Raw genomic sequence first — 263,001 nt, 5'->3', positions numbered from 1 at the left:
TCTTAACAGTCAAGAATGAACTAGTAGAATTGCCCAAAGATTCAAGGTACTAGTAAGTACTCTGTTTTAGGACTGAAGACAGCATTCAGCATCCTAAATGAAATAGAATTGCTCAGATAAACCTTTACATCTTACTTTTCCCAATTCTGGTGATGAACTTAAAAGTACTGAGGTATTTTCTTGTGCGGGAGGAAAGAGATAAAATGATAATGGAGTAGTTTGTATAGAAATTATAATTTTCTGTAGCTTTTGTATAAAAAATACACTCAAAAGGTTATATGAAATAGCCTTGTATCACATGAGGCTTTTTTTCAAAATTATTATTAAGAGGTTTTCAGAGATACATTATTCTGAAATTTGTTGCTGTCCAAAAGATTAAAAAAAATAATAATACAGAGCTGAGTAAAATATTCCTAGGAGCTAGGGAAATACTTGTTTCCCTACAGCACAGGTCAATAGGCAACCAGGATAAAGATAAAGCCATTCATGCAGAAAATCTGAGAACTATTGTTTCCTCCAGCTCCGCAGCTCTAAGAGAGGGTATAACGTGCTTCTGTTTTTAACTGTCATAAACTGGAGATTTTGGTATAATAGTAGAAAGGGCAATCAGACAGAGATTTGAGTTAACAGCCATATGAGCTGCAGAAGTGCCAGTGAGACGCAAATCAGATTGAGCACATCCACTGACGGCTCATATTTATTAGTGCTTTAACTATGTAGTGTCTGCAGGAGAAATCTCTATGACTGTCAGAATCTATATGACAGAGCAAAAGAGGATGCTTAAACATGACTCTAATATTTGTGAGTCTACCCCATCTGTAGAAATCTATTTTGTAGATAAAAAACTGGTGGATATAAGAGAAATATATGATGATTTATTTGGGAATAATCTGTTAAAACTAGGTGGCATTTGAAGTGTTAGAAAAAAGAAAAGTGTTAGAAAAAGAAAACATCCAGTTGTTCCCCTTAACTGTAACAAATTGCACTAACTGCAGAAGTCCACTTCAGTGTAGTGTGAATGTTTGATAAGACAATGCATTTGATTTTTCCTCCTTACCTCTTGGGGAGTGGAGGATGGAGAAAGAAAGCAAACTTTAAATGGTAAGTAGGTAAGTAGAACTTGGTTTATACAGAAGCCCAGTACAGATCTTTGCATGACACTTTTGCCCATCAAGCATCTCACTTAGAATTAGTGCTGTTAGTTTTTACCAAGCAGTGATTGTCATAGTAAGCTGGGAGAAGAGACATGAAAGAGAAATAAGTCAAAACGTGGTGGCAGTATGATAAATAATTTAACAGTTTTTGTTATCTACCAACTCTAACCTTTTGTCTAAATACTTAATACAGACCTGGAATAGTAATAATACATCTAAGGGAGAACTAATTAAACATTTATTATCCAGATTAAAAAGCAATTATTGTTATTATTTTTAGTAATTAGATGTCATACATAAATTTGTAGGCTACAGATGTTTATTTCAAAGCTTTGCAAAACTTTGTGCTTCAGAAAATTAGTGGACATATTAAGTAACTTTCCTTGAAATTGTGTTGGGTAGGATTAATTATGCTTAATTGTTGTATTTTTTTTTGTTTATGGATTGCTTTCCAATAATGTCATCACCTTCAATATGACTTCTACTTCTAACGGCTGTTACACTAGTAGTGGATATTGGCACGCTCCACTTGTCTCTATAGATTTGTCATTCTTCTAGGGACCAACTTCCAAGCTTTCTATATATGTTTTGTTCGTTTGTTTTGTCTTCTACAACATCAGTTACTGTTGTGACAGAAGGAAATGAAGGTCTGTTTGCCTTCATTTTGCAAATAAAAGTAAGCTGTTGATAATAATATATGCTATTCAACTGCATACATTTCAAAAGAACTATAACTTTTTCATCCGTAACAGTGGATAATTAATAAAAATATTTTAAATTGTGGAGTTTGGTGTTTTTTGGCCACCTCCAATTAAATGCTATGTTTGTGCAGTAAATGTGAGAAATAACTAGGGATTTGGCAATTTTGTAAAGGAGAAGGCTTGACAGTGCTCTTCAAAAACAGGTGCCCAGACTCTTGCTTAAACATGTCTGTCAATGAGGATGTTGTCAGACTGGGGAGGACATGCTTGTTTCTGAGGTCCTAGCAAGTCTCCAAGTCGCTGCGGCTAAGCCTTTCTCATGGTGACCATGACAGTTTGAGTCTTAGGGTCTCTTTCTGTCTTGGGTGTTTATGGCTGCCTTCCTTGGGGAAACCTAACATGGATCTATGTACTTGAGGCTGAAGAACTTCCTCTCCTGACCTTCTCGACATTTTTGCAAGTTTTCATATCTTTGATTTATTGCTGTAGCCATTTCCTCTGTGTTGTCACATCTTTCAGTAGTTAACTTGCTTCCTCTATTAATAATATCTAAAAACCATTTAAAACTTTGGGCTTTTGGCTAGGGAAATAGAAATCAATGACACACTTTTCTTTAAAATAAAGGTCTGAATGAAAGACTTGTTACCATCTAGAAAGCACAACGTGGCTTGTCCTTAATACTGTAAGTTAAGTAACATTAAACATCAAGCCTGAGCACAAGTGCATATTGAGATCATCTGTGCAATTTTTGTGTATGCATAGTCTGATGGAATCTGACTCATTCAAGTCTTCATTTTCTAATCACTTTAAGCTACTAAATAAGTAGCTATACATGTCATTACACAACAGCTTAAGCTAACTCAAGTCAGCACTGTTGCAGTCCCACCTTTCCCCTTCCCTCCCTATGATGCAGTCTCATATTCTCTTTACAGGGCATGTGTGTAATCTGTGTAGAGCTAGTTCAGGGAGCTACTAACAGGATGTGGATTATGCTTTCATTCCAAGTCTGTTTTGTTGGGTGAGTATAGTGCCAGCACCCAGGTGATGGACAGACTGATAATGTGGGCTGTGGTAATGCTGACTTACATTATTACAGCTGTTTGGAAATGCATGAATGGCAGGAAGGAAGGAAGGAAGGAAGGAAGGAAGGAAGGAAGGAAGGAAGGAAGGAAGGAAGGAAGGAAGGAAGGAAGGAAGGAAGGAAGGAAGGAAGGAAGGAAGGAAGGAAGGAAGGAAGGAAGGAAGGAAGGAAGGAAGGAAGGAGGGAGGGAGGGAGGGAGGGAGGGAGGGAGGGAGGGAGGGAGGGTGGAGTAGTTCTCTCCTGCTTCCCAATCAGGCAAAAACCTGGTTATGTTCCCTCCCTGCTTTCATTGTCACTTCTCAAGTCGGTCTGATGTGCTGATTAATTTGCTATGAAGGCAGAAAAATAACCCAAGATGTTAAGTAGCTTGCTATATGTTAGCAGAATGACATTGTTTACAATGCCTTCAAATTAACTCCAGAGCCAGTGCAAAAAAAGTAGGTAGAAAGAGGAGGTAACAGGATCCTCCCTCTGAATGAGAGTGAACTAGTAAATAGAGTGTAGTTAGGAAATGTATCTAAGCTTGAGCATGACTATTTAGATCTATGGCATTTGGCCTGTGGCTTTAAGGAGTAGTTCAGAGCCAGCCTCAAAGCAAGTGAAAAGATGTATTAAACAACAAGCGCAAAACCCATGTGTGAAGCCAAATCTCAAGAGAATACTGTCACACAGCATTAGTAGATAGGACTAGTTGCTGCTCAAAAATAAATAAATAAAAATCACTGGCCTTTGAAGAATAAATGCAATTTAGGCCCCTACTTTTTCCTGTTTGCCTTACTTTCTGTTACCTTATACAATTTAGTAGTTAATACATTTCTGGCGTCTGAAGACTGGGCCTTGTATGATGGAGAAAAGTTGATGTGTCATTCTAGAACAGTTAACTTGGAACTTTATACTGTAAACTCAAATAGGTCCAGAAGTTTTCTGCCTGGCTGTCGTGTATTGGTGTGCCACTGTTCATGTCTTGAATTCAGCATGCTTTCTTCTTGACTAGACAGTCATCCCAGAAATTGCAGGGTACAGAGATGCCAGTCATCTGTCTTGCTTTATATAGGCTTCATTAGCAAAGTGAAAGCCTATCTTGTAGAATATGCTATGTTTAGTAACAGTTGTATCCTCTCCACATTCCTGCTTGTAATAACTAGAAAGTTTTCACAGTATAGATTGTAAGCAAACACATAGATTGTAAGCTAACAGCATAGATTGTAAACTTCCGGGAATACATTGCGTAAGGAGGTGGTAAAAATTTTCACAGTGTATGTAGACTGTAAGTTTAAAGCTTTTGGGAATATGTTAAGTAATAAGGCAGGAAACAGACTTCGGATGCAACATTCGGTAGTGAACCAAGTCCTCTAAGTGATCATTTTTTCTCCCTGTGATTAATATGGTGTTAAAAAATGTGACAACTTATGTAAATTTACAGAATTTCATAAAACAAACTTTTTTTTTTTTTCTTTCATATAAGCAATGGGTGATCTTGTATTTAAGGGAAATATTTTAAAAAATCTTCAATCTTTATTAGGACCAGACTCAAAAATTGTGTTTTAACTTAAAACTACTCTGTCTAGCTACATTTTACAGTGAGATGTGTAGCTATCCCCACTCTTTATATCAAGAACTTTGGTAGGAAATTCTAGGAAGTACAGTTCAGTTATCAGAATTTATATTCTTAGTTAATGAGCATAGTGAAACACTGCAGTATGACAGAGATGTCACTTAAAGCTGTGAAACTGATAATGTATCTTACTTTTTATAGAAAGAAAAAAAAAAAAAACACGTAAAGGAAATGTGGAAATGGGCTGTTGCCCAATAAATAAATAAATAAATAAATAAATATCAGCATAGACAAAGAACAAGGTAGTTTTCAGATAGATCTGGGCAGACTTAGCCAATGTTACAAATGTGATACACTGGTTGCAAAAAACAATGAACAATTGCTAGTCTTGCAGTTGAAGTATGTGATACTTGGATAACTTCTTGTGGAATAAGCTCAGCTTCATTTCAATTTAATTTAGTTCAAAATATATATCTTCTCTTGAGACAGAAAAAAATACATATTTCTGGTGGCTGATCAAGTTAAAATTTTAATGAAAAACTAAAAATAAGATTAGTTTTAAATTGAGAAGAGCTTGGAATGGTTTGAGGATTCTGTATTAAATTCACCTATTACTTAGAAGTGCTAGAGATACACCCAGATGAAAATACATCCAAGGATTGACATGGCCATTCATAACAAATATACTCTACAGAATAAAATTATTTGAGAAAACCATAAGTATATTAACATAATAGCTAATCAAAGACTGGAGAGTCACTATAAAGTAGAAAATTCCTGCAGTACAATGTAAATAAAGTCATGTGTGCATATGAAAGCTGACTTAAGGTAAATGTTAGTAAGGGTACTATTGTACTGTTGCAGCTGGAAGAGGCTTTCTGGCTCCAGAAAAATAGGGAAGTCATCATGGGAACAAACCCGAATCTCATGCAGATTTGCAGATTTGCATATTATTTTGCACAGTGGAATGATGATCTTGATTGCTTTTTGATTTATAGATATTTCCCAATCCCTTCTAAGGGTGCTAAACAGTGCAAGTATTTTAACTGCTTTTTCTTTTTCAAGCTTTATCTTCAAAGGTTTTAATAGCATAAAGAAAAGAAGTGTGGGATGGTTTTGTCTAAGTTCATGATCAAAATGTAGCTCGGGCCATACTCCACTTAAAGCTTTGGTAGAGGGCTTATGCCTCTTTTTTAAAGACTGAGAAAGCACCATGACTGATGAAAATTCTCATCTCCCACCAACACCTACATCAAAAATCAAAAGAAAAATTGAGTCAAGCTTTGTGAGATACATGTCCTTGAATTGGCCTGGCCTGACAGGCCTGCTCATGCAGGGAACTTGGGGATCAGAGTGTTTTTGTGTATGCCCTCCTTTGGCTGCAAAAGTCAAAGGAGCTCTGCTGTAATCTTTCCTATAAGGGACTTGGAGTCTCCAGTCACATGGTCATAAAAGCATGCATAAAATATATTATGGGTAAAAAAAGCGAGAACAGTTGCAAGAATCAGTGTACAGTGTACAGCTTTCTTGAGAAATACTATGGAATAATCAGGAAGATGGATGTGTGGGTAGGATCATATGTGTCTTTATCTTTTAAGCCCCTGTTTTGAGTTTAGGCCACTTTATGCTTTTGAGATTTATGCTACACTGTATGTTCTTTTTCCGTAAGTTATCCAAATAAAGACATGGAAGCGCACTGGCTAATGGGCTGAGCAGCAGTCAGGGAATACAGAAGTCTTGACTTTTAATCCCCAAGCAGATTCTGTAGCCCAGGAAGGAGAGACTTTTTGATTGCCTGAGTCAAATTGCCACTGCACGGTACCATTCAGTTCAATGTTAGGGCATTCACTAATTAGAATTTGATCACTTAGAAGTGAAAGAAAATGCAAGGGCTTGTATGCATATTGTTTATACTTGTAAAGAAGATTCACAATGGTAGGAAAACATTTGCTGTTCTTAGGAAAGCTCTGGAGTCTGCCTCAGGTATTCATTTCAACGTGTTCAAATTAAGATGCTATTATATGAGACAGTTTCCAAATTATGTCTGTTGAATTATATACTGAAATAGCATTAGGGCTTTGAAAACTGCTTGAAGAGTAAGTTTGGGAAAAAGTAAAATGTTAATCCACTGAGTTACTGTTTAGCAATGTCTTTAATTTCTTGAAATATAGTATAATGTATCTCAGACTTGGAAGTGGGAGAAACTAAAGTGTGTTAACAATTGGTTATTTTAAATAGTGTGAAAAAAGTCCACCTACTACATGAGTTAACATCTGAATTGGTATTCAGAACTAAGAATCAGTGGTGCAGGTTGCTTTTAGGGGTATTATTAAGAGTGTCCCTGGAAAAAATGCTGGTTTTAAGAAGTCTATTTCACCCATGCATTAAGAAATACATATTCCTCTTCAGTGGATATATTATTAGAGAAGATGAGGTGAGAAGAGAAAGACAGATCATGCACACAACATTTAGGGCAGAAAGTGGTTGACTGTAGCTGTAGGCAACAACAGCAATGAAAAAAATGTATATATGTAGAGGAAACTGAAAGCGAAAGATTAGAAAAGTTTAAGATTTTGATGGATGTGAGTAAATTATAGGCAAGTAAAGAGCAAAATGGAGCAGGAAAACAGTATCCAGGACAAACTTCGATGCAGATGAGTCAGAACAAGCTGACACGCCATAGCTGTATTATCAAAGACAAAATGAAACTCCTGTCTTTGCCTTATTTTAGCAGTCAGGCAGTCTTTAAAGAGAAACAAGTAAACCAGCAAAGAGGATAATTCAGGTCTTAGAGTTAATGCTTTGATTGTTGCTGCCAGGGCACTAGTAGGTCTTAACTGCCCTGACCAGCTTCACCTGGGGCCTCCAGTCATACCTGGGGCCCTATTTAAGCTCAGTCTTTCAGGCCCTAGTGTGCTGCTACTTTGGGGGGGGGGGGGGGGGTGTGCAGGTGCAGGTGCAGGTGCAGGTGCAGGTGCAGGTGCAGGTGCAGGTGCAGGTGCAGGTGCAGGTGCAGGTGCAGGTGCAGGTGCAGGTGCAGGTGCAGGTGCAGGTGCAGGTGCAGGTGCAGGTGCAGGTGCAGGTGCAGGTGCAGGTGCAGGTGCAGGTGCAGGTGCAGGGCCTTGAGGGTAGCAGCAGTTTGGCCTGGCTGTGGGCCTCGCTGAGGTAGCCCCTAGCTTGTAGGCTGATGCCCTGCTCTGGGCCTGTTTCTGTAGATCTGGCTGCTACTGGGCTGTGTCTGAACCTGGCTCTCATCACCAGGGCTGGTCCTGATGCATGGACTGACTTTTTAGCTTGGCATGTGTTGTTACTATGGCTTTCTTCGAGGATCTGGGCTCTTGGCCCAACATGGCTATGGCCTGCCTTGTTCCCTTGCTTGGGTGGCAAGGCCCTCGGCTGGCAAGGCCCTTGTCCTGCTGCCTGAGCTCTGTGCTTGGCACCCTAGCCTACAGGGAGCAACTAGCCTCTGCTGCATCTCAATGGCTGCTTTATTAGCTGGAATATGGTAGGGTCAAGGAAAATTGCTGGTTTCTTTTTTATTTATCCTTTCAAAGGATTAGGTTGGGTTGGCAGAGGGGAGTCAGTATGCCTCTAGATGTGAACTGCTTTAACATTTTTTTCAATTCTCTGATAATTAGTTGCATAATAAAATAAGAAAAAATAAATGGTATTTGGTTATTTTCCCAAATATTATACTTCCATTAAAATAATGCCCCTCCCACCCCCAGGTTTACAGGTCCACTAAAATGAGATGATTCTTATGGCAATATGCATTACTCTGTTGTTGTAGTAGCTGGAGGAATACAACAGTAGATGTTTGTTGATCAAAAGGCAGTAATATTTCTGTAGTCCAAGACCTTAGATCAAAGATGTTAAGTACTATGTTTTAGGACAGCTTACCTGGTGTGTGAAAACAGTTTCTTAATATCTTTGGAGATTTCAGCTGAAACTGTATAGTAGGTACTAACATGTTAACTCTTTTATTAGCACACCACGCAATAATTTGGTATAATTCTACATCTTGAGAAGTAGTTTATTTAACAGTTAACAGCTATACAGAGCTCTTTTTGCAGTGATTCACTTCTATAGTCTGTTCTATTATTTTAGTAACATATGACTTTGCCGCAAGAAAGACTTCAGCCTTTGCTATTCTCTTGCAAAAGGCTTATTGTATTCATTTCTTCTTTATTTTATTAGGAGAGAGCCTTGATATTAAATCTAGTTTCCTTCCTTGCATTTACAGTGCATCTACTTTCTAGAGGAAGTATACCTGGTTTTATGTTAAACGCTTAACGAGATGTTTCTTTACATTGAACACTTCTTATTCAACTATCTCTTCTATTACTTCTAATTTATAAAATGCAACAAACATTTCCATTCCCAGACCAGCTTTTTCTGTCCCAATGATGCATTATGTAAACTGTCCTATTAACTAGGCTGCATTAAAATGAAGATAAAGCGATAACAGGCATCAACCACGACCCTCAACTTTTGCTGGATATGCAAGCTCTGCCTTGTGAATCGTCTGTTTAGGAGACTGAAATAGGGTATGTGGTTGCTAATACATGTTCTTATGCCCTTGTTTTACATGCAGGTGTTGATTAAATTGTTTATATTAACTGGTACTCTTTCTGACATTGCAAGTACTGGTGCTTCAGAATATCACTTCTAGACTTGAGTTTGCTTTCTAGTTCAGTAGCTATTGTTTAATGGTAGCATTATCTTTATTCTGGCCTTGGCAGTTGATTCTGCCCATTCTCCATTTTTGGAGGTGCAGTGCGTGCTTCATCTGTGTTATGAACATGTTGTAGAGACATTGCAATTACTTAAATTGTTTCTTGATTTTTAGCTATGTGCTTACTCACAAAAACAGTAACTTTACTCATCTCCTTGTGAGATACGGGAGGGTGGTTCTGGGAGTAATACAGCACTTCAGGTCTGATGGAGAATGTCAGAAAATGAACTAACTCTGTAAAGGACTCAGTATTGAGCTGATTTGCTTGTCCCATACAAGGGTTCATTTTCTTTTAGTTGTACAAATACAACAAACATTGCCACTTTCCAAACTTTTTTGTTTGGTTTATTGTCTGAATAATAAGCAATACACACTCATTACCACTGCCTATTACAGTGGAGGGGTGAAATCATAGAGTAATAGTGAAGGCATCAGCTGTAGCAGGAGAAATGACTTAAACTTAAGATTAGTGAGAAATTATGAATAAGAACAGTATTTCATCAAAAAGTAAAAATTGGAGCAACATTTGTGCTGCTACTAGGGAACTTTAGTTTCACGCCTTAGGGCTTCTCCAGGAAGCAATATTGAAGAAAATCTTGATGATTTGATTTTTGGGCTGTCAACCTACAAGAAAAATCCAGAGCCATTAAACATACTATATTTCGTTGCCAGCTGATCTTGGTATTCTTCTGGTACTGATGTCTCATGACAGGACCCTGAGTTCTGGCTGGCTTTCTTTATACTTCAAGGGAATGAAGTAACTTACAGACTTGTTCTTAGACTTCCTGTGCTTCTTTCTTTTAGTGCCATTAGTGAAGTGTACGGTACTTTGTAAACACATAGAGTAATAGTGGAGGGTCTGTAAGCTTGCTCTCTTTCATGACCCTGAGGAACAGGGACCTTTTGTTTCGTCTTCTACCCTTCTAGCGTTTCCAGCAGTACTGGATCATGGTCTTTCGTGGGAAGTTAGCAAGTTAGTGTTTTTACAATTTAACTCTACTTTCCTATTCCAGAAGATAGGAAACTATAAGTAGAGCTTTATTAAATACAATTTCAGTCACTCTAGAACAAGTATCCTAAAGAAGATCCATGAGTAAAAAAGGCTTGAATGTGATTTAAAAATGGGTTCTTTGGGTCAGTTGCACAGTGATGTTACTATAATAATAAAAAAAGAAAAGAACATCAACAAAAAAAACTCACTACATTTCTCCAATGAGATGGAGTGCAGGAAAGCACTGAAAACCAGGTTCCAATTTTATTGAAATGTCAAAACATAGATAATGTAACTTAAACTTGAAGCGTCAGTTCATTACATATCATCTGCTGATAAATGAACTTTGGTGAGATTGCAGTGACTTGCCACTGAATAGTTGGCTGATTATAGCCTCTCTAAAATACTTAATTTAACTTGTTCATGAATTATTGAAAGTACATGATAGCCAAACAGATCTCTTGGTAATATTATCGATGTTCTATCCTCTCCTCATTTAATCATGTCTCCTACTTACTGTGACTGCTCTCTATAGAGCAATGAAATGATGCGATTTTGTCATTTTCTCATAGATCTCAAAGGATGAAGTATTCCATTTTCACAACAGATGATCTAACAACATCATGTCCCTGACTAAAGAATGTTCCACCTGCACCCACCACAACTTCCAGGTATGCATCCTTCCTATTCTCTAGCAGTGTGCTGTCAGACCCATTGCTGAGCCAATTCAGCTTACTTTGCTGCACAGCCAGGAAAAGTTACATGTTTTTGCTAGGTCAGGGAGTTGTATCAATTCAGCAAAGACTCACAGGATTAGAAACAGGAGGAGCTGGGACTGTTTGCTTTTGGCAGCATTGGAATTAGCTACATCCTCAGTCTTCCGTATCATTATATGATTTGCTGTTGCATTGAATATCTGGCTATTTTGCTTTTGTTGACTATTACAGTTTTCATAATTAAAAAACAAAAGTTTTAATGAAGATAGATATGGAGTTACTTGGAATGAGAATCCAGAAGTATGGAGCCTTAAGGCTTCAAAGGCAGTAGTCTAAACTGTATTTTTATCTTCAAAGTATAGATTTAATTGTTTTTGCTTATTCCTGAAATTAATATGAGCCAAGAGCTCCTGCCTTTCACAGTGGTGAGATAATACTTTGGTGATCTGCTAGCTGGCAGCACAGTTGTCTAGGTGTTGTCCTCTAATTCTGTCCTTTTCCCCCCAAGTTCCAGCAGCCATGTTTTTTCTTTTAGTCTACCAATAGTTGTGCTTATTAATCAGTCTTCAGTACTGTCCTTCCTTATCTTTTTTTTTTCTATTAACAGTTGTTTTATTGTTCTCCCTTTTTTACTTATTCTTGTTCTCAGAGCTTTGATTGCAGAAGAACATAATGTAGAAGTTGTCACATCACTTAAAATACACTATGCTTCCCCTGTGTAATGGCTGGAGCTTTTGGAGAATGTGTAGTGATTTCAGAGATTCAAGTGATGCGGAGATGTTATTCTGCTTACTGGTATTATAATGAAGCTTAACAGACATTTAGCTATTCTATTTAGTTTAGTAAATGAAACATATATTTGCAGACAGTGAAGGTGACTTTGTTTTTGCTAGTCAGGTGGGCTTGCTTTACGAAAGTTTAAGTAAAATGGGTTAATAAAATTATATTAGCATGGCTCTCTCACAGCCCTCCTTTTCATGAATATAAGACACAGCACAGAGGAGTCTAGCTCTACATAAATGATGCCATTGTGTCCTGGTTTCAGTTAGGATAGTGTTAAATTTCCTCCTAGTAGCTGGTAGGGATGTTTTGGGTTAGGATGAGAAGAGTGCTGATAACATGCTGATGTTTTAATTGTCGCAGAGCAGTGCTTACACCAAGCCAAGGACTTTTCAGCTTCTTGCTCTGTCCTGCCAGCGGGCAGTCTGGGGGTGCAGCAGGAGCTGGGAGGGGACAGACCCAGGACAGGTGACCCAAAGTGACCAAAGGGGTATTCCATCCCATCTGGCGTCATGCTAAATATCGAGGGGTGGCTAGCTGGGGTGGGGGGACCAGCTGCTCGGGTATAGGCTGGGCATCGGTCAGCGGGTGATGAACAATAGCATTGTGCATCACTTGTTTTGTACATGTTGTTATTAGTAGTACTATTATCATTATTATCATGATTATTTTCCTGTCTTAATAAAATGTTTTTATCTCAACTCACAGGCTTAATTTTCCCATTTCTCTCCCCCATCCCAGAGAGGGAGGGGGGAGGATGAGCAAACGTCTGTGTGGTGCTTAGCTGATGACCGGGTTGGTCAGCAACAAGTTTGCTTGAGCAAAGGTCTACGTATGCTTCTGTAATATACACCTTATAGAATTGGCACAGCACATTTTCTGTCAAAATCGTTCAGCCTGTCCTAAATATAGTTTTAATGGCTGTGGGGGAGTAGGTTGGAGCTCTCCTTCCTCTATCAATTCCTCAGGTTGTGGTAACTCCTGTATCGCGAAGGACAGATTGCACAGTGCTGCCTTGTGCTGGGGGCTGCATTTGTGCTTGTTTGCTGTGGTTGTTTTTGTTTTTTTTTTTTTGGCAGGATGAACTTGTGTGTTAATCTGCATCAGGAGAAATTACAGGCAATTGCCTTTTCATCCTCCTTTTGCATGATTAGATTCATATACTTATTATTCTAGGCAAAAAAATACGTAGTATAAGCAGAGTTACTGGGTGTGTCATAATGTTCTTGAATCTTCAGGGTTTTTTTTTCAGTTTCTATACAAATTTCCTCATAGCATCCTGATAAAAGTGAACAAACACTTAAAAGTGTTCAAATGTGTTAATGGCACTACTTTTCCAGTAGTCACTGTGTGGGAATAAAAATGTTGTTTTTGCAGAGTCACATTGTTTAAAGGTAAGGATTGTGGTACTGAGATATGCTCGCAGTGATAAGAAAACTTAACAGGCGACCTTGTAAAATGCAACCAACCAGACTCCTTAGAACAATTAGGTGAAGATCATGGTGTCAAGTCAGATAAGTGAAGAAACACTACCACTTCAAACAGTAAAGAAGTCAAAAGAAATTTGAAATTTTACAGGCCGGCAACTGAAGGCCATGTATTGTCTGTGAAGCATCAGCTAGGTTGTGAACCTGGATTACCTGCTCAGTGGGGAAGCAGGGGAGGGTCCTGTCATCAAAAAGTATATAAACAGTGTTTTGGAGCTAGTAGGGGTGCTCTCCAGCTTGTGGGGTGCCCGCCATTGCAATCACAAATAAATTACTACTTCACTGAGATCCTCGCCTGAGCCTAAGTTATTGGCTACAGAGTGTTTCTCACAATTTGGGGGCTCATCTGGGATCCAGTCACCTGCTGAGGAGCCCCACTGCCACAACAGCAGGAAGGCATGCCCTGCTGATTTCAGCAGCCCTGTGCATCAGTGGTGACGGTTCTGTGGAGAGCTCATAGAGGGCCTGAGACTGATTAAAGAGGGAGGATCCATGAAGTAGTGGGGAAAGGAAGAAGGTAGGCACTCCAGGTTTTAAGAATTGATCTGGTAACTCTGTGCACAGACCAAGGTAAGAAATACTAAGTATTGCCTTGGGGGTTGGGTGATGTGTGATTGAGATGTACTTCTGTACGAAGCGAGTGTGGAGTCCTGATTCGCGGTACCATAGCTCCATGAGAGGCATGGCCAGAGACAGATGAAGCATGAGATAAGGAAGAGAAAGGAAGAGTCTTGGGAAATTTTGTGTACGGTAAGCCCTTGCACAGGGAAGTGCTTGGCAGTACACGCCCATTTTCCAGAATCGGAACATTAGTGTGTGGTACCCTGAAGGAAGGAAACTTCTGTAGCAGCACACTGACAAGGGCTAGGAAAAATGGGAAATATGAGTTCCAGGGGACAGGGAGATATCCCTGGGGGAGTGCCTACCAACAGTTCTTCCTGAAGAATGATAAGAAATTGGAAAAATAATCTCAAAATTAGTGGAGATGATTAAAATGGTTAAATATTGTGTATCAGTCTGGACAAAAGAACCAATTAAGGAAACAGCAGTATTTTGGCCAAAATATGGGTCTGATGAAAATTTAGGCTTTTAAATTTATATGTAAACAATAAGATTCCTTTTTTGGAGAAGGAACCAAGTTACGCTCCCTATAATCCTAATATTGCACTGGTGGCAGCAGCAGTTGCTCCAGGGAGACAGGGACTGCAATTAACACTGTCCCTAGAGAAGAGCATACTCTAAGCTCTGGTAAGAATTAGAACAAGGTAGAGAGATTGAGAATTTTGCCTTCCCTGATACTAACAGTACTAACACTAACTGTGTATCCTCTTAGGTGAACTCCGTCCTCTCCTTACTAGCAGAGAGGTGTTAGGGATTTTAAGAAGGAGATGATGTTTTTAATTGAGGACTCCATCAGGCTAGCTGAACAATTAGACCAGTTCCTAGGGCCTAACTTATACTCTTGGGGGGAATTATGTCTATAAGTATGTTCTTTATAGGGAAAGAAAGGGGAATGATCAGGAGGAGAGCTGCTATACAAGAATGGGAAAGAGCTCATCCTCCAGGACCAGGGGTAATACCAGCATGGCAGAAATACTCACCTGCCAATCCTGGCTGGAATCATAATAGTGTGTAACACAGAAATCATATGAGGACTTGGGGTCAGAATGAGAAAATAATCAGGGATTAATCCTGAGGACCTGGTATCCCAAGGGCTCTTGAAAGTTCATTTTGTGATTAAAGTCTGGCAAGATACACAGAAAATGCTCCAGAAGGTGGGAGGATGTAGTGAACAGTCATAGGGGGGCCCCCCTGTGGGAGGCCCTGAAGGTGTGTGTCAGGAGGGGAGATGAGAAGGAAAAGCAGAGAGTGAAACTAATGGTATTGACAGTGCAGTGGGTAGTGAGGCAGAGGGTTGGAGAAAGAGGAAGAAAATCTTTAGGGTGTTGTATATGGAGTGGTAATTCGTGTAGAGAAAATGGTTGATATTAATAAAGAAGGTGGAGACTTGGGAGTATGGCCATGGGGGTTGGAAAGCCCCGTGGTTGAGATAACATTAGACTCCTAGAGACTGCTCGCCAGGTGCTGAGCAATCCCACTGCAACCTTGTCATTTTTAGTTGCAGAGTCCCACACCTTGACATCAGTTTGGTTCCATGTTTCAGGATCATAAACTGTCTGATTGTTAGTAAAGAGAATAAGCTGCAAGGTTATCAGGATAGTCTTTGTTCCTAAGGACGTATGATTCCACATAATGCACAACTGCTTACCAGCAAGGGGCAGCTGTGTGCACGGGTCCTCTTCTCTCAGCTTGAGCTTCTTCCCAGCTCTGGTGCGCCCATTTCCAGCGACTTTCTGTATGAGCTTCTCTGAGCAGTTTCCTGAGTTTGCCAAACCTATCTTCATGAGGCAATCAATGTGCCTGTTCCTGTCCTGGTCCCTGTACTGCTAGCCTGTTCCTTTTCATTCCTTCTTTCTGCTTCTCTATTGATGATATAACTTCATCACATTGTGTTGCCTTCTTTTATCTTGAGGGCAGGCTCCCCTCTTATACCCTTCTCTCCACAGCAGTTCTTTTCAAAACAACTTTTCATTGGTCAAACAACTTTGCAAATAACAGCAACAGTAAACACCCAGAAACTTCCATGCCTAAATGACTGGAGAACAAGCAACCAGCTGAAGAACCAGAAACTGGAGACTGCATGGAGTCTCCTGAGTCACCCTTCTTTGTTCTCTCTAAACTCTTTCACATTCATGATGGCCTCATCGTTAAGAGTCTAATGTTATCTCAACCACGGGACTTTCTGACCCCCATGGCCACACTCTCAAATCTCCCCCTTCTTTATTAATATCAACCATTTTCTCGACACGAATTACCACTCCATATATAACACTCATATGCTAATCACTTAACTATTATATCTCAAACAGTAGGAACACCTACTCAAAGGCAGAAGACAACTATTTTGCTAGGCATTTCCACAAAAACCCTGTGTATTATTTTAAGGATGGTGTTTCTACTCATAATCCATTTTTCAGTTATGAGTAAAATCACTGGTTTTCTGAGAACTCTTTAGGAGGATAAGAATCAAGAGATACTTAAGTGAATATCATCGAAATAAGTACTTTATAGAGAAATGGCTATTTAAGTAAGCTAACTTTCATTTTTCAGCAAGTGTCTTCACTGCACAGCTGGCATCAGATTTTGTTTCATTTAGAGATAAATAAGTGCTAAAAGTCAGTTTAGTTTTGGTGACAAGAAGTTTGTGTAGTTGTTCTTAAGTAATAAAAATACAACTTATGTGATTTTAACCACTTCTAGACACCACGTTCATATGTAGAAAGCCTTGAAATTAAAGCATTTATCTTCAGCAATGCAACTGTTCGCCAAGTTGCCTATTTTATCTGGTTGCTTAACTTGAAATTTGAGCAGTTTTAGAAATACGAGTTGGCACTTGTGATTTTCCATTTGATGTTTTTCTTCTGGTACACTCTCTCTCTGGCCCCATGAATTGTTGCAGTGCACCTTGTGCAGTTTGTAGGCTGAAGAAACTCTTCATATGCAAAGGCAGCGGTTTGTTACCCTAATTAAAGTTTTAACAGTCTAATCAGAGTTATTATTAGTCCAGGAATAATTATTGCAAGTAAAGAAAGAGTATTGTTGGAGGAAAAAATCTGTCATTAATAACTAGTTAAAATTGTTCTTCACATGCACCCTAGTCCTTACTCTTCCCTGCAGTTATGTTCACCTGGCTGTTAGTTTTCTGACTCCTAAGGTCAACAGAGGCAACCTCCCTCAGCAAGGAGTGGGGAGTGAGTTACAGCCAGTCAGCTTTTCCAAGGAGGACGATGGCAGTTGTCTTAATTTACAATCCACTTGGGACTATTCTTATTTTCTAATGTGTGCTTACACCTTACTTTCTTCGTATGTCTGGAATGCCCCATAAAAGCTGAATTTCCTGTATGTAAAATATACTGTATATATGTGTTGGATGCTTATTCTTTGTTCTCTCTTCACGTGTTTTACCCACCTCCTGAATTTACATACTCTTAATGAACAGTAATCAATCACCTGTATTCATGAGTTGAATGTAGGTAGGACCTCTCTTACCTTCCTGTTCCCACACTTTCAAGTTCTTTGCTGTTATCCTGTGCATGAACTACTCTGCACTATGTTGTTATTTAGGGTAATAAATAGTTAATCTGTATAGAATAAACTACTTGTCATTGCTTTCTACTGGTCACAGAAATATCTCAATTACTGTAACCACAGGTCTTACACTACACAATTGCACAAAGTTAAGCTAAAACTGAACCAAGGTGAGCAAAAGTTTTGTGGTTTAATGCAGCTGGCAGCTAAGCACCACACAGGTGTTAACTCATCCTCCCTCCTCCATCTCTGGGGTGGAGGAGAGAAACAGGAAAATGAAGCGTGTGGGTTGAGATAAAGACAGTTTATTAAGACAGGAAAATAATAATGATAATAGTACTACTACTAATAACACGTACAAAACAAGAGATGCATAATGCAAGTGCTCACCACCCGCTGACCGATGCCCAGCCTATCCCTGAGCAGCCGGCCCCCCACCCCAGCTAGCCACCCCTCTATATTGTTTAGCATGACACGAGATGGTATGGAATACCCCTTTGGCCAGTATTGAGTATGGAGTTATGTATCTACCAACCTGGAGAGACTACAGGAGCTGGAGAGGTTGCAGAGGTTGGAGTGGCTGCAGGGGCTGCAGTGGTCACTGGGTCCATCGAAGAGGTTGGAGTGTCTGTAGGAGTTGAAGTGGCCATTGTGCCTGTCACAGGACTTGGAGCAGCTGCAGTTTCTGTCACTAGGTTTATAGTAGCATTGATTACAGCTTGATAGGCATAGGGCAGACCCCAGCACGCTACAGTGATTTGTGTCTCTTTGGAACTGCCAGTCATGACGCCCCTTTTTCAAGAGTTCTACCATTTTTTTTTTAGGATTTTGCAGTTGTTCGGGGTGAATTTCCAAAACACTGAAGGTGCCCACTGCTCTAGAAACCTGCCCCTATCCTCCCACACTCCCTGCCACTCATGATTATCCTGCCTTAGGACAGATCTCTGAATGGCATTCCTAAGTAGCTGTTTAACCTTAAACAAAACCTGAAGCGCATTTAAGACATGTAACAATAACACCATTCTTGTCTGAACACGCCAAGGATATTCAACATCTTGGAGAACTGTCCTAACTAGCTTTGGAGGATAAGAGGGGGGCGAAGGAGAAAGGGAGAGTGAACAAGTAGGAAAAAATATCTCCCCGTCCCCTCCACAGATTGGCTTCCTGAAGAAAAAGGCAATAGGAGTAACTGTTAATAGTTTCTGAGATATGGTTTCCAAAGTACTGAGTTGATGACAGTGCTGAGTACAAATACCAGGTTAGTCTCATGACCACAAATTTCATCATATCATAAGCCAGTGTTACACTGCACAGTACCATAATGATCTTAAACCAGGGCCCAGAAAGGATAAACAGCATGGTAGGGAGCACATACAGTAAGTAATGTGCTATATAACTTAATTTGGAAAACAGGCACAGCAGACCTGAGATTAAAGCAATCAACATTGTGACTATCAACAATTAAGAAGGTCTAATACTTATACCAATTTTAGTTTAACACACTCTGGTCAGATCTGTCATTATCTCAGCCCTTTGTGCCCCACATTGGGCACCAAAAGGACTGTTGTGGTTTAACCCAGTCGGCAGCTAAGCACCACACAGCTGTTTGCTCACCCTCCCCTCTCCCTCTCTGGGATGGGGGAGAGAAATGGGAAAATGAAGCCTATGGGTTGAAATAGGGACAGTTTATTAAGACAGGATAATAATAATAATAAGAAGAAAAAGAACAATAATAATAATAATGTGTACAAACAAGTGATGCACAATGCAATTGCTCACCACCTGCTGACCGATGCCCAGCCTATCCCCAAGCAGCTGGTCCCCCCACCCCAGCTAGCCACCCCTCGATATTGTTTAGCATGACCCCAGATGGTATGGAATATCCCTTTGGCCACTTTGGGTCAGCTGTCCTGGGTCTGTCCCCTCCCAGCTCCCGCTGCACCCCCAGACTGCCCGCTGGCAGGACAGAGCAAGAAGCTGAAAAGTTCTTGGCTTGGTGTAAGCACTGCTCCACTGGGGTGCTTTTCCCCACCTGCCTGGAGATGGTTGAAAAGAAAGGGCCTAGAATTAGAGAGATTGATTTTAGTTTTGGTACTACTTGTGTCAAAACAGTGAAGAAAGGGAAAAACAAACAAAACTACCTCAGCTGTATTAAGTGTGCCAAGATAGTTGTGATTCACAGAAACTGGCTGTCACAATCAGTAAGATTGTGAAGTAGGTATGTTTTTTCAGTGCTGGGCAGCACAGGGGGTAGTCCCACCAAAGTCATGCACCCCTAACACGGCAACTTGCGTTGGTTATATACAGTAAAGATTTACATATGTGGTTTACATATGAGGTTTCACAGTATGCCTATACATATTCATAATCTGTCCCCGCTTAGTATTAAAATTAGCTCCAAGAAGTCATTTGCATAAACTCCTCCCCTCTGCGCTTGTGCAGTGCCTTCTGGTGGTGGGTGCTGATGGTCGTGAGCATGAAGTAAGATATCTTCATCAGGGTTGAACTTTTCACCTTGTCTCCTTGTGCATGCTCTCTGAGCCCTTGGTCACAATTGGGGCCATAAGGTTGGTTTGGTCCAGTTCTCTGGATCTGAGGGGCTCCTGTTATCTCGAGGCCTTGCATGTTTGACATCCTTTTTTAAGAACAGTCCTCCTTATCTCTGAGCCCTTGGTCACACTCTGGAACCATATGGTTGGTTTGATCTGGTTCTTGGGGCCCCAGGGGCTCCTGTTATCTGGAGGCCTAAGCACAGCACAGGCACGTCGCAAATGTAGCACATATTAAACAATGAGTCTTGCCTACATATTCATTTTTAATCTGTCGCTCTGTAATTTCTAATCCCATGTTTCAGTTGCATTATCTGATGTAAGATAGAGGAGGTAGTAAAAGTACCTTTTCCCTCAAATTCTTCTGGGAGGCCACAGTTCAATTATTTTTGCATCCTCTTGTTCAACCTTTGGTTTACTTGACCTCTCTGTTCTGATTGCTCCTTTCTGCTCATTTAATCTGGACACACCAGGAGCTTTTTGAAAAGAAAGTTGTCATTTGTCAGTGTATTTATTCTTGTAGAGCCTCTTTGGAGATTCATTGAGAGGGATCTCAATTTTAGGGGAAATCCTGAGTATTTTATTTTATATTTTTTGTATCTCATTATAAAAACGCTAAGCACTTTTGAAGGTCTTGGTTGTGCTTTTGATACAAAGTTAATTGTATGCACTCTTAATACACTGTGAGAGACAAGTTATACTTTAATGTTTATGGAAGAGATGCGGATACTGTCTGAAGAAACTAGTAGTAAAGCAGTTTTTCCAATCTGTTCAGCTTGGTGTTCATAATGGGCGATTATAATGAAAGATAAACTTCTTTATGGGATTTAGAGCTCTAAGTAAATGTGCTGTTGAGGATTGGGTCAGCTAAATTAGTAAAGTGGGTATTAAAGTTCCTGTTTTGCTTATGGGCCAGTAAGAAACTGCATGCCTGCCAACCTCCTTGACTCATCCTCAGAATTGGCATAAAGCAGGTCATTCATAGGTTAACTTGCTGCCCAAAGTTTTGAGGCTAAGGATGGGATGACTGATTAGAGATTATACTGGAGTTTTGCAGTGTAAATGGAGGGTTGCCATCAATCAGAAATAACAAGTTCATCTGTCTATGGTTCTAGAAGGAAACAGTGTCTGTGTGTACCTGAGTGTGCTTCGGATGGGGTTGGCTGTTATAATGTACTTCAGAGTATGGAATGGTGAAAATGCTTTGTTTTATCAGTGGTTTCCTCAGCAGTTTTCTTCCATTCAAGTTTTCTCCTGTTCATTTTCTTTTTTGGGCAGAGGATTTCAAAGCCTACAAACATCATCCTCTGTCCTACGCTTGTGAATTGTTAAAAGCTTTGAGGGTTCAACTTTGGACCACTTTTTCTACTGCTATGTCCTCAGCCTGAGTTCTGATTTTGCTATAAAGATGTAAATGTTACTGACAGTGGTTTCAGAGTCAGACATTTTAGAAGTGCTTTTGAGCTGCAATAAGCATTAAGACTTCCAATGTTGTATAGCTCATGATGGTTTTGTTAAGGTTAAGGATTCTCTATGCCAGGTATCCAAACTTGTTGTAGTTAAGTTGCATTGATGCCACTGTGACTTTCTAACTCTGACTATACTATACAGCTATCACTATAAGCATCTACTTTTTTTTTTTTTTTTGGGGGGGGGGGAGGGGCAGATTTTTCCATGTTTTTATTAAAAACAAAAACACAAAGTGACAAGGAAATTAAAAAGAAATCTAACCCCCCAAATCTGTGCAGTACACCTCTTTACCCAGGTAAGATAATTTTATTGTATTTATACAAGACTCTTAGAGTTCCTTGACATTCTGGTTTTGTGGGTGCATGGACAAGAGGAAGACATTTTCAAAGGATGTAAGTTTTGACCCTTTAGCAGAAGCAACTGGGTTTTGGAGCAATTTGTCTTTCAATGTATCCTAAATTATGTCCCTTTTCATACTAATATAAAGCATCTGATTAACTCTGCTGTACAGCAATCCTTTGCTTTTATATCTTGTGTAAATCTCATCTCATGAATGCTTTATATGAGGCACTCATTTCTGACATGCTTCTTGAAGGTCTCTAGATACAGCCTTTGGAAGAATGTCAATTTATAATTAATGCTTAAACGTTGAAAATCTCTAAGCTGTAACTTGTAACAGAATGAGGCACGTGAAACAAAAGTAATACACATTAGAATGAGGCAAATGACTACATTTAGATTAGCTTTCAAATTTGAGAGTATAGCCATAATTGTGAACTATTACCTAATTTATTTAACTGCATGGGTGTATAATCAGGGTTTCTTGAATATCAGCAGTTCTTAACTGATCATCAGTCCAAGTTTTGTTAATGCTTGAATAGGCATGGTGGAAATCTTCACTCTTCACTTTATTGGAATAGGTGAAGGCCAAAAATCCAAACACATGTCCAACCCCTACCTGTGGCCAAATATAAAAAATGAGCCAGACAAGGTATGGGCTGAAGAACACACAAAATTCCACTAGTGAAAATACAAGTTGTCTCCTGAAATGACTTTATGGGAAATATCAAGATGTCACATTTCAATTTTTACTTCAGGTAAAATTTATATTGAGAAGCTGCTTTAATTAGAAATGTCGATTTTTTTTTCTGCTTGAAATAGTACGCAGCAAAAATGTAAATGCTCTTTTAAGTACAGTTCCTAATATATTTTTGTCTAGATAGGTGTGGAGCTGAGTGCTCAGGTGGCTCTTGCTTTATCAGTTACTGCAGGACAGCTTGACTGAGGAATGACTACAATTCATTTCCCTTTTTTTCAGTGATTTTTCTATATAGGTACCTCACCATACAGGTAACTGTATCTAAGTGAGAGTGTGTGCTAGCTAGGGAACAAAATCCTTTTGCAATGCAAAATCATTTGCTTTGTATTATTACCTGTCCTGCCAATAAAATAGAGAAATTGCCCATTAGTCAGTAGCAGTTTACTGCATAGGTCCCTAGCATCTCAAGGAAATAACGTAAATTCAGGTGGAGCATAGTTTGTGTTGTGAAGCATGCACAGCTGCAGTACTCAGCACTATCATTCATTAAAGGTCATTAACCATCTTTTATTTCAAAAAAATTCAGCTGTGAATTGGGATGGGTTGTTGAACACAGGTTGGAAATTACCTTCTAGATGAATTTAGAAAAGCTAAATAAACCATTAAAAATTAACTTGTATGTAGCTGAAAAATATTTGGAAATATGTTAGTAGTGATGAGTAAGTGCTTTCACTGTATACTTGTTTCACAGCTGCTTTAGTCATCAATAAATGTTCTCTAGTGCTGTTGAATCAGCACCTGATTGGGAATGTTTGAAACAATCACAGATCTAAGATGACTTCTAACCATGATATTTGATATTTGTGCTCTGCAGATTTGAAGATCTGAGCATTTAACATCTCAATACAATAATCAATGATATCAGGTAAAGCTTTTTGGAGGGAACAGAACAGCTTTTTCCCTTCCCTTCCCTTCCCTTCCCTTCCCTTCCCTTCCCTTCCCTTCCCTTCCCTTCCCTTCCCTTCCCTTCCCTTCCCTTCCCTTCCCTTCCCTTCCCTTCCCTTCCCTTCCCTTCCCTTCCCTTCCCTTCCCTTCCCTTCCCTTCCCTTCCCTTCCCTTCCCTTCCCTTCCCTTCCCTTCCCTTCCCTTCCCTTCCCTTCCCTTCCCTTCCCTTCCCTTCCCTTCCCTTCCCTTCCCTTCCCTTCCCTTCCCTCCTTTTTTTTTTTTTTTTTTTTTTTTTCAGTTCTCAGAGGAAACAGTTGAAGGTAAAATCCATTACTTTTTGCTCACAGAATTAAGCTGAAAATCAATCTCATGTTTTTGCAATCAAGAGTATTGCCATTGATCTCAGATCAAGATTAAGCCAGAATTCCTTGCTTGTTGAAGGGCATTAGACTGTGACTTGGAATTTTTTGGTCTAATGCCATTTTTGGTGGTGTGAATGAATGAGTGTTGGCTATTTTTAAACTTAGTCTTAAGGGGTTTAGTTGCATGTCATTTAATTTTGCACAGAATTGGGCTGACAGCCCAGATGATCACAGTAATGACTTTGGTTCAAAGCATGCAACAGATTTGTCTGAGAGTAGCTTCTAATGCAAAATGCTGGAACAAAATGGGAAGCAAACACAGAAATTGTGGCTTGCAGTTTGTTTTATGTATTACGTGTATTATTGTTACAGATGCGTTAGAAAATAATCTTCTACCTGAGAAAGTTCATAAACTACATAGAACAAATAGATACAGTGCACAGAGCAATGGGAGAAGCAGGCAGGGAAGAGTGGGACTATAAGGGAGGCTCACAGGACTCATTGGTGAAGATTAAATTCTTCCTGGTTGTATTGGTTATGAGGAATATGAATTTAGATATTTTGTTGTTGTTGGCCTCCTTTTATCTTCTTGAATGGTAGTTCCCTGCTGGTACAGAGAGACAGGGAGTTTTCTTTCATTTTGCATAATTTGATTTCAGGCTTTGTTAATTTTACCTCTCCTACACTGAGATAAAACATCTTCCAGGACTCTTAAGCAGGGAGCCAGTCTATTCAGCATTATGGAAACTGAAACTTTGACTCACGACTTTGTATTCCATGTTGGTGTCAATAAACCACTGTCTTTCTTTGGGCCAGTTTCTGCTTCTGACTAGAAATAGAGTCCTCCCACCCCGTCACCCCCCCATTTCATTTATTTATTTATTTTTGCATTGGTACTTCCTATGGAAACATTTTTTCTCAAAGAAATTCCTGCCGAGAATTTTTTGTTATGTTCTCTCTGTTGTGAAGTGATGGGTAGATACTGAACACCTGGATGAGGAAAAGAAACTGGAAGGGAAATGAAATTGTTATTAGCTCATAGTGAAAGCAAATGCAAGAAAGAGCTGCATCTGAGGAAAACAGTAAGAAAGGCAATCAAGAGGCAGATGAGGTATTTAGAAAAGTTAGATTGACAGCTTATGACGTTGCAAATATTGAAATGGAGAAATGGAGGAGTTATGTCATCCAGATCTGCTGCAAAGAGGGTGAGGCTCCTGGCAGACAGGCCTGTCTTTTTTTTTGTTTGTTTTTTTGTTTTGGCATTGTGAAAGAATGTTGTATCTTGGCTTTTGTTGTTGGACAGTGCAGCTGTGGAACCTGCATATCTGAAATGATCACTATTTGTGTCTGCTTTCAGTGATAGGAATCTCTTCCTCTCATTTCCAGCGTTCAATGGATTTCAGGTACTTTTCAGTTTAATGTTCCTAAATTTCACGAAGGTACAAGAGAGTTGCTTGGAACTGAATTGATGCCAATCTTTGTAACTCCTGAGAAAACAGGCTACATTGCCATCTTGCTTGTGTCCACACCTGAAGTCCACAGTCACCTTCGACATGTCCACCAGAAATTAAACAACGTCTTGCTCTAGAGGATGGTTCTCGTGGATATTTGTTGAAAAGGAATGAATGAACTGGCAAAAGTCACTCTCCAAGTATTTTGCAGTATGGTGTTTTCTTACTTAAACATATTTAAAAATCAAAAAGAGTAAATTTTACTAGAATGAACTTGTGCATATTTGAGAGGTAAGTAGCAACCTAGTGATTTTAGTGCAAGTCTCAAAGAATCTGCAAAATAAAAACTGCTGAGTCCCTCAGTGTGTATTTAATTTGGGAGATGGTGAGTATTTTTCAGTCAAGTGAATGGATAGCACCTGCTGTTTGCCAGTTGTGCTGAGGCTGCAGTGGTAGAATATGTGTTGTGTTGGCAAGGGAAGGTTTTTTTTGTTTTGTTTTGTTTTTTGTCTCTATTTATCCTCATCCATAATGAACAGGATGAAAGTACATACAAACGGGCATTTCTACTGCATCACCAAGGCTGTGTCCCTCCTTGGTTCTTTTTAGAAGATTTATGTTATGGAAATGGGCTGTGAATGGCCAGTTAAAGATATCAAATAACACAGATGGGTACCTGACTGTGTGTAACTGACTTTTTTTTTAGCAAAAGAAAACTGGGGTTCTGAACAAACCATGATATGTCTGGCTTCTTGTTTCTGTGATCTTGTTAACACTGGAAATTAGTCACAGAAGACTGAGGTTTTGAAAACAAAACGTGCTTTTGTTGTAGACCTCATTCCTGGTGAGCAAAGAGGTTTCTTCTATCTGGCTGTCAGGGACTTTCTATTGTACCCCTTGAGGTGAATTGTGAACACCTGTTTCAATAGAAAAAGATTCAATGAGCAATGCATTAGACAGTGCCACTGCCTTAAGTGTTTCTAGAGGGAGTCCTCCAAGGTGTGGGACAAGTGAGATCCTCCAGTACGCTGCCACTAGCACCGATCCCATGACACAGGCATAGGGTGCTTCAGCCTGATGTTGGATTGGTGCCTCAATGCTAGCTCTGCTGTGTCCCCTGCATGTTGCCCTTCTGCTCTTGCTACATGGCACTGCTGTGGCACTTATCAGAAAGGGAAGCATCACCCCATGTCATTCTGTGGTCACAGATTACCCTTGCTGAGCAGTTACAAGTTACAAGAATTTCTCCTTCATGGCCTCCAATGCAACATTTTAGGTTGCAGCTATTCAGTATGATTGGTTTACTAGCCAATTTCTCTTATTTCTTCATTATTGGTCTAGTGTGTGATATATGGAGTAATAATCCGTGTCAAGAAGATGGTTGATGTTAATAAAGAAGGGGGAGATTTGGGAGTGTGGCCATGGGGTTCAAGCCCCATGGTTGGTGGTAACATCAAACTCTTAACGATGAGGCCATCAGGAATGTGAAGAGTTTAGAGGGAGCAAAGAAAGGTGATTCAGGAGACTCCTTGCAGTTTTGGTTTGCTTATTCTCCAGCCATTAAGGCACTGAAGTTGCTGGATGTTTGCTGGTTGCCAGGCAAAGTTTGACCAATGAAAAGTTGTTTTGAAAAGGACTGCTGTGGGGTGAAGGGTATAAGAGGGGAGCCTGTCCTCAAGATGGAAAGGCAACACAATATAATGAAGTTATGTCATCAATGAAGAAGCAGGAGAAAAAATTAATAGGGACGGGCTAGCAGAACAGGGGCCAGGAAAGGAACAGGGACACTGATCGCCTCATGAAGACAGGTTTGGACAAACTCAGCAAACTGCTCAAAGAAGCTCATATAGAAAGTCGCTGGAAAGAAGCTCAAGCTGAGAGAAGCAGACCCACGCGCACAACTGCCCCTCACTGGTGAGCAGTTGTGCATTATGGGGAATCATACGTCCTTAGGAACAAAGACTCCTGGTAACCTTACAGCTTATTTCCTTTATTAACAATCAGGCAGTTTATGATCCTGAAACATGGAACCAAATTGAGGTCAAGGTGTGGGACTCTGCAACTAAAAACAACAAGATTGCAGTGGGATTGCTCAGCACCTGGCGAGCAGTCTCTGAGGCCCTAAAGAGCCATGTGGGGCCACAATCAGAAACTTGTATTTTGCCAGATATTGAGGGAGCTGTGGGCTTGTCCACTGATCCTGCTACCGATTCTGCTACACCATCGCCCCCCCCCCCCACTGCTACAGCCATTGCAGGCCTTTTCTGTTCCACCTCCTGGTGACCTGGACATGCCTTTTGACCCACACCCTATTGGCCTTGAAAAGGAGATGGAAATGTTTCCCTTTGATCCGGGAAGAATAGGATACATAGGGCCCAAAGGCCAAGTTGCTTAACAACTTAAAGTGAGACATATTGTTCCCACGACTAGTCCTGGAGTTCTCTGGTGTTTGGAATCAAGAAAAGGAATGGAAAATGGAGACTGTTATACGATCTGAGAGAAATTAATGAAGTCATGGAAGATATGGGAGCACTTCAACCAGGATTACCTACTCCAACTATGCTCCCCAGTCATGGACATTAATAGGATTTACAGGATTGTTTATTAAACACTTGCCAGAATTTGGAAAACTTTGATGTTTCTATTGATATCTTTTCTGATAGTACATATGCATAGGCGTACTTGGGTTTCTTATGAATATGTAAAAGCAATGTTCTATATATATTTAGAAAGTTCGACGGCTGTGTGTGCGTGTTGGTAGAGTGTAGACTCCCCACACACCCAGTGCTGTTTACTTGCCTTTTATAAATATTACTAAATTCATATTGATTTGTATCTTCATTTATAACAAGTGGTTTCTTAGCTTGTCCCTTTTGGTTTCAGGCACTTAGCCAAAAAAAAAAAAAAAAGTCAAGACCCACTTTCCAGCTTCCCCCCCAGCACACTGCATTAGTTGGAGTTTGTGTCCCAGAATTGTGGCTGTCACTGAGAATATGTAAGCTGTAAATTCTAGCTTGGAAATATCCAGTTTCTTAAGATCTAGGTCAGAGGCTGATTCAAACGTAATAATTTATAATAATGGAACTAGGGCAAAACAAAACAAAACCCTCTCACAAAATGCAGCTTTTCAAATATGGAGAGAGGGAAGTAATCCACTACAAAGACATAGCCAGCACATCATGAGTTGAGAGAACAAATTACTGCTCTTCACCAAATGAAGCTGTACAGACCCACTCAGGCAGTTTTCTTTAGTAACCATTGTTCAGTTCCTTATTGCTTTGTCTTTCCATTTCAATTTGTGCAGAGCAGTGACATCTACAAATATTACTGCAGCTTACAAAGAATAGAAATGAACTTAGCAAAGAGAAGCTGTCTGACCTCCTTTAATGAACACCAATTGACAGTATAAACAGTGAAAATCTGCTCATCAGGAGATTAATTTCCTCTGATTGTGCATTAAGAAGTTAAATGTTTTTAAATATCTCAGTAACATCCTTAATAAGTCTGTCCCCTCTTTGAGATTGCATCTTGGAGTTGTAATTCTGTTGCATTTGTGTTTAAAGCATAGCTATTCTGAGCAAAATAAAATATTGGAGAATTTGTTTTAGTTTTGTATACTTGTATAAAAGTTCACATTTGTAATAATGATGTTGATTCTGTTGCTCAGGGTTTGTAATGTAGTGCTTGTCTTCTACCGAAATTTCGTACAAATGAAGCATCCTCTTCTTCCCTGTTGACATGAGAATTTATTGGGGAATATTTTTATTACCTAAGGTGTCAGTGTTAGTTCCTTCTACAGATAATGTATTTGTGTGCTTTTTTGTTCATCTTTTCAGTGATGTTGGAGGCAGTGTTCATAGATTATTATGGGTTAAAGTTATCAAAAATGGTGGAGAAAGATTTATTGCATAGTCTGTGCCTAAAAATTTGTCCTCCCAGGTAGTGAGGCTACAGGGTTGTTGTGTAATTCTGGTGGTTGACACCCATCAGTCCTCTCTCTGATCTTTTCAAAATGCTTCATGAGGAAGGCAGAGCAGTGCATAAACTTCACTGGATGCACTGGTACCCTACTGGACCACAACATTTCTTTAGAGGAGCGAAGACAGATAAAAAGGGATACGCAAGGTAAAAGGTTTCTAATGCATTCTACTTTTGAGAAGAACTGGGCTGTGTCTTTTTGTGGTTGTTTATTTAGTAGAAAATATGGATTTGGGTTAGCTGAAGGTATGATACTGCTATCTAATTCTATTGAGTTTGTCCAGCTGTTAAAGAAGTGATTTTGGCCTAGTATTTTTGAAATGGTGTCATCTTGCTTAGGTATCCAGTAAAAAAAGTTAATGTGCAGCACTTCCTTCAAAATAAACTTTTGATTTAAAGGGAACAAAATCGTTTTGCTATCTTGGATTAACCAGAGAACTCAGAATACATTCCATTCACACAGCAGTATCTGTGATGCTTCTACTGGGAGAAGCTACAGACAATTCAAAGCTTCAAAGTAAATCTGCTTTAATGTGTTTAAAAAACACGCAAGACACTCCTTGATGGGAAACAACATTTTTATAATATTATGTAAAAGTAAAGAGGCTGAGGGGAAAAATGAGGCTAAGTGACTCATCACCAAGAAAGCTGATCACAAAACATTTGCCCATTTTCTCTGAGATGCTGAAATGCAAGTGGGGGACATTTCTAGTTAGAAAATCCCACACATTCTCTCTTACGTTGTAACCCTCAGAGATGACCTAGCTTTTGAGCCGTAGTTTAACTTTTTGTAAAAGCAATACAGATTTGGTTCACAATGATTACACGTGCAGAAATGTTAGTATGCTGGAAAGAGAAGGATGTGAGGTAGAACCATTAGGATCTGTAGGTTGACTGGGTTCCTACCTGTGCTGCAACATCTTGTTCCCTTCCACTCTGTGCCTTTTCACCTAACTCAAATGATGTTGTTGCTGTGGTGAAGGTACAAACTCTGACTTGCTGAAGTGAGTCCATGGTCCCAGTGCTGAAGCAGCAGGGGCAATGATGGGGTAAAAGAGGTAAAAATGGATCTTCCCTCTGGCATACAGAGAGGACAGAGTTGGTTCTTTACAAGAGGTGGTGCTAACTCTTCATAAGAAGTAGTGAAATAGTGCTTCAAAGCAATAGCTTGCTTTGGCTATACCTTAGGCTCCCTGACAAGTCTTCCTTAAAAACCTTTTAAAAGAAAAGTCACCTGTATTTAAAATCATGGAATGAAGGTACAAACTTAGGTATGACTTGGGGATGACCTGAATAATTTGATTTCAGCTCTTTGTGTTTGTAAGAGAAGGACGGGAAAGGAACCTAAAAAGTGTTATCTGCTTTCTGTTGTGTGGTTCTCCCCTCCAGGAAGGCTATGGACGTAATGTAACTGGAAACTAAGGAAAAGAAGCTACAGGTGCACTTTTGAGCTTGCCATGTCCTTAAATAAATGACCAGGGTTGGAATATATGCCCACTGCTTTCACAAAGTGGGTAGAAGAGCATCCTGAGAAACAAAGAACTTCCCAGTGCTACACTCAACAAAACAGAGAACCTCAAATTTTCAGGCAGTGACCTGAAATGATAATCTGCATTTGGAAAGGTTTTGGCTGTCAGTTTTCACCAGGGTCAGGGAAGAAGGCGAGCCTCATTCGTAACTTGTTTTGCTTGTGTGCATGCTCCAGAGTACTTGAAGGCACTTCATGTGAACACATGCCATGGCTGTATGCTTGTTATGTTCTATAAATGTTCCTCTGCCCCAGGCAGTTCAGTCTGGAGAAGACCTAAATTATGGGATTTCTTCAATGCTAGCTACACTCTGGCTAATTTGTTTGCGTTTGCTATTTGTTCTGCTGGTCTCTGCAGAGTTAAACGTGCTATTCTTAGCTCTATCTGTTTCTTTGACTGCTTGTTTCACCTCTGATGCAATGCAGTGCTGCCACTGCAATGCATTGTCAGTTTATATCAGATTACACTGGTAACAATTTTTAAATCAACATGAGGTTACTTGATTTCTTTTCCTTTCCTGTGGTTAGATGCCTGTTAAGTAATCAGGGCTGCATGCTAACAACTCCAAGAGTAGTTACAGATCACTCCTTGACAAATAATTTGATGTGGACAGTATTCTGAAACAATTTTTATATAAACAATATAAATATAGCTGTGCACTGGAAATCTTCAACCCAGTTTTGAATGTAGTTTCCATGCAGAAACAAACTAAAATAACTTGCTTATGCTAAACATTAACTTTGGGCTCTTTCACATGGGACAGGTTTTGTTTTGCAAAACAGTGCTGTTGACTAGAATCAACTGTTTTATGTTCTGGCTGTCCAAACAATATTCTGCAAATGTTTGTACAGACTGGGGGGAGTTCTCTACAGTGACTTGTTTTTTGCTCATGGAGCGAATATGCTCCAACCATATGTTTGGTGTCATTCTGGACTTTTTGGACAGCGGGACAGAACCACAGAGAAATTTTTCTTTAGCTCACGCACCAGGAGCTGTAAAGAAATACCCAGCCAGGAAGCTTTGTGGACCTAGAGTCTTCTATATCCAGCTGATAAAACTGATACTGTGGTACAGATGCAGGCTTGGATTTCAAAGCTAGTCTGAGACAATTTTAAGTGCTTGTTTTGAGCACAAAGTAAGCTTTCAGCACATCATTTTGCATCTGCCTGCAGAAGTGTGAGAAGCTTGAGGACTGACATTCACACCACAGAGGAGTTCTCACTGGGTGGAATTGGTACCAACAGCCCGAGCAGCGCACAGCCTTAGTGAGCTTAGTCATTCTGCTGTTGTGGTTGGGAGGCACGATGATTGCTGAAACAGCTGGTTTCATCTTCTGCTTTACCTTTCATATAGAACAATGTGCTGCATGCAGTTGCTTTGTGCTTATGCAAGACTGCTGTACTCCAGTGACATGCAGCCTTTGCTAGGTAATTGCCATCCCAGGCAATGTATGAAGTTGATTTTGGCCCACTTGAGTAGTTCTAATGGTCTTTCACTAACAGACCATCTTTCTGTTAATTTTAGGGAGTGGATTATACCTGCTGTTTCCCCTCCTTTCCTTGGAGGGAGATCAGACACTAGGATGCTGTTAAGCTTGGTAAGAGTAGCCATTGTGGGGATCTGGGGATTTAGCCAGAGCTTTAACTATTCAGAAGCCTTGGGAGTGAAGCAAATTATTCTGAGAATATGACACTTTGAGAGGAGCATTTCATACAGTGATGTACTGAATACTAAAAATAGAAGTGATTTTGTGTACTTAAGTTAACAATTGCATGCTCCGCAGGTGATACAAGTACTGTTTCTGGCTGTGTGTGCTTCTTTAAGACGGGATGTGGTGGGCTCTCAGCATTCTCTGTAGTTGCTAGAAATGCATTTTTGTGTGACACTTACCAGTGCATTTGTTTAGCTACGACAGGGCAAGGTTTGTTGAGCTAGGGCTATTTGGGTTGAATCTGCAGTTTAGGATAAGTGAACAACTCAACTGTCAGGCCTGACCTTACTGTAAGTGATTCTTTGGGTTGTGATGTCCCAAGGCCCTTCTACAGGAAGACTATAAATAAATAAATTGATCATAGAAAATGTAAGTGAAATAATTTCTTCCTGCAGCGATCCCCTTGGTGCAGTTTCTTGATAAAATACATGCTGGCTTAGGGAGAATTAATTGCTAGCCTTTTAGAGAAGTATATACCTTTTTAGTCTGTCTTTTTTAGAAACAGTGCTTCATACTGTGTCTCAAAACTCAGAATTTTGTCTTACTATTCCCTCCTCTATGTTAGTGTCTGCTATGGATCCAGATATAAAACCAAAATTTCTGGACCTGTGATGATCTGTGCGTGTATATTCTTCATACTTATAAAATTAACTTATTTGGAGTCTGAATGAGAAAATACTATTTACTCACTCCTTAACAGTGCCTTAACTTCCTCGTCACTGATTCTTCATCAGTGCCTTAACTAATCACCTTGAGATGAGGTTTATCTCAGCAGTTAATTGAACATCAGGGAGCAAAACACACTTTTGTTTATAAAAGTGCAGCTGCTCATCTGATGAAGGCATTGGATGTGCCACTGCTCCCCTGTATTGACTTAACAATTCATGGACAAAACAAATGATTAAATCTACATAAGAAGCAGATTATCTCAAGGCTTATGAGAGTGAACTATAAAATCTTAGCATGCACTAAAAGTACCAAACCTTTATGGATGTAGTGTGATCTGTTGGAGACAAGAAAAATTGGAAAAGTAATTCAGCTTTCTTGTCTGATGTGATGTTTACAATATATACTTTATACTGTGTGCATGAAACTTTTTTTTTTTTTTTTTATTTTGAAGTAGTAAATATATAGCAGTTTTGCATATGGGATGCATACATGTGGATTATTTAGGTGATCTCTTGAGGAACGAAAAATCTGTCATTTTAAGAGAATAGCTGAGTTTTTTCCTTCAGAACATGCTCCACTATGATTCCTGGAGGATGTCTACTTTGGGCTGAAATTGTACATTGCTCTAGAAGGATAAAATGTTGTCTTGACTACTTTCCTAGTTGTACACTATTAGTGTTTGGTATTATACATTGCTCTATGCTCTGTGATTTTCAATCTGACCCTGGACTTTAAAAATCATATCAGAGTTATAGTTCAATGATTTATCAAAAGTACAATTCCATTAAATTCAACAAGCTGTTCCCTAAACAAGCTGCTTCAGTGTATAGAGATAAATGCTCTCTTACTCTTTTTACAACCCTGCATCAAATGAAAGAGATCTAGAGTTCAAAGCTATTTTTGCTCTGGGGTTCTTCCTTTGGCTTTTAGATGTGTGTGGCACTTGTGCGTTGTCAAACATTAACCTGTCTGGCTTCTGAAGACCAAAGATCTAACATTTTTGTATATATATATATATATGTATATGTATATGTAAATATACATATATACACATAAACATGCATATGCATACGTTTGCACACCTCAAATACACAAAGTTGTTAATGAGTCCTTACTGCTGGATTTGAAATGGAAATGTTCTCCCTAGGGTATGTAATAGAGGGCAAATCCATCTCTCATCTGGCTCTGTGATGGTGGTTTCTGGTTGAACAAAGATGGTCAGACGGTCTTCAGGCTTTCATTGCTTCTCTTAACTAATGCACTTGCAAATAAGGTGTGTGAAGAAATGAATAGAAGGCTGTAATTTTTTGAAAATTGAGGCTAAGTGTTGTTATCTTTCCATGTACACGCACCTAAGGATGTTCATGCTGTTGTAGACTAGTTAAGATCCGAGCGCTAATAATCCTCTGAAGAACAGGAAATGGAAGAGAAAGCGCAGGCTGGAGGCACTGCTTACCTGGGGCAGGGTGTGACAGTGGCTTGAAGTTACAGTGCAAGGTATTAGTGAGAATGTTTATAAACTTTCTGTATTTGGCACAATCTAAATAAAATGAACTTGAGTGAGGCAGCTGATGATGGAGGGAAGGGTGAAAGAATACCACTCGGAGTGGTGGTAGGTGGACAGCAAGAGGTTTACATTAGAAAGCATATCAGAGCAGTCTTGTCCCTGTTATTTTTGTTGAACTTGTTTTTTGTTAGAAATGAGGTCTCAACTCAATCTGAATTTAGTAATATTTATAAAACAAATATCTCTAAGAGGTATAAAAGGCAAGTAAACAGCGCTGGGTGTGCAGGGAGAGTCTACACTCCACCAACATGCACACACGAACATCAAACATTCTAAATATACAGAACATTGCTTTACATGCTAAACCCGAGTATGCCTATACATACGTACAATCAGAAAAGGTAACAAACAATCCTTTAAGTTCCATGACTTAACAGTCTCCATTTTCCATTCCTTTTCTTGATTACAAACAAGTCTCCATTTTCCATTCCTTTTGAACAATACGTCTTGCTTTAAGTTGTCAAGCAACTCGGTCTTCAGGCCTTATGTATCCCGTTCTTCCCGGGTCGAAGAAAAGCATATCCATCTCCTTTTCAAGGCCAATAGGCCTGGGTGAAAAGGCACGTTCAGGTTGTGGGAATAGAAATGTTGTTTTTGCAGAGTTACATTGTTTAGAAGGAGGGAATGTGGTACTGAGATATGCTTACAGTGATAAGAAAGCTTAGCAGGCGACCTTGTAAAATGCAGACAATCAGACTCCTTAGGACAATTAGGTGAAAATCATGGTGTCAAGTCAAGTCAGATAAGTGAAGAAACATTACCACTTCAAGCAGTAAAAATGTCAAAAGAAATTTGAAATTTAACAGGCCGGCAACTGAAGGCCATGCATTGTTTGTGAAGCATCAGATAGATTGTGAACCTGGATTACCCACTCAGTGGGGAAACAGGGGAGGGTCCTGCCATCGAAAGGTATATAAACTGTGTTTTGGAACTAGTAGATGCGCTCTCTCCTGCTTGTGGGGCGCCCGCCATTGCAATCGCGAATAAATTACTACTTCACTGAGATCCTCACCTGAGCCTAAGTTATTGGCTACAGAGTGTTTCTCACAAGGTCAACAGGGGGTGTAACAGCAAAAGCCTTCGATGGCTGTAGCAGCAGAGGGGCCGATGGCGTAGCAGTCGGATCAGTAAAGGAGCCCGCAGCTCCCTCACTGTCTGGCAAACCACACGTTTCTGACTGTGTTCGCACAGGGCTCTTTAAGGCCTCAGAGATTGCTTGCCAGGTGCTGAGAAATTCCACTGCAACCTTGTCATTTTTAGTTGCAGAGTCCCACACCTTGACCTCAATTTGGTTCCATGTTTCAGGATCATAAACTGTCCGATTGTTAGTGAAGAGAATAAGCTGTAAGGTTACCAGGACAGTCTTTGTTCCTAAGGACGTATGATTCCGCATAATGCGCAACGTCTTACCGGCGAGAGGCAGTTGTGTGCGTGGGTCTGCTTCTCTCAGCTTGAGCTTCTCTCCAGCTCCGGTGCGCCTATTTCCAGCAACTTTCAGTACGAGCTTCTCTGAGCAGTTTGCTGAGTTTGGCCGAACCTATCTTCATGAGGCAATCGATGTGCCTGTTCCCGTCCTGGTCTCCGTTCTGCTAGCTTGTTCCTCTTCACTCCTTTTTCCTGCTTCTTTATTGATCATAACTTCATCACATCGTGTTGCCTTCCTTTTTTTTCTGAGGGCAGGCTCCCCTCAGAGGCTCCCCTCTTCTCTCCACAGCAGTTATTTTCAAAACAACTTTTCATTGGTAAAACAACTTTGAATATAACAACAGCAGGAAACACCCAGAAACTTCCATGCCTTAACGGCTGGAGAACAAGCAACCCGAGACTGCATGGAGTCTCCTGAATCACCCTTCTTTGTTCTCTCTAAACTCTTTCATATTCCTGATGGCCTCATCGTTAAGAGTCTAATGTTATCTCAACCACGGGTTTTTCCAACCCCCACGGCCACACTCCCAAATTTCCCCCTTCTTTATTAATATTGATTCAAAGATCGAAGCCGAAATTCCTTTAAGTGGTATATTCTTTATTGCAGCGCTGGATGCATGGGGGATCTCTCCACCTATCGTGCATACCCAAAGCAGAAAGCAGTCTTGAATTTATACAATCAGTCTATCAATATTCTACAAGCACCTATACATATGCATTACCTATCCCCGCCTTCCCTCGCTTCTCATGCTAATTAGCCTTTTGGCACCTTGCGCCTGCATGGAGCCTCCCAAGAATTGTGGGCAGGGGTCTTTGGGACTTGGGCAGGGGTCTTTGGGAGGAAGACCCCGAGTCTTCCTCATAGTGTACTTTTCACCCTTGGTTGGGAATCTGCTGAATTGGCATGTTTCTTAATTGCAAGAGCTGGTTGTTGCTAATTCTCGTTTGTTGTATCTTTATAATGAATTCCAATGTCCAGTTTTGAGATTTATAGTCTTTACATTTGTTTCTCTGTCTGTCTGCCGCTTCCTTGTCATGAGTTCCAGTGTCTTGTTTTGAGATATACAGTCCTTGTCTGGGGATTGTCCTTGCCTTCCCAATGCCTACCCAATACCTCCTTAATCAATATCAACCATTTTCTCAACACAAATTACCACTCCATATATAACATTTTTGATACTTATATTAGAAACCTTGCCAGCGGAAGTCTCTTTCCATCCTCCTGTACTCTCTCCAGTAGCACTGCTCTTGTAAGTGGTGTCTTTAACTTAGAGTGGCTGTATTACTGACATTAGTTATGTTTTAATGATACTAAATCTAGAGGAATTGGCTACTCCAAAATCAGGGTTGTTAGCATCCAGGACTGATGTCAACTGTGAGCCTCTTTCAGATGCCTTCAGGTTAGCAAAGGAAAAGCAATTCAAGGGAAGCAGATGTTCTTGCTATGAAAACTGACTGTAGACCTAAGATGAATATCTGTAAATCCATTTTTATTCATGTACACATGTTGATTGCTAGTGGAGCTGATGAAAGCTTGAAGAAGATAGACACCAAATGAATGTGAAGGGTTAAAACGAATTGTGTAAACCCCACACTGTGGCTCCTATTTAGAAACTGAGACGACTCCCATTTCAAAACATTAAGATGTGCATCTGTCCCATCCAATCCTGAATGGGGAGTGAGGAAAAAATAAGGAATTTTTCTACACTACAAACGCTCTAATTAACTCCTAGAGTAAACTGCTGGTCTAGGACTTGGTGTTACTTAAAAGTTTATTTTGGTTAACTAGGATAAATACGAAGGCTGGAAAATCTGCAGACTAAATACAGAGTTTACTTTTGTGGATTCAAAAACAAAATGAAATGTTTGTCTGGGATGAGCCTTACAGTTGCAATTGAGAATGGGTGTTGATAACCAGAGAAGATGAAATGTCAATTGGTAGAGAAAAAAATAATGTAAAGTTCTTCAGACTTGTATCAAGGAGAACTTGAGACCATGAAGTAAATCTCTGTGATGAATCAGGATAACAGTGAGATCACTGAGATCAAGTAGTTGTTAATCTAATGCTTATATAGGAGAACATAAACCCAAAATTTCTTGAAGAATATAGCTGTTTTACGTTAAATAACTACTAGGGATAATGTGGCAGCACATGCTCTTTCTCCTGCAAATATTCACAATTCTGTGGAATTTGATATGGGAGCATGGGAGCATAGTCAAGAATGGAAGGATGGAAGCTGTAAACATAATGCAGGGTAAATGCAGAGGCGCTACCTCCTGAACCCCTTGCCCTGTGTTCAGTGCCTTGGTATAGTGCATTCTTCCCTACCTTTTAAGAAGGTTTAAATATAAAGCCTTATATTGTTGCTTGTCATATTCCAGGACTTTGGCTTTCTGGCTAACATCAAGAAAGCAAGAAATCTGTCATAATTTTGCAGATGAAAGATAAGATTTGGCAGGTTTAAACAAGAAAAATATTCTTGTTCCTACATATATCACAGTTATTTTGGAATATGTTGTAGAAAGAACTGGTGGAAACAGAAATAGTTGTGTAAAAGTAGTTAACATACAACTGTCTGCCAAAAGAGATTCCAGTTAATTGGCTTTAAGCAGTTGTTTCTAGAAATTAGGTCTGGGACCAATCCTTTCAATAGGTTGGTAAAATACCTTTAGATGTTTATATTTGTCTAATGACTCTGTATTTTTAGTTGTCACTTTAAAAAACCTAACCCTGTATGTGTTTGTCATTGAATGTGCGTATATTATGCAGATGGGCAGATAAAACAAAACTGAGGACTCTTGCAGTTTAAAACATATACTTGAACATATACCTGAGTCTATCTTGTCAGTTAAAAAGGTTTCACACCTGTGTTGATCTATCAGTGCTGTTGTTTAGCAGATGCTACTTCAAAGAGTAGTTGAGCTCAATTTAAAGAATGTCAGCGGTAAACAAGGATTTCACTGATACATATGTAAGTTGCTATAATGAGGTCATGATCACGAAGTCATTCCAGTAAATCATGGAAAGCTTCTTATTTGAAAAGTCACTTGTCTTTTGCTTTCAGTTGCTTAATTTCTTAATGGCTATCATTAAAAAGTTCATTTGGGAGTATTCATCTATGTGGATTTTAAATGCAAAATCTATGTAGGCCTCTATGCTCAAATATTAAAACAACAAAAAAAAGTCTTTGTGCAGGAGATTAATGTCATTGAATGCGAACAGAATTGTGTATTGAACACTGAAGCAGCTTTTGAAGATCAGGTCATAGCAATATTGTGGGCAAAGTCTGCAGTCAGCAGAATCCTCCTCAGTCAACTGAGGCTCCCAAGCATAGGATTCACATAAATACCAGCCTCTTGAGCTCAACTTTCTTTTCAAAGCAGCATAGAGCTGTTTTGTGTGGCACCTGGAGAACTAGAAGCTTCACATCTCCAGCCAAGTGTTTAAAGCAGTAGCATGACCTTTGGGGCTTAGAAGTAACGATGTATAAAAGCTAGAAATGAGCCTGTGCTGGCCTGGACCTCTCTTTGTAGAATTCATACAGGAGTGGATTTTCTTTTGTCCCCTTAGGGCAGGGAAGGAGGAAAGAATATGATTGCCAACAGTAACTTTTCTGGGAAAAGGCCTCTTTAAACCTGTAACTTTTGACAGCATTACAAATAACTTAGAAATCACCACAAGTAAAAGCAAAAGGCATGTCTACGTCTAAGGGTTAATTTCATATGAGTGATCTTGACAGCAGTAGGCAAGAGAGAGGAGACAGTTCCTGTATAGCCAGCAACCTGAAGAAAGCCCTTGTATCCTCCTTTCCTTCCTCCGACCTGACCTCCCCTGCCGTACAAGGCAGAAGCCAGTTCTTTCAGGCTTGGGAGTTCCTGTCAGCCAGACAAAAGTTTAAAGGAAGGTGAAACAGCATTTACTTTCCTTAGGTGCAGGCTCCAGAACTTTAGGCATGATTGAGTTGGATATCAGCTCCTAGAAATGGGGTCATCTGGGTAAGCTAAGCCTGCAGCGCATAAGGTAGATGAATGTGTTTTAATATGTTATTTTATTTAAAGCCCCTTTGTCTTCCTCTTTGTTCCCACCAGTGAGATTAATCCATGCAAAGTTTGAAACTAATGAAACTAATTAGATCTAATAATCATGGTTGATGTAGAGAGCACTGTGGCCAAGAATTCTCCTCAGGCAGGGAAAAATGAAAGGCTTCCTCTCTGAAGGAGGGGAGGAACACGTGGGCATGGGTGGGAGCAAGAGCTGAGGGAATGCAAAACCTAGAACCATGGCAATTGAGCCTGAAAGGGAACTAACTCCCAAAGGGCTCAGTAGCATCCCTGTGTATGAACAAAAGCCACAGAACATGTACTGCAGAAATAGGTAACAGAAGGCTCTGACTCATCATGTGGAACTGTAATTTAAGACCAAGGGGGATTTTTCTGTTTTGGATCTATTCCTACTGGCTCAGATGTCTCATAAGCCTTTAGCACCTAGTTTTAATAGCGCTAGTGCCTACAATTGAGAAACGGGCTGCATGCAAGGAGCAAAATACTACTCATCTTAAAAATACGTTCCAACTATGGCTGAGGTAATTGTGTGTTAAGGAGCTTCCGTCGACCTTTACTAAATCTGATTTTCTGGACTTAGAAAAGTCTGAACTCCCTAAGTGAAAATGTGCTTAGTGAAGCACTCGGCAGCAGATGCAGTGTAGGCATCTCGGTGCTTCCCACTCAGCACAGCTTGCACTGGGCAAGCAAGTGCCACCGGTGAGCGACGTGTGAGGGGTCGCTGCTGTCTGTGCTGGGCCCAAGTAGTAATATTTGTAATGAATGTAATATTTGTGATGAATCAAATCTTGAGCAAAATAACCTCAGAATATTCCCCAAAAGTTTGTTTTACAAGTAATGCTAATATTGATAAGACTGTAGTAGCTCACCTACCCTCAAGGTCTGTCCCACACCATGACTACAAAATACATGTTAATTTATCCAAGGGGCTGGGCTTTGGAGCTAAGTTTTGTTTCTTCAGAAGATCCAAATGACAGTAATCTGTGTCTTGAAACAAAATTTGGTAGTATTTCTGAAAATATACCCCACTTGTATACATGGGAGCTTTTTTAGGTAAATAATCTGTCTACATAAATGTAGACTGTCTCAAATACAGACACAAAGTGCTCCATGTGAACAGCAAAACTACTTCTTTATATGCTTAAAGACTCTGAGCTAAACTAATATAAGCTGGTAAATACAAGGCCCATCATGCTGCCCAGAAATAGACATGAAAGAGATTTATATGGTTCAGGGCATGAGTGAAAAGATGACTTAAAATAGTATTTAAAAAATCTGATTCATAAAGGCTTGTCATTTCTACTGAATTCAGTGCAGATGAGGAGATCATATGTTGGCCCTAAACAGCTAAGGGCGATCTTTTGCTTGTTCCTCTGCTGTTCATTAATGAGCAAGCTGGCAGTGCAAGGGCGAGGTGTTTACTAGGGTGCTTCCTAGAAGGTTTTATTATAAATATATGGATATTTAGCAATTTCTGCTGGGGAAGAGGGGGAGAAAGAGAAGCAGCATTAAGCTAGGTATTTACAGATAATTCGATTCTCTGAAATCTGGTCCTTGTGCAAGCTGCTGGATGTGTAATGGGGTTGCTCCTGACAGTCTTCACAGGGCCACAACGCTGTGACACAGATCTGTTAACTGAGCAGCTTTAATTAAAAGGTACAGGGTTCACAGTGGAATTCTGGCTTGACCCTGCGCTAGATCTGGCTAATTCAGTGATTTCCCAGAGAAACAGTCTGCCTTCTGAGAATTGCACAGCAGTTTGGAAATAAAGCTGAAGATTGATTTGGTATGGAAAAATAATTACAAAAGAGGCAAAGACACACTGCTGGTGAACTTCAAATAGCTCCCTGGGCACAGTGCTGGCCAATCTCCACTAACTCTTTGGTAGCTGGGGTGAGGTGGGAAGGAGCACCTCTGTCTGGGCTGCTCCCTGCTGGGGTGGGTTGCTCAGCCCCCAGGTGCTGTAGCAGCCTCTGGCTCCACTCAGCGATGTCACCTCCTTTTGCTGTGGCAGCCAGCTCATGTCCTCTGCAGAACTGGGAGTAGCTTAAGGCCATCATTTCATGCATGATTTGGTAAATTGTACAAGAAAGGACACTGCCAAACGAGGAGCTAAGCCAGTTTCCAATAAGAGGGCCATCTGTGACCAAATATTTTATTGTGGGCTGCAAACAATTGAGTTTTTCCCTATTTTTACTTTTACAGTTCATTTGATATGCCTATAACTTTGCAGCCCACCCCAAATTAAGGTTGCTACTGCATGCTTGTTTGCTCTGCATTATGTTTTTGCTGAGTCGAGTGATTTCATTACAGACTTGATCCTATGTGGCACTGAAAAATGGTTTTCCATCAATGTCGCTTTCAGTTCTTGCTGTAGAAGTTTTGTCAGGGTAGGGAGACTTCAGATATTAGTAGCACATAAGACACAGGTAAATACTTTTCTTACTGGTTGCAGCAATATCCCCTAAATACAAGAAGAGTTACTGCTGGAACTAGAGATGATTTTAAAGGCAGAATAAATTCAAAGTAATAGTCTTTCTCTGAACCTAGCCAGATACAGGTAATTTCTTCCTACCTTTTTGTTTCACCAAACTAATGGAGTTTTTCAGAATGGTGCTTCCAAGAAGCAAGAATTACTGGGTGGATCTGCAGTTTGTTTTTGAGAAATCTTGAATCACAGCTTAAATTGGTGCTGCAAACAAATTTGACTCTGTTGACATCCAATTTTCACCATTCCATTCTCAATGTGCTGAAGTATTTTTCTTGCCTGATTTGAGTGTCATTACAAGAGAACAATTCCCTTTTTAAAAGGGTGACCATAATTACTCTGTGTAATGCTCCTCTATCCAGAAGTGAGAGGAAAATTATGTTTGCCTGAATCTGGGGGTAAAATTTGGCTTTTAGTTTGTCTCTGAGGTAAGCATTTTACAGATGGTCAAGTAAAGCAAATAGAGAAAAAGTAACAGACACAATGGTGAAGTCAGCAAGAGACAAAAACGGCCCTTGTGCCAGACCATGACTCCCCACTGCCTCTTCTGCCCCCTTTGGAGTTATTTCTTGTACTTGACAATTCAGCTGCTCCCTTCTATTGACAAGAGTACTCTGAAAGAGGCAATTTGTGAAAATGGGAAACCTTTTGTAATTTGATATTGCTGTGGGGGAAAGCTTGACTTTTAAGGGTTTGTGAAGTGGGCAGAAGGCAGAGAAACCCCAGCTGGAAATCCTTCTCAGAAGGGCAGGAGTCCTAACTTCTAGAAGTTAGGTTGTGGCTTCTTTTAGATGGGCATACAGCTGTTGGTGGGGAGAAGGCAATAACATATATTTCAATCCATCTGCCTTTCAGAATAAATCCCCATGAAAATACTAAATTTGCAACTTAATCTCCCAAGTGCAGGGATGTTAGTGTTTGTTATATTGCTTTTAAAGTGTCTGTTCTCTTTTTTACACGTAAATTACAAGGGTGAATTACAGACACTTAAATGCAAATTGTGCTTTCTTGTTTCTACTGAGTGAAGTTGATGTCTTACCATGTTTGCAGCTCCTCTCTTTAATCTTAAATTAAACTGTGCAAAAATGCCTAGAAATGGACTACGGATGTATATTGTAATAGCAGTCTAATTTTGCAGCATTTACTCAACTCTGTAGGCAGTAATCTACTTGAATTCAGTGAGGCTTTTGGAAAGACTGCCTATATACTGCCAAGATTGGTCTCTGTGTTTGAACAAACTTTTAATCATGTTTTACTTTAATTCTAATTCATAAATTAATTTGGGCTGCTTTAAATTCAGTACTTCAGTTATTGGGTTCTGAAGGTTTTGTAAAAATAATTAAGGAAAATATTTGAAATGATGCCAAAATATATCTAAACTTTGATTCATGAAAGTCATATAGCCCTATTAGAGTTTAAAATAAAATAAATAATAATAATAATAATAATAAAAAAAAGACAAGCAACTGAAATACCCACCCCACCATCTTGATTATTTCTTTTATTGGTCTTTCAAACCACCAAATTCACCGCATGTATTGTACACAACACATGTGCTTATTGTTTTCCAAAGACACCATGACATTTTTTGGTGTTTTAAAGGTATGCTAACGTTAGAGCTATGTTTCCCCATTGTGAATTTAACTCGCATTCAGGATACTTATGGTCTTGAATCCCTGTTTTTGCTGCTGCTTTAATAAATCTGCAGGTGAATGATAACACTGAAATAACCTTTACACCGGGCTGGGGATGCAGCCTCATCTCCAGTAAGTGTGACAAACATTGCTGTAATATTTACAGGAGAGAAGTGTGCATTAAGGGTGAAATGCAAGGATGCATTTAAACATCAAACTTTAAAAACTGGTACAGTTGCAGCTGCTTAATTGCTTTGCTTCAAGGACTAATGCAATGTCTAAGGAAGCCATCTCTAAAGCTAGGAGACAAGATCTTTTTTTTTAAAAAAAAAGGCATAGACATGGGGACTTTTATGACAAGACTGTCAAGAGCAGTAAGACTGGTGCATTAAGTGTCTTAGGGACTAAGCTCTGTGGTGTGTGCCTTAATGCAGTGAGAAGCAAACTTCAGCGTGCAAGGCCACTTGGCTTTTTCCTGATTGTCCCCAAATTTTTCCTCTGCATATGTGCCTTGCTGAGTGGGTCTGCGTGGCCCTACTCCCAAGTGTTTAGCTTAGGAGTGCATGTGGCTGTAAAGGACTGAGCACAAACACATCACCTCTGTGGTGTGGCATACTCATTCGTACAAAACCAAGTACGTTGTGGCAGCTGGAGGAGGGTGGTGGGAAGGGGAAAGCAGCGGAGGGAGGGAGGAGGAAGGCAGGGTGTGCGGTGCAGGCAAGGGCCGTGAAACATCTGTGTGGGTCTGACACCTGGGCAGTGCCAGGAGAGGGGGAGCTGGAGAAACGGGGCCACGGTGCCTTGGGAAGTGGGGTGTCCAATTATCATGGAGCAGCAGGAATGCTCAAATGCAGCCAGCTTCTCTGGAGTGTTTTTGTGGTATTTGGCTGCAGTTTGGAGCTTTTAGGGTTGGTTTCAGTGTGGAAACTGCAGCTGCACGCTCATTCCCCTCAGCCCATGGCAGGGATTTCTGGTTGGCAGCCCCTGCGTCACGGGAAAGGAGAATACTCGGGGGCTTCCCGGGGCCACCAACCTTTCTCTGGGGCTGTTAAGTTGGGACGAGCGCTCAAGTTCGCCACTCTTCTGCCCCAAACCCAGTGCTGTCGCTGCTCCCCAGATCCAACACCTCCTCCCCCGACCGCCTGGCTCTGACTCATTCGCTGGTGCCGGCAGAAGCAGAACGGGGAGGTGGCGGCGGCGGGGGGGAGCCTTCAAAGTGGCCGCGATTCAGCTTGCTCTGACGAGGGGGGCGGCGGGGCTGGGGGCGGCGGAGCGGAGCGGATCGGATCGGCCGCCGGGTGGCTCCCGTGGCGCCTTCAGGAGGCGCCGCTGCCCGTCCCCGGCGCTCGCAAGAGACTGAGACGAGCCGGGGCTCAGAGGTGCCGTCCTGGGGAACTGCCGCAGCAATATTGCAACTGCCCTTTGAACAGCCAGAAAAATAAATAAATAAATAAATAAATAGAGCTAAAAAAGGCAGAAGAACTGAAAAAAAAAAAAAAAGGAAAAAGAAAAAAGGAAAGCCATGAAGATGCCTAAATGCTTGCGGCCAAAAGTAAAGAGCGAATCTCAGTTGCGCTGGCTCTGCTAAAACTTGACGATGCGGGCGGCGCGGAGCTGCCGGCCTCGCGGTTCCTGCGGCGGGCACGAGTTGCGGGCGGCCGCCCGGGCACCAGGGACCCTGTTTTCCACCGGGCTGCTTGAGGAGGAACCTGCTGGGATGAGCGGCACGAGCAGGAGAGCGGAACGGAGGCGGCGGTGAGTGTACCGGGCGCTGGTGCGGGGCTTGCTGCGGGCTCCCGGCCGGCCGTGAGGGGCAGCCCCCAGGCGTCCCTCGCCTTGCCTCAGCCGGGGCCGCTACCAGCAGTGGCCCCGCGGCCACCGGCGAAAATCCGAAGCGAGTCGAGCTTTTGCTGGAGCGACCTCCTCGCGTGGCTCCCCCAGGGTCGGTGCTGATGGAGCGGGAGCGGCACCGGATCGCGAAGGAATCCTGCCCGCACCCGATCCCACTCTTTCCCGGACCGTGCTTGGACGGATCCTGACGGGGAAGCTCCCGGGAGGGCCTGGGGGTTTCTCAGGGGGCCTGGGGGCTTCCCGGAGGGAGTCTGGGGGTTCCCAGGGCAACTTTTGCCTCTGGTCGCTCCCGGAGTGCGTCCGGGTCCCCGCGCCCCGCCAGCCCCCAGCCTGGCACGGGGTCTTCTCCCCCAGCCCTCGACCCCCTACTGGGGGCCGCTCCCGAGCCCCCCGCCCCGCTGCCGCTCCGTGTGTTGAGGCGCGCGGCCGCCAGGCGGCGCCATCTTCTCGCTGCGCCTCCGCCCAGGGGCGCCCGGCGGGGCGCAGGGGCGCGGGCGCGGGCACAGGCCAGGGGCGCGCCCGGTGCCGTCCGTGGGGCTGGGCGCTGGGGGGGGCTCGGGGAGACATGGGGAGGGGGGATCTGGGGGTGCCAGCCCCGAGAGTCTCCTTGTGGCGGCTGCGCGATGCTCTGCGGCGAGCCGGGTTGTACGCGGCTCGGGGAGTCCCCTCCTGCCGCTCGCAGTTACGGGGGTGGAAACCCCTCGGGGCGCAGCAGCAGAGGGATATCTGCAGTTAGACCGCCGCTCCCTCCTTCAGCTAGTTCAGAGCACTTCTGTATGACTCTCTCCGTCATACTCTCTCTCCGTATTCAGAGCCCTACAGGGATTCAGTGAAGAGATGAAGTAAACCGATGCAGCAATGCTCGTTCGTGGAACACCCTCCCCTTCAGCACCAGTGGCAACTTCGCATCTGATATCAGCAGTTCTGAGATGCTCAAGTGAATGCTGTGTCAGAGGAGGGAGAAGAATTAAGACAGAATATCGTGCTTCTGAACCTCTTCCAGAAACGCAGTTAGACTGTGCGTGAGCAGCAGCTGCCTAGGACAGAGCTCCAGAAATAAAACAGCATGTTTCTGGGATGCCTCGAGATGTACGAAGTATGTGGACTGGGGTTTCCAGCAGACCCTGGCTTACTTCTATCATTATAAGCTAAAGCACTTCTTCCTATTAGACTGGGACTAAGTTTTAAATAGACGTTTGCAACAAAGGAAAATAGACTTCCATTTTTTACCTATTTTAGGAGAGCAAGGTTAAGAAGAAGGATGGCAATGTCTTTTTTTAATGATTTCTGCCATTCTAATTTTGTTAGCCATCCAGGAAGAATTTTAATGGGTCTGTCTTCTGAACTTGTGCTTCATTTTCTGCCTTGCATGTGGGAGACCAGTTGTAACACTACCTATCATTGGCAAGTCAACTTTCTGAGGGAATGTAAGAGGCTTGAATTGAAACTAAGATGAAGAACAAGTTATAAAAAGCTGCTAAAGTTTGCATTGTGTCCAGAATCTTTCTATTTAAAACCTCTGTTGAAGATACACAGTTTTCCTCTCTATTTTTCTTATACAATGTGATCAGTTTTACAGGGGACAAAGCTGGCAAAGATGAGGAAAATTGGCTGTGCTCTCCTGGTACTCCAAGCTCTTCTGGCGCCTCTGGATCTTGTTCATGGAGCAGAGAAGAGTTATCCCATCCTGAACATTGCAGTGATTCTGGGAAGAACAAAGTATATCACAGAGAGAGATATCAGAGGTCTGTGGACCAGGGAAATGTCTGCAGACCTGACTGTTGATGTCAATGTAGTGACCCTTCTGGTGAACCAGACTGACCCTAAAAGCATCATAACACATGTTTGTGACTTGATGTCCGGCACCAAGATCCATGGAGTGGTTTTTGGAGATGATACTGATCAGGAGGCGGTAGCTCAGATTTTGGATTTTATTTCATCGCAGACTTCTATTCCAATTCTTGGAATTCATGGTGGGGCCTCCATGATAATGGCAGATAAGGTAGGAAAATTATTAAAACCTTTTGCTAGTCTAAAGTACTTCACCGCGTTGATTTTTATTGCGAATAGTCACCACAAGCAGTTCAAACACGATGCCTGTAATTATATGTACTTTAAGAAAGAAAAAAAAAAATGTACAGAACAGTGTACTCATTGACTACTCATCAAATACTCTGAAATATTTTGGGGTTCATGCTTGAAACTCAATTTTCCTTCTGCTGTAAAGGCAGTCTGATTAAACTTTACTCTTCACTAAACTGAATGCTTATCACCTTAAAAATTTTATTAGCAAATATGACGTATGGCTGTAAACAACAAAATAGGCCAATACAATGATTTAGGGGATAAATTATAATGATTATTACAAAATTATAATTAGATACTGTTCTGCCATGCTTATAACAGCTACCAAGCTATAGACCTGAATGTATTTAAGGGCAATAGAAGTTATAGGACATTTATATTAGGATGGAGTTTTGTGATCCACTATGGTCTATATGAATATAAGGTCTGGTTCAAGTTTGCAAGACCACTTTAATTTAAGTGCTCTTAATTTAATTTAATTTAATACCACTTATATTCATTGTATTTATTGAATTAGACTTTCACTATCAGGATACTTCTAATTTCCTACTGTAGCTCATGAAAATCCACAATGGCATTGTCAGAAGTCTGGAGGTAATGACAAACTGTTTTGTTGGGAAACATTTCTTTATGTAACCCTCTGTGAGTCTGTGGGACGACAGACAGAAGTGACTCACATATGCAGCTCATCTGCCTTTGCGCTGTAACAATTAAAAAAAAAAAAAGAAGAAGATGAATCTGGCACTGCAGATTCGATTTTGTAAAGTGATCACTGCTGTTTCTGAAACAGTAGGTGCTTAGCAGCTCGCAGGACTAAGCATTCTGGTGTGGACAGCTGCTTGGCCTGAAAGTCTGCGAGGAGCTCCTGCCGATGCTGAGGAGTACGTACTGTATAAAAGAGGAAGCTTGGGAGTGAGAAATGGTTTATTGATTTTCCTGCATTGCACATATATTGCACTTATATATGCTTATATTGCACACATTGCACGCAATGTTGATTGTAACTTATTTCCTAATACTTGTACCCTTTAGGGTTCCTTATTCACTAAATACCGTTATACCTTATAGATGGTTTTTGAATAGCACTTAAAGACCTCTCTGAATCTTTCTAAAAATGAAGTGATCCGGATAGGTTTTTTCATAACCTGGGGGAAAAGAAGCAGGGAAGATGCAATGATTAGTTACAGTAGAGGAATCAGTACCAAACTTTTGAAAACTCTTATCTCTGGGAAACGTTTTCATTGGGATTAAAGGGATCCAGTGTCTCTTAGTGTTTTAAATTACCTTCTTTTAGAATTTGTTATGCAATGGCGACAATAATAGATTCTGAATTATAGCAAAGATTCTATAACAATGGGCTTGACAGCTTGATTGGTATGGAGAGAGCTTTCCATTCAATGCTACTATCTTAAGTGTAAATTCAGTGACCAAGTAACAGAGACTGTTATTTCATTTAGCTTTTAAATTGCTACACAGATTTTCTCATCTTTCCAAAGTTAGCTTTAGGTATATTTAGGAATTTTATGTGATATACATTTCACTCAACTTCCTATTCCAGCATAAAAACTCTTGAAACTGAAGATACTAGTGAGTGTTGAGTGATAAAACTCAGGCAGTAATTTGTACAGCATCAGCTTCATGCTCAGTAGCTGAATGCAGGATGTTACTGATGAAGATTTTTTTACTTTTATGTAGAAGCCTCTAGAACATAAAATAAACCATATTTTTTCCTATCCCAGGAAGTTAACAGGGTTCCCAATGTATGCTAATATTGTCGTTAGTATGACACTGACTTTGATTTTAGGTTATCACAGTATGATAATAAAACATCTTTGTGCTGAAACTCAGCTTCTAAGATTTCCATTTAGGAAATCAAAATCATTCTCTTGTGTGTTAAGACATCTAACAGAGATGACTTTAGCGGCTTGAATTGGCTGAAGATATTGTTTCTTCATTTAACTAAAATTGCCTTAATTTTTAAATGTGGTTTTCCAATGCACATTATATCTTGTAACTGGGCTTGGCACACTACAGTAATAAGACTTGCATGTGTCACTCAATTAACTGTTCATTTGGGAATGAATTCTTGTGAGTCAAAGGTGGAATTCACAGTGCTGTCATAAAGGCAGAGGAGATGAAACTCCCAGTGTAAAATCTGTCTGCCAAGTTAGCGTCAGGATTTCAGCTGAAACACATGGATGCTGGCTTAAATTATAAAGTTGATAACAATTTACAAACTCTTCTCTTTTGTCTCTCACATTGAGATCGCTGGATATGCAAAAACAGGTGCTTGGTCCTACTCCTGCTTGTGGATGAAGTTCCTACCTGTGGCACTCTAACAAGACCATTTAATTTACATCCTTATTGTGTGGCTCTAGTAGTTGTTTTCCTTCTCTGTGGAATCATGCTGATACTGTGTTTTAGATGTCTTTTACAACTAAATAAGTGTCCATGTGTTGTGTCTGCTTGTTTGTAGTCTACAAGTGTGGCTGACACAAAGGCAGCATAATGATTCACTGAACTCTGAGCCAGGTAGTTATATGATGCCTAACTGTCCTAAACGTGAGCTGGGCTGGAGGGATGTGAACAAGAAGTCATTGTCTATAATGCTGTGTGCTTCACTGGAATGACTCTGGGTAGAAAAGCTCACCGCTTTCTGTATTAACAAACACTGCGGCAATGTGAATGCCATACAAAGAGCCATCCCTAAAAAACAACAGGTTATTCTAGGTTTATAAACATGAGCTGTGCACACACATGGAGCATGCAGTGATTATTGCAGGATGTACAGCTTCTGAAGTACTGAGTCCCGGTGCCAACCTCATCTGTGCAGGGTGCGTAGCTTAACCTGCCTCTCAGTGGCCAGTACTTGGCTTTGGTTTGGTTCCTGTTTGGCTGTACCAGTCAAATATGTTGGAAATACATTGTTTCATATAGACTATGAGTATTAGGACAGGAATGTGAAGGCTTCTGACCCTGCCTTGACCTGACATCTGCTGTCAAAACGCTACCAATAAAGCAGTGGGACAGGTAAGGATGCAGGGTACCTACATGAACTGGCTGGGGGTGCCCTTTGGGCTGTGCCATGTGCTCTGCCTCCCACCGGCTGCATCACCTGCTGCTGGCACTGACTCCTCTGCCAGCGAGGTGCTCCTTGGCTTTGGGCCCCTGTTCTGCTATGGGCTCCAGGCATGCTCAGATGTGAGACAGTCGGCTGAAACAAGATGAGAATTGTGTCTGGGGCGCCTGTGCCAACCTGCTGTGCATCAGCAGCCCTTGGAGGATGCTGCAAACAGACTGGCTGTTTATTCATCTTGTGTCTGTTGAAATTTGAGAGATCTCAAACCAAACACTGCTTAGGAACTGTTTCCTGACTTCAGCATTTGGTTTTAAACTTAGTTACGTTTGTTTCACCACATGCCATCATTATAATGATTGTAATCATGATACCTTTCTAAAACAGAACATCATGGTTAGTTCTGCGACAATAATGAAAAATTGGTTTCATTCAGAAGTGGGAAGAGGCCCTTATGTATCATAAACACATCCAGGAGTACTGAGCATCTTTTGCATGCTGCAAAATTGAGTCTAATTTCTCATTAGAAACCTTTCTGAAAGACATAGAAACTTGAGGCATTTTAGTGCTGTGAAAGTACTGTTAGTCATAATGCATAGCTGGGCAGCATGAAAGGTGAGGGTAATTCTCCATTAGAGCTATTGCAAAGTGAAGCTTCTTGAGAGAGCTCTAGGAACGTTAAACAAAACAAGTCTTTTTCCAAAAGTGCTATGCATGAATAAATTATCTTTCTTTGTTATTCTCTGTGCTGATAAATTAACATTGGCAATTAACACTTTCATTAATTGCCTAGTACAAAATCCATTCTGTGTCTACCACCACCTTCAGCTTTCCTTTTTGTATCCCTCCTCATCTCCTTCCATAGCAGTGAGGCCAGAACCACAGAATAGCTGAGGTTAGAAGGATCTCTGGAAGTGTCCAAGCCAACCCTAGCTCAGTGCCTGGGGTCGGACTGGTTAGGGCCCCCTCCAGTCAAGTAGTGAGTATCAACACAGCAGCCTTTCTAGGCAATCTGTTCCAGCATTTCAGCTCTCTCACCATGCAAATATTTTTGTTATATCTCATTAGGATACAACTCTGCACCATGACCACAACCTCCTTTTTTTTTTTTTTTGTGGTGAATCTCCAAGCTGAACTCTGTTTAGTTTAGGCTGTGATTACACCTGTCTGTACCTGTCCCATCCCCGGATACAAACCAGTGCCTTCTGCCTTTCCTTACAACCTCATGTGCTCCAGTTCTTTGGACTCACTCAGAGGTGTTGGTGTCTTGTACGGGGGGATCCCAGAACTGGGCACAGTACTCCAGCAGTGGCCTCTTGAGTCCCGCAGAGGGGATAATCCCCGTTCCTGAGCAGCTGGCTGGGCTCGTTTTGTCACCAAAAGGGCGCACTGCTGGCTCCTGTTCCATCCCACTGCTGGTTCCTGTTCCACCCCTCTGCAGGCTCTTGCCTCCTGGACTGCTGCAGGGTATTTATCTAGGCACCTGCTGTGAATAAATACTGAGGGAAAATGAACTTTTAAAGCCTTGCTTGTTCTTTCAGAGGATATTTTTCAGGTGTTCTGATGAAGTAGTTTCAGACTTCTGCGTTACCTGTTGTTTCTAGCTTGCTGTAGAAACAACCTGGGGCTGCTTTCCTTTCCCTCGTTCCTGAGATCCAAAGACTACATGGCACTTGTGCAAACCAGGATCTAACCACAGCCTTGCTGCTGGGAGTAGAGCACACCCAGACTCCTGGCTCTGGTGCTGGCAGTTTGTTCCCTGTTTCACCTATAACTTTGTTCACTGCTCTTAAGTTGTTTCTACACGCCTTACAAAGTTTATTTTTTTTTTCACATATCCTCATAAGGCAGTGGCCATTATTTTAACAAAAAGAAAGTTCAAAAGCTACATGTCACGTTAGTACTGTGCATATGAGTGCTTCGATTCTTATGCTTTAAAAATTGTGGCAAGGAAGCAGGGGGATGTAGGGTTTCTTTTTTATTGTAGAATCACTTTAGATATCGTAATTCATGGCATGTGCTTACTGATTTGTATGCCTTCCATGTGAGTTACATAGATGTTTTTCTAACTCATTGTAAAAGTAGTCCCATATTTTTACAGAAAAAATATAAATTTATGTTTTGTAACATCTCATTCTTCCCTTACTGATAATTGTATTAGCATGAATATGGCACTGTGCTCCTGAGCATGTTAATAATTTTGGATTTGGTTAGTATTGCTGAAGATTGGAAGATTAAACTGTAGTTAAACGTTTTAGTGCAAAAATACCTATATCAATTGGCGTTTCATGTCTAGGTACCTTGCGCTGCTCCACTGCATGCAAGTAATAGTTCCAGCTTCTGCCTCCTGTAAAGGTGCAGGGGACTTGGATTTTCCTTCTTTTGTCCTGTACTAATGCTGCCATGAGAAACATAACTTTTAGAAATTCTCATTTGTATTTTGAACTGCAACAAAAATGAAGCACCGATCTCTTGTGAATCTGTGTTTACTTGACCATAACCATAAAAAATCAGTATGTATTTTAAAAAGAGTTGTCTTGCACATCAGTAAAGATTTTTAGAACTGGGCTCGTAATCTGTGAGTGCACCTTTTATGCACAGGCACCAGGACCATTGTAATAAAATGGTTAAAACATGCTTGAAATCTGTCTTCCTGAGGCATACAGAGTGGATACAATTTCTTGTGCTTTTCTGTATCTGGAATCGCTCTGGGAGCACAGGGTGGTTACCATGCAGCCTGCTGCTGTACATTGCTATTCGTGGGCTGTCATTGCTACAAGAAAGTGAAGTTCAGTAGCGAGAGCCGTGGTGTTCTCTGCATTGAGCTCTGTCTCAGAGCTTGGAGGAGTGTTATACATGTATTCATGGTATGTGCCTTTCTTTCTTGCTCTCTTTCTCTCCTGCTCTTTACTAAGTTTTATGGGATTTCCCTACCTGTTTCTGAGACAATTGTATTTTCCTTGTTCTGGTCCTCACAAAAGTCCCCTTCTTAATTTGATGAAATAAAGTGAGGCTGATTTCCTGAAATACTGTGGGAGTAAACTTGAACTGTTCCTCTTGGAGATGGAGACAAATTTGGTGTAATTAGTCCAAGTAGAAGGAAGATAGGTTTGAAGAGATTAGGAATTTCTGTCACTAATAATCAAATTGTAGAAAAGTAGACATCTTTTGCATAATACCACATCCTAAAGTTTACCTGGCTTTTGAAGCAGCTCAGGCATGGGCAAATTTCCTATTTTGGGCTTGTTGGAGTTTACGCTACTGCAGCTGAGCCAGGATGCAGGATGGGATCCTATAAACAGCTCTTATTGAGGAGAGTGACATGTTGGTTTCATTGAGATGTAGTTGTAGTCATTTGCAGTAAGAGTAATATATTTTCATCTCAAAGGTACTATTTTCTTTCTCCTCCAACTGTCTGTTCTTGGAAATAGAAATCCATAAGTGCCTCAGTATGTTTTGCGCAGTAACGTCTTAAAAATGTTAGTAAGTCAATGTTGTAGATCATCCATGCTATCCAAACTATTGCCTGCATATAGGAAATTACAACACGGCAGACTCCCAAGCTGTAAAAGTAGGACACCAGACCTTCAGCATAATTTTCTGCTTGCAGGCATTCTTGGTGGCATCTTATTTTATTTTATTTATTTATTTTTTTCAAGGGCATTCTCAAACATAAAACTGAAGATGGTTTCTTTTAAGCTACAAAATAATAATGGAGCGATTCTAAAGCACATAAGACACTTCTGGTAATCAGAATATATCCAGAGAACATGCCTGAAAATATTCATCCTAATAAAACTATGCAGTGAAGGGAAGGGTATTGGTATCATGTTAAAGCCATTTTGTGTCTTTTCTATTAATTGTTTTTGAGAGCTTGATTAGATTACTTGAATGAACAGTTTAATAGCATTTTAGATTTGTCACGTATTTAAACTAACAGTTTAATGTGAATAATTTCTTTAAGATTTTTGTATTAATTATATTGGACTTTCTTGAAGATATCCTTGATAGACCTACTGACATCTGTGCTGATACGAACAGCTTTTTGCAGTTGAGCAAAGAATCTTTGCTGTCCACAACAGTTTGTTAGAAATCTGTGGTCATCTAGGCCAGCTTTGCATGTGTTTTTTTCTCCAGCCCCCGCCCCCCTTCTGCCTCCCCTTGTTCCTGGAGCTGTGAAGTTGTGTGGATTTTACTGAGGGAGCCCAGCCTGGATTGTCTCCATGCCATCTGTCACCACATTGTTCGTTTAAATCCTTGAGATATTTTCTTCTGCACTTTACTGGAATAAGTAGAACTGTAGTGGCATCATTGGCTATTTATATTTGATTTTCACTTACTGTTCTTAGGAGAAAAACCAACCCTGTGTTTGCAACTGAGGTGTGTAAACTACCTGCACAATTGAAAAGAAATGGACGTGGTTTAATTCTGTTATCGCAGAGCTCCATCTGTGCTGCACGTCCCACCTCTGACCGAGACCCCCCCACTTCTCAAGGCAGAGACCTCCCTGGGGGTCTCATGGTAAAGCTGAGTGTCTCCCCAGAGACTTAAGGAAAAGGCTGTATGCTTCTGTATGAATGCACAGCAGCTAGCAATTTATTTTTAAAGTATTTACACTCAATGAAGCCATGCTAGGAGGAATCTGTCTGCATCTTCCTCTATTGTAAGACTTGATATATTAGGTCAGGGAAAGGTTGAGACTCGCAAGTTTTGTGTGAAAGCATAACTGGAAATAAGATTGGTTAGGAGGCGGAAAGTTGCAGAGAGCAATGAAATGAAAGTGTGTAGAATAAAAGCAATATAAAATCTGAACAACCAACAGAAAAACTATTTTCTTTCCTGAAAATAGTTTTTTTCTCTTTTCCTGAGCCGTTCCTACTCTCCCGATCTGTTCAGCACCCACAGAGACTGAAATAAAACTGACTTAGGAAATCCAACAAGGCATCTGAGGTCCTGAACTGGTCCTAAACCTCCGGTGCATGGGCAGCAGTGAAACACTTGCATTTGCTTGTATGTTTACCAGATGGAGAGTGTTTAGTAAGATTAACCTGTGTTTGGATGGGGAAAATTCAAAGCGAAAGTACTAGGCTGTGGTTGTCCCCTTTTTTGGGTCTGATTTCTGTCACTTCTGACTGTAATGCACCAAGAAGCATATTGGAGGGATGTAGATGGGAATTTATTAAAACATAGTAATATTTTCTCTACAGATCTGAAATGACTTTTCTTGAAAGTCATCCTTTGCTTCATATTTAGGCATGTGCTGCTTTGAGAAAGCTGTTTTTTGTTTGTTTGTTTGTTTTTGTATATATGTACATTCTCCCTGCTTTCTTCCAGATCCTATTGCATAAGGTGGGATCCCATTGCAAAGGGTGAGAGAATAAAGACCATCTTCATGCTTTAATGTTTTTTGTGGAACTACATTGATTTACCTACTCCTCAGGATTGAGTCTACAAGTTGTAGTGGTATGGTGTATTGGATTGGCTGAAGGTAATGTATTCTCCTAGTAGGACGATGCACGTCCATCTTTAAGTAACCTGAACGAAGTAGGTTTTTCAGACCTAATTAGGAGAGTCAGCAAGGAGACGTACACCTTTCAACTATATAATTATGTATACCTTAACATTGTGCTTTGAGTGAGCTCTGCTGGGGATCTCCTTCATTGCCAGATGACCCATCAGTCAGTTTGGAGTCTTCTGCCTCCATCGTAATTCTGAGAAAGTAATTTCATGTTGCCAGTAGGCTGGGCTGTTCTGTTGTCACAAGCAGCCCACAGCTGCAGCAAAGAGGAAAGCAAGAGAAGGCCAAACGCCGCTGCTGGGCTCATTGCTCAGCCCCTGCTGGCTGTACACAGCTACCTGGAACCTGTCTTTTGTGCATCTCGGAGCAGGTCACTTCCATAGATGTTTCATTCAAGGCATTGCTGGGTGGGAAGTTGCTCATCTTTTGTTTTAGTTTTCGTTTCTTGGTGGTGTTTGTAATTTTGTTGATATGAAGTTTGAAGCATTTGTGTTTACCAGTTTGTCTCTCCATGTGACTAGACTTGCAATAAGATTGCTTTGTTTTCACTACATTGATTTTGTGTCTAGTGGAAATGCATTGTGTATGTAAAGACATTATGAAAGAGGAAAGAGCAAGGATTTTATAGCCACCTTCCAGCTCAACACAATTTACAATACAATTAGGAACGACAGTTATAATTGGATGAACAGAAAATAGAATTAAGGTAATCTGTTCCACACGCACAACATTCCTGTAATGAGTTGCTTTTAGGAGTTACAGAAACATATAATTACCAGACAAATTGTATGTTATTTTTTTCTGTGTGTGTGAGGCTAATTAAGAGTTCTGGGTAAATCGTGTTGGCAGAAGCATCAGAGTTATGTGAAGTACCTAATTGGGACAAGATTAGGTTTGTAAATTAGTCATATGAAAACAGATGCAAAAACTATGGAAACTGCCTGTATTCTACTCAAATTTTGTTAGGATCATCTGTTTTGTTTTATATAGTCACACTACTTTTGTAGTAAAGAAGCTAACCCTGCCCTCTTTATTTTGATCCATTTGCTGTCCCTTCACCTCTCCTCTCTTGATCTGCATTTCAGCTATCACCTGCCAAAAGGCTGAAACTTGGTGTTGTGCAGTCTGGTTTCTGGCAAAAGCTGTGGATGTATCCAGTGCTTCTGATGCAAAATGTAAAGCTCTGTCACCTAACTATGTGACAACAAATTGAACTGATACCAAAGCTGTAAAAGAAACACTCGTTTCCTTTGCTTGCTCTGAGATTGAGTTTTTAATATCCAGTCTATTTCATATGCAAATCTCTTTCTCCAGACACTGGTTTCCTCCAAACACTTCCATTATTGTATTTTTTTTTTTTTGCCTTCCTCTTCATCCATTCTATTTGCTTTTCCTACTTTATGTTTGGCCATCACCCTAGTGTTTAAAGTTAGTTTTATTTATTTCTTCAATGCATTAGTTCGCTTCTGATAGAGACAAGGGTGGCTCAGAAAGAATACACGTCTCTCTCCACCTAAATTGTGTGTCCCTTCATGTTAGGAGGACCGGCACTCTTTCAGTCAATATAGAGAAAAAATGTTAGTTGTGTTAAAATAAGATGCATTGGAGGAAATGAGAATTTTCTGGAATCCCAAGAAGACAGACAGAACTGTTACGACTTTAAGCCAAGCCTGTTTTTATTTAAGAATAGCAAATAGAGGAAGGACGAGAAACTAGATCGGGTGAGTCAGGGTAATAGAGGTGGAGAGCTGAGGTTAAACAGCGCCAGAAATTACCGATGAAAGGGGTCTATTTGTGCAGAAAGAATATGAGAAAACCAAAAGGATTCAAAACTCCAGTTTCCACATCGGTATTTCTTCAGGATTCCTGGCCTTGGGATTTTGGATAATTCTGCTGCTCTGCTGAGTGCTTTCTGCTATCGTTAAGCAGCTTTGCATACACATACAGGGGAACTTTTCTAAAACGGCATTTCCCAGCTCATAGTAGGGAGTTTGGGCTGTAGTATCTCAAAGTTGATGTATCATGGAGTCTGCATGCCTGTCTTCTAAAGACATTTTCTATTTCCCGACTTTTTTTTTAAATCTTCGTTCTGTTGTATAACCTGGGACAAGGTCTGTCTAGAAGCTTTCAAACCACACAATCTCCTTCCCCGCCCCACCCTTCTTTTTTTTTAGTGCCATGCAGTTGGCTGGCTAGTGTGTCCAGCACCGGTGTGCTTCTAGACAAGCATCCATTTCTATATAAAATTGAATTATTTTTGGAATAATTCTCTGCTTTGTGGCAACAGATGTACCTTTTTCCATGTGTGTTTGTTGTGTTCAGGTGTTTTAGGGTGGCTCCTGCTGTGAGAAACACTCCGTAGCCAATAACTTAGGCTCAGGCGAGGATCTCAGTGAAGTAGTAATTTATTCGCGATTGCAATGGCGGGCGCCCCACAAGCAGGAGAGAGCGCATCTACTAGTTCCAAAACACAGTTTATATACCTTTTGATGGCAGGACCCTCCCCTGTTTCCCCACTGAGTGGGTAATCCAGATTCACAATCTATCTGATGCTTCACAAACAATGCATGGCCTTCAGTTGCCGGCCTGTTAAATTTCAAATTTCTTTTGACATTTTTACTGCTTGAAGTGGTAATGTTTCTTCACTTATCTGACTTGACTTGACACCATGATTTTCACCTAATTGTCCTAAGGAGTCTGATTGTCTGCATTTTACAAGGTCGCCTGCTAAACTTTCTTATCACTGTAAGCATATCTCAGTACCACATTCCCTCCTTCTAAACAATGTAACTCTGCAAAAACAACATTTCTATTCCCACACTGCTACCTCAGATTTTAGGAACTGGTATTTGAAAATATATTGACGATTCCCTTCTATAATGATTTTCAATGCAGTTAATCAGAATTTCAGATCTCCCGTGAGGGGCGTCAGAATATGTGGGAGCAGGGCAGGCTGTCAGTTAAAATATGTGAAAATAAATTGCTTTCCACGGTGTTAGGTGGCTTGCTGATTATGCAGTTTCCTCTATAATGGTATTTGTGAAGGTGCTTTGTGCTTTGCTGTTGCTTGCTTTAAATATTGAGACTTACGGTTACTGGCATTTATAACTTAAATTGCAGCTATGTGCACAGAACAGCGTTATGGATCATTCACTACATAAATGCTGATGTTGTCTAAACAACTGTCTGTATGAGGTTGCAAACAAGCAACATCTGAGAACAGAGCATTGGAAAGTGTCAGATTAAGAAAATTTTGGCTCATACCAGGTTAAGCTCACTTGCAGAAAGAAAAATACATGTTTGTATGATTTCTTTTCCTCACATTGGCTAAAGTAAACAAATGATCTTCTTTGCATTTTCCAGATATGCTCATTCTGTCTTTCTCAAAAAACAAAACAAACAAACAAACAAAAAAAAAGTAAGTTGTCAAGTTGTCATGTTTTTCTTTTCCCAACCTTTTCCACATCAAGACACAGGCTTCTGGCTACAATCTCTTTCAGTTTCCTGTTGCTTTTCTATTACCATTTTGTAGCATAAAAATTACTGGAATTTTTCCAGTGGTCAGTGAGTAAGTGATAAGGCACTAGGAATGGTGCAAATGACTTGGGGCAGGTATAAATAGTAAATAATCTTCATGTTTAAAATATCCTGAACAGTTGTTCAATAGCTTCTCACTATATACAATATTTTCAGGTTTCTAGTTTGTCATGAAAATGCATCTTATGGTCTCTGAATTAAAATCTAAATGAACTTGTGGATAGCGTATACAGTAGTCAGCTGTCAACTGCAGCATGTGTGCCTTTAATGGTCTTTGAAAGCCTTACTTGTGTGCTTTCATGAGTTGTTTGCTTTCTGTGTAAGCGTGGCCTGTTCCCTGTTTCCTTCTATGCAGTAACTGCTGGCTTGAGAAGAGCTGTTCTGTGTTTCAGCCTGTTCACAGTAAGGGGCTGAAATGTCAAACTAGTGAGCAGTGAGTAATTTCATCCAATAATAAAATGTAGCGGTCCAGCTCTGTAATTTGTATTCCAATGTAAGTCTTATTGCTTTGTTAATCTGCAATGGACACCTCAGTTGGACACTTCCTGAAAGCAGCGGAAAACAACAACAACAAACAAACAAAACCCACAACTTTGCTCATTCTCCAACCTTTACTGTTTTTTATTTTTTTTTTTTTCTTTCACCATGTCCAATAAGATATAGTCATGTGAAATCTTAATTTTTAACAACTCATCATGAAACCAGTTCTTCAGGTCAGCAGTGGTATTTCCAAATGTCCGGGTGATAATTCTATCAGAAAGGGGGAACATCCACGCTTACAGCATACAGGTCACGCGTGAGGCCCACAAGGAGAGCAAAGTCCTGCTCGTGGTCTCCCTGCTGCAGCGTGGTTGACCTGATTATCAAGTAAAGGAGCAAGTGCAAAGCAAGCAAATACTTAAAATATCCTTTAATGCCTACTTAAATGCTTCTCCTGAAGATCTGAATGCTACAAGGTAAAAAGAAGATGGAGGTTTTTTTGCCTCTCTTAGAAGGTGCTCAGTACATTCCTTATATAAAAGACATAAAGATGCAGACATAGCCTCTTACTATATGGGGCTGAAACTCTAAGCAACACATTTAATTTGAGGCATATTCTGCTTTAAAGATCAGTCTCTGGTTAAAAGAATGATTTGGTGTTAGGAGCTGCTAATGCCACTTTGGGTGCTCTCTTCCAGATGACTGACTTTACTGCTGCTTAAATGTTTTTTGGCATCCTATCTGGTTTTGCTTAAGTTAAACATGATGTTCTACTTAAGCTTCATTTTGAATATGAAAATTTTTATCTTCCTTGGGTCACTTTAAGGTTTCATTTGCATGTTTGACCCAGTTAAAAATTCTGTGTTATTAAACAGCTTTTCTGATTCAGCTCAGATGGTGGTATGTTTTCCTTCTTAACAAGCTTTCTAGAGTTGTATATATAAAAAAAATGTTCTCCCTCCCTTAGCTTCTTTTGAGATGAAGTATGTACAATAAGTCTGACTCCCTGTAGAGCTGGTTTAATCATTTGTTTTTCCATCTGCAGAGAGCCAGTTCCCAAAGTAACTTCAAAGAGCCCTGCCTGAGTAAAAGCTTCCAGCTTTGGAGCAGCAACGATTACAGAAATATGCTTTTGCAATAGTTTGAAACCTCTGGCTATCTTTGCGTGGAGGTGAAATCTGAGTATTTGCCTCTATTATTCTGTTACTAGAAAACTTAAAGGTTTATAACTGAAAAATTTACTGCCGCTTTGCTTTTACCTGCTGTGGTACCTGTGCGCAGCATGATGTTACGCAGGTGCACAGATGTGGCATCTAACGGCACAAGGGGAATTTCTGGGTCTGGAGGTGACAGACACCTTGTCAACAAAGCAACCACAAACTTCAGGCTTGGCATAAGTTGCCAATAAAACATTTGCAGCAGAAAATTCAGAACATGTTATATTTTAGACTTAATCCAGCCTGATCCGTGTAGGCTTTAATTGAAGAAACTTGAAGTGGAATTGCTCCTGGGAGAGTGGTATCTTTCCTCCTTCACTTTTACCATTTTCTACGCTGAGATCTATAACATGCAAAAAATAAAAACAATGCCCCAACCACTACAGATAAATATATTTTATATCTAATATATATGTCATGTTTCTGAGTACAGTAACAAATGTAAAGCTGTTCAAATTGTCATCAGCGTGGCTGTGAGAATCTGCTTCATAAAGTTTCAGTGTAAGTACGTCTTTATTTCTGTGGTCTTTCTCACTAAATACTGTGCCTTACTCTTGGCACTCCAGTCCAGCAGTTGTTCTCATCATTTTGGAGAGATGCTTGATTTTTCCTTTTCTCTTCTCTTCTCTTCTCTTCTCTTCTCTTCTCTTCTCTTCTCTTCTCTTCTCTTCTCTTCTCTTCTCTTCTCTTCTCTTCTCTTCTCTTCTCTTCTCTTCTCTTCTCTTCTCTTCTCTTCTCTTCTCTTCTCTTCTTTTTTCTTTTCTTTTCTTTTCTTTTCTTGACAGAACTCCTAGCTGAAAGTCAGCATGTGGGAGATTTTGCCCAAATTAATTTCCTGTGGAGAGAGGGGCTATGAGTTTGGTCTCACTATAATGACTTTTCTGGATAATAATGTCAGTAGAAATGCACTACTTCGATTTTAACTGAAGCTATTTCAAACTGTGGACAAGATCTTAATTTTTGACTTAATCAAATCCTTACCACAAGCAAATCTAATTCTGGCATACTATTTCAATCGCACAGACTTTCATTTCTGACTAAGGATTGGAAGGATTAACCCAGATTTTAGCAGCTCTCTCCATGACCGCGTGGATAGGATTAAAATCTATGTGCTGCTCATTGTGGATGTTTATTTCAGTTTTTAGGCATTACAGTTAGGTCTGTTGACTGTGACTGGGAATTATGGAAGTTTTCCGAGAGTGAGAGCACAACTGAAGGACAGCATGTTGAATTTGCTGGATGTCATTGTAATTCAATAAAAAAAGCATGCTTTGCCTGCTTATGGGAAGGCAATGTACAGTTTATTATATTCCAGATTTTAAAGTTTGCAGTATATTTATCAGCTTGAAGACATAGTAAAAATACGTACTTTAGAAAAATATAGCGAGGTAAAACAAGAACAGGATTAGGTTTAATTGGACCAGTTGTAACATCTTGCTGAAGCAGTGGTTGTATCAATGAACACTTTAGTGCTGATGAGGGCCAGCAGCTGGCAGGGTGTTCCTGCATTTATTTATTGATTTATTTTTGGTAATGTTGCCTTTAGAGATTATTTTACTTTCCTGTGCAGGAAATAAGTGAAGCTTCTGGAATCTTGTCTGCAATTAGTCTCCCTCACTCTGAAAAGCCCTGGCTGGTACAGTCATTCAGAAATGGATTATGTAAGTGACTGAGGTATGGAAGGTCTCACCTGCAGGTGAGTTGGTTTTGTTATATCTGGTAAAAGGGAGCCTGAGAAAGGACTGTGATAGCTAGAGGCAGGATGAAGAAAAGCTGTTTAAACAACATAAAATAAGACAGGGGGACTGGAACTAAGGCGGGAGTAACTTAGATAGGAAATTGTATTAAATAGTATTTAGAAGGGAAATTGAGAAGCTCAGGGTATGGTAACAAGCCAGCTAGTGTTATGATTGAAACTGATAAATGAATGAAGAGGGAAGAGGACTTGTGGTGTAAAGCTCTTTCCAACCCAATGTTTTTATTCACTTTTATAAAATGCTGGATATAACTATACAATGCTATAATAGGATTCTCTCCAAATCTAGCCAGGCATATATAAATGCCACATTTAGTGAAGATGAAGTGTGTCAAGTAGAGTCTTAATGTGCAACTGGTCCTAAAATTAATGACTGTGCTGATCAACTTTGGAGAAGAGAGATGGGCCTTGGGATTTGGTAGGAATACAGAAGACTGTGTTGCAAGAATTTCTGAAGTTTTAGCTCATGAAAAAGGATATAGATTTTATTTCCTGGGGATTTTTTTTTTTTTAAAGGAGAATTTGTGGCTATTCTTTGGCCATTTTTGCCTTTTTGTATTTCATTCTTCCCTCGTGCCTTGGGCTGGCAGCAGAATTCTCAAGAGCAATGTGATGAAGACACACTCGACTGGAAAAAAAAAAAAAAAAAAAAGAGCTGTTTGCTGCATGTCGTCCTCTTTTATTAGGGAAAAGGAGAACCTGTTAACAGCCATGGAACTGCACGGTTAGAAGGCCACAGTACTCGCAGATGTGAAAACCTTGTGAGCTCTGTGGTTTAATCTCATCACAATCTGCAGCTGATGTTGGCTGTGCATCAGTCAGAAACGCACAGCTAGGGTTGCCCTGGGGTTTACGCTGCATAACTCTGTGGGCAGTTTGGGATGCAGTTGCAGCTGGACACCCAGAATGCTATGTTTTTTAGTGGCTGTGTTGGGAATTCATTGCTGTTCTGTGGATTGATGACAGAAGTGGGAAAGCATGAAAAAGATCTGATGATTTACTGCCAATGGGCATGTAGTTATATAAAAAGCAGGTCCTTGTGTTTTCTTCCTGTGGTTTTGTTTTGCTTTGGAGAACCAAACCAGCAGCACCCTGCTTGCACAAATATCTTCCATGAGTTGTTTTTAGTCTTGTTGTGTTTGGTTTCTATGCTCCATAAGCATGTAAAAGCTATCAAAAACTGCCATGCATGTTTTTTCATGTTCTTGCAGATCATCAGGCTCAACAAGTTCCTACTCCTATCTAACTGCTTCTACCTAGTACCAGTTACTGTGATCATTTCTTCCAAAGGTCCAATCCACAATCTCCAAGTACCAAAGAGGAACATCTAAAATCTCTTAATGCTCAAATAAATATTTTCAGGTTCAATTTTGAGCCAGTATTTCTGTCTCTGTAAATGATCAGGAGTACTAGGCCAAGCAACCTTCATTTGAAACTGAGAAATGACTTGTTGAAAGTGCTGACTCATTCAAAAGTTTGATTTACAGAAGAAAATCCCATTATTTTTTGCTTGTGCTCCAAAGAAAAAGTTTTTAGTGAGTGCCATGACACAAAGGCCAAACTTAATGTGCCATGAGTTCATATGCATGTAGTGAATATATAGAGAGGTAATGATAGTATGACTGTTGTAAGTAACCATGTCAAGGAAGTAGAAACTGCTATATAAGGACATTGAATTTTTTATTTTATTTTCTTTTTGTGGTGAGGTAGAAAAGCTGATGGAACAGTGTCTGTGATGAGATAGAAGAAATGTCTTTCTTCAGATGTGGGAAAGGATATACATATATATATATATATTTAAGCCTAGATATGTGTACAGATAATAATTCTGGTTTTGGACATTTATGTATTTTTTCATCGCATTTCAGGGTCCTCGTACCAGTCCCTTGTCTGGCCACTCTTTGTAATTGTTAACTTCACTCCTGAGGTTGTACCTGGAGCAAACGAATTCCCTCCAGGTGGAAACCTGAGCATGAAACATGAAATGAAGGACAGGTTGCTCCAAGGTGTACTCCTTTTACCTGGTGCATGTGTAGCTCTTCTTGCTGGACCTAGAGGCCAGCACTGGTGCTGTGGCACCAGAGCAGCAGGGCTGCAGGTGTCCCTGCTTCTATCTGGGGCCGACTTAAAGTGTGAGAGAGTTTCAAAGACTCAGTGAGAGAGGTGTTACCAGTACAGTTTTAAACTTTGAAAGTCTTTCCTGGCTCTTTCCCCTAGGCTGGTGTGTTTTGCTTGCAGCTGTCCCGAGGAACTGCTGTTCCAGGTGTCTGCTCACATAGCTTGCCCACTTGTTGGCTGTGAAGGGCTCCACAGAGGCAGCATGCTTCACCTCTGGTCTTGTTGAGCGACTGCAAATGAGCATTACTATCACCGAGAGTTTGATTTTGTTGCTGAATAGACCTTAAATAAGGCTAGAGAAGGTAACATGTTGCAGAATCCATAAACCGTGCAGATTTGCGCAGGGTGAGAATGTATTCTCTGTACTCGAGAGGCTCTGCTCCAAATGCAGGACACGATACACATATACAGCAGAACATTAGCAAGGGGAGACTATAAAGACAGTAGTTATGCTGCATTATTTGTATGTCATTCTGTGCAGTGGTGCTTAAAGAACTGAAAAGATGTCCTTGCAGGAGTTCTTCCTAAATACTTTAATGAAATAGCCTAAATTCGTACTGACAATTTAGTGTGGTTGGAAAGCAAGGTTAAAGTGATGTGCTAATGAATGTTACATATGGTCTGCAACACATGGGAAGAACTGTTTATAAATAAATTTTTGCTCTAGAAATGACCGAACAGCAAATTGGATAAAATTCTATTTCAAAGTGACCAAGCTTACTTCCTCCCTGAAGCAATTCAAGCTTCTTCCAGACTTCATTAATACCAGAATTATCATAATCTATTTGCCTCTTGCAGCTGTTTCATTTTCAGGGACCTGCAGAAGGCAATTATTTTGTGATAAAATGCTTATTAAAGAGAATATGTGGCCATGTGGAAAGAAGAGGCCTGTGCAGGTGTAAAAGCATTTCAGAGGGTGTTTTAAGGTACTTGTAGATACTTACAAGTGAAAGAGAGAAAAATGACAATTCAAAGTAGCTTCTTAGTGGTTTTGTTGTTTGTGTGCTGGCCCTTGATTTCTTGCAGTAGGATTGAGGTAAGAGGAGTGCATTTGAAGGTGCAAAATAAAGAATGCATCTGATTTTGGATAAGGAAATAGATGCGGGTTCTGTTTGTACTCACATCCTTAAATAAGGCAATATGAAGAGTTGGAAAAAATTAGTGAACAAAGTGAAAAAAATTATTAGAACAAGGTTGTGTTGCATAGCCAGAACTCGTGGAAGTGCCTCCGTGCGTGCCAACGATGCCTGCTCCTCTGCACACCCAGGGCTGGCTTTCTTCGCTCCCTTGACTGCAGGGCAGCTGGTATCTTACCGCATGGGGCTTGCTTGTTATAACAGCTTCTGCTCCTCATCTGCTTCATGAATCATGCCCACATGTGGTTTTCCTCATAAAAATAGCTCTGATGGCGTGTTAGTAATTATTTGTTTAATGTTAATGTTCCCCTGATTCCTATAAGCATGCCATTGGGAATGCATTCACCATTTTAGGTGTTTTTTTTTTATCAATTGAGGTATAGGGTTTCTGATTTTGAGGCAATGCCCATGTACTTTCAGCTTTATGTTCTTCATCTCAGGTCTTGTGCCTTGATTCCCCTCTTCCACCCCCGCGCTGCCACTGCCTTTTTGCTCAGGCTGACTGGTACTGCAGATAGAGGGGGAGCTTTGGAAAGGTATTTTGAGTTGAAGTTGTCGTTTACATTCTCTTGTTCGTTTGCTGCATCTGATCCAATCTGACTGGCACACAGAAGCCTTCAGGGCCTCAGCTGAGTTGCCCATGGTCAGCCTCAGCTAAAAACGTGAGCTGGCCTCCTGCCTCAGTTTCATTGGGTATGGCTTTGAATGGCAGCTGTGCTTTGTGCAGTGTTTTGGGGGAACCTGGCAGGACTCGGAATGTGCTCTTTGTGAAGTGAAGCTTGACATGCTGCCGAGAGAGCAAAGGAGCAAGAAACATTTAGCAAGTCAGCAAATTATTTTCTATCTTGTTCAGTGGTGCTTTTGGAAAAAAAAAAAAAAAAAGAAAGAAAACAAAAGAACCCTGAGGTATTGTTAGTTTCTAATTTTAGTCGAAGTAAAATATTCATTCTACATCACACCCTGATTTCCAGACTTGACTATTCCCAGGATAACCATCTAAGTTGATAGGTACCTAAGTACCTAAATAGACATCCAAGAATATCTTTAATCAACAGAGGACTTAAGTGCAATACCGATGTTAGTGTATAAGTAACTAATATGTTAGGTGCTCACATATGAACAACTGCTAAATGAGTTGCCCTCTGAGATGTCGTCTTCTACTGATGTATTTTCTTTTGTTTGTATTTAAGACGGGATTAGTTAGCCCTGGTGATGATAAATTTGCTCAAAATGTGGTGCTGCTACTAAAGAGAGATTTCTGCAGCCATGGCTTCTTGTGGGTCAGCCTCCTTCACTCTTATAGGTGCCAAGAGCTCTGCATCTCAGGCTGGCTGGCAGCTTGTCCAAGTGATAGTAAATCTGCTTACTTAAACTTAATTTGTGGCTTGGGAATACCAGAAATTTTGATTATTTCAGACTTGGACTGTTGGACCATGCTGCAGTGTTAGCTTATTCCATGTACTTTTCTGCTTGGAGAGAATTTTTGTGCATTTGTAATAATCCAGGTTTAAAGCTGTAGACATTTGTGACCATGCAGATTTGGAAGAAGCAATTAGACAAAGCATTATGACAATGAAGCATAGGACTCTACTATTGACATTGACAGAAAGCACTGACAGAAAGGTGCTTTCTGCCAATTGTAAGAGTTTAGTCTTTTTAGGAAAACATAAATAAATCACCCAAAATATTTTCCCACTCTGGCACTTCTCTAACCTTACTCATCTCATCCAGGCTGATCCAGTGGGTGCAGTCCCTTATTGACCCCAACAGGTATATGGAAAGCTGTTTCTTTCCCCTGGAATTTATACTATCTGCCATGTTGATTAATTCCTGCTGATCTGTTTCTCCTTGGTAACTGCCTTGTTGAAGTTTCAAGTGGTGAAGTAAGCTGCCTGCTGCTGCTGCAAACAGAGCATCAGGTAAATAAGCTGGAAACCCCAACTGAGAACAACTGCCCTAATAAGATACTGGGTATGAACATTAATTTTGCATTATCAAGTATTCCCAGTAGACACTTAATCCAGTGGCTATTCATAGCCCTAGCTCTTGTCAAGTAACCCAATTTTCATGTCTGTGTAATCCATTATGGCAACAAACATCTATGAGGTAACGTATGGGTAATGAAATGCTTGCTTCCTTCTCTATCATCTGGTTGGGCCTTTCCTTGTGAACAGCACAGCTTTTGGTTCCTGGCAAAGACAAAACAAACAAGAAACTGAACTGTTCTTTATTTCTCAATAGTATAACTTGGCATTAACATGGTTGTGTGTGCATTGAGAAGAAAGCTAGAAAATACCTTTTTTTTTTTTTTTTTTTTTAATACCGAGACACACCTCACCAGGATAGATCAGTCCAGAGGAATATGCTGAAAAATGTTGAAATGTTACACCATATTGAGGATGTAAGCTATTCAGCAAGTGTTAGGATGCTCTTCTGTGTGAGTACTCCTATACTGATGTGAGGCTGCATTAATCTACTGCAAGTGAAATTGGAGATACGCATGTCATATGTAAAAAGCAGAATAGCCCCTGGAGTCTTGAATGATGCTTTTCCACTTAAAGTATTTATTCCTCTCACATTGTTAAGAGTATTTATGTCTGTGTGAAAAGCTAAAATAAATCAGTAAATCCATTTGCTGATCTTCAGGTATCACGATTCTTGCATAATATCAGTAATTTACTGAATTGTTTGGGAAAAGTTCAGAACATCATGTGTGACCCTAGCTAACCTTTGTTATAAATGAAGTCTCAACTCAATCTGAATTTAGTAATATTTATAAAAGGTATAAAAGGCAAGTAAACAGCGCTGGGTGTGCGGCGAGTCTACACCAACACTCACACACAAACATCAAACATTCTACATATACAGAACATTGCTTTTACATGCTAAACCCAAGTATGCCTATACATACGTACTATCAGAAAAGGTAACAAACAATCCTTTATGTTCCATGCCTTAACAGCCTCCATTTTCCATTCCTTTTGAACAATATGTCTTGCTTTAAGTTGTCAAGCAACTCGGCCTTCAGGCGTTATGTATCCTGTTCTTCCCGGGTCGAAGTAAAGCATATCCATCTCCTTTTCAAGGCCAATAGGCCTGGGTCAAAAGGCACGTCCAGGTCAGCAGGGGGCGTGTCCTGGTTTTAGTTAGAACAGAATTAATTTTCTTCCTAGTAGCTGGTGGAATGCTGTGTTTTGGCTTAGGATGAGAAGAGTGCTGATAACACCCCGATGTTTTAGTTGTTGCAGAGCAGTGCTTATACCAAGCCAAGGACATCTCAGCCTTTTGCTCTGTCCTGCCAACAGGCAGGCTGGGGGTGCAGCAAGAGCTGGGAGGGGACAGACCCAGGACAGGTGACCCAAACTAGCCAAAGGGGTATTCCATACCATCTGACGTCATGCTAAACAATATATAGGGGTGGCTAGCCGGGGGGAGGGGGCCGGACTGCTCGAGGTTAGGCTGGGCATCGGTCAGCGGGTGGTGAGCAATTGCATTGTGCATCACTTGTTTGTACATATTATTATTACTTTCCTATTATCACCATTGTAACATTATTATTATTATTGTTATTATTATTTTGTTATTATTATTTTCTTGTCTTATTAAACTGTCTTTATCTCAACTCACGGGCTTTACTTTCCATTTCTCTCCCCCGTCCCAGAGAGGGAGGGGGGAGGGTGAGCGAACGGCTGCGTGGTGTTTAGCTGCCAGCCGGGTTAAACCACGACAGGGCGTAACAGCAAAAGCCTTCCATGGCTGTAGCAGCAGAGGGGCCGATGGCGTAGCAGTCGGATCAGTAAAGGAGCCCGCAGCTCCCTCACTGTCTGGTAAGCCACACGTTTGTGATTGTGGCCCCACAGGGCTCTTTAAGGCCTCAGAGACTGCTCGCCAGGTGCCGAGCAAGCCCACTGCAACCTTGTCGTTTTTAGTTGCAGACCCCCCAACTTGACCTCAATTTGGTCCCATGTTTCAGGATCATAAACTGTCCGATTGTTAGTGAAGAGAATAAGCTGTAAGGTTACCAGGACAGTCTTTGTTCCTAAGGACGTATGATTCCGCATAATGCGCAACTGCTTACCAGCGAGAGGCAGTTGTGTGCACAGGTCAGCTTCTCTCAGCTTGAGCTTCTCTCCAGCTCCAGTGACGCCTATTTCCAGCAACTTTCAGTACGAGCTTCTTTGAGCGGTTTGCTGAGTTTGGCCAAACATATCTTCATGAGGCAATCGATGTGCCTGTTCCCGTCCTGGTCTCCGTTCTGCTAGCCTGTTCCTCTTCACTCCTTTTTCCTGCTTCTTTATTGATGACATAACTTCATCACATCGTGTTGCCTTTTTTTTTTTTTCCTTTTATCTTGAGGGCAGGCTCCCCTCTTATACCCTTCTCTCCACAGCAGTTATTTTCAAAACAACTTTTCATTGGTCGAACAACTTTGAATATAACAACAGCAGGAAACACCCAGAAAATTCCATGCCTTAACGGCTGGAGAACAAGCAACCCGAGACTGCATGGAGTCTCCTGAATCACCCTTCTTTGTTCTCTCTGAACTCTTTCACATTCCTGATGGCCTCATCGTTAAGAGTCTAATGTTATCTCAACCACGGGTTTTTCTGACCCCCATGGCCACACTCTCAAATCTCCCCCTTCTTTATTAATACCAACCATTTTCTCGACACGAATTACCACTCCATATATAACACGGTGTTAGGCCACAAATAGATACCTTGTTGCCTCTTTTTATCATCTATTTTATGCTTTTCCTCCAAACTTGCTAATCATATTTAATGATAATTAATTGTAGTTCAGACTGCAAAGTCAAAAATGATGGTATTGGTGAAACTATGGAGCAATATTTGTTTATGGAGGAATGATGGATATGTGAAGTACTGTCACAGAGGGAGAAAACCACTGACATTTTTGTATGCATAAATGCCTTTTCTGCTTATCACATGAATAGGTTTTATAATTACTAGGATAAAAATGTGTTTTATGTCGTTTGTACTATGAAATCATTTAATTTATCTGCACAGGCTATGCAAATGCAAAATAAGCAGTATTTGTGGCATTTTAAAGGTGTTTTATTTGTTCTGTGATTAAAAGGTGAAAATGGTCTGTATCTACATGAAAGAGCACAAAACCATTATGTACTGAAGAAGTTTCTAAGCATAGATCTCAGCCGGCCCTTCCACTAGTGTGCTGGGGCAGGTAATTCATAATTCTGTGCTTTACAAAAGCTCATTCTTGTCCAGGATGCCACTGAAGTGGCAGTTCCAATTCACTGCCACTCTCTTCGAATTTGTACTCATCCTTTTCTTATAAGAACGAGGAACACTACTCTGTTTAATGATAACTGCTAGTTTGCCTCCTTTAAGTTGGGAATAATGACAGGATCCCATCTTGGAATGTACTACTCTGCTGTTTTCAGGAGGGTCCAAATAAAAGCTATGTTTCCCCCTTGCACATCAGGGGTGTAACAGAGGTCTCTTTCTGGCAGCATTTCAGTAAAACAGTTAGGTTAGTGAGGAGGAATCTATCTTGGCAGGACTGTCAGTCAAGCCACAAATAGAGGGAGAGAACCTCCTGCCCAGCCTTGGGAGCCCGGGGCCAGCAAGTTCCAAGTTTTTGCCAGCTAGCATAGGCAATGCATAACTCTTATCCCAATAGTTTGGGATTTATAGCCTATGGATCGACAAACTAGTTTGAACACTCTTTGAATTTAGACAGCATGCAGTCTTTGAGATGGGGCAGAACCTCTGATATTTTATGATTTGTGCTTTGTAACAAGGTATGTGTCAAGGGGAGGCAGCTGAGCTGTGGCTAAATCTTTGGGAAGACTTCCAGAATGACTTAAATAAGGGAAGTTTTAGGGAGAGAACTGAAACAATTGCCTCTATCAGGCTTTGGATTTGCATGATAACATGATTATTCATATGCTTCGTGTAAGTTGAAGATAATAGAAGCACTTGGCATTTGTCATTTGCACATCCATAGTTTATTGTAGGAAACAAAACAAGTGTTAAAATGATAAGTAAACAGATACTTGAATGCTTCTTTGAACACACCTATAGGAACTAAGACAACAGCCCGTGGTTATTTTGTTTCAGAGGCTTTACAGTAGAGTGCTTTTAGCAAAGTATTTCTTCTATGTAAACACAGCCAAATTTTCAGTCTTTAACTTTCATTTCTCGTGATTCAAATCGATGACATGTCACAAGTGCAAGTTACAGCTACATTAGTGGTGACAGCTCCTTCAGAGAGATTGCCTTATTTTAACAAAGAAAACAGATAAGCCGTGTCTGCTTGGGACTTGCCTTGCAGGGTACAGCTGTGCACAAGCTGCTGCTTTGTACTTACGGCGTGTGTCTTGGAGTCCAGTAGCTTTCGCAGCTTTAATTATTTTAAATATGTAGCAAAAAAGCGAGGATCATAACATTCTTAGTTCAACTTGTGAAATGTAATATATGAGACCATCCTCCTATTTTGTGCATGAGAGTTAGCTTTTCAGATGGGATGTATAGAAGAGGGCATGAAAATGTGGGATGAGTGTTTCTCTTTTTCATGTTAGACTGACTTTCCTTAAAATTCTTCTTTTGCATTTCTTGTTGAAGCGTTAGAAGCTTTTATTTCCCCTGCAGTATGGGAGGCTTCAGGGCTCTGCACTGCACTCGAGTTCTCTGCCGAGATGCCGCAAAGTGGTGGAAATTCAGATCTTACTTCCTCATGGTTAGACTCTGCCTTCCTCTCTGACTCCAGTATTTTTGTGAGAAACACTCCATAGCCAATAACTTAGGCTCAGGCGAGGATCTCAGTGAAGTAGTAATTTATTCGCGATTGCAATGGCGGGCGCCCCACAAGCAGGAGAGAGCGCATCTACTAGTTCCAAAACACAGTTTATATACCTTTTGATGGCAGGACCCTCCCCTGTTTCCCCACTGAGTGGGTAATCCAGATTCACAATCTATCTGATGCTTCACAAACAATGCATGGCCTTCAGTCGCTGGCCTGTTAAATTTCAAATTTCTTTTGACATTTTTACTGCTTGAAGTGGTAATGTTTCTTCACTTATCTAACTTGACACCGTGATTTTCACCTAATTGTCCTAAGGAGTCTGATTGTCTGCATTTTACAAGGTCGCCTGCTAAGCTTTCTTATCACTGTAAGCATATCTCAGTACCACATTCCCTCCTTCTAAACAATGTAACTCTGCAAAAACAACATTTCTATTCCCACATTTTGTTAGCTGTTGATCTGGGTTGTGCCTTACCGCCTCCTATACCACACAGCTGCACCTGGGGAGGTTGTTTGTGCAAGTTCATTATCTCTTTATAGTCTCCTGCAATTGACTCTCACAATGTCAGGGTTTTACCCTCTTGGTCCCTCCTGCCAGGAGTTTGCAGTGACAGTACTCTCAGGTATAGATCTCCTGCAGCAACATCTCCAAAACTCAAGCTGATCTTCAAGACTATTTAATCAGGTAAAGCTTCAGAGTCCCACATTCAAAATATAACATGCAGTATCATTTACCGATGGCTTGTAGAATATTTAGCAACACTCTTGAAGACAGATTTTGCTAAAAAACTTGTGTGTCCTTTAGACCAGTGGTACAGATTACCAATTTTTTTTTACCATATTACAAGCTTTCAGCATGTTGCATGCAGATGTCTCACGTAGTGGTGAGTAGAGGGAAGACTTGAGAGTACAGAAGAAGTAAAACTTTAGATTGTAGCTTATTTTCTGGCTTCTATTTTCTGTGAACTTCACTGTTTTTTGTTCATTTGTTTTTAATTTAAGAAGCCCATTTTTGGAGCATCTTGTCTTTGGTATATGGGACAGAATTTCTCCGGGCTCTGTCTTTCTGTTAAGATATATAAATGAAACTTGCTTTTTCTCATATGCAGCTACACTGAAGATAAGCCAAATTTGTTCAGTGGCAACTGTAATGTTCCACTTTTAATTTTAATGTAAATTAAGAGCTCAGGTAAAGATTTTTTTTTTTCCCCTTGTCTATTCTATAGATTTGTCTAACTACATTGTGCAGTAGCAAGCAGTTTTTTTTTTTTTTCCCCACTGTTATCTGTCCTGTTTCCAAAATGTGGTTACATGCTAGTATTACTACAAGCAACCATGTTATCAGACGCAGTCAAGGCTGCCTGAACAGAAGGAGTATTTTTCTAAAGTACACCAATTCCTTTATGGGAATATGCAATGTTTTGGGCAGTGTATGAAGGTGTACCAAGGTTTGCGTTCAGGGGACAGAGTGGGTTTCTGAAAGTAAGTAATTTTCTGCATTTCCATTTGCATTTGCAATTTCCTGCACTCAACCTCAAGTGCTCGCACACAGGAATTATGTGAAGCTAAAATTTGTGTTAGAGAATCTGTGTGCCACTGAAAGGGTAAGTGGGTTCTTGGACTGAACATGGATTGAACCTTTTCAGACATGCAGGATCTAATCTGAAGCAAAATTAAGTGTTGTTGATTTCTCTTAAGTACTGAAGAGCACTGACCATTGCTACCATCTTTTTTACCTCACGTTGATGAAAAAAGTTGAAGTTGCAAAATTTACCATTTATTTAAAAACTTGCTTGAAATCATTTGGCCTGATTGCAAAAAATAAGTTTAATTGGATCTAATGAGCTTTGTATTTATAATGCTTTAGTTCAGATGAAATAGTTATGATTTTTTTTTAAACAGATTTAACTTAGATCCTGTACACTTATGCAATTGAAATGGAAACTCAGGCTGTGGAAAGCTAATATTAAGAAAGATGAAACGTAACAGATAATTTTTAGGTTTATTTTTAAGTTGGAATGTTTAAACTGAAAATGAATGTTAAAAATAGATGCAACTTTATACCTGTAAGAATTTCATGCTTTACCTCATATAAACTATTTTGGTTTGAATAAATCCCATTTATTTAAAGTTCTTTGTTTTTTATTGTGCCATAATTATTTATGTTCATGCATAACTGCAGCACTGAGGAAATAAGTGGAACTGGAGGCTGCAGCACGCAGCTGGGAGGTGACTTAAGCTGTGGGATAAGCATAATAGTTGGCTCTATTTGCTTGAATGATCAGTAGTGATTGGAAGTTACATCTTAGAAATGAGAATGCACTTTCTAATGATCCCGCTGAGATGAACAGTTTTGAATAACTGATCTTCTGAATATTCAGACAGATATTATTATATCATTTTACATCTGCTTGATATATTTAAGGATGGCTTCATTGGTATAATGCTAGCCATAAAACTCCTTGCAGAAATTGAAATCTAGGACTTGGGTTCAGTATTTTGTGGGGGAAATGGACTTTTCATGCAGAAGAGTTCTCTAAGCACTGTGTTTTGAATCCTTTTGTACACTGAAGGTGAACAAAAGGAATCCCCTGGTTTATTACAATGGAGCCCTATCTCACAGTTAATTCTGTGACACAAATTGCATGAGCGCTCATGGGCATTTGAAAATGCTATCACAGGAATGTTGCGTCTCCACTTCCTGCTTCTAAAGATGATGATTTAGCAGCCATCATTTCTCTGCTGAAGCTTCAGTTGTTGCCTGCATGAGGCTTTTAGCTACAAACTTCAGAGACTGTAAGAACTGCTTGTCTCATGGAAAAGAATTAAGGTACTATCCATTAGGAACATCTGACTCACAGAATCACAGAATTTTCTAGGTTGGAAGAGACCTCAAGGTCATCGAGTCCAACCTCCAACCTAACGCTAACAGCCCTCCACTAAACCATATCCCTAAGCTCTACATCTAAGCGTCTTTTGAAGACTTCCAGGGATGGTGACTCCACCACTTCCCTGGGCAGCCTGTTCCAATGCCTCACAACCCTTTCTGTAAAGAAGTTCTTCCTAACATCTAACCTAAAACTCCCCTGGCTCAACTTAAGCCCATTCCCCCTCGTCCTGTCACCAGGCACGTGGGAGAACAGGCCAACCCCCACCTCTCTACAGCCTCCTTTAAGGTATCTGTAAAGAGCAATAAGGTCGCCCCTGAGCCTCCTCTTCTCCAGGCTGAACAAGCCCAGCTCCCTCAGCCGCTCCTCGTAGGACTTGTTCTCCAGGCCCCTCACCAGCTTCGTCGCCCTTCTCTGCACCCGCTCAAGCACCTCGATGTCCTTCTTGTAGCGAGGGGCCCAAAACTGAACACAGTACTCGAGGTGCGGCCTCACCAGAGCTGAGTACAGGGGGACGATCACCTCCCTAGCCCTGCTGGTCACGCTGTTCCTAATACAAGCCAGGATGCCGTTGGCCTTCTTGGCCACCTGAGCACACTGCTGCCTCATATTCAGCCGACTGTCCACCATCACTCCCAGGTCCTTCTCTGCCTGGCAGCTTTCCAACCATTCCTCTCCCAGCCTGTAGCTCTGCTTGGGGTTATTGCGCCCCAGGTGCAGGACCCGGCACGTGGCCTTGTTAAACTTCATGCAGTTGACCTCAGCCCATCGGTCCAGCCTATCCAGATCCTCCTGCAGAGCTTTCCTACCCTCAAGCAGATCGACACACGCACCTAGCTTGGTGTCATCTGCAAACTTACTGAGGGTGCACTCGATGCCCTCGTCCAGATCATCGATGAAGATATTAAAGAGGACCGGCCCCAGCACCGAGCCCTGGGGGACGCCACTAGTGACTGGCCTCCAACTGGACTTGGCTCCATTCACCACGACTCTTTGGGCCCGGCTATCCAGCCAGTTTCTAACCCAACGAAGCGTGCGCCAGTCCAAGCCAAGAGCAGCCAGTTTCTTGAGGAGAATGCTGTGGGAGACGGTGTCAAAAGCCTTGCTGAAGTCAAGGTAGACCACATCCACAGCCTTTCCCTCATCCACCCAGCGCGTCACTCTGTCATAGAAGGAGATCAGGTTCGTCAGGCATGACCTGCCTTTCATAAAGCCATGCTGACTGGGCCTGATCGCCTGCTTCCCCTTCAAGTGCTGCATGATGACTCTCAGGAGGATCTGCTCCATGAGCTTTCCTGGCACTGAGGTCAAACTGACAGGCCTGTAGTTTCCTGGGTCTGCCCTCCGGCCCTTCTTGTAGATGGGCGTCACGTTTGCTAGCCGCCAGTCAACTGGGACCTCCCCCGATAGCCAGGACTGTTGATAAATGATGGACAGTGGCTTGGCCAGCTCCTCTGCCAGTTCCCTCAGTACCCTTGGGTGGATCCCATCTGGCCCCATCGACTTGTGCACATCTAAGTGCCGTAGTAGGTCACCAACCAGTTCTTCATGGATAATGAGGGCCACATCCTGCTCCCCATCCCCTTCCACCAGCTCAGGGTACTGAGTATCCAGAGAACATCCGGTATTGCCGCTAAAGACTGAGGCAAAGAAGGCATTGAGCACCTCCGCCTTTTCCTCATCTCTTGTAACTAAGTTTCCCCCCGCATCCAGTAAAGGATGGAGATTCTCCTTAGTCCTCCTTTTTGTGTTGATGTATTTATAGAAACGTTTTTTGTTATCTTTAACGGCAGTAGCCAGATTGAGCTCCAGATGAGCTTTGGCCTTCCTAATTTTGTCCCTGCACAGCCTCGCTACTTCTTTAAAGTCCTCCTTAGTGGCCTGCCCACTTTTCCAAAGCTTATAAACCCTCTTTTTCCTCCTAAGATCAAGCCACAATTCTCTGTTGAGCCAGGCCGGTCTTCTTCCCCGCCAGCTCGTCTGTAGGAAGCTGTTGCTACTGCAACAATAGCTGCTCTGTAATGGTAGGATCCACTGTGTGTTGTTTCTTGCACAGCTGATCTGGTGTGTGGGTTTTGTGCTGATGAGTGTAACAGGACAGCTATCTCCAGGAGGGGCCCTGGGCTAGCTGGTGCTGGGCACAAACAACAGGAGTTTGAGTCAAGTGGACTGCTCCTGCCATTGGAGTCCTGATACTATCCTAAAAGTATGTGCTGGGGCAGGAGCTCCTCTGACAGTGGAATTAAAAGGGAAACTTTTGTTGATCAGTGCCTGTACCAACTGTGAGTGTCTCCTGGTCCTTCCTAAAACTGGGTGATTTATAACTTGCTCAGATCTGTGCCCACGGGGTTAGGAATTCTCACGTGTGGGAGTGTGCAGAGTAACCTTGGGAGAAATGACAGGTTTCTCATTTCTGTCTGCTATGAGGACTACAGTAAGAGAAAAGAGTTGTGATTGTGACAGCACTTAAAACAGCTAGTTTTCTTTGCAAGCTATGGCCAGTGAAGTGCCCCTGTGTTATACAGAGCAATCTGTGGGTTGTGAGATGACAACACGCTCCCTTGTAGCATCAGTTGTTCTAGGTCAGCATTGATGTGCATTGGCTTTCAGCATCCATGAATGCCAGTCTGCCACATCATTAATGTTAGGTTTTATTTGTGTGTTTTCTAGTTGAGTAAACTTAGAGCTTGTGGAGGTGCTATGGACTTCGACTGCCCAGGAGACAGAACCTTAGCACATTTAATCTTGTACCTTACTTACTGAAGTAAATCTTCCTTGTCAGAGTGTTGTGAAACTGTATCAAATTATTCTGCTCATAATTTATTTCTGAGGAACATCCTTTTCTCTTGCCTGAGATTGTGAATGCAATTCCTGCAGACTATTACAGCATGCAGTTTGGCACAGAGTACATGCGGACATCCCATCGATGGAGATGCTCAATGCCATCGTTACTGAATCATGCCTGAAGTTATAGTACAGGGCTGTTAGTGAGAAGGGACTAATTAGTTGAGTAGGCTTCTGTACTTGTTCACTTGCTGGGATGGTGCCAACTGAGGTCATGGATCTAAACAAAGCCAGAGGTCACCTGTGTACATCCCCCGTAAATCACCAGTGCCATGAATCTAAGCAGGGCTCTCTCAGCAAGCTTGCCAAACTCAGGATGTACGCAGTTCTACATCATTATTTCAGTAATGTTTGTTTTCTGCCACACTTGTTTGGCTGCACAATCCCTTCTTAAATTTCTCTGGCAACCATGCAAGGAGCCTTTTACTTTGTGGAAGTGGCAGACAAGACAACCCGAAGAGAGCTGCAGGGATTTGGGATTGGGTTGCAAGCTGTTTTGGTGTGAACCTGTCTGAAGGACAGGCCCATGTCCTTGGCTTTCCTCTGCCCTTGTAAATGCAGAGCTCAGGTAGGGAATGCACTGTGGGAGCTGCAGTGAACCTGCAGTGGATGAAAGGACTGGGACAGAGAGGAGAAAGCCTCAGTGCAAGGCTTTTAGGATGGTTGCACGGGACCAGACAATGACAAGGATGAAGGAAGCTCCTCCTGGAAGCTGGAGCTGAGATGCTTTTGGGGTGGGTGACAGGGGTGATGATTAATGCTGCTGTGTGTGAGGAGAGGAGAGACAGGCTGCATAGTGGGGTTAGATATATATATACGATGAAGAGAGTAGGATGGGTATGGAGAGATTGATGAAATTGCTTTTTTTTTTTTTAATTAAAAAAAGGCCCAGTCTGAAAACGTAATGAACTTCTGCACTACTAAACAAATGTTTTTCTTCTCTTTCTTCTGTCTTCATTCAGATCCATTGTAGCAAATACCTGGAATCCTTTTCCCCCAGCTGTACTGGTAGCTCTTCTCTTCTCCTCAGTGCCCTTTTTCCTGTGACAGGAGGGAGAGCAGATTGCTGCTGCATGAAGAGAGCGTCTGCGAATAGCTAATAGTCATGTTCCATTCTGAAAATCAATACAGCTGGGAGATTTCAGTCTCAGGCAGCATGCTTGTTTTCAGCTACAGCTCACATGAAACCTAAAATTTATGTGCATATTTCCCACAGAAGCTCCAATCTGTCAGCTTACAGTGAGTTTTCATATGTGTAAATACACTTAATTTGCTGTTGAGAGAACATAAACAATTACCTATAGTCTCTATGGTACCTATAGGTATCTACGGGGTTGCCTTCTGCATTAATGTGATGAAATGAAGACTGTCCAAGAATCAGTATTAACCTTCAAGAGTAACTTTTGTGGCCAAGGATCAGCTTAGATTGAGCATTTCCCTTGGAAGTATGTTTTCATTTTTCATAGAAGGACAAAGGCGTAGGTTTGCTTGGTTTGAATTCAGCTTGTTAAAGTGGCTGAAGAAATAACCAAAAAGAAAAACTTTTATATTTATTTTCTTGATACTTTAATGCTATACGTAACCATCTGAAAATTCCAGAAGAGGAAGAATTGCAGCTTTATAGACATCTGTATCAAAAACAAGTTGTATCTTGTTTTGAGTGTAAATTATTGTTGGTATTTCGTAAGTGCCTCACTGCAAACTTCATTGTGATCCATTTTGTGGACCAGAAGGCAAAGAGAGCAAGTCTGTATCTATTCCGATAAGTTGCTTATGAAGTGGATCACTGGAGAGGTTTGGTTTTGATGCTTAAATTAAGAGTGATGCTTTTAAGGACATCTTAGTAACTGCCGCCTTTGCTGACAGACTGGTACCCATGCAAACACTTCTTACTTGGCTGGGGCTCTAGTTTTTAAACTTTTTATCTGCAATGCAAATGTACAGATACCTGTTCCCTGGCTACAGATCACTTTATGTGTGTAATTAAGATTGCCAGTGGCTGTAAAAGGCTTACCAACTATGAAGTTTCTCATGACATTTTCAAGTTTTACAAACGCCAAAGCAGTGTCATATGCTGTGAAGCTACTGTTTCACAAAGCAAGTACCCTTTTTTTTCTACTGTTAATTGCTTTGTCTGAATTTTGATCAAGAAGTGTTAAAGGCAAAGGAACAGGATGGTCAGGAATCAGAAGTGCTTTTGTCATGCATGAGAAATCACCACCCACCTTCAGTTATCCTTCTTTTACAAAGCTTTTCTGCAGTTTCCTAAAAGCTTCTCACAGTATTCTGTTAAATACCAGTGACCTATGACCAATAAGCAGGGGACTGAGATACTGATTCAAAGATCGAAGCTGAAATTTCCTTAAGTGGTATATTCTTTATTGCAGCGCTGGATGCACAGGGCATCTCTCCACCTATCGTGCATGTTCGAAGTAACAAACTATCTCATATTTATACAGCGAAACAATGAATGCTCTATTAACGCCTATACATGTTCATTACCTAAACCCGCCTACTCTCGCTTTGTATGCTAATTAGCTTACCAGTCCTTGCGCTTGCGCAAAGCCTTCCAAGAATTGTGGGCCGGGGTCTTTGGGACGTGGGCAGTGGTCTTTGGGAGGAAGATTGTAGGTCTTCCTCGTGATGCACTTTTCACCTTTTGCTTAAAGAATGCCAGGTTGGCTGAATCAGTTGTTTTCCAAGCTGCAGAAATGCTGAATTGGCTCAAGCTATCTCAAGTTTCAGCCTGAGGGTCGACAGGTAAGGGGATGTTTCAATTAACAAGATGCTTCAACATAACAGAAGGTCGACAGATAACAAGATGTCATCTATTTTGTTCTCATTAATTTTTAACCACAAGATTTATTCTATCCTAAAGTGAGTTTAAACAATATCAATACCCACCTGGCAAGCAGGAAGGTGAGCTGGGAAGTAGCTCCAACACTTGCAATGTGCATAACCTCCAGGCTGGAATGGGGGTGGGTGGACTTGTACAGATGTGTCTAGGATCATGTAGGAACAGAATTGTGGTAGGACAGAGAATACATATCTAATTCCAGGAATTCCACCTGGGTTGAAGAAAGAGCGAGAGAAAGGTTTTGTAAATCGCCTGTTCTGATAAACTGTTTCACTGGGCTACTTCTACTGTCGAATATGATTTCCCTATCACTGAAAAATTATGCAATAATATTTCTCGAAGTCTCTTCTGTTCTATTTGGATGGCTCAAAAAAAAAAAAAGAATCAAACCAACCAACCAAAAAAAACTCTTCAAAAACTATGGAAAAGGAACCCCATACCCTACTCTTTTCTGTGTTAGTTCTAACAACAGTAGGTAGTGTTTTCTCAGGTAATGTCCTGGTAAAGAAGGGCACCCTGTTTTGCTTACTACCCTGCCATCAGGTGTGCTTGACAAACCTGTGAACATATCAGCTAAACTAAGGTAATATTCCAACTGCTGCGCATGCACCCGTTAAAATGGGAACCTTGTAGCAGGTTTTGCTAACCAACTTGCTAGAAACTAGTTCACTTAGAAAACTTACTGGGATTGAGAAATAATTGCCTATTTTGCATGAGAGAACAAGCAATGAAAATTAATGTGCAGTGAATTTGTCTAAAAGCATTAATAGGGAAAGGGAGTGAAAAAAAACAACATTAAATATGAGTTGATTCAAGGAAGTTCACTGCAGTATGAGTAAGGTTACCTGTGAAATATGAAAACAAGCAAACAAAAATTACACTTCAGGGAAACATTTCATAGCCATGAGCTTTAGTGATATTTTAGGAGGGTATTTATTGATACAACTCATTAATTTGTGGTTATTACTCCTATTATAAAGATAGTTGACTTTCCAAGCTTTGAGAGCTAACAGAAGCGACACAGCCAGGCTGAAGAGTTGGTCTTCCCATATCACCAGTGAATGTGGTGTGTTCTGTTGTATAATGAGTGATCTAGATTAAAACTGCTGACATTCAAATAAATGCACCCAGTGAGAAAATCCCGATGGTTCTCTTACCGGTTCTTCTCACACTTCCCTAATGTATTTTACACCTTCTTGAACAGATAAGCTCAGAGCTTTCTCATAGTGTTTTCTTTACTCCGTAGAGAGGTGTGAAGCAGACTTCTGTAGCAAAATAGGCTGGAGTCACTAGAGGTTTTGCAACACATTCTTGTCTTCTTCTAAATTTTTGTGACTCTACAAGAACACTCTGATGCAAATTTTAATAAATGCAAACTTTACATTTTAAGTAATGGTAGCTTGTAGTTGAAATACAGAAGCAATTTTGTAAGTGTAAGTGTTACTTAAATGTCCATCTGAAATTCAACCTGGTCATGCATCATTTTCTTAATTTGGATAGGAAAAAAGTCAAGTTTAGCGACTGCTTGCCTTCAGGCTGCTACACTAGCTATTAAGCCCATTGCTATTCTGATGATTTGTTGCTTAAGTCTCAGCAATTATTTGTTGGATTGTGCAGTATAAACTGTACACTGACACATAAATAGTCAGAGAGGAAAAGCTGTGTCGGTTTTTCTTTTATATTCCAACTTCTGACATTTAGCTGGACAGAAAATAGCTGTAAATGTATTGCACATGCAATTTTTTTTATTTTTTTTTTAATTTTTTTTATTTTATTTATTTTTAAATTTTCCTTCTTCTGTGAGCCACATAATTTTGTCTGAACCCAAATTCTCCGTGTGTTGTTTCTCAGTGCAGAATTTCAGCACGATCCTTTGAAGAGTGTGTTGCACAACTGTACTTGTGTGGTAACTGAGGAAAAAGTGTTGACAAAGAAAGTCTCATACATCTACATGTATATAGGAAATCAGTTTAGATCTTCACTGCAAACAGGAGCTGGATTTTTCCAGTGAAGCTTTGTTTGTTGCTGCTTTCTTCTCTGCACTTTTAAATAAGACATGAGTCAACTGTTAAGCCACTTTTGCCTCTGAGTTCTGGAAATACAAGAATGGGAAATAATTTATGAGTAGCACAAGGAAGAAGGTTTATTATCATAATAGATCTGCTGCTAAAGGTAGTTCACTTTATGAAGTCGACTCAACTGGTGCGAGTAAAGATCTCACTCCTATCCACAAATCTAATGAGTAATACTCAACAGCATCTATAGGACATAGTTTAGTCAGCTAAGTAGAAATGCTGCATTCAGACAGAAATATGCTGGTTCCTGTAAGTGTGTGGTTACAGATATATTTGGGATGTGGTGAATAAGTTGTACTTGGCCCACATAATTCCAAGGAACCTGGTTGTATCCAGAGAAACAGAATTGCCTAGCATTTTGATGTTTGCAATACCGGCCACATTTCTGTTAAATGCATTATGAAGAGGTATCTTTGTGTGGCTCTCACAAGCCATTCTTTTCCCTCTGTCCTTCAGTGCATGCTTACAGTCTCTCCTAGACTTTATTCCCAAGACTTGCTTGGTACTCACCTATTCATATTTCTGCATAGCGAAGGAAAGAGATCTTGAAATCAAGTAAGCCTTCAGTACTATGACATGAGGATCTAATTAATACACAGCGTTTGCAATTCCTTTAGTCATTTTGCCTGTGCTTAAGCTAAGAATTCATGCTCCCCAAGCAGATATTAAAGGGTAGGAGGTGATTGACCAGTCAGACTTTCTGCAGTGTTCATGTGGAAAATGTAGCTACCTAAACTAGATGTTTAAAGCAGCTATATAAATACCCTTGTTCCTTTACCCATTTTGCTAGAAAATGTGCATATATTTTTTACTTTATATTTTGAGTTTAGCTTTTAATTCTGTAAATGTATTTAAATGCAACCAATTTCCTTTCAAATTTGAGTCCTTACATGATGTTTTTCCAATTCAAATATCATGGTAAAATACATTCCCCCAGAGGCTTGGTATAGCGTGAAAATGTACGAATAATGGATGCATGTGCATTGTACATCTTCCTTCCAGATGGTACCGCTCAAATTTTATAGTGTTGCATAATCACTTCAGGAGAGGCTGAACAAATTTGGCTAATTTAAAAATTTCTTTTGTAAATGTTAAAGGATTTTTCTGCAATATCTGCTGTTAGTTACACTTCAACCTTTGCCACAGCACTGGCTACAGAAAACCAAGTTAAAAGAAAAGTCAGTGTTGTATCTCCTACTAGTAGGAGGGCAGACAGCTTTTGATAGTTGAAGGTCTAGTTTAGCTATTAATTTCAGCATATTGGTAAAATAAGAGTGGTTTTTTTTTTTTCCTTTTTTTTTTTTTTCTGTAGAGCTACAGTTCATGAGACAATGTCTTATGATAAAGAATGATTTTGATTATTATAAGCAAGCTTGGTAAGCTATGTTTGATTACTGCTTCCTTTCCACTCAGCCCTTATATTTCTGTTAGGATACACACTGAATTTTAAATTGTGGCCTTGCATACCATTAGTTGTTAGAGTACAATAGTTAGCTACTTTTTGCAGTGCATATAGTTTCTAGTGTGTCAGAAATTGCTGTGGAAACTAAATGATGTCATTGTTGGCTTTGGAAGCTGTCTTAGCGAAGCCTATACTCCTTCAAATGGGCTTAACAAATTTAGAAAAATTCTAATGTTTCTTAACATTATGTTAAATGTAAAGAACACCAATAAAGCAGACTGAGAAAGGATGCTTATAAAAGTATGCTGGTTGAGTCATTTTGTACAAACAGATGTCTTCATTGCTTAAAATGAAGGCCATTTGTAAAATATGAATTTTTAGAGACTGGAATCATCAGGCTTCTGCAAACTTGACCTTGGACAGAATTTTGTATATGACTGACAATGTATTTGCAAATATATCTATGCATGATTTACACTACAGAGCATTTTACTTTGGAGAGGGATAGAAGCAAATCTGAAGGGCATAAAATGCAAGCAAAAGGTTTGTGTCTTGATTTTTCTCTGCAGTTCTATCTGCAAACTACTGCTGTCTTCTAATGGAGCAGAACAGAATAAGATCTTTGTTTCATCACCTGTTTCTGTACAGTTTATAACTTATATATATATATTTAATAATTTTGCTTTGATAAGAACTTTCCTAACCATGGTCTTACTGCCTTGAAATATTGTCTTTGGTTGAAAGCTCTCTGCCTTTTACTTGTATTTCAGGTTATTGTGCCAAGCTTTTCAATTTTCAGTCTCAATTTTAGTGTGTTTTGCTCTCATTATAATTGTAATCAGTTTTGGTTTTGATTTTTTTTGTAAATTCTGTGCCACTGCTACCACTTGTCTGAGGTTGAGTCAGAACTGAGATGATCAGTTAGAACAAATCAAGCAAAAAAAACTAATAGTTAAGTATTAGTGTCCATCTGGTTTAAAATCTAAAAATAGTAGCACAGTGTAGTGCTAGACTAGCTATCCTCTAATTCCGTCTGCTGATGAATGTTTAGAGAGGCTGACAGCATCTTTGTTGTTTTCCTCTTTAGATTAGAGAGGATTATTTTGGTTGGTCTGGAGAACTTTTGCACTATGACCATGAAGGCAAGGCCAACGATGAGCTTGTTTCCAAGCGGGCTGTGACTTACAGTCAAAGACCAAAATTAGCTCTTTACATTGCAGCCTTACTAGTTTTTATCAGGAAATGTTACCTCCTGTTCATAAACTCCACTCAGCTTCTATCTCAATAACTGCATAACAAAATCCCTCCCAAAAACTGTGCAAATATTACATTAAAATTTGCTTGTTGTGCATAATATTTCTTTCAGAAGAATGACATTTGATAGCCTTTATATTTTCATGGCTAGACACCTTTCTTTAGGAGTTGGACTTGATGATCCTTGTGGGTCCCTTCCAACTTGGGATATTTTAGGACTCTATGATTGTGTTTCTGAACCTAAATTTATTCAGGGTTACTTCGCATACACCGTGACTTTGTAAGCAGCATTCTTAAATTCCGACAGCTTTTGCACTTTTCAAATGCTTATCTTCTATCCCATTCACATGGTAGACTAGTGTGATTTCTTCAGTTTCCTGTGTTAAACCAGTTAAGTTCTCCCCTGCATGTTTGGTTCTTGATTTTCTCTGTTAATCTTATAGCTCTTTTCTATGCTTGCCCAGTTTCAGGTATTTTTCCCGAAGAAGAGTCACTAGAATTGTGTAAGACAATACTTCTGATGATTGTTCACCAGTGCTTTGTAGACAAGCACTAATATTTCTGTCGGTGTGCTGCAGGAACTATAATCAGTGCATCCTGGGATGAACTTTTTGTTTTCCAGGACTGTGATATATCATGATCAGTGATAATAAAATTCATATTTGGCTTTCCATTTTGGGAATAAAATAACATTCAGTGATATGAATGTGTTATCTTAATATTGCTCACCATGTCTACAAAGACATGTTTATGATATTTATTTTTGCAATAAATGTTATTTACTAAGAGTATTTTTTTTTTACCACTTAAAAGGGCATGATTTTTCAAGGTTAGATAGAGCTGAACATACAGCTCTCCTATGAATTCGGTATACTACACCAGAAAATACTCATTGTAAAAGGCTGCAGTTTCTTTTATTTGGAGGGAACGAAATGGGAGCCTGGTTCTGCTTCAAGTTGTTCTCCTTTTTCTTTAAGTTGTAGCCAAGTTGTAGCTGTTGGCTTTTGCAAGTTAACACTCTTCTGTTCATTTGAGATTGGTATCTTGAGGACTCAGTGTCTCAGATAAAGACAGGCTGTTTTTCTTTTATTAAATCATTGGAAATTGACAATTCTTTTATGGTTCTAGCTGAACAGCTAGAAGAAAATTTAAAAACCCTAGATGGTTTAAGAGCAATTAACATTTTTTATCTGCTTTTGAGTAGAACTTCTGAGAAAATTCTGAGATGTGCTATTTTCCTTAAGAGTACATTGATTTGCCTGTGTGGAATTGGTCAGGACTGTGAAATTAATGACATTAGTTCTGTCCTCCCTGCATTTTCATAGTTGATGGGAAGTTCGTACTACTGAAAAAAAAATATCAAAGGGATCATTTTGTTTATTGGAAAAATATTGAATCGTAAAAGGTGATTTAAGATCACTTAAACATTACGAGTTTTCAGTGTATGTCTTACATGTTTATAAACAGCTTGTGCACTAAAGTAAAATATGAATAATTGAAAGGGAATCATACTGACCACTTTGGTCCTAAAGTACTGACATAACAATGATAATAAATACCACTGAAAGGGGCATAATATGTATTTAATTGAAAGTACAGTTGGTGACAGCACCAATTGCATCCATATTGAAAGAAGAAATAATAAAATATGGATATATCTGCTTTAATAAGCTAGCATTCATATTCTGACACAAGATTTGTGAAATTAAGGACTCATTAACAACAAATTAAACCGTATGTTAATACGTATCTCATTTGGTCAGTCTCTTTGCCACTGCACTCATAATGCTACTAATGACTGTTTACCAAAAATAAGACTATTTAAGAATAGTTTTACAAGTGCTAAGCCCAGCTTTCCTTGGTCTTTCCTGTACTCAACTGCATAACAACTGAAATCATTCAATTTGTCTGTGCTTTGGTAATTGAACAGCTTGCTGAACTTTGTTCTGAATCCATAATTTGCTATTTCTAGAAGAAAATATCAGTTACTATTCTAGTCTACTCACAATCTATAATGGACTAAATTTGGATCTTCCAGGAGTCAGTGTGTCTGTCTGTGTTTTGGCCTCATTTGTCACTTCATGGAAGACTGATCTTTGCTTTGTACTTCATGGCCCATTGTGCTCCCATAAGGTTAAACGTAGTCTATTCTGTCTAACTGTTTTACAGATCTAGAATAATACATTTGTTTTACTAATGATTCACTTCTAAAAGTTTCAGATATACTTGTTCCAGTACTTACAGCATATGGGTTTCAGACTAAAAAGTTCACACTTAATTATATTGGATTTAATAAATCTAGCAATCAACCCTTGTGAAGTGTAATTGATGTGTTGCTAATGTAGTCAGACTGTCTAGAATACAAAGTGATTTAGAGAGGATAGCAGGACCTTATAATGGGGGGAGGGAAACTACCCTGTAACTTTTAAGCTTTCAGATGTAAGATTGATTTTTATTTATTTATTTATTTATTTTCAGTAGAGGGAAAGAATAATGGTGTTTTGTTAGTAGAATCAGAGATAATAGAAATCTTGGAAGAGGAAATATTTTACAGTTCCACAAGAAGAGTAGGTTACATGCATTAGTTCTAGTAGTAGCAGTGCCATGTTGGATTTTTGTAATTCTGCCTGAATAATTTCTGCCTAAATTTCCTATCTGTAAAACAGATAATTGAGAACCATAATAGTTTGAATAATTTTTCTCTTGTGACAGCATACTTTTAATTTTGCATCATTTTTGGTCAAGATTTTATATGATGCAAAGTTCTTCTCTATAGCAGAACCTACCCTGAGTTTTGTCCTCTGGCTGAGAATACAGGGAAACCTTGTTAACACAGAAGTACTGTACTCTTATCTAGCAACAGTAAAAACTGAAGTTACAAGGAAAATCATATCCTAAGAATGTGACAGTTTGCTGGAGAAAGAATTCACCAGTTTAGCACCTCAAAGCTGCGTGCTGTTTTGATGAGCTCATGTTCACAAGTTAACAAATGTCTTGAAGTAGTAGAAGAAAGGGCTTGGCACCATTTGTTCTTTCTTCCAGACAGCCCTGGTGACAATATAGGTTACATCTGTTCGTATGGACGTGCGATGCTGACTAGTGCTGACTTTTTGAAGTCTGGCATATGTGTCAAAGAAAAGTGGTAAAGTACTGAATGAATCCAAAGCATTTAAGGACTTTGGTGTAACCTGGAACAAGTCCTGGAATATTTTGCTTCTTGGCCTGTGATAGATGTGTTGTGCAGGTCTGCACCTACATCAGCATTACCAAAGTGTCAGCTCCAAGAATAAGAGTGAAAAACCGGTCTCTGCAGAAGGCTATAGGCAAAGCTGTTTTTTAGGGGTAAACAACTAGAACAGCTGTGCTGAAGGGAGCAGTGTGTGGTGGGAGTGCAAGTGATGCTGTGTATAATACACACGGGAGGCAGGTGGTTAAGATGTTCCCCTGTGGGTTCCACTTCCCCTGTGGACAGATGCTTGTATCTTTTGGCTCTGAGCTGGCTGCTGAATGATAGACGGGCTGTAGTCAGTGTCCTGGTGGTGAATCTGCTTACAAGGAAACCAGGATGATGGCTGAATGAAGTGGTGCTGGAGTGCGTGTGCAACTAAATACATGCATATATATATATGCACACACAAAAGCAAGCCTTCATGACATGATAGCAAAAAATGTGACTGTTTCCTTTGGAAATTCCCACTATAACTCTGCCAGCTTTACAGAGGGGATATCCAAGTCAACCTGAGGCAAAAAATTGAGAGCAGTGAGTTTCCAGCTCAGTGGAGCATATTTTACCTCTTCCCCAAGGGGAAATGTAGAACATTTCCTTATAATTCAGGTGTATAAATGAGGAGCACTCCTGGTGTGTTACATCAGTCTTCTCCTGTGGTTACAGCTTAATTACAGAACCATTTATTTTTTCAATGGTTGCATTTATTCTGTGGTCACTTTTATTACAAAAAGAATTTGGTTGTTCTGATTCACTTGAAACTAACTTAGATGTCAAATAAGAAATTTAGGTTATAGCATGCACATTTGCATAGGTTTACACCTACCAGGAGCCTGACCTTCAGTAGTTAAAAGATATTTTTGGAAAACATTATCCCATTTATAAATGTGCCAGCTTTTTTTTTTTTTTTTTTTTTTTTTTTTTTTTGGTAGACCTTTGCACTGTTCAGTTAAATTAATAAAGATATCTAATTTATTAGATAACAAAATACTGTTGTCACCTACTTTTACAAAGAATCTTGTAAGGTATATAAAATGTGAGTCTTGATCCAAGTTGAAATGACAGCACTGTCCTGCACTTTTATTCTTTTGGTACTCAGAGGAAATAACCTCTGACATATACACCTCAGAACAAATGTGTTTTACCATGTTATTGACAGGCAAGCAGCCCTGTATAAATCAGTACATTCTGCAGTTCAACTCTTAGCCTAATTTGCCCTAATAATAAGTTAATAAATAAAATGTTGTATCAGGGCTGAGGATTCCTCCTTCTCTTTATGTGGCTTTGTCAGTCGTGGTTTCATTATTTCATTATTTCAACACTGCTGCATTAACCATGGGCCATTCATCTTGATGCGTCTGAGCATTTGAAGGATTTGCTGGATCAGTGAAACAGACGTGGGAGAACAGAGGAAGCTGCAGCTTGCTGTAGGTGTAGGAAAGTTTTCAGCATTTTAAATGATAGAAAACATTGCCTGACTTGAGGTCTTAATCTGGCTTTATCTTAGTATTTGGTATTTGATACATACAGATGGTAACACCTTCCTTAGATTTTGACATAAGAAGTGAGTGTGTTTTTATCTTTTTACCGTTCTGTTTATATTGAGATTACAATATGGGAATGATCAAGTGCTACAGTTGTCCTAGTTTTCTTGTCTGACTTAGTTACTGAGCATTTTCAAGGATGATGTGCTTTCAGTGAGAGAGAGCAAAACAAAGTGAGGATTGAAATGTGGTGAGTGCTGCAAATCTATTGACATAAAAGAGAAATCACTCAACTGAATGCAGTATTAACCAAGGAATAAATCCTCTATGCCTGGAATAAGGCATCTGCATTCAGTTGCTGTTGTTGCCTGAATCCAGTGTGTTTCCTTTGTCTTTCAAGCAGAAGTTTTATTCAAAATTGGTTTTATATGGAGCAGAAATGAAAATACAGTGGACTGCAGGTGACTTTGAATAAGAATCTTGTATCAGTCTTGGGGATATTCGATTATTTATTTATTTTTGAATCTTTTATACCTTTTTTCCTCCAACTTGAATTAAACTTCTCTTAAACTTAGTGTCCAAGACAGAAAGTTAGACTCAACGGGTTTATATGGCAGTATATAGTGTGATATCAGTTGCATACTGTCTGCCAAAAAGTGGAGAACTGCAATGCTACAAGAAATGAATTCATAACTTAAGTGTTGAGACTGTTAACTGTTTATCATGAAATTAAAAAGGTTGAAAAAAGAGCGCAAAAATATCCCCCCAAACCTGATATTTTAGCAATAATGTAATCTAAGTGTAATGGTATTCTTACAAGTGCTAGAAAATAAAAGTTCTAGGTGAAGATGATATCATCTCCAAGAAAAAATATAACACAATAACAGCTTTGAAGATAACTTGGAACATCAAATTCCACGCAGGTCAGCTCAGTACTCCAGCAGGCTCTGAAGGATATTTCAAGCAAAGATGGTCTGAATATGTGAGTACTTATTAAAAGACATATTAAATAAAATACTTTTCATTGTTTCCTTTGTGTGACTCCGTAAATTCCTTCAAAAATCTTTTTAGTATGGTAAATAATATCAGCAATATAGTTTCTAAACTTCCTCCTTTCTCTCTGCTCTAATGTACAGGGTGATATAGAATGCCTCTGGATATATTTAATAAGGTTTTAGTAATTTGGAAGAAGTGAAGAAGTAAATGTGGAAATAACCACATTTATATATAAATAATATATTTATATTATATAATATAAATAAAATATTATTTATATAATAATATAATAAACCAATATTGCAAACAGAAGACTTAATGTTTTAAAGAAGTAAACGATATAGCAGGAATTCAGTGACAGAATGTAATCAAGTACACATACACAGTGTACTTGATTACAAAAGCACAAAGAAAATCTAATAACCTACCAGAGTTTAATTCAGTATTGCAGTGTATTATTATCTGCTAGATTTAATATGATTTTAATTAAATAGTGGTGGATTTATATTATCTTCATTTCTCTGTTTATCAAATAAATCTTTCTTCTTTTCATTGGTGGATGCACAGCATGAAGTCTTTTTTTTCTCTGTCTTGCCAGGATTGTTTTTCTTAGCAGAAGGATGTGTTTTAGCCGCATTGATAATGATCAGAACATAGAGCAGCCTCCTTCAGTTCTGTAATGTAGTACATGAAGCATACTGAGATCTGAAAAGCAGTTAATCAAATTTTAGTTCTCCCTTAGCCTTTTTATTAACTACAGCAGTATAGATGTCTCTTTAACGCAATTCTCATAATTCAATGTCTTTAGCCATTTAAGTAATTTTCAATCTTTAAGTGTCCTCCTTGTGTCCGACACTTCTACCACTGAGCTTTGAAATGCCAGACAGTTTTAGAGGTGAAATTTTAGCAGTGCTGCCCAGATTTACTTGATTTGTGCTGTGCCTATAAACATGGCCCAAAATGATAATGGCTTTCTCCTATCTTTGGTACATCCTTTAGCTGGATGAGACATAGAAAGACATCTGTGGGAACTTCTCTCTGACCTTCACTGATGATCAGATAATTCAGTTTTTGTCGCAATTGGTGATAGTTTCTGGTTGGCTCCATTCAAAATGGCTTACAGCTTCTTACTATGACAATCCAGGTTCAGCACATTGTTTTCTATTGTGTATTCAGTTACTCCAAGCTTTATGTGTTAGTCTTACTGCCATCACTGGCATTTGGCTGGGTTGCTCCGTAGTTGGTGTCTAGCCTCTCCTGTTCTATTAGATGCCCTGATTCATGCACAGGCAAGCCTTGAAACTATACTGTTGACTGTGTGTCTAATATTAAATGGCTACAGAAATATTCCCACATTCAAATGCTAAAGTTCTTTAGTCTTTATGTAGCATTGAGAAAACACATGGTTCAATGCACAGCTGTTGGAATGATTATCAATATGAACTTTTGAGTCCTAGGCCTTACAAGAAAAAAAAAAAAAAGGCACATCTGTTCTCTCTGTGGAACTTTTTACCCTTCTCATTATCCATTCTGTAGTTTTGTCTGTGTCCTGTTGGCCAAAATTATACACTGAAATCCATAGAAAACCCTGTTTCAATGACATATCCAGGAGCACCTGTTGGCTTAAAAAGGGCCTTCTTCTAGCCCAATGAATCTCTTGAAGCTTTAGTTACTGGAAGCATATTGACACATGGTTCTGAGGTGAATCTTGATAAGAGCTCTATTCTTTTTAGTTCCCCTTATAGCCCTTAAAATACTTAAGTAAATGCTGAGACTGCTGACTATAGTCAACTCACTGTAATTTTTTTTAAATTTATTTTTATTTTTTGGCTAGTGTAAATGTTTTTTTCTAGGACTGGGGAAATGTTTTTGAATGATCGTTTTGGATGCAGTGTTGGATTTGCTTTTCACACCAACTGCAGAAATACTGGCTGATGCAAAAGCAAAGCTGGAGGAAGCAAGATCTCTAAATGGTCTTCCAGAACATTGTCCAACATGAGAACTCCATAATCAGTTGTCAAACTCCAAATCTAGTCATTCAAAAAGTTTGAAATTCCTTTTGGAGAATTTATGTAAGTCTGTTTCAGTGATGGTATTCCCATGATTATGCAGTGTTCTCGTTTAAATGACAAGTCTGCAACCTGCCAGAGCCTAAGCTCTCTGCAACAAAGGTAACAACATCTGCCAATATTTATAGAAAGAGTTGAGAGAAAATTCTAAATTTATTAATGTATTTTTTTTTCTGTTACAAAAAAACAACCGTTACATAGGCACACAAGCACACCTGTATATGTACATGCAGCCAGATATGTGGAAGTGTGTTTTGTGTTTGCAAGATGCTATTACCCAAAGCACTTCATGATGCAATTTTTGCTTAATCTTTAAGCCTCTTGGAATTAAAACATTTAACCTCTAAAACTGTTTTCACATGGAGCAATCTCAGCAGAGATTTACCTAATTGTTCACAAATGTTAGTCATTATGCTTAGCAATGCCCTTTAATGATATGGAAAGGAATATCATTTACTATGAAGGAAATGTTTTCTTGCCACCCACTTCCTCGGATAACTCCTCACTTTTCCTGCATTTTCTCTGTTGAGAGCTTTGTTCTTTCCAAAGAGCATTTTGGTAAGAAAGATTTCACTTTTCTAAATGTCCTCATTGATACTGAGTTTTTGAAGTGCTATCTGTTCGTTGGTACCTGGGCAAGCCATGCTAATTTACCTTCCGTGCCAAATGTGAGTACAATACTTTCTGTGTGCCTACAGAGCCTATCACACATTGAATCATACTGAATGCACACCATGAGAGGTTGAAGAAAACATCACACATTTTATCATACATTTTCAGAGAGCTCTCTGATCGTTCCATGGAAGATACTGGTGCAGTTCCTCCCGTGAATGGAGGCGTCTGGTTCGAGATATTTGCAGCTTCAAGGGAGTTCAGCGATACTTGAAGTAATTTTTTTTCTTCTTTAAAGTCAGGCAAGACATCAGGCAACCACCCTGGAATGTACATAAGCCTTCCTTGGAAGATGTTTGCTGCTTTCTGCTTTGTTTTTTGTTTTGTATTGCCACTGTTCCCTCCACCCTTGTCCTTCATCCTCCAGAACGTCCAGTATAGCATGGTTTTTAAGTAATCCTGAATCAAAGGATTAGTGTTAGACTGGTGGAGAAATAAAAGGTATGGTTAAGACTGAATAGTTTTGTGCATCTTTAATCTGGTTCAGGAACTCAGTGATATTATTTTCATATTTTAAGGCTGAACAGTAAAAACAGACATGTTCTCATATTATTCTGGACCTGTGGTCTAGGTGGGCAGTAGAGGTGGATGATTAAGCCCCATCCGCAGCACTAACCTGTGGCTTTCTGCCACTTTTAGTTAACACACAGTACACACTTTTGGTGATGAACTAAGAAAACATTTTGATGGTACTTGTGGATAAGACATAGCAATAAAATTTGCTTTCCACTGTGGTTTACTGCTGTCTCTAGAGCAGCATATGCTAGTGCTTTGCTTGTTTGCTTCATCACTGACTGTCTTGTTGGGCAAACCGGTTGTCACAGGTAAATCTGCAGATGGTTTTCTTAGCTTTGATCCAATTTATCTAATTTGTAGGTTCCCTGTGACTTCTGTGTCTTTCCTAACTGTGAGACATAGCAATATTAGAGCCACATGAAAACATTATGCAGCTTATTTTCAGCTAAATTACCCCAAGCACATAATTATAGCTATTAGTAAAGCACCCTCTGTCTTCAGCACCCTCCAAAAAACACTTTTCTTAGGCAAGATAGGTAAAAAGTCTATGGAGGTTAGTAGCTAGACAGGCAAGTCAGTCATTTAAGAAATTTCTTGATGTGACCAAGACAACTCTGTCTGGATGAAAAGGCTCTGCACAACAGTGCTGTTTTTTGGAATTCACAACTGCAGAAAAATGAACTCTTCTTTGTTTAGCAGCTTTTTTAGTTACCTCTTTGCAGTGTACACATCCATTTCAATGGTAGGAGAATTCAGGTTGACTACTGTAGGGCATTCAGGATGTTACAGAAAATATCCTTCTGAGGAGTAGCCTCATTCAAGTGTTCAAGTGATGTAGTTACCTCTGTCACTATTTCATGGCCTGTAATCTAAAGTAATTTTTTTTTTTAATTCATTATTTTCTTTTTTTTTTTTTTTCTTTCAAGCTGTATTTCATTTAATTTCACTGCCAAAAGCAGAATACTTAATAAAACGTACAAATGTATGAAATTAAAATGTTTTAATTTTTAAGGAATCAAGATTTAAAAGCAAAATTTATCCTTTTTGTGACTGATTCCATAGCACAGCAGGATCCTCCTTGATGTTGATGTGGCTGACAATCCACATGGCTGTGTCAGAGTTCAGCACTATAGAGAACAGGCTTGATGAAGCAGGCTAAGGGAAAATACCATTTTGTGTCCCAGGAAAAATCTGCCTAGTGCTATGGAGAAAACAGAGAACACCAAAAATGCAGCCACATAAATAAGTTCAGCTCAAGGCATTCATTTTATTTTCAACATTGCCTCCATGATGGCTTGGTTTAGCTGGTTTCCTGCTCTTACCTTTTTCAAACCAAATCTTTAGCTGCAGGTATTGTGGGCTGGTGACGTGGGTGCTGTCCAGAATATGTCTTGGGTAATCCAAAGATCTGAAAGTAATGCTGGGTTTGAAGGAAGCTGAAGACAGAGGGGAAAAGCCATGCTGCCAGTGGATGAACTGGGTGGAGAAGTTACTTTCTCTCATATTTGTACCTCTGTCCTTCCACCTACTTCAAAAAGATTTCAGGCAGAATTTTGTACTGAAACAGATTTCTTGCCAAATTTTCATGTGTCTTCTCATGAGATGATACGGAGTGGGCAATTATCTTCTGAGGGTTATTTATATAGATACTAGCTCTGTTGCTGCATGCACATTAGTTTATAATAGCTCTTTCTTTTTTAGACTGGTGATCTGAAATAGAAGTGACTGGCAAAGACAAATGTCTTAAGGGAGTTGGGCATCTTAACAGAAGAGAAAATGTTCTGATATACCATTGCCTACCTGACCAACTGACCATGCACACATGTTCCTCTCTGAGGTTTACGTGGAATTGTTAATTTTTCAACATTGCTTTCTCTGTTCTGATTTTACTTTTCTAATCATATTTGCTTATAAACGTTCTCAAGACAATCGTTGCACAGTAATATTTAGTATTTCAAGCGGTGTATTTGTGATCTGCCAGGCAGTGTGCTGGTTTATCAGTCCTACCTTTTACTTCAAGCTGTATCACATTGTCAGCCTATTCAAAAGTGCAGGTCTGTTCATGGGTTTCATGTTTATTTAATGACTTTCATGTATGCTTGATTCCTAGTCTTCTGAGTATCCTGTGAATCTACACATAGAGTTTCTATTCCTCATAGCCTTTGTGTGATTTGATGTGTATGGAATTTTTCTGCTGCACACAAATCCAGAACAGGACCATGTTATTACAACTGCAACTATAATTACCATAATCTACCACAAATCAAAGTTCTGATTGCATAAAGAAGTATACAAACATATTCAGTCTCTCCTCAAAGACTTCACTGACTTCAATAAATAATGAACTCTTTTCCTCCTGTCAAGGTTTTGGTGACAGAATTTATACTAGAAGCAGGAGATTACCAACCACTGGGAGATATCACTGTGTAGATCCTAACAATGTAGAAAAACGAACAAGAGAATACCAATTGTTTTATTTGGAAGCAGATGTCAGCAAGCAGCGAGGGAGGCTGTGATGGAAGGGGAGCCACAAGTGAGGGCAAGGCAGTGTTGTCACCAGGTGTGCAGTTCCTCAATACCCCACCAAGGAGGGCTGGGGTCAGTTCTGGAGACAGTTCCCAGGCTCAGCCACATTCCAGTGGCTGCCAGTTAAATCTGTGGGGACAAAGCTGGAGGTCAGGCTGGGAAGTCATTCTGCAGTCAGTGCCACGATCAGAAAGGAAGGGAGGTGCCTTGCACGGGCATGCTTGGAACACGGCTTGTGCAAGGGCCAAGAGCAAGAGCCTGAAAGAGCAAGAGCCTGAGCTTCAGCACAGCTCCATGTGAAAGAGCGTAAGTCCCCAAGAAGGCTTCTTCCAGCTCCTTCTCATACTGCTCTTTTCCCAGCAGTCTGCCCCAATGTTACGGAGCTGTGAGGTCTTAGCTGGCCCCCAGTGCATGCAACCAGACCCCAGGAGAAGGGGAAGAGGCTGTAAAACCTTGATGGTGCATATAGAGGTTTGATGGGTGGAGGTTAAATTAATATAGGTGAATTGGTAATATTGAAAACACCCTTGTTCAGTTTCAGTTTGTAACAAAGGTATGTCTTCAATAATAACATATTTTTTTTTCATCTCTTTCTTCTTTTTGTCCTTTTCTTCTTCATGGTTTGCAAAGAGGAAAGTCAGAGATTTTAATAGTTTTCTCCTGACCTTTCTAGCTCAGCTCTTGAGAGACTCCATAGTTTGATGTGTTTATTCAACCACATCTCTAAACAGCCTTGGAAGAAATATATTGTCTAATTACATCTATGTGCCATAGGCATTTGAAGATATTTATTTGGATGCATAGTTGGCCAAAATATTTTTACAGGTGTCCCTCATCCCTTCTGCTACCCTTCACCACAGCAAGGAAGAGAAGAAAGTTAAATGTCATCAGTGAGTGAAGAACTCATTAAAAAAGAGAATCCCTGCCATTAATAAAATAGATAACTCTGATAAGCAGGTGCTTTAATAGAAAAGCATGCCTTCCCAAACTGGCGGTATCGTGTCTACAAGCTGTATATGGTTTGTCTGACACAAAAGATATGAATGAAAACTTTCCAAACTGTGATTTCTGTTCCCTGTCTTACTGAAAGGTTAAAATAAGGAGCATGTTTGAGCTGTGGTTAACTAATTCATCGCATGAGTGAACCATGGGTAGCAGAAGAGCAGTGAAGTACCCTGAACATTTTTTTTTTCATTATTTACAATGCCAAGTAACATTTACCAGTAACCAGCCCAGTTTCTTAGCTAATGCACTGGAAATCTTGCAGTTAAGATGTGTGATTCCAGTAAAATTAGCTGCTATACAACTTGATCTCCAAGTCTCCTTCTGTGCAGACTGTGTAATTCCTTCTTTTACATGGGAAATACTTTAGTTTTGCCTTCCTCAAAAGCATTGCTAAGTCTTTGAATGATGAGAGCCAAGTGCAATGACTTGTTTAGTGAATCTTTTTAATTTTTAATGCATTTGATTCTGGTACAAAGAAAAAGGACTTGACTCATATGTAGTACAGTTTATTTCCTAACTCTAGGAACAGATTCCACACTCAGAGGGCAAGAAATGGCATAGGTACAGGTCCAGAAATCAGATTTCTATTTTTATTACTGTGTACATGTGTGTAGCACAAAATCCTGAAGTGCTGCATTGGTCAGGCTGTGCCAGTTCTGCTTTTGGTTGTCTAGGTTCAGTCAAAGCATGTGGTTAATGTTTATGACTCGTCTGCAGAGAAGTGGCTTTTCTCATTTGTCCAGGCATGGCCACTCACCCTGTGTGCTGATTGCAGCGATGTTCGCCTGTGGATTGTTTTCCCTGCTTCGTGACCTGGAATAAGAACTGTGCTTCTGCTGTCACCAGGAATAGATTTGAGGGGGTACACACAACCTTTTCATCAGTGAACTTGACCTCAGGCAGATGCTTCTTTGGTGCAAGCCATAGTGACCTCACCAGGTCTCTGTCTTTCTGAATTCTGTTTAGAGGTGGTATTTTCTGGGTCTCCATTAAATTTCTCTGGACCAAAATGATAGTAGGCTCAAATTATTCAATTGCTATGATGTGCTTATCTTGTACAAATAGATGGTAGTGCATAGAGGCCTGTACAAAGCGCTACAAAAATAGTTCATATATGCATATAACAAATAATGCAAATAATGCGTATATCACTCCTTCAGATAGTTGTATTTGCTCTGAGGTAAAACATAGAGGATATAAGAGAGCTTAAATGAAAAACCTGTCTGATGTTCTATGCATGTGCTAACACAAACTGTGTTGCTTTGGCCCTATGTGATAAAGTTTTTTAATAAAAAAGATAATTTGCTCAGGAATTTGGGTTTGTAGGTGCAAGATCAGTGAGTGACCAGGAACATCCCTGTGGTGCCCCTCCTGGCTGTCACTTCACGGTGTCCGTGCCCGCCCCTCATTGCTGAAGGAGGCAAGCAGTGTGGGAGATAAGCTTGTGGGCAAAAATAAAATGTGCAGCCTAACTGCAGAAACGCTGCTCTTTGCATTCAGGAAGAGAAGGCCATAGCAGTTGTAAATCCTTTGTGACCGAAGTGTCTCCTAACTGTTTCAAGGTCTTTAAGGTGAGATGCCAAAGAGTTTATCTCATTCACAGCCTTGAGAAGGGAGATGAAAACTGGTGACATTGCAGTAGGTCTTTATAATAGATGTAATAATGGGCTAAGTAGTACACTTGTTAAGGGAGCATGCAAGATAAAATTCAGTAAATTATTCACACATAAGAGTACTTAATAAGGAGCAATTGAAGAACAGTGTTTATTTTTTAACGTATGCTGGCTAATTTGAAGCCTTTGCAGATGCTGTGGGGAAGTGGGTCTGAATTGCAGTCTCCTCCATCAGGAAAGGAGTATCTCTCCCACAGCAGTGTGTACCAGTGCAGGTACCCAACAGTTAGTTTGTGATACTGCTGGCCAAACAGATTATCCACTTTCAGCTAAAAGCAAAATATTAAAAGAGGAAGTACAGAACGCTTGTGATTTTACTAATAATTTTTTAGCGGTCACCAAATATTAAGTACTGTTTGGGAGCTTAATATTTGTCAGGAGAGAAAGAAGGAGAAGGAAACATTTGAGAACAGTGCTGCAGGTGCTAGCAGCCACAAGAGGTGGAACAAGAATAAATCTTCTGGACTCTCCTTCCTCTGGATAAACTGTAAGTATTCCACTAAAATAATGACAATAAATCAGCTGGTCCAATATACAGAGTCTACTAAAAAGGTAATTATCAAGAGACTCCTGCTCCAAAGTCATCACAGTTATTATTTCATATCTTATTATCAGGAGTAATATTGTATATATTTTAAAAGACTTGAATGGTGCTAAGCAGATGGATTTTTTTTTTTTAATATCAGAAACCTCAAAGATACAGTTTTAAAATGGAAATTTAATAACAGCATGAGATGATTTTCAGTGTCACCACCTACTGTGCCACGTCCAATGGATTTGTTACATATCAGCCTTTGGAAAAAAAAATAAAAAAAATTCTTTACAGTTATCCTGTTCCCTAGGCCTCACGAAGTCTAGCCAGAATCCACATGTTGAAAATATAACTAAAAGATTTGATTCAGTAAAGGATTCTTTATGTAGCTGATCATTTATATTGTTGCTTTCCTCTTGGAAGGAGTTTCTGTTCTGAAACGTATGTTTCCTTGTAGGGCTGCAGCAAAATTTTCCTGTGAAAGGTAATGATATCACATGCCAACAGTGAAACTGCTGTTGTTCTATTTTCTAATGTAATTTGCTGGTGTGAGCTCTGTTAGAAGACCAAAACTAGTTATGCTGTGTTTGATTCACTGCAAATGTAGTGACAGAGTTGTAACAGTATGATTTCTTACTTTACAAGAAATGGGTTGCTATTATTAATATAATTATGTCTGTGTTTTGTGTTGTGAATCCAGACCTTTAAAATCACAATGTCTGAGAGAACGGTGGGGTTTGTACTGAATTCTTTGGCTTGGCAGAGGTGAGACAGACTTCCCAACTGATGTATCAGTTTGTGTGTTTCGGGGAAAGCAAAGGGGACAAGGTCAGGGAAGGGGAGAGCAGAAGACAAGAGCACTCATTGACTCTAAGACCAGAGCTCTGCCAAATGGAGTTTTCTTTGCATGTGAACTGTGAGCAAACTGTTCAGCAGTTGTGCATGACCCCAGCTGTAGGAGTCCAAATTACTCCCAGCCTCTGCAGCAGGTCAGTACTTGCTGTTGTTCAGTTAGCATTTGGAGCCAAGGAGACTGAAAGAAGTCTGCTTCGTTTAGTCAGCCAGGTCCAGCTGGCTCAGCAGACCTTCTTCCATCAGAAAGCACTCTTGTTTTGGCTTTGGAAATGGCTCATAGAGCCACAAATGCTGGATGTAGATTTGTGGATTATTAGCTTGAAATTGGAAATACAAATCCGATACCAAACATAAATACTATTGCCAAAAATCAAAACGCATTGAAAAAAAATGTAATGAAAGTAGTAGAACAGTAGTATTAAGGTACTGAGAAGAATTTATAGAGGTCCTTCCCCAGGAAACCCAGTCTTATTTGTAAAACAGATTTGTAAGTTTGTAACAGGAATAAATTCATGATTAAATATTTAGCATTAGGAAAATTTCTGCTTTAATAGAGAGTCTTTATAAAATACCTCTGACTAGGGCTACTGTACATCCAGGTTTTCAATGCATGCCTTTTCATCCAAAAATCTTATCTGGCTAGACTCGGAGCATCTGGGATATTTGCTCAGGCGATCTGGAAATCCTTGGTATATCTGCTGGTTTGTGCAGATGACCTGTTTCACTGTGTTCAGATGTGCAGATAGCCTGTTTGGATGGGTAACCTGTATAACACACACACAGTTTGGGAAATGTGAGAAAATGTGAGTTCCATGTTCAAAAAATACCATGTAAAGGTCACTGGGAATAATTATTCTTTTTTTGCTGAACTGGGAGATTATGATGTTTCTTATTTCAAAGCTTGCTTGGGACGGGAGTTGATTTTCTGCCTGCTCTCAGTTTATTCTTATATTTTCTGAGATACATTAAAGGTGTTTTCAAACAGCTGTGCAGATAAAAGTACAGAAGAGCTATTATGCAAACTTAATGTGCTATAACTATATGGTGTATTACCATTATGTAAAGAAAGAGACCATTAAATCTTTTATTTACAACAAATTCACACAAAGGTGAAATTGGAAGTTGCTTAAAAGTCAACAGAGAAAAATGAGTATGAGTTTTTTTTATTAAGCAAGCAAATTTTGAGGAGAAAACCTATAGTTATTAATTAAAAAGCATTTCTAATAACCTTGAAAGCCCGCCCCCCCCCCCTTCTTATGACAGAAAGATAGAGAACATGGTTACCTCAGAAAAAAGAAATGATTAGATAGGCATGATCGGAGATGAGGAAGCACTCAAGGGAGAACTTCGCAAGCCTTTGCTCAGTCAACCCTGCAATGAAGTGCAACCTTGTGGAAGTAAAGATACCCGAGAGGCAGAGGCAAGGCACAGCCCAAACTTGAAAGCCTCTACATCTTCCGTAGGCGCGGCTTTATGTTGAAATACTTAAATGTTACCCTAGATGCAGACTATGATTTCTTTCTGAACTTGCCAAAGCCTATAAATACTCCATGAAATCAAGTGCATTTTATTACAGAACAAAAATGCAATATATATTCAATTATTAAGATTACTAAGTGTTCTGGCAAATGAAAGCAGGCAAAGATTGGTCACTAGTGTCAGTCTTAGCTTGTGTTAGTTCTAACAGAAGAGAGCGATCCCTTTATAAGGTAAAAATTGAGGTTGCTTATACAAGATATTAAGATTTATTTGGCTATTTCCTTTAAACTGAATTCTCACTAGTATTTTCTGAATTTCAAATAAGATTAAATAGTCCCTTTTTTGTTAATGTCTCATATAAAATCTCCCAAATTATGTGATTAGGAAAGCTATTAATGCTACTTATGTCTAAATAGCTAAAAGGCTAGTGCATTGATACCATCTAAAATACAAAAAAAGATTTGTTGAAACATGGCTGGCTACTCTCACATGTATTTTTATATTGCTTGGGGAAGAGGGTAACGTAAATGTGAAAAAGACTCAGAGAAATGATGCTTCAGTGACTGCGAGTGGGACCAGGCTGCAAGATGCATGTGTTAGTGCTAATGCAAGGGCTGTTTACTCACTACAATGAAACAAATGGGCCTGCTTCTGTCCGCATGGGCAGCGATCCTAAAGCAAGTGAGCCTTTGCTTAGGTGCCTTTTGTTTGGAGACCTCAAAGGAGCTTACAGATGAGAAGGATTCAGTGTTACTGAAGCAGCGGGCAGTGATCCAGCAGTCAGGAGGAGAACAGAGGTGTGGCCGGCTCCAAGGAAACATTTCACTGAATATCAAGACTGAGAGGAAGAGTTGTGGTAATGCAGTGATCTTGTTACAGATATTTGGTTATGACCGAGCAGTTATAGAAGTTTTACACTAGATTCATGCTGAATCTAGCCGTCAGCCTGCAGTGACAGTAAGTGGCCAGCCTCCTAATCAAAGGTTACAGCGTTACCCAGGAACCTACAGGGACTGCTCTGTGCCTGGCACCCTATGTGTGCTGAGCACATCGTGGTGTTGGATGCTCCCCTCCTTGTGAGAACGGGATGCTCCCCTTCTCTGCCTGGCAGCTCTCCAACCACTCATCTCCCAGCCTGTAGCTCTGCTTGGGGTTATTGCGCCCCAGGTGCAGGACCCGGCACTTGGCCTTGTTGAACTTCATGCAGTTGACCTCAGCCCATCGGTGCAGCCTATCCAGATCCTCCTGCAGAGCTTTCCTACCCTCGAGCAGATCGACACATGCGCATAGCTTGGTGTCATCTGCAAACTTACTGAGGGTGCACTCGATGCCCTCGTCCAGATCATCGATGAAGATCTTAAAGAGGACCGGCCCCAGCACCGAGCCCTGGGGAACGCCACTAGTGACTGGCCTCCAACTGGACTTGACTCCATTCACCACGACTCTTTGGGCCCGGATATCCAGCCAGTTTCTAACCCAACGAAGTGTGCGCCAGTCCAAATCAAGAGCAGCCAGTTTCTTGAGGAGAATGCTGAGGGAGACGGTGTCAAAAGCCTTGCTGAAGTCAAGGTAGACCACATCCACAGCCTTTCCCTCATCCACCCAGCGCGTCACTTTGTCATAGAAGGAGATCAGGTTCGTCAAGCAGGACCTGCCTTTCATAAATCCATGCTGACTAGGCCTGATCGCCTGCTTGCCCTGCAAGTGCTGCATGGTGACTCTCAGGAGGATCTGCTCCATGAGGTTCCCTGGTACTGAGGTCAAACTGACAGGCCTGTAGTTTCCCGGGTCTGCCCTCCGGCCCTTCTTGTAGATGGGCGTCATGTTTGCTAGCCACCAGTCAACTGGGACCTCCCCCGATAGCCAGGACTGCTGATAAATGATGGATAGTGGCTTGGCCAGCTCCTCTGCCAGTTCTCTCATCTCTCTAGGCAGATGGTAATTCAGTGGTGTCAGAATTCACTGATTACTTGCTGCTGCTTTTCAGCTTCCTGAAGGGAGGGGGAATCATTTAAACTTATGTTCATAAAGTTTTACACAAGAGTTTTTTTCTACCTAATTGAGATGTAGTGGGCTGTCTACTGTTATGTATGTTCCATACAGCTTTCAGGTTTTGGAAACTACCTTTAATAATACATTTTAGTGACAATTCATAATATCTTCTGTTCCTTAACCCTGCATTAACCAGAGAACGCAAAATGCTATTAGCAATAAAACGAAAGCTCAAAAAAGAGTGCAGATCAGAAGTAACATTCAGTGCAGACACAGGTACCCATTCCTGTTGGGTTTTCCTTCTGTTCTTAGACCCTTGGCAAAAAGATCTACTTTTGCATTTTCCTCCACACTTATTGTCTGGCACGCATAGAGCAAAATAATTTGACTTTGTTTTGTAATGCTGTTAGTAACTATTTACATTTCTGTGCTCAAAGCCTTTTAAAGGTTAAGAAAGATTGCACATGTACTTGCACAGTGGAGTTGGTGTTTGTTTTGAGGGATGAACTGCAAAAGGGCATCCTTTGCCATTAAATTGAACAAATGGATATGATAAGGGCTGGCATACTTTTCCTAGCAGTCTATGTAGTTAGATTTTTCATTTTGTTGTTCCTTTGTAGTTTGAGAATGTAATAAAAGGGAAAAGCTGCAGGTTATTGGGCTGGAGGTGCAAAGTAGTGCCTGAATGGCTTTCATTAGACATTCCAGTTTTGAATGTTTGTACAGGGACTCAAATATATAAATACACAAGGAAAAGTTGAATGAATGATAGAGTTATGAGATGGTTTGGGTGGGAAGGGACCTTTGAAGATCATTTAGTCCAACCCCAGCTCCTACCACTCCCCTGGAAGGCCAACAAAGAAAGACAAATGGAATTTAGTAGCAGAAGTAGCAGCAAGCATGATTGATTGCAATGACCTTTTACAAAAATATTTGTCCCTTTCATCCATCTGATGCCTGCATGTCTGCTGAAAAGTTTTGACAGCTTTTCTTCTTACACTGTATTTTTTTAGGCAGGTGCTTGCTGTCTACAAGAACCTGCTGGTGAAAATATCTAATTAAAGCGTATTCTCTCTGCTGATAATTTCAGAGCTGGACTAGCCAATTTTGGTTTCAACAGATTTTGTATTTTCAAGCCTCAGATGTGCTGCCTAAATCTTTGGCTCCTAGATATCCATCATCTTAAAAATAAAACTAGGTATTTGAAATTCATATGAAGTTGAATAGAAGCAACTCCTCTACAAAATTTGATTTGTGCAAAACTGTATATATGAAATTAAAGCAAATGCAACTTTGCTTGTTTGGGCTTGCTGACGTTTTCTGTGAGATGCGTGATACATGGTGTGGAGGACATGTCTTGTTCCACCTGTGTTCATCTTCTTCCATGTTTCCATGCCATGGTATATCATGAATGGAGGGACGAGCTAGAAATGGCTCTTAAGGGCCTTCATGATCTTTTCAATTTTCTTGATTTCTTTCTTTAAGTTATCAGGGGCAGGTTGTTTATTTCTGCTCAGGCCCTGTTGAACATTGCAGTAAAATGGAAAAACGTCCTTGCACATGAGCTGGGTTGTTGTTATCTGCATGGTGCTCTGCAGGAGCATCTTCCATGCAGCCTCAGGTGTGTGGTGCTGCAGGCCAAATGGCAGAAAATAGCTCCCGGTAGACACTGTAAGTTTTATTTTGGTTAGTAGCAATGGGAAGGTATTGATGTCCAGTAGCTCAGCGTGTGTGACAGCAGCATTATGTTTTCATTACCACGTGCAGCTCAGATCTCTGATCTATGTTGCTGTACAGAAGTGACTGGAACACTACTGTCTAGTAGCTGAATTTTGCAAACTAATGAATATAAGCTTTGCATGTACACGTCTGTTAATGCCACTCCTTTTACTGACAAGTTCTGCTTTTAAGTGTCATTCACTGGAAATCCTGGCCAGCGTGACAGGACATGTGTGACTGTAAAATCCACTGTGGAAGTCAAGCACCTACATGCTGGGTTCACTTATACTGGGGATTATTGAAGCTCCATGAACATTTTCATAAATATTTTTTAGTTTCCAAGGTGTGTGTGCTCACTACAGGACCCTGCTGACTCCCCTTCCAGAACTGGGAAGGCCTTTCAGCAGGAGTAGTGCTTGGAAAAGGCAGGATCACTTTTCCTAAGGGATCCTCTGGACAAAAGGAGCTGTAGGTGGAAGAGGACAGAGTCAGCTGTACAACAAGGGAAGCAGAAGCTGTGGAAACAGCTCCGGTATTGTGGTTGGAAGTGTTTTGCTCCCAAAAGAGAAGCCCAAGCAAGCCATACACCTGGTTCACTGAGCAGTAGCCTTTGGAAATGCTCCATGATAAAAGCTTCATTTGCTTTCCTGCTTTTCAACCTGTCCTGGCAGTGGCAGTGTGCAGCTTGAATAGCTAATTATACTTCATCAGGAACCTTATACACGAAAGAAAATCGGCCTTTTCTGTGTTCAGTTGCCATGTCTGCAGTGGACTGGCGAGGTGAGGAGTGGGGCCAACTCCCTCTGCCAGAACAAACAACACTTCTGGGGCTGTGGAGCTAAGCTGATATAGTATATTTAGTAAAGGTTTAGCACTGGAAATGCATGATTTAATTTCCTAATTGCAGTGCTTTTTGTGATTATGGAAGAGAACACATCAAGTGTGATTTGGGGCTAAAACATGTTTTTACACAGATTGATTCAAAGATCGAAGCCGAAATTCCTTTAAGTGATATATTCTTTATTGCCGTGCTGGATGCACGGGGGATCTCTCCACCTATTGTGCATACCCAAAGCGGAAAGCAGTCTTGAATTTATACAATCAATCTATTAATATTCTACAAACGCCTATACATATTCATCACCTATCCCCCCCCCCCCCCCCCCCCCCCCCCCCCCCCCCCCCGTCTTCCCTCGCTTCTCATGCTAATTAGCTTTTTCGCACCTTGTGCCTGCATGGAGCCTCCCAAGAATTGCGGGCAGGGGTCTTTGGGACGTGGGCACTGGGAGGAAGACCCTGAGTCTTCCTCACAATGTACTTTTCACCTTTGGTCAGGATTCTGCTGAATTGGCACGTTTCTTAATTGCAAGAGCTGGCTTTTGCTAATTCTTCCATTTGTTGTATCTTTATAATGAATTCCAATGTCCAGTTTCGAGATTTATAGTCCTTACATTTGTTTCTCTGTCTGTCTGCCGCTTCCTTATCATGAGTTCCAGTGTCTTGTTTCGAGATATACAGTCCTTGTCTGGGGATTGTCCTTGCCTCCCCAATGTCTATTATCCTTGCCTCCCCAACGTCTCCTTAATCAAGTGAAACCTGTTTGTAGAAGAGCTGACTGAAGACGAGACACAGCAAAACAAAGTTTTTCACCATAAAAGTACCTCCCAGAGTTAGACTTCTCTGTATTTAAAGGAAGCTGTCTGGGTTTGTAGCTAATGTAATTCAGAACACCCTTTCAAACTATATGTTATATCAACTGTAAAACAAGACAGAATGATGCCTTAGAGATCCTTTTATCTGTTTCTATTTGTATGTACATACTAATTTTATCATATTCATCACTTAGTTCTTTACTACTTAGAAATTTGTTTGTACCTCCTGAAAGTTATGAATTCATGGAGCAGTTGTAGCTGAGATAGAAAAAGTTATGTTTTGAGATAGAATGCATTTATCAGAAAGAATCATTTATTTTACTTACAAATCTTCTATTATTACTTATGTATTTTTTTTAAGCATAAGAAAGGTGAAAATGTTCCTGGCTACTATGAAAACATTTTTTATAGTTTTCATTCAGCTATCTATGTGCTATTTTTTCACTATTCTTCCTTGATTTTTATATTCTCTGTAAACTGCTGAGGTTTGTGATGCATTACTACTGCAGGTGACGTTAGCTGCAGCAGTGTGAGTTGGTATGACTGTCTCTGAGATTGTTTGGAAGTCATGGTTATGCCTTGGCTTTTCTCTTTTTTTCTCTCAAGGGAAAAAAAAAAAAAAAAGCATAGGGTGTAGCTTTATTTTATTGCTGCAACTGGAAAGATCAAGTGATGTGCACTTGGTTCCCAAACAGCTTGTTATCAGGGAATGCAAAATCTCAAGGTCCTAATTTAAAGCTAGAAAAATCCTTTTAGGAAGGAGAAATGCTCTGTAGATGGCAGCATTGATGAGGCCTTAGTTACTTTCACTCTCAAATGAAAATCCGTACAGGAGTGGTTAACTGATGGCATTTTCTTAGTAGCTTTTTATACAAACATAGAAGTAGCACTTGGCATTTTGCTTACATAATAAATTGAAGTTGCTTCATAGTCCAGTGACTTAAGACTCATTTCAAAGCTATAGTTAATATAAGTAGCATTTTTTTAGTAATTTACAACTTCCACTTTTAGCAGGGCATATATATGTGTTTTTTTTCCTTCCACACTGCATGAGATAATTGTATTTGTGAGACATGTATTTATTTGTGGAAACAGGAATTAATAAGATCAGTTACTGGTCCTATTACTTGGTTAGATGTTTGGTGAAAGAATTTCTGACTCTACATCTGGTATAATCACAGACATCATGATAGTTCTACTTACTCTGCCTGAATTCTTGTATACCTAGAGTTTTCAGGCATTCATACATCCTATATTTTGTTGAGCAATAGTGAAAGCCTTTCCAAAAGCTTAAGACTTTCAGGATGTTCTTCCCCTACCTCCCTACATTAAGACATTTTTCTTGCTAAGGATTAGATGAGCTTCATTATTAGGAAAGAGAGGATATTCATTTTGCAACGTATCACAGTCACTTAGAAGCCACATATCATGTTCACTGAAATTATAGGTCCTTGAAATATTCCTAGATTTCCCCACTCGTGGTCTGTCTGCATCAAACCTTATCTTCTATCTGTGCTGATGTTTCCTGAAACAGCCACAGGGCTTACTAAGGGCACAAGGAAACTGGGGTTTTAAAGGAAGCGGTAGCAGGTGCTTAAAATATGTTGACTAATTAAATAGATATTTCCTTAGAAGGTGCACAGCACATTAAGCTGCATGACGCTGAGATGTCATCTTTGTATCAGTCATCCTACCCTTTCTATTGGTCTGGAAAGCTATACCTAAGATTTCACTTGGCTACAATGTCAGAGAGAGCCACCATTTAGTGCTGACTAATGAACAGCAGCCTGAAGTTAGTCAACTTTACTGGCATTTGTTTGCAACAGTTATATTCTTCTTGCTTGGGGGCTTCTTTTTCTGTTAATAGGGTAGGGAAGCACAGTGATAAAGTGCTTGATGTTTTTTGGGTCACCTGTGTGCTAATGCATTCTTAAATATTATTTCTGAACTTACAGGGCATATCAAAAAGATAGCCAATTGTCTTCTTTTGGATGTCTATAGATGCCAAAAGTTGCATTAGAAAAAATACACACATGGAGCTATTTTTTTAATTTGGTTTCAAGTTTCAAAATTTGCAACTGCTGATATTTACACAATTTTATTTTTGAGGAAGAGTCTTTGAGGGAGAGTCTTAATTATTGTGGATTGGTAGTTATTATTTTTACCCTGAATTATCTGAGTTGAGAATACACATGAAATGAGATAACTTCCCTACCTCCAGTTACATTAAGTATTATCATAATTTGGTAAATAAAAAAAAAAAAACACAGTAATTTGGCTGGGAAATCTAATAGTCATTTGTTATTCATCTGATTCTTATGTTTTCCTTAGTCCTTTCTTATTTTAGAGCAGAATAGAACAGTTCAGTTGGAAGGGACCTACAAAGATCACCAAGTCCAACTGCCTGAGCACTTCAAGAGCACTTCAAGGCTGACCAAAGGTTGAAGCATGTTCCTGAGGGCATTATCCATGTGCCTCGTGACCACTGATGGCCATGGGGCACCAACCACCCCCTAGGAAGCCCAGCCCAGTGTCTGAGCACCCTCCTGGGCAAGAATTATTTCCTGGTGCCCAGTCTGACCCTCCCCAGGCACAGCTCTGAGCCATGCCCTGCGTCTTATTGCTGGTTCCCAGGAACAGAGAGACAAGCACCTCCCTCTGCGCTTCCCCTCCTCAGGGAGCTGTGGAGTCATGAAGCCACCACTCGGCCTCTACTCCTCCTGACTGGGCAACCCACGTGCCCTCAGCCTCTCCTCACAGAACATGCCTTCAGCACTTTTACCAGTTTTGTTGCCATCCTCTGGACTCTTTTAAGGGCTTTAGCATCTTTTTTTTAGATTGTGGAGCCCAGAACTGTCTGCAATATTCAAGATAGGGCTGCACCAACACTAAATATAGTAGGAGAACCACCTCTTTTTACCAGCTGCCTATGATGTGTTTAATGCATCCTAAAATGCAGTTTGCCCTCTTGACTGCCAGTTCAACCTGTGAAGTGAGAAATGTAGGCCTTCATACTCAGAAATGTGGACTGTAAACAAATCCTGAACCACAGTGGGAGCAGTGAAGTATTTTGTCAGCTCTCTGGCTATGCAAGCTGAGGCCAGTTTCAAATGTGTCTGCATGCATCACTCAGGACATCACTCTCCTCTCTGGAAAAACAAATATACGTCTTACAATGTGGGTATTGAGAATTTGTTCATTTATATTGTTAAATTGCTTTGAAATCCAAAACAGAATAGTCAGAAGACTGTCAGGAAACTGAAAAGTATTAATTGTTGTAGTAATATAATAATAGAATATCCAGAGTTGGAAGGGACCCACAAGGATCATCAACTCCTGGCACCGCACAGGTCTACCCAGAAATTCAGACCATGTGACTAAGTGCACAGTCCAAATACTTCTTAAACTCTGACAGGCTTGGTGCTGTGACTGTGTCCCTGGGGAGCCTGTTCCAGTGCTTGACCACCCTCTTGGTGAAGAACATCTTCCAAATGTCCAGCCTGAACCTCCCCTGCCACAGCTTGACTCCATTCCCTTGGCTCTTATCACTTGTGACTAAAGAGAATAGAACAGTGCCTGCCCCTCCACTCCCCCTTGTGAGGAAGCTGTAGGCTGTGATGAGGTCTCCCCTCAGCCTCCTCTTTTCCAGGCTGAATAGGCCCAGTGATCTCAGCCACTCTTCATATGTCTTCCCCTCTAGGCCCTTCAACATCTTTGTAGCTTTAATACTTTAATCACCGATGGAAATGCTCAGAGCATGAGACTCCCAGGAAGTGAAGTAGGAATGTTATCTTATTAACATGCTAAGCAGTCTATTTACACCTTCATTTACAAGTGAGGCAGCCTAGATATTAGCTTCAAATAAGCATAAACTTGTCTTGATTATTTTTCAGTCAATGTGACAAAACACAGGTATGAAGGTAAAATCAGCACAGCATTAACTGCTCTGCCACAGGACCACAGAATAGACTGAGAGGCCGTGATGTACAGAGATTAAAAATGAAAAGCCTGTTCTTCATATACGTAGAAATCACTACTACAAAAGGTATTAATGAAGTTGTATTAATAATGAAGCAGGACTTAAGATTTCATTCTAGTAGTGTTTCGATGACTACATGGATTTCTGACAGTAATTTTGAGCAAAGATTTAACTTATAATGACTTTTTTTTTTTTTTCTCCAAATTAGAGCTAACATAATTTGGTAAGTCTTATCATCTTCCAGTTCAGAGCAGATATTGGATGGATACTTCATTCGCTGTTCCATTTCTATCACCTGCAATGAAGTCATTCTAGACTCCTAGTTTCTACAGTTAGTTCTTGTATTATGCAGACTACTAAAATGCCATATGAATTAGGGAAGAACCTTTTATGTGCACTTGAAGTGACACAAATGCACAATCCAAAAATAAATGAACTTCACTTGCCTATTGTCATATTAACTTTTTAATTTTTACATGCTAAAGTCTGGAATGTTTTATTCATTGAAAGAAGCATATTTTTGTTAGCCTGTTGTGTCCATTTTAGTTTCCTTTCATTTAGTTTGCATAAGCCTTCCTGGCTTGGAGAGCAAGGGTTTTGTAGCTGATTGTGTGTGTGTTGGTACAGAACATTTACACTCCTGGCATTTTCCTCTGAGACTGCATACTACTCCAAGAAAGTTTTGGCTTGCATGTTAGCTGCTGGGTTTGTCAGCTTAATGAAATCACACACTCTGCCTACTGAAGTCATCTCGGTATAGGTGGAGATACAAAATCGGCAATAGCAGGCTATATTATTTTTATCCAACTTTGTTTGTATTCCTGAAGTCTGACTTGCAGAGCCCTATTCTAAAATTTCTGAGAAAATAGTATTTCTGGTCATTCAGTTTTGGACCTTGCATTGCGTAGCAAGAAGTGTTCAGCAAACACTTGTGGTGCTTGGAAGTGCATTGGGACCTCCAGATTTTTCCAGTGGAAAGTTCCGATTTAACTGTTCATCATCATAGAGATAGTATTTTTTGTCCAATGGGCTAGTAAGATTGTAGAAGAGAAACAACGGTGGAGAGAAAGTATTTCAGAATGATTGTGCAAATAGCACTGGCCCTGTTAAAGTACATGATGCTCCCTCTCCTTGCCTTGTATAATTTTAAGGCCAAAAAAGAACTCACTTAGGGTGGGATTTCCTAAAATGACAAATGAATTTGTGTGATTAGTACTAAATCATTTAGGCATTAGTACTAAATCATTTAGATTTCTGCCATTGTTTCCTCAGTGATGTATCAGTATTAGACATTAAAAGCAGAAGCTTTTCACTAAAGTGGTGCTTGTCCACTGCAGGATAAGGAGGAAGCAGTGACTCTGAGTCACTCTTGTTCCATGGAGCAGGCTGGCTTTCACCTTTTCATTTTGCTTCTCTTGAGATGGGCTTCTGTTCTTTTGTCATATTTCTTTTCTAACCTTTTTACTCTGATGGTGTTTTACATCATATGCTTCCTTGCTACTTGCGATAACTTGCCATCACAGTGATTTAATGGGCTGCAATAGAGACCAGGGCCAAGAAGAATTACTCCAGCTGACAGGTCTTTAGAATTTAGATCTAGATTTTTAGCTCAATATTTCCTCTGTTAAATCACTGCTTCATCTTGAAATACAGCTTAAACTAGATATCACACAAGGAGCAAGACAGTTAATGTGGATATCTAAGGACCGTATGGAATGACAGAGATGGGGAAAGCAGACATCAGGGCTCTGTGATGATGTTGCTCTGTGACACATCTCCCTGGGGTAAGCATGGCAGCAGAGGACTGCTGACGCCTCAGTGGAGGACCAGACTGTCACAGGGCATGTGAACACCATGATGGAAGCAAAGGTTTTGTCCATCTGTTGCTGTCTCTGAAATAAGTCATAAAATTATGGACTTACATATACTTGGTACAAAAACAGGTATAAGAGAAGCTAAATTTTCATCTGTGACTCATATTATTCTTCTGTCATTGCACAGATGAGGACTTTTATGCCAGCAAGAGCTACACTGCTATTTCCCAGACTACACAACTTCCCTTAATATAAAATCATGCATGAAAATGTTATATCTTGATAATAGACTATACTTAAATGTGAAATGTGTCCTTGGAGCTTGTTTTTACAGTGCTATACTCTTTCTGTGTAAGATATCCTTTTGCAAAAGTAATTGCTAAAACCAATGGAGTGCCCTGGAAATAGCTCAGGCTTCCATTAGTACTTCTGAACTTTCTCTTCTGAACAATTTTTGTTATGTATTAAGCAAGGCTTCTGTGGGATGAAAGGGGCGTGGGATACCTTCACACTCAATTGTGTGCCTCCACACACTGACTCCTGAGTTTGGAAGCAGTTTTGGGTTTAAGCTGTTGTATTACATCCTGAGAGTAGTTTTCCTGTTGGCAACTCTGGAAAACAACTGGAGTATTTAAACTGGAGTTTAAACACTTCAGCTTAAATAGCTCGTTTAGAAAGGAAGTATTGCCGTATTTATACCACAGCACAATAAGGTGGATTTTATATAGTTTTGTATGAAGGGCTCAGTCTTCAGAACAAATCCTCTAAAAATTTTATCTGCTAGCAAAGAAGGGATAATTCATTATGATTTAATACAAAATGACTGTGGTGGGCTGTTTAATTTGTTAGTTTTCCTCATCCCTCTGCATTTAACTAAACAGCAGTAACTAGTAAAGTGTGTGCTGTAAGAGGCGGCTGAAATTTATTTGGTTTTAAAAGTATCTCATTCTTTGCCTATTTTGGCTACATCCTTGATGTCCACACTCTAGACAAAGATGCTCATCAGAACTTAACTTTAAGTAGTTTGTCAAACTGATGAGGTTCTCACTACTCATAGCATAGATGTAGGTCAGAGTTCGCATGACCTAAAGAACGCAAGCATCAATTGTATCTTCATTAAAACTTTGATGGATGTTGTTCTATGAGGCCTGGACAGTTGAGTTAATACATGTATGAGGGTCTTGGATTGTGTGAAAGAACTTGGGAAGAACAGTGAACCTCCAAATGTTACAGGCACTGACGTTTAGATCTTGTTCTCCATTGTGGTCCCCCTCACTAGTACGAAAGAGGTGCTTTAGCGGGCACACATTGTTCCATGTGCTTGCAAAAGCAACTTTGAATAAAGTAACATGAAGGAAATAGCAACATAATGCCTGGTTTATCTCTTGCTGGTGACTGCAGACCGCTCTCTAGTGAATAATTACTCTACAGCTTTCTTTTGGGATTCGAGCACTTGATAACCGCACACTTCTTGATGTCATTATTAGCCTTTCACATCAGTGAGTCCTGAAACGACTTTTACTGCAAGGCTGAGATTGCTGAATCACTTCCAATTAGAGCTGATATGATGTTAATTAGCCTGATGCTGCTTGGTAAGCTGTTTAGCACTTTCATCTCACCTGTAATAGGGAACTGTGACGTTTTCTGTTGAGTGTGTTGGTGAGTTTTGGGAAGTGCCTTGAGATTCCATCTGACTGGGTGAGGCCTGATTTCACACTTTAAAGTTTCTCTCCTTGGATAGATTGCTTGTAAAATCCTGGGATCCACAGCAAAATCCTCTGTTGTTTACAATGTAAGTGACCTGGCTATACAAACTCTGAAAATCTCCTTAAGAGTGGCAACAAATCTATGCCTCAGATTGCAAAAATGTCTCAGAAATGTTCTGTGTCTCAGTTAGGAAATCTCTGTATCACAGGAAAGCACTATTTTGTCATAGGATCACTTTCAGAAAAGAAGAATTCAACAAACTTCAAAGTTCCATGTGAAAATGATCTCTCTATAAATTAAGAAATTTCCCATCCGGGTCTGATGTTGTTGTCTGCTTATCCTCACAAGGCAAGCTTGACACCTAGCAATTTTGTTAAGCCATACTTTAAACAACTTGCAAGTATTATCTTAATGCTTTCCACATTATTTGTGAAACATTTTCTCTTCACAGATATCAGGGAAGGTGAATCAGTTGAATTATTTGTTATTTGGCTTCCTACAACAGAGCCAGTGAGCTCAAAGGTCTTAACTGATCCCTACTGCCTGCCCTTGTCTCAGCTGACACAGTGCTGGCTCCCCTGTCCTGTGGACATCAGTGAGCATGGGCTTGTCCTTTGTACTTCTGTGCATTTGTCTGTCTAATGCCCTAGCTGAAGACATCACTGTCTGCTTGTGAGATTTGGCTGTGTAATTTCATTTTATCTTGCATCTTCCTAGTGTTTGTTTGCTAGAATCATTATAAGCATACTGCCTACCTTAGTCATGCTGGTCAGATGCCCTTGCAGATGCACAGCAGCTTGGTTGTATTTTAATATCCTTCATTGCTTCAGTATGCTCATTGTCTGTAATCTAGAGAAATAAACAACACAGCATATAGTATTACCATTGGTGTGTGAAAGAGGAAAGATGGGATGAAGGTTTAGGAATTAGCACGAATGTATCACTTCATAGTATGCTCCAGCTAGATGTGTTTGCTGTCCCCAAAAGACCATAGCTAATTAATTGTCTGATCTGTTAGGGCATTCATGGCTACTCTTAAGCTTTCCTGAAGAGAATTTATGCTTTTTGCTGTTACGCTTTTTGTGTGGAGCCAGGAGTTGGACTTGATGATCTTTGTGGGTCCCTTCCAATTTGGGATATTCTGTGCTTCTATGAAACTGGTACTTATCTTCTTTTTATAGGCAGATGGATAAAAATGAAGGATTAACTTCAGATTTGTTAATTCATATCAGTCTGTATAGTTACACATAATTTGAAAAAGTTTGATGGCATGTTAATGGAAAAGGCTGAGTAGCAGAGCATGGAAGCAGTGTCCTCAGCTGAGCACAGACTGCAGTGAATGAGGTGGTTTCTATTTAATTAGTTTTAAAGTGCCCTTGCCTGGAGGGAACTATGTGAGATCCAATAAAAATACATATTTGATAGATTAATAGAGCTCATTAATTTTGAATGAAAAGACAATGGTCCTAGGGTGCCTTTTTGTTAAAAGCTTTATTAGATACACAGGAATAATGTAGTAGAACTGACAACGTAATTTGGTCCCTACATCCTCAGTAGATATTTTTGTTTGGATTGACATGTCTCTTAGAGTGGACTGGCCTATCACAGAATTTTCTGGTAAAAATGAGAATTGATGTTTCACATGGTTGTATTGATAACTGTGACTATAACAAACCATACAGCTCAGCGTTGTCTCCCTTTGAGAAAAATAATAATAAAACACTCTAAAAGTCTTGGAGGAGTACACCTTAACACTGAGCAGTTTAAGATTATAATTTTCATAAACATTGAATGCTGGTGATTTGAAATCTAAAGTTGCAGGCATTCTGAAGAAAGTGGCAACAATTATTGCTCATTGTGGTACCACTGTTCATTTGGAACTTTTTAACCCGTGCTTCTGAAAGTGCCTGTGCAGGATGTCTGAGTCTTCCTGGAAACGTTTCTGCTTTGCAAGAACTAAATTGTACGAAAGCCTGTGAAGTGTTAATAGTTTTGAGAAAATTGCATGCTCCAGGTCACGATGGTGAGGTCAGCACTTCCCCTCCAAGCCCCAGTCCAGCACCTGTGGGCGCATCAGCTGACATGGTTGCAGGTTGTCCTTGGAGCTGAGTAGTCACCTGCATCTGATGCACTTCTAGATGGACATAGCAGCAGGAAAGAATCAGGTAATCTGATTTTACATGTAACTTACATCAAAACATTTCATTTGCAGTTATTAATGTGATGGGAAGGGAAAGTAGGAGAAGAAGCAGATCTACTGCATCCCAAGCTAGCAGAGTAGTCATTAGAGTGTTTTTCTTTAGTCATAACTTTTCCAGTCTTCTTATTTTCTTAGCGTATTGCTCTGTTCATTTGAGATCCTCTCTCTAAATTATGTTTCTCCTGGGGAGCAGGGTTATGAGCAGGAAACTCATGAGCTTAGGAAACAGAGTTATTGCAAATAATTTAAATATTGCAAAGTGGATGTTTTCTCAAGGAGCCAGAGCAGTACATGGAAGATGAGCAGTGCTGGGCTCCTGGTGCATTGGTGACTATGAAGTTTTGTGAGGTTGTCTTAGTCATTTAACCCTCTGTACTTCAGATTAATGCTGACCTTTCCTTCCTGGTTTATCTTTATTTGTGGATTTCTATCCAATGCTGGAAGGAATTCTCTTAAAGGAAGAAAAGTATTGAACTTCTTTCATTCTCTACTGAAAAAACGCTATAGGTTCATTTTATTAAAACAGTTTAAAGAGCAGTACATTTCTGTAAAAATTATGAGTATTTGGAAGTTTGTAGATAGTATATATATTTAGATAGCATCTGTATAACAGATGCTATAAATAAACTTAAAAATGTTTTTATAAAGTTTTATAAAATTTTATAAAAAATATAATTATATATATATATATGTATAAATATTTATAAAAAGCTTTATAAAAAGTGTTGTGGCGGCAGCTGTATGTGCTGCAGGTGCACCTGTGGGTAGGATGGGCCATCAAACTGCAGACTTTATCAAATGGGAAGCTTGTGTGACAGGGGCTTCTGCTGCTGTCAGGTTTGATGGTAGCTGCTTAGAAGAGCCACTGGATCACAAACCAGTCTAAAAATGGCTTTTTGGGGAGCCACAGGTTTGCAAGCAATCTTTGTAGTTGGCTAGGCAATCCTCCAGCCAGCGTGGCAGTTTTTAGCAGCGGTGTAGAAAGTGAAATTTGTATATCAAGTCACATTAGACTCTTGCTCAGCCAAAGTTGGGGAAGACTCCAGTATGACAGGTGTTGTACAGATTTTATCAGGGTCTTGGTATAAATAAGCTGGCATTCCCTGGTAGGGAGAGATGAGAAATAAATAAGGATAGTGAATGCCCAGAAACATTCTTATCAAATTTAAATGAAGCAAATGGTATTTGCTGACTGAAGATATACTGAGTAGCAAGGAGGAAAATCTTTTTGAATACCCTGTGAATAATATTTGTTTGAATAACCCACACAGGCATGGGTCCTGCTGCTGTGTGCCAAGCAGCAGAGGGGAGCCTGTGGACCACCAGCAGCTGTGTCCTGCTCAGGGCTGGCTTACGGGGCACTGAGCTCACTTGGCTCTTCATCATAATGAGGCCATAATAAAGTCGGTGGTTGGTGTGGGGCATGGCTTGGTGCAAGAAGAACAGCAGAACAGAGAGAAATGGGAGATGAGCATAAGCAGCTTGTTCAGATAATTTGCCTGCACACCTGATTTTCATCTATATTCATAACCTGAGCGTGTGTCTTTTCAAGTGTTCTTTTTTTGTTTGTTCGTTTTTGTGAGAACTTCTTAACAGTCTGCCTGTTGACAAAATGGATTTTTATTTTTTTTTAATGTTCATTTTAGGCTTGAATGTGTTGAGGTGCTATTTCAGTCCCATTATTATTCTTCTATGTGTTTGATTCTGTGAGGTGCAGAAGCAGGGAGAGGTTTTTTTTTTTTTTTTTTTTTTTTTTTTTTTTTTTTTAAGTCTGATTGCAATTTTTTACCATCTTTTCTTTTCTTTTGGGGATGTCAATTTTTTGAAATTTCTCACTTTAAACAATTCCATGGACAAATGAAAACAGGCTGTAGAATATTCCTTACAAACTGTTTTCTTCCTCCTTCCATCAATTGTTTCCTGTTTACATATATATATATATATATATATATAAATTGAGTTTCAAAGATGGTGTCTGATTGCTGTATACTTGATATTTTCCACAACAGCATCTCGTTGGATGCCTCCATGACTTTTTAAAATCATAGAATCATTTAGGTTGGAAAAGACCTCTAAGATCATTAAGTCCAACCATTAATGTAGCACTGCCAACTCCACCATTAAACCATGTCCCTAAGCACCACATCTACATGTTTTTTGAAGACCTCCAGGGATGGTGGCTCGCCTGTTCAGGTGATACAGCCTGTTCCAATGCTCCACAACCCCTTCAGTGAAGATTTTTTTCTAATAACCAATCTAAACCTCCCCTGGTGCAACTTGAGCTCATTTCCTCGTCATATCACTTGGTGCTTGGCAGAAGAGATCGATCCCCACCTTAGTCCCGCAGTGAGGTAGTTTACACAGCAGGTAAGACTTAGTAATAACAGTGTTGATAGTGTATATAATGCAAATCTAAGTTTTATTGGTGAAAATCCCCAGTTTTTCTTAAGACCAGTGCATCATTTGGGTACAATCAGTCACTTTTGGATAAAAGAGATCTCTTGGTGGGCTTTGCGGCCAAGAGGTAAATCTCTATTTTATCCTAGTTTGGGCCATTCCAGAAGTGAAAATAAATGTACTACACTTTATAGTTTAAATTAAGGAGCAAGTCATTTGCACCAGCTAAAGGAGAAGCTTCAGTACATTTTGAGTTATTTATTTATTTATTTATTTTATTTTATTTTATTTTATTTTATTTTTTTTATCTTCTCATTGTAGGCAGGCTGGATAAGTGGGTTCTGTTTCTTTGTTCCCTTCCAGAATACTTTTTCTCTCTTCCAGTCAGCAGTCTGGATATCAATAATGAACGGTTTTAAGCAGTAGCTAATTAACAGTATATTCATCATTATACATATACATCTTTGAGAGAATGGACTATGTCAGCAATGTGTTTTGATGCTGAGACAATCCATAGAAAGAACCTACAGCTAAACCATTCCCAAAGGTGCTCCTGCATCCTGTGGCATGTTGACAGCAAGAAGATAGATGCTTTTTTATAGCTTTTATCCATAAAAAACATTTATTTGAGATTATTATAAATTTTGCTTAGCCCTACATTGTGTGTAATTGCATAGAAGACTGGTAAGAATGCATCTTCCATATAAATAGATCTCAGTAAAATCAAAAGTAGGTTATCAGTAGAACTGGAGTATTTAAGTGGCATTCCTCTCTTTGAACCTTGGGACACAAGGACTAAATGAGAAATGGCAGAAGTATTTAGAAGCTATTTTTGCTCATCTTTTGAAAAATAATCAGGTAAACTCATTCATATAATTATAGTGAAATACTTTTTATCAGTAATTCTCAAGCTACATGAACGTTATTAAAAAGACTTAAAAATCAGTAGTTCTGTGCATCTGACGCTGAAGAACTGGACAAGGAGTTTTCTGTAGTGTTAAAGCTGATGGATTCTGTTCAGCAAATAAGTTATGGAACAGTAAATGTGTACCAAAGAAAGCAAACAGAATGGGGCAGGGATTTCTTGCCTCAACCCTACATCAGTTTCAGGTAAAATAGTGGAACAGCTGTTATATGACTTGATTAATAGAGAATTAGGAGAGTAGCATAGTTAGTGTCAATAAAAATGAAAAATAAGCTAATTATAATTTGTAATGAGATTAAAAGTAATAGTATTGATTAAATATGGTTCTGTAAGACCTTTAATTTGGTTATGCTTCATGAGTTTTTGAGAAAGTTACAGTGTCCAGAAGTCATGCACTCAGTTGACTAACAGCATTGATATCCTACAAACCACCACTACAAAATATCCAAATGGATAGCTTCCAAATGGAAATGTGTGTTCAGCAGAGGTACTTCTAGCAAGCCTGGGACCAGCCTAGTCTGGACATTTAGAACAACGATTGTGGGTGCACGTTCAGAAAGGTCACTCTTTGACTTTTAAAACAGTTTATATTTGCTGATTGCCCACCAGAAACTCTTCTGTTACAGGTGAAAGAGCTAATGTAATCTTTTTACTAGTGGAGGAGTTCAGAGAATGAATAGTGAACCTGTTCCTGGCTAAGTGTGAACATTGACTTGATTGAGGAAATCCATCAGGAACAAAATCAACCAACCTCACTTTCTCCCATGTGAACCACGGGAGACTTAAACTGGAAATGTTGCTTCAGCAAGAATTCAAAGCTATTAGTGGTTTTTTTTTTTTTTTTTTTTTTTCTTTTTTTTTTGGGGTGGGGAGGCAAAATAAAATGAGCTGGTGTCTGGACCTGTAATCAACAGGACAACAGACCTTTCTCTCAGCTGAGTAACAATGGGTTGGGATGAAAGGTATTTGAGTTTAAATTGACAGAAGACAGGCAGGTTTTAACTCCGAGAGTGATTAAATATTGGAAGATTTTACTGCTGTGATGGATGGACTGAGATGAATACTCCACTGAAAATGTGGAAATCTAGGTTGATCTCCTTCCAAAGTACATACTGTAGTCCCAGTAGGAATAAATCCAAGTCAGGACTGTGTGCCAGAAATCTGGCTAGATAACAGTGGCCCTTTCTGGGCTTCAGATAGACATGCCTTTTACAAAAATAGCACATTCTTTGGTCCAGTCCGAGGCAGGAAGTAGCGCTGCTTAATATCAAAGTTAGATAATAGATTTGTAGTTGCATCACTTCTGATATGCAATTTTGACAGATTTTCTTTTTTTTGGTATCATGCCTATGGCAATGCTTTTCCTGTTGATTATAATGCTAATATAGCATTTGGATGCCTTTTTTTTTTTAATCCCATTCTTGTATCAGGTAGCTTCTTTTCATTTAAGCTAATACTTGGAAAGGTTACTATTGTTTAACAATAGGCTACAGAAAATGGAAGATAGAGAACTTATGGTTTGCCTTCTTCCTGTAGGGTGTTGTAAATTTTTCTTTTCAGATGACTTCATCCTGAAGGTATCTGTATATTGTCTGTACACAGGGGCTATCGCTTCACAGTAGGTTGTTTTTGATAGCAATATGACATAAAGCATGCCTGTTTCCTCACCTTCCCTCAGACATCTGTTGTGCCAGCACAATGTTTGTACGGCTGTGCTGTGAACCAGATCAAGGAACTGAGCTAGCTTTTAAAGCAACCTTGTGAAGACTGTATGACATCTGGCCTCTTTCCAAAATGTGAATGAACTTTGAATGTGCCCATATAGGTATTTCCTAGATAAACGTATTTCATGATGGATGCAACTATTAATGGATTCATCAGTCCTTTCACAAGGAAAGACTAAAAGATTTTGATATGAGAACAGCAAGAATGACCCCATCATTCTGAGAATTCCTCTGTGTGTGTACAAATATTCTAAGAAAAAGTTACTTTATTTGAAAAGTATTTTTTTTTTATTGCTATAGTGTATTCAACACTTTCGGTATATCCTTGCAGATCTAAGACAAGTATTTTCTTCCATTTTGCATTCTCAGCTAAGATTTTTTTGTTTTGTCTTATGGCACTGATCTCAGGTGCAGAGGAATTTTTCCTTTCATTGAATATTTGTTGAGCATTATTTCTATCACCTGTGGATGGGGAGAATACTGTGGGCTCAATACCACTCAGCAATTAGGAAGTATCTTCCACATTTCATTGCTGTCTTATGGAGTTCAGCAACCCCCCTTTTATTAATATTGCTAGACTTTTAATGTAACTCTCCTGGTCATACCTCAAAACTAACAGGAACCAAGGCTGGAAGAATGAAGAGCTTTCGAAGCCATGTTGGCAAAAAAAATAAAAAAAATAAAAAAATAAAAGCAAGCTTCATGGGGAAATTTAGTGTTTTTCAACCAAATATTATTACTTTAGTCTGCAGGGACTAAATCAACTTTGGGACTTAATTCTGTGTTGGCATTATGGGGAAGTGCTTGTATCACTGTGAGATGAACAAGACCACCAGCCCTCTTGGGGCTGGGAGAATGGTGTGTCATCTCAGTGACAGAACTTTTTGCAGAGATTTTGCATGATGCTATAATTTTAGTTTACATTTCCATGCTCTGAAGAGACTCCCACAAATTTGAGTTGACAAACTAGCTCAAGTAATAGGAGTTATGGGTGATGTACCACTTCATATTGATATACACATGTACTGATGTTAAAATAATTTGAAATTCTGATGCAGTGGAACAACCACTTGTGAAGTATCTGAAGCTCATTAAGAACTAATTTTTATTGCGCCATCCTCAGACTGGTTCAGTACCATTAACTATCCCTCTTCAAAGATCGAAGTGTAAAACTGAAAAGGGTATCAAATAGGGCAGAATTGTAATAGTTTGAATCAGAGTACTGTGATTGCTCAAGATGTTTCAGTACAGGTTTCTAAGTCTGACCACATTCTGTTAATTACAAAGGTCTTCATTAGTCACTGAGGAGCTTAATCAAAGAAAAAAACAGGTTTGAAAGGACCTCTGGAAGGTGTCTGTTCCCATCACTTGCTCAACACAACACTGTACCCCCTGTACTCAGAACCACAGAATCACAGAATTTCTAGGTTGGAAGAGACCTCAAGATCATCGAGTCCAACCTCTGACCTAACGCTAACAGTCCCCACTAAACCATATCCCTAAGCTCTACATCTAAATGTCTTTTAAAGACTTCCAGGGATGGTGACTCCACCACTTCCCTGGGCAGCCTGTTCCAAAGTCTAACAACCCTTTCGGTAAAGAAGTTCTTCCTAACATCCAACCTAAAACTCCCCTGCCACAACTTTAGCCCATTCCCCCTTGTCCTGTCACCAGGCACGTGGGAGAACAGACTCAAGGTGCGGCCTCACCAGAGCTGAGTACAGGGGGACGATCACCTCCCTAAACCTATTTGGCTCTGGTGAGGCCGCACCTCGAGTACTGTGTTCAGTTTTGGGCCCCTCGCTACAAGAAGGACATCGAGGTGCTTGAGCGGGTGCAGAGAAGGGTGACAAAGCTGGTGAGGGGCCTGGAGAACAAGTCCTACGAGGAGCGGCTGAGGGAGCTGGGCTTGTTCAGCCTGAAGAAGAGGAGGCTCAGGGGCGACCTTATAGCTCTCTATAGGTACCTCAAAGGAGGCTGTAGTGAGGTGGGGGTTGGTCTGTTCTCCCACGTGCCTGGTGACAGGACAAGGGGGAATGGGCTAAAGTTGTGGCAGGGGAGTTTTAGGTTAGATGTTAGGAAGAACTTCTTTACCGAAAGGGTTGTTAGACTTTGGAACAGGCTGCCCAGGGAAGTGGTGGAGTCACCATCCCTGGAAGTCTTCAAAAGACGTTTAGATGTAGAGCTTAGGGATATGGTTTAGTGGGGACTGTTAGTGTTAGGTCAGAGGTTGGACTCGATGATCTTGAGGTCTCTTCCAACCTAGAAATTCTGTGATTCTGTGATTCTGTGGTTCTGACTGGAGATGAGGTGGCTTGCAGTCTTCCATCAGTTTCCTCTTTATTGGATTCTCTTCAATCTTCCCCACCTAGATAGCTAGCAATGCTGAACCTTCCTTTAAAGGTCTTGTTACCTGAAATCTATCCATAGCTCTGACTGCAATGATCTCAGTATTGTGACATTTTTCCTTCTTTCATAAGTTGGAATATCAGAGGTTAAATTGTTCCCTGAGAGTTTAGTGGGAAAAGCGGGAGAAACACTCGTGCTCCAGGCAGCCAGCTGTTAGAAAGATGGACACTGAGCAAAAGAAATTGCTTTTGTGAAACTTGTGATACCAACTTTGCATTCCACTGCAGAATGGTCTATTTAAGGCCATTTATAATCACGAATGCTCTATTTAGGCACAGTTGATCTTACTGAGGATAATTCAATTTAACAACTTGAAATATGTATGAGAAATGGAGGTAAAATTTATATCTTGTGCGGTCAGCAAACATTTGGACCTTGCATAGCAGTAAATCAGAAGCATTGTACTGTTTGTCCTTTTCTGGCAAGCCATGAAGAAACAAGTCAAGAAGTGTTGGCAGCCAGCATAGCCTTTTAGACTTGGGTATTTGGTAATGTACTGCCTGAATTCTTCAGTTCTTGCCGAGGAAAAAATATAAGATTTGGTACTGTATTTGATTTGTGTTGTTTTGATTTAAGTTCTCCAAATTCTGCTGAGGGAGCAGAATCTCCTCTCTCTTTTACATGCTGCAACCACAACAATCCAGAAGTTGGAGATTTTAACATGTAGTTCTCTCGTAAGTATAATGAAATGTGAGCCCCTTTGTGTGCCTTGTGAAAATGCAAATGATAGAGAGTAAAGTAAGTAAATAACCTCAGAACCTGTTAACAAGCAGATGGGGAAGAATTAAGAAGCAGTTGGGGATGAAGTGATAGTGACTACAAAGTTTGTTTGGGTAATGCTCTTGTACTGTGCTCTCTTAAGCACTCCTGCATCAGACTGTTTTCAGACTGTACATCTCCTGCTTAGGGCAGAAGTCCTTCAGTGTCAGGTTCAAAGTCATTTCCCCCTCAACCATATGCTGCTTTAAAGATGGAGAGTGGGAGTGAGGAAATATGCCTCTGTTGCAGTGTTAGAAAATGCATTATTTTTGTGTCTTATGGACTCTTGTTTCACCAAGTGCTTAACAAAAAGAATCATAGAATCATAGAATATCCTGAGTTGGAAGGGACCCTTAAGGATCATCAAGTCCAACTCTTGACACTGCACAGGTCTACCCAAAAGTTCAGACCATGTGACTAAGTGCACAGTCCAATCTCTTCTTAAATTCAGACAGGCTCGGTGCAGTGATCACTTCCCTGGGGAGCCTGTTCCAGTGTGCAACCACCCTCTCTGTGAAGAACCCCCTCCTGATGTCAAGCCTAAATTTCCCCTGCCTCAGCTTAACCCCGTTCCCGCGGGTCCTGTCACTGGTGTTAATGGAGAAAAGGTCTCCTGCCTCTCGACACCCCCTTACGAGGAAGTTGTAGACTGTGATGAGGTCTCCCCTCAGCCTCCTCTTCTCCAGGCTGAACAGGCCCAGTGACCTCAGCCGTTCTTCGTACGTCTTCCCCTCCAGGCCATTCACCATCTTCGTAGCCCTCCTCTGGACACTCTCCAACAGTTTCATGTCCTTTTTATACTGTGGTGCCCAGAACTGCACACAGTACTCGAGGTGAGGCCGCACCAGCGCAGAGTAGAGCGGGACAATCACCTCCCTTGACCTACTAGCGATGCCGTGCTTGATGCACCCCAGGACACGGTTGGCCCTCCTGGCTGCCAGGGCACACTGCTGGCTCATATTCAACTTGCTGTCTACCACGACCCCCAGATCCCTCTCTTCTAGGCTGCTCTCCAGCGTCTCATCGCCCAGTCTGTACGTGCAGCCAGGGTTTCCCCGTCCCAGGTGCAGGACCCGGCACTTGCTCTTATTGAACTTCATGTGGTTGGTAATTGCCCAGCTCTCCAACCTATCCAGATCCCTCTGCGAGGCCTTTCCACCCTCATTCGAGTCCACAACTCCTCCAAGTTTGGTGTCATCAGCAAACTTGCTCAAAATACCTTCTATTCCTACATCCAGATCATTTATAAAAATATTGAAAAGTACCGGCCCTAAAATGGAGCCTCGAAGGACCCCACTGGTGACCGCCTGCCAGCCTGACACAGCCCCATTTACCATAACCCTTTGGGCCCTGCCCGTTGGGTTATAGTAAATGGGGCTGCGTCAGGCTGGATCAGAAGGTCCAGGGAACAGGACACTCAGATGATGCTCAGTTTGATATCTCTTTCAACTTTAAGATTCCAGGGAACTGGAATAAAAGCTTCAGGTTGCTTATATTGTTTCCACAAGAATTGTGTTGCCTAGCTGGAAAGGGTCTATTTTTAAGGGTTATTTTGTAGTCCTGACTATTTAATCAATACCATGAATTTTCTGTATCTTCTAATATGTCTTTCCATGTGCCTATAAATGCACATATCCAGTAACTTGATTCTCCTTTAGACTTAAAAGTAACCTGTCAATATACATATTTCATGTCACAGTATATATTTGAGACTGTTCCACGATAAACAGAAATTTTTTTTAGTTTCCTTTCTCTCTGGAGATAAGAGAGTATTATTAAAAGAAAAAAAATAAAGAGATTGATCAACAGACATCCCTCACCTTAGTCCAGTTAGGGATTTGAATGTGTTTTTATTTTTTATTGGTTTTTTTTTTTTTTTTTTTTTTTTTTTAAAGGATGCCACAGCTTCTCTTTCTTAAAATAAAGTTTTTAATTGATGTTTCAAACATTTCCTTTCTCCTATCAGGGAAAGATTTAGTTATTTTCTAGCAAGAGAAGTTACTTTTACTTGAAATGATTTTTAGTAAGATTCTTAATTAGATCTCGCTTTGTAACACATTGCTACCCATTTTCCTTTGTTTTGTCTTACGTAATAGTGTTTTTTAATACCGAAAGCCTTTCATCATACCAATTAATAGATTATGCATTGCAATGCATTTTAATTTGTCCCTCTGGTGAAGGAGCCTCCAATGATGAGGCTATAGGGCATCTACAGCAGTGGATTTTGTTGAGGATGAGAAATACATATATGCATAATTCAAATGGGAGTAACCCCAAGTAGCTTAGAACCCCCTGTACTAAGGTATTGTAGTTCCTGAGCTAGCCATTTCTGAGCTTGCAAAAGAAAATTTTGTTTAGATTTATTCTGGGTCTTCCCTAGGGCTTAGTGCAGAGGGTGGGTGAAGGAGGACAAGGCTATAAATACAGGAGTTAAGGACTGATTGATGGGCTGGACTGTGAGAGTTCTCAGTATGTGTTTAAGATACAGATTTGTGACTGTGGTAGCTGAGCAGACCAAGAAACTATTTTCTGAAAGCATCAGCTGCTGTTAAGATTCAGAAGTGTGTGGCTGATTTGTTGTCAAAATTTCCAAGCCTTTGGAGGGCCGTGAGGCTGTGGTTTGCATACAGAGTTGGATTTAGTGACAGCAAATACTTAAGGTAAACAAAAAACCTCGGTATTCCTGGTCTCCCTCCTCTCTTTTCCTTTTTAAAATGTATTATTTCTGTAATTCTGAAACATGTATTTCCTTATCTCTAGCCCCACGTTGTCATGTTTAAAACTAGCTTGAAAGCTCATTGTGATGTGGTAAAAAAAAAAACAACTTGTAATTATATCAAACATCTAGCATATGTCACATACAAGATAAACGGCAATAGAGGAGGTCAGGCACTTGTGGGGGTGTCATAAACTGTGAACCTGCACTTACCAGGGATGAGAGTAAAGAATCGCAGCAGCTTTCCAAAGCAAAGTCTACAAATAGTGGTTTTGCTTATTCCAGTTGTTCTTCTGAAGTTTGTGAGGGCCTGAAGGCTCTGTAGTTGCCATTTGGCAGCTTTCAGAGATGCTATCGCCACAACAAAAGCAGCTAGCTGTAGGATTTACCTCAAGTCTGTAGCCTCTATATGCTTAGTTCTCTGGATGCTGAAATGTCACCCATAGGGTACACACAATTTTATGTTTATTGTATTTTGTTGGCTGATATAGATGATACTAGGTAAGTGTGAAATTTCTCTCAGGGGAATACTGGCAATGATTACTCAGAGTACTTTTTGAAAATACCAGTCTGTTAGCAATATTCCTAGGTCTGGATCATGGAGGAATTTGGGCTCCTATCTCCCTTTGGACTTCATGAAACTGAGCACCTACCTAAATATCTTTGAGAATTTGAGCCTTGGACTCAGGATGTTTTACTCCTGCAGTGCATGTAGCCTTGGGAACAGCATTTAGCTTTCAGAAGAACTTCTCTCCTGTTGAGTGGATTAAACTGAATAATAATTTATTATTGTAAGACACAATTTCCTACAGAAGAAAGAATTTAAAACCTTTATAGTTAGAAGTAACAAACTCTATTTTGCAAAGCACAGAGTTAGAAGCAACAAATGAAAAATATAATGATGGGTGGGTTCTTTGATAGTTTTGTCTCCCTGCTGTGCTAAGTGACAGCCAACATCCTGTTTTAGAGGGAAGCTTTCCACTCTGAAAGTGGTGGCAGACAAATTCCTTCATTTGGCCTGATTCAAACCACAGCTGGTCCTGGTGATGCTTCATGTGCATGGCAACTTAAAATACGTTGGATGCAAGGATAATAGAGTTCAATCAGGTCCCACCATAGTGAAATGGGGCAAATACAACATTTTCCATAACATTGAAATAATAGTGCTGTGAGCTTTTTTCTTCCATGTTTGTTATTCTGAATGGTATTTGGTGAAACAAGAAGTGAATACGATCTATTTATTATTATTCTGATGGACAATTTAGCTATAAAACAGCTCTCTAAAATTACAAAGCAGTCTTAAATGGCTGTGCTTATTCATGAGAAAGTTCTAGAAGAGCACAGCAAAAACCACTCAATGAAATTAAATCTCTGATTTCATCTGTCTCTGTATCTGCAAAAACTGCTAAATTCAGCATTAAGTTGTAGGAGAGTAAATTATTCTAATTTTGTTCATTGATTGGAGTAATGATAGGTTATACTAATATCATATTAAATTATTGCACTGTTCAGCATTCATGTAGTGTTTTGCAAAAGCACAGATAAATACGTACATGTCTTCTGAAGTTTGGACATCGATTTTTAGACTGTTTTACAGACCTTGCAAACTTAATTTATGCAGTCATAAAAAATGTTTGTGGAGGCACTATTTAGGTTTAGAGTTATAAAAGGAAAGTACTGCCTGGTTTTTAAAATCTATTATCTGTCATAAGTGTGTTTTTTTTTTTTTTTTTTCTTTTCCGTAAAGTGTGTATATACATACGGAAAGAGTATCTGTATAAATACAGAATGTATGGTTTGCAAAAGGCAATTTTTCCTGGTGGCATATTAGAAAGTTCCGTGGTCGAGTACCTTGATTGGGACTTTCCACATGTGAAAACTTGACAAATCAGTAACTCTGCATCTGAATTTTTAACAGATTTGTTGAATAAAGTAGCATCATTGCATCTTCTCATAATGAAAGTTTATGCAACCTAATTGTGTTTGCGTACATATTTCCACCTTATTTTCCAATGTAAAGAATCTTAGATGTTAAATGGAAAGATCAGTTCACAGTTTTGAAAAAATGGGTACATTCTTAAATCATGTGTTTTTGTTGAACATATTTTGCTATGTGGCAACATTTACTGATTTAATTAGATAATTATAAATGAATACATGGAAAATTAAAAAACAAATCAGCAAACCTCGGAACCTTACATTTCTCGCTTGCTTATGTTTTCCTCTCTAATGGAAAGCAGAAGGGAGCTAAAGGAGGGCAATGACCAAAGAGTTGGATGTTAGCAAGAGAACAGGATTGCAAGCTTTTTGTAGCAAGAAAAACCAGGCCTTCAGGCCTGGGTACCTCTTAGGTGTTAAGTGTATGTTTTGCCTGGCTTGATGCATTATCTTGGGCTTTGGTAGTATTAAATTATTGGGCAGCCAAATCAAAGGTGTGATAATACAGTCATAGTCCAATAGGCCAAGTCCAGTTGGAGGCCAGTCACTAGTGGAGTCCCCCACGGCTCAGTGCTGGGGCCGGTCCTCTTTAATATCTTCATTGATGATCTGGACGAGGGCATTGAGTGCACCCTCAGTAAGTTCACAGATGACACCAAGTTAGGTGCGTGTGTCGATCTGCTTGAGGGTAGGAAAGCTCTGCAGGAGGATCTGGATAGGCTGCACCGATGGGCTGAGGTCAACTGCATGAAGTTCAACAAGGCCAAGTGCCGGGTCCTGCACCTGGGGTGCAATAACCCCAAGCAGAGCTACAGGCTGGGAGAGGAATGGTTGGAGAGCTGCCAGGCAGAGAAGGACCTGGGAGTGATGGTGGATAGTCGGCTGAATATGAGCCAGCAGTGTGCTCAGGTGGCCAAGAAGGCCAACGGCATCCTGGCTTGTATCAGAAACAGTGTGACCAGCAGGGCTAGGGAAGTGATCGTCCCCCTGTACTCAGCTCTGGTGAGGCCGCACCTCGAGTACTGTGTTCAGTTTTGGGCCCCGCGCTACAAGAAGGACATCGAGGTGCTTGAGCGGGTGCAGAGAAGGGTGACAAAGCTGGTGAGGGGCCTGGAGAACAAGTCCTATGAGGAGCGGCTGAGGGAGCTGGGCTTGTTCAGCCTGGAGAAGAGGAGGCTCAGGGGCGACCTTATAGCTCTCTATAGGTACCTCAAGGGAGGCTGTAGCGAGGTGGGGGTTGGTCTGTTCTCCCACGTGCCTGGTGACAGGACAAGGGGGAATGGGCTTAAGTTGAGCCAGGGGAGTTTTAGGTTAGATGTTAGGAAGAACTTCTTTACTGAAAGGGTTGTGAGGCATTGGAACAGGCTGCCCAGGGAAGTGGTGGAGTCACCATCCCTGGAAGTCTTCAAAAGACGTTTAGATGTAGAGCTCAGGGATATGGTTTAGTGGGGACTGTTAGTGTTAGGTCAGAGGTTGGACTCGATGATCTTGAGGTCTCTTCCAACCTAGAAATTCTGTGATTCTGTCATGCAATAGTTAAAATTCAGTGCATAGCAAAGATCACACTAATTGGTGCCATAATAGTAATACATCTGTAATACATAATACATTATTAATAATTTTATTTGCTATTATTTAGTACATATATATATCTATAATATAGATAGTAGTAACTAATTTAAGATTAAATTAAAAAATGCAGGTTCATAAAAACAGTATTCATTTTTCCTGGTGGCAGTGAAAAATCTGACCAATGCTGAAGTTGCTTTTTTTCTAAAATTTAAGGAGGACTTGAGTAGAAACCTGGCTACTTGCTACTTAGTTCCTATAAAAACAGAGTAAAGTTTTTCAGTTTGTGATTTAGATTTGCCAAAGTTTATTTCTGTGAGTTGAAAACAGCAAGAATTAGTGGCGAACCAGGAGGGGAGAGGATCTAAATAATCTTTGGTTCTTTGATTTATATTTTAAATGAAATAAATTCATGATATTTGGGCTGCGGTTATCCAAATTGTCATTTCTGGGGACTACTAAGGCTGGCACTGCACAATGTGAGCACGACTGCATTATCTTTGAAGGTGGGAGATTGCTTGCCACATCAGAAAGTTGTGCTCTCAAGTATGTCTTTCAGTCAAAGAGCTGCCTTGGCCACCCGAGACATATACATTCCAAGTTTCAGTGTCTGGTAGCGAGGAGAAGGATGGGAGTGATTCAGAACTCTTTCATCTTTAATTGAGAACTTGCTTCATCTTTTTCTTGATCCATTAGCTGGCAAGCCTGTGAGCAAGCTGATCTGGACAGCCTAACATAATAAATTCTGAGCTGAGAGAGTTTTCAATCAATCTGCAACAAGCATTGTATCTTAAGCTGAATCACTCTCTAATCACCGATATTAATCAGTGGGTGCTTTTCTAATGTGAAAATGAAGGCTTCCTGTTTGCTATAAAATTAGAGATTTCAGTCTGACATTTTATCTTAAGCCAAAACAAATAACTTAGCATGATCCATTTTTTTTTGTGGAAGTTTCTGTGCGATATATATTAAGGTGGATATGCCTAGCTAGACCTTTCCTTAGGCAATGAGCTTCCCAGAGAAAAGCCACATGGTTTTAAAATTAAAGCAAAGCTTTAGAGGTTTTAAAATGTATTAAGTAACAAAAACTTGAAAGGGCTTTCAAAGAAAGAAACAAATAGGAAAGGCTTTTACACCATTTTCTCGTGAATCGCTTTCCTGAGATATGATCACTCCACTTTGCTTTCCTTCAGCAAGGTAATTACCGACAGACATGTTGGGATGAACTTCTCTGTTTTTAGGAAGAATTCAAACACTGTAATGCTATGCTCATGGAAAGCCTGTAAATTAGCTTTGAGCACTCCAGAAATCATCATTATGGCTCAGTGCATGTGGATTTTAACACCCACAACAGGCTTTTTTTGCTGGAAACAACATTTTTGTTTGTCTCAAATGAAAAGTGGATCCATGCACTATTGGTCACTTGGGAGCTATGTTTCTCTTCCACTTGTAATTAAAACAACTCATTTAAAAGCGTAGGAATTTAATTTCTTTTCATTATTTGTAAAAAGCCCAAAAGTGATTTCTGTCGTAGCCTTCCACAGATCTTCCACAAAGGTTCCTCAAGCAAGAAACATCATGCCAGATTTTAGTGGGGTCCCTCACTGATCTGGAAATTAAATACTCACTTATTTTAACATTTCATGGAAGAGATTTGTTTCCTTTTTGTCACAAAGGAGAGATGGATACTTGCTTTCCTTTAGCAGAAGTAAATTCTTCCAAGTCCTGCTTGTTAACCAGCTAAACACTCAGGTATGGTGAGGTTTTGCATTTAAATCCGGACTCTCGTTTCCTAATAAACAAGGAATTGTCATATATTGAAACAGGGCGTGTAAGATCTGAATAGATGTATAAAAGGTATTTTTTTCCCCTGTTTTTTGTTCATATATGCCAATTTGCAAGTGTTCCTATATGTTTATAAAATCTTGAGTTGATCTGTCATTCAATTCAACAAAACAAAACAACAACAAAAAACACCACCACAATATGGTATTTCCTCATCAAGAAAATTTAGAATGGGTTACATCTGGAATTTGTTACAAACGTGCCAGTTCTGGGATAGTCCTTCTACTGAACTCCAGTAGAGTCCACTGCCTTCCCTGCTGCCTTCTGGTGGCACAGGCCGGTCTCCTGGGTCTGGCGGGTCTTTTTTTTTCCAGAGGCAAGTCTGAATAGGTCAACACCTCTAAGACTGTTAGTAGTGATGAATATGATAAATATATTGTAAGAAAAGGGCCTCTATATTTTGGAGAAATGGTAAATCACATTATTAAATAATATATATGTATATTTACTTAGTATTATTTAGTATGTTATAGTACAAATATATAGATTAATAGTAATTAATAATTTGAGTGGTTTTACTGGGATCCCTCAGATCTAGAAATTCAAAAATAATTTAGGTTAAAGTCTTATAGAAAAAGCTTGCATAATTCATGTAACAGATAAAAAATTAAAAAGAGTATTTGCAAGTATTTGCTTTCCTTTTATTATTAGGAATGCAAATTTACAGCCATGAATGTTGGTCAGCTCTAGAATTGTGTGGAATTTTGGATCAGGTCTCGACTGTGATAGGAGTTCTAGCTTCTAGAAAACTGCTAGAAAAGCTATGCTGGAAATTGAAGAAGTCTAATTTCTTAGCAGCACTAAAGGAAAGAACTTTATTGCAATCTTATATGTGGATATGTATGCTTGATCTGCATGATGTGTTATGAAATTTGCTACTCGTTTCTGTAGTATTTCATCAGTCTGCCTATGTGCAAGTGTAGTAAAGCCAAGTTAAATTTCTTTGAGTACATAGAGTATTACTGACATGAGAGACAGGGATGAAGGCACTGTGGAAGAATTGTAGCCTGAAGAAAACTTCAGCCAGTCCACCTTCATTAACTTTACATGGCCTCGGCAAGTCTGAGGTGTAATCTGCAAAAAAACTTGAAGGAGCAGGACTGTGGAAAGGGAGTTGGGATATGAAGGGAGTTTGTGGCTTGTGTTGGATAGCTGATACCTGCAGAGCTCAGGACATGATCTAGGTTCTGAAAAAAAAACACCAAACACATCAAAACAAACAAACAACACACAAAATGCTGTATCATTGCTTACCTTCATCAGAAGTCTTCAAAACACCCATTTAGATTAGCATTGCTATGCCAGTGCTTAATTTGGCTGATGGGTATATTATAGGTAACATTCCAATGGTAGAAAGTGACCTAGAAATCACTGTTCTGTCCTCCAGTGGAAAATAACTGAAATAGTTTTGGCATTATAAAACTTGCTTGATTAAAATGAAGTCTGATATTTAAGTTTTTAAGGACTGAAGATGAATGACTGCTAAAGCATCACTTACTATGATGGAGTGACTGTGACATTAGGAATATTTTGTTGCCATATGTATATGTGTGTGTGTTAAAACACATAGATACTACCATGTACATATAGGGATTTTTCTGTGTGTGTATATTGTGTGTGTTGTTGTTTGCATTTTTTATATTGAGTTGTTATGTAACAAATAGAGTCCACAAAATTGTTTTGAAACACATTTGTTGGATGCACCTGGATATGTGTGATGATGTGACATGGAAAAGAGTGACTATCCTGCAGGGAATAGAATAGCTTTATGACCATTTAGAAAGTATAACTTGGTTGAGGAGCAGATAATTCCAGAGGTGGTTGTAACTTCAGGCTTCACTTTTAATCCTATAACTCCAATCAGAGGATGGCACTTACTCATAACTTAAATTAATTGGGTACTAGTGAGCACTCTGTTATGCAAGGGGGAAGTAAGTTAATCATGCCTAATGAACTGTAACGAGCTTATGTCACAGCCATCACCAGTGCTTCTTTGGAAGGTGGTGTGCATTTTGTGATCTGTTTTGACGGAAATGACATTTTCTTATTTTTTTTGCTTATTCTTATGATGAAGTTTCCCTGATATGTTCAATTAGTTGCATTGATTTGTTAATTACATCATTAGTATTTGTTCTTAAAAGTCGAGATTTTCATATTTCTCTGCAAAGATATTAAAAAATAAATGGCACCTATGTGCAATCTGTGTGGCCAAAACCAGAAGTATCAAAGGATGGTGAGAGAGACCTGCATTGTCTTCTAATGTAACAGTGTTACTTGGATTATCTGTTCAGAATATGAAAAGAGGACACCATATGTGTATGCTGGTCAGGAAAAACTATAAAATAATCATTGGTTGATGTCAAGGTCTTGCTCAATAAAAGAACAAAGCAAAAGGAAGTTGAACAGATGACATGTAATACTTTACCTGTAAAAACTGCACTAAATAAATGCAAAGCTTGTTCAAGTGTTTTATGTTTCCAAATAGTCTCTTAATTCTACAACTCAAAAATGGAAAACACAAATCCTTAAAATGAATTTAAATAGGAGGCTGTAATTTTTAAGATAGTCTGTCTGATTTGATTTTTTGAATTGGAATGAGATATAATTTTTCTTTGCTTTGCAGGTAGTTATTTATATCACTACAAATGTCAGTGAATCACTAGGAAATTTTCATTTATATCTATCCAGACTCTGAATCTAACCTAAACTTTACAGAGGTGTAGACAACTTTAATAGATTTCAGTAATAGGAGATTAAGTCTGTGATCAAAGAATAATTGCAGAATTAGCTTATTTCACTTCAGTCAGCATCCTTTGCTGCAATCCCTGCAGTGTTCAATACCATCCCTCTCTTTAGGGGTAACAGCCCTGGCAGCACTGAAAATCACTGAACATTCTTCATCTTCTTCAGAGCAGATCTGGCCATTTGAGATGAATGAGACACAAGAGCCTGTTTAAAATAATATGACTGACTTTGCACTGAAGCAACCAACGAGAATTCACAGGAATCTTTCTTCCAGCTGCACCATCAGGGTGACAGCTGCCAATGGGAGGTAACAAATTAGAGGGCAATGAGAGGAGGAGAATGGGACAAATCAGTTAAACAATTTTGAACACAGCCAGTTTTAATACTGATTATCATTCATTGGCCTGAGAAGCCTGAGCAAAGTCTGCCAGACTATCTGTTCTCATGACTTGTAAGTTTTTGCAGTAGATTGTGGAGTATAGAACTTGGGCAGTGGTAAAAGGTGTTGAGGAGACAGCCTTGGGGCCATGAACTATTTCAAACTTTGTTTCATAGTTGAAATGGGTGTTCTGAAGTTCTAGCAGTTGGACCATGTACTTTGGCAAGAAAGTAAAGGTAGTTCAAATAATAATGCAAAGATGAATATAATTTGTAGAATGTTCAATTAAAATGGGATAACCAACAGTTACCTGTAAATTGCTAGTGGTGTGACTGCTATGCATCTCAGCAGTTATTTAAATGCCATGGCTTACATGTAATGACTTAGATTTTTTTATTTTGTTTCTCAACCAAATTTTTTTAAGTCCTTCAGTACATAGAAATTGATCAACACACTCTTTCAAAGATACATTAAGGTCCCATTAACCATGAGACTGCGTATGGGTCTCTGTGTAGAGACAGAGCTCTGGAAACCAGGTGGTGAGCAACAAAGAGGTTGAATTCCCTAATTTGTATTGCAAAGGGAATAAATGAAACTGATTTATGCTATGTATGAGTATATAGCTGACTGAATCACATTCTCTGAATAAACTTCTGCTTCTCTTGGCCATCAAATACCCCTGAGTCTGCCTGGAGATTTGGAAGTGTTAAGTGACGGGCTCAATCTTTCTGAAGCGGGCAGGAATTTGTCCTAAGTCTTGCAGTTAACAAAGGTGTTCCTGTTTTCATAGAAACATTCTCTTCAGCTGCTGCTTGGTGGGAACAGGAAGAAGTCTGTGTTAAAGACATTAAGAAACCATGAAAATATTTAAATAGCTTGTGAAATTACATCATATCCACAAATAGGAATAGGCACCTAGTTCTGGGCTTTACAATGCACATGTGCACTTAACTAGCTATCTGAAAGAAACCAAAGGGATGACCTAGTCTTCCCACATAGTGATATCAATCAGGCCCCAGTTGTACCTCTTCTGCTTGTTTGCTGAAGCAACTACCACCATTTTTAGCACTCTCTCTCCTCAAACTCTTTTAATCATTGTATATTAATTTATATGAATGAGTCAAAGAGAATTTCTCTTATACATCCAGTTGATTTCCAAGTGTACCGATGTATGTATAAGCATAATTGCTCTGTTGAACTCTCATTTTGACATAGTTGTTTACTTTTCAAGTAATAATTTAAGTCTTTCCTTTGGAGCAGGCACTACTTTCCCCTATATGCTTATTTCTGCCATAGCACCAAACATTTCTATTTTGCTTTAATGATTCCATTTTTATTTATACTTCATTCTATGCTTTGCATTCAATTTTGCTTACAAATGCTCTATAAAATCTGTTATTTCCTGGAGGTTTAGGTGAGGCTGTCAGAAATAATCTAATCTAATGTAATAATCTAATGTAACGTTTTAACGGATCTCAACAAGCACATTGATATTTTTATATATTTTTGTAGTAAGCAAGAAAATGTGTTTTGTTTCTATGGAGTGACTGTATGATAATAAATCTGTTCTCTGATGTGATTAGTTGGGCAAAAATCAAAGGAAAATGTTCTTCATCTGCGGAAGAGGAATGAAGCATTTGGTGTGCGGAAGTCTTTCAGTGCACATAACTCTATACATCATGTATTTCACAGGTTTGAATTTTTTATCAGCATAGAAGTTACAACTTTTTTTTTCAGCTTAAGAAAACTTATTCTGGACAGAGGAAAGCTGTTGCTGATCTAAGCACTGTAAATGAGCTAGCATTTAAACTTGGCTTTAATTTTTATCCCACAATCAGATCATATGTTATCATTTGATACACTGAGATAAAATTGAGTACAGCCACATCCTGTACATAGGCATATATACATACAACATATCATCTGTCTGTAGGAGTAAAACAACTTTTGGACTAGACTTACGACCATGTGAAAGAGGATACTAGAATCTATTTCCTGTATGGCTGATTTCAAGATATTTTCATGAGGTGTGGCACTGGAGCATGAGTTGCACCAAGTTATTCTATGTATCCCTGGGGATAAATGAGTGTTCCAGAAAGGAAAGTTTACAAGGAAAGTATTTATACTTGCTTATTCTAAGGCTGTACTCTTAATTACTAAGGAAACTATTATATCTTTGAAAATTGATAGCTGCTGAACTGCAGCTTTTGTGTAAATGCCTTTTTATGAAATGGTCATTGTGCAATCTGAAGTGACAGATTATTGCTAGCTGAGCTGCATTGCTGAGAATAATTGTTAATTACTGCTCTAATTCAGTGGGTTATACTTACAGTGACCCTCACTGATTTTATCTGAAATCATGTTACTTTTAGTATTTGCTTAATAATAAGGACTTTGCTTAGTAATAAGGACTTTCCTTAACAATGGTGTTAAGGAAATTAACAATGGTGTCTAGTCATCCGTCACGATGTATTACTTCTGCTCTCTGCTTTTTTCTTTTGGTATTTTCTGAAGAAAAGTATGTGTTCAGTGTCAGGATTTCGTGTCTGTGTTATCAAGGTGTTTTGTTTAAAATCGGTAAAAATTTCAAAGTAATTATTTCTATCAAGAACCAGTGAGTGTCTAAATATTTATTAATAATATGTGATCCTTACATATTGAAAGAAAATATCTGCTGCTGCCTGTTAGGGATATAATTTTTGCTGCATTATTCATCAATTTCTAATGGCGTAGGTTGGGAGCGGGGAGCTGAGCTGTGGGTCTGTAGGTACCTGCACACCCAACTCCACCCCTCTCGTGGTGCTTTCTAACATCTGTCCTTCTTGTCCAGGCTGATGCAGATGAACTGCTTGCTTTTCAGAGGGCAGGAGTTTGCCCCTCTCCTCCAGTCCTGTTCTCCAAGGTCCTTTGCAGGAGCTCAGATTTTGAAGTCCTTGACAGGCTGCCCTGTGCAAGGACAGCTGAGAAGAAAAAAAGGTTTATGTTGCACGACTCTGACCCATTCCCTGCAGGATGTGCTTGGTAATACAAACACAGCTCTTTGCATCCTTTGCACTGGTATTTTTGATCCTTGTACCTGTTCCATCAGCAACTGAGTTTACTGCCATAGAAACCAGTGAGGGTCAAAACAGAGCTTTTCTCTATATGAGCTTGTTTCTGTTTCTTTGTCTGAATTTTCTAATGAACAGACAATTCATTGCAGTTGTGGTAATAAATATTTGCTCACTGAGAAGAAACACAGATCTCATACGAACTTCCATTTAGCCAAGTGTGTGCCTCCCAAAGAGCTTTGTTTTAGAGAGTGATTCTATTGCGTGGAATGGAGACTGTTAACAACCAGCAGAGTTTATACATCTCATTTTTCTTTCTCATTTTGTCAATATGCTGGGCAGAAAGATTGTCTTACTTGGTAAGGATTTGAAAAATCAACACCTCTCTTAATAAAACAAGCAGTATCTGCTCCTGAGCGCAGCACAATCCCTGTTTGCACCACAAATCCACCTTCCTTGCCCAAAAGAAGGGAGATCCATTTCAGTATTATTATTCATCTTCTTTTAATTATCTGTTAATGTAACATGAAATATCATAATCTGGCAAATTCAGACACATTGCTTTTAAAGAGATGATTGTGATTCAGGGAAAGGAGTGCCAGGAGAGCCCAATGAGAGCTGTGCAATGAAGTCTAGCTCTGTTTTTCTGCCTTATTCCAGGAGTTTTCCTTTGGTGGAGTATATTGCAAAGAGTAATGTCACTGCTTTCTCTCTTTCTTTTTGGTCACATCATGTGACAGTAAGCCATGACAAGTTTGAAGATCAGACCTAAAGTTTGTATTTTAATAATTTTTTGATCATAGTGAAATGTTACACCTGCTCTGAATAGCAAGTATTGGATGGAGATGGCTGGGGTGCTGCTTTCAGGTCTCGGTATTAATTTTTCAGACTGGATTTTGGACAGTGAAAGATCCATGGGTTATTTCTAAAGGACTTGCAAAACATTAGCAATCCTGTAGTCTGTAAATTAAGAAATGTTATTCTAGAGTATGGCACTAGGGGACACGCATGGAGACAAATCAAGATATATGAGTTTAAGGCAAAGCACAACTCCTTGTGCCTTTTATATTGAAATCTAATTTGCAACTGCAACTTTAACAAGCATCTAAATTCCTTTGGTGCACAGGCCCATTAAAGAAAATGAGCAAGTGCCCACACTTCATACTGGTAGACAATCTATTTCAGTTAAGTGAGTACTTAAACACCTCTTTTTTTTGGGACTCATGTAGCAGTGTAAATAAAATGGGCACAGCCAAACTCTCACATGACTCTCACAAACTCTCCTTCCTGTGTGAACATCTCCACCCATGTAGGCTGCTGATCACCTTGAGCTCCCATTGACTTCAGATGGGAGAGCACTTACAATTTAGTTGCATTATGAATATTTGAAAAAATCTATTATCTGTTGTTGTCTATATTGAGACTAGTTAAAAAGCTTTCATGTTTCCTACATATGTTAGAACAACTCTGAAGCTTATTTGGATATGTTTAATATGAATCTATTGAAGTCACTGATTGTGTGGTACTGTATCTTTTCAGTAAATAGCTATATGCATAGTGTTGTAAAGAGCAACTAATTGAAATTTCTGGCATTAAAAACATCAACCTAACTAATATGTATGGTTGCTTAGTCATATTCATTATGAGGATTACCATGACACTCTCTTCAAAGTATAACATTATTGTGCAGGCTAAAGAAGAGAGCTTCATTCCTCTTCGTACTGTACTGAACATTGTGCAAACATGGTTTTTATTTTTTATGGCTATAAATGAGATACTCAATTTGCTACAGCAGCGCAGTATTTGCTCTATCTAGTATGACTGTCAAATCTGAAAGCATTCCCAGAAAGAATTATTGTGCCTTGCAAGGACCTAAGCTTAGCAGTTTGAACATTTCCTTTCTTGAAGTTGCTTTCCTGCTGATATTTATTGCAAATCAGAAACATGCTTAAAGATATTTTGCTTCTACTTAACTAACGAATAGTAACTTGAACTGTGCTATTTGATACAAGAAATAGTTTTACTGCCTGCATAAAAATCTCAGTGACTTGAATATGTGTAGGTAAAGCTTTTCTGCCCAGAATATTATTTGCTTATGCTTATGCTTGGCAAAGCTGTTGATGTGTGATATTATTGAAACTAAATAAATCAATGCATCCTTAAACAGAATGCCAAAAATAAAATGTAGTTTCAGCTCAAAGGTGTGGAACTGTGTGGGTAGTTGGAAGAAGTATGTGCAACGCTTTTTTTTTTTTCTGCATATCTCTGTTGTCTTACTTACCATCCGTCATAGTGTGCACCATGTCCTTGTCTGGTTAGCACACTGATACTGTAAAACTGTTGTATCTACGTATAGCTGAGCCTTCCTTACCACTCTTTTTTCCTTCTCATATGGATGTGGGAGCTCTGAGTACTGGAGATTTTCCAACACCATTGTGTTTTGTTTGTTTGTTTCAGCAAGGGTGATTTGAACTATGATTATTCAAAGTTTCTTAAATGAATATGAGAGGAACATGATGAATTGCTGGTACTTTGGGCTATGTTCTCATCAGTGGGATTCAGTCTAAGATTCACAGTTAGCCACCCTCCGCTCAAGCTAGGTTGATATGTAAGTATTGATACAGATCATTCATCTTAGAATTTTTGTAACTGAAGTTACTTCTGACTTGCTGCTATTACACGTAGAATGGAAAAAGGTATTTGTTGCCATGAGCTGATCACTCCCTTTGAGAAAGCATGTAATTTCTATTAGCATAACAGAAGAGCAGATGTAGCTTTGCCCAGAGGCCAAATATGCCTGAAGTGAGAATATAAAGAAGATAAGCATAAATGGTATTTCCCTTGAGAACGCTCTTCAGATCTGCTGATTGTACATCAGAGCAGAGGAGCATTCTGAGTACTTTAAAGTATCACTTCCTTCTTGGAGAATTTAAAAGCAGCATGCATGTTTTGGATAAATTGTGAAGTTTTTGTGACTTTACCTTCCAAAGGCAGATGAATCAAGTTCACACCTCTTCTTGTTTAAACTACCTGGGAAACCCAAATGCGTCTCCCTTCCTGAAGAGATCAAGAGGGATCTTGAATCTCATGTCTTATCATTGTCATCCTCTGTTACTTGGATATCTCCTACAAATCTGTAGCTGTTCTGAGTGGCTCCTTGAACTACATTTATCCTTTCTCTTAAAAGATTTCCTACCCATCTGCCTATGTCTTTATCCTGTCAGCTAGCCTCATGCTGCTGGATTTCTCTCCTCAGTCCAATGTGGCCAAGGCCAAATAGGTGCACAGAGGTGGCCAGTCCTACACTCCTGGCTCACAGGGGAAAAGCACAGAGTTACAAGCACACAATAAAAAAATAAACTGTCCTTTTTTGCTTAATATTTTATACTCACCATTTGGTGAAAGGGGGTGGTGGGGGAGGTTGTTTGTTGCCTTCATTTTTACTTGTTAAAGTGTAGATGTATGGAAATGACTTAGTTAATGGTTTTCTGGCATCTCATCCCAACACAAGTGAGAAGTATTTTAGCATTCATCTGAAACCAAATGTTTTCAGATAAGGAGATGATGTCTTCAGGCATTTTTATCAATATTTAATTATGCATATCTTTCTATATAATTTATGGCTTTTATGCACTCTTAGTGCACTTACACAATAGTAATCAGGTTGTTTGGCTTGGTTCAGCTGCCATTTAATGACAAATTGTTACAGATTCTGAATTTAAGACTGGATTCTTGAGTATAGTGTATTTTAATGGGATCATGGGTAAGTGAAGTTTTGATTCTGTTTACAGGATTAATAAATTTGGTTTGTGTGGGTATTAAAGCTCTGAACAACAGTAGAAACTGTACAAAAAAAACTGTTTGTAAAAGGAGTTGATGTGTGAGGCATTAGCAAGCAGTTGGTTATGCAGAATTTTACTGTGCAATACTTGTACTAGATAAGATACAAAATTTTAACTGAAAATCCTACTTGTCCTCAAGCACTCTAAACCCCTTGTTCTGAACCAGTTTTCCTATAGGCTGGGTGTTTAAGGTACATATTTAATTACCCTATGTGATATCACTTTACAGTTACGTAAAATGGTTTGTGTATAAGATATCAAAAAGCAGGAATGAAAGTTTGTTCCAGGGAAGAATTTCCACATAGCATTGATTCTTGAAAATTTCCATAAACTATTTGAGCAACATGTATTTTTGATTCCATGGCAATAGTAATGTAAACACATAAAATATTACCGTTAAACAAAAACAACAAACAAAATTTAAAATCAACTTACTTTAATATAACAGATTGTTAAAATGCTAAGCAAATTGGATTCTGTCCCAGCATGTTCTGTGGATGGCACACAGTAAATTGCGTGCATGTTTAATCTTATGGCTAGGTTAGAGCAAGATTGATTTGGGTGGCTGATTTTGGAAAAAAATAAATTAGGTTGGTGTTGTAAAAAGCTGTTAATCAAAGTTTGGGCATTACACTTTTTAAAGACGTAACTCTTTGGGGCAATGAGATCTGTATGATTAAAATCTTAGAATGATATTTTGTTTGTTGAAAAATTAAAAAGAAAAATACAGATCAGCACACTTCACTTCTTATTGAAAAAGGAAGATAAAATGTTCCCTCCCCTCCCCTTGGAAATTTTGAAGTCATCCTTTGTGTCTGATCCATCTACTTGTACTGAACTTTGCCTGTCACAGTCTCATTTTAAAATCAGACAGTTAAACCTTATATAAGGTTGCTTTCACTAAGCATGGCCATTAACAATGGGATTGTTCTCAAGATTTATAATTAGAACTATACGTCTGCTCCAAGAAGTCATATGAGCTGCTTTAAACTAAATGCTTTACTTTTATATCTGCTAAGGTTCTCCAGATTGCCCATGAATCAAAAGAAGCTCATCTCTGATGGCCTTATAGGAGCAGCTGTGGTTGAAAGTAAATGAACTAACTGATTTGATAGATAACTCTCAATAGCTTACAGATTGGATTTCCACATAGCTCAGCATGTTGTTTTGTTAGCAAAATATGTAGTATCTGAATACTGATAAGAAGCAACATGAATATTGGAAAATAATGCTCTAGTGTGAATAGAAGAGAGTGAGGATATTGGGTGTGAATAGTTTGTGACCCAAGATATTTTTTTTATTTACTTATGTGGCTCATCTACTTACCTTTATTTGGCTGATATCCTTCATTCATCCTACATTTTTATGGTGTTTTATTTTTAGAGGAGGTAAATTATGTGAGTTCCAATGAAATACCAGTACTAGAAGAGGAAAGCTATTCAGACTTTCCTTCCTGAAACATCTGCATTTATGCCTGCTGGATTTCTTGGACTTGCACCAGGCTGATTCACGAGCTTTTTGGTGCCCTCTATTACTGTTTTTTTTTTTTTTTTTTTTTTTTTTTTTTTTTTTTTTCTGTTACCTGGTGAAAAGATTTCTATGAGTTTGCAAAATGCATTTTTGTGTTTCTGAAAATAAATCTGGGATTTTATCATTTTGTTTTCAGCAAAAGTACATAGAAGCAATGTAATCCTGAGCTGCTCCTAAGTCTTTAACTGTAAAAATTTATTATCCAAGCCCGGAAACTAAAGAGATTTGGATGTAAAGTTACCTGCTGTTGGGTTTGTCAGACCCTAATGTGCTCTGGAGTCATTTTGATACTTTTCCCTACAACCATGAGAACTGGAAAAATTCTTAAATAAAACCACTGTACTTACGATTTATTTATTTATTTATTGTGATCCCGTGACACCAGAGGTGGACCTTTGGTTCCCCTCCTCTGTTTTGAAAGTTTTGTGGTAAAATCATGGTAGCTAACAACACTTCAAGACCTTCTGATATGCATTCAGGTTTCTTTCTACCTAATTTTATAGCATCATTTTGTGCGAATTATTTGCCTCATCTAGGTAGGTAACCCATACAGAACAGATCATCATCAGCATATTCTAAACTTTTTTTCTGCATAGCAACATGATAAGAAACAGGACCTCATTTACTTCTAGCTCTGTCACAATTTTGTTGTGATGCATCAAATGTGAACTGTTGGCAGATTAATGTTTCCACACATCAAAAAGTCTGTTACTTTCCCCTATGTCTTTGGAGTAACTTCCCAGCAATGGTCTTCTCTGTCTTTGAAAAGTCATCAGCTTTCCTGATCATTTCCTAGTCATTCATAACAACTGTTTGTAGGGTTTTCACTGAAGGGACAGACTCAAGAGCTCTCCAAATAACTCAGGTGTTCCGTAAAATGGCTAATTTCAAGTCATTTTCCCATGGAAAATTATGTCTCGCTGGACCGTTCAGGAAACCATTTACTTGTATCAGTGCTGACTAATTACATGAATAAAGCATAAGGATACTGGTTGTACATACCATGAGAAAATAAGATATCTAAATTAGATAAATGGCAAAATATTAATCTGCAATTACAACAAGGGGCATAAGAGAAATCATACTCTGCTATAATATATGGCATAAAATCTTTCTTTCTTGCTAAAAAATGGATATACTATATGTTGCCATATTTTTCACGGTGAAATACTTAGAGAAAGTACAGAACTTGTACAAATCTCTTTTTCTCCAAAAATTAGAAATATTAGGCTAGTGCTAACAGTTCACCTTGATGTTCAGCACCATGTCATGGACCCGCATGGGTAAAAGAGGGACTGATCTGTATTCAGGAAATATTTGTCCTCCCTTATCTTTCATGCAGGCATCTGTTCTGTACTACTTATGTGTTGGGATTCTCTTTCACTCCAGAAGTTCTATGAGCCATCATTCATCCAAGTAGCTATGGTGCAGCCAGCTACACACTGCTTTTAACAGAACTACATGAGTCAACTCTTCTCTCCTTCATTGAGATAAGTGTAAGCCATTTCTGTAATAGTGGAAGATGAAAATTATCTGGAAAGGGGACATCTTGAGAATAAATCTTTTATCAAATAGTAACATGAAAATCCCCGCTGTTTCACATCATTTTTTTTTCCCCCTTAATCAGGTTCAGTCAGAGGCTTGTTGATGTAATTTCAGTCTTTGAAAGCATTCTTCCCTGATCGTGGTGGACCAGGAGCTGAGGCTGAGACTTCAATTTCCAATATTTGCGCAGTCCATGAATGAAGACCCAGCTGGTGCGTTCCAGCCTAGGGAATGGTTCATGACCTCTATACAAAACTAGTCATCTTTCATAATTACGTTATGCTGTTTCAGCGTGATGGCATGTTGAGTTACTTTAAATTCATTAGACATGACACTAGTATTTGAAGAATGTAAAGGATTAAAAACCATTGGACTCTGCAATGATCGTTAGAAACCCTGTTTCCATCCCTTGGTATTTATTTGCTAATTTTTGTAAATGTAAAATCAGTGACAAACATTGACTCTTGTAGCAGGACCTGATAAGCCAAAGAAGTATATTATAATTAAGCAGATTTAATGAAGAAAAAATGTTATCTAGTGAAATTCTTAGGATAAAACCAGGACCTGAAAATAAAGAAACCTATACAAAATGAATCCCTGCAGGCTCCCTCAGGAGATGGGAGAGAACATGCTTGATTAATCTGGTGCTAATCTTTGACAATCATGCTTCTCTGATATTTATTCCTTGAAATAATAAAAGGGGACATGTCAGACATAGGAAAGCCATAATGTACTCCCTTGCTTGCTACTGCCCTTTTCTAACTTGAGTGTTCCTCTCCCAGAGCAAACTTTTAAAATAAAAAGCCCTCCACTCGTCCTTTCTGTTGACCTTTACTATTTTGTGGCTCTGCATTTGCACAGTTAAATTACATGGTAAGAAATTTTCCATCCTTTTTCTAGCTCTGTCAGAGAGTATTCATCTTCTCAGTACCAAATTGTGGAACACACAAAATCTTCACAGGTATGTGTGGGCAGATTTGGAGAACATAAAATCTATCCTCGGCCATAGAGTTCCTGCCCTGCCTATCCTGCAGCATGCCTTGCCATGTGTGGAAGTGGAGTGACAAGTCCTAGGGAAGAAAGTGTCTTCTGCTCTTTTTAGTAATTACTAAATTATTTCCACAGTCACATGTTGCTCTGTTTTGCCTGGAAGTACATAGTTTTGTATAATTTCCCACCAAATTGGTCCCATGGTGATAATGGGGGAGTTTTCTCCCTGGGCACCTCTGTGAGATGTTTGTGTTGGGAATTGCATGTTCCATACTCTTAATGAATTGAGACAGGAATGTAATAACTTGAGACTTTAAAAGTGTGCAGGGTGTCTTGAGAGGAAGGGTTTTCCTTTCAGCTCCTCTATTTTGGTGTCTGCATTTACAGAAATTTTTCTATGGGTCTCTATGGAGGGAAGAGACTGTATGTCTGAAACCTGGATATTAATCACATCTAAACACAATTCACCTCACTTTTACCTGGGAATCATTGCATCATTTCAAGTAGTCTGGTATAAATGGTACCAAGGTAATGCACTGCAAGATATATTATTCACCTACATTTGAGATTCATAAAGTAATTTCCTTCTGGATATTTTTGATGTGATGTGAAATTATTCAGCTTAAATTCATGACTAATCTCTGTTTTTCAAATTTTTCAGTCTTCATAAGAATGCCAAATATCTACTATAATTCATTAAACAGGAAACAGCTTGCACTGTATATGTAGACCTAGCACCACATGCTTTAAAACTGTTATAAAAACAGAATATCTGCATTACAGTGGCATAAAATAGAACAATTATTTCTCTATCTCTCTTTGGAAGATATAGAGTGAGAAAGAATGAAGTAATTAAGATATCTTTAAAGTTTTACTTGTTGTGTCATAGTAATAATAATATTTTTAACTGAATAAAGTCATCCCATGGGTTGCTTTTTAAACCATATTCCATATTGTTTCTTGCTTCTTGTCATAATATCATTAAATAGAAATATTACAAGCCCACCGAGTGGAAACTTGATTTTGGTCTTAAGTTGACCCCAATTTTGTTCTGGTTTAGCATTTCATTTTCATTTAATAAAAGTAGTATAGTATTTTATATAAGCATTCCTTTCTCTAACCAACCAACTATTGCAGCTTTTCCCCCAGTAGCCATAAACCATGGTCAGGGCTAACCTCTGCTGTTACAGCAGCAGTGAATCTGCCCTGCTGATCTCATGAAAAAGCTGGAGCTGGAAACTAAGATGGCATGAATATAGCTGAGGATGTGGTTTTGAGAGAAATACTCATGTAATTTCTTGGAATTAGGGAAGTTAAATGTGCAATACTGATGATAGCGACTGAGTTATAGGCTCAGTACACTAATTAAAAAGCATCTTAATCTAATATACTAATCTGTCAAATGACAGCTCTAAAGAGAGCTGCTGTCCTGTGCATGAACATGGGAATGTTGAAATTATGGTCTGTAATGACAATTTTACATTGTATACAAAATTCAAGAATACTGTTAAAACAATAGCAACAACAAAACAGTTGAAGGATTCCTTATTTTTGGTGTGAAACATACTGGGAGATCACAGAATCATAGAATCATTAACCATGGAAAAGCCCTCCAAGATCATCTGGTCCAACCATCCCCCTACTACCACCGTCACCCACTAAACCATGTCCCTAAGCACCACGTCCAACCTTTCCTTGAACAACCCCAGGGACAGTGACTCCACCACTCCCTTTGGCAACCCATTCCAATGCCTGACTGCTCAGTATAGCTATAAACTGTTAATGTGCAAGATAGAAGAAAATAAAATTTTCATTTATTCTTTTCTTTCTCTTATCATTGCTGTTTCTTTGTTTACAATGCTGTGCTAGAATCCAGCTAAGAAGCTAGAAAAATCAAGTCAGTTTGAATAAAGCATTTCTTAATAATTTCCATAACTACTACTAACTAAATTTTTGCTCATATCAGTGTAACATCTAGGGGTTTTCATATTTTGAGATTTATCTACAGAATTCCTTTGTATAAAAGTTTCTTTTATTGGGTAACTGGTATAGCTTTCTTGTATCCTCCACCAATAATTTCAAAATATGGGGCCAAAAGAAAAAGTACATTCATTTGATGTACATCGAAAGCACCTTTGATATAACATCTATATTCCTCCTTTAGAAATGACTTTAATGGGTGATGAGATGACAGTTAAATGAAAATAGCTGATTTTTTTTTTTTTTTACAAACATCATTTCAGTTTGTTTTCTGAATATAGAAAAGTACCAATTAGATTTTGCATGTGTAATAAAATACTAAGTCTGTATAAAGCAAAGTAATAATTGTACTCTTTGGGAGGAATGTGAAGCTTTAAAAAATCCCAAATGAATACTTCTGTAGGTGTTTAAAGATACAACTCTAGAATCCCTTATAGTTTTAATTATTTGCTGTTTTCTTCACAAATTTTTTTATTTTTTTTTTGGCTAAGCATAGTGGATAATGTGTCTTTGAATATTCTCTTCATAGGTGTTTAAATATCTGCTAAGGTTCCTAAAGCTAGAATTTACTTGCAGTCTAACATCTGTTTCAAAATCATTGTAAACACATAGAGTCAGATCTTCAGCTGCTATAAAAGCATCACATGAATTTAGTGGAGCTACGTGGAATTTCTTCAGAGGAGAATTTGGCTTGTGATATTTGTATCTGCACTTTTATTGTTCTTGGATGTACATACAGGCTAGGGAACAAGTGTCTGGTGTGCCATTCTGCAGGGAGGGATCTGGGAATTTTGGTTGGCAAGCTCAGTATGAGTCAACAGTGTGCCCTGGGGCCAAAAGGGCCAGCCATATCCTGAGGTCTATCAAGCACTGAAGAGCTTAATGTTGGAAAGAAGTGATTGTCCCAATGTACTCAGCACTGGTGCCACCTCACCTCGAGTACTGTATGGGGCTTTGGATGCAACAATACAAGGAGGACATAAAACTATTAGGGTCTGTCTGAAGAAGAGCTACAAAAATGGTTAGAGGGGTGCGGAGGAGCAGGTGCTGATCTCTTTTGCCTGGGGACAGCAACAGGACCTGAGGGAACAGCATGGAGCTGCTACAGGGGTGGTTCAGGATGGATATCAGGAAAAGGTTCTTCACCAAGAGGGTGGTGAGGCACTGGCACAGACTCCCCAGGGATGTGGTCATGGCTCCGAGCCTGCCTGAGCTCAAGGAACATTTGAACAATGTTCTCAGCTGTTTGGTTTATCTAGCATGTAGGTTGTCCTTTGCGGAGCTGGGAGCTGGACTCATTGATCCTCATGGGTCCCTTCCAACTCAGGATATTCTATGATTCTGTGAAATCTGGTACTGGCATTCAGAATGCTGCCTTTGATGTGACAAATGTGCTACAGCAGATGGTTTCATTACCACCAGTGATGTGTATTTTATACCTTCGACATCAGTCTTCATGGTCTGACACCAGTTGCAAGACTGGTATTGCTGTTAAGCTATATAAAATCCTGGTGTCAGGTTCTTAATGTTCTGAAAGTAATAACACTCCTCATCTTCTATTAAAATAAAACATACAGGCACTCAGTTTCCTGTGAATAGATTTCAGTAGATAAAAGCCAGAACTTGGAGAGCTGAGTTATTGTTCCCACTAATAATTGTAAGTTTAACACCACCTTCCTTTGAAACCTAAGTCAATTAATCTGCTTCTGTTCTCCTCACCTGCAAAAGGATAGCAGTTCACAACCGCATTCATAAAACTGAAATTAAACACGCTGTGTGTTAGTAATAGAGTTAAAATCTCTCTCCTTTAAAGGTTACCTGTTGTGGTTTAACCCGACCAGTAGCTGAACACCACACAGCCGTTCGCTCACCCTCTCCCCTCCTTCTCTGGGATGGGGGAGAGAAACAGGGAAGTGAAGCCTGTGAGTTGAGATAAAGACAGTTTATTAAGACAGAGAAAATAGTAATAACAATAATGATGATAATAGTACAAAATGTGTACAAAACAAGTACTACTAATAACAATGTGTACAAAACACAGTGCAGTTGCTCACCACCCGCTGAACAATGTCCAGCCTAACCCTGAGCAGTCTGGCCCTTCTTCCTCCAGCTAGCCACCCCTCTATATTGTTTAGCATGACGCCAGATGGTATGGAATACCCCTTTGGCTAGTTTGGGTCAGCTGCTCTGGGTCTGTCCCCTCCCAGCTCTTGCTGCACCCCCAGCCTGCCCACTGGCAGGACAGAGTGAGAAGCTGAAAAGTCCTTGGTTTGGTGTAAGCACTGCTCTGCAACAATTAAAACATCAGCATGTTATCAGCACTCCTCTCATCCCAAGCCAAAACACAGCATTCCACCAGCTACTAGGAAGAAAACCAACTGTCTCCTAACTGAAACCAGGACATTACCTAAGAAATCTTATATGATTGGTTCCTTTTTTAAATGATAAACTTTTCTTTCAGCATAATTTCTGTATGATGCATAGAATAATTTCATGTATGATGCATATAAGTTGCCTCTGCTGGTCTGGAAAAAATACTGAAGTAAATTGAAAATAAAGAAGGTGTATACACTGATACTCTAATAATTGCAATGTGTATAAATCCAGAATGCAAAATTCAGAAATAAATTTAGAACTTATTGCAACATGGCAAAAATAGACCAATTGAAAACTTTTTAAATTTAGTGCCCACAAAATATATGTGTCCCTATTTTTGACAGAGGTTGTTAAAATAAGAGGTACCTTCCCTTAAGCCATGTAGAATGCTGTGAATACCGTAAAAGCCCAAGACAAATATTAGAAACAAGTTGTGCAGCAAATTGATTGCACAGCTGTATCCCTCAGGAAGGCAATGCAGCTTCCAGTTACAGACTAAGAGATCATTGTTTGAATTTTCTCCCATTTCAGCCCTTTAATGAGTACACCAGCAGCTTGCAGGTTGTCCCTGGAGTACCATCCTGTTAATTCTACAATAGGCATCGATGGGCCATGTGATCTGAATGGAGCATGAGCAGTAGTGAGTTCGTGAGAATTTGTGAGCTTGGCACATGGGGACGATAAATAGTTCTGTGGAGTTTGGCAGTGTCCACCAATACGGACTTATGGGAAGTGAAGTATCACTCAGACATTAGGTTTGGCAGTAACAGAGGTCATTCATATCTGTACAGCATGCACATTGCAATTTATTTACATTGTGTCTGAAAATTGATATTAATTTATTGGGTCAGTTTCCTATGTAAATATATGTTCATACTCTTTGGCAAATATTTTAATTTGCTGTGGTACTCACTTATGATCAGCATAGGTTATTAATGATATGAATACAATAAGGCACAGAAAAGTCTTTGAATACAGCAAAAGTTTGGTAGCCACAATGGACCCAAAAAAGAAGTAGAGATTCTCTTCTTTTTAGACTTGTCCCAAAGTAGTAATCTTCCGCTGTATTTGGTATTCTAGGATGTGATGTCAACGTTCTTCCAGTTTGGGGCTTCTATCCAGCAGGAGGCCATTGTCATGCTGAAGATTATGCAGGATTATGACTGGCACGTGTTTTCTCTGGTGACCACGACCTTCCCTGGATATCGAGACTTCATCAATGTCATTAAGACCACAGTGGAAAATAGTTTTGTGGGCTGGGACATGCAGAACATCATCGTACTTGATACTGCCTTTGGAGATGCCAAGACGCAAATTCAGCTGAAGAAAATTCATTCATCTGTCATCCTGCTGTATTGCTCCAAAGATGAAGCTATCTACATACTGGATGAGGCTCGCTCCCTGGGCCTTACTGGCTATGATTTCTTTTGGATAGTTCCCAGCCTGGTTAGTGGTAACACAGAAATCACCCCCAAGGAGTTTCCTTCAGGACTCATTTCAGCATCTTATGATGAGTGGGACTACAGCTTAGAAGCTCGGGTGCGGGACGGCCTTGGGATTATTGCCACTGCTGCATCAGCCATGCTGGAAAAATACTCCTTCATTCCTGAAGCAAAAACTAGCTGCTATGGTCAACTGGAGAAAAACGACCGGCCATCTCACACCTTGCACAAGTAAGGATTACTGTCTTATTTATTTGTTTATTTTTCCTACAGAACCATGATATTTTTCCATTCTAGTGCCATTATATGTTTCTTGAAGGAGAATAATGTTTTTTTGTTTGTTTTGTTGATCCTGTCACACTCTTTTTAAGCAATGATTTTCAGATGTTCCAAGAGAATGTGCAATGCTCACTCAAGACTTGCCACAATGCTTACTGTGCACATGGAAATGATGTTACGTGCTGTGGAGAATAGACACTGCTCTGGGCCTGATGTAGAAGGCAATAGAAATTAGTGTTAGGGGGTATGAAACTTAGTTAATAAAATTGCTCCATTGTGTACCTTAACTATGAATTCAATTTCCAAAATGCTATGAAGGCCTTGACAGTTTCTCTGGGACTATCACTTGCAGGAAGCTGGTAACATTTTGAAAGAAAGGAAAAAAGCAGTAAAGGAGGTGTCCCTGGAAATTGTAGAAGCATTAGATTAGTTAGGCAGCTTTTACAACCGGAACTGAAATATGTCACTTCTGCTTGTGAGGATTTAATTTTTGTTGCCTTTACGAGAATAACTGTAAAACTTCATCTGCACTAATCCAAGTTGGTATAGGAGTTTCCTCAAAACAGTTTGTCATATGGGAACTGACAAGGTTTAAATCGGGATTCTCTGTCATTTATTTATTATCTTGGGCCTTTTATATATCCCCATTGGAAGTAGTACTCCTCATTACTTGTATCCAAAATGTTGCATAATACATGCCACAGAAATAGATTTCTTTATATGTTTTGTGAGAGGAAGTAAAGGGAATCTTGCATATTTTTATAACTCTTTGTAATATATCATAGGAAAGTTATGAAGCAGTATTTATTATATTTGTTTTGACTGAATAGTCCAGATGCAGCACTTTACAGAAAAGGAGTTTGGAATTGCCACAAGAAGGAAACTCAGTGCCAATTTCATATAGGAGTTTATGGGAAGTTTTTAATTTTCCGAGCTGTACATGCATACTTAGAATAGGAGTTGTTTGCTGTATAATGTCCTGGAACAGTTGTTGTTTTCTATGAAAACGGCATCTTCAGGCACAGCATTCTTCAGAAGCTCTCTTAGAGGCCAAATACTGACAGGTAAATGGATTTTAACATTTCATACATGTATTTCATAAACCATAAAACTTAGAGTGTTCTGTCATCACAAGTGTTGGTGCTTAAAATACAGAGGTCCAGTTGGACAGACCATAACAACTTGAACCTGTTTTGAAAAGGGCTCCTACCCCACAGGGTTGGCAGTGCACAGCTGTAGATTTGAGTTAGGCATTCAGCACAAGCTGTCTTTCTTCAATCATTTTTTCTCATTAAATGTGTATGACTACAAGAACAGGGCTTGCAAGTGTTAGGGTAGTGAGATGAGACTTCACCAGGAGATTCTGCAGTGTGCAGTGCATGGTGCACACAGAAATTATTAATAGGCGTTGTTTGGATATAGTGCACTGTAGTTAATAAAGTCTTTTTGTTATGCAAAGCACTGATGTGAGAACGTACAGAAGATGCTTTGAGCTACTCCAACAACATAGGAACAAGAAACAGGCTGTTTTTAATTTAGAAATGTCAGAATTACACTAGAATGTATAAACTTCAAATAGTTCTCCTTATGTAATAACTCCCCAAGACTATTCTTGTCACATATAATCAGCAAGAAAAGCAAGTTTATGCAAGCATTTAGCACTGCTAAGTAATCTCTGGGAGCTGACCAGTCTCTCCATGCCAGTGTGAATAAAATAAATTAATTGAGTTTTCTTTTCCTCATTCCTCAATTGCAGTTTTCTTCCTACATGAAGGTCAAAGTGTCCTCTAGAAATCAATGCCTAAATTGGGGTTTTATTCTGAAATGTCATCTTCACAGTTTAAGGCCACAGAGAGTGCAGCTTTGTATTTTAAACTAAAAGATAAATGTATATGATGCTGTATTAAGGAACAAACTTGAAGAAAGGATTTCAGAGCATACTTACAATGATAAAGGGCTAAAATAATTGCTGTACTGGGCCTCCCTGTCCATGCTTGGAACATGCAGGAGAAGTGGGGTCACACAGCGGAGCACTGCTGGCAAACTCAGGGGCAGACCACTCGGTGGAGAGCAGGAAAGTAGCCCTATAAGGTGATGCCTGAGGAAAATCAAGCTCAAAAATAGAGCAGGAAAGAGGATTTTAGACTTCATCTGTTACAATGACAGTCTAAATTCAGCTTTAAACCCAGTATAGTATTCTAAGGCTATGCCATAATAGCTAATTTGTGTGTAAATGGAGGTAGGTAATGCTTTATGTGCTGCTTCCCACACCTAGATAGCAAGGTTCATCTCCACTTATGAAGAAATTCTATGTAAAGGAAGCTCTGAAGTGAAAGCTCCTCCTCCCTCTTTCTTAAATCCTTTGAGTATTAAATTAACTTGAAGATATATATGTTTTGAAGCACATAAATTATTCTTCCTGCCACTACAATTCTAAGATGCTTTCATTGGTTTTCCAGACCAGACCCTGAAAAAATCCAGTTTGCTTTAGCTTTTGAGATGATCCAGTCAACGTTAATTTCCGATATCTATACATAAAATAGTGTTTCTATATGAATTAAAGATTTAATCCAAAATATTGTTTCCAACACTATATATATATAAATTTTAAATGCATATGTATTGATTCAACTCTTTTCCAAACCATGGAAGACCTAGAATCACCCAAGACAGAAAAATATCATTGCGTGAAATACTGGCACCACCACAGCAGGATAGATAGAATTAGAAGTTCGCTAATGCAATGTCAATTGAACAAATTCTCTCTTGCCCTCTTTCCAAAAAAAAAAATAAATAAATAAAAAATAAAAACAAACAAACAGTAAAACAAAATTATCCTGCCAGTTGTCATGGAAAGTTCTGCTGCTTTATGAATAGAAATTTCTGCTTTGTCTAGGAGTGTATTCACATTGTGTTTAAAAGTCATAACACCCTGGGAGTGACATCTCCCAACATTTACAATAACTCCGATTTTTACAGGAATGGATGAGGGGTGACAAAGCTGTTGCTCTGTTGTTCTCCTGGAAAGCAAGATGTGCCTGTCCATAGGCATGGTCAGTTGTTGACCATGCTGTGTTTACGTTTAGTTACATTCAATTTCCAATTACAACCAAATAATATATGGGATTTGGAGACTTATTTTACCTTTGGTAGTGAAGGTGTTAGACTAGAAAGCTGACCAAATAGCTCTGGGCAGGCTGTGGTTTCATACTCTCACCAGGCATTGTTTCCATTATTTATCAACGAAGCTGGTGAGGGGTCTGGAGAACAAGTCTTATGAGGAGCGGCTGAGGGAGCTGGGCTTGTTCGGCCTGGAGAAAAGGAGGCTCAGGGGTGACCTTATCGCTCTCTACAGGTACCTTAGGTACCTGTAGACCGACCTAAGGGGTTGGTCTGTTCTCCCACGTGCCTGGTGACAGGACAACGGGGAATGGGCTAAAGTTGCGCCAGGGGAGGTTTAGGTTGGATATTAGGAAGAACTTCATTACTGAAAGGGTTGTTAGGCATTGGAATGGGCTGCCCAGGGAAGTGGTTGAGTCACCATCCCTGGAGGTCTTTAAAAGACATTTAGATGTAGAGCTTAGTGATATGGTTTAGTGGAGGACTTGTTAGTGTGATGTCAGAGGTTGGACTTTGTGATCTTGGAGGTCTTTTCCAACCTAGTTGATTCTGTGATCATCACCTAAGCCAGAGAGCAGCAGCATCCTGAAGTTCACAGGGGTCTGGTCTGATGGCCAGATGACGGCCTACCACACATTTCATCTCCTTAGCCTTGCTGTTGTGCTGCTGTTGCAATGTGTCTATGAAACATCTGCTCCAGAAGATGAGGGTGTGCTCTCCTTGAAGTCCTGGTATTCATTCATCAGGTTCAATATTTTGATGTCTGCTTTTAGCAATGACAGATTAATTTTCCTCTTTTTCTTTCAAGTGAAATCAAGTATTACTTGGACATAATGGTTTGATGAATAATCCAGAAAATCTGTTTAATGTTTTCAATTTTCAGAGATTTGTCCATTTCATTAAGTTCTGTCAAAAGACTTGGAAAAAAAAAAACAAACAAAAAAAAACCCACAAACAAACAGCAGATAACAAAAAGTATTATCTGCTTTATTGCGTGTTTGAAGATGTATTGTTATTTAATAACTATATATAGAGCAAAATGTTTTTTCACTATTAATGTACTTGCTGTGCAGGAAAGCAAGTGTTATTTAATATAATCACAGAAAAGTTTGGGTTGGAATGGACCTTAAAGACTACCCAGTTCCAAACCCTGCTGTGGGCAGGGACACCTCCCACCTCCCACTAGATTAGGGTGCCCAAATCCCATCCAGACTGGCCTTGGGCACTGACAGGGATGGGGCATCCACAGCACTTCTGGGCAGCCTGGCCCAGGGCCTCACTGCCAATTTCTTCCTAATACCTAATCTAAATCTACACTCCTTAAGTTTAAAACTGTTGCCCCTTGCCCTATCACTACATGCCATTGTAAAGTCTCTCTCTGTCTTTCTTGTAAGACCTCTTTAAGTACTGTAATGTTGGAATAAGGCCTCCCCGGAGCCTTTTCTTCTCCAGGCTAAACCGCCCCAATGCTCTCAGCTTCTGTTCACAGGAGAGGTGCTCCAGCCCCTGATAATTGCTGTGGCCCTCCTCTGCACCCATTCAACAGGTCCACATCTCTCTGGTGCTGGTGACCCCAGAGCTGGATGCAGCACTCCAAGCAGGGCCTCACAGGGGCAGAGCGGAGGAAGATAATTACCTCCATCAGCCACCCTTTTGATGCAGCCCAGGATGCGGTTGGCAATTTTAAGACTTGAAGATATTTCAGGTTTTGAACACTGCTGGGTTTGCTCATTTCTGCTTCTTTGCCACTGCATCTGCTGGTCTAAAGAAACAGAAATCGAAAAGAGGGGAAAACAGAAAACTGAAACAGCTGATTGCAGGAATAAAGCTGCTGAGACCACAAGGATGCAGGGAGACTCAGATTCTCAGTGCATTTAGACGAGGGTCTTCAAATGAGGATCAAGCTGCAAGTCCCTACCAATGTTACCAGCTGAGTTCAGACATCCTGGATGACAAGAATTTATTGGCAACGTGAAACACTAAATGAGAAAAGATGCTCTGGAGAAGAGAATTTTTGGTAGTGGCAGGATCCCACTTCGATTGGTTTGTGTGGGAATGACTTCTGATCAGGAGATATGGTATGGTGGTGTAGCAGTGAGGTTGGCACACAGGGATACGCTAAATTTAACTTCCTGCCGATGAGCATATTTTAAACACTAACAACTAGCTATTTTTGCTTATTTTAATTCATGTGCTCTAAGTGCCCTCTTTTATAGCATAAAAGTTCTGTATAGTGCAGTAGCTCTGTACAGTTAAACAGCTCTGTACATTAAACAGCAGAAAATGAATTGATGAAACTCACATTCATCTGGTAGTAAAACTAAACTTCACCAGCATCCTTATGTGATGCTGGTACGCTGATAAAATGAAGAAATTATAGAAAATTTGTATCAGAATTTTTTCCCAGGTCAGGTCATTTTAGGAAGCAAAATCAGTTTAGGAAGCAGAATCAGGTAGCAGCTTAAGGGCTTCTAGAACACTTACCCTTTATTGGGATGCTAAACAAAAGCAAATCAACAACAACAACAAAAGAGCAAGCATGGCCTGTGTTCTGCAGCTGAACGCAGCCAGCTTTCAGGGCTGGAAGCAGGCCTTGAAATCAAAAATATAAACATGAAGGGTATTGGAGGTGGTGTTGCTGCAGAGACTGCCTCCTTGTAGAGAACCAGGCAGGCTTCTCAAGGATGAGTCTGGGGTGCTGCTGCAATGGTGAAGCAAAATATAAACATATTAGCACTTTTTACAAAATGTTATTACTACTAATAAAAGTAGCTTACTAAACCTTCTGGAGTTTGATGGGTTATGCTAGTCTGTGGCACCTGCCCAGCCAGCTGTGCCCTTTCTCATTTTGCTCCCACCCTGTCCCCCTTTTAGAAGGGTTCTCCAAAAGTTTGGTTTCTGGTCTGGCAGAACTGGGGCAAAATGACATTTTCAGACCTGGTGGCATCTCATGCTTTAAGGAGCAGCTGGCAGAAGGTACAAGTAGTTGGCGTGCCATTTCTTTTTCACAGTCACCGAGCATATTGTTCCCAAAATTTGATTCATCCATGCTGGCTCAAGGCCTAGGGAGATGCAGCTCCAGGAACAGGAGTTATATTCAGGAGAGCGAGGGCTGGGGGACGTGAAGGAGGAGGAGGAGGCATGAAGAGGAAGAGGAGGCTCTGTATTTGCATCATTGGGAAGGATCTGAAGTTAGAAAAAAAAATCCCACATAGTCTAAGATATAAAATTGTCTTGAAAAAATGCTTATCTGTTTGAAAAATGCATCACTACCTTGGTTAATAGTGATCTAATTCAGATCTGTTTCTGTACATACTTCAGACCCTGTTACGTATTTTATGTACAGAGTTTCTCAATTTAATTTTATAGACATTTTTAAGAAATCTGTTTCTTAATGATAAATCACTTTTTGTCAGGTTTCTCTTGATAAGTATTTTCCAGATTTCACAGCAGCACCTATGAGGTATTTCATCTACTTTAAAACTCATGTTGGAAGTCCCTTCTTTGGGAAAGGAGGCAGAGAGCTGCTTTTATGAAACCTTTATTTCCCGAAGTCTCCACTGTTTCTCTTCATTGCCTGCAGTTGTCACAGATTTGAAACACTGCCCCATGGTGCGGAAGGCGCTAAATAAAAAAATGATTGTCTGCAGTGATAGCATCTGAGGGATTTATTGGGTTTGCTGAGCTGTTTTCCGCTGCAGGGTAAGGGCCGGAGTCACAGGCTTGAGCTCTTGGAGTCCCGGGGGCTTTCTGCTCCATGCAGCCATCAGGTCTTGTGATGGGTTTCTCAGGTCTGATAACAAAGTTCCCTTGCTTGGAGGTAGCTTAGGAGTGATAAGTTTTCATTACTGCCTCTGCCTTACCCATTCTTTTTTTCCCAGCTGGTGATCTGTTCTGGAGCTGGGCACTGGGTGGATTTCACACTGATTTCAGCCCAGGCATGCTTGCTTGTTATGAATTAATATTTGCAAGGATGTTCCCTGCCTGGCATTCCGGAGGTACATCATGGGGAAAGGTACTCCCAGGTGAGGACTTCCCTGAATACTGGAATGATCTTTGTTTGCGACAAAACAATCTTTATAATTTTCATTATTTTTACTTAAAATATACGCTTGCCACAGAATAGACTAAACCTTGCTTTTGCTCTCAAATACTTTAATCTATTAGGGCAATGCTTGTGTATCTTGCATATACATACATGTGTTAAACATCAGAAGAAATCCTACAGTTTGGAAGCATGTTTGCTGTTGTGTAACTAGAACAAAAAGCCTCAAAGATTCTGCTCCAGGAGTGGTCACAGCATTGCAGGTGTTTCAGCTGACCGTTAAAGCAGTCTTCTAAAAACTGAGGTAGCACTCTCATCCTTCTGCTGTCTTCCCCCATAATAGAAAGTGGAGTCAGTGAAGTTGTGATATAATATTTAAAGTGTAGGAAATCCCACCTTACTGAAATGTGTTCTTCTTCTGGAAAATATCTGAATTTTAATTTGGGTAAATATTGCACAGTTTTGGCATTAATCCGATGCCTTATTTGAACCGCTTGATCTTTCTGAATCTATAAAAATTAAGTTGGAAATCTTCAGAGAAGTGGTTTTGTAACCTTGGTGCTTCAGATGGTTGCTGTAAATTCAACGTGAACAGTTTTCCGTTGTGTTTTAGCACTTCTCTTTTTCAGTTTTGTTGAAGAAGGTGAAAAAAAAAAGTATAAATGTTTAAAAATGCTTATGAAATGTAGTACAGGCTTGGCCCATTTTATGATAAAAGCCTGTTTTGAATTCAGTATGAGAATAGCTTAACTTCTGCCCCAAATTCCCATCTTTCATACATGTTTCACCTGGGGAGTCTTAGTCATGAACTTGGATTTTCAAAAGTCAATTAACACTTCAGTATCATACCACCATCACAAGGCCTCCTGCTATCATGTCTTTGCAAAGGTTGTAGCATTAATGAGGTGTGAAAGCAGATTAACTACTAATCCAAGGTGTATGCTGAATTGCCCCATTAAAGTAAGGAGCTCAAGTAATCAAGCACTGCAATTATTTAAGAACAGGAATAGGCAATTCCAAAACTACTTCAGAAATATGTTTCGACCAATTAAGAAACCAAAGACATCTTGCACAGAACTAATCTTGGGCAAATTTAGAACTTTGTAATAATAACGTAGACTATAAATGCTATTTTTTCCTCACTCTTCCTATCCAGGAATAGAGTAGCATGCAGTTGTTTTTCAGAGAGACAGGTACCTTAGGATCCTTGCCAGTAAAAGCAGAGCAGGACGTCTTGTCCTTCGTGGAGGAAAAATACAATTCAAAAGTGAATGTAGACATTAGTCACTGGTTTCTGAAAAACACAGGCAATTGATGATTTTTGTACAGGAGACCCTGCTTGGGAAAACAAGAATCCCTTTGAAGTTCTTTTTTATTGCTGCAATTTGAGAAACTGGGGTAGCTCAGACTGCTCATTCACTGATACCTTTGTAGATGAGTCAGGCAATATGTGTTTAAGAGACTTCTACAGATTAGGAGCCATTTTTTAATTTGCAGATTTCACTACTCAATGGTTTGAAAATTCACAGTTTAAAATATACAATGAATCCAGTTTTTCATTTTAGATTTCATCTGTATTTTGAAGTGCTTGAACATTACTGCAGCTACAGCACTGCATCTTCTTGAGGCCATTGAATGGCTTCTAGTCTGGAGGATCTGCACATAAATCCCCAAAATGTGATAAGTGGTGTTTGAAATCTGGGGTAACAATCCCAACAAAATTCACAAAAGAAGTATTCAACTCAAGCCTGATCGCCAGGCTTTGTAATTAAAATCCTGACTGGACACCAAAGCCTTATTTGTGGTCCAGCCCTTAGCCAGACACAAAGTCCTCAGCCTCCAGTTTTGTAGAGATGAGCTCATTTGTGCCTGGCCCTATAAGAAGTGGGCATTCCTTGTGGGGGGCTATTTCATCTGTAGGAATTTCAAAGGAGAGACGTGTGAATGAGGGTGCATAAATATGAATACAAGTAGTGCATGCTTTCACATTATGTCCTTACTTTTCCCTTGCAGTGTTCTCCTCAGCATGTTGTTCCGTGGGTCACAATGCACTTGATTTTCAGCAGTGAGTGAGCGTTTTGCTGGCTTTCTATGTGTATGCACAAGTTCTGTCCAGTGGTTTGCCGCTTGCTCTTCAGGTGGCAAACAAGCTTTTTTATTCCTGAGCAAGCTCTTTTAGTGCTGGATGAAAAATGTAGTATATGGGAAATTAGTTCAACTGAAAAGCAAAGTTCTGCCGAGGGGAGAATTTTCACGCTGCAAGTCTGTCATAAAATATGTGTTATTGCAGTGGGTGAATTTGCAAATTACTGTCAAACCGGTACTGAATTGTGTTAATATGGTTGTTTAGGGCAGTGCACATTTAATTATTAACTGTTATGATACAATGTCATTATTTCTTCTGGGTCTATGTTGTTTTATTTAGTGTGTTTCTGCTGGGATTTTCGGTCAGCTAAGTCTATACTAAGCCTCCTTTGAACAAGAGACAAAATAATTATTTCGATGTCAGGTTCACCAGGAGACCATACTGCTACTAGAAAAAAAAACCCACCATGTAAAATATATCAGTTTCTTGTGGATAAAACATTACAGAAGAATGTACGAAGAATATCTAGAGTAACTTTAATACCTTCCATAGCACACCCATCTGAGGGATAGGACGTGAAAGCGTTAAGTGGGGAATTCCAGAAGGAGAGCACCTAAGAGAAAACCTGGACTGAATTCATCCAGTGGAATACCCTGAGAATCGGTGTAGGTCTCTTCAGACTGTGGATATATGGTGGAGGGTACATTATCTTCTGGAAGTGCCATAAGATCTTCAAGTAGGATGGGACTTCAGGTTTTTCCTCTCACCCGCAGGATAGCTTGGTCAGGCTCATGTTGACAACCTAGAGTTAGATTTTTTTTTTTTCAATATGACTGAAGTACATCAACACCAATACCATAATTTTACTCACTTCCCTTTCGTTCCCAAATTTCTTTGGTGAGAGAGTTTCAGACAATGTGCAAAATGATAGATTTTTGCAATATCACAGTCCAGCGAGAGCTTGGCCTGTGTGCAGACTCTTGGCAGCAAGTTTCCATATTTGTGCTTTAAATAAAAACTGCAGTTTCTCATCACTCTTTCTGACCCTGGAGCAGTGGAAACAATCTGTTCTTGCTGAGATTTACTGAAGCTATGTAGAAATGGAACAAATATAAATATGGAATTATGTTACAATTCCATGGAAAATTTTGAGAGAAAATTATTTTGTGTGAAAAGTCTAGACCAAAAGAAGAGTTTATTAGATAGTCAGAATGCCGGCATTTCTGAACCACCAAAAGCACAATGCTTTTGAAAAGAGGCTACATGTCTCAATGATGAATGGAAAGCAGCCATTAGAAAGTAGACTATATTAAAATTAGCAAAAACTAAGTAAGGCATTTAAGACCTTCAACGGGAATGACTTGGTAGAGATGATGTAATCTCTGCTGATGCCAGGATTGCTTATAAGGAGTAGTTTTCTGTCTTTAGAACATACAGGTTAGCATGACAGTAGAGGAGGAGGAAGATGGAGAAAGCAAGCAATAGTGCTGTGGCTCCTCTTATTGTAGTATCCTGAGTAATATCCTTCCATTGACAGAAATTTACACAAAATTTTCAGTTGGATATGTTTTCTTTTTGAAGCTGAAAAGTTACACAGGAGCCTGTGGTAAATAAACAATTTTCTTGATTCAATGCTCAAGTGTAAAGGCAGGAAATTTGGGATTGAACCAACATTTTCAACAACAACAACAACAAAATCCTCCCTCTTTTTTTCATTTGAAATGTTAATTAGCTTATATATGTTTTGTAAACCACTGAAAATTAACCTAAATAAAAATATAAATCTTTTTTCTTCTTGAAAATATTGAAATGAATGAACTTCAAAGTTTCTATGTCTGTCTTTTTTTTTTTTTTTTTCTGAAGTTATTAGTGGAAGTTATTCATGTGTCTCAGAGACAGCATGCAAAGCTGCAGTGTCAGGAAGGGCTGATAGGACTCCTGGAGGTCTAAACAGATGAAGCCAGAAGAGATACAGTGACCTCTGAGTGTTATACTAGTGAGACGAAAGTGTGATGTTACACACAGTTCTGATGTGGATGTGCTTAAAATGGTACTGAAACACTTTATGTTTTTTTACAGTGTTAACAGAATTTAATGCATGGACTTCATCAGTGCTTCTGATGACTGAATTAGCTTGCTCATTAACTGCTGGGACAGCTCATTAATTTTTCACTGTACCTTTTTTTTTTTTTTTTTTTTTTCCCTTTCTCCTAGGTTTATGATGAATGTGACTTGGGAAGGTAAAGATTTGTCCTTCACAGCTGATGGTTATCAGGCACATCCCAGGCTGGTGGTGATTGTACTGAACAAAGATCGCGAATGGGAGAAGGTGAGCATCATCTGTAGGTAAAAGATTGAGAGGAGGTAGGAGAGACTTGGTAGAACCCTGTTAATGACAGGTAGACAGATTAACATCACACATGTCAATGATGATATTCTGCTGTAGCAGGTTTGTCACAACAGCTCAGAGAAAATAATTTTATCTTATTCTGAGTAGGTCTAATGAATTTTAATAGGGAAAGCAACATATCAATGAAGGTAGGCCACATGGATTTCAGAAGATTTATGTGAAATGTACATTACATTTCTTCTCACAATTTGGTAAAATAAAATGGTGAACTGAAAAATTTCCTGAAACTTGAATTTTAACTAACTTTAACTACTGAAGCTTGGGTGGATTTATATATCTTGACATACTCCAGGAACTCTACAGAAAAGTCCTTTTTACTTGCTTTTATTAAATTATTTTTTTCCTTCTTTCTTATCTTTCTACAGGTTTTAAGCAGATTTTATTCTCAATTTTGGCTCTGATGTTTTGCAGGATTATTTGTAGTCCCATGTTTTAAAAATACAGGACCTTAGAAACTGTTTACACTATAAGAAAAAAATACAGCTGTACCACCCCACCCCCAATTTATTTTAAATTCATAAAGCATGATCATGCATTACCTAAATTGCTGCTGAAATCTATGAGCTCTTTTGTCTTATAGTTTTAGGATCCCATAAATGTTCAAATCCAGTTTGTAAGACTGCCAGGCTCTTCATGATGTTGAATAATAATGACAAAATAAGAATTACTGTAGGACATCTCAGTAAATATGCTAGTCATGCAAAACACTGAGAGTAGTTGTAGATTATGCTATGTATTTCTTGATGTTCATTTGATGCAAATTTAATTCTCTTGACAAATTTAATTCTATTGAAATGTGTCAATCTGAATCTTTGGAGGAATCTCTTTCTCAGTAACAATTTTAAAATAAGCTAAGAAATTTTCATAATTCTGCAATGGTCTGCACGTCACATATAATGTTCTGCAAAAAAATGTTATTCTACACGGGGAATATTAGTATGGCACCAAAGGGAGAAAATGGTTATAGAGGCAGACTACAATGCTCATGGTATCATAACTTTATACATTTAGTCTCTTGAGACTTCTCTAAAGTGGCTGCTCACAGGACAAGAGGACATAGACGTTTTTGAAATGAACTAGCAAATGAGAAGAAGTGCTGAATATATGAATCAACAATATTTCCAGTAAATAGTTTGGGCCTTTGTTAACCTTTGAGTGTCTCCCATATGAGAGAATGGAAGATTTAGTCCAGCTTTTTTTGTATCTAACCATGCATGTTGTACAGCATGTTGTACACCTGCTGCACTGGGCTACAAGGCTCTCTGTAGGCTGAGGCTTACATCTTCCATCTGGTAAATCCCTCCGTGTTTGAGGGGTTTCTGGAAAGATGAAGAGTAACTGAAGGGGTGCTGCTGCCCAGAAAATATGATGCATCTACTCCTAGCTGCTGCCTTTGCTTTAGAGCCCTTCTGGTAGCAGACCAGACAACTTATTTTGGTAGAGACAACCTGCCCCTAGCTGCAGCTTTTGTATCTGCTTCTGTCATATGCCTCTGTCCTATGGGAAGGCAGCCAGGTTTAATTATGTCAGAGGGCAGAAGCAAAAGGCAGCCAAGAATGGGCTGTCACCACCAGAATTATTCTTCCAACCTCAAGCTGATCTCTGCCTCCGTGGATGAAGACAAATAAACTGACTAATCAATTATCCTGGCAAACTGGAGGCAGTGCTCGGCCATGTTGGAGCACCCCACATTTATAGCAGTAGAATATCACTCTGCGCTTCAGAAATAGCAGAAATGTTCCTCTGACTTAGACATGAGAAGACTCTTGCCCACCTCTTGATTTATTTGTACATATCTGTAGTGCCATCTTGACATTCCTTCCAAGTTTCTTTCCTCACTCCATATCTTGCAGAAACAAGGAGAAAGAAATTGGCTTTCTCCTTGCACTGTTTTGCTTGGTTTCAAAACTGTCAAAGTTACTCATCGGAGATACAACATTTTCTGCTTTGAGTTTCCTGACAGGTGCATGCTTTTATTTCTAATTACAGTATATTACAGTCTTATTAAATGTTCTCAATCCTATAAGGAAAACATCAAGTCCTAGAACCTAATTAAATGATTTACTCATGTGAAAAACCGACAATGCAACAGGATGCTAATAATAGTAACATAACTAATGTACACAGAAATTGCAAATAGTTACTTTATTATTCATGTAAGAAAGAATAATTGTGTTGTATGGGACAATTTTTTACCCAGTATTCTCCTGAAAATACAAGATTTAATATGAAAACTCAATTTCCTGTGGTTTTAGTATAGTAACATGCTTTTATTTAAATACATTTTTTTCCTTGGTCTCAAAAATTGATCTATTTGACTCAGGGCTTGAGGTTATAGAAAATACATTCAAGCATAGTTGAAGAGCATATATCTTATCCTTAGGAAAATAAGTTCTTTTTTCCTTTACAAATGACTCAGTATCAATACTTTGAAATGGAAACTTCATATGTAAATGGGGTTGACTTGGGGATTTGTCCCATAACTGATTCTGGTTGGATGATAATAGTTTGAAGACTGAAAATCACTTTTGGGCACGTTCAGCAGGCATCCAGCAAGATATTTTGACAGATCCTAGAGCAGCTGCTCAAACTTCTGACATCAACATTCATAGTCTTCCTGCTATATCTTGACAGCTGATGGGGCTGCTGTTCTTAGGCAAGAGATTTTTAAGAAGACAAGCTTAATGTGCTTGTTTCAATGAAACTTGATAAATTTGCCAGAATTAACAGTGCTGCCCCACTATCACCAAAAGTCTGCAGGAACACTGCTAGTGCTAAAGAAAGTCTCAGAGGTCCAGCAGTAGCAGCTGCAAGTCCCCCATTAAGCTTATCTCAGTGAGGTGTGACCTGGACATCTCACCCAGCCTATTAACTTCGCTGAGGTGCAGACTTCACAGTCCATTAGTCTTTTCCTTTTTTTCTTGAATTTGGAAAATTAATTGAAATAAAACCAATCAATCCAATATTAAAATCATATACTTGAATATAAATAGCAGTGGCAAAATTAGGTTGACAAGGCACGTGACCAAGAAGGCCAACAGTGTCCTGGCTTGCATAAGAAACAGTGTGGCCAGCAGGGCTAGGGAAGTGATTGTCCTTCTGTACTCGGCTCTGGTGAGGCTGCACCTTGAGTACTGTGTTCAGTTTTGGGCCCGTTGCTACAAGAAGGATGTCAAGGTACTCGAGCAAGGCCAGAGAAGGACATTGAATCTGGTGAGGGGTCTGGAGAGCAAGTCTTATGAGGAGCGGCTGAGGGAGCTGGGCTTGTTTGGCCTGGAGAAAAGGAGGCTCAGGGGTGACCTTATCGCTCTCTACAGGTACCTTAAAGGAGGCTGTAGCGAGGTGGGGGTTGGTCTGTTCTCCCACGTGCCTGGTGACAGGACAATGGGGAATGGGCTAAAGTTGTGGCAGGGGAGTTTTAGGTTGGATGTTAGGAAGAACTTCATTACTGAAAGGGTTGTTAGGCATTGGAATAGGCTGCCCAGGGAAGTGGTTTAGTCACCATCCCTGGAGGTCTTTAAAAGACATTTAGATGTAGAGCTTAGTGATATGGTTTAGTGGAGGACTTGTTAGTGTGATGTCAGAGGTTGGACTCTGTGATCTTGGAGGTCTCTTCCAACCTAGATGATTCTGTGATTCTGTGATGAAAGTGCATGATCCATTTGCTAGTGTATCTTTTGTCAGTAGCTCTGTGGCCTAACCTGACGGCTACAGCAGATACAGCATGCTTCTTAACATGTGTTAGGTTGTTACTTTCAGTGTTTCATCCATGTTGCTTACTGTATTTAGTCTTACTGTAAAGACTTACTCTATCCTAACACTTGCTGTTGCATGCAAGTTGTATCTTGTTTATGTATTAGTGGCTTTTACTTGGTTAAGGGAAAGGCCTTTAAGCTTTTACTATGCTGAATTGTTTGAATTGTGCCAGTTGTTATGCAGCATTCTTTAAATCCTGTATTCCCAAGAAGACAATGCAGGATTTAAAGATTCTCTCTGCTGCTGTAAAGGAAATGTAAATGCCATGGAAAGGGGTGGTGAAGTGTACTTTGTTCCTGTTATTTATAGCTAATAGTTAAGATTATGGGAGTAGTGTGGGAGCTGCTTTCAGAGCAGCTCTTCCTTTCTGGAAGTAAAGGTGTGGCCATTTAGACACATGGAGAGCTGAAAGATATTCAGTATGTGCCGAGGGTGACAAAAAGTCTTCCCTACCTGGCAGGTGGAGCAAAGGCCGTCCATTTGTTCATCTCCTTTCTTTCTAATGACATAATTAATTTATAAAATGATTTCCCTGGCATAAATTTGAACTCCTGTGCTACACAAAGTTATTTGGGACATTTCCCAGTACCAAAGCTATATCAACCACTGAGGATCTGGGGAGTGCTGATTAATAATTCTGTATTAAAAACAAGGCTACAGGAGCTAGTAGCTTTTCTTTCTTCCCGTTTGTTTATAATCTCTGTGGGTACTTAATTTTCCTTTGAGCCCTGATGGTCCCAGTGTTGGTGCTTTCCTGTCAGTGTAAGGAGCCGCCATGAGGGAAGAGCAGTACATTTGCATACCCCATATGAGATTTTGCAGCAATTTTTGAAAACTTCAAAGTCCTAAAATGGATGCCTTCAAACCAACTAGGACTGTAAACCATTCCCCATTAATAAGATATGAAAGTGCTCTCATCGTATTTTGTCATTTAAATTTAGAATGTCATTGTGAAATGTGGACCTTGATCAACATGCAGAGGCACAAAAGTTTGCAGCAGAAGGAATACAACAGATGCTGTTTCTGGGGAAAGGATTTTGCTTGTGTGCTTCGTTCCGCAGCTACTTGTTATTGCTAACCTGACAAAGTCAATTTATGCTTCCTAGTTATTCTGTTAAGACTTGCCAGAGTAGCTCTCCCTTGTAAGTGGAAAAGTGTGGTGAAATAAAAGTAACGAATAGTTTTTCTATAAAGCAAGATGAATTAGATTTTGTGTTTGCTCAGCATTATTTTCTTCCCAAAAGTGCGAAGTGCGACAGCTCAAAAAGTATGTTTGCTATATGTGTGTGTTTGGTGCAGAAAAAACATCACTTTTTTTTTTTTTTTATCTTTTCAAAGGTTTGGTCGGGTAATCCTGGGAGTGCATTTAGCATCCGTGTCATCATGTGACATTTTTCCTTACAAAAGGATGATGACTGTGTTATTGCGTACAGTTCCCATCTGCTGGGAAGAGGGTGATAGGACTGAGTTATTTGTTTGTTTTCTCTGAGATGCCTGTGTGACAGACATTCTTTTCATGCCAACACTGACATTATTTAGAGACTGGCTTAGGGTGCAGCAGGAGAGGGAACTCTTAGGGGTACAGTAATAAGTAGCTTTGCAACTTTTTTTCCTCTCTTTACGCTATCTGTGTATCTGTAGCTGTTACACAAAACCACACCAAATAGTTCATTATTGCCCTCTTCTGCTGCAGTGTTCAGAAAATGAATGAAGGGAGGGTGAGATGAGGACCCTATCATTGCTAATTCAGGCAGACATCAAACAAACTCTTCCATATTCTCAACTATTTTCTGTTTTTCGTCCTCTATACTGTAGAGATTAAATGAACAGGAAAATTCCAGCGCATACATGAAGAGGAAACAGGAAAGACTGTAGATGTTTCAAAGAAACACAACGATAAATGTACATGTATTTGTATAATGGGAGCACTGCTTTGAAGTCCACGCTTGAAAGTTTTATAGGTTTTGCACCGACAATAGTGAAACAAACCCTGTATGTGTGAAGCAACTTTATGTATGTTTGTATGTAGGTATTTATTTTAAGAGTTCCAGTCTTTTGGCCATAAATAAGAGGTTTTATCATTTGGGGTAGGATCCTTCCCAAAAACAATCCTATTGCCCTCTTTTCAAGTGTGGGTCATCTTCCATATTCCTCTGGGATTGAGGCCACACACTGCTGTGTTAGCAATCTAGGTAGGAATGACAGAAATTTATGAGAAACATCTGGATATTTCCTGGCTTTTCCATACAGCAGAGTAAAGCTTAGTTGGGTGCAGCTTTTGACAGTTCCATAGCAGAGCATGTCTGCCTTTTTTGAACATTATTCTCAGCTTGAATTTTCTGGTTCAAAAAAGTTTGCTTTATAAATACACACTATCAGGTTTATTACTTGTAGCTCCATCTCAATGCATTTTTACATTCCCCCTCTGTTTTTGAATCTAGCAATGCAGATATCTGAAATGAAGCATCCACTGAAAATAAGCTCAATTTCACTTATAACTACTCTAGTACTGTTAATTGAATTCTTTGGAGGTCTAGACAGAATGAGAACTCACCTTCTAAACATACTTCTATGCCTTTGCACTCTAAGCATGCTATTCTCTTCTTTGTAGCTTGCTTGATTTGCTATAGACTGTAACTAAATATAGTTAATTGAGTTTGTTTGGAGAATAAATCAAATTTTCAGACCTGTCATCGAACTATTCAGTAGTTCCATTTTACACATTGCATAATCCAGAAGTCCAAATACTTCTTCTCTATTTTATTTAATGCTCAATTAAATGGTTGTCATTCTAAAAACAGAGATTTTAAAGAACGCATATTAGAAAAAAAAGTCTATATTTTGCCTGTGTTCTTAATGTGCCTAGAGAAGGAAATAATTCTTTAGCACATGGGATTTTCTAACAGCACGTGGTTGCAGGTGAAGATTGTTATAAGTTGCCCCCTTAATTAATTTTCAGAGAGCATTGCATTAATAATAGAAAGGAATTTACTGAGTAAGCAACAGCAAGCAAAACAGCGCTGGGCGGCCGGGGAGTCTCGGCTCCGCCAACGGTGCGCACCTCACCCCCGCCAGGGTCCCTTTTTATATCTTGGTAATTCCGGGATTACGCAGCACATCCTGGTATATTCTGCGACTGCGCGCACTGTTGCTAGGGGGTCGTCTCTGTCCCTCTGGTGGTCGTGAAGATGAAGGCCGTAGTCTTCCTCAGCGTTGTGGTTCAACTTCTTTTTTTATTTGGTCATGTTGGCCCAGCGTGAGACAGGAAGGCAGGATGTTGATACACTAGTTTAGCAACTTATCAGGAGATGGTTACATGAGCTTTGCAGCAGGGTCTTTGAACAAAAGAGGCAACTGAGATGCAGAAGGAGAGAAGGGGAGGGGGTTCTCTTTTTTGTTACATTAAGCAAAAGAATTTTCATAGTGTCTAGCCAAGTATTATATTATATTTTATTATATTATATTCTGTGCAAAGAGAATTATATTGAGATCAGTGCAAGTTGGAACTTTTAGGTGAAAAGGCTTCTAGTGCTATATGGTTCCAGCACTCACCAGAGAAAGGCTTCGGCAAAGAAATTAAGTTGCATGGTGTTAGAATGCAAAGATGAAGGATATATTGCCAACAGTGCTTCAAACGTGCAGATTTCCTGTGACTGCACTATAGTTTTTATGTGCTGCATATTATATTCCTTTTATATAACAGCCATTTGAACAAAAGATTAAACAGACTTGAGCAAATGATCAGTATTTTCCACTTCTTGTTTCTCTCTCTCTGTAAGAATGAGTATTCTGCTGACATTTGCTTTTAAAATATAAAGCTTCTAGTAAGTGCTTCATTTTTTCTGCAACTTTTGCATCATGTGGTAATTTACAAGAAACAATGTAGATATTAAGCCTTTATACTTTTACAATCACCTGCCTTGCTTTTTTCAGTTATTTCATTTTGTTGTACTGTGTGATTCAAATAGATCAGATTTTATTCTGAATTCTTTGAAAATCAACTCCAATGAGTCAAGATGTGAGACAATTAAAATTGTTAGATAAAAACTAGTAGCATCAGGTTGCATTTCATTGATATGTAACAGCAGTATCTTTGTTTTCTGTTTCATAGTTTTACCTTCATATTATCAATGGTTTAGCATAGTCCGCATTACAATGGTAACTTCAGATTTCATGGCTATTTCATGAATATTTGTATCAGGGATACCAGTATTATTACGTAAGCATGCTAATTTAAACAGGAGCACTTTCTTACCTCAAATCTAGATGCTTGAACTTGGTTGGAGGATGCCATGTTTAGTTCATTTCATGAGTAGCTATCATGAACACGAAGTAGCATGTTCTAAAAACAAGCACTGCAAAACACTGGAGACAGCTGAATTTTGAAGCTGTCCAGGTAGGTAAGCTATTTCACTGTAAAATGGTTTATTCAAATATCACTTGTCTCCTACTGAAAATAGCAGTTGAACTTTTCATATCCTACTTTCTGTATTTTACATATGAACTTTTTTTTTTATTTATTTCTGGAGTATTTATAGTGGCCTTCCCTTCAGAGGTGAAGTCAGGACTTGCATGCTTTTTTAAACTCAGTTAATTTTATATGTATATATATATATATATATTTGTTATAGTCAAGTCACTTTAACAGTCAGTGCTGAATAAGGACTTAACATTTGACTTTGCACAGAAATTTTTACAATTTATAAACATATCTCTATATAAAGTTCTGAAATCATTCAACATGTGTTATAACTTGTTTTTTCTTCCCTAAGCTTTTGAAGGTTTTAAAGGCATTCAGAATAGGTACTGATTGGATCTAGAACTAGATCTGACTTTTCCTGAAGTGACATAAATGCTGATCTTGCAAGACACCAAAATATGTATTCAACTTCATAAATTCTCTTAATCTCAACAGAAACATATTCATGTTTTAGTTTTCCTTAATCTACAGCTTTCCTCTCTCATTTCAATCCTTCACTCTGTAAAAGAGTTGATACTATTGGTAGCACAAAAATGTTGAAGGATCTAAATAATATACGAGGATACAAAACATTATGTAAATAATTAATACCCTTCAGATTCTTATTCGCAATGCTATAATTAGTTCTGCAGAGGCTGAAAGTCTTCTAATGTAAGTATAAAAATCTTTGTGTATTTTGACTATGTGCTTTAATTGCATAAAACTAAATTCTTACCCTTCTTTTAAAATAAACGAAAAAGGGAAAAGCATTTTAATCATTCAAAACTGTAGCTGAAAGATAGAAAGTGCAATGTGTTCTTCAACAATATTACTATTGCAAAATCAAAATACCAAATGAAGAAAACTGTTTACTTCCAAGTCTAGTATCAGCAACAGAGCAAATCCATCATCTATTCTAACCATTTAATAATCAGAACTAGCAAATCCAACACAAATATTTCCCAAGGAAAAGGAGTGACTCAGAGGCATTACTCTTCCTCATTTACTATTCTTAGCCAAACAACAAAGCTTTTCAGGACTTTTCTGCCATTTGCTTTTCTGCTGTTCTTCATGACTTTGAAATCTTTTGTTTGTACTTTTTGCCATTGTGCTTTCTGATGCTGAGGGTTCCTGACTACAAAGTAGGGATGACCTGCAATGGACATGAGATTTGTGCCTGTATAAAGCCCTGATGAATTCAGTGTGACTCCCTGGAAGTGCAGCAGTAGACATCTTCAGGCAGAGTAGTAGGGATGGCCCTGAGACCGAAGTGAAGGTCTTAATTTTTAATTACTTTTTCATAAAGGTACAATCAGTGAATATGGAGATAATGGAATGAAGAGGATAAAAATGTTTGAACCTAACTTTAGAGACCTGCTCAACACACACTTCTGTACAGATGCATAAGTCTAAAAAACTAGCATTTCAACAAATTCATCCCTTTAAAATCATCAGTGGGTGTATCCTCCTCAAAACAATAAGATGTGGGTGAATTATTGAAAATATATCATGAGTCCTCTTTTAAAAACAAAGCAATCATCACATTTTTGATAAGATCAAACTCGTATTATGGTGGGCTGCTTGTATTCCAGTTGATCCATGTGGCAACAATATACAGTGGAGATGGCTTGCAGGGGGAAACGCTTTGAATTACATAGACCTGTATCAGGTAATGTAGTGTAATGTAGCGACAAGTGCTGCTACTGCTATACTCTGGGACATGGAAGTGCAACTGAGACCCAGTCACATCTCTTTTCTTATTGCTGGTTGGAAAAGGCAGGCAGGCAGGCACATTTTCCACTGCTGAAATTCATCATTGTACTTGGCATGTTTTTTGTTAGATTAAAGTAGTGATCTGTCTGGAATTGTCCCTGCTCTAGGCAGCCAACATTGTGGCATACTTAGGGTGTAGATATAAACTACGTTCTGTAAGCTAACATAAACCAGCACAGGTTCTGCTGTGAATGAGATTATGTACCATAACTTGACAATCAAACTTTTTTATTTGCAATGGATCTGTGTCATAGAGTTAAGTAGATAATTATTATTTTGCATTATTATTACTACTATTACTATTATTATTTTTATTATTGTTATTATTGTTGTTGTTATTATTATTCCACAAAGGCTTAATCCCTTGTGTTTTGGTTAAACTTCATGCTAAAACTTTAAGCAGTATAAATCCAGTTCCTGATTCCCAGTGATGTAGGTGTGATTTCCTAATTCCCTTGGGATATTTTTAATTTCCTAATGAAAGTATATAGAGATTTGGCATTTCTGCCTCCTACATTAAAGTTCAGCAAAATACCTTGCCTCAAAAACAGGACAGAAAGGAAACTGCAAAGGGCATGTACTTATGTGCTTCCCAAATAGGAATGGATATAAATCTTGTTCTTCAGGAACTTTTGTGATTCATTTTAAAGTCTTTAGAAGACAGAAGGAAAATAACAATTTTGTGCAGTTGTGTTTTTTTTTTTTTAGGACCCGAATCTCTCATTGTACTGTTAATTCCTACTGTTTTCCTTGCAAAACAAATATTTTATCAGTCTCATGATTATGTTATAATTTGTTTAGCTAAAGTAACTGAAGGATTATTAAAATGTGTTGGTGTAAATTGTGTGGACTGGTAGCACATTTATATTATCTGTCATTACTGCTCGGATAAGCCATACAATTAGATTTATGGATATCAAGTAGTTAAACAACCATTAGAAATAAAATGGTAGAGCTTTCAAAATATTTAAATAATTTTTTAACCATATTCCCCTTGCTGGTGTTCTGGCAGTGGAAAAAAATGCAGATTAATTAAGGTTGGGTAATTTATAATAATGAATAAAAAGATGATTTTAAAGTAAAGTTGGTTATGCTCCCCCAAAAATCTTAAAACTGCATATTTACTCTAAAGGTTGGTGTTTGCTTGATTACTTGCTAAACTCTTAGGATTATTTCACAGTAACTAAACCAGAATAAAATACATTATTTCTAATATGAAACCGTGTCATGTAAAATTCTGCTTGTGTTTACTAAAACCCTCGTCTGGCCCACCTTGGGAACCCTAGGACTAGGGTGTAAAATACTTTCACCATGACTTTTCAAACAATAATGGTTGAAGAGTCCTTTCTTTACAGAACATACAGAAATAATGTTGGGATACTTTGTTCATTAGCCTGGTGGGAATTAGTTTTCTTTTTCTTGTCCTTTTTTTCTTTTGAGGCCTATTTTCTTGTTACTGCAAATTGGTCCCAATTACATACGGAGTGTCTGGTTGCTGTTCTGGTTTAATTGCATATGACAATATCAAATTTCAGTGCACCTATAGCCAAGATCATGTTAACTGGTATCATCCAGTCTTTAAATAACTTTACCTTACTTTATTTTCCCACTTCATATGACTACTAAAGATTTCTAAAGTAATTTTGATAATAAAATTTATTTGATAATAAAAACCTAGGACTGCTGTCTTTTTACTCTAATTTCCCGTACCTATATCCCTGTGTATTTAATGAGATGTTATTTGTCAAATACAAGCAATCAGATATCACCAGCTTGTGTATCTTGGCTTTTCAGGTGGGGAAATGGGAGAACAACTCACTGAGCCTGAAGTACTCTGTCTGGCCAAGGTACAGCTCTTTTGCAGACAGTGAACCGGATGATAACCATTTGAGTATTGTCACCTTGGAGGAGGCTCCCTTTGTCATTGTTGAGGATGTGGATCCTTTGATGGAAAGTTGCCAAAAAAACACCGTGCCATGTCGTAAATTTGTCAAAATTAAGTAAGTAAATACACAGTGTTCCTTTTTTGTTTGTTTGCTTTTGAGTGCAAAATGTTCATCTATTTTCTCATTAATGCTTTCCCTTATTTCTTTTGTTGTATATACATTTTTTCTCATACTTTGCTGTTCTTGATTCCTATCTTTGCTTTTTGTTCTGTATTTCTCTTCCTCTTTCTTTTTCTCTTTCCTGCACAGCATGCTTTTCTTTGCACATCTTCCCTTTCAATACATCAGAAGGTTCTGGTTATATACATATAAGTAACATTGAGTCAATGACAAGATAGTATGTATGTAGTAAATTCAAAATCAACTAGAAATGGCCCTTCTCAGTCACATGAAAGAAGATAGCATATTCTAAAACTAGATTGTTTTAATGAGTCCTCTTTGAATGGTTTCCTGCTATGTTGAAATGCGCCTATTTTAATATATATATATATTAATTAATTAATATATATATATATATATATTGAAAATAATACATTTATGCTTAAATTTGGTACAAGATAAACTATTCCAGCACAAAATACTATGACATACCAGCTAGAGAAAAGTCCATTGCTTTGATTGCTCTGTAATTTTGGAGTAATCATTAGAAAACGGTGGAAGATTTGTCATTGTGGATTCATTAATGCTTCTTCACCCATTAAGTGCTTCAGTCTACGTGTTTCCAAAATGAGTATAACATTTTTAATTGAGCAGGTGTTAGAAGATGTAATTGATGTTTCTGAAGTTTTCCAGAAGTTGCTGAATACTTTCTGAAGTCCAGGACATTTTTATTGACATATCTGAACTTCTTAGTCAGGTTCTAAGCAACATTTTGTTTGTGATTTGAATTTCTTCAAAGTCTGTAAAATATTGCCTATTTAAAAAAAAATAAAAAAATTCTTGTCTAAGACCTACATGGGTGATCACAGTTTGGGACTCTGGTTTCTCTGTTGTCAGGATTTTTCTGACCTTCCAGAGTGGTCTTTGCACTCAAAGATAGCCTGAATGTCACCTTCTCAAACTGCAGGAAAAGATATAATAGCACCCACTGCTTCCAGAGCTGTGTACTACCATGCCTTTACACAGCTTATGTGTTGGGCAGTTCAGTAATTATTAAATTATGTGTGGTACATAATATCTTAAGAGCAGAAGTAATAAATGTTTAATCTAAATCAAAGAAACATCAGTAAGTGGAGACTGTATGAATTGATGGAGAAGTGAAGTCCAGTAGGAGAGAAACTGAAGCAGAAAATGTTGTACAAGGTCTACCACCATCTTCTATTTATTTTGTCAAGCCACTGTAATATGATTAGTAAGAGCTATAAGCACCATATAAAGCATCCCATGGTTTTTTATTTCTCCATCATTCCAGAAAAAAATGGTTACTTGGAAGTTTGAAAAATTGTTCTTTTACAATATGCTGACTCTTGCTGTTGTGGTGGTTCTGTTTTTCCCAGGAGAAATGTTTGTCTTGCTTCTCTTTTAACAGCAACTCAACTAATGAGGGAACTAATGTAAAGAAGTGCTGCAAAGGATTCTGCATTGATATCTTGAAGAAATTGTCTAAAACTGTCAAGTTCACGTATGACCTGTATTTGGTGACTAATGGGAAACATGGCAAAAAAGTCAATAATGTATGGAATGGAATGATTGGTGAAGTAAGTTCTGTTAGGTAAAAGAGCTCTTAAGTAAGAACCTAGCAATGTTTGTTTTAAATTCATTTGGAGAAATGAGGTGTTCTCTACTGAGTAATATTGGTGGTGTCTTCTCTTTGTGGATCAGGTGGTATATCATCGTGCAGTTATGGCTGTGGGGTCTCTCACTATTAATGAAGAGCGCTCTGAAGTGGTTGACTTTTCAGTGCCATTTGTTGAGACTGGGATTAGTGTCATGGTGTCACGGAGCAATGGCACAGTTTCACCATCTGCTTTTCTAGGTATGGTTCTTCAACCCCTCAAGATCATTTAATTGCAATTCTGTAAAGTGGGATAGCTTTCATTGTTAGTTAAGCTAAATAGTGTGTTGACATGTTTCTTAGTTTTTTGAATTACATGTTAGGAAGTTTGTATGGTGTCAGCAAACTGATTAATGTGATTTTTAACACATGAAGAGAGTGCTGTTGGTTTCAAATGCAGTAACTGGAAACCAAATGATAATGATTTGAATACAAAAAAGAATTCCCCAGCACCTTCATTTAGGAAAATTACTTCCTCAAGATCTGCTTACACATTAACCCGTGCTTTTTAGCCCATAATAAATTGTCTCATATTTTTCTAGCACTCACATTCACAAAATCATTTAACTCCCCCCTCGTAGAATAGCGTAGAAAAGAAGACTTTGCCGTGATTAGAATAGATCTGACACTAAATGGGCAACAGATCTGGCTTCCAAAGACCATATTACCGCACTGCAAAGCTTCTGAGTGTTTTCTTCAATTTTCTGTGTTGTGATGATGGAGTTGAGCAATGGGGATTCAGCATGGAAATGAAAGGCTCGATAGAAAAGAGGTGGGATACAAAGAAGTAAAGATCTCTGTCTTCTCTCCTTCCCTTGTTTGCTACTTGTTTCTATTGTTCGTTTCTCCTTTCATTATCTGCCTCTCCACTGTAGTGCCTATGTTTGACTTTTATATTTAGTGGTTTGCCTGAGTTTTTCAAAGGTATTTTGCAAATGAAAAATAGTGCTAGTGGAGATAAAATAATCTAATTGAAACTGAAGAAAAATCAGTATTTTACAGGTATCTTACAGAACAGTTTCACATCTTCAATATGGTGAGCAATTATGACATTTTAATCATTTTATTATTTTATATATTTATTATATATATATATTTATATCAGTATAGTTTCTTTTTAGATTAAGTGTAAATTCTTCACTCAATTCAAATCACCTTTAGCCATTGAGGAACTGATTGTTACTAGAGTATCAGATACAAGTGGGCAAATAATTGTTTTTTCTCATAGCCATTGTCATCATTTATACACAGAGCTTATTTCTCATACCTGTTCCATAAATGCACATTGCGGAGATGAAGCAATAGCTCATAAGTGTAACATAGTGAATAATCAAATAATTTACCTAACTTGTTAATACCTAAACAGATTTTGTTGGTGATTAATTTTGTTGTTTACTGAATAGAAGACTGTTTAATGAAATTATGAGAGGCTGCATTTTTAAATGAAAATACTCAGATAATGATTTTTTATTTCTATAAGTAATTGACTTGTACAGTTAATTTATTTTTTAAATTGTACTTTCTATGTGTTGAAGTTATCATTTGAATTATACGGTGTTTTCCTAAATATGTTCCAATTTTTGGCAATTTTTTTAATGGACTTTGCTTACTTCTTACCTGCTTCCAGCTATCATCAAAACAGACTGCTTTTATGCTTTTTTCACAACATCATAGTTATATTTCTACAATTAATTTAATGCTTTTGGTTTAGCTGGATATGTACAGAATTTAAAAAGTAAAAATGATGCCTTCTTGTCAAGCTCTATAGAATAGATTTTTTTTTTTTTGTAGAAATCTGATCTACTGCACTGATAAATTAAGTCTGTGATCTCAGATGTACTTTCTGTTTATTTAGACATAGATGAAACTGTCACATCACTGGAACTGCTTGTGTATTTCGATGTTGTGGGAGTAGTATTAAAGTGCTCTGCCATGCAAAATAGTATCAGATAGATAACTGAATTTATTCATAGACAGATTTAATTTTTTTAACTGAGTGTCAACTGAGTTGTCTTATGTAACTTTTATGTTTTTTTTTTTTAATCTGTGAAAAACAATACTATTAAATAGCAATGAAGTTTATGAAATACTTGTTTTTATGATTTACTGCCATCACTGTATGCAAGTACAAAATTTGTCTGAACTAGATTTTCCATTCAATGATTGTGTCTAATGGATTTAAGTAACTGATGGGCTGACAGCCTCTCCCTCATTATCTGTTCCCAAAGGTGTCTCCTACCAAGAATTTTAGAATAAAAAATAAGAATTTTATCCATGATAAAACTTTTTCATGTATTACTACTGTTCATGTATACTAGATCCACGACGTAAGTTTTTAAAAAAATCAGTGGGGGCTTTATTCAACTTTTCTATATATTTAAGAGAAAGAGAGTTCATAGGTGAGGCTACTTGTCTTTTTTTTTTTTTTTTTTTTTTTTTTTTCTTCTGGTAAAATGGCAAATCTTTTTCATTGCTCTATTTTCTCCACTGCCAATAATTTGCAATGTACACTAACAAGTCATATGCTAGTATTTTTCCGTCATATCATTGTTCTACTTAAAAATTTTATAAAACCTGCTGCCTCCTGGGGAAAAATTCCTTCTGTCCTTTGAGAATAACAGTGCTGAATGCACAATTTGATCTGTAATATGACAGGAACATCAACTTTATTATTCAATTGATTTTGTACTTGTTCAATCTTGCTACTTATTATAAATGGCTTTTTATTTTGCTGTTGCTTCTGTTGCTTCTACTCCTCATTACCAGACTGCGTAAATTATTAAGGACCATTCTGCATTAACTGTTGTTTATAGCTTGCTTTTTCACTTTAGCTTATTTTGCCCTTTGCCTAATTTAAATTTTGACAAATTACCATTGCTGCTTTTACCCTGATGCTTTTCATAAGAGTTTTATGAGGGTTGCTGACTGTCTTCTATGAGAATGCTGTCAATATTGTATGATAGTTTTATGTGAATTCCAATTAATTCCAATTAATATGTGATTACATAGAATATTTATCATTAAGTGGCATCTACTTGTCTGTTTCTGAATGGATTTATTTTTGTCTTTTAAACATTCTGTTATTTTGCTAACTTATTATTCTCTTCCAAAAAATGTCTTTAGTAATTGAAAGAATTTTATAAACTGTCTTTAAAAGATAACAACAAAACAAAACCAAAAACAAAACCAAAAAAAACCCTGTTCCTTAATCATCTCTTAAAATCAAAAAGAGAACTGTTTGGTTTGAAAATTCCCTGCTTTGTCTTGTCAGTTCACATTCAAACTCACAAGTGGGGCTATCTGGAATTTGGTCTTTCATGGTTCCAAATTTATGAAGAAATTGTAGCAAACGAAACCAATCTCATAAGATTTTCACATCTAGGCCCAAATTATGATACTTTATTCCAGTTCTTGGTGAATACTTCATGCTAACGTGGGCAAGGTTCAGACTGGGCTATTGGGCTCAGCTCACTTTAGCTCTTGCTCAGAGTCATTTCCTACAATGATAGAAGAATTTTCATTTTTGATGAAGAGATTAGGATGGAGGAATCTCTTGGGCTTTCAAAAAAGCAAAGCATGGGAGCAAATTCATTTATTGTCACTTTCAGTGCTTCTTGGTTCTGTTCTAATTTAAAATAGTTATTAAGATTTTTTTCTCACATTTCAGAGCACATTCACGCTACCAGTATTTACCAAAATTAGAGTATAATATGCTCCCAGATAAGCTGACCTAATAAAGATATATTACTTTGCCATACCAAACTTTTGTTGCATTTATCCTTATACAGCTACCACAGGAACACCTGAAATGACAGAGAATTTGTAATCGGTCAAAGCTGAAATTTAAGAACTTTGTGTTATCACATGGTATTTCCAATCCTTTCAAAAAATTGGTGCTTGTTCTGGTATTTGAACCTACTTTTAGTTTTCTGTTCCAACCTACTTCTTTAAGTTATGTTTTTTCTACCTTTCAAACTGACATTCAGTTTTCCATAAAAACCTTTTGATTTCAGAAATTTGCTCCCAGATGAGAGTGAAACTTGCAAAAGAATATTTTTGCTATGAGTGGAAACAATGAATGCAAGCATTTGGCTTTTTTCCCTAATGCTTTCTGTTGGATAGAAAATCAGAGAGGTGTACTTCACTGAAACACCAAATGTTTTAAGCATATGCGTAATTGCTTTTTCTCTACAGAAACTGTCATAATGGTTGGAGTATTCTGTTGATAAAAGCATGCATCACAGGATTAATAGAAAAGGATTGTAAACTGAATGAGCCGCAAGTCAAACCAATTATTTGCCACTCGGTGTCGGTTAAGACTTTGTTAAAGAAGACAAGTACATAGACTTCATGTTTGAATTGCAACTCACATTTATGATTTCAGATGTATGGAGATTGTGGATACTAACAGCAGTTCTTTGTATATTGCTGCTTAGTTCTAGCAGTAATGCTAGCATTTTTGTTGGTAAAAGCTAATTTAAAGAAAGCCTCTGGGCTTGCCTAGCCTGAGACACTAGAATTCTTGTGATGTGACTGGTTTAATGAACTGTTTCTGTTTCTCTTGTCTGTTTTTCTGCAGAGCCTTTTAGTGCTTCCGTCTGGGTGATGATGTTTGTGATGCTTCTCATTGTGTCCGCCATGGCTGTCTTTATATTTGAGTATTTTAGCCCTGTAGGATATAACAGGAACTTAGCACAAGGGAAAGGTAAGCTTTGCAATTTACACAACCTTAGGGCTATAAAAACAAAGCAAAACAAACAAACAAACAAAATGTATTTACCATCCTTTACCCTGTATCTTTTAAAATAAATGTAACGTAGGAATAAAACAGTAAAAGCAGTTATGAAAGCATGCTTGCTCTTCATTTAAAATGTGATTTCTTGAGGCCTTATATACTCATGTCTATATTCTAATTCATTGCAATAAAGATGTAGAAGGATAAGTGATATTAAAGAGAGTTGTATTCAGGCAGCATTATGTTAGTATACTGTATCAGTTGTAGGGCGTCAGCTTTAAAAAAAAAGCATTGAAATACTCTTCAGTCTCCTGACTTACGAATTCACAGATAGTTCAGAGATAATGATCTCCAATGGTGAGGTTTGGTGGCTAATCTGGAAAAGCAGCTGTTACGTTGTATATAGTTTTATATAGTCCATATAAAAAGGTATGGTTCTCTTGTGGTGAACTCATCCTTGAAATGAGGCCAGTGGCAGAAGGGCATAATTTCTTACTTTGTAGCATTTGTGGCTGTAGAAACTTCTTTTTGAAAATATAGTGACACAACAAATTTAATACAGAACACGTCTTTCTCAGTGAAAGATACAGTTGTATACTATTAACACTCTGACCTGAGAATGATGATTTCATGTACCATGGTGCCCTCATCCTTCCCTTTCTTCACTTTCAGTTCAGAGTGTGGACAGTTTTTAATTTCTGAACCATACCTTGTTTTATAACGATGTCTCTCAGGTTGGTGAACATAGTCCTAGAGACTATAACAAGCTAATGTTTTCTTCTAGTTGGTGGTTGGTTTGTTCCCTGAACAAGGAGGGTTTTGTAATGTTCAGATATTGTCAACATTTCAATAACTTGGTAAATTTGTAACCTATGTCCAAAATAAACACTGTATTAGGAAGAGGAAAGGAGAAGTTTGTACAGACACTGGGGATCTGCAGCCTGGGCTGTTCTTTTCTCTGTCACATTATGTGATTATGTAGTGGCTACAAATTTATATTATGGCACTGCAACATCATAACTTAGCAGTAGAGGCTTGCCACAAATCCAGTTGCTATTCATTTGAAGCTGGGGAAGCTTAAAAATAATGTGACTCTTTATGTAGATTATTGTACTTTCTGTGTATTTTTAGTAGGATGAAACTCAATGGTGGTAAAATCTTCAGTAGTTTTCTTGGTATATACTTTCATTCGTATTACTGCTCAGAAAATACTTACTATTCATCAGCTCAATCTTAAATGGCCCTATAGGATAGCTTCATAAACCAAAAGGCAGCTCCATTATGATTATTTTACTGCGGTCTATCTTAGCAATGCAGTAAAAATAGAAAAAAGATAATCTAAGATGTGTTTGAGTCTATCAAGAAAATTTGCACTGTTACATGGAGCATTTCTACTGAAATGACAATATGCACTGAGTATACCAACTTTGGATTTTATTCCTTTAATAATTATTTTTAATAATGTAAACTAAAGTTAACAAGTAAATCTGAGTTTTAGTGTGCATACCCATAGGCAGGAATAGAGGTAATATTGGAGGAGTCTGCATAACAGCTTATTGTCTGAATTGTCCCTTAATTCAAAAATGAGTACTTTTGAAAAAGTTGGATGAGTCACGTTCAGGAGCAGCCTGTTTCTCCATTGAACACACAGGGAATCTAGATGATGTCTGCACTGTACTAACCTAAAGCTGGGTAAGAGGAATCTTCCCTTTATTCTCAGAGGACTCAACAAATATGGTCTTTTTAGTGGATAATATCTCTGCTAACCTGCTTCTGCTAGTCCATGGGCATGAAGTGAGGGCATTATGCTGACAACTTTGGGTGCCTTCGGATGAATTCAAAGCTGACTGAAAAAAATTACAGAACTGCACAGATTACCTGGGCCAGGTTTCTGCCTGTAATACCAGTGCATTTGTACCTGTGAGGTAGCCTGAGTCTAGCTATAAGTTATATAACTGTACAGGTGGCTCTTTTTTGTTGATTTATTTTCTGAGTGCAGTGTTGCTTAAAAGTAGGTGAAATGTTTACCCATTTTGATACGCTTATCTGAGAGTACATAAAGTTCAAAAAATATAATGTTGAAGATAGGAGCTTATAAAAATACTTTGGGTGGGAAAAGTATTGGAATCAAATCATTAAGACTTATATCCACAGTTTTCCATTTTACATGTCAGCTGGTACAGAATACTGAAAGGGGACATAGCGTGGCACACACCTTACTGCAAGAGACATCAGTTTGGTCTCCTCCAAACCTATGTTTGCAGTCTCCATTTGAAAACTGCTGAGGTAAATACACGTAGAGAAGTGTTGAAATATTTTTTGCAACAAATATGGAAATAAATGTCATTACAGCAGAAAGTACCGACACTAAATTCTGTGATTACATTGGGAGGACAATGAATATGTATAAAAATATTTTTCGTAATGTGTTGGTGAGTGCTTTGTTGTTATCATGTAGTTATGTATTTGTGGTATCTTACCACAAATATACTTGCAACTAAAACAAATGCTCTTTGCAATTCCAGATCCCCATGGACCATCCTTCACCATTGGCAAGGCAGTGTGGTTACTCTGGGGCTTGGTATTCAACAACTCTGTGCCTGTGCAAAACCCCAAAGGGACGACCAGTAAAATCATGGTGTCAGTTTGGGCCTTCTTTGCTGTCATTTTCCTGGCTAGTTATACTGCCAACTTAGCTGCATTTATGATTCAAGAGGAATTTGTTGACCAAGTGACTGGACTGAGTGATAAAAAGGTAGCTCTTCTACCTTAAAAGACATCAGTGTCTGTTCTTCGTAATCTTTATACAAATTTGTACTCTGTACTAAAACCTCATTAACTAAAACTGCATTAATTGATAAGTACATTAATTTTGTGAAAAAAATGGAAATAAGTTCTTGTTAGATTAAAAGTAATGCTTCATGAACATACAAAAGCTTGAAAAAACTGAAAAGTCAGCTTGAATGCATGGAATACATTTAAAAATATTTAAACATCTCTGTTTAAAATGTTAGTAGTTTATTAATTGGCAGAATATTCATTAAACCAGAAACTATCTAGTAATCATCTGATTACTATCAATACTAATTACTAAATACTAATTACTAATACAAATTACTAATCAATGCTCCTGAAAAAAAAATATGTCTTTTTGCTTTTCATGTAGTGTGGAAGGAAGTCGGAGAGAGTTCAGATTTAGAGTGGTGCTAGCATGACTAGACAAATAGAAACAATAATAATCCATACGTGTTCCCTGTGGACACTCGAATATTTTCCTTGTATACCATATGAAGAATAAAGAGTAAAAATAAAGTTGAGATGTACATTACCTGGGATAAGGCACAGAATTTTGATTGTGGAAGTGGCTTTCCTCAATTCAAGAACTTTTTGTGAGAATTCTGTTTTGAGCAGTAGACTCTGATAGTTCACTTAAAGCTTGCTAAAGTTTCACAGAAATAGATAATAAATATGCTTATTTTTGCATATTGTTCTAGCTTGACTGAATTTTCATCTGCTGAAAGTATTCAAGGTCTTGGTACTTGTGAATTTTAATCAATTGTCCTATAAATCAGAAACCCAGCAATTATTTATTTCTTGTTTCATTTGTGACCACTTTGTTGAAGTGGTATTGCAGAAAGTGGTTGAAGTCTGTTTGCAAAATTATTGTAGTGATGGATATACACAAAACACATAAAGGGCACGCTGTTCTCAAGTTTGTGCCCAGTTGTTTAAAAATAAAACTAAATCTCAACATCGAGAGATAATATTTCAATAGACTATAGCACAAGGGAGAACTTTACAGGGAATTTATTTCAAAGGACAGAAGACAAAGGAAATTGTTATTCAAAAGAGGGCAACAGCTCAGATAGACTTGTCTGTTTTCAGTGATCTGAAATATCAAAGTATGAATTTCAAGCATGGCTAGGGGAAAGATAGATATAAAGAAAAGAAAAATGGTAGTAGTTTTGTTTTCATTAGGTTGTGTTGTAGCAAAACCTTTGAAAGAATGTGACTACTATAATACCTCTATTTTAAAATATTACTTAATATGATACAGATAAAAGGTATTTTTCTAACGAGGATTAAAAAGATGGATTTGAAAAATCTGTTCAACTATTTGTGATTAAGTACAGAATGTTTTCCTGATAAGTCCTGATCAGGGCAGGCTTTGGCTTTCACCTGGAATAGTGCTGGTGTTCAGGTCTGCCAATTCATTTGCCACTCTCACCTGTGGGCTGGGTAAATTTCAGTATTTGTTCTGTAGCCATTGGCTCATATCTTCCTCATTTGTGTAATTTTCCTGTTCTGTCTACTAAACAGGATTTCATTTCTAAAAATAAAAAAGTAAAAAAGGACAAAATAAAAATAGAAAAATACTTGAATTGGAAAACAGCATCTGCTTATGTGCAGTCTTGTCATGATTTGTTTGATCTCTATCTTTTTTTAATTTATTTTATTGTATGGTTCTTCAAATCCTGCCTGAATTATACAGGGATATATCAGGGGAGCTATACCTTTTGTGATTAAAATAGTTAAACAAGCCAGAAATCCAGAAAAGCAATAATCTATTTAAAATACTCTTTGTCATACACAGGTTTTGCCTCCTCTACAAAGCTGAGCTTTTTCAGATTTTCAAAATTTCACATAACTAGGGATAATTTATGGGTATATAATGATTCGTGTTAAATAATTTTACTCCTCTCAGCCATGTTGCTGCAATGCCGTTAGTAGTAGATCAGTTAGGAATCTGCAGTACTGTTGCTTGGTGAATAACTCTGTCCTTTGCTGCAAGCAAAGCTGTCATGGGCAAAAGCCAGTGTGAAGGGACAGAAGTGAATATGAGTTAAATTAATTGTAAAGAAGTAATATCTAGAAGTCCACAAAATTCTGGAACAATTGACAACTTTTTAAATAGGAACATAACTAGGGACCTATCAAAGCTATCTTTTTTGGTTAATTTTATTTTTTTTAATGACTGAGCATAATTTTAACCCATAAACTTGAAGATTCCTTTATTATCTTTGTTAGTAGAATTGGCCTTCCAAAACTCATGCATGGCTGGTAAATCAGTTCATTGAACCCATTTCAGTTCCCTTGAACCCGTTTTCCTACTCCCACAACTGAAAAGTCATGCACTTTTGTCAGTGCTGCCCTGCGATAAAGCATTCCCAATTGGAGGTGCTGGCGGTTCTCAATCCAGCTCCATTCAAGACAGATAATAGAGAAGATAAACCAGGAAAATAAGCATCTCTGAGCAGTCATCCCTGACCCTCATCCTTCAAAACCTTCCCATACAGGGAATGTATTCCACCATCATCTAGTTCCGTCGTTTTGCTGAACACATGGTGACATGCTGCTTACCCTTCTCCTTGGCTTCAAGACTTCTCGATAGTTTCCTCATCCTTCATAATGTTGCTAATGAACTTCTGAATGCTGTGTCATCTGTGTGTCACCCAGAAACACATGGCACAGCGTGTACTGGAATTACTGGAAGTGGGTGTTCATAAATTCAAATGATTCAGAAGATGAGAAGAAAATTATATTTTGACATCCTCGTATATGTAAAAGATTTCAAAAAGCTTTGTCTTCATAAAAAGGTACAGAAAATGAGTCCAAAAGTATCAAGCAAAGCTGGCACTCATGGCACTTGTTACTTTTGAGACCTCGTCTGTTAAAAGAGAGACAAGATCACTATGAGAGAGTACAAAGCACTGGACTACTGTCTAGCAAGCCTTTGTTTTTGTCTGCTGTGGTTCTGCCACACAGTCACATTTTAATGTGTCCCATGTGTGTGTGCTCAAGGGGATTCTCTTTAGCCTTAATAAGAAGCCTTAATTATGCCATTTGCAGGTTCCTTAATTTTGCAAGATTCATAGTATTTTTTTTTTTTTTTTTTTTTTTTTGTGGAATAAGATAGGATGAGCTCTCTAGTTACTTAGAGAGATGTTTGGTTTGTGTCATAACAGAGCAGAGTGAACTCAAAAGTCAGTATGGATTATGAGGTAGCTAGGGTGACCCTCTCACCCCAGTCCATCTCTCCACTTCAATATTAGACCTATGCAGTACTTTTTGAAACTTGTTGGACAAAGATATTGAACAATGATTATAATGATAATCTTGGAAATACTAAATACAGCAGCTATATTTTTCATGATCAGAAATCAGCATGTCAGTGCTTTCCATTTGGTAAAGGGAGAAAACAGAGTTCAATTTATTTATTTTTTCTCCGCTATCACCATCCATAACTTCCATAAAAATCTCTGTTAGCAGACAGAAAATGTTTACCATTTGCTATTATTGTAGTAATTTCTTCACAGTTCCTTAAAATACTTCAGAACAATAATGAACCGCTCTGAATACCAGCCTTTTCAGACAGGTGTGCAAATCAGCATACTAAATCAGTATTAAACATTAGTGAAAGATATTTTTCCTAGCTTTAATGAAATTGTCATTTTTCTTAATGCATGTAGATAAAACAAACTAAAATGGTAGGAGTGTTTTCTCAGCCCAAACATTCTGTTTGGGATTTCTAGATCATTAGGACTGTGTGCCACAGATCTAGCAGCAGGCATAGCAGGGGGAAACAGGAATGAATTGCTTAATCATCTGAATAATTGTAGATCTCCCCAATTACATTTCAAGTAGGGGGTTTGTGTATTATATTTAAGGATTTTATTACCAATTAAAACAAAAACAAAAATATTTCAGAAGAATTCTAGGAAGGAAATTGTTTCCTAACAGACATTAAATATTTTAATTTCCATCATGGGGTATCAGGGAAAATGACTGCATCTATAGATTCAATGCTTTTTTCTTTCTTTCATGCCTGTCCCATAGATGTGTGCTGAATCACAGAGCCTCCATACTTCTCTAGGACATGTCAGTTTACAGAAGACAAGTTTAAAATTGCTGATAAGAAATTTATATAACTTAGACGCGAATGCAACATTTTTAAAAACATTGTAAACTGTTTCTTTGTAATATTCAAGTAGTCTATGAGCAGGCAGTAGTAACAATCGTTTGAAAACAAAAACAAAAACAAAAACAAACTCCTCATGACTGCTAAAATTTGTTGGTTGAGTGCCTTGTGCCAAAAAAATCTAGTCAATGGATGGTGTTTGGAACCATTCAAGTCTCTGAATTTTCTGTACTTATTCCACGTACAATTTTTTTAATCAATTGAGTTACTTGTTATCCTTATGACCTTTAAATGAACCAGTACTTTCTATTAATCTCTGCTTTCCTGCAGAAATATTTTTGTGTTCTGTTGAATGTTCAGTTTGGGACAGATACCTCAGTTCCTCCAACCATTCCTATGGGAGAAAACTGCCCCTAACAACTTTCACATCTATGAATGTTCTTGAAAAGTGAGACTACGCAAACCAAAACTCCATTTGTAAACCACCCTGATACTCCACCATGATCTTCCTCTTCAATCCCCTTGTCATACCCCAGAATTAGGATCTGAGGTTCCAGAATTCTCACCACAGTTGAATTTCCAAAACCACCAACTGCATGACCAGCATCATTTTTTTACAGATCTTGAAATTGGCAGTGATCTTTGATTTTTTTTTCTCTCCCGTTTTATTGGTTGGAAAACTTGAAACATATATTAGGAGTTACTGAAAGCCATCTCACTACTTCAGGAATTAATTATCTGACCATTTTATTAAAGTTAATAGCAAGTGACATCTATATCGGTGGAATCTCTGGACATTAGCTTAAGAGCAGGGTTAGCCTCAGTGCCACATCCTAAACACAAAAAACGAGACAGCAAACATAGACTAAGAACCATGACTGGTATACAGTGCAATTTTGGTGCATGGGTCAATTAATATGTGTAAGGTATTAGTAAAGTAATAATTTAAATGGTAAAGCTGTGAAAAGGGAAAATGAGAAAAGTACAACATCCGTTAGCTAGATGAACAGAGAAAAACAAAGTTCATTCCTTTATGCTTTGTCAAAATATGCATAATTAAAATGGAGCACTTAATTGTAGTTCTGTAACATGAAAATATTGTTGTAGCCATAATTTCACAGTCAGGGTTTGATGGAATTGAAAACATTCCCACTTTTTGTGTAAGCCTATTTGTATTCTCTTTCCAAACTGGCACTGGATCCTCAGAATTCTTAATGCCCTGAGACTAAACTTTAAGAAGAGGACTAGTGCATACATAGCCCAAAGGAAGCAGCAGCTGTATAAATATTAGCTCTCTCTTGCAGCACGGGGTACATAAATTGCTCTTCTAACTTTGACAATAAAAACAGAGTTCATTTTACCATGTAATTCATGGGTGACTGCTTTTATCAATACTCAATTGCATTTCCTTATTAGCCAATAGTTCCTCTAAGTTGAACAGCATTCTAAAATTTATTTCTTAAAGAAACATTTTACCTTGATCTTAAAGTGTTTCATGGTACCTAATGAGAGATCTTGAAAAGCCACATATATAATTTTCAGGTCTGTTAGCAAGTGTTTGTGTGAGACTGTCTGAAACCTGAGTGTGCCCTGAGCTGTTGCTAATCCCTTTGAGATACTTCCTGGCTTGTTTGTCTGTGCTGATGCAATACTGATCGAGAGGGTGAAATTGTAGAATAAAATCTATATGCCCTCAGGCAATTGGTTTGTAGTTTTAAATTGTAGGAATAAACTGTGCTTAGGATTCTAGGTGTGAGAGCTCCAGAATCACTCTTCATATAAAGTGGTGAAACTGCTTAGCCCCTGGGAAGATAGAAGAACTGTTCTTCCCCCTGAATCACAGAGGTGGAAGGAAAGCTAGTCCTCACCCTTTCCCTCCCTGGGCACCAGCCTCCTGCAGTCACCCTCCAGAGCAGTGTTAGGCTCTGTGTCAAGTACTGAAAATGGGCCTTTTGCCTGTGCGGACCCACCATGTCTCAACTGAGATGAAGGTTGGAAATGAATTTCAACAAAGATACTGTTTTATTTTGATCATTAAGTACCAGTAGGTCTGCCTAGAGTTTGGTTTCTCTAGGGAGATGCTGGCAGATGGGGAGTATCTTCCAGTAGCTCTCTGCTCCAGATGCTGTGGTCCTGCCATATTGCAATGCACAGGAGAAAGTCGTATTGAGTGGCCAATCTGAGCTGTTTTTAATTTGGATGTAGATGTTTCTGTGTCGTTCAACCAGTGTGAAGATAATTTCTGTTATAATAGAGCTGGCAATTAACTCCAGGCATTATTTGCCTGGAATAAATTTGAGGCAGCCTATACAGTTTTTTTCTTTTGTACCTACAGTCGCCCTGATAGATATTACTTCCTTAATTGACATCTTCATGGATACCCATTTTGAGGCCTGAAAGACTTTACTTTTCCCTTTTCTCTCTAGTTTCAAAGGCCACATGATTATTCACCTCCTTTTCGATTTGGAACGGTCCCAAATGGAAGCACAGAGAGGAATATCAGAAACAACTACCCTGATATGCACCTTTACATGACAAAGTATAATCAGAAAGGAGTTGAAGATGCCTTGGTCAGCTTGAAAACTGGGTAAGCTTCTTCTATGGGTTTTAAAGAATACTATACACTTTGCAGAAACTGAGAAAAATTGATCTGTACTTACTGTGATACTTACTGAGCAGTGGTCTCAGGCATGGCGTGTAGTCCATGGAGCTTTGTTTTGCTTTGTTTTTTAAACTTCTTTGTACTGATATCAGAAAAGAAATTGAGCGCCTGTGATTTGTATGACTGTTTTAAAATTGTATGGAAGCTTCAATGCCCAATGTATGATAGATGCACAGGACAGAATTGCTATTCCAATTTTACGAGAAGGGATACAATTGCACCTGGATTTGGGTGTGGGCTCAACACGGATCATGATTTGTACAGTCCCTGCTTATCATTGGAGGACTCTCTCATAGCAATGTGTTTTCAAAAGGTGCATTTTTGACAAGGCTTGTTTGTCTGGGCAGCGTGCACTACCTAAGATTTCTTTTCACCTTCCCATCCTTTTGACATGCTTTTAGGTGCACTCTTAGATTTTCTTCCCCCTTATAATTAGCATGGCCTCTTGCTGTCAGATCTAAAGTCTTGACTTTGACCTTAATAAAATCTGTTGAGATGAGGTATTCTAAAGCGTGTTACCTAATTCTGTTTCTGACAATCTTGGCAAATATTCTGGCAAATTTTGTCTTTCTTCCTTATGCTATGCAATTTAGACTTGGGTGCTATCCATCCTTTTCCCTCTCTGAACTGGCTCATTCTGCCTTGTTGGTCAAAATGACAGGTTTTTCATTTTAATTGTCAAAAAGTTTGAATATGACTCACAGTTTTCATCATTATATATCAGCATGATATACATGTATAATGGTTTTAATAATCTTTTCTAAACATACAGACTTGATAATAACATGTATTTCTGTTAAAATAGTGGATTACAGAATTTATCCAGATCAGTGTTTTTTGTTTTGTTTGTCATGTGTTGTTTTTGTTTTATTATTTATTTATTTATTTATTTATTTATTTTAAGTGAGAAGACTAAATTACCAATAGCAGATTAAGTACATCAGCCCCAGTGGCTGTTTGATGGTACAGTTATTACTTACAATGAGAACAGGATATGTCATCTTATACTAAATTAGCTGTTACTTTTAGTCCATAGTGTGGGAACTGCCTGTCCTTTAAATTTTTGCTCTCCTTCCTCCAGATGTGTAGGGGATTGTAACATATTTCTTCTGTGAAAAAAACTGAACTTCTCCAAACTTTTTCATAGTATCCAGGTTCCCTTCCTTAAAAAGTTGTCCTTTGTATAGTTTTGTTTGCCACTGTCTCCATGTACTCCCTGCATTGCCATTTCTAAAGGTGTTCTGAAACGGCATTTCTCAAGCAGGCTTTGTCCCATCCTAAGATAGACATGTAACATAAGGTGAGTTGGACCTCTCCCAAGGTCTTCCAAACTGGGGGCAGAATTACTGCTCCTGCCAGCCTGTGCAAGTTGTATTTCCTGGGAGACAGCTAAATTGTGCATTGTAGATACTCAGCTGAATTATTTTCCTGCTGTGAATTTTTGAACAGGTAGCTATCCTTAATTTCAGCCATTTCTAGGGCTTGTTTGGGTTTATTTAGGGGATATATATTCTTTGTACTTTTCATCTGCTATTTGTGCTACTGGAGACCCTGAAAAAAGAGTGTTAGATTTAAAATAAGGCCAATTGTCAGACACTTTATCATGAAAAGGAGTGAGCTGCCTGGCTGCAAGGGAGTTCAGGACATTCACTAAAACTCAGGCTGGCTGCTCTTGTGCCAGCTCTTCCAGCTGCTCTTCCTTAAATGTTTTAGTCCTTTGACAGCAATAAACCATTCATTTGTAAATAGATGTTTGTTTCCACTGGAGTTTCCTCTTCTAAGTGATTTCCCAGTGTGAATACTCTTAAGTGTCTACCTTGCTCCTCTTGACTGACATTTCTCTAGCAAATGGTACAAATAAGCTGCCATGTGTGGTGTTTTCTGCATCAGTGTAACTGCTACATACTGCTGCACTCCTTAGTATTTTGTCCCATAGCACCTACAAGATTAAGCAGCATGCCATCAGCTGCTGAAATTTTCTATGATACAATTGTCATGTTGAGTTTGCTTAGATCACATTTTTGGACATTCCAGCAGAAAAGTAGTGTCAAATGGGCTTATGTATTTTCTCCCTGTACTTTCTGCCAAGCAAAAACTGTGCAAAGCCCTAATCTCTGTGGTAATTGTGGGTAATAAGCTCAGTTACGGATCAGGCAGCATGACTGTATCTTCTTTTTGACTCAGAGTAGTTTCTCTCTAGAAAGATGATCTCATTTAGGTGACCAAACCAATCAGCCTGTGTCGTTGTCCATTGTCAATTGCACCTTTGTCCCACTCATCTTCTCCTTTTTGCAAAGACATTTGGTGAGGATGTGAGGCAGTTCCAGTGGCTGACACCTCAGGCATCTGTGAAGCTTAAAGTGTCCTGAACGAAGGAGATGAGCCTGTGTAATATGGGACTGTAATAATTTGCATTCTCAGTAGGAAAGACAATAAAAGCATGAACTGGTATTTGTCAGGGTATCACAATTGCCTGCCTCTTCTCTTTTTGTCCAGTCTTATATTCTTCAAAAACAGCATTTTTCACTTTTTCTACTTTTTTTTTTTTGTTGTTGTTGTTGTTCTCTTCCTCAGTATATATGTTTTCTCATCTGTGGCATCCTTCCGAACATCATCTTCCTTTCTCCATCATGATTTTTTTTGACGAGATTGCAGATTATTTTACACTTTCATATGAAGTTTGCCCTCTCGTCCTTCTCTAGAATAGATCAAGCTGTCACCTTCCCTACTTCACTGGAGCCCATGGGTTTGGATCCTTTGTGCCCCCTGGAGTCTATGTTGCTGCTGCTTTTTTGAGAATGACATATCATTCCTTCCACAATCTTTTTCTGCTTCCCAGCAAATATATAATTTCTACTTTCTTCTTCAGCATGTGTGTGTCCTGATTGCAACTATTTCATTTGTTTTCATCTGTATATCTTGTCAAAGTTATCCCTAGATTTTTTTTTTTCTTCTCATTTCATCATCGTCATCATTGGTAGCATATAGCAAACAATTTTTCTTACATATCAAGCAGCTTGCTGCTTCTGCACAGCTTTTTGAAGATGAACAACTTGAAAATTATAGACTCCTAGACTATAGACCTGGTAAGGACTTACAAAGATTGGCTGATGGATATTGCTGCTGCCAGTCAAAATAAACAGTGCCTGTGTTCCTCATGAAGAATTTTGATATAACCTGTATGTATTTTGCATATCACTTTAAAAACTACTTTTATTTAATTGAAGACATAAGATTTAGTCACATTTGACTCCTCATATACAGTGTTTGATTCCAGTTTTAGGGTGTAGCAAAAATACCAGCAATCAGGCAATACTTAGAGTTTGAAAAATACTGCCCATATGGCATCTGATCTAAATAAAATAAAGCTTTTAAGTGGTTGATTCTCACAGTTAGTATAGTTTTGCTATTTCTCAGACTCTTAAATTTCTAGATTAATTAAGGTGCTAACGGAGCCAACTAGGAAAGGTGCCCTCCTAGACCTGTTGCTAGAAAACAGAGAGGGTCTGGTGGGAGATGTGGTGATTGGTGGCCGCCTCGGTCATAGCGACCATGAAGTGGTTGAGTTCAAAATTTATGGTGACAGAAGGAAAAGTGCCACCAAAACCTCATCCCTAGATATGGGGAAAGCGGACTTCAGGCTGCTCAGGGAACTAGTCAGCAAGGTCCTATTGTATTGTATGCCATTGTTTTATGATCAGTTCATTGGAACAGGCTGCCCAGGGAAGTGGTGGAGTCACCATCCCTGGAAGTCTTCAAAAGACGCTTAGATGTACAGCTTAGGGATATGGTTTAGTGGAGGGCTGTTAGCGTTAGGTTGGAGGTTGGACTCGATGACCTTGAGGTCTCTTCCAACCTAGAAAATTCTGTGATTCTGTGATTCTGTCCCCTGGGAAACTGCTCTTGAAGGCCTCGATGTCCACCAGTGCTGGTCATTCTTTAAGCGATGCCTCCTAGAAGCACAAGATCAGGCAATTCCTAAATATCACAAGTCAGGCAGGCGGGGCAGGAGGCCGGCGTGGCTGACCAGGAATGTTCTAATGGAGATTAGGCGGAAACAGAGAGTGTTCCGCTACTGGAAGGAGGGCCAGGCGTCATGGAAAGAATACAGGGATGCTGTTCGTGTTTGTAGGGAGAAAGTTCGTGTGGCCAAAGCACAGCTAGAGTTGAAGCTGGCTGTGTCTGTGAGAGAAAATAAAAAGGATATGTAAATGGAAAAAGGAGAACTAAAGAATACATAGGGCCGCTCCTTGATAGGGAAGGTCTCCTCACAGACGATGACATAGGCAAAGCAGAGACGCTTAACGCCTTCTTTGCCTCTGTCTTCAATGCCGATGATGGGCTTCGGGACCCAGGGTGCCCTGAGCTGGAGGGCCGGGACGGTGGGGATGACAAACTCCCAACTGACCCTGAACGTGTGCGGGATTTGCTACTCCACCTGGATCCCTACAAGTCCATGGGTCCGGATGGGATTCATCCCCGGGTGCTGAAAGAGCTGGCGGATGTCATCGCGGAACCTCTTTCAATTATTTTTCAACGATCCTGGGAATTTGGAGAGGTCCCGGTAGACTGGAAGCTGGCAAATGTTGTGCCAATTTTCAAGAAGGGTCAGAAAGAAGACCCTAGCAATTACAGGCCTGTCAGTCTCACGTCAGTGCCTGGTAAAATCATGGAGAAGTTGGTTCTCGGACTTATTGAGGCGCACCTGGGGGACAAAGCAGTCATTGGTCCCAGCCAGCATGGGTTAGTGAAGGGTAGGTCCTGCCTAACTAACCTGATTTCCTTTTATGATAAGATCACCCGTATGGTGGACCAAGGGAAACCAGCTGATGTGACTTTTTTGGACTTCAGCAAGGCTTTTGACACGGTTTCCCATAGGATCCTACTGGACAAAATGTCCACCATACAGCTAAATAAAAACATCATACGATGGGTGAGCAATTGGCTAACAGGCAGGGCCCAAAGGGTTATGGTAAATGGGGCTGCGTCAGGCTGGCGGGCAGTCACCAGTGGGGTCCTTCAAGGCTCCATTTTAGGGCTGGTACTTTTCAATATTTTTATAAACCATCTGGATGTAGGAATAGAAGGTATTTTGAGCAAGTTTGCTGATGACACCAAACTTGGAGGAGTTGTGGACTCAAATGAGGGCGTAAAGGCCTTACAGAGGGATCTGGACAGGTTGGAGAGCTGGGCAATTACCAACCGCATGAAGTTCAATAAGAGCAAGTGCCGGGTCCTGCACCTGGTACGGGGAAACCCTGGCTGCATGTACAGACTGGGCGATGAGACGCTGGAGAGCAGCCTAGAAGAGAGGGACCTGGGGGTCGTGGTAGACAGCAAGTTGAATATGAGCCAGCAATGTGCCCTGGCAGCCAGGAGGGCCAACCATGTCCTGGGGTGCATCAAGCACGGCATTGCTAGTAGGTCAAGGGAGGTGATTGTCCCGCTCTACTCTGCGCTGGTGCGGCCTCACCTCGAGTACTGTGTGCAGTTCTGGGCACCACAGTATAAAAAGGACATGAAACTGTTGGAAAGTGTCCAGAGGAGGGCTACGAAGATGGTGAAAGGCCTGGAGGGGAAGACGTACGAAGAACGGCTGAGGTCACTGGGCCTGTTCAGCCTGGAGAAGAGGAGGCTGAGGGGAGACCTCATCACAGTCTACAACTTCCTCGTAAGGGGGTGTTGAGAGGCAGGAGACCTTTTCTCCATTAACACTAGTGACAGGACCCGCAGGAACGGGGTTAAGCTGAGGCAGGGGAAATTTAGGCTTGACATCAGGAGGGGGTTCTTCACAGAGAGGGTGGTTGCACACTGGAACAGGCTCCCCAGGGAAGTGGTCACTGCACCGAGCCTGTCTGAATTTAAGAAGAGATTGGACTGTGAACTTAGGCACATGGTCTGAACTTTTGGGTAGACCTGTGCGGTGTCAAGAGTTGGACTTGATGATCCTTAAGGGTCCCTTCCAACTCAGGATATTCTATGATTCTATGATTCTATGATTCTAATTAGTGTTAGTCTCTTGGGATGTGTTGGAAATATTTTCTTCTTTGAGACCATCATGTTTGATATGTAAGGTCATTTAATTTAACTGGATGGAGAAAGAAGGAAGGAGACAGGCATAATACTTCAGGTGCGCAGATTTCTGTAAGATATATATAAATTTTTGTCAGAGACATGCACGTCTCTATCTGTTTCGGGAAGAAAAAAAAAAAGGTTGTTTTCTTGCCTTTTCACAAGAAGTGAGCATTCAGCTGTCTGAGTTGAGTCACTGATATGGCCAGGAAAAATCCAGGGGCAGAAATATGAATAGGAATGTGTATGAAATGTGTATGGTTTAGGGGTTTGATAGGTTCTGTTGTTGGAGGATTGCAGTACATGCAGAGATGAGCATGTGCACATTATTGTGTCAAGGAAGCCTTGAATAAAACGCCAAGACCCTTCCTGTTTGCATCATTAACAGAGTAAATGCACAGTGTTTCAAAATCAGCTTACATGGAAAGCATCATTCTCAGAAAGAAATGACTGGGAAATACTGCAAACTCAAAGGGAAAGACGATTTGTGCTTTAGGCTGACATTGACGTTAAACCTTCTCCTGCAGGTGAAGTTCCTGGTTCATTGCAATGTACCTGTGAAGACTTGTTGCTATCAGTAGTGGAGGCAAATTTATCAGTTGTATTGGCTTTTTTCCTTTGTTTGATAAAAAATCAATCTTTGATTCTGACAACACTAAAAAATACTATCTGTAAAGTCTCAGTAATATCTACCTGTTGTCAATAGGGTCTCAGTCCTGTGAGGCAGAGATACATTTCTCAGAAAGCTGCCGAAACATTGTTTCAACAAAACAAAGAACATTTTGTATTCCCTTTATTAATTAAAACTAGCAATTTCCACCTATGCCTGTTGACAAGGAACAAAATTCATGTACCTTGTTATTGGAGTACTGCTTAATATTTTTTTTCAAAACAGTAAAATAAAAGATTCAACAACATACAGTATTGAAAGTAGTCACAGTTTTACAAGCTTGCCAAAAATGTACTGGTGTTTTTTTTCCAAACTTCATGCACGTAAGTGGGCAGCTGAACCAGATGTGCTACCTGTAGATCTCTCTAGACAGAAGTTCAGGAATTTTCCTCAGGTTTTTCTTCCTTTTCTTCAATGAAAACCGAAACAGCAGTTATTATCCAGATAGTGAAGAGTGCAAGAGACTATGTTAGCCAATGTCTTCTTCATGGGAGAAGTCCAGCTCTGTTAGAGTCATGGTGGCTTCTTCATCTTCTTCAGATACTTCTTAATAATACAAAGTTTTTAAAATGCACTAGAAGTATTTCTGTCCATGCTGTGTTTAATCAAACTATCCTTCCTGAATCCACTGCACAGGACAGACAACTAACATTTTATTTCTTGAAGAGAAAACAATTCTTTGAATTCATAACCAAGTTGTTTTTACAGTGGCTGTTTGGGTGTGTTTGTTTCCATTTGCCTTGCTGTATTTTTCCAACCTTTTCTAGACGAGGTTAAAGATAGATAATGCTGTCCTTTTCCAAGGCAAACAACCTTATTTGTTATAATGCTTTGGTGTGGGTTGTGTCAGCTTGGAGTTGTGTTTGCATGTAACATTTCTCCATGTATGATTGTTGTGCTGCCGTGTAAAAGTGTAAAGAGGAGAACATTCAACAGCAATATATTGGAAGTGCATTGAATGTTCTCACCCTTGCCCTAGCACAGCTGCAGTGGTGTATTGTCTGGAATTTAACTGCTAATGGCTGAAATGAGAAAAATTCTTTGGGATATTCTTTTCCAACTATACAAATAAGATAGGAAGCTTTCACTTGCCTATTCCTCGTCACTGATGAATCCATCTTTTTTTTTTATTATTATTATTATTTACTTCCTTAATTTTGCCGGATAGGGAGAACACAGGCTAGCATCACAGCGTGTATCTTTTTTTTTGTGAAAAGAGATGGCCTATTTAGTTGATGCTGTTTTCTGGCAGCATATTGATGTGAGGACTTTATTTCAGTTTCATTGCAAAAAGCTGTCAATAGAGCTTGTTTCAAGGAAACTGCGGAAATGAATCCCTTGTGTTCCACGGGCAAGCAATCCCTTGCTATACACCTGCAGATCCCTTTGCTACCATGAACGTTTTTCAGTTTTTATTTGCAGCCACAGCTGTGACTATAAACTCAAGGATTTGATGCTGAAGTTTACTTGGGATTCCATCTGCCTTCCTGTTAATGACTGCAATATTTGGTAGTTTATGCACATCAAGGTCAGTGTCTTATTCCCTCCTTGTCTGTGGCATACTGGCAGAAATATGAAGCTGCTTTAAATGAATGCCATGGTGACAGCCTTTCTGCCAGACACTGGACAGGTATGGCCTCGCATGCAGTGGTTTATCAAATTTGAACTGTCCTAAGAATATGTTATTGACCTGCAGATGTGGCCTGAGCTGTTAGTTGCTTTGATAGGAAGAGGTGACCAATCTACTCCTCAACATTTTTAATGACAGATAATTGTGCTAGACAAAACACCTGGAAGAGGCTAACTGAACTGTGTGGAAGTTATTCTCTCTGCCCCACAGACACACACTCTCCCACCTGAAAACAATAAAAAGTTTTAATTATTTTAAAGCATGCAATCGTACTGAACAGAGAAAGTGCAAGAGAAAACCCCAGAAGGCTCTGATGCCCTTTTAACCCTCAGTCCCTAAGCTTATTGACCTGAATTGGATATTTGTTGTGTTAACAATGCTTATAATCATGTCCAATTCACAGCTTTGCACATCCCATTATTTGTTGAGCAGATATAGACTGGTCAGAGGCTGTGCTGGCAGCTTCTGCAGTGTGTTACAGGCACAACCAGGAGGCAAACATCTCCATTTCTGTCAGGTGGAACACAATTCAGATTATGCCCGGCAGGTCCTTCTGTTCATTAGGTCTGTCAATTAACATGGTAGTGTGCCTAAAATAAAAACACAACAACAACAACAAAAGAAGCTTGTCTTTTGGACAGCCAGCTGACTTCTTCGCTTGGATGCAAACCCATTTTTACAATTGCTCTCAATTTATTCTTTAGAAAAAATTCATCAAAATTTTCATCAAAGGAAAAGTTTCTAGTTTTTATTCTTTCTGAAGTTCATACCTTTTCACCTAAAATGAGGAGTAAAACTATGACATAAATTGCCTGTTTGAGAGAAAAATTATATCTTTAAATTTTACATAAAAAGCACAAGATCTTCATCATTCTTGTGGGCAGATAATAACAGCTTGTAACTGGAACTCAAAGAAGCATTCAGCTGACATAAATTTTTAAACTTTTAATCTAGTGGCTCAATATTTTCTGACTGTTTCTGATTGACAACACCTTCCAATATTTGTAATTGAGACTATTCACCCTTTTCTTAGACTTCTAATATTACAACTCATATAGCAATAGTTTTAGCAAATTTTGGAAAAACTACCTAAAGTGGTTGGCTTTGAGGGAAGAAGGGAAAGGTGAGTGGACAGCATGAGATATCTGTAGTCTGTAATCATTTATTGCTTGCAACCCTCCTGGGTGCCTGTTACGATACATGAAGGGAGACGTCTTTACCAGACGCACAAGTTTATGCAAATGAATATTAAAATAATATATGAAACCCTTAGTATTCAGCTCTCTTTCTAAGAATGATGTTTTCATGCCTTTTTATGGCCTACTCATGAAGTCTGCTTGGGTTTTGCAAAGCTTTCTAAAATCTTTGAAAACAGGATTAAAAAATGCAGTACATCATCTGAAATAACCAGTATTCAGATGGGCGATCCTTGCTCCAATCACATTTTTAAGATACCACTGAAACTACAATCTGAAGTTTAAGTATGTGCTGATGTTAATGAAGAGGGAGTGTGGTTCTCCCTCAAAGTGTCTCCTTCTCCTTTCAAAGTGTCTTTCAAGGACTTAAAGTCTTAGAGATTAGCCATTTGGGATACTCAGAATTCACTGGTTTAAATTACTGTAACTGAAACTTGTTTATTTGGAAAAATATATTCATTGATCTGCTCTTATTACAACAACAACAAAAATATAAATATTTTTATTTTAGGAATTAGCTCTTTAGCCTTTTTTTTTATTTATTTTAAGCAATATATTGAGTGATGAATCTAATTTGTATCTCTCAATGTTATTTCATTAAGGAGAAAATCACTGTCCATATTTTCATCAGATCTATAAGATATTCCTTAAAGAGACTTTTGTCAGTCCCTGAATGACCAAATTATTGTGCCAGGTGATCATGCCTTTAAAGGCGTGATAAAACCAAAATGTGAATGTCTAGAAGAAGATGGGAAATTAATATCTCAGATAATTCTCTGTCAATGGTACGTATATCTAATAGTAAGGAATATACAATAGCTTAGAGGACCGATATAACTAGCTTCTGGATAGCTCTATTCTCATAAAAAGCCACACACTAGACCGTTTTATTATAACTTTTTGACATTTTTGGAAAAGAAGCATGCATTTCAGCAGCTTGTCTGAAAAACAAAATAATAATAAAAAAAAGGCAGTAGATTGTGAGACAGAAACATGGGAACTCCTTCTAAGAAAAAACAACATGAACTGAACTTTAATTTTCTCAGTCAAATAAAACACAAAACCAAGATAGACTACATCTGAAGTGCAGGCAATGTTTGCCTTAAATAATATACAGAGTGTCATGTGTTATGCCTTCATACGTTCTGCTTTGTAGCTAGACTAGAAGTAGAGGTGAAAAATACTTTCAGAAATTATAATTCTGTAGAAGCCTTTAGTGGCAACAAGTTAAAATAATCACAACTGTTGACCATTTTAGATGTTTTTATTTAAGTGAAAGTGAACATTGGACTGTCCTTCTCTTGCTCTCCGCTTTTTGTTCTCTCTCGTCTCTTTCTTTCCTCCTTCCTGTTTGGCACCAGATTTTTCAAGTTCAGTGGTGACTGACATTATGCTGAAATTTCTGAGTTAAACTGGCATAGTTCTGGAGATCAGGTGTCGAGAATACCAATATTAAAACAAGCTCAGAAAGAAACTGAAAAAATTGGTGGAAGGTGAATTATCTGGCAGCTGTTAAACATGTTGGGGGATTTAATACAATCTCTAGCTCATAAAATCTCCATTCATCTGAAGCCAAGAAGATACGCAGGGAAAATGGCATCCACATGTCTTGTTTCTTTTATTCCTTCTGAAACATTTATAGTTTGCTTATGTCAGAGATATTGGGACTTAAATCTAAGCCAGTGAAGATCTACTGCCTATGTATAAGTATTCCTAACTGTAGATATGTCTGGGCAAGTCAAAGTCAAACTGGGCAAAGTTGCAAGTCAAACAGCCCTGAGTAAAGATCCATAACTACCTGGGAGAGCAAGATGTTTGCTATGTTCCAGAATGTCTATTTATCCCTACCAATTTTGTCAGTAAGTACTAAATTATTGTACAAATACAAATACGTTCTCCTTAAAACCATCTGAAGAAGCTAATAATGTGAATAATGATCTCCTTCCTGACATTCTGTAAAAAAACTCTCTGCTAAACAGTTTTCTCTCCTGGTTGGCTAGGGTCAGTCAACTTCTGAAATCAATAACTTCATTTAGTTTGGCATTCGATGGCTGGGGTAGTTTAATTTCAATTTACATTATGCTGCTTTCTTTTGGACTTCATTCTAATATCAATTTCAGTATTCATTCTAATATTTTTTTTTTGCTATTACAGTGGGTGAAAAGATTCTGAAGTGAACTTATAACCATAGACACTGAAAATAGGAATTGGAAAGCCAGTTTGCAACTGGGCAACTTCTATTTGTGCTGAAAGACTGTGGAGATATGAAGACATTTAAGATTGCTCTTCCATAGGCATGTTTTTCTTGGTGGTGGTAGTGTGTTTTTTTTTTTTCTCCTGGGGATCTGTTCACTCAAGGATCAATTCTGATCAATTCTAATAGCTTAAAAGAAACTTGTGCCTGAATCAGCATAGCTTCCTGCTTCTTGCTGGTGTTACTGCTGAAGTGAGCTGAGTACAGGGTTTGTACTACAAAGTCCCACCAAGCTGGTAGCATGGTGATAAGGACATCCTGTGGTATCTCCATTCACAGCAGGATTTTCTGGCATCAGTTTTTCTCATGTTTTATCCCTATTTCCCCATCACTTTCCAGTCTTTCAGGAAATACAGTGCTTCTTACATCCTTGTATTTCTTCCATGTATTGAAAAGTCTAAATAAATAATGAACTGTGTAGGACTTTATGTGCTGTTCCAGGGGACTCTGGGGTGAGGTTGTTTTTTACAGGTTTTGATGAAAAGGAAAATAACAATTTAGGTGCTTATTGGGATCTGACAAAGCAGTCACTGAAATGTCTGGGGAGGATCATACCTCAATAGTTTCAAATAATCTATAAACAGGAGCAGACATCATCATGTCCAGTAAAGCTGGGCCACATTATCAGGGCTTTCTTCATGGCCATTCAGATAAATGTTCTGTTGAGCTTATCCAGAACAAGTTGCCTCCAGGAAAAAAATGGCTTGTAGTGTGCTCTTCTGGTATATTTTTAAAAAGATTATTCATTTTGTCAACGTTACCATCACCATCATCATCATTATTATTATTTTACATAATGTAGTTATCAGCCTAGTGTCTTTAAATATTAAAAAGAACCTGGAGATAAAATGAGCAGGTGAAGGTAACTATATCCCATCTAACTGCTCTTCTTTTGAGAGGAAGCTATTCTAACTTTTAATGCTCATTTGATTTGGGGAGCAGATCAGCAGAGCAGGTGCTTGGTGAAATGTGCTGATTTCATCCTTCATTATGCTATTGTAACTGGGACAAAACCTTTAATCTAAAAATATATCCCCCCTACTTGACTTTTCAAATTTTGTGTTTTGATAAACTGATGCTTTAGAAGTACTTCATTGCTTGGCTTCTGCAACCCGAAATGGGACACTATTCCACTGCTAAAATTAACATAAAGGCATGCAACATTTTCCATCATTTTGTCACTAAGGCAAATATTATAGGGACTGGGAAGGAGGGTGCATGGAGGGGTGGGGATTGTGAACTCCTGTGAGTGAGAGGCTGAATATGTGCACTCAGGTAATTATGGGCAAGTCAGGCAGGAACTCCTCCAGCAGCCTGAGATGGCCCTGACAGGTGAGGTGAGCCTCTACAATCTCTCAGGTTTTGCAGGATGGTAATAATGTTTGTCAGATCTTTGTGCCTTTCAAGTTTTGCGCCTGCATTTTCTGTGTGAAGATTGAAGCGAGGACAAGTTTGAGTTGGGAGAGAACTTGGAAGGGGAGAGATCCACTCCCTGCTAATGAGTTCATCATTTAGGTGGGTTGAACTTTGCTAACCTGTGTTGTGGCACAGGGGTGGTCATTAAGTTAGCCCCTAATGAATTGGTAATGTCACGGAATGTCAAGGAATCCACCCAGTATATGTTAATTAAGTTAATTTAAGATTTGTGTGGACCTACTTGGATATATTCAAGAATCACTGTAGTGAAGTGCCATCAGATAGCCTGGAGTAAGGCAAAGAGAACTGGGGTTGTTTGGCCTGGTGAGCCTAAGTGTCATGCTAGCGTGCTTTTATTGAAGCCTCGTGTTTAGAGCAGTGTTCCTTTGCTTTGATTGCTGCATCACTCTCTAGTGACCTTTTGGCATTAGACTCCTGGACACATTTTTAGAGAGGCACAGATGAGGTTGTGTCTCTCACTGTGCACTCTTGTCATGCTTTCTTTTATCTCTTTGGTGGATGTGACAAAAACAAAACAACAACATAAACAACAAAACAAATCTGTAAATCCATCATATATTGCAACCAGGAAGTGCATGTTTGATTTAAAAGGCACTCTTCATCAAGAATAATGTAGAAAAATCATTGAGATAGAGCTGTTTACAGCAAAATGCAGTGCAAGCAAATCTCTGTGATGGTGCAATTAGTAAATTCTATGCATTCTTGTTTTGTGTAAGTCAAATCTGTGTTAGTAACAAATACACAGCTTTTGTGTGATCATGAAATAACATATTTGGGGTGTCAGAAAACATAAAGAAATGTAAGAAAAGGAACTGATTCCGAAGCTAATGTGGATCTGACAGATGAGCACTGTTCATCATCGAGTGTTGCCCACTTTAGCGAGAAATTAATTCTGCGGTATATATTGAATGATTGGATTTACTGCTCTAGTTGAAAACTGGAAGGTGACTTCAGTCATAATCCAGTTTCTCTGATCCTGAATGGAAACACAATATTATTTGTTCCATATGGCTCAGTGACTGAAGATAAAGAAGAATAATGGGAATAAACAGAACTGCATAAAAGCATCCCTCTCATTTTCTGAATTCTTCACTACAGGCTGTAGTAGGACACAAAGTAATTGGAAGAAGTTGATTTCCTGTGAGCAGATAGTCATTTTTGATTATTCCCTCTTCTTTCCATCACAACAAACAAAATTCCTGAATGATCATGTGGCTGGTTAAGGAAGAAAAGAAACATTTTCCAAATGCACTATCCTTTTGTTTTTTGAGGAAGAAACCATGACTAATAAAGAAGCATTTTCCAAATCCTGCTTTTCAATTTCCATTATGCAAATTTTGTTAAAAGTATGTGCTAATTCTGAAGATAAGGAAAATCACTTTTACATTGGGGAAGTGTTTTAATCTTTTCAGAAATTACTCTTCTGTACCTTTTCCTCATCTAAATTTAATTTTCTTTAAACAGGATATTTTTATTTATTTTTTTTTTTTTGGTCTGTATATTGCAGCACATAGAGAATGATTTTTCAACTCTTATATTTCATGCAGTCCTATAAATGTTTGTGTACAAGACTTTCCACATGTGTTTTTCACAGATCACCCACTTCAAATTATTGCATTCAGTAATGTTTTTGGTTATTTTAGAACTATTCCAAATCATAATTTTATAACACCCGCTGTTTGTCTATGCTGTATGAGCTAAAATTCTCCCCACCACCCATTCCTCTCTATTTGCTAGTTAATGAAGGACACTTGCCATGTAGATGCTCTTACACAAATGTTTCAGGATGTGTATTTTCTCTCCTACCTGGGATTATTGCAGTAGTTCAGAGAAAGTTTACAAACCTGCCAGTTGCTCAGATGAGTCATAGTACTGTAATCCTGTTCCTCTACATTCGTTGAAAATTCCTGGCATGTTTGGCCAGTATCTGGTATCTATAAATCTTGGTTCTTGCTGCATTCCAGTTTCTATAGCTCTCTTCTATCTTTCTTGTAATTCTTGGCAGTTTATTTAAACCTACACAATGTGACAAAGCTTTTCACCCCCTGAAGTGGCTGAACTGAAGCAGCAGGTTTAATTGATTCATCTTTATGAGACTAAGGTTTGCAAGAGGCTGTGAGCCTTTCTTGATGTGGGTTGCTGTACTCTAGGCATGTAAGCTGTTACTCAGAAGCTATGTGACTTAGAAGAGTGATTGACACTCAAGCCATCTGAAAGTTTCTCAGCTTTCAACTGCATTTTGCTGCCACAAGAGTGAGGATGCTGAGGCTTTCCAGTGCTTGTGAGGAAGGGAAAGGGTCAAATTTTTGGACTTGCCTAGATTTGGCTCTCTCAGTTTTCATAAACTCTTCTTGAGGAATGTTTAAAGTTGTTTGAAAGTTCTTGAAAATTCAGTGTGTCAGAAAATCCACCTTCTAATGATGGAAGATTTGTTTGCCTAATATCTGAGAGTTTCATGTATGGCTTATTCCCTACCCATGCTCCAGGGGTACATCACATTCCGAAGCTTTGCTTTGCAAGGAAAAGTGCTTCTGTAATCAGCACATGGTGAGGAGATAATTAAGCCTTGAGAGGTTATAGGATTTATATTGGAATAGGAGAAAATATACTCTGAATATGAGCTTGTATTTGTAGAAAGCAAGTTTTTTTCAGGGCAATCAGCGTTTTGATTTACAGTTCAGTCATTGGGCAGCAGTGCAGAACCCTTCAGCCCTCAGCCTCTGTCAGGAAAGCACCTCATGTTTATAAATTGGTTTGCGTAATAAGATTTGTTGTGACCTTCTAGACATAGTAGTGAGAGAAAGCTCCTCAAAGTAAAGCTGCCTGTGATTTCAGAACCTCCGTTCCTTGCTGTGCACCCACTGCATCTGACTGACGCCAAGCTCTACTGGGAAGCTGGGGAGGGTCCACAGTGAGTGAGTGAAACTATGACTGTGCCTTGACTTTCTTCCCAAGGTGCTGGTAGAGTGCAGAACAGCTGAGACAAGCTGCATATAGAATGTGATTTCTAAGGTAGCACAAGGCTTTTGCCCTGAAGTCTTTAGCAAAGACACCTCTTTCCTCTGTAGTTCTGACTGAGTCTCTTTTGACAGAAGAAGAGCTGACTCTATATTTTCATCATGTTTACCAGCATGCATTTTACATGCTTACACTGAAAAGGAAATAAAAAAATAAAACCACACAATAAACCCCAAAATAAAGAGATGAGAACCTCCAGAGTGTATTTTAATTTAGTTCGGCTTATTGCAGCAGTGACGGCACCCACCAGGAGGAGTGCCACCTTCCAGTACTTTGCCTGATCCAAAGGCATCCACCCAGCAGGGAAGTATCCTTCCTTCCCCACAGATAACTGCAGAGGGCTGAAAGCATGAGATTGGAGTATATTGATTATGGTACTTGCCTGCCATAGGTCAGAAATGTTACAAATATCTTGAGAGTATGGCAAACAGTTTTTCTTCTTTCTTTCCCTTGTGTGCCTGCCCAAAGAACTGTCTGGCCTTGTGTTGAGGAGACCTCTGCCCCAGCAGGCCAGCTGGGCCCAGTTTAGCTCCCCTCAGTGCTAGGAAGCCATACCTCATTTCCAGACTGAAGTTGTGACATGACACCTTCCAGATGTTTAACAATTGTTTTCTCCATATCAATTAATTAATTTAAAGGAAGGAGACAGTAAGATATATTTAGAGTCAATGGAGCTAAACTGACTTTTAAACTGAGGATTGCACCAACAGAGTTTTAGGGAAGAGTAGAAAACAAAATGTTGGCCCAGCTATTTCTTCTAATGATTGCATGAGCCATTTGCAGTTTCTCTAAAGTAACTACTTCACTAAATTCTGGTTTGATGACTTGGATGGTGACTATTGGAGGAAATATCCTTGAAGGGACACAATAAAGTGCAGTAAGAAGTGAGAGAAACTCTTAACTTTCTCATAACAGCAGACAGTATCCAACAACCTCACTCTCCTCTGGTATTTCCTTGGTTTAACATGAGATGGATAGGGCATTTTCCTCAGTGCCAAAGTTGCTATTTGATCTAGAGTTCTGTAAAAGTTAGGATTCTGTATGAATCTGTTGATTAAATATTTAAGAACAAACATCAGATTATGTTGTGCATGAAAGATTGTTTTCCTCTGTCAATAGCCAAAATCTGATAAGCCTAGGTATTGCTCTGTTCTGCAGCTATGAATGAAAAGCTTTATCAATAAAAACTTAAGATAGTGGCAAGTGTGACTCCAAAACTTCAACAGCAACTGAGTTCACTACTGGGACATACTACACGCGTACAGAACTGAAGTTGATGCCCTCATACCTGTTTGTGCCACAGTGAATTTATTTTTACAGTTCTGTTCCCATGAAGACAGGTCCCAGCTGTTTATGAACAGTGTTTTGCCAGCCTCTGTCATTTGCATCTCTTCAGAAAATTTCAGCAGTGCTCCATAGTAATGTGCTGTAATCTGCCTCTCCAGAGGCAGAGCAGAGCAACAGTGCCCAGGAGCTGCAGCGCCAGTAGGGGTGGGTGGGAGAAGAGCCCTCTAACCCCCAACTGTGAATCCAGTTGTGCCGCTGTGTCCTCCCCATTCTCCTGACTCTTAAGGAATGGGCCAAGATGTTGAAAAGGAAAAGTGTTACTGGGGAGTAATAACTTTGATTTAGTGTATCATTTAGGTGGGTTTTGAGCAGAGATGCTATATTTTTCCTATTGCCTCTGTATTCTGCTAGTCTGTGCAAGTGGTACAAATCTTAAATGTTTTGGCTACATATTAGGGTACCTAATATAAAACATACCTAAGTTTTCTCTTTTCCCTTTTAAATAGTGCATATGAATTTCTGTAGGTATCAGAATGTCTTCGATGACTGAGGTTTCTGTTGGCAAGTAATTGTCTTTCCAAATGCCCTCTTCATGTATGTGCACTGGCTTCATTTGTGAAATATCCATGCATTTCTCTTGTCTAACCCTTGCTTTGTAGTGCTCCTTAAAATTATCCCCAAAGGACACTGCCTCTTTTCTTTTCCTTGTTGATTTTCTGTTTCCCATTATTTTGTTGTGTTCCCTGTATATCTTGGAGAATGGGTTTGTCCCATTCTTACATTTTTTAGGTAAGTGGGCTGAAAGACTTGACATTTTCCATAAGTCACTTTATCCCTGCTCTGTTCCAGGTACACAAATAATATGTTTGTAACTGCAAATCATAAAGAAATATTTTCTATGATTTTAAAGTTTAATTTCATAGCTGTATCAGATATATTCCAATGCATTCCTTTGTCGTAAGAAGGACTTCCACCTTATTGTTTGTTTTTGGAAAAAGATGTAATGATAATTGTCTGTGGGAAAAACTGTAGAAGTCACGTTTTCAGTCTTTCTCAATATTTTAAATAAATGAATTGGTTCTTATTATTTTGATTCTAAATTCTCTGTCATTATTTCTGTTGTGTTTGGACACCATTTTGCATCTCAATATATTTATTACCTATTTTGAGATACAAAGATAACAGGCCAAGACATTCTGTAGCTTCATTTCTCCTGCTCTCAGTATTTTTAACAGCATCCCTTAAAATAGAAAAGCAAAACTATGTGTCCTACTTTCCCCTCACTAAAATAGATGCCTTTTGTTAATTTTAGATACAGCAGAGCAGGATATGTAATTAATGATATCAAAGAATCCATATGATATTCAACAGGGTCCTAACATCAAGGACAAAAGAAGTATGACAACAGCTGTCCCTATGATTTGATTTGTAAAATGTTTGCTTTTATTTCAGGAAGCTGGATGCTTTCATCTATGATGCAGCAGTGCTGAATTACAAGGCAGGAAGAGATGAAGGCTGCAAACTTGTCACAATAGGCAGTGGATACATCTTTGCCACTACGGGCTATGGAATAGCACTTCAGAAAGGATCACCTTGGAAGAGACAAATTGATCTAGCCCTCCTTCAATTTGTTGGTGATGGTAGGGACCAATCTTTTTTCCTTCTTTTTTTTTTTTTTTTTTTTCTTTTCTTTTCTTGTATATGCACTGTTAATTCAGTTTTAATAGCTCTGGGCCTTTTACTGCTGTTCTCTTTGTTGTTGTTGTTGTATTTTGTTCTTTTTTCTTTTTCTTTTTCTTTTTCTTTTTCTTTTTCTTTTTTTTTTAAACAAACAACAACAACAAAACACACAAACAAATGGGTAAAATTATTTCTCAATGCTAGGACAGGAATTCTCTTCCACCCGGTTATAATTCATTTTACTGCCATGGATAGTTATATCTGTTTTCAGAAAGTGTTTCCATATATATCACAAAATAATGTTGTCCTCAATGTTAAAGAGCATTTCTAAATTTATTTTTCTAAATTAATTTATTTCCTTTTTTAAAAAAAACTTTTTTTTTTTTTTTCTTTAATGAGCAGTTCCTGGGGAGTTTTTCTTAATACACAGGTATTCTTTCAGAATGACCAAGTTAGCTCATCCATGCCTAACTTGTAGGTAGAGGAATTCATGTAAATTTTTTCCTCATTGACAAGTTCTTTGAGGTTTTCTTTGTGGTAAAAAGAGAAAAAGACTGCAAATTTTTTGTTTGTAGGAATTGAAGCAGGCTGACTGGTTTTATTGGATTTCAAACCACCTATTTGTCATTCTAACACAAAACCAGAAGATGCATAGGCCCTCTTGGCACTTCTCCCCTACTGGAAAAAAAAACACACTATACATCTTTGATATGTTTGTAGAGAGTAATAATGGCTTGTTCTTCACGTGGGGCTTTCAAAGTACATTTTGACTGTTGAAACATTGCCTCAGTGAAAATTCAAACCTTTCACATGTACATGTGAATAAAAACATGACAGTTAACAAAATTTCTGTATTTTGTATTATGACTGGCTAAACTCCTCCCTCAGATCAGAATATGGTGTGTGTTACATTATCATTTTGATTCTTTTACATAGATACATGTATTAACTTTACATTTCTTTGTCAGTGAAAGAGAGGCCTTCATTGTAAAAGAGATGTGCACTTATGGTCACTAACAGCATGTCATAGAGGATAAGAATGGTAAATTTTTAAATACATGTAGCATAGTGGCCTCCTGTTCAAAACAAACAAACAAAACAAAACAACAACAACAACAAAGAAAATGAACTAACTAACAACACCGAATGTGTTAGTGTTCCAGGACATGGATTTTATTTCCATTATAATACTAAATGATGTCTGGAAGAGACTTAATAGTCATGACTGATGGATTTTTTCTGGGTAATATGGAGAGATGTTAGAGTCACCAATATTAATCTGTTGTACTTCGAGACGTTTATGGAAAAATATTTTCTTCCTTTGCTAAGTAATGAATATATGACCCACAGTGACTAGGTTTCAAGTAATGACATTCTTTAAAACAGTTGGAAGTAATTGGCTAAAACATTTGCTTTATTATTTGTGAGTATTGTGTGAATAGAATATTTTTCTATTTTTGTAATAGTATTAAAAAGTATTAGATGCTGTAATTCTGACCCATTTTACATAGGGAAACAGAATCAGAGAAATAGAATTATTTGTCCCAAACTAAAGGAGAAAAAGACTGGTTCATCCTGAAAGAGGATCTGAGGTCTTTCTTGGCCATGGGCTAATGCCTTTAGATTTTGTTAGAGCATCACTGAGGTTTTTGTTTTTTTCATCTTGCATTTTCTTCCTGCTTGCTCTTTCATTATTTATGATACTTTCTCATCCAACAAAAATAAATGAATTTCCAGGGAAAGAAAATAAATGAAATAGAAAGGAAATTATTTGAACCCATTCAAGAAAAAAATCCTCAAAATACCAAAGGTACTGCATTTATATGTATCATGTTGTCCCTTAATATCAGGGAGAAAACGGAAGGGAAGAAAGAGGGGAAAATCTTATCATGTATTTATGCTTTGACCTGTGAACTTACATAGCATATGAATGCTTGTCTCTCTAGTCCATTTTTAGTAGCTGAAAGTAAAACAATTGAGTCATCTACAAAACTTGGTATTAAAACCTCCATATGAATAATTTACAGAATAGCAATAGATACAGATAACATCCAGTTGAATGTAAGCTTATCATGAAATATCTGTTCCCATGTTCAATGATGCTTAGATTACTTCAGAAGATAAGCAAAAGTTTTGAATACACAAGCCTTGGGGATTATGAGTGTTTGTGGTATTTTTTCTGTAGTACTTTTCAATACCTTTACAATGTATTCTGAACGAGCCTGGAATTCTAAAAAGATCATTTTCTCTTGTGAAGAATTCCTAAACTTGTTCAGAAAATGGTTTATGCATGGTGTAAGAGGATAGCAGTTGGACATACCTGTGGGTAGAAATAGGTATGTTTCCTTTAGCCCTACAAATGTTTGCTGCCTTATCTCACTTCTTTGTTTCACAGATCTAGATTATAATTTTCAGAATATAAATTAAAAAAAAAAAAGTATAAATACAAAAAATAATTATGAGGTTGAAAATACTACTTTGTAAAGCATATGGCAGGTGAACTGGAACAAAACACCAGGAAATTAAATGTAATGAATGATTGCCTTGAACTAGCATGACCCAATAGTGATATTCTAGGTCTAACCTGAGTAGTTCGGTAGGCAATCTTTTTATCCATAAACTTATATAACTCTGTTTTGATGAATCAGAAGGGATGAACACAAAGTTCAGACAAACATCATTTTGCTATATCACTAAAAATCTCTTTGAAGTTTTCTAGACTAAAGCAAGTATGATTGGGCTGAAAGTTTCATCTTAAGATGAAAATGATGGGAAATTCACACTGGAGTCTGAATGAGGTTCTTTAAATAAATAGACATACCCAACTGAAAGTAGACAGTTCTTTCACATTTTTAGTTTCTGCAGAATTTATTATTCTTTAACACTATGCCTATAAAATAGCAAAGCACCTAGAAGTATTGAATCATTATGCAATATATGTAATAGGGTGTTCATCTCTGTGGACTGGTTTCAATGAATGATTATAAATCTAATGAGTTTCATAAATATAAGAAAAAAACTAATGAGTTGAACAAACAATTTATTGATACAATTGTTATGTTAATGAGTGAAGGAGAGAACCTTTTGGATGATATGATGCTAGATATTTGGATAAGACCAAGTAATTTGTTTAAAAGCATATCTGATTACACGGACATAATGCTTGATTTCATCTCTTTTTTACATTTACACTATGCTGAGATCTTGAAATGTATTTTATGACTTTCAATTTCCTCTGCATGTGTCTTTCCCTTGTGATTTTTCTCATTTGATTTTTCTTTTCTTCTTCCATTATTCTCATATCAAAATGAGTTCACTTACTCGTTCAAATGAAATTTTTTGCACAGTTGATAGGAACCTTCTCCCTCTTCCCCAGTGATGGAAAACATCCAACTCAAGTATTACTGACTTTTCATGCAAGAACATCTTTTCATAATTTCCACAATACAGTGCTTTTTTTACATTAAAGTAAATGGCTTTGAACCCTCTTTTGTATCTTGTTGGTACTAGAAAAAAAATTAAGGTAAATACAAAGGGACATGAGTTTGTGTTAGGGATAGCTTTAAGCTTAGACTGGATGAGTTATATGTATCTACGAGTAGGGATCTGATCCTGAGGACAGTTCTTATTGGGTGGACAAATTGTATTGCCAATTGCCAATTACATTGGGAAAGCAACTCTGAAGTCTCAGTGGAAGGAAGCAATCTACAAGTTGCCAACTTTATTATTCTAACTATCAGAAAATGAGAGAGAGAGGGAAGGAGCATGGGAAGGAGCTACTGAGGAATTTGAAGTATAGAGAATAGCTACTTGTCTTGCAAATAAGATTAGACCCAAAGTGTTTCTTCACTTGGTCAGTCTGTGCAGTTTCATATGAATAGCCAAGTTCATTGGAAGTCAAGATGAATATGCATTTTAATGTTATTAATAACTTTATGTTATTAATAACTTTAATTGCTTTGGGAACACTGAGCCCTTTTAATATACTGCGTTAGGAGTTGCTTTTTCTTGTACAAAGTGAAGTGTATCAGTGAATTTCTGGTTTTGTACATCTTACTGTCTCATTGCATTACAACTCATCTGTGTAGATTTGCAATTGACAACTAGCATCTTGATCATCGAGGTAATTCTCTAAAGCACAGTGGTGGCACAGTGGTGGCTGTGCTTCTTTTTGTCTTGCTTTAGTTCCAGGAGGAATTTTATTTTATTTTTTTTAACTGAGAAATAAAAATATTCCTACTGAGATGCAGAAGACTATTTCTCAATCTTTTGTTGAGAAATAGGAGCACCCAAAAGTTCAAAAACAACTATGATACGGCTGCTAAGAAACACCACATTTGTTTTGTTTGGATCTTCTGTCCACAACAGCAGTGATGTGTCAGAACAGAAAGGTTGCACACTGAAGAGCTGCACAATACATGCTTTCATTTCTTTCATAAACCTCTGGAAGGAGCATTTGGGCAGGCTGACATACCCCTAATCCAGCCTGTTACCCTAGGAGCTGTCAACTGCTCATTCTGTGTTAGCTTGTGGTTTGATAGGTTCCTACAGGCTCAGGCACACAGGCTGAGTAATTTAGCAAGTCTGTAACTGCTGGACTGCAACAGTTGTGATGGCACTCATATTCCTCCATCTTTCAGTATTACAGCCTTTTGGCCAGCTGTCTGAAGGCCCAGGTATTCCCTGTGCTCCTCTGGGTTGGGCTGCATGGTGTGACAGAGCAGAGTGGTACTGTGATAAAAGCATACTGCAACCTGGCTTGCAAGATGTTGGTTCTGAAATCTTCTGTAGTGCTGTTTGGGATTTGGAGCAGAATCACTAGGGCCTAGTAGGTGAGGAGAAATTATTTTTATTTCTTTCTCATTCTCTTTCTCTCTTTTGCATTTTTGAGTAAATGAGAATACCAAACTGCAAACAGGAAAGTTGATTTGGGATTAAGAGGGTAAGAGGGCTTCAAAGGGTGCATTGGATAAAGAGAAAGATATTAAGGAACCTTTAATTATGTGGATGCAATCGGAACAGAGGGACAAAAGACTCATGACAGCAGGAATCGGTGGAAATGGAGGACAGAAAAATGCTGCATAAAGAGGGCAAGTATGGAGAGGAGTGGGAGAATATCAAACAGTTGTCCAGATCGAACACCTACTGCATGTAAGGTATTTTTGACTTACTGTGCTACCTACAGGCAATGAGCTCAGCTCAAATGGAGATCTGGGAAGATATCTCCAGGAAAAGAGGGGCAAATGGTATCGCTGTATTAAATCCTTAACCCTTAAAGCTGCAACCTTTAGAGCAATTAGAGACAAAAAGATGTAAAGAAGAAAACAGGTTTTGGTTTGAGTTTCCACAAAGAGTCTGTTATCCCCTTCCTAATATCTTTAAATTCTGATTAATCTTTATGTGCTTTTAGGATGGCTTAATACACAAAGATTTATTTTCCTGGGTGGATAATTGCTTCCCACTCCTTAGGGGTAATAGGTAACCGTAGAAGTAAGATTTGCCCCTTTACATCTGGAAGAGGAAAGTGCTTTTTTCTTTTTTTTTTCTTTTTTTTTTTTTTTTCATATTTTAGCATAAGCCTTCTAAATCTCACTTATGAGGAAGTGTAGCAGTGTGACTCACACTGGCTGTTAAAACTCAAGAAGGAAATACGTATGTGATTGATTATAAAGACATATTTTCAGTGTGTGCTGCTTAGGCAGAATACACCCACAATCCCAGTGATTTTCTGTTTATATATTTAGTGTCCTTCTTAAGCAGTGGGTGGAACAAATGTGACTGGAGACCATATAAGAGGAGGCTGTTTGTGTAGCTGAACAAGAGTGAGAGGAATTGTAATATTGAAAGTCGTGCTTAACAGTTTTGTTAATTCATCCGCGACTAATGGGGGCATGCAGAGCGCAATCATTAGCTCACCATAAGGTTTTTGCTGTCAGTCATCTGTGTTCCTTTTACTATTTTTAAAAGGGGAGATAACTTAGAAGATTTCCATGGTAAGAGAGATTGTTCTGGGGATTCCAGGCTGAATTTGAGAGGTTATGGTGCTTTTATATAAGTTCTTATATGCATCGTGCTGTTGTCATTCATAACTAGGTCAAATTGAAATTGATAAGCTTATTGAACCAAACACACATCACCCCATTTGGCTTCTGACTAGGCTAAAGAGCCCGTTTTTTGGGGTCTGCAAAATAGGCAGTGCTACCTTCCTCCACCAACACTTAGTGGGAGCTATCACGAGAAGTGTGAGTCTGTCCCTATGTTTGATAACTGCCTGGTTTGCCCAGTACGAATAAGCAGATGATTCTGCTAGTGCAGCGACAGTATTCTGAAAATGATCCCCCACATCTGTCCAATGTGAACACAAATATTTAACCCCTTCATTCGAGATACACAATTTGTATATTTTGATTTCTTTACTTGCATGCTTTCTCCTCAGGCTGAACCTCAGCTTAGCACTTTGTACAGGAGTCACTATCCATCATACATGCCTTTAGTTATAGCCTGTGCCTTTTTGTGCCTTCTGCTGCCACATGTGCTGTGACCTCCTGTTGTGGTGGTCTCCTCCTGCACTGTGCCTAGGAGGTGTGCTGAAACCAGGAGTCCACCATAATTCACCAATAAAACAAAGCCAGATTCCACCTTTTTTGAACACAGAAGGGATATGAAATAGATTTCTTCTCTCTTTGTGTGAGAATAATTAAATAGAATAAAATTAAGGTAAGGACTTGATGAAAAATCCCTCTAGAGTGCCCAAGAAAGTGAAGCAGCCTGTGAGTCATCAGTGATTATCGCCAACAACCCAGGGAGGATGTACAGGAACCTAGATGGTTTGAGTAGAGCAGAAAAACACCTGACTCCCAAAGAAGAAAAATAAGAACTCAGTGAGTTATAGACTTTAATGCATATAAGAATATTAAAACACATTATTTAGCATTTTATTTTGATCATTTGGAGCATAATAAGAAAATGAGAATAAAGGCAGGTTTTCTAATTACAAATATTGTAAAATCACTGTAAGTTACTTACTTGATAGGATAAGTGTTTTTGCAGGGAATATAAAGAAGTGAAACACAACAAAATAGTGAATTCACAAGGAGCATTTCTGTTTCCTTTTCCACTTGGTTAGTGCTTTGACTGTGATGACTGTTTGTAAGTAGCTGCTTATTCTTCCCTCCCTCAACTTTCATTTAATGGCTTCTTGACAAGCATTTCTCATGTGTAGAGCTAATTCCAAAGTCGTATCTCTGTCAGTTATTATTTCTTCCATTTCCCTCCATCAAACACCTTATCTAAGCTCCTGGTGGTGTTTGCTCCCTGCCGGGGGCTGGCTGAATGCAGCACAACTTTTAAGAGTAAATGGTGCCTCGGGTTTCTGTGTGATATTTTGGACTGTCATGAGTCTGTGGTTCATCTGGCTGTGCTCCCATGCCATGCTGAAACCCAGTTCAGGTTTGGCTTACTTCAAAGAGTGAGTAAATCATAGGCTTGCTTTGCTTTTGGGGTAGTTTTCTTCCACAATGTAGCTCTCCCCACAGCTGTTCTGGCTGAGGTGATGCCCTTTGGTGTTTCTCAGAGTTTTGGGGAGGAGAAGGATAAAAGCCCTGTGGCTGTGGACTTGGAAAAGGTAGACGAAGGCGCTATTGGGTGTGCATCATTTCTGGTGCTTGTTACATTTGACTATTGAAGTATGCTCTTAGTTTTGCCATCAAGAGGATACAGGGTTAGGCATTGCCTTTTCCATCTCTGACCCTTTTCTCTGCACCTGTATCCTCAGGAAGAATGGAAGAAGGTGCTCAGGTGCCAGTCAAGTTTGAGGTCTTGCTTTCTTCTCTTGAATGGAGCAGCAAACTGATTTTATAATTTGCTTTTTAAATAAGCAGCAAAGAAGGCTATCATAGTTTGTTTGTTCTTTTTTTGGATGTAATTATAAAACTTTGTCCTTGTTTATTTCTGGCAAGTTTTTAACTAGGGAGCTATTTGGATGATAATGATTTTTTTTTTCTTTTAACTAAATATGAGGAACACATCAGACAAATATTGAAAAGCTGTTGTCTTCCCCTAAAACAAACAAAAAGCTTTTCTTTAAACTGCTTTTCTGTAAGTGCATATAGTGAATGATGGATTATGGTTTGGGTTGGTTTTGTTCTTCTTGTTGTGTTTTGATTTTTTATTTTTAGCATGTGCACATCTTTCTGGATGCATCAATAACATCAGAAATAACATCCGTGAAATGACGCATAAGGCAAGTAGCTTTAAGCATGACTGGGCCATCATTGGGGAAGTTGCTGGCTCTTACAGGAAGGTGGCTTAATGAAAAAAGCTGAGAACCAGGAGAAGATGCCAGGCCCTTACAAGAGGCCCAGGAAACAGAGGGCTCTGGCACCTCCAAAAAGCACCCTGAGAGCTGTCCCATCTGCAGGGAAAGGTCCAGGGGCTGCAGGAGGGGAGCATGTTTTTCGGCTCAGAGGGGATGATGGCAGGGATGGATGTCACTTCCCAAAGCTTGCAAAAAAGGTTAAAGACTATGATGAGGAAAAGTGTGTAATTCTACCTTTGGACCTATACCTTGTCTGTGTCTGGATAATGACATTTTTATTGTGAAGAAATTGTTCTGAGGATGCGCTGGATAGTTTATCATTCCTTCCCAGAGTGATAAAGTGTCAAATATGCTAGAGGTGCTGCACTAAAATGCAGACAGAAAGGCACTTCTGGGGAAGGCAGAGTCAGAATGGCCAAACAGCACATTTCTGTGCAAATAGCAGCCAAAGCAGAGCACACCACATACACCGAAGCAAACCCAAGAGAAAGTCAAAAGTCAAAACAATATTTGTACTGTTTGCCCTGTAACCTAAAAACATTGTAAATAGTCTTGAATTACCACTGAGAGCTAGAATTTTGCAGTTTGCTTGAGAGGAGCATACTGCATTTTAAATGAATAACGTGGAGTGTCAACACTGCTGAAATATGGATCTTGATAATAATTGCTAACATTGAGTCTTATGCTGTAAATGAGGCAAACTTTTTATGACACAGCACTATGTAAATTAAAAAACAAACAAACAAACAAAAAAAAAAACTTACTGTAATGCTACTATTTTTATTGTTGTTTTTTGTTTTGTTTTTGAGCACATTGCACAGGTTCATGTCCATGTGGGTGTTGAATATCTCCAGAGAAGGAGACTCCATGGCCTCCCTGGGCAACCTGTGCCAGTGCTCCGTCACCTGTGCAGCACAGAATAACAATTCATGTAATCATTAATCTCACCCACAAATGGATGGATATAGAAATTGATTGTGGTGTGACATTGCTTCTAGTAAGCATCAAAAATGAAAACAAAAAGCTTTAAAATAAGTCTGATAAATATTTATAAGTATCTCGAGACTCCCTGTTAGACTTGAACTCCATTAACACTGGACTTGTTGAAGCCCGACATTTATGTATATTGAGGCTGTTGACTTCCAAGGTTTGTCTCATGGAAGATTTGAGGCTTGTGCTTGCTAATTAGGATCATGCACACATGGAGACAACTGCACTCTCCAATGCCTAATAATCCACATTTCTGGTCTTTCAAGTGCTGAGACTGTCTATGGCTATAAGTGTCATCACCCTACACATTCACCTCACAAGTCAGACCATCCAAGAGGATTTGAAAGAAAATTTCTCAGAAGGCACTTGATACTTTCAAATATTTTTTTCTAACCCCAAATTGAACTGAATTTCAATGATGTTTTGAGTTCTAGCTCCAGGCCAAGTTTCTAAATGGTTGATTTTTTGTAAAGAATGAATCCACACCCCCATTCAAAAATTCCTTATACCAGAGGTATTTGTGAGAAAAATCATATCCTAATGCATTTTAGAAACCATAGCTATTTTATTTTGGATTGCCAACTATAACAAAGAAAACATGAAATATTCGCCTTCTGTAAATATCTTGGGTTAAAAAAGTGGGCTGCAATGGCATCAAATAGATAAGGCTTTTTTTTTCAGTTTTATAGAATCAGCTGTATTGAAGTGTTATTACAGTTAAATGAATAACTATTTTGTTTGTGTGTCTGTGTGCATGCACATGTGTGTATGTATATACACACATATAGATACATATATATATATATCTACACACTGGAAATGAGTAATTTTTATATATACACACCAGAATTAGCCTAATCTGTCCATTCCTAGATAATAAAATTTCATAAATATAACAGTCCAATGATTCAGAGTGCTTTATGATCTACAACACTGTGGTACATTACTTTTGACTACTAATTAACAGTCTTTTCTGTCATTGTCACATATAATGAAAGGGCTATTACAACAGCATGGTCCACAACACTCTAGGAGGCTTTGCTCTTCACAACTTGCCACGACACTGTCATTTATCTGGACTCAGACAAGCTTGGTTTGTTTCTGTAGTGATGTTTTTGGAAAGGTTAGTGGATTATCAATAGTCACTTTAGATGTACAAGCCAAAGGGAAAGAAATGCATGGAAAACTAATGAAAAAGGGGTTTGTATTCCTGCTGTAAAAGGGCACAGCAGTCAAATCAAGTTGATGTTTGACAATCCTGGGAGATGTGAATTTTCTTCTGGGAAGTAATATTGGCTGATTGTCAGAGCTTCAGCTAATAATACCCAAACCAGAAATATTGCTCTCTCTTTGGACTGTTCCATAGCCTCTGTGAGTTTTATTCATAGACCTTGGGAGGGCTTGGAAGACATTTAAGAGGAACAATCCATTGAGATTTAGCATGTTTGCATATATACTAAACAAAAGAAATCCAAATGTTCCAGGACATAGAAATGCAACAACAAACCCCAAGTACCAATGTAGTGACAGTGCAATATCAATACTGTTACAATTAATAATTTAGTGTGTCTATGTCATGGATTAGAAGTCTTTTAAATATGCATTAGGATAGACTTTTGTCTTTAGGAATGCTCTAAGGTGTTTTGAAGACTGAGCAATGTAATGTGGGAGAAGGTTTGCTCTGCGTTTTTCAGATGTAGAGGTTCAGTTCATGCTTCAAGCACAAAACTATTCAGTTCCTAGTTAATTATGAGTTTAATCTCTTGCAAAATTTGTGAAATGCCTTTGCTAAAGTGCCCCCGTACCTGTCCTTTCTGCTTCAATGTTTCTTCTACACTCTCTGAGAACCGACTTCTCCATTGCAGTTTTGTTTTCCACTTCCAACTCACACGTGAAAATTGTCAGTGGACTTCAGCTTTCCCATTGGCCTGGCACTCTATCCTGTAAAATGCTTTTTCACAGCAGGTCATTGATCTTATAGTCTGGTTTGAAGGTAGCTGAAATGTCAATATAGCTTTTAGCGATTTTTCCCTGATGTTTACTCCCATGATGTATGGATTACAGTGCTGAAAATGCATTTCCTAATCTCTTGGTAAAGATTACGGATCAGTAGCACGGAAATTCTTCCCCCAGATTGGAGGCATATCCTAAATGGTTTTGGTCCTCTGTATTGCCTGCTGTATTTTCTAGACAGAATGAAGTTTATGCCATTAAAAATAATAATAGAATTACTCAGCTGACTATATCCTCAAGAGAGTAAAAAGGCATGTATGTATATGCAATGCTACAGTAAGTAGAAGAACAATGATGCTTGAAAATGTCATATCGTGCAATAAATAAAACAATCTTTGCAGTAACAATTGCAGTTTCTTGCACACATCTGTCCATGTTGGCAGCAGTAACCACTGCTAAATGATAACATCCTTCATCTAAGGCCAAATCTCTTCTATGAGAAACAGATGCTAAGGCTAAGAATATGCATCAGGGGGAGAGAATTGATCTGCTTCCTTAGCTTTGAGTAAATGAAGTGGTCTAATTGCAGTAAGATATTGCATAGTCAGAACCAGAAAGCAGGAATGCTGTTTCAGGTGTGATGGTGCTATTTATTTTCCTGTGGCTGCTCAGGAGGCAGGCAGTAGCAGCAGCAAGAGGCCAAAGGAGGCCAAAGGAGGCTGTAGTAAGAAACAGAATGGTCCATGGGATACGGAGGGAGCAGGAGAGGTCCAGGGCTGAGCAAGAGAGAAGCTGGAAGTGAGCAGAAGTGAGCACTGGAGGTGGGAAGGGTTTGTGTTTACTGCATTGCCCAGGGCTCTGGGGGTAAAGAGAAAGTGAAAACAGATGGAAAGCACAAAAAGGACTGTATTTGAGAGAGACTGCTAATCATGATTTAGGCATATATAAATAAATGAAAGAAATTTAAACAGAAAAAGGGGTGTATTACAAGTATCCCAGGCATTGCTGTCAGAATGTTGCTTTCTACTGAAAGCAGTCAGTGTATGGAACACAGTAGACTTTCCTTAAGACTATATCCGATGCATCCATATTTCCTCATTTGCTGCATGTATAGGATGCTAGCCAAGTTTCATATTTCCAATTGTACATTAGTGTCACCTGCAAACACAACTCTTTGGGTAATTTTGCATCCAGTGTTGGTGACTGTCATTTCTTTGCCATAAAAGGATTGGGGGGGTGGGGGCACAAAGTTTTGATAAATAGAATCGTTTTCTCCTGAAGTGCTTGTAGATCAGGAAGTGATTAAAAACTAAATCTCTGGATCAGTTTACCTACTACCAAAATGAAGCCAACTATGAGATGAAATGTAACTGGTAAGCACTGCAGTGACGGCCCGTTGCAGCACCTTGCGGCAGCCTAATACTGAACCTGGTCGTTACTGCTTACACTGAATTTTTTAACTGAATTTAATCTTTGTTGATTGGATTGTCTGTGTTTTAACATCCAAAATTATCTTCTTTGGTTGGGAGACTGGTGTAAAAATATTTATTGTAAGGGATAGGTGGATATAAAGGATATGTAAATGTCTGGATTGTAAGGGGCTATGAGGCTACTTGATTAGTGGCTATTCAACATAAAAAAAAAAATAAAATAAAATGAGAGAGGAAAACAAGTAATGAAATCCCCAGATACTGAAACTGTAGGGAATAAGAGATATCAGAAATGATAGCAGAGCCCACACCTGTCGGGAGAAGTTCAAACAGAACTTTGTAAGAGAAGGGGAAGTAAGGTTATCAGATGTCTGATAGGAAAGAGAAAACTTCTTACAGTATGTTTTAAAGGGGTTGGGGGAAAGTGTGAAATGTTTTTTAGGATGTTTAGGGGAAGGGCCAAGTGCAGGGAAAGGAAATGGTCAAAGTGGATCAGGAACAAGTGTATGTAAATGGGAGGAGGGGAGTATAAAAAGGGCTGCTGGTATGTAACCATGCTGGTCAAGTACTTATCTGACTGAGCCCTGTGTCTGGTTACTGAAGTATGTCCCATCTCTTTACTAAACTCAACTCCTAGCTGGTTTTGGTGTGATCCCACTTTCTGTTTGGTGTGTACAAGTGTGGGGACAGATGTGGTTTATTAGTGGACTTCTGGAAGGACTGAGCCAGTGCCTGGGCAAGGGGCATAGAGTCTGGATGTTGGACAGACTTAGCCCACACCACTGTTTGAGGGATCTGTAAATATTGGTGAATCACACAAATGGGAGTGTGTGCCTGCTTCACCAGCAAGCTTCAGTCCTCATCAGCTGGACAGGAGGAAGAGGATCAGGCCATCTGTGCTTACATGAGTGCAATTTCTTTTTATGAGGGTGCTGCTGCTGGCCCTGCTGTCTGTGCTGGTCTGTAAGGTTGTCTCCGTGTGTCCATGTGTGCATTGGCACCTCTGGAATACAAACTCAGGCTTTCTACTGGCAGGACTTGCAGGTGGGAGCAGTGATAGCATCTATTGGACTGGAATAGGAAGAGCCTCCTGGGTCTAAGCAGGCACTAACCACAGCCCTGGTGGATGGGGCCCCCAATCCCCTGGGATGGGAGCCCTCTGCATCCCCTCTCAGTAACAAGTGGTGCTAGTGTTAGTAGGCAGAAAGAAGTTAAAATATCACAGGTCCTGCTTCCTAGAGCAACCAGCTCTAGGAAGTAATTAATGAAATGTGAGGACATCTGTGACTAGGGTGCTGTGATGTGAAATGTGTTATATTTGCAAACACTTTGTAGATAAGTGCTTCACAAATGAGACATTAAAAGGTGCTGTATTTTTAAACTTGCAAAGGCTTTCTATTATTGTGAGCACTAATTTTTGCATTTTATAAATTATAAGATGCATAAATTTTGCATTCTAACTGTTTTGACTCCTTGCTGTCCCTAGGGGAAATGGAAGAGTTAGAAACCCTTTGGCTGACTGGCATTTGCCACAATGAGAAGAATGAAGTCATGAGCAGCCAGCTGGATATTGACAACATGGCAGGAGTGTTTTACATGCTTGCAGCAGCCATGGCACTCAGTTTAATAACCTTTATCTGGGAACACTTATTTTACTGGAAACTTAGATTCTGCTTCACTGGAATCTGCTCAGATAGACCGGGATTATTGTTCTCAATCAGCAGGGTTAGTATTGCTTTCGTTTTCCTGCTTTAGGCAATAGGCAGTATAAGCCTGCCTCCCTAAAATATCACCTTTCTTTTTTTATTCCCACTTAGACATTTGAAATACTTTTTTAGAGCATTAACAAAGTGATCAGTGGCCTTAGGATGTAATGGTACTCCATGGGAAGTCTTTTCTCCACTGAATTATTCTAGGGTATGAATGAACATTTGTCAGGATAATTGATAATCAAATGCTGAAATCTAATATGTTTGGAGGAAATTTTCATGAAAGAAAGGTAGAGATGCTAATGGCAGACATTAGCTCTCAGTTTTTGTATTTCTTATACAAGTGGATTTTAAGTGATGAAAGTACTGAGCTAATTTTTATATAGGCTTTTCTTCATAGCAAATTCAAATAACCCATATGAGAAGAGGTCAAACACAAGTGTCACTACGTTTGGTTAGATAGTAAGACAGTTTTTAGTGATAATATTACCAAATCCAAAGTGGATTTACATATCCAAGTAACTTACATGAATAGTAAGATAAAGGAAGTAGGTGCTGTTACATTTTTTGACAAATGAGTATTTCTTGTCTATTTTTTTAATGTGGTACTTTCATTAGCTAATGGACTTTGCAAGATTTTTCTATATAGCTGAGGATAATTGAAAATGGTACAAAATTGCCTAATTGATTAAAAATATACTGAAATTACCCTTTTGAATAAATTGGACTTTATTGGAACTGCATTAAAAAGACTCTGCCCTAGCCTGTTGGAGGTTGCCTAGTAAGGCATATATATTTTTTCCTCCACATTTTATATATGAACTTTATTCTTTTGGCCTTTTACATGTGAAATTCTTTTAACCTCTCTGGTGAAAAAAAAAATAAATACTTATTTCAAGTAAGAGTCACAGGATGGACTTCAGCAGTTTTGCTCAAAATGAACTCAATTTCAGGCTTAGAAAGAATCAGGATTTTTTCATATGTGCTAGGACAGGAAACAGGAAAGCAAAAATGCCATGATTGGAAACTTTTTCATTTCAGTGAAAGTGAAGAATATCATAATATCAAAGAAAATAGCCTGAGTGCAGGCTTCTTTTAGAGTGGTAATTTAATCACTGGTTTAGAATAATAGTGTTTCCATTACTGAAGGTTAGTTACATTTTGTGATGGGATTAGGGAACCTTTTGAGGTCAAGTCTATTTTTATTTTTATTTTTTTCTGGAATAAGCATGGGAGACCAACACAGACCGCTGGTTTGTAAAATACTGGCATTCCTTCTCCTTTACATTGCCAACAGATATAGCAGAAATTATCCTTCCAAATAGATGAAAACAAATGCCAGAAAGGTAGATATCTACTTTTAATCTTTCTATTAATTAAATAAGCACTGTTTATTTTTTCTTTACTGCCAATAAAAATAGAATGAAAGTATTTTAAATTTACATCTAGTGAATTAATTTGTTTTATATTACTCATATTACAGGGTATTTACAGCTGCATTCATGGAGTACATATAGAAGAAAAAAAGAAATCTCCTGACTTTACTTTGACCAATTCCCAATCCAACATGTTAAAACTACTACGAACAGCAAAAAATATGACTAATATCAATCCTTCAAGAATTAACTCCCCCAAAAGAACAGCTGATTTTATTCAGAGGGGTTCCTTGATTATGGACATGGTCATGGATAAGGGAAACTTGGTATTTTCTGATAACAGATCCTTTCAGACAAAGGACAACTTTTTTGGTGAAAATGTGAGTGAACTGCAGACACTTCCAGGCAATCGGCAGAAGGACAATCTTAACAACTATGTTTTCCAAGGTCAGCATCCTCTCACGTTGAATGAGTCCAATCCAAATACAGTAGAGGTTGCAGTAACAGCAGAAACAAAAGTGAACTCCAGACCCAGGCAGCTTTGGAGGAAATCTGTTGAATCTTTACGTCAAGAATCTGTACGTCAGAGCCAAGGTTCCCAGAGGGAAAATGGGTCAGATGAAAACAGGCAACTTTCAGTGAAAAGCCAAAGATACCTTCCCGAAGAGGTTGTCCATTCAGATGTATCAGAGACATCAAGCCGAGCTACTTGCCATATGGAACCAGAAAATAACAACAAGCACCACAAAACCAAGGACAATTTTAAAAAAAGAACAGTAGCATCAAAATACCCAAAAGACTGTAGTGAAGTGGAACTAACATATCTGAAAACCAAGCAGAGCTCTCCACGGGATAAAATCTACACAATTGATGCTGACAATGAGCCAGGATTCCGCTTGGACACACCTCAGTACATTGAAAACATTGTCCTTCCAGAAACTATAGAACTTCCTGATGTTTATCAAGATCACAATGACAACTACAGGAAAGCAGAGCATGCTAACAGGACTCCCCTACATAATGAAGACAGTCTTCCAAATAATGACCAGTATAAACTTTATGCAAAGCACTACAGTTTAAAAGATAAAAATGCTTCCCTAGTTGACATGAATGATAGATACAGACAGAATTCCACCCACTGTAGGAGCTGTCTTTCTAATTTGCCCACTTATACAGGACATTATTCAGGCAGATCTCCCTATAAATGTGATGCATGCTTGCGGATGGGGAACCTCTATGATATTGAGGAAGATCAGATGCTGCAGGATACAACGAACTTATCACTTCCTGAAGAAATATATGAACATAGTTGGTCACATAATAATGCTCTGCAGTATCATAAAAAAAACAAGTTGAGGATTAGCAGGCAACATTCTTTTGATAATATTGCTGATAAATCCAGGGAAATTGATATTGGAAGACCTGCTCGTAGTATAAGCTTGAAAGAAAAAGAAAAGTTTCTACAAAGTAGTCCATATGCAAGCATGTTTAGTGTTCCCTCAAGCAAACTGTTGAGCAACAAAGCCTCACTTTTAACTCATGCTCTGGAGGACAGTAAGCGGAGCAAGTCCCTGTATCCTGTTCACTCAGAAGATAATCCCTTTCTGCACTCGTATCGTGACGACCAGCACTTATCTCTTAGGCGAAATCCACCTGATCTTTATAAATATTCATTACCATCCAAAGGAAGAAATGATAATTATTTAAGGTCATCCATAAAGTCTACAGCATCATACTGTTCGAGGGATGGTCGGATCCATAATGACATGTACATTTCAGAGCATGTTTTGCCTTATGTTGCAAATAGGAATAGCGTGTACTCAACTCCAAGGGTTTCAAATTCCTGTAGCAATAGACGTGTGTATAAGAAAATGCCTAGCATTGAATCAGATGTTTAAATTTTCCATGAACGCTTTATCTATAGGGAAAAATAGTTGCCACCATCTTAGAGGGAGAATATTTTCTTTAATAGTATCCTGCTGTAGTAAATGATATGTAAACCTCTCCCTTTCTCAGTGTACTTTTGTACATGAATAGGTAAACTAGTATGCTCTCAACCATCCTTTTAAAATATGTCTTGTTGAAAAGGAGAAAAAAATAGCCATTTATGTATACTTTATATAAATGGCGAGCTGTACGGGAATAGCCCCAATATATGTTGGCAACTATGCTGTTTTGTATCTAATTATTTTATATTTTGGTTATTCTAATTTCTGTTGCTAAGTATCATTCAATGTACTTTTGTCCTTAGAAATGTTTAATGATTTTTTAGTACTGGATAAGCAATATGGTATGCATGTACTATGACACAGACAAAAAGAATTAGGAATGCATTTGCACAGTTAAAGAAAAAAAAAAAAAGATTAAACAGACAGCTAGGCTTTCAAAAATATATTTTAGCTTCATGATCATTTTCAAAGAAAAAAAAATCAGAAAAAAAAACTCCAAGCCCCAGAACCTTAATTAATATAACACAATATGTTAGCACAAAATTAATACCTTCATTCTAGACTGATAGAAAATAAATGGGAAGACCATAGACCCAAACATGTGAACTGCTGTGTACCAAAAGGAAGCCCTGTAGATTTTGGTTAATGTTAATATACAAATGCTGTTCTTATATTTCACATGCACTTGCCATTACAAGCTAGGTTCACTGAAAAGTCTGCAGTCATCTTGTCAAAAAATTCACAGCTGCCTAATCCAGAGTATATATTTTTAACAAGCAGTATGTGTCACTTATTGTGGAGCTGTGGTCATCATTAGTAACCTTGAGACCTAATATGTATGTAAGTTTGCATTTGCCCCTTACTGGTGATTACTCAGGGTTGTATAGTATTTCTTTTATTTCTTCACTTCCCAAACCAAATCCCAACCCACAGTAGTTCTTTGTTTTTAGCATGTTAGTGATATCTAATTAACTGTATGTTAATATTACTAAAGCTGTTAATACAGTATCAAACACCAACAGCCATATATTCAGTGTTATCAGCAAGGAACGCAATACTGTTTATTTGCACACACCATGAAGGATTAACACCTTGTAAGGGACTTGTTCCTTCTGGAATATCATACATATTTGTTGAACATCAGACCAGTTTCTTAACCTCTCTAATCAAATCTGTCATATAAATTGAATATATGCACACAGCTAAGGGAGAGTATCATCACTCACCAATATGTAAAGATATTCACATAACAAGGATGACTTTTATTTTTAGTAAAGGTTAATCAGGATGTTACAAAAATAAAATGTGTTGTACACACCTCTCTCCATGCCCTATAACCATAAGGGAGTGTGGCAGGGATGAGAGGAAGTCTTTTGTGAGTAGAGTATATAGTTGTAAATTTTATTTAAACTAAAGAAGTAAATTGGTAATATATTTAAATACTGAAAGCATCAACAGGTGGTGCTCTGCCATTCTCCTGGTATTCTAAGAATTGATCTATTTTTCTGTGTGTGTAGAGGAAGTTTAGATTATTCAAGTGTTATTCCTTACATTTCACTGAAGATCAGTGAACAGGGAAACCATTACCACTGTGAATTGGAAAATGTAAATATTACCCTAACTTTTCCCTGAACTAAAATTCTTCTCAATAGAAAAATACTTACATCAGCTGTAATTGTATATCTGCACGCCAGAGGTACAGTATGCAAGTTGGTTAGTGTGGAGTAGCATAATTCAGAGGAGAGCTGCAAATGGGAAGTAATATAGATGATGCATAGGGATAGACAAATATGGCTTATTGATTTTTTTGTTTACAATTCTTTAATTAAACAGATTTGAGCTGATTTTAACTACCAAACAGTCCACAATGAGTTCTTAGTATTAAAAAATTTAATTGTACATTCACCATAAAGGTGAAGGATGATATTTTTGAAGGAATGAAATGCACTGGGAATTGGGCTTTCCAAATCCCTTCCCAGCTTCCAAAAATCTTAGTATATTTTATTACATCTATGTTCAGAAAGCATATGTATGGCCATCTTCACTCTGTCCAGAATAAATATCTTCTGAGTATTCCTTATTCAACATTTAGTCATAATTATTTTATGTCATTAACATGATCTGCTTTCTGGTGCCTCACTGCCTCCAGTTCTTATAAACAGAAGATCCTTGACTGCCCTTGCAGAGATTCCTATCTCATAGAAATAGTTGTATGAGCTAAGCAGGGCTAGGATGTTTATGGGTGGGATGAACACTACTTGTCATAAATGAAAACCCTCTCCCATGTGTATAAAATATTTGTCTTTGGTCTACAGGAAGGCAAATGCACTAAAGGTATAAATATTGTTGTAACAATTAATTAAAATATTTGAGGCAAATTTTCATTTTCCATCCAAATCATAGTAGACTAAGTAAAATCTTAAGTATTTTGAACCACATGGTGTGTTTCAGCAGACCGGCAATTTGTTGGTGTCATACCAAAAAACTAGGTTGTAAGTTGCTGAGAAGTTTACCAAGCAAATCGTGAAGCTCCGTGGTGGCTTATGTGTTTCACATCATCTTAAAGCACTCAAAACATTGACTCCAAGTTGTTTGTAATATTATCTCTATCTGCAGCTAGATGCCCATACTTCAATATGTAGACAAATACTGTATATAACGTTCTGGGAAGGAAAAATTCCCAATTACAGCATTTTCTAAATAAACTGTTGAAATCCAAATGTAAACATCCTAAACCCAGGTGGATTTATCCTTCTGTGAAATGTACAAGCAAATTAACTAAAAAAAACTATACTGCAGTGTTTGCTGTTTCTGATTTGAGCAGATTTCTGGTGACAGTAGAGATTTGTTATTAGCTACAAATGTGTAAAACAATCCCACACCAAACCAAATTAAAGAGACAGACGGAAGACTTGACAATGTTGCACAGCAGTTGCTCACATGGAAATAAAAAATGCTGCCTTATAAGAAAAAAAAAAAAAAAAGATACTGAAAGTAGAGGGATAAGAATCTGCATGCATTTGTGGTTTTGATCTTGGCATATATTATGACTGAATCCAGGGGGAAGAAAAGGCTAAAATGTAGGGTTTTAGATGAGTAGTTGATGAGGTTGTTGATGTATACATGTAAAGAAGATGAAGCTGAGAAGTTGAAGGAAAAGCTTTTAAGAGTAGAGCCATAAGCCACAGCTTGCGAGACTCAGACGTGTGGAATTCTGAATATTGCCTGAGCTTTGTTGATATATTTGCGTTGACTTTCAATTAAACTGAGATCAAGTCTTTCTGTATTTCCCTCTCTCTCACTCTAGCTGCTGCTATTCTTGAAGAGGAGAAAAGAATCTTCCTGCATAAGTGGCCATCCTTTCTGTACCTTTCTGGATGGTGCTGGTGACTTGTTACATTTTCCTGATTACAGCTCTAGCAGATTGTCTATCACCAAGATTTCCCGTGACTCCAGCTGGAACTGAATCAGGCTGTAAATGATATGGGCCATTCTTGTTAGCATGTCCCGTAGTGTTACACTGCTCCTGGACGACAACTTTTATGGAGGCAGGATATTGAGTTGCTGAGGAATGGAGTAGGTACATGGAGGTAAAAACAGCTACATAGACATGCCTGCCTCTTGCTTTTTTCCTCTTTTAACAACATTGTAGAATTTCTTCATGTTTTTTGTCATTCCCTTTTCACCACAGTAAAATTACTTTTTTCTTTCAAATGGATTTTGTGTTCTGCTTGTGTTTCATAGAGCAGTGTAGCCACCCACTAACTTAAAAGCATGGAAATAAGATACGTTAATATATAAGATAAAATTAATGAAAATTGAGAGTTCTTTGTATTTCTGGAAACTTTCATTTAATGTTTTGGTAGCTTTTGCTCAGAATTCATTATTCTGCTATTTGGGAAGCTTGGTTAGGAAAAAGAGTGCTGTGGACAAACTGAAACCCAATCACCACCAGCTCACCATGTTTTGGCAGCATCTCATGAACATGTCTCTCTTTCTGTGATCTTTCAGGAACATGAGGTAAATTAAGGCTTACAATAAAACTGAGGGAAATATAGACCAGTATAAAACTAAGATTAGTATATATAAAACTAAGGTGGTGGTGTTTTTTTTTTTTTCCTGGTGAAAATAAATCTCATAGAATTCCAAAGGTAGCAAAAACTAGAGCTGTGTAGTCTTGAATTTCTGTGCTGGAAAGCTAAGCTCTTTCTGTCACCAGCTGGGGGAGAGAAGTAGAGAGAGAAAGCTCCCTCCTGATGGCAGTTCAGAGCACTAAAGGCTTGGAAGCAGTTATGCTGGTGATGTTTCCTGAAAGTATTCCTCTCTCTCTTTCTGTTGACTTTTTAGAAGCTACAGGCTTCTAACTTAGCCATTTCAAATAGGCGTGTGTAGTAAAGTAATGATCTATTTATCTCCAGCCTTTAAATCTGCTAAATTGAATCTGCAGGTGAGTACAGTTTAAAACTTGCAGGTCATATGGATTCCTGTGCTTATTCAAGTAGTTACTAAGGTTGCACCTCTCTGTTGTGGATTCTTCAGTACTTCTAACCTAGTCAGTGTCATTGTTTTCTTTATACCATGTGACTGTCCAGCATGAAATAAGAGTGTTAGCATCTATTCCTTGTAGAGTAACTTGCTATTTTTATATTTTGGCAGTGTAGCATATGTATCTTAGGGTACATAACACAACGCTGTTGGTGAAGACCTTGGTATTATTCCTCCCCTGGGTTCACCAATGCAGAACAGGAATTGTGATACGAATCTAAGAGTCTTTGATTCAATCTTGATTTAGGAAGACTTTAAAGGGTGAATCTTTTTGTTGTTTTAGCATATGTTATATATGAAACCTAGTGAAAACAAATCTTTTACGACAAACTCATCTCTTAGTTAATATAGAACAGCAACCATGGTGTGGTTTGGGTAGTTTGTGTTAAGTGTTGGTCATCACATCATGTGCTTCTTTCAAGACAAAGTGTATTTATGTCATGTATCTCCTTTCTAAACTTTACCTTTCCCAGCTCTAAGTCTATTTTAGCTCAAAAGCCCCTTTGAAATAGGTATATTTCCTATATAGGGTAATCTGGTTTGCAATATAAAAACAGTTTTCTGCTGATATACCTAATTTGATAATTTTACTGATGTTATTTTTATAATCTAGACTTCCTTCATATTGAGAGCAGAGCCTTCAAAATATAACAGTGCTGAAGGAACATCTGAAAGAGCACAAAGGCCTTTCTAAGTATGACTTTTATGGTACAAGCCATTCTCCTTCTCTGTATAGCCTGCCTGTACTATCTCATTTAAATGTATTAGCAAAATGTTAGTAATTGCTACCAGTAGGAGGGAATTACAATTTAATCACAACTATGTATTTATCCATGGAGTTGTATGCAATATAGGAAACTATAAGATATGATACAGAAAAGGCTCAACCTGCTCTGGCTGAAGTCACCTACAAAGCTGTGGTTAAATTACAGGTTGTTAGAGTACAAATTAGAGTAGCCTCAAAACTGTCACATCTCTTCCATCATTCAGATCATGCAGAATTCTCTGTCTGATGTGCACATATTGTACATAGTGTAAAATTCTTGTTGGTGTTTAGCTCTCATCATGGAATTAATCCCATGTTCACCTGTTTACCTTCATTGCAGTGTAGCAGCAATGTTCGTGGGATGGAGAAGTGGTTGTTCATGTTCACTGGTGACTGCTCCTCAGTTAACTGGGAGCAGAAATGCTGCCTTGCTTCTCTCTGCTCTGCAGGAGGAGAGTTACTGCACTGTTTGTAAATAAGCTCCTCACTCAAATCAAGCTTTCACTATTTTTATTTTTTTTTCCCTCTGCTTCTCTGCACCTGTGTACAGAGTATGCTCTCTAAGAATAATATGTGCTCTTCCATGTCCTGTGACTTTGGAAGTCAGGATTACAAGTGTGCATCACCCTGCAGGGCAGTGAAAATGCACTCTGTTGTTCTTGCAGGTTCAGGAGCATTTTGGTTACATCCTGCAGGATGTATCTGCTGTGGTTTAAATTGTTTTTAAAATGAATACAAGTCTAAACAGTGGTAAGAATCCACTGCTGATTATGTGATGATCTTGTCATATCTATAATTTAAGAACCAGAAATAATACAAGTAAAATTAAGTTACCTCACTATTTACAAGGCTTTTGTTGTTTTGCATTTAAGTGACACCGTTTTACTCCTTTTACTCAATTCTTTACCTATATTAAATTAGTAGAGTATATAACCATGCTCTAATGTTGTCATGCGATGCCTTTATTAGTAGATAACCACATTAACTATAGTATTACATATTTAAAAGAGAGATGGTTTTAACTCTTCAGCTCTTCAAAAGTAGTGGTAATAAGTGGTTACACTCTTGGATGGTTTCTCTTTTCCCTTTTGTATTAGTATTTGTTTTCACTGATCTATTTCAAAAATTATATTTCTATGTGCACATTCTAAAACTGTGAAAATAAATACCAATAAATATTATGATACTTATCCAATGCACTGTAAAGTTCGGAATGAGGTGAGACTGTTTGGGAATTGATGAAGGTTTCCTCACTTCTCATCAATGGTATAAAGCTGTACTGTGGGCAAATGGTAAAATTGACAGTGACATGAAATTTTAATAGAGAATGTCTTGTTTTGCACTTCTAGTACTATTAAAAGAAATGGTATGTTTTGTTTTGTTTTGTTTTGTTTTGTTTTGTTTTGTTTTGTTTTTTTTCAGCAACAACATTAGGATGATATAGTTTTTTATTTGAGTATTGTACATTGCAGTACATAAGAATAGCCTTTTTGAAGAGATTTATGTTACATCATCACTAAAGGAATCTTTAGTGTGATTATATTTTATTGAGCCCATTTAATAGCAACAAACAGTTTGGAAATATATTCTAGGTTCTGTTTCACATCGCCAAACTGTATCTGGACTTGCAGTTATGCAACTGCAGGCCTTCACAAGGTTCCTATGTCCTCCTCTGAGGGGAATGAGGCTTTTCTTGTTCACTGATGGGACAAGATTAAGAGAGTTGGAAAAAAAAATAAAATTGGAGGACATGTTGTGCAATATGTGAAGTATAAATGATCTTCAAAAGTGAAAAAAGAAAGGAAATTGGAGGTTCACAGTTATTCACATTAGCAAATGTTCTGTGATGGGCATCTTCGAGAGGAGGTGGTAATTATTAACAAAGGTGATTTGAATTCTGTTTGAGTTTTTAAGTCACTGAGAAAAATGGGATTTTTTAAATATTTTTTTTTTCCAAGCCAAAGTCTTTATGTTGTCATACAAAGTTTCACAGGAAAATGGGCCAAAGAATACAATTAAATATGCAAAAGGTTAATCCTATGGAAAAGGATATCCTGTCATCCTGATATGCACAAGCATATTAATGGTAATAGGAGCAATGCGTGTAATTTTCCTGTATATTACTATGTAGGTTGCACTATTTTGAATGATACAAACCTGATATTTTAATTACCAAATAACATAAGAAGCTGTTTATTAATTGTTTAAACTTGTTAACCTAAATATATATACAGTATACACGTGTGCGTGCTTACCCTTTCCCACCTAGCCATGTGTGAGTAATCTCCCCAAGCTGTAGAACGCATTTCAGCAGTGCTTTATTTTAAGTGATTCTCTCCTCTCCTTTCCAAACCTCCTAAATCCAAACTCCCTAGAAACATTTACTGAAGAGGCTAAAAGACTTTCTGGGGATCAGGAGTGCCAGGACACGTGAAAAAACATGTTAAAGGAGAGTTCCTGTCTGAAAGAGCTGGAAATGATGCTCGCTATCATTTCCATCTAGCTAGGCATGGGAAAAGGATGTATTCTCATGCTGTTTTGAAGATTCATGGCCAGAGATGGTCTTTTGGCCCAATGGTTCTGACTTTAAAAGCTTGTATGAGTTTATGTGACCCACACCTGGCCATTAAACACATTGCTTAAAGCAGCTGAGGAAGGATACTTAAAACCCAAAACTTACCAGGGAAGATCAGTTGGTCTGTGTACCAGCGGCAGCCCTTGTGTTTGTCCATGCAGACTGCACAGTTTTCGAAATGGATGTGGCACACAGAGGCAGTATTTAGCAGTTGTGTTAGTCAAAAATGTTTTTTTCTCAATGCATAGGCATTTGAACTTGTTATTACTGATGATGTGGAGATCCTGACCAACAGATAGTGGTATTCATCTTTTTTTTTTTTTTTCTTATTTCCACATGATTCAAAATTTGTGATAAAAAATATCTTGGCTTGATGTATTTGAAGTCATACCTGAGCTTTTTTTTTTATTTTTATTTTTTATTTTTTAAATCTTGGTTACCTTGTCTTTACGTGGCCTAGGTCTGGATTCCAAAACACCTTTTGACTTAAACAGGGATGTGTGAGTGAGTGATGGCACAGCTGATCCTTAGTGCAATTCATGCTCGGAATTAAAATATGAAAACCAAATCTCATGTTGCAAAAGTATGGCAGTTGCATCATATAAAATTGTGTGCAGCTAGAAATGAAACTTGTGCAATTTTTAATAACTGTTTATGATTTATACTTTACATCAGCCTACTATTTTGAAGTAGTCATATTCATTTCAGAACATCCATTCTGCACTGATGAAGAACAGCTCGATCTCTCTGTCTTCACACCTCACACCCACATACACAGTGTATCTTGTGTCTTCCCTGTGCAAGCCAGAAGGTACAAACAGAATTCATTAATGTGTTAGGCATACTCCTACCTGATTTTTTACTAAGTATGCTATTTTAATGCAAAATTTTATACATACATGTATATATATAAAAGCTATATATAAGCTTTTATATATGTATAAAGGTGGGGTTTTCTTTGGAGACATGAGGAGCAAGAGAAAAATGCAGCATTGTGAGAAAGATTTATTAAAAGTTTCAAGTAACACATTGATATTTTGAGTTTGATAGAAGCTATTTGCAATTGTACTCAAAAAAAAAAAAGAGAGAAAAATTAGTATTGGATCTTTGGTCATCAAGCTAAAGCTTCGGGTTAGTTTCTGTGTATCTTGAGAAGAATTCACAATACTAGATTTAGATTTTGCTCACAAAGAAAATTAATTATTAGTACACTTGGAAAAATATTTGCATTCTGATGGGGAAAATAGTCCAAGTGTGCCAATTTGTACTGGTTACACAGAACACTAATCTACATTGTAGTTGAAGAGATTTGCAATCCATGAATAACATCTTACCAGAAATCTTGGAACCACTTGATTCCATACACAGTAAATTAAAAACCCTATCACTTCTTTTATTTACTAGTACAATTTACTGTAACATTCTCAAGAGTGTAATATTTCAAAACAAAGGGTAAGTCATAAAATTCGAATTGCTAGCAAAGAACAGTAGAGGTTTGAAGTCCTCTTTTCACCTTGAGAAATAAATCAAGATGTTACAGTAGAAGTAAAAGTATATTGGTTATGGAATAAAGCATAAAAAAAATAATTTTTAAGTGAATCCAGAATTTTATGATAAAATTGATAGTTTAATGGATTCTTCAAAAGAAAAGGTTTGGGGAAAAAGAGAATAATTAAAAACTAGTTTTGACATTCCAATTACTGCCTGTTTTATTAGATAGGTTTAGGAGAATGAAATTATTTTTAACATGCAAGTGTCTGCACAAACAATTTAAACTGCCGTGCTATGAAGTTATGCATACACCTGGCTATCCCTGCATCCATCCATCCATCCATGCCTTTAAAACCCTGGTGGCAGTAGGACTTCCCCAACAGCACACATTGCAACTTGGAGGAGCTGGGAGTCATACACTTCTCTCCTGCATTATGTATACCGTCTCACAGCAGTTCACCCCAACCATATTTTAACCCTGTGCATGACTGAGTGCTAATACTGTATAAATATTTTGAAACATATCTAAAACATATGTTTGCTTCAAACTTTTTATGATAGAAGAATATATAATATTATGGTTGTCTTACAAATTGTATTGTGTTCTTCATTTTTGTTAAATATGTAGAAAAACATTAAGGGAATGGGGGACTTGAATGTCTGTGTGTACTGAAATGTATATAACTATTTGGAGAAAACACATGTGCCAAGTATAACAAGATGTAAAAAATGTAAATATATGAAAAATTCATTTTTCTAATAAAGGTAATTTCTGCCAATTGATATGAAAATGAACAATTGAATCATTCTTGTCTATGTTCCTTGTTAAATGGTAAGAGATAAAGTGTCATCTATGAATAAGACTTACCTTTTATTTTTTCATATTTGATTTGAAAGGTGTTAACGAGCACATGTTTTGAGTCATCCTTTGCTGTTAGAAATTATCTAAGGGTGAAGATGCCTGAAGCTAAACCTGACAGCATATACTTGATGCTCCCAGTTTTATTTAATTCATGAAAAGGACAGAGGCAATTAAGTTAGGAAAAACTCATTCAATGTGAGAAGTCTAGCTTGAATGATGCTCCTCGACAGAGGGAGCACAGGAGCTAAGCTAAGGATGGTCCAGTATGGTGTGGCACCATTTTCATGTATTCTGAGCTACAGCAGCCACACAAAATACAAGGGGCCTGTACAAATATATATGTACAAATATTTATTGTCTGCAGAAATATAAAATCTCTTTGGGATGAGTGTGGAGGCAGCATCCAGCCTGAGGAGAAAATGGTGTCAAGGCTTCTGTTCCTAAAAGGTGCAGGTGTGAAGTGCTCCTGCCGTGACAGTGCTCTCACAGATGGATAAGGTGAGGATGGGAGAGAGCAAACCAAGGGGTAGAAAATGGCAGATGTGTTCAATGTCTTTGATATCAGCAAACTTGTTTTAATGTTCTATTTAATCAAGACATAACTTAAAATAGGGGATTTAGTGAAGCAATAAAAGTATTTTCAGAGTTGACCTTTTGCTTGGCCAGTAGACCTGAAGGAGCAAGGTTCATAAGGAGCTCCTAGGTAGTTTTGTATGACCACATTTTCCAGAATTTCAAATCAGCTAATGAAAGTCTTCCTTTACTCACTAACAGGGGCATAAACAATCACTCAGCAGTTAGAATAATTTCTTTGACGCAGTAGGATGAAAGACATTATATAAATTTTAAGCATCATTTTGATAAGTGTGCTATGCAATGGTTAGTCTTGATTGTGGAGGTCTTTTCTATCCTAAATAATTCCATGATTCTATGAGCAGAATATAAAAGTAATGGATGGGAGGTGAAAAGTTGCTCACAGATCTCTGAGTAGAACAGTCCTGTTCATTTGTTCCCATGATAAACATGACTGCACAGATAAAATGAGAGAGATAAAACTGAAATTCTGTTCTTAATGAAGTTTTTAATGAGTAAAGACTGCTGGGTGAAGGCTGCTGGGCTTATGCTCAACTGCCAGAAGACAGTTTTAAAGGGACTTCTCTCTATTTTTGTCTAAAATTCCCACTTCATGAAGTAAAATAACATTTAGTGATCTGACTGGCTTTGTTCCCCTGCAGTGTTGTCTCCCAGAGGCCCAGTTCAAGTACTCCAGTCATCTGAAAGAAGCAGAGGCCTGTAAAGGAAACAGATGATGCAGGAAGCAGTTGGTGTGACTCTAATCTGGAAATAGTTTTCTGGCTGAAGAGATGGGCTGGTTTTTGTATCCAGACTGTTCCTGCCATCTCTACCTGACACAATAGTCCTGACAGTGCAGTCCTGGCAATCGGGGGAGGTCCCAGTTGACTGGCAGCTAGCAAATGTGACACCCATCTACAAGAAGGGCTGGAGGGCAGACCTGGGAAACTACAGGCCTGTCAGTTTGACCTCAGTGCCAGGGAAGCTCATGGAGCAGATCCTCCTGAGAGTCATCACGCAGCACTTGCAGGGGAAGCAGGCGATCAGGCCCAGTCAGCATGGGTTTATGAAAGGCAGGTCCTGCTTGACGAACCTGATCTCCTTCTATGACAAAGTGACGCGCTGGGTGGATGAGGGAAAGGCTGTGGATGTGGTCTACCTTGACTTCAGCAAGGCTTTTGACACCGTCTCCCTCAGCATTCTCCTCAAGAAACTGGCTGCTCTTGGCTTGGACTGGCGCATGCTTCGTTGGGTTAGAAACTGGCTGGATAGCCGGGCCCAAAGAGTCGTGGTAAATGGAGTCAAGTCCAGTTGGAGGCCAGTCACTAGTGGCGTCCCCCAGGGCTCGGTGCTGGGGCCGGTCCTCTTTAATATCTTCATCAATGATCTGGACGAGGGCATCGAGTGCACCCTCAGTAAGTTTGCAGATGACACCAAGTTAGGTGCGTGTGTCGATCTGCTTGAGGGTAGGAAAGCTCTGCAGGAGGATCTGGATAGGCTGCACCGATGGGCTGAGGTCAACTGCATGAAGTTCAACAAGGCCAAGTGCCGGGTCCTGCACCTGGGGTGCAATAACCCCAAGCAGAGCTACAGGCTGGGAGATGAGTGGTTGGAAAACTGCCTGGCAGGGAAGGACCTGGGAGTATTGGTGGATAGTTGGCTGAATATGAGCCAGCAGTGTGCTCAGGTGGCCAAGAAGGCCAATAGCATCCTGGCTTGTATCAGGAACAGTGTGACCAGCAGGGCTAGGGAGGTGATCGTCCCCCTGTACTCAGCTCTGGTGAGGCCGCACCTCGAGTACTGTGTTCAGTTTTGGGTCCCTCGCTACAAGAAGGACATGGAGGTGTTCGAGCGAGTCCAGAGAAGGGCGACGAAGCTGGTGAGGGGCCTGGAGAACAAGTCCTACGAGGAGCGGCTGAGGGAGCTGGGCTTGTTCAGCCTGGAGAAGAGGAGGCTCAGGGGCGACCTTATCGCTCTTTTTAGGTACCTCAAGGGAGGCTGTAGCGAGGTGGGGGTTGGTCTGTTCTCCCACGTGCCTGGTGACAGGACGAGGGGGAATGGGCTTAAGTTGCGCCAGGGGAGTTTTAGGTTAGATGTTAGGAAGAACTTCTTTACTGGAAGGGTTGTGAGGCATTGGAACAGGCTGCCCAGGGAAGTGGTGGAGTCACCATCCCTGGAAGTCTTCAAAAGACGTTTAGATGTAGAGCTTAGGGATATGGTTTAGTGGGGACTGCTAGCGTTAGGTCAGAGGTTGGACTCGATGATCTTGAGGTCTCTTCCAACCTAGAAATTCTGTGATTCTGTGATTCTGTAATAGTTCATTTCCATCAGTGCATATACAAGTCATGTCAACTTCAGGTTTAGTTCCCTTTGGATTTGTTTCTAAGATAGTCATGTTCTCCCAGAACCCTTTTTTGAATCTTTGCTGATGTGCCTTTGGCAACTGCAAGTACTCCACAACTTTGCTCATTTAAAATAAAATTAAGTGGTGACTGGGAAACAGAAGCATTTTAAGTCTGACATACTCTGCATGGTACTGGCAGCGGTGTTCATAGCAAAGCAAGCCATTTGCTTGGTATGAACACAAGTAATTTGGACACAAAACCAACTGTCTTATGGCCAACTGTTAAGGTCAACTTGTCTCTATATACAGGAACCCCAAGCACCCTAATTGTGTTGTTTTTTTCCCCCATTGGTCACACTCACCGCTTGTCTCTCTGCCTCTCCCAGCAGTTTACAAATAGCTTTACCTTCCCTTTGTGGACTTGTTCCAGTACAAAAATCAAATAATGGCTCCTACAAATTGCATCAAGTCTATTGTGCAATCTATCTATCCTGTACCACTTCTGTTCTTCTCCAACTTGCAGTCTACTTCTAATCTACTGATAATTTATTTTCCACTAGTTAGCTTACATAGGATGATCACCATCCCTGGAAATCTTTAAAAGACATTTAGATGTAGAGCTTAGGGATATGGTTTAGTGGGGATTGTTAGCGTTAGTTCAGAGGTTGGACTCGATGATCTTGAGGTCTCTTCCAACCTAGAAATTCTGTGATTCTGTGATTCTGTGATCATTACAGAAGTTGTCTCTATTATTTTCAAATCAGTATGCTCAAAACTTACTTATTAAAAATAATCTCTGTTTATAATGTGATGATAGCTCCTTAAGTATCATAATAACAATTATAACACACTGAAGTTACTTAGGTGGGCAACAAGACACAGTAATATCAAAATTAGTCATGATTAATGTTGTTTACACATGGTTATTGCAAGGTCAAAGACATTTTTCAAAGATGTCCATGCAGTTCCAAGTTTCATTTAACAGCAATAGTCCAGGAGCCTTAAAATCCTATTTGTGCTGCAAAAGCAGTCTGTTGTTTCTTTCTCTCTTTTTAGAGTGGACCTCAACCTGCTAGGTAGATGTGGCGCATCTAGTGAGACCACTGAACATTTTCAGAGTCTATGTATAGTCAGGCAGTAGGATCTAATACTTTATGTAAAGACCTATGAAAGTTACAAAATGCTGAAAATTTGAGCATAGGACTTTAAAGAGAAAAAATACAATATTAACCAGGCTGAGAAAATACAATATTAACCAGGTTTGAAAGTCTAAGGCCTTCTCATTATGGAAGTGTGTAGTTCCACTAATTACTCTGAGGACTGACAATATTTGGCCACACAGAAGTTTGGCTATGAGCAGCACTCTCCCTTTGTACTGCACAGGGAAAACAAACCAAGTAGGAATCATAGCAGACATTTCTCTATGCACAAGGGAAAACAGAGGCTTTGGACGGGTTTTACTTCCAATTTCCAAGCATAATTTTGTCAGTTGAGAAGTTTCACAAATGAAGAAAAAACTTTTGCATTTGTACCATGATATCATAATGCTGATTTTACCCTTCTCTTTCCCCAGAAAGAGAAAAAACTTGTAATTCTCATGGTAGTTGAAATGCCGCTAAGTTTCTTTACTGCAGATACAAAAGATGAGCCATATGTGTACCCTCGAGAGGATAAAAGTAGTAGGAAGGGGGTGACTAGAATAACTTTGATTTTCCTCTGAGAACCAAACTGCCGTTGCATTGATCTGGCCACAAGGAGTGTTTCCTCATACAGGCTTTGAAATCTGCAGAGTGAGTTAATCCCTGGTACCCATATTATTTCACACATAAATACATGTGAAGGGCTTACGTCAAAAAGAAGGGGTGGGGATGATGCGGAGGGGTTTTGCTGTGGGAGGAACTTTTAAATAGTACTCAACAACTGTAAGCATCCTGCAGAAAAATGGTGCAAACATCTTTGAACATGTGGTTGGTTCACTTGTAAGAACTTCTCACTGTAAATTTTAACCAACCAAGAAAATAATTCATTAAATTCTTTAAAGAAAAACCTCAAATTGTTACTCCATTTAATTTTTTACCTTAAACAGAAATGCAGGAATGATTTCTGGAAGATAATCAGGTCATGTTTTACTCAGCTTTAAGCTCACTACTGCTTCTTTCCATGGATGCACTATTACCTCAGCAAATAGCGCACCCAATGTGACCTTAACTATATTTGTACTTCTGCTTGCTTTCACATATCTCTTCTCTGAACAGCTCTACTCTTTTAACCTTCCTTTTAGCTTCCCATTCTCTCTGTCTACTCCTAACAGTTTTCTCTGTTTCTGTCCCTGCTAGAACATTATGGAAGTGTGATCTCCACCTTGAACCAGACCTGCTGGGTCAGCACATTTCCATGCATTAGATGAGTGCATTGTAATATCCATGTTCTGTTCTATTTCTGTCTCTACAAAAACTAACATTGCATTTATTTCTGCACTGCCACACCGCAATAGAAGATGATTTCAGTATTCAGAGCATAATGACATCTATAACTTTTTTTTTTTTTAATGGTATTTTTGCAATCAAAACATTTAGATAGCTTAAATCATTTTGCTTGTATACATTTATTTTCTAGCATTTTTAAACATGCCTTTTTTTTTTTTTTCTTAATATTTGAGTCTGATAGATCATTTTAGATTTCCTTCAAAACATTCTAGCTTGGAATAGCAAAGAAAGGAAAGGTGCTGCATGGGCTAGGGCGAGGGCTAGCAGTTCTGTGCTTTAAGGGATGCTAGATGCAGCTGCATGCTTCTATGCCCCAAACGGCTGTGTGTGGTGGTACTGCATTCTGCGTGCTGAGGACTTTCTGAATTAATGTTCTGCAACAAAAAAAGCTTCATTATGTAATATGTTGTGCTGGGTTAGACCACTAAATGCTTTGAAGTCAGAGAATGAGAAATCCAGTTTAGGTTATCAAGTAATGTGTTAAATATTGATGTTTTCAGAAAATGGAACACTTGTCTTTAGTTCTTCCTGTGATCTTAAAAAATCACAAGTTTATTTCTGTGAGGGGCTGTACACAGGCAGCAGAACCAGTCATACAGGGAGAACTGAGTCACTGGTGAAACTAGCCCTATTTGATCATGGTATTTTCATGTATTTCTTTAGAGCAGTGGGTAGGGAGACTGGAGAGTACATGAACCAGACTTGCAGCTTGTTGCCCACATCAGTGTATTCCCCAGGTGGTCCTGCATATTTCTTGTGGAAGCATTTTCTCTTTCTGAGGCTGGGAGGGAAAGTAAGATGTAAAGTTATCTGCAGTGTGATAACTTATGCCCTCTTACTGTCTGTGTGCTACTGCTTCAGACTGCAGTCTTGAATACTTGCCTTAGTGCTGTAACAACAAAATCCTGTGATTTTGCATAAGGAGGTGACGTAGTTGTTTACACATGGGCAACCCCCAAAGAATTAAAAATAAATTAACTCAGAGTGAACTGCTGTCTATTACCCCAGTGAGGATGCAGGGTAACTTTGTCTCAGCAGCCCTTGCACTTATGGCTGTGCTGAAATACCCAGAGACCAATTATAACCTGGGACCACTCTGATTCTCCTAATTGCAAAGTGTTCCCACTGGCTTATTTGTATGGGTGTAAATCAGAGAGAGTTTGGTCTTAGTCTTTACCAGAAATTGCAAAGCTTTAAGAGTCGAGAAATGTGGCTGCTGTTGAGAATACGTCAGGGCTGTTGGCATTTTAGGGACTGCTTATGTGTGTGTATGGTTATGGGTATGTATTTTAAAGAACCAGCTTCTCCAATCCTTTCTAAAGTGAATTCAGTGCTCCCAATACTGAACCCCTATTTGCTGGTTATAGCAGCAATCACGTGAGTGATTTTTTGGGAAACAGATGGCTCAGTGGTCAGTTAGGCTGGAAGAACATGGCCTATGTGTGTCAAACAGACCTTGATAATGCCAGGTGCCACAGATGGTTGGCCGGTTTGCATGCTAATCATATGTCCTGGATTAAGATATAATATCTTGCACTTTTTGGCCAGCAGCCTGGGATTTATGAAAATCCTGCTTTATTTTTGGTTGGAAGCAAAGCAGAGTTCTAGATTAGGAGTCTGGTTTCTTATACTGGACCTTGCCTTGGGATCTTGTGTCACTTTTACATCTTTGCTTTCATTCCCGCTGCTCCTCCATTTGAAAGTAATGTCCTTGCCAGAATCAATCTCTTGCCACTTTCTCAAAAGGAGCAGGCACTAAAATAAGAAGCTCCCAGTCTTGCCAGATGCCAACTGGCTTTGTGGCAATAAAATAGTTAAAAATACTCAAATACTCTATCTTCTCCTACACTGAAGGCAGCCGGGATCACTTCACAGTATCTAACCATTGTCAGAAGAAGCCTAATGTAAAGAGAGGAGCAATGAAGCTAAGCACATCTCTGGAGCCACCAACATTTGGGATGCAATATGACAATGAGGATGAGCCTCCAAATTGATCTCAACTCACACCTGCCTGCGAGGCAAACTGCGAGTCCCTGCCAGGCCTGACAACTATGCTACTCTTCATACCAAGGGGACCTGTTTGCAGGTGAGCACAGAGAGGAATAATTACTCCTAAAGCTACAGACCTGAAACTCACAGCAAAGCCTGGGAAGCATTAGTCAGTTTGTCCTAACTTGGAGTCTTTGGCTTGATCTTACATAGAAACCTCATTGTCTGTTAACCTTGTATAAGTTATATTGCCAGATAATTTTTAAAGGCTTTTCCACATCACATTTTCAGTGGATCGAGCTTGTGGTATTAGCTGTGTGTTAGACCCTGCTGAATTTGTCGTAGTATCCTCAGAGCCCCTTGATTATGAAAGTGTTTCCTTTTTTGGCTTAAATTTTCACTGTTCTTGCTGGCTGGTTGCTTGTGTGCTGTGCAGAGCAGCTCCCCTGAACATTACCACACCGTCCTCCTTGCAACAGGCACAAAGGAAAAGCCCTTTGGAGGAAACAGCTTTGTTTCCCCTTAAGAGCTTCAGCATTAGAAAAATGATCACAAAAGAGGGCTTAATGAGAGAATTTGAGCTAACTATAACAAGAGGGATCCAAATATTTTTTTAATGAGCTAGGTTATAAAAAGAAAAGTGCTGTAGTAATGGTTTCAGAGATTTAATCAGAAGAGTTGATTCATATTCCAGAAACGATCCTTGTGCCCAAGTTAGATCTTCATTAAGGTCTGCATTTTAATGGTCCACCAATCAAACTAAAGTTCTCTTTGTGGACATAAGATGGTGACAGTCCTGTTTTAACATTATCATGTCTTTTCACTGTCTTCAGTGCATGGTGAATGCAAAAACAAAACAAAACAAACGAACAAAACAAAACAACAGGCAGGTGAGAGAGGGGAGCAGGAGGAGTGGGTGTCATTGGGTAACTCAATAGACTGACACAAGATGTCCATTCATTGGTGTGAAGTAAAGTAATGAATGTTTCATGAGAGCAACAATAAGAAAAAATCTCTGCAGAAACTCTGCTTCAGGAGTACTGAAGCCATGGGGATGGGATGGAGCAGGTACATGGCGGCTGCTGCTAGTGAAGCACCTAACCTGGCACTGCCCTTCTCAAATTTCTCAGTTAAACAAGGAAAATAATTGGTATTCAGCCCATACAGCTAGCAGATGAAAGCCCTCCTTATACCGGTAAATCCTTCCAACTGCTGAATAAAAATACTGTATTGTGAGTAAGAGATGTTACACAACATACTGTACAGCAGCAGTGTTATGGACTGGATACCGGGAGGTGCCGTGCTGTCCTGGTACACACTAACTCAATACTGGTACCATCTGATGTAGATCAATCTCCTGAGTGTGAGCGAGCCAGTTTTCTGTTCCCTGATGTACTGGAGTAAGTGTTACGCTTCCCAAAAGTGACATAATCCCCCCCAACATTTATATGAGTCATTTGAATTCTTGTATTTATCTACATGTTGATTGTTACAGATAGAATAATTGTCTACCTGGGAGTATTGGTTGATAGTCGGCTGAATATGAGCCAGCACTGTGCTCAGGTGACCAAGAAGGCCAACACCATCCTGGCTTGCATAAGAAGCAGTGTGGCCAGCAGGGCTAGGGAAGTGATCGTCCCCCTGTACTCAGCTCTGGTGAGGCCGCACCTCGAGTACTGTGTTCAGTTTTGGGCCCCTCGCTACAAGAAGGACATGGAGGTGTTCGAGCGAGTCCAGAGAAGGGCGACAAAGCTGGTGAGGGGTCTGGAGAACAAGTCCTACGAGGAGCGGCTGAGGGAGCTGGGCTTGTTCAGCCTGGAGAAAAGGAGGCTCAGGGGCAACCTTATCGCTCTCTATAGATACCTTAAAGGAGGCTGTAGCGAGGTGGGGGTTGGTCTGTTCTCCCACGTGCCTGGTGACAGGACGAGGGGGAATGGGCTTAAGTTGCGCCAGGGGAGTTTTAGGTTAGATGTTAGGAAGAACTTCTTTACTGAAAGTAATACATGTCTCCCAATATGTATTTCTTCTATATTTAATCTCCAGCAAGACCTAATGAAAAGCAAACGAACACCTGGTGAAATACTGGTTTGTAGGGGTGGCAGCACCAACTCGGGATTTGCCTACAGACAATGGTGACGCTAAATTTCAACTTTGTGCAAGGAGCTATATGCTCTCACGTGTGCTGGGCTTGTTGGCATATTATCTGCCCTAGTTGTAAGGAAGCATCACAGAGATAGGTTTCTATTCAGCCGTCCTTTATGTTTTGTCCTTTCATACCTGTGAGAGGAAGTTTCTACGCAGGTGCCAGTGCACAAATACATAAGTTAAGCTGTGAATAATGAACTACTTTCTTCCCTTTCTTTGAACACTGTATTCAGAAATTAAAAAAAAAAAAAAAAAAAAAAAAAGGCAGGTTGCATAGGGAACAAAACCTTTCAGTTCAGAGAGTACCTGGGTAGGTGGTAGCAAGTGGTGGATATGAAAGGCCTTGTCAGATTTTGTGTTCAGCTGGTGTGTGCAGTACAAGAAAAAAAGCTAATGTGCATGTATTGCGCAGGCAAGTACGGAGGATGCTGTCGACTCCATTGATTTCTGTGTCAGACTGAAATACTTCGAAAAATATGTTTTCCCTAGTGTGTATGTCTTATATGTTGAGTATACCATGCTGTAGATGTTTTAAAATCCTTGCATTTCCCCACATAATTACTTTTGGAATGAAGTGCAGCTACAAATGCATTTATACTCTCTAGTTTCCTTCCCATGCAATGTGCCAACTTGAAGCCTGGCAAATACACTTTTTATAACCTATGAAGAATGTGCTCATAACCTTGTATTTTAACATGAGCTGCTCACTATTCTTGCCTTAATCTGAAAACCTGATAATAAACATGCAGACAGGGAAAACTATTGAGACCATCAAATGGTGGCTATAATAACTCTGATTCAGTACGTTGAAAGACTAAAATAAAATGGAACCTGACAACATCAGTTTTGCATAGCCTGTATTTTCTACCAGCTTTTAATCATTTTTCACAGCAACTCTCCATTAACATTCTGTACTGGAGACACATTTCTTCATTGTCTGTGGCATCATGGACTTTTTCTTGTTCTCAATCAACTATGCTTTCTGCATATCACAGGGTAGATTTGCTGGATATTGAAAAATGTCTGCTCAGTTTGTGTTTTTTTTTTTTTTTGATTGTTTGTTTGTTTGTTTGTTTGTTTTTGATAACAGAAACCCATCCTTCCATATGCAGGTTGCTACAAACTCTTGCTTAACCGAAGCATTCATTTTGACTGTTCTTTCCAACTCTTGCCCTATGGCCAGGCCTGCCCAGCTGCAAGACCTTCCAGCCAGAGCTGGGACTTTAAATGCTGTACTGAAGTTGTCCACTTAGCAGAGTGACAAGTGCTGCTGGGACCGGCTTGAGGAGGCTGGGTTGAGCACATGCATGGGAGATGTATGAATCATCTGAAAAGGGAAGAAGTCTTATAATCGCATAGTAAATCATCATGTCCAAAACAGAAGAATAGGGGAAAATGGGATGTTAGCATTCAGTGAAAGGGAAGAAACTAGGATAGATAATGTGTGGTTAGACCCTGGGAAGATGCAGCATGGGTTCAGATGACCCTGCTGATGAGCAGCAGAAGAGGCTCCCCTGTGAACTGGGGAGGTTCAGCTCTTGTTCTTCTGGCACAAACACTTGTGCAGGTGATGGGCTTCACAAAGGAAACAAAAAATAAATGAAACTTCCTATTTATTAGCTATGCTTTCCCCTGCCCTCATTCACTCTGCACTCTCAAGGTGGAGAACTGTTTGTGCAAAGGGGCAGTGGCTTGTGGGCTGGGCCATCGGTTGATAATGTATTTGCCATCAAGGCCTAAAGCTGTGAGAAAAGACCAAAGGATTGTGAGATTGATCAAATTTGCAAGAGCAGCTAATGGGACTGTCACACTCCTGACTGAGCAGTTGTATTTCTGCTGTATTTTGACTGAGCAGATTTTCTGTTTGACCAATCCATGTGCAGAAGCACTCTGGCATGAACCAGCATGGCCTTACATGGGCTAAAAAGAAAGTATTTCTTTACAAAAACTTTTTCTCAGCTATTTCTAAGACCACTCAGTTATGGTTACTCAGGTCTTGGTAGCGCATGTATGTGCTGGAGAAACTCAGGGAGTCGGTCAGGAAAGAGAAGCTCTTGAGCACAGCAATGGGTTTTGCAGAGCCTGGATGCCACTGATAGCATCCAGCTGCATGATAAAATGGCTCCAGTGTTTGTGGCTTCTACCACATTTAAATTGTACCACATGTAATTCTTCACCACCTGTCAGAAAGGAAGAGGAGAGGGACTTTTCACTCAAACTGTTGTGTTTTGTAAGGATTTTATGAAGGGCATATGAGCCTCCAAGGTGGACTTCACAGCCTGGCCTCTCTTCTTGGAGCTTGCGGGGCATCTGGTCTCTTTTGGCAGGATGAATGCCATGGAAAAAGTCATTCCCAGAGGGTGCGAGTGTTATTTGGGATAATTACCTTGCATCATTCACAATTGTAGAAGAATCCGAGTTGATCTACTGAGTGCAAGGAAGGGAAAGTAGCTACAACCTGTAATGTAACTTAATGCGAACTAATGAAAATTTAACTAAAAAGAAGCAAACAAGTCCCTAACGAGCAACCTGAGCCATAGTTTCACAGAATTTAATTAATCTTTCCTTGGTATTAAACATTATGATACAGGACAGAATCTGTGTCAAGGGCAGCAGTGACTAATTTCAGAACAAGGAGTGAACTTTTTTGTGAAACTGAATTTCACCATGAGGCGGAGGAACAAGAGCTGAGGACCTCAGGCACAGTGATAGTAGAAACCAGCTGCTGGTGGATGGGGCAGGTCAAGAGCTGAAATCATCAGGTAAAGCTAGGCAAGAGGTGTTTGTTTGGTGGTTTACTTTTGTTGTTGTTTTGTTTTGTTTTTCTTATGTTTTATTTTTATCTGTACAGTTATTACTGTATAGATAAGTGTTTGTTCATTCAGGATATTCATGCCCACTTGTGACAACCAGCTGAAAGTCTGCAATTCCCTCAGTAATGATCTTATTCACTACTTGATTGCAGGCTTCCAGGCCTGGTGTTAGCAATAGCAAATATGCCAGGGATTCACTGAATGCCTGCTTTATGTACTTCTGCCTCTGAAAGCAGCTCGCTGTGGTAGCAAAAGCAATCTTCACAAAAGAAGGCAGCCCCTAAGTCCTGAAGAGAGACGTTACTCCAAGAGATGAACAGTTACTGATGTGACTCCCATCTACAAGAAGGGTTGTAAGGAGGACCCAGGGAACTATAGGCCTGTCAGACTGACCTCAGTTCCAGGGAAAGTTATGGAGCAAATCATCTTGGGTGAGATCACACGGCACATGCATGTCATCCATGGGATCAGGCCCAGACAGCACAGGTTCATGAAAGGCAGATCATGCTTGTCCTACCTCATCTCCTTCTATGATTGTGTGACTAGACTGGTAGATGAGGGAAGGGTTGTTGACGTAATCTACTTAGACTTCAGCAAAGCCTTTGACACGGTTTCCCACAGTATTCTCCTGGGGAAACTGGCTGCCCATTGCCTGGACAGGTGTGCTCTTTTCTGGGTAAAGAACTGGCTGGAGGGTCCATGCCCAGTGGGTAATGGTTAATGGAGTTAAGTCCAGCTGGCATCCCATTACAAGTGGTGTCTCCCAGGGGTCGGTACCGGGACCTATCTTGTTTAATATCTTAATTGATAACCTAGATGAGGGGATTGAATTTACCCTCAGTAAGTTTGCAGATGACACCAAGTTGGGAGTTAGTATCGATCTGCCTGAGGGTAGGGTAGCCCTTCAGAGGGATCTGGATAGGCTGGACTGCTGGGCTGAGGCAAATGGGATGAGGTTTAACAAGGCCAAGTGCTGGGTCCTGCACTTTGGCAACAACAACACTATGCAGCGCTATAGGCTTGGGGCAGAGTGGCTAGAAGACTGTGGCTAGAAGAGGAAAGGGACCTGGGAGTGTTGATCAATGCTCAGCTGAACATGAGCCAGCAGTGTGCTCAGGTGACCAAGAAGGCCAAAGGCATCCTGGCCTGTAGTAGAAATAGTGTAGCCAGCAGGAGCAGGGAGGTGATCATCCCCCTGTACTCAGCTCTGGTGAGGCCGCACCTCAAGTACTGTATTGTTTTGGGCCTCTCACTACAAGAAGGACATTGAAGCCCTGAAGCGTGTCCAGAGAAGGGCAACAAAACTTGTGAGGGGTCTTGAGCACAAGTCTTATGAGGAGTGGCTGAGGGAGCTGGTATTGTTTAGTCTGGAGAAGAGGAGGCTCAGGGGAGACCTCATTGCGCTCTACAATTTCCTGAAGGGAGGTTGTGATGAGGAGGGGGTTCCACTCTTTTCTCAGGTAACTAACGATAGAACTAGAGGAAATGGCCACAAGTTGCGCCTGGGAAGATTTAGATTAGATATCAGGAAAAACTTTTTCTCTCAAAGAGTGGTCAGGCACTGGAACGGCCTGCCCAGGGAGGTGGTGGAGTCGCCATTGCTCGTGGTGTTCAAGAAGCGCTTAGACAAGGTGCTACAAGATATGATTTAGTAGCTTATTGGGTAGTATTGGTGATAGGAGGACGGTTGGACTAGTCGATCTCGTAGGTCTTTTCCAACCTTGTGTTTCAGTGATTCTGTGATTCCAGGTGTATTGGGTTTGTGTGGCAAGGTTTTGGTAGTGGGGGGCTGCAGGAGTGGCCTCTGTGAGAAGAATCCAGAAGCTGCCCCTTGTTGGATAAGGGCAAGTTTCAGCCAGCTAGAAAGGGACTTGCTGCTGCCCAGAGTCGAGCCAATAAGCAATGTTGTTTGTGTCTCTGAGAGCAGATTTAAGAAAAGGGGAAAAAATGCTGTACAACTGGGAGAGCGAGGAGAGAGAACCAGCCCTGCAGCCCCCAAAGTCAATGCAGAAGGAGGGCAGGAGGTGCTCCAGGCACCAGAGCTAAGAGGTTCCCCTGCGGCCTGTGGAGAGGCCCCTGGTGGATCAGGCTGTCCCCCTGCAGCCCACATGGAGCAGATCTCCATGCTGCATCCCATGGAGGAGCCCCCAGTGGAGCAGGTGGATGTGGCCTGGAGGAGGCTGCGGCCCATGGAGAGCCCCAGCTGGAGCAGGCCCTGGGCCAGAGCTGTAGCCTGTGGAGAGGAGCCCATGCAGGGAATCTGGGGGGAGCTGCTGTCCATGGAGGACCTGTGTTGGAGCAGGTTGCTCCAGATGGATGAACCCCATGGTGCAGACCCATATGGGGGCAGTTCTTGAAGAGCTGCTGCATGTGGAAAGCCCACACAGGATCAGTTCAGGAAGGATGGCAACCCATGGGAGGGACCCCATGTGGAGCAGGGGCAGAGAGGGACTGTGAAGGAGTGGCAGAGACAATGTCAGGGACTGACTCCAGCCCCCATTCCCACATTCTTCTGTGCTGCTCAGGAGGAGGAGGTTGAAGACAGTGGGTGGGGGATGGAAGGTTTTTAGTCTGTTTTGTTTCTCACTTATTTAGCTTGTTAGTAATAGGTAATAAATTTATCTCATCTCCTATACTGAGTCTGTTTTGCCTGTGACAGTAATTGTTGAGTGATCTCCCTGTCTTCATCTCAATCCTAGAGCTTTTTTCAACATATTTTCCTCTCCCTCTGCCTTTGAGGAGGGGAAGTGAGAGAGTGGCTGTGGTGGAGCTCAGCTGCCCAGCTGTGTGAAACCACCACAGAGGGATGCAGTTGGCTGCACTGGCTGCTGCTGTAGGTTTTCTCTCTATGATTTCCCTCTGTAAGCAGCGCTCTGCTTCTTGTCTACATTAAAAAAATCCCGTTGTTGTTACTGAATGAATAGATTCAATTTCCTGGAGAAAGAAAGCAGATCAAGAAAACAACGGTTCTACCTATAGCACAGCCATTTTGGTGAGGGCTGTGGAGAGCAAGAGGCTGGTGCCTCAGTGGCATGGCCAGGCACAGAGAGTAGGAGGGAGGCCACAAGCCTCCTGGGATTGAACGGTTCAGCGGGCACCATGTCCTGAGGGTTTATCAAACCCTGAATTTTCCTCTGATACCCAATTTAATGTGCCATTTATAACTTGGGCCACTTTTGATTATGCCACTGACTTGCAGAAAATGGATTCCACAATCAGTAAGTAGGTATGTTTATTCAGCGCTGGGCAACATGAGGGGTAGTCCCACCAAAGTCGTGCGCACCTGACGCGGCAACTTGCCTTGGTTATCTTCAGCAAAGAGTTACATATGCATGAAGTTTCACAATACACCTATATTTATTCATAACTTGTCCCCACTTCATATTAAAATCAGTTCCAAAGAGGCATTTCCATAAACTCCTCCCATCTGCGCTTGCGCAGTGGCTCGTGGTGGTGGTTGTTGCGGGTCATGGGGATGAAGGTTGATGATTCTTCCTCATCATCTCTAGTTCACCTCTTGTCTTTGTGCAGACTCATTTGCTCCTTGGTTCTTGTCCATCCACAGGACCAGTTTCTACTAGTCTCTTAAGATATGCTTACACTCTTATTAAGAGACTGATCTTGGTAAGGGGCCCAAGACTTCTTGCTTTAGTTAATTTGCACAATGCACCATAGTTAGCAAAGAAACTAAGTAGCATCCTAGTTTAACGCTGTCAGCGCTCGCTCTCTACTTGATAAGATTCTCCTAACTCCCTCTCTCACCAGTACTGTCTCTCCCCTTGAACATTTTTCACTTTGTACAAATCACGGAATATTCAGCTGGTGGAGGCCTTGTCTCCAAAACTCAGTGATCAGTCAAGAGAGCAGGATTCACATTCCTGCTCTGGGGAGTGGTTAGTTACAGAGCTACAGACCCCAGATTTAGACTTTAGAAATGAGAATTTAGAAATGATGTGGCACATTTCATGGCAAATATATTGTCTGAACAGCTCTGACCAGTTTACCTTGCCACTCTCTGATGTGGTACTAACTTGACAAAAAGCAGGCAGTTGATTAAGTGTCATTCGGTGAGCAGTGTCTGGGAAAGATCATTCATCTCATGGCTGCAAGGGGTACAAGGGGTGACTGTTAGCTCTGTGATGCTGCATGATGGTGACCCCAGGCCACTGCAGAGGATGACACTTTGACAGGGAGAAGGAGCCATGTTTCATCCTGCCCATGTCTTGCATGTAATTTGCTACGCTTGCTGATGGCACTGTGAGAGATGAGCAGTTCATCTCTCCTCAAGCCTCTCCCTTGTATTAGCCCTCAGATGTTTAATTTAACATCTGGTGTATAAACCTGACCACTTCAATGCCAGGAAATCTCTTGGCCATAGCATTTGGTTCGATTTATTTTTCCCCATGTTTTGATGTGAATAGGGATTCACAACAAATACAGCATTGCTACAAAACTTTTGTCATCTGTCACCTGTGTGAGAAGAAATTTGATTAGAGCATTTACAGAAAAATCCAAAAATACTTACACAGGAAAACAAATGTATTTGTGAATAAATCCAGATAAAAACATTTTTGTTGTTTGCTTTTTTGTTTTGTTCTGTTCTGTTCTGTTTTAGTGGTGATAGAGGAGCAAAAATTTCACCTATTATTTTATGTTATCTAAGTAGTGATAATAGGGTTGGAGTTTTGTTAAATCCTTGTTTCTTCTGTTTGACTTGATCTTGGCTTTCTGAAGCCAAAGATCTGTGTTATTTCATAAATATATAGGGCATAAATGCATTGTAAATGCACCGATGTAGGGGAAGCTAATTAAAGAGGGAAACTGTGTTCCAGGTGCAGGAGCCATTAGTATTCTTCTGCTCTAGTTCCCTGAACTACTGCATTTGTTAACCTTTAGCCAGATCAGAGACAATTTCTTCTGTTTCTTACATAATGTTGGAATTATAATTGACAGCAGTGATGAAAGAGAGAATTCTCCCTGCAACTCATGTTTTTTCTTGCTTTCATGTAGAAGATTTTAGAACAAGAGCCTTATCAGTTATGAATAATTGCATATCATTAGCTGCATTCTGGAGATATATGTATATTAGTTAGAGTGGCATATATATTTGCCTGGAAAATGTTATGGCATGCTTCAAGCAGCATCAGGGTTGTGAAATTCAATGTGCACTGCATGTTTATGTAACTGGAGTTACATTGCTACAGAGGAAGCACAAGATGATAGCTGTACACCTGGGTGCAGTTATGCAGAGCTTCTTCCTAGCAGGCTTCAGAAAAAAAAAAAAAAGCTTTCATGCTAATAGCTAATCCGATAGTTTATAAATATTTGCTATTCCGTTTGGTTTTGTGCAAACAAGTGTTTTTTTCTAATGCTCACTGTACTTGTTGCTCCCTCAGAGCAGTGCTTCCCATGGGTACTACGGTCTAGGAATTACCTGCCTTGTCACAGAGTGGTTGAGGAGGATTTCTCTGGTACCTCAATACATTTTTCTCTTCTAGGATAAATTTAGTTTTTGTTTGTCTTGTAAATCCCAATTTACAGGAGATGCTGGAGTCCATAATAGACAGGAAAAGCTGCTAAAAAGTCATTTGTAGTAAGATCCCTTAGCCCTTTTGAATGTTAGAAAAACCCACAGCCTTCTGATTGCACCCTTTGTCTTTTTTTTTTTTTTTTTTTTTTTTCATATGGTGGAAAAGACTCTAAAACCTTTTAGAAAGATGGTTCTTTTTGATAAAATTGTGTGGTGTATTTCCAAGAGGATTGGTCTTTCCTCTTTAAAGTTACTAAGCAGTTACCCTAGAGATGAATATGCTTCATGCAAAAGCTGAGACTGCCACACGGCTGTGCAACAGGGGCTTCCACTCCTGAGACTAACCTGGCTGCAGCACAACGACTAATTGCTTTCTGGCACAAGGCATATCTTGTTATTGCTTGTAGTTCGGAGACAATTCAGCTCACACATGCCTGTGCTGGCATGAAGAAAATGCCAACTGCTCTTATTTCCAGAAAAACACTGACATAATTGTCACGCTGATGAAAAACAAAAACTTCCTCATGATTTATTTGTTATTAAACGAAGAAACAAACAACAACAAAAAAATGCTCTTCAACTAAGGAATACTTTCTACATTTTGCTGAAAAAACAGCTAACACTAGGACAGTTCATGATGAAGTTGGTGAATGAATGAAAAAAATCTTCACACTTTTTTTTTCAAATGCAAACAGATGTTCTTGCTCCTGTTGTTTTCAAGCCATTTAACTTGCGTGGAGCATTCATGTAGAGTTCGTTTTATCTTATAGATTTGCCAAAATTACAGTGGCTTTATCAAATTATCAGACATCAAATTATACAAATATTTCCTATTTTATGCTACTCACCTTTAAAAAGGAAAATAAAATTACAGCCTTTTTTTTTTTTTTTTTTTTTTTTTTTTTTTTTTTTTAATTAAGAGTATATATCTTTGCTCGTTTCATCTGCAATTTGCCCTAAGGATTTTTGCACCTGACCAGAAGGTGCTGGTAATCAGCCTCATGGTGAGTGGGACAAGTGCTGCACAGGGTAGTGCACAGTAAGGAGATGAAAAGAACAGAAAGCACATTTTCACTAATTGTGTCAAGATTAACACTTAAAGGAGAGTGCTGCTATTCAGCACAAGTAGTGGAGCCTGCTGGGCTGCTTCTGGAAACAAATAGCACAATGTTTGGCAATATATAAATTAATAGTATGAAGAGAATATTAGTAGGGTTGCTGTAGTGATTGTTTAGCTTCTTAAATTACTTTCCCAGGATATTATTTTGTATTTATTTTTCACAGAAATAAATTACTTTGGATATTGTAGTTTGTGCTTATGTGAGAAAAAAATAAGGTATTTTATAAGTTAGCAAAATTATTTTCTCCTATATTTCTATGGAAAGTAATAGTGAGTATTCATCAATGCTTCTAACCTGCCTGGAAGAAAAGAGGTAATCATTGACTTCGTTATGCTTTCAAATATGCAAAATGTTGAACCTTAAAATCAGTAAAATATGCAAATGTAGGTATTAGTTTTGTGAGGAGCACCAATTTTCTGGTCAATCAACAAAAATACTCCACAGGATTATATTGCCTTTGAGGAAATATGGAAGAGGCTTAGTGTATTAATTTTCTATCAAGCTCAGAATTCATTAAAGCAGCGATGGAAATTAATGTATGAAACCTTTCAAATCATCAGTCAGGACCAAATTCCAAGCTGGATGAAAAAATCTCATAAAACTGAGGCATGAAGATGAATGAAGAAGTGAAACAAAACTGGATAAAACTGTTGTTAATCCAAAGACTGGCTTCTAAAATGTGTAAAACACACATACACGCGCACCCTGCCCTACTCTGTAAAGCTGTTTCTAGCATGGGGCAGCCTATCCAGCCTGGTGAATTAGTCTGTCGCTAATAGCATTAACATGTTCAAGAGGCTATTCTATTGCTTCTTAGAATTTTCTTCTAATGTTTGTTAGGTATTTCATTATGTATAAAAGATTCATCTTGTGAAAGCCAACTGAGATTTCTCGTTATTCAGAACATAAAAAATATCCTGGTGAAGCAGGTCATATTATGAGCACTTAGCTTTTCATTAAGGAAATTTCAGTGTATCTGCCCTTTAGAATTTATAATATATTTTGCTAGGAGGAACATATTAAATTGATAAACTTTCTACTTCCAAATATTATCCCCTCTCAAACTTATAAATGCAGTCCTTCCACAGGCAACATCTTGCGTCTTTGCAAAGTGCACTCTACCCAGGCCATATGACTTGGGGACATGCCTACCCTTGACCCTGATGCAAGGATGGCTCCTGGCCCTGCAAGTTGACTCTTTAAACCTCTGTAGCTGTATTTTTCCCCCAGTCTGTGTTAAGAAAGAGTGACAACATTTCAAAATGTACTAAGAATTGGTCATAATTTGGCTGAGGAGTGCTATAATGTTGGAGCTTGCCGAGATAGTTGGCAACAGCTCTTCTGCAGCTTCATTTCTCTGGCCAAGGCACACAAATGGATTCAGAAGAATGACTCACCCCCCATGTTGTTTGTTAAAGTATTAGAAAAGTGCTGCTCAAGCAACTTCTATTAATCTAGAGGACA

At 39.1% G+C, this 263,001-nt stretch overlaps 1 protein-coding gene across 3 annotated transcripts; it reads left to right on the top strand.

The window, feature by feature from the left end:
- Positions 1-45,465: 45,465 nt before the first annotated feature.
- GRIN2A (glutamate ionotropic receptor NMDA type subunit 2A) lies at positions 45,466-242,469 on the top strand. Of its 3 annotated transcripts, none has more exons than XM_084536885.1 (15): positions 45,466-45,983; positions 46,892-47,175; positions 47,651-48,081; positions 155,004-155,596; positions 167,110-167,224; positions 179,088-179,293; positions 180,768-180,936; positions 181,061-181,214; positions 185,593-185,718; positions 188,274-188,503; positions 195,094-195,254; positions 214,346-214,533; positions 228,750-228,988; positions 230,456-232,056; positions 235,605-242,469. In XM_084536885.1, exons 2-15 carry the CDS (start codon positions 47,157-47,159, stop codon positions 235,618-235,620), a joined length of 4,248 nt encoding a protein of 1,415 aa, XP_084393011.1. In that variant the 5' UTR covers positions 45,466-45,983; positions 46,892-47,156; the 3' UTR covers positions 235,621-242,469. The 3 variants fall into 3 exon arrangements, with proteins under 3 accessions (XP_084393011.1, XP_084393010.1, XP_084393009.1); XM_084536884.1 differs by having other exon boundaries at positions 230,456-232,116; XM_084536883.1 differs by having other exon boundaries at positions 230,456-242,469.
- The last annotated feature ends 20,532 nt before the right edge of the window (positions 242,470-263,001 follow it).

This window comes from Aythya ferina, assembly GCF_964211825.1.
Source record: "Aythya ferina genome assembly, chromosome: 15".
NCBI lineage: Eukaryota > Metazoa > Chordata > Aves > Anseriformes > Anatidae > Aythya > Aythya ferina.
This window is presented reverse-complemented; position numbering and strand designations above follow the sequence as displayed.

Excerpts from the sequence above, each read along its gene's own strand:
- GRIN2A (XM_084536883.1), top strand. Across the intron at positions 155,597-167,109 it reads CCATCTCACACCTTGCACAA|GTTTATGATGAATGTGACTT; the intron begins GTAAGGATTACT and ends CCTTTCTCCTAG. Across the intron at positions 180,937-181,060 it reads GGAATGGAATGATTGGTGAA|GTGGTATATCATCGTGCAGT; the intron begins GTAAGTTCTGTT and ends TTTGTGGATCAG.